We start from the raw sequence: 288,358 nt of genomic DNA on the forward strand, positions 1-288,358 counted from the left end.
TCCATGCTGACTCATTGTTTACGGACGTCTTCTAATCTCTCGCTTAGTGCTGTGCAATGAAGTACGGAGTTCAGAATACACGTGAATACTATGGTAGTCGCTATGATACAGAAGCACACCCGTCACAGATCATTTGTTCAAGAGTCATGATAGCAAAACAGAAAGATTTAGGTGCAGCCTGACAACTATAGAAGAACAATATAAAGAATGCCTAGCTGCAGTAGACCATGACCCCTATACACGCAGAACACGTTTAATATGTAAAGGTCAATGCAAGACAAGGCAGTTATTTCTTCATAGACAAATAGATCCTTTGTGTATTTATCATTGTTTTGTTTTTTGTCTGTTTTTCCTAAATGTGTGACACCCATAATTGTTTCTTGTATGGGACAAAGAAGATGATATGTTCATGGAGTATGTTCCTAGTATTCACATTTATTTAATACTCCGTGTGAAGAACCAAGACTTCACATATTTTCAGATACATACAGAAATACAATTTAAAAAGGCATGCGAGAATATTTCGTCATGTGATAAGATTGCAGTTGATGCTTCATGTGAAATTCTTTGTGTATTTAATTTACCAGCAACAGAAATGCATAACATCACAGAATCCTATTAAAGAATATACATATAAACATAAAACAGCTTTGTTTCTTGAACCATTGTTTACGTAACATTCAGCAATCAGTATTATGTGTTATGTATTTTTTATTTGCCTTATGTAATTTGTTCAATTTATTCTTAATTATTTCTAATTGTTCCACTTTCCCCATTATCAAGGACAATATGCCATTATAAATAAGAACCTTGTTTTAATTGTCTTAATTAAATACAGCTGAATAAATTATGCATAAATATTCACATAAATGCAGGCTTTTCAAAAGGTTTAATTGAAATCCTGCGCCAGGAACACAATACTGAGAAAAATGTTCTCATTGCCATCCTTTATGCATAGAAATCTTGTTTACCAACAGAAGCTCATTCATGGTCTTATTTTCAAAGTCTCCACCATGAGGGCCTCTGCTAAATTGAGTCAAGCTTTTGTCAAAATAATGATGCCAGTTCCCATCACCTTTAGCTCCAAACCCAAAAACATCAACCTGTGTGAGAGACAGACAAATCAATACATAAGTGCTTGCAATGGACTTCAGCAGTAAATCAGCAGTTAAAGATTAAATTAGATTTATGTCCGAGTCATCTCTCTGATGACAGACAGCAAACAAGTCATGACACAGCTCACAGTATATGCAAATAGTAAACCTTCAATCAAAGCAAAAATACTGATGGCACACCTACTGCATGACACACTCACAGTTCTCTCATTAACTGTCTGCTGCATAATGCAAAGGCTGCATCTGTATATTTATAATATGCGCTACAAGTGCACCAGCTTTCAAAAGTTTGGAGCCAGTAAGGAATGAATATTTTTATTAAGCAAGGATGCATTAAATTGACCAAAAGTGACATTAAAGACATTCATAATGTTAATTCTGTTTGCTAAATGATGTTCCTTCGAACCTTTTATTCAAAGAATCTTGACAAAGTTTCTACAGAAATATTAAGCAGCACAACTGTTTTAACCTTGAGCAGCAAATCAGCATTTTAAAATGATTTTTGAAGGATCATGCGACGTAGAGCAATGATGCTGAAAATTCAGCTTTGACTCACAGGAATAAATTACATTTTAATATATATTTAAATAGAAAACAGTTATTTTACATTTTAAATTTATCAAATAAATGCAGCCTTGGTCAGCGTAAGAGACTAAAAACATGAGAAAAAAAAAAATCTACCACCCCCAAACCTTTGAAAAGTAGTGGACTTGTAGGACTTACGTCAGTACTTGTGGCAAAACACTACATCAGATACACTACAGAACAATCTAGTGTTCTTTTAGTATCATCAAGATACTATTATAGTTTTTGTTGATATTTTAAATGAGTTTTCATTCCATTTTGGTTTTGTGATTTTACTAGGGGTTTTTTTAACGTCTATACATTAATCAACATTTGAAGTGGATCGAAAAAAAGTTCATCAAAGTTGTCCTAAGACAAGAACGGGTATTGTTTTTAGTTTTAGGACAACTTTAATTAAATGTTTTGATCCACTTCAAATGTTGACTACTGTATAGTTATTTTAACTCATTTTTATTAATTATTCACGTTATTTTAGTACATCAAGGTAAACTAAATTAAAATAAGTAATGGTGCTTTGCCAACTAGCTAAAGTGTTTATTGAAATGAATGCTAATTTCAAGTAACAATTTTTTAATGGTTTCAAGTTTTTTGGCTTTTAGTATGAATATGTTAGCTGTAAGGTTACCTATAAGCTGGTGTGCTCCAAAACAATGGCAAAATTCACATTTAGAAGATATAAGCATTTAAAACTTACAGTCTCTCACTCAGTTCCACCAATATGGATCAACAGTTTTGCGGACATCACCCTGCACTTCAGCTTCTTATCAAATTTTCTGTCCAACCAAATACTGTCTAAAATCCGAAGCATCCTGCCCCCAAACACTATAAATGGATGCTGAAGCTGCGGCTGAAATCTGTCCTGTAACTATTCTGTGCATTATTTAAAACATTGCCCATCTCTAAATAGCATTTAAAACCAAAACAAACTGCAGTTGGTTCTAATCAGATGGTCTCTCTAGACTAGACTTAACGCTTGTAGTAAAACATCTGACTCTGTGAGAAATGTTGGAGAAACTGAAATAAGAGGCACAAAACTTTTACCTGATCACAGATGTGCAGGGCAAATATCAGTGTAATGAATCCAGTGGATGGATATCTCCCATGTTTCTGCAGCCAGCTCTCATAGACGTATTTAATGAATTCAGGATGGATGATCATCACCTTAAGAACAAAATAATTATGCAGTACATTTCAGGACATTCTGACTTAATCATGCATGTTTGTTCAGAAAAAAACTACAGATCAATATGTGAAAATCAGAAGTTATATATACTCACCTTGTCTCTGTTAGCATTTATTGTAGGTCTCACTTTAGTGTAAGTGCTGAAGAAACACAAAGATTCACTGAATTAAGATGATCGCCATAAAACATAGAAAGGATGTCCGTTTCTCTTAGTTCTGTAAGTGAATACTGATGAAATGATCTCACTGTGTGATGTGTTTAGTGGTGAAGACACTGATGAGCCAGCGCATGTCTTTGATCTTAAAGGGCAGAAGAACCAAGTGGGTTGAGTTGTCTACATCCACGGCGCTCTCAGGATAGAGGATCCGGTGAGTCGTCTTAGACCCCACATCCTTCTCGTAACCTTCTGTTGGACCCATATTTATCCTGAGGATGAAGATGCATTTTTAACGATCATTTTTGGTCGTATACATTGTCATTGACTTCAAACAGAAAACAGCTTGCCTTATGACAAAGTCATGAAGATCTATGAGAGGCCCATAATGGGATCTCAGTAGGTTCCCGGAGTTTCCCACCACAGCACAGGTTCTGCAGCGATCTGGACCGGCATCTGAGTAGTGCTCTTTGTCGGGGAAGAGAGAAAACAATGTGTCCACCACATCTGTGTAGTTAACCTTACTGGATTCCCTTTGTAGAGCCTATACAAATGTTAAAACACATGATCAGATTGAGCAAAGGGTTCTGGAAAAACACACTTTAAAATAAAATGAAAACAATAATATAAATAGCAATCTTAAGTCAGCTAATAAAGTATTCCACAAAAGATCTAAAATAATAATATTAATTATTAATTGTAGCAGAAATGCACATAATAATAATCATAATAATGATGATGATGATAAAAAGATTAGGAGAAATTCATGAATATGATCGATTTTTGTAGAAATAACACGTTGAAAAAAACAAAACAAATAAACAACTGTTGATGTGTGCTGCCCCCGTGTGTTCAACTTCAGCTTCACTGCATTCATTCTTAACTGGAATCTTTTGTTTCTAGATATATTTGTTTTTAGATATTTTATGAAGAATATTTGACAAGAACTTTCTCTTAAAATTGTTTAAAGTCATATAATATACTTCTCAGTCTAACGATATTAAAAGTAATGGCCTCCTGCACACTGTAAATTTGCAGGAGTGACAACCGAATTTGTAAATACGAATAATAAATAGCGTAGACCAAGTAAAATAGAGACACTTTCTGCTTTTTATATCACTACACAAAAACTAGATGCTAAAATTAAGTGATTTTTCACATAATATTTATTTTGTTTATGTACTAAAATATCATAAATTGATAATAGCCATAGGTAGTTTACATTTTCCACGATTAGCTCATAAACATAAGGTGCATTTTTGTCATAACTGTACCCATATGGTGTACAGTTGAAACAGTACCATGGTACAGTTGAGACACCCATTCATAATGCTCTAAAAGCTGGCTAACCATTTATTGCAAATTTAATCAATTACAGTTGTGCTTTTTTTATTCAAATTTATTTATTTGCTTTAATTCAGATTTAGTTAAACAAAATAGGAAAAATATTTAACAATAGAAAAGATATGGTAAACAGTACAAATGTAAACATACCAGTAAAAATAACAATATACATACCTGTATATTCCAAAACCCTATCCCTAAATCTATGCATCACTCGAAACTTTCTGCATTTTTTACATTTTCAATCATTCTGTATGAATTATAAGTTTGTTTCCTCATGGGGACCAAAAAAAAAAAAAAAAAAAAAAAAAATCCCAAAAGGTTAGAATTTACTGGTATTACTATACTTGTGGAGACATTTGGCCCACATTATGTAGGTAATACCAGTACACAAACACACACAGCCTCTGAATACGCATTTTATGTTCTATGATTGAACTATTACTGTATACATAGCGACCTATAAAGGGTGTATCAACTGTACCTACTTTACCACCTTGTGCATTTCTTAAAATGCTATGTTATCCTTTTAACATTCATGTTAGAAAATATGTCCATTAATAATAGACAGTTGAAATAATCACAAATATTTTTTAACAATCTGCGTAGCATGTGTGTAAACCCAGATAGCAAAATGTCTGTTAAAGATCACTTGACCTGGAAAGCAACTGCTTGTACAAACATTTGACAGACGTCTGCAAGATGTCAGTTTTACATACATTCTCAATCATGAACATCTTAAAGACATCTAACAGATGTCTATTTGACATCTGATAAGAAACGTCCAACAGATTTATTGCATATAAGCAAACACTTTTAAAAAAATACGTCTTCCAGACGTAAACGCAGACGTCAAATAGGAGAATGTGACTATTAACCTATTATCATAACACTGTATAACAAAACAGCATGTGACACAATAGGGCACCAGTCCGGGTACGGCTGATACACTGTGTCTCAAGCACGATCAAAGAGAACACTAATGTGTGGAGCAATATTACGACTCGGGGTTCCTGTGTACGCAAATTATTTAAGGCGTTTCAACTGTACACGTGTCTCAAATGTACTCAGTCTACCCTAAATCACTCAGTGGAGTGAATCCTCTAAATCAAGGGTCTTCAACCGGGGATCCGCGACCCCCAGGGGGTCCGCCAATTAATGATTGATCACAAATCATTTTTGTTACAAAAATTAAAACAAGGGTAAAAAAAGATATCAAATAAATATATATATTAAATATAAGTACGGCGAAACGAAAGCAAGCACACCCCAGTTGATACTGTAATGACATAATATTATTGGTGAAACCGGTTTAGCAAACACTTATCGCTCAAAATGCCGGAGGATCTAAATGCAGACTAATACGATTTCTAGAAAAATATTTGTTTCAACGTTTTTTTTTTTATTTCCATTCCAATTATTTGCAAAAGTAATGCCTTGCAAATAATTTTAAATGTCTCACTGTACATTGCTATTCTTTGTCAAGGAGCCGCTGCTTTATCTCACAGTAAAAATAAAATGTTAAGTTTAGTAAGCTTGAAGCTAAAGTTTCAGCAAATTATTTTTTTTTTCTATCTATACTCCATTTGATGTGCGTGAACGCGGACGGTCGACACATGCGCTATAGAAAACTACATCCATTATTTTTTTTTCACATTAAGTTATGACTGATATCTGATAATTTTTAACTCTTTTAAACCAAAGCTGGGCGTACAGTACGCGTGTACTATTCTGATGACAAAATTCGCGTTACGCGAACTGTACGCTGTCCCTCGCGTACGCGTAAAGAGTGAAGTATACTATGACATTGATGCACAGATTTATTTCGATATATCAGATGTTTTGTCTTTAAGTGCACGTGTCTCACAGGCCAAATTCTGTGCACTGAAGCCAGCCACCTCTCTAGCGCGCACACGTACCATATGTGAAAAAAACAAGCTCAGAATCGATTCTGAAATATTCACAATCGATGAAGAGAGAATCGCGATGCATCGGAGAATCGATTTTTTTTCCCCACCCCTACAAACAACCATTGAATTGTGATTTTTATCTCAACATGTTTTTTTTATGATTCATAAATCTCAATTTTAACTATAATGTAATATGCAGGCAGTGATGCATGTGCAACAATAATAATGTGCATAGTTCTGATCTACTGTCTTACATACAATATAACAACATAATTAATTCTTAATCATAATATGGTTTCTAATAATATTAAAGGCTCTATGCTTAATATGTAGCTCTGCTTGACACGTTTTGAATAGGGGGTCCCTGCTCCATGCCTCTGTCACCTAAGGGGTCCTTACCCTGAAAAATGTTGAAGACCCCTGCTCTAAATTATCGTATTGTGTTTGTAACAGAACAGAACTTGCGATAATTCTGCCGTCTCGCACGTTTGATATCCGTTATTTTGACCAAAAAATAGTTGAGAAGAAACTTTATGGGTTGCCATGTCCACTCATTATAAGTGGCACTTTTCCAGTGTGTTTGAGCGTTGCTCATAAAGCGAGCCAGCTTACAGAATTATCAAAGTTGGCAGATGCAGGTCGCGCTATTTTGGTATAAGGCTTATTTCCAAGCGTTTGGATTTAAGTTTATTATGAGCCTCGTTTCGTAGCAAGATCTGGCAACAGTGATGAGTCGAGAAGTACTTCCTTCCCTGCTCAGACAAGAGACCATTCTGATCCGCGTTTAACAGCTACACTGTCAGAAATAAGGTACAGTTCTGTCGCTGGGGTGGTACCCTAAGGCACAAAGTGAAAAGATACAAATATGTACTTTTAAAGTACTAATATGTACCTTTAAGGTACCAATATATACCTTTAAGGTACTAAAACGTACCTTAAGGTTCTAATATGTACTGTTTAGGGGTAGATAAGGTACAAAGACGTACCTTTTCACTTTTGTACCTTAGGGTACCGCCCCAGCGACAGAACTGCGCCTTTTTTCTGAGAGTGTAGTTGTACAGAATTTTTGTAAATGCGGTTGTCACTATCTGAATTTTTCGGTTGTAGAATACGGTTACCGAACTGTGTGTTCAACCAGTTTGGGGTTAGAAAAATTCATGACCAAATTTATTTTGTTCACTTGTGCCATGTTATTTATTTAGACCGTTTAACACGCGTTATTGTTTTTATTGCTAATATAAATTTATGCTATGGATCTGAAGCACTGTAACAAGCCTTTAATAGGCATATTTTAACGCTTTTTAATTAATACTATCACCAGTCCCGTGACTTCGCTACTGTACTCATTATATCAACATATTCAGGGCAGCAGGGAATCAAATGTAATACATTTTCCGTTTTTCAGTTCCACTATTAACTTTTGAAACATTTTTAAATATTTAAAAATATAATTATCTTCGTCAATGTAGTTTTTTTTGTTTTTACATAGAAAAACGTTCCTAAACTTTTTTTCTTCTGAATTAAATACGATCAAACAAACCCCATCCCACCTCTGATTTCCAGAGATCCAGAATAAACTCACGTACCGTCCACCATCTGTAGACGCTTGCCCGTAACACACTGTTTCTCCTGTTCAGCAGAAATGGAACAGTGGGGTTAAACCGCAGGATGAACCAGTCTTTATCGTTCAGATCTGTGACACATTTATCACAAGCGCACAGACCTCCGCGGCTGGAATCGGCGGATTGTTTGAGGAAAACATAGATCACCGCGTTTTGGAAGAACATAAAAAGAAAGAAGACCCCAAAAGTGAAGATCGCCCTGATGTACGATGACTTCTGTTTAGTGAAGGAACCCATGTTTTCAACTGCCTGAAGAGGATTTAGTATCCTAAAACTGGAAAAAGAGAAGGAAAAAAAGTGTTATTTAGGGTTATGACGTTAATATTCCTACTACTACTACCATCATTTAATAATTTTATCTTAAAGGTGCTTGGTCTAAAACAAATGGCAAGGCAAGGTGAATATTAAAGAGCTAAAGTTCTGTGGCGCCAGCGGTGAAATAAAGTGCTTGTTCCCCCAGAGTTGCGTTCCGTTGCCTATTAAATCCACAAGGAGCGCGGTTTGTCCTGTAACATTAGCCTTTCACGTTATTTCTTTCTTATTTATTTGAATCAGCTTTAAATTAGGTAAAGAAATCGTGAAAGATGTGTGTGATGCAGAGCTGTCATTGGACGTTACGATGTCTGACTTAATGATAAAATGTAGGACAATCGAGTGAACCGTTTGGCACGTGTGAAATTTAACTTCCTCTTTTTGGACACCACAGCGCCCTAATGACCCACATGTAGCTTATAATTTCAGTTCTCTGTGCTACAGTAGTTTATATTATAATTTTTTTTTTTTTATTATTCAAAATAAATAAATGAAAGAAAAAAACGTTGTTTTATGCAACTAATCTGAACCCTTGTCAGCAGTGACTGTATGATTTTGAGGTCCATCTTTTCACACTGAGGATAACTGAGGGACTCAAACACCTATATAAAAAAAAAAAAAAAAGGTTCTAGCATTTACTGATGCTCCAGAAGGTAAAACACGATGCATTAAGAGCTGGGGGGTGAACACTTTTTGAATTTGAAGATCAAGGTAAATTGTATTGGGGGGGCGAAGAATCTGCAGGACCTGGAGGATTTTTCTGAAGACCAGTGCTCAGTTTAACTGTTCAGAACAAACAAGGGACTCATGAACCACCATCACAAAACAAAACAAAAACAGTCGTAGATCATCCACACAGTATTTAGAACCAAGGGTTCCCAAACTTTTGCAGGGGATTATTTCAATATTTATTTTTTTTGTCTTGTGGACTACATATAAACATATTTTATGTAAAATATCTTACTCAGGACACTACTTAATAAAAAAATAACATGCATTTTGTATGATCTCTCTTATTTGGTTAAAATTACTCACATTTTCACAGATTCTGCAAAGGGTTCCCAAACTTTCAAATAATACACACACGCAGTGGTGACCAAAATTGGAACACTAGTATTTTCACAGGCTAAAATAGTTTTAAGTCAGTTATTTCTAGCTTTTTCAATAGTATGTCAGTAGAAAATAGCAGTTTACATTTCCAAACATTCATTTTACCATTAATTGTGAGATTTTTGTTTGCACAAGGTGTCTGACAACAGCCAGTACTCAACACAGAGAGAAGATCTATGCTCATAATCATCCAGTCTGTCTGGAATGGCATGAAGGAACAGAACAAACCGAGACTAAATCCAGAAGAACTGTGGTAACGTCTCCAGGATGCTTCAAGAAACCTACCTGCAAAGCTACAGTACTGTTAAAAGTTTTAGGCACTTGTGTAAAAATGCTGTAAAATGAGGAGTGTGTCAAAAATAATGTCATAAATACATTTTCTTTATCAATTAACTTCTACCGACTAAATTAAATCAACATTTGGTGTGACCATCCTTTCATTGTGCAATTTAGAGAGATTTATTGATTATAACAGAAATAGCTATGAACTAAAGCCCTCCACACACTGCACGATTTTAGCAATCCCATAAGATCAACATGGATCTAATAAACTTGGGTACGACATGCATGTAGACTGTACGATGATGACCCCGGCTACAACTCACATTACTATAGAAGAATGAAACGTCATTAGCATGTGCTAGTGGTAAACAAAAAGAGCATAACGAATCACACTTTGGCAGCTGTAGTTTTTATGTGTGCTGCGGCAAAGGAAGAAGGAATAAGAGCTTGAGGTAAGCAGTTTTAAATTTTAGTGCCACATCACGTTGATTTCATGTGGTATTTTTATTGGCTGGTCAGTAAACGTGGGTTGTGGCAGCAAACACATCTCGTGATGGCCAGGCTGAATTTCTGACACTGCCAGAAAATTATCGTAGGCTATCTTTGGCCGTAAGACCGTTAGAACGGTCGTCTTTGAACCTTTCTCACTGTACGACACAGGATCACAGATTAGGAGCCACGATCACAGAAATCGCCACGATTGTTTCAGGAAGCCAGTCTGTCGTCTGGGACAGCTGAAAATCGTGCAGTGTGTAAAGGGCTTAAGACGAGTGACGGATTTTTAGTAATAACAAATGGCGCTTCATTCGCTTCTGGTACGGTACAAAAATACAGGTGAAAGCACCCTAGGTGCTTTAATTAAGCAACTTAATTCCATTTACAGCAATTATGACTGGCTTGAATATAGTCCCACAACTGTTCGTTTTTTCCTTCTTCACGTGTCTCGCATTTAGTGGCAACTAGTCCAAAACGGACATCGCTTCGCGTCGCAATTCAAATCAGCAGCAAGTGTCAAAACCAGCCTACAGTTTAGTTAATATTGGCAATCTCTTTAAGTTATTCTTGACTGTGCTGTATCGACTACTTCGATGCATTTTCCGCTATTTTTTTCTGCAAAATGGACTAACAAATTAGCAATAGGCCTACATTTGTTACAGTATTAATCATTGTCATTGTTAGTTAATAAAACAATACAACTGTTTATTCTAGTTCATGGTGACTCGGGTTTATTAAAAAAAAAATTACCATCATAAATTACCACATGAATAAATCCTTTGAAAGTATATTTTAAACGAATGTTAAATAAGTTAATATTTACATTAGTTAATGCATGTTAAATAATTGCTATAAACCTACCTGTTTGTTTGGAAATTTGTTCCCCCAGTTTTTAAAAAGAATGCATGGCACAGTAGCAGTTGCCCTGAAGAATGTGAAACCCGAAAGATGTGTGAATCTATTGGTGATCACGTTAGATGAGGGATGAATCTGAGGAGGGTGGTGTCTCTTCTAAAGTAAACACCCCCTGATCATTACAACACTCACTTCTCTCTGTCATATAAATGGTTTAACGTGCAAAGTCTTTTTTGTCAGAACACTTTCCGAATTTTCAGTAAGTACTTACTGAGTCTGGAAAGTTCATTGAAACTAATAAAATCTCAAATCCACGGACATTTCTTAAGGATATTTTCTAAAACAGGGGTTCCCAACTCTGGCCCACGAGATCCATTTTCCTGACGATTTTAGCTCCAACCCTAATCAAACACACCTGAACAAGTTCATCAAGGTCTTTAGGATCACTAGAAAGTTACAGGCAGGTGACTTTAATCAAAGTTGGAGCTAAACTCTGCAGGAAAATGGATCTCGCGGGCCAGAGTTGAGAACCCCTGTTCTAAAATATTAATTTGTGCTGCGCTTTGTAGGTGCAATCTCTATAAAATTAGTAAGAGCTATCATGAACAAATAGAATAGTAATGGAAACTCATTGTTTAAAAGATGTGGGAACCATGTTCATTATCGTTTCTTATTTGTGCATCCTCGTTTCCTTTCCCCCCGGCCTTTGCTCGCGCTTTTGCTCCACCCCCTTAAGATATGAGGGAAGGGTGCAAGGAAAGGAAACAAAAGACGGACAATGGAATATTCTTGACCACTCAAGCGTCATCAGCTGCACTAAAGGGATCTGCCCTCATGTTGTTAAAGTTCGTTATTTAAGGCATTCATAATAAATATTATTAAAGCCAGATGCCCTGTTAAAATATATAACGTAGGCTATGGTTTATTCAAAATATAAATGTAAATTATTACGGCAGATGGGGGGAGAAGAATGTATATGTGCGTCAGTTTTGTTTTGTTTTGGTCGAAAAATTCTTCCACATGAATACACCTGTGTATCATCTCTCATAGCTACTCAGGAAGCCTCCTCACTCCTCGATCCTCGCCTCCTCACGGTGCAATTAGAGTTAATGTTCTTTTAGACTGTGTTTTATTAACGTCTACACCTACCTCAACCCTAAACTTACCCATTACTATAATACAAAAAACTGTATTATTGTTGTACAGTGTGACAGAAATCACGCTAGATTGATGTGCGCATGCCCAGTAGCCACAGCTGTCGCCCTTCTAGCCTTAACCACAGAGGACGGAGGACGAGCAAGGAAACGAGGAGGGAAACGAGAAGCAACCCAGGTCTATATAGCTAATTTGATTTTTTTTTAGAACTCATCCGTTTAAATTCTATTAAGCCTTAAAGTTCTGCATAATTGAGAGCATAGCCGCTTCAGTGACATGCGGTCGGGCTACCCTGGTGAAAAAAACAGCATATGCTGGTAGGTATGTTTTGATGCTGGTTTAAGCTGGTCCTTTGCTGGTTTTCGCTGGTCAAGGATTTGTGTATTTAATTTACCAACAACAGAAATACATAGCTTCACAGAATCCTATTTAAGAATATAAAAGAATATAAAACAGTTTTGTTTGTAAAAGCATTGTTTACATAACATTCATTATTCAATATTAGGTTTTTTTTCTTAATTAAATACATCTAAATAAATAATACATATATATATATATATATATATATATATATATATATATATATATATATATATATATATATATATATATATACATATATATATATATACACATAAATTCAGGGTTTTTACAAGGTTTCATTAAAAGACTGCACCAGGAACACAATACTAAGAAAAATGTTCTCATTGCCATCCTTTATGCATAGAAATCTTGTTTACCAACAGAAGCTCATTCATGGTCTCATTTTCAAAGTCTCCACCATGAGGGCCTCTGCTAAATTGAGTCAAGCTTTTGTCAAAATAATGATGCCAGTTCCCATCACCTTTAGCTCCAAACCCAAAAACATCAACCTGTGTGAGAGACAAACAAATCAATACATAAGTGCTTGCAATGGACTTCAGCAGTCAGCAGTTAAAGATTAAATTAGATTTATGTCACAGTCCTTTCTCTGATGACAAAGAGCAAACAAGTCATGACACAGCTCACTGTAGCCTACTATGCAAATAATAAAACTTCCATAAAGCAAAAATATTGACGGCACACCTACTGCATGACATGCTTACAGTCTCTCGTTAACAGTCTGTTGCATAATGCACACAAAGGCTGCATTTGAATATTTATAATATGCACTACCAGTGCACCAGCTTTCAAAAGTTTGGAGTTGGTAAGCAAGGAATAATTTTATTCACAATAGGGCTGTGCAAATAATCGCATGCGATTATGATGCGCATCTCTTCAGTAATGCCGGTTCCGTGATTAGTCGTAAATTTCCATCACGTGCAGTCAGACGCATTCATTATGGAGCGGCACTCACTACAAAGAGCCGAAATTCACTGACAAGCCGCGCAATATCGCATTCATTATCGCTTGTCAGTGAATTTCGGCTCTTTCGGCTCTTTGTGCCGCTCCATAATGAATGCGTCTGACTGCACGTGATTGAAATTTACGACTAATCAGGGAACCGGCATTACTGAAGAGATGCGCATCATAATCGCATGCGATTATTTGCACAGCCCTACAATGGATGCATTAAATTGACCAAAAGTGATTAAAGACATTCATAATGCTAAATGATGTTCTTTTGAACCTTTCATTCAAAGAATCTTGAAAAAGTTTCCACAAAGACATTAGCCAGCACAACCGTTCTCAACCTTGATAATAACAAGAAATGTTTCTAGAGCAGTAAGTCAGCATATCAGAATGATTTCTGAAGGATCATGTGACACTAAAGACACCAGTAATGATGCTAAAACAGCTAGACAGAAAACGGCTATTTTAAGTTGTAATAATATATTACAATAATACTGTTTTTAATGTATTTTTAATCAAATAAATCCAGCCTAGGTGAGCATAAGGGACTTAAAACATGAAAAAAATTAATACACACAGTATATATCCATTTTGGTTTTGTGTGTGTGTGTTTTATGTCAATATAATTATTTTAATTTTTTTAAATTTCAGTTTAAGTTATTTTAGTACATCAAGGTAAACAAAATTAAAATGTAGCTAAAATTACGTGTTTTTCTTTTTTTATTTCAGTTAATGGTTATTTAATTTCAAATAACAATTGTTTTTATGGTGTCAGTTTTAATTTTAGTTACCTATAATAACGCTGCTCAGAGTACCATTTACTATGCCTTGTTTTAGAGTTATGTTTGTGAAATAATGGATACTAATTAGTTTTGGACTAGCCTGCAACTCTGCATACATCAACTCATTTTTAACTGTTGGTCCTATCAATCAGATGGTCTCTCTAGACTAGACTTAATGCCTGTAGTAAAATGTCTGACTCAGTGAGACAAATGTTGGAGGAACAGAAATAGGCCGGTACAAAACTTTTACCTGATCACAGATGTGCAGGGCAAATATCAGTGTAATGAATCCAGTGGATGGATATCTCCCATGTTTCTGCAGCCAGCTCTCGTAGACGTATTTAATGAATTCAGGATGGATGATCATCACCTTAAAAACAAAGCAGTTATGCAGTACATTTCAGGATATTCTGACTTAATCATGCAAGTTTGTTCAGAAAAAAAGCTACAGATCAATATGTGAAAGTCAAAAGTTATATACACTCACCTTGTCTCTGTTAGCGTTTATTGTAGGTCTTACATTAATGTAAGTGCTGAAGAAGCACAAAGATTCATTGAATAAAGATGATCGCCATAAAACATAGAAAAGATGTTTGTCTGTTTCTCTTAGTTCTGTAAGTGAATACTGATGAAATGATCTCACTGTGTGATGTGTTTAGTGGTGAAGACACTGATGAGCCAGCGCATGTCTGTGATCTTAAAGGGCAGAAGAACCAAGTGGGTTGAGTCGTCTACATCCACGGCGCTCTCAGGATAGAGAATCCGGTGTGTCGTTAGACCCCACATCCTTCTCGTAACCTTCTGTTGGACCCATATTTATCCTGAGGATGAAGATGCATTTTTAACGATCATTTTTGGTCGTATACATTGTCATTGACTTCAAACAGAAAACAGCTTGCCTTATGACAAAGTCATGAAAATCTATGAGAGGCCCATAATGGGATCTCAGGAGGTTCCCAGAGTTTCCCACCACAGCACAGGTTCTGCAGCGGTCTGGACCGGCATCTGAGTAGTGCTCTTTGTCGGGGAAGAGAGAAAACAATGTGTCCACTACATCTGTGTAGTTAACCTTAATGGATTCACTTTGTAGATCCTATACAAATGTTAAAACACATGATCAGATTGAGCCTTAACAATACTGGACAAACACACTTTAAAATAAAATGAAAACAATAATAGCAATCTTAAGTCGGCTAAATATTCCACACAAGGTCTAATAATATTAAATAATGTAGCAGAAATGCACATAATAATTAAAATAAATAAATAAATAAATAAAAGACCTAGGTTAAATTCATGAATATTATCTATTTTGTAGAAATAACACATGAAAAATAAATACACAACTGTTGATGTGTGCTGCCCTCATGTGTTCAACTTCAGCTTCTGGAAATTCATTGCAAACTGTAATCTTTTGTATCCACATATTTTATTTGTTTTTAGATATTGTATTTAGCATATTTGGTAAGAACGTTCTTTTAAAATAGTTTAAAGTCATAGAATATACTTTTTAGTCTAAAAGTAGTGGCCTCTTACACTGTACATTTTTAAGAATGACATCAGCATTTAAATGCCTACGTGAGTGCATCACTTATCTAGCTATATAAATTACTCAATGGAGCGAATCCTCTAAATCCTATCATTTTGTATTTGTACGGAACAGAATATGCGTCTCGCACGTTAGTAATATTACAGCGACCAAAGAATAGTTTAAGCGCGCTTTTTAAGTGTTGTCATGTCCACCTATTATAAGCGACGTTTTTTTGGCGTGTTAATAAAGCGATCCAGTTTATAGAGCTATCGAAGTTGGCAGGTGCAGGTCGCGCTATTTTGGTACATGGCGTTTGGATTTAAGTTCATTGTTTTTTTTATTTATTTATTTTTTTCTAGCAAGATCTGGCAACAGCAATGAGTCGAGAAGTACTTCCTTCCCTTCCTTCCAGCGTTTAAATACGTCATTAACAGCTAGCCTTTCAATCCGGTTCCGTACACAGTGCTTAGAATTTTTGTAACGGTTGTCACTAAATTTCGAAGTTGTAGAATGCGGTTTCCACTACCGAACAGTGTGCATTCAACCAGTTTGTGGTTAAAAAACTGTTCAATTGTTTAATAATAATAATTAATATTAAAAAAAATTGTTCACGTCTGCGTACCACGCATTATGATTTTTGAATACACATTTATGATACAGAATATGGACAATATGAACCATTTTAACAAGGCTTTAATGAAATTGCAAGTCCCATGACTTCGCTCTATACTGTTGACATTTCATCCAAATACTTCGACAGCAGTGAACCAAATGAAATACTTTCATTGGCTACCTGTTTTTCAGTATTATAAATAATTTCAAAATATAAATATTATAAATATTATATTATTATAAATATTATAAATACTAAAAACTATTATTACTTTCCTCAATGTAGTTTCATTTTTGTTTTGACACAGAAAAGCATTTTTTCCTGAATTCAGTGCGATCAAACCAACCCCAGTCTCCCCCATCCTTGATTTCCAGAAATCCAGACTGTACACACGTACCGTCCACCATCTGTAGACGTCTGGCTGTACCACACTGTTTCTCCTGTTCAGCAGAAATGGAATAGTGTGGTTGAACCGCTTGAAGAACCAGTCTTTATCGTTCTGATCCGTGACACATTTATCACAAGCGCACAGACCTCCGCGGCTGGAATCAACTGATGTTTTGAGGAAAAGATGGATCGCCGCGTTTTGGAAGAATATAAAAAGAATTAAGACGCCAGCAGTGAAGATCGCTCTGATGTACGAACACTTCGGATTAGTGAAGGGAACCATATTTTCAACTGCCTGAAGAGGATTTACAATCCTAAACCTGGAAAAAGCAAAAAGTGAAATATATGAGTATTAAAGAACTAACTGTCTGTGGACGTTGCCTTGTGGTTGTTTTTAAAATAACCTAAAATTAAGAGAACGTTCCCTAATGTTGTTCCTTAATAATGTTCCCAGAATGTTGCATGGTGGTTATTATTACATAAAAAATAAATAAAAATAACCTTTATAAAAGAAACAGTTCCGGTCTTAGATTCTGACTGGCTGAGCCGCATTCGAAGCTGTTGTAAATTACTCTACAAACATACATCTTTGTTCACGTCTGTGTGTTGCTCGGCAACCACTTTGTTGGAACAACAACCATTTCTGAGGAACTACATTGTTTGGTGGAAGAATAATGTTTTTAATAATATCATTACACTTTATTTGCTCCCTTTTATTTTGTGAAACCTTACTTCATATATGGAATGCCATTTTATAAAAGCAATAAGCCCCATGAAGCTGTGGTTTACAGCAAATTTATAACAGCTAAGGGGGCTTTAGGTACTCCACTCCGCATTGTGCCTATAACAATGCCCCTTAGCTGTTATATATTCACTGTAGACCACTGCTTCTTGGGGCTTATTACTTTACTAGAGCATGTTCCCTGATGGTTATTTTTAGGTTATTATTTTGCGTAACATTCCCAGAGCACTGCATGGTGATTATTATTAAATAACCTAAAAATAACTTATTCAGAACATTCCCTAATGGTTATTTTTATAACCCTGTAAAACTATCTTTTCAATGAAAGCTTTGCAGATGTCATACAGAGCCCTGAAATTTGTTTAATGCAGCATTTTTTGAAATACAGAAATTAGATCAATCAAAAACGTTTAAAAGTATAACATTAAGCTAGAGTTAAGCACAGAGTGATAAATAAATGTCATATAAATGTAAACTGTTTTGAATAAATGTCATATTTTATAAACCATACATTGTGTTGAAGTCCCAGAATGTTAAAACTAACATTCTGTGAACCAAAAATTGTTAGCTGGGAAAGGACATTGCATGGCCATTTAAGCAGCAAGAGACAAAACTAATTAGTTTAGTAAATGTTGGCAATCTATTTAATTTATTCTTGACTGTTATTTGATGTATTTTTTTCTGCGAAATTAACTAACAAATTAGCAATAAATTTGTTACAGTATCTTTGTCAATGTTAGTTAATAAAAAAATAATACAACTGTTTATTGTAGCCCATGGTAATTTAGGTTCATAAAAAAAAAGAAAAAAAAAATCACCATCACTGTAGATTAATAAATCCTTTAGAAGTTTGTTTTAAAATGTTAAAGTTAATATTTACATTAGTTAATATTTGTTAAATAAATGCTATAAACCTACCTGCTCGTTTGGAAATTTCTTAAACAGAATATAGAACAATAGCAGTTACCCTGAAGAACGTGTGAAAGCCAAAATATGTGTGAATCTACTGATGATCAGATTAGTTAGATATGAGGGATGAATCAGAGGAGGGTGGTGTTTCTTATAAAGTACAACACCATCTGATCATTGCAACAGCACTTCTCTCTGGCATATAAACACTTTAATGAGTAGTCATTTTTGTCAGAACAGTGTCCAGAAAATCTTAAATTTTCAGAAAGTGTTTGCTAAGTCTGGAAAGTTCATTAAAAGGAATAAAATCTCAAAGCCATGGCCATTTCTTAAAGATGTTTTCTAAAATATTAATTTAAAAATTAAAAATAAAAATTAATTTTATGTGCAATCTCTATAAAGTGAGTAAAAACTATCATGAAGAAATAGAAAGGTAATGGAAAATCATTGTTTAAATGATGTGGAAACCATGCTCATATTGTGGGGGAAACAAAGCTACATTCAGCATTTATTAAATAGCTATCATTTTATGTATGCATGTACGTATGTATGTATTTGTTTATTTTTTTATTTATTATTGTTTGTTTGTTTCTTAATAGTGCCTTTCATGCTATCGGAATTATCATAAAAATGAGCTTCCTAGTCGAAAATTGGGCATAAACAGCCTCTCTAGTTTCCGACTGTGAAACTCGTATTTATGATCTTTCTGATAGCACGTGAAAGCAGCATAAAATGAAATTATTGCCCAGTTATGTTGCCTTTACGTGCTATCGGAATTCTCATAAAAACGAGCTTCCCAGTCGTGAACATGAAAGTACGATTTCCGCCCAGGAAACTCGTATTTACCCTAGATACATTACAAATGGAACATTGCGTCACCAGTGATCCGGTTTATCATTGCAACACCAACAACTGACACAGACCTTACATGCATCCGGGGTACATTAAAGCAACTGTTTTCACTCTGATACAGAATGACCTTTGATAATGAACAAGAAGAGAACGTGACTGAGTGATACTGCGTGTCAGGATATGTTTCATGCCATGTTCAGACCAAGTCAGAGGTGGAAATATCCAAACGTTTCATTTCTGATCACTGTGCATAAACAAGCGTAATAATATCAGATCTTTGTGCAAACCAGTTTCAATGAAAATATTGATGCTGTGAAATATTATTACAATTTAAAATAGCTGTTTTTTTATTTTCATATATTTTAAAACTTAATTTATTCCTCTGATAGCAAAGCCTAATTTTTAGCATCATTACTCGTCTTTAGCATCACGATCCTTCAGAAATCATTCTAATTTTCTGATTTGCTGTTCAAGAAACATTATTATCGGTGTTGAAAACGGTTGTGCTGTTATTTTCTGATCTGGACATACGAGTACTTCACTTCAGCTCTTTGATGCTTAGTTCTTATTGTCCTACCAAAGACCAGCGTCATACCATGGATGCTCAAGCAGGTAATACTTGACAAAAAATCCTCACAGATTGACGCATCCATTGTCCACACCTTTCACAATACATGGCTTTGCACCAAGAGGAAGTGATTGTGTTGAAGTTGCTTTAGACACTTTAGAACCTGGAAAGGTTGAAAAAAAATATCCTTCAGACACACCTTCTCATCCCAAACTGAATAATATAACCAGATGAACCATTCCCTTATTCTTTGGAATGCTTATTCAGGTAATTTTCTCCAGATTTCTTCCTTAATCCCAGTGAGTTTGTCCTTGTAGGTTTCACATTACTGAAGTTCACGTCAAACATAAGAAAATGCTATAGTTTGTACATAGGCCTAACCTAACCAAAGATGAACATGCAGAATGTCTTAAATGATGTTGTTAACTCGTGTTCAAATTTTGATTTAAAACAGGTGGTTTTCTACTGCTGCTTGATTAGTTTTTGGAGGGCCCTTGAAAGCCAGAAATGGCTTTTTTTTTTTGTAATTTGTCTTGGAGTTCTTTTAAGCCAGTGCATTCAAACTGTAATTCAAACTAGTTATACGTGCCAGCTATTAAATGGCATAGCTGTTATCTTTGCAGCACAAACAGAAAATGTATGGTTTATTATTTTATTATTGAAAGCTTTTCATTCAAACATTTCAAAATAATTGGTGTGTGTAACAAAACTGAATGTGTGTGCAAGTGAGCAGTTAAACACTATTTGTGTGTGTGTGTTTGTGTTAGATTAGCATCATGATAATAGACCTGAATTACGTGTGCATGAGTGTGTTTGTAAACATTTGTAAACGTCAATGTCAATATTTGTAAATGTCAGTAATAGTTATTGGCCATAATAAAACTAAACCTTAACACGAACATTGAAAGACACTTCTTAGCTTGTCTTTTTCTTCCAAGATCTAGGCATACTGAAATTTTAAGAAAACTTATACAGTAAATAATACAAAAAATTGATGTTACAACTTACCCAGAGTCTTGTAGCCATGAACTAGCTCACCTTACAGCTACAAACATTTCAAAATAATTGGTGTGTGTAACAAAACTGAATGTGTGTGCAAGTGAGCAGTTAAACACTATTTGTGTGTGTGTTTGTGTTAGATTAGCATCATGATAATAGACCTGAATTACATGTGCATGAGTGTGTTTGTAAACATTTGTAAACGTCAATGTCAATATTTGTAAATGTCAGTAATAGTTATTGGCCATAATAAAACTAAACCTTAACACGAACATTGAAAGACACTTCTTAGCTTGTCTTTTTCTTCCAAGATCTAGGCATACTGAAATTTTAAGAAAACTTATACACCGCTTTCCAAATTATTATGCAAAAGATATTTTTCTCTGATTTTCCTAAATTGACGATGCAAATGACAGTCAGCATAATTTTCAAGTCATCAACCATAAGAGTATAATTCGAATGTTACTGAACAAACATCCCAATGATAACAGTATTTTTTCCAAAAATAAAAAACTTAAAATGCACTGTTCCAAATTATTACGCACAACAGAGTTTCAAAACATTTTATAGGTTGTAAAGAACTGAAAATGGTCATTTGTTGAATTTGCAGCATTAGGAGGTCATATTTACTGAAATCAAAAGCTATTTCAATCAAAAACATCTTAACAGGCCAAGTTACATTTTAACAGAGGACCCCTTATTTGATAGCAGCTTCACTATTCTTGCATCCATTGAACTTGTGAGTTTCTGGACAGTTTCTGCTTGAATTTCTTTGCAGGTTGTCAGAATAGCCTCCCAGAGCTGCTGTTTGGATGTGAAGTGCCTCCCACCCTCATAGATCTTTTGCTTGAGGATGCTCCAAAGGTTCCAAAGAAACCTTCCTCATTGTGCCTTTATCTGCACGAACCCGTGTGTGCTCTGAATCAGCCACAAATCTCTTAACAGTACAATGATCACGCTTAAGTTTTCGTGATATATCTAAGGTTTTCATACCTTGTCCAAGGCATTCAACTATTTCACGCTTTTCGGCAGCAGAGAGATCCTTTTTCTTTCCCATATTGCTTGAAAATGGTGGTCTGCTTAATAATGTGGAACATCCTTCTTCAGTAGTTTTTCCTTTAATTGGGCTCACCTGGCAAACTAATTATCACAGGTGTCTGAGATTGATTTCACTGATCCAAAGAGCCCTGAGACACAATACCATCCATGAGTTTAATTGAAAAACAAAAAAATTAATCTTTATGACACTTAAATACAATTTGCATAATAATTTGGAACACGGTGTAAATAATACAAAAAATTGATGTTACAACTTACCCAGAGTCTTGTAGCCATGAACTAGCTCACCTTACAGCTAACAGCCAAAACATTAGCACTAACAACTTGCTTGAAAAATATCCACACAGACACACATTAAACATAATTTAACTTTGATGAGTTTAACTAAATGACAACAACACCACAAAATAAAAGCTACTTTTTTAACCTCAAAATTAGTTTTTCTGTGTCTGCCACAGGGCTCTACTTTTTCACATGTGGAATTAGTCTTCACACACTAAGAATGTGTGAAGTGAATTAGGTGATTTGTAACTTGTTCCTTATTGGACAAATTGGAAGTGTTACAAGTGACCCGTGTTACAAGCATCTCTCGTTAACCATATATATATATATATATATATATATATATATATAGATGATGTCCAATGGTTGTCCTCTGTGATCTGCTGGGCTACCTGTTGCTATCTTTACCACAACACAACTCAGAACATAAAATATACGACAATAAGAACCTATAAAAGGCAGAGACAAGAAACGCTAGATGCCATCCTGGCAGGATGTAAACATGCAGACGCTTGTCATGACACTGAAGACGAATTTCACTCAATATCCAGAGGAGTTTACTCCTTGTGTGGAAAAATCAATGGCATTAGGTTTAAACCTACATTTATATCCATCGGCACCTGTAATCTCTTTCAGTAGCTGTGGTCACAGGCATCTTCCCATTCTTTTCTCCTCTTCTTATCGCTAGGAAAGCAGTGAAGACTTACATCACTTCTCTTGTTGCCCTTTAACTGAAAATTACAACCAAAAGCAACACAATGTGGCATCGTATCAGCATTTTAATTTCCGAGGTGTGTTGTGGTAAAAATAGCAACGGGTAGCAACAGTGGGTCACTGAGTGCAACCATTTCACATCATCGGAAAAATGGCGCCTCCCCCCCCCATAGTCCAAAATAAGTATATAACGATGTGGATTTTTTTTTAAACAGTGTAAATCTTTCATGGGTTTTTTACTACATATTTCAGTAAGAGACATCAATTACGTTATATTAAGCCATACAAGTCTTAATACCCAGGGTTCCTTTTAAGGGTTCTGTTTGGACTCTCATTCTGACGGCACCCATTCACTGCAAAGGATCCATTGGTGAGCATGGAGAAACAAACTCAATTAAAGCTGCAAGCAGCATTAAAAGGGCCCTCGCACCCGGGCTCATCGCCACCCGGTGGCTTTAGGAAAACAGTGAACGGTGAGCAATATGCATTTAAAGTGGTAAACATAAGAGGAATACTTCAAAGTCATTTATATGTGCCAAACTTCCTGCTGCCAACTAGTGGGGCTACAACTATAATTGAATATTAGAATGTAGATGCCTTCAGGCCAGGACTTTGATCAAATATATGAAGTATGGTGCAGATTTAACATGTTATGTTTGAGTTAGTGTAAAACATGACATATTCTATTGCCAACACGTGGCGCTATGATTATAACTGAATTTTGGCAAGTAGATGTCTTCAGGCCAGGACTGTTACCAAACGTGAAGTCTAGTGCAGATTGGACATTGTATGTTTAAGTTAGTGTAAAACAAGTAATTTCCTGTTGCCAGCAGATGGCGCAACGATTCAAACAGAATATCAGCCTTTAGATGCATTCAGGCCAGGACTCTTATAAAATGTGTGAAGTTTGGGGCAGATCAGACATTGTATGGCTGAGTTACAACAACTTCCTTTTCCATGGTGAAACATCAAAATTTGTCAGGCTGCCACGGACACGCCGTTTAACGAAACCTCAAAATTTAACATTGCAAAGGCCTTTAGAGTAAACTGACCAAATATAATGTTGATGTCACTAAATCTCTAGTAGGAGTTTGTTAGAGCATAAAACATGCCACTTCCTGTTGCCAGCAGGTGTTGCTATGAATATAACTAAATATGGCCATTCAAAATAACAGACTTCCTGTTGGGGTTCAGACTTCGTACCGGGGGACTTTTTTGTAGGTATTGGTGTGTTACATGTGTCTACCGAATTTCATACATGTATGTGAAACATAGCACTTTTAAATTTTGAAATTGTGGAAATTTTATTTTGCCATTTTGCCACACCCACTTCTGAAACCTATATCAGATGTAAATTTTCGCCACTTCTGGCACATGTGCAAAGTTTCATGAGTTTATGAACATGTTTAGGCCTTCAAAAATGAGATTCTTTTTGGAGAAGAAGAAGAAAAAGAAACTGAGCATTTCCAATAGGGTCCCTTCGTGCTCGGGCCCTAACTACGACTTGGATGGAGTAAGTTAAAAGAAAATGTTTGGGTAAACTATTTCTGCAAAAGTGATGCATAAAATGATAAGATCAAATAATCTCCTGGCTCCCTAATAATGGCATATCATGTAATGAAACTGACGCTTGTAAAGTGTTACAAAACCAGTTTAGTCTCTTTCTAAGGAAGGAGTATCCGCATGTAAACATCCGTGAACTAATTATGTGCATCCCTGTTCAGTAGGTGTACACCTATGCAATGAAACTGACGCTTGTAAGGTGTTACAAAACCAGTTTAGTCTCTTTCTAAGGAAGGCTTCTAAGGAGTATCCGCATATAAACATCCGTGAACTAATTATGTGCATCCCTGTTCAGTAGGTGTACACCTATGCAGTTTATTCTGCTTCTTGCATGTGATATTCACATGTCAGTTTGATAACAAAACTCTTCATGAACATTAAACAGGTTTGACTTGAGGCAATATGTGATATGCAATATGTGATCAAATATTCATTATTAATCTTTTAGCTCTGGTTTAACAAACCTTCCTTTTCTTAGTTTGAACAGCAGCTACGCTAATTATGTTCCTATTTGTTCTCTGTTTCTGCCATGGGATTGACATCCCATGGTAACTAGGAATTCACAAGCTCCAGTGTGGATCCAGAACACTTAAGAAGAGATGATGCCAACCCCACAGAGGACTTCAGATGATGCCAACCCTGAAAACATACAGCACTACCGTATTCTGCTACTAATTTATAGTGTTCTTTGTCTGTTTGACTACGTCATTAATTGATCTTTACCACACATCTCTGCCATATGTACATCAAGCTACTACTACATATATTGTAAAAATGTCAATTTGGTGTAAAGCTGCTTTGCAACGATATGTATCGTGAAAAGCGCTATACAGATAAATTTGAATTTAATTGAATTGAATAACATTTTAACCTAGAAATGTCATTCTCAGACATTTATCAGACAGTTATCATGTTTATCTTCCATGTATACACAGATCTCATGAATGTCATTTGTTTTCACTCTCTCAACCCATCACACTTATCAACTAAGCAAAGCTTTTAGATTAATAAATGTTCTAAAAAACACAGAGGTGTGTAAATTAGATAACAAACAAGCATATAGAGTTTAGACCAACACAGAAAACTCAAATGTCTGTGGACAAACTGTGTTCATAAAACAACCTAAAGCAATGTTTTCTTTACTTAACAATGGAAGATTGACTAATAGCAAAAGAGCTAAAGAATCCTCCGCCCCTCAACATTATATTTGGTCAGCCTACTCCAAAGGCCTTTGTGATGTTAAATTGCGAAGGTCTTGAGCTTTTGTTAAAGGGTGTGTCCGTGGCAGCCTGACAAAGTTTGATGTTTTATCATGTAAAAGGAAGTTGTTATAACTAAGCCATACAATGTCCAATCTGCCCAAACTTTACACATCTAAAGGCCAATATTAATTATAGTTATAGTAATAGCGCCACCTGCTGGCAACAGGAAATGTCATGCATTACACTACACATGCAATGTTCAATCTGCACCAAACTTCACATTTGGTAACAGTCCTGGCCTGAAGACATCTACATGCCAATATTCAGTTATAATCATAGCGCCCCCTGTTGGCAACAGCATATGTCATGCATTACACTAACTGAAACATACCATGTTCAAACTGCACCAAACTTCATATGTTTGATCAAAGTCCCGGCTTGAACATATCTACATGCCAATATTCAGTTGCAGTCATAGCGCCACCAGCTGGCAGCAGGAAGTTTGGCACATATAAATGACTTTGACATACTCCTCCTATATTTACCACTTTAAATGCATATTGCTCACCGTTTGCTGTTTTCCTAAAGTCACCGGGTGACAGTAAGCCCAGGTGTGAGCGCCGTTTCAACGCTGCTTGCAGCTTTCATTTTTAATTCTTTTTCTGTGTTCCAGGAGCCAGCCTGTGCAGAAGGGTCTGTTCTCTGGGGTCATCTGGCTGATTTTCATTATTTACTGCGTTTATTTTAAGTCATTTTGTGTGTTGTGTCTCCTTGCTTGGTCAACCTGTATTTTAAGTCTGTGTACCTTTTGTTACTGGCTGTCGAACTTGTGTTGCTGTAAAACTATTTCCATTGGCACTGACTTTGGAATGCAGCTCAGTTGCAAATGCAGTGGCCAATCAGAGGCATTCAGATAAATCATCACTGAAAAACCAAGGTTTTGTTGAATGTGCATGACTGCATTCTGCTTTGTCGCAAATTCTTTCATCATACTTGCCTTAAAAAACGTATGTTTATGATGTGTGTATTTAATAGATTACACTAATATTAGGCTACTTTTAGTCTTACCCTGGAGTTGATTCACCTTCTGTCTAGGGAATGGTCTGATCAGGAAGATCCCTCTAGAAATCCTAATTATCCTGATAACAGTGCATTTTTAGGTGCCATAATTAAACCTCATGAGACCAGGCAGCAGGTGGATTAACCAGGAGGGAGGAAGTCACATATAGGAGGGGTTCTCCTTGATGCTAATGTAAATAAAACAGGTTAAGATACTCAACACACACCATAAGAAGTCTGTGAAATGCATGCACCTTCAAGGATCTCTACATAGTAGGTAAGTCAGTTTTATAAATAAATCTGTTTCAAATGATAACCTAAATGTATTCACATTCTACAACACCTGCAAATAATACTATTTTAAGTGTCGGAGCCACTTTCTTTATAGGAATTGTAAAATGTGTATATGTATTATATATTCTATTATATAAAGCTATATAATCCATTTAATATATAAAATTGTTTGTTTTGTATTATGCATATATAAACAGCATCCATTTACTTGGATTTTTTGTTTAATTTTTTTTTGTGGAAATTAAATAAAATGCAGAAACTAAAGAAGTTAGTTTTACTTAAAGGGACTGTCAAACCAAATTCAGTCCTCATTTACCCACCCTCTTGTCATTCTAAACCTGTGAGACTTTCTTTAGCCTGTGGAAACGAAGAAGAAGGTATTCTGAAAATGTTGGTACACTTTAAAAATGCTGGGTTAAAAACAACCCAACTTGGTTTATTTGGCAACCCAGCACTGGGTAAATACTGGGCAGAACACATCCTGGGTTATTTTGACCCATTTGCTGGAAAAAAACAGCTAAAACCAGCCTCTCCCAGCCTGGTCAGGCTTGTTTTAGTTGGTCATTCCAGCTGGTCTCCCAGGCTGCTGCTTTTTGTTTTGTTTTCAGCAGGGTGGTTGGGGTAAAAAAAATTTTTTTTACCATACATGCTTGGTTATTTTAAGTCAAGTATTGTTTAAAAACGATTATACTGCTGGTTTAAATGGACTGGAACTTATAAAACACACACATAATTACTATAGGCAACAGCAATAATCAAAAAATTGACATTTTTTATTAAGCAAGAACATATGGACAAAATACAAGACAAACTGAATTTATTTTTGAGTACATACAGCATAGTTTACAATATTACATACATTTAATAAACATTTAAGACATAAAAATTTTTAATTTTAGTGTATTCAACCGTTCTCTGTAATCGCTGCTGTTCACCTGATTAACCGCGTTCTTCAGACACCGCGGCCTTGTGTTTCACTTGTAGCTGAAAGATGCCATGACTGACTCCAAAAACTGCCCATAAACAAACAGTTCTGACATTTAAGTACATATTTTAAGATTAAACTCGGTACAATAACGAGTAAAATCCATTTATTTTATGCAAGGCAAAAGGTGTTTCCATCATGTGAAACAACTGCTGATGAAGCAGCTGACTGACATCTCGTCCTTATGTTGCGTTGCATAAAATAATACAATTTACAGCACAGTAAAGACTTTATAAATGAAATAAAATGTATACAAATTTTTATTACCTTGAAGAAATGCAAATCGCTTGAAGAGGACTCAAAAAGGACTGCAAAAAGCCTGGGTGTTTCGTCGAGACAGACTTAACCCAGCAGTTGGGAAGAAAAAAAAAAACAGCTGGGACGCAGTTTTAGTCAGAGAAAAACTTAGCACCTGGCAGCAAATAAATGGGAATAAAAAAAATAACCCAGCTGGCTGAAAATTTGCAGCAAAAAAAAAAAAAAAAAAAGTTACAGAAAAACTATCCAGCACCTGGCTAAAAAATAAATAAATAAATAAAAATAACCCAATAAAATGACCCAACTGGCTGAACCCAGCATTTGGGTTAAAAAAAAAAAATAAAAATTTGTAAACGAAACAGCTTTAGGTCACATTGACTTTTATAGTACTCTGTCCATACTATAAAAGTTAATGGCACCCAAAACATTGGTTACCAACATTCTTCAAAATATTCTTTGAAGTAGATAATATATGTATATATATATTTATATAACAGGGAAAAAATTAATTTAACATTATTTTTGGAGGAATCATTTTTGGCATAACTATTATACCAACTATTTCCTGTTACTGTTTTTTTTTTAAAGTTAGACTGGGCTGGGCCGAGAGAGGGGAGTGGGATCGGCAAAGGACCTCAAGACAGGAATCGAACTCGGGTCGTCGCAAGCACAATTGCACTATATGTCAGCACACTTACCACAACGCGATCGGCGCCGATCTGTTATTGTTTAAATTTATATATTTGCACTAAATGTAAACAGCAGTAGAGGCTAATACACTAAGTGTAAATAGCAGTTAGATGCTATCTAACTAAGTGATAATGCCATTTTTTGTTAGTAATAGATGCTATTTACAGTAAGTGCAAATAGACATTCTAATCCACAGGTAATTCCAAAACAGGTAGATACACAACAGGAGGGTAGAAACACTCACATACACATTGACAAGACCGGACAACAAACACTGAACTGAATGCAATTTAAAAAAGACAGGTGATTACGATGAACTTAAGACACAGGTGATACAAGGTTAACCAATAATGACATAACGAGGGCAGGAACAGGAAGACCATATATGGGCACAAGAGGGAAAAACCAATACAATGAGTTCAGGGGTGTGACAGGTTCATTATAAAATAGTCTGCAATAATAACGCATTCAGTGTAAATTATCATTTTAATTCAAATTATTAAATAGATGTCACCTTACTGGGACAATAAAGCCCTCCCTACACTTACCTGATACTTTTATTTGCAACTTTTTGATTATTTTGTTCATTTTTATTGAAAATAAATGCCTTTCCGATGTGATAGGAGATTTGAAAAGGGAGAACTCGGGTCCATCACGTCAAAAAGACCACATCATACATTTTACCATCTACACCACTGGAGCTAATGGTTGATAATCGTCTTTTTTAGTGTTGACTAGGCAAATCATTGGTGGGGGCAGAGTTAGAGACAATTCACGCCTAAAACACGTAGAAAACGTGTAAAAAATGCTCGGTGCGCCGCTTTCTCCTTCTTTCCAAAGCGCAGCTTTCAGCAAAGGACAAACGGATTTCCAGCACTAAAAATTGCTTGCTGTAGCTCTGCTACTAAATTTATTTAAAAATGGCTATCCCTGTACAGCTATGAACAGCTGTTTCTCCATCTTGGCTGAGCTTTCAGTGTTGTAAGGGGAAAGGATGAAGCTAATTGGTTGGTTCTAGTCATATGGCCCGCGGTGCGCTTGTGGCATTCTGAGATGTTTTTATCTTGATAATAAAGCTCCCTCACAATGACAAAAGGAACTACTAATGCATTGATAACTCTGTCTCTTACAGGTGAGTGTATTTGGGTTCGGAGCTACAGGTGATGGAATCTGGCATCATTATTTCGATAAATTATTGACCCCCTATAAATCTACCGCTCATAGTGTAAAATTTGAAAATGAAACAATCAATCAGCTCCAACAGGAAAACAAGATTTTGATTCACAAGGGTTGGACATGAAGCAGAAACACTACTTTAGTACTGCACAATATGGCATTACAATACTGAATATTGAATTTTGCAGATTTGTGCAAAAGCTGCAGATACCTCTCAAGAGATCAGCTTTTTAGAATTTTTATTTGAAATGAAATGATCCCATAGTCTGGTTCATTCTGGTTCATCTGGGAAATCAATCCATGAAATTATAGTTTTGTTTTGTTTTTTTCCTGCATGGGGTTAGAAAAAATATTTTAACATTGACAAAAATGACTTTGTGTCATAAGTGTTTTCATGAGATAGCAAAAACAAGTGTTTAACACAGATAAGGTTTGTAGTGGTCTAATAAGCATGTGTATTGTTGCTGTTGAAGGATCCTTAGATCCTTACATGCAAATTACTGTGTTGTGTTTAAATTTTATGTTTGTTTTTAATTTCATTTATAATAATTTATTTACATAATCATTTAATAATCATTTTATAATCATTAGTCATTCACATAATTCATATTTAATTATTTATTTGATTATTTAAGTATTTATCATTTATTCATTTATTCATATATATTATTCATTTATATGTTTTTATATTTTATATTTCTTATTATTTTCCTTGCTTATGCATTTTCATTATTGTTCAGTTCCATGATTGTGGGGTTTCATGAATTGTTTGGTCTAAGAAATAGATAACGGGGATGTTTATGGAAATTCAAGGTTTATGGGTGTCAGGCATTCACCACAGCCACCTCTATCTGCCACGTCACCCACAGCACCACCCACTCGTTCTGCCTCACCGGAGTTCTGATTGCTATCACCTGACGCTCGTTACCACGCCCTATAAATAGACTGCTCCTTCATTCAGTGTTTGTCTGGTCTATTGTTCACTACCCTGATGCTAGCTCCAGACCCATCTCTGCTCAGAACCTCTGGTGTGTGCTCCTGCCACTCTCCACTGCTCCCAAGACTGCCTTCGAACTCTTTATATCAGGAAAGTCAACTCAACCTATCTGCTGTTCATATTTCATGCTTATTGTCTTCAATACAATCAGTTAATAAACACCATATCATTCTGTTTTACTTCCCTCTCTGGTCTCATCTTTGTGCAAGCGTGACAATGGGATGTTGAATCTGTTTGATATATCATTGTTCTTTGAGCTGTACTCCTCAGACGAAGTTTGAACATTGTTGGATCCTAATTGTCTGGTGTGGGGACCTGATCTAACACTGTAAATAAATGTTTGTTTGCTAGTTATTTATTTAGGAATATATACTTCTGCTGTGGATAAATGTAATATTGAATGAAATAAAACCAATTTTCTGAGATGTTAAGTTTTAAAATTAAGTTAAAGGCACTCTTTTTTTTTTTTTTTTTTTTTTTTTTTTTTTTTTTTTTATTATTAAAATATCCAAAAACCACTAGAACAGTATTATATATTTTGCTGACTTATGTACTTACTTTATCCCAAATGTTTAAATATTTCAAAGAATATTTAAATTCAGATAAATAAGCAATTTTAATAATAAGTTTTGTTTGTATAGTGCCTTTCCAGTGCTCAAGGTTGCTTTTACAGTGAAAATACAATTAGGAAAAGAAGAAAAAAAAAATCAGTATAATAAACAAACATGACAAACATAAACACATGTGACAATCAAAATAGTACACAATAAGTAAAACAATATAAGTAGAATATATATAAACAATATATTCAGAAAACAAACAGATGGAGGACATAACTTATAAATGACAACATTCAGAGAACAGGAGAGTTTTAACAAGTGATTTAAATTCAAGAATATTATTGATACTGCAAAGAGATGGGCGGAGAGAGTTTCAAAGTTTGGGTGCAGCGACACTGAATGATCTACCCCCTATTGAAGCAAGGCGATACCGGGGGAAACTGAGAAGACCAGAATAAGATGAGCGTTATGAGCGAGTTGGGGTATAGGGGAGAAGCAGTTCACAGAGATAACGGAGAGCCAGGTTATGCAATGATTTAAAAGTGAGCAGGAGAATTTTGTATTTAACACAATATGCAACAGGAAGCCAATGGAGACTGAAAAAAATTGGAGTGATGTGAGCAGAGCGCTTGGTGTGGGTGAGTAGTCTAGCAGCAGGATTTTGGATATATTGTAGCCTGGAGATGGAACTGGCAGGTAAACCACTGAAAAGGGCATTACAATAATCAAGACGAGATGTGACGAAAGCATGAATAATGGTTTCAGCATCTTTTTTTTATCGAAAATAACACCTAGATTTTTAGAGTAGGAAAGAGTAGGAAAATGAACATGTTGGATCAAATTGAAACATTCAAAAACTGACAATAACTGACTAGATTTAGAACAAACAGCATCAACATGAATATTGAAGCCGCCAAGCTGAAGAACAGTAGAAGACGAGGGACAGGCAAGAGTTCACTGAGTTCAGAAAAGAAGTTAGACAAAGCCTTAGGAGAACAGTAGAGTAGCATTATTATAAGAGAGTCGGCCTTCAGAACCATATATTCAAATGTGTTGGTGTCTTGAAAGTCAAGTTGTGTAAGACGGAGGTTGTCTCGATAAATGATGGCGAGACCACCACCTTTCCCATGCAGCCGTGGTTTGGACAAGTATTTATATCCAGCTGGAGTCAATAGGTTTAACTGCAGGAAATCGTCAGAAGCTTGCCAGGTTTCAGTGAGGAGAAAAATATCAAGTTTGTTATCAGTAATAATTTCATTGAGGTAGACAATGTGAGACATTCAAATGAGACGATGAGGTAAATTGACAATCGCTACCACTGAGATAGATCAGTGATCGCTGAATAATGCTTTTAGCAGCAGATGAAATAAACTTGGATGGCTTCCTATAATTAGGAAGAGCATTGAGCTTAGAGCAAAAATAATTCATGAAAACTCTTGGTGAGCGATGTGTATAACGTGGACGACGGAGAATTCCAAGCCTCCGACAGTATTCATACGTCGTATAATCTAGATGCGGATGGCAGTTCAAGGCCCTTAGCTGAGCTGGTAGATACTGAATATCCATTACAGATTTTAGATAAAAGGTGGAGTAGGAAAGAAAGGAAAAAAAGAGAAAAACTGTAGCTCACGGCATGTTTGGACAGGGCAAGTAGTGCCAATCAACAGCAAAAAACCATGTTAGCCAAACCACGTTAGCCAAACCCCGCGGGTCACATCACCAAAACAGCTAACTAAATGGGAGACGACACACCCAGAAAGCAAGCAGCAGACAAACAGCACATCTAATAGAGGGAGCGGTAACTCACCCAACCGAAGAACCATAACTTACATGGTGGAAGACGCAACAGGGTAGAGGGCTTACAGCAGTCGGAAGGCAAAACTTACAGATAGCAAAGTCTGCTAGCGTAAACAATCCATGCGAGGAAGTCTGCAGTGAGAAATAGAGTAATCCAGTTAGGGTTCGAAAAGATATTCCAAGTTATTCCACACAGAACGGCAAAAAACGCCGAAGGATTGCATCGGCTATGAGGTTGAAGACTACAACTCCCATGACTCCACACTCAAGTCAAGGTGTCATCAAACTACACCTTTGGTTCTTTGTTGTTTGTTTTGAATATGCGCCCTCTAGCGGCGAAAACCTACATATTTTGCCTTTAAGCAATTGTTTCAGTAAACAAGAACAGTCATTCTGATCCTCTTCAAGACAAGTCCTCTGCACATCAATAAAAATAAAATTATGTGAAATGTATCTTGTAAACAAAAGAAAACAAAACCACTATCTATGTTTTTCTTCACTAGTCACGTTTGATCTCACGGGTCTCCGTGAGATCTCGTGTCACTGTGAAATCGCAGTCTGGTCGAGTCGTCCAGTCTAGTGTGCTGAAACGGTCTTCATTTCCGATGGTTTTAAAATCAGATGTATCAATGAGAGTATACTTATAGGACTGATGCAGTTAAATGGAGTGATTTTTAATGGATGTGACCCTTTCCTAGTGAGAGATACGAATGGGGTGCATTTCCTGGCAGAGCATTTGTACTCACCCCCATGTCATCCAAGATGTTCATGTCTTTGTTTCTTCAGCCGTAAAGAAATAATGTTTTTTGAGGAAAACATTTCAGGATTTTTCTCCATATGATGGACTGATATGGTGCCCCGATTTTGAACTTCCAAAAGGCAATTTAAATGCGGCTTCAAACGATCCCAAATGCGGTTGCAAATGATCCCAACCGAGGAAGAAGGGTCTTATCTAGTAAAACGATCAGTTATTTTTTTTTAGAAAAACATAATTTAAATACTTTAATCTCAAACGCTCGTCTTGTCTTGCTCTCCCTGAACTCTGTGTATTCTGCCTCAAGACAGTTAGGGTATGTTGAAAAACTCCAATTGTATTTTCTCCCTCATTTCAAAATCATCCTACATCACTGCAGAAGTACCAACCCAGTCTTTGCAAAGTAAACATGCGAAGAAGATCAAACACCCTTAACAAAAAAGGTGAAACAGTGATATAGGACCATTTTGAAGTTAAGGAAGAACATGAGATGGGAGTTTTTTGACATATCCTAACTGTCATGAACCAGAAAAAAAAATTCAGGCAGAGCGAGACAAGACATTAAAACGTACATAAATTGTATTATTTTTATGAAAATAACCGATCGTTTCGGTAGATAACACCCTCCTTCCTCGGCTGGGATCGTTTACAACCACATTTGGGATCATTTGAAGCCGCATTTAAGCTGTATCTTGGAAGTTTAAAATCGGGGCACCATATCAGTCCATTATATGGAGAAAAATCCTGAAATGTTTCCCTCAAAAAACAATTTCTTTACGGCTGAACAAAGAAAGACATGAACATCTTGGATGACAAGGGGTGAGTACATTATCTTTACATTATCTCAATTTTTGTTCTGGAAGTGGACTTCTCCTTTAAGTGTGTGAGTTAAGAGGAAGTCCATTCAAAGTCTACTTTTGAAAATAATCTAAACGATAGTCAATTCATTTCAATTGACATTTTACAAAAAGACAAAATACAAATGTATTATATTATGCTAATACATTGTTAAAGTATATCAACAGTATATTGCAAAAACAGATAACTCTTTTTTGTCTTTTCAAAAATCATGTTTTAATTATGTTTTTTAGTTATTTTTACTTAATCAAAATAACCCAACTGCAATTTGACTGGGATGAATTAGAATGCACGAAAACAAACAAACAAACAAAAACATGATTTTTGAAAAAGACAGGTCTATTTTTGCAAATGAACTCTTCATATACGCCAGTTTACAAGCTTCTTTCGTAGGCTGAAGTAATCCAGACAAACAATATTTGACACACTGAGAACATCTAATGTTAGTGGATTTAAAGAGCACTGTTTTTGCCCTCTATTTGGCAGAATTTCAACAACTCGTCCTCTAATAATAAATAATATCATTACATAAATAATATAATAAATAATAAGCAGCAAAAGACAGGCAGTGATAACAAAATAGCAGTTTGCAAAATAAAGTAGCATAACAATGCATGAGTCACCCTGACTGCTTTTCATGTTTTACTTTTTAAGGTTTTTTGTTGGTTTGTTTGTTTTTAAATACTGGACACTGAATGTTTCCATTATATGGAAGAGAGCAGATTGGAGTTCATGTTGTTTTTGGACAGAATGTGAACTATCCTAAATAGAAGCATTTCAACAATGTAATTGTCACGGCTTCTCGAGGCACAGGAACAGGAGATTCTACAATGGTGAATTTTAATCAAAAACACAGGAGCAAGAAGCTACTGAACAAAGAAAGAAACTCAGGGACAGGCTTAAATAGGAAAAATTAACAAGATAAACACACCTGACACAAATGAGACACTAATGATTACATGGTAAATAAGGAGTGGCAGGAACAAGAACAAAACGACAAAACGAACCAATGAATATAACAGAGTCCAAAACAGAAAAAAAGGTGACAGTAAAAGTCCCAAAAGCAATTTAACTGCATGTGCCAGTTACAGTAAAGTTTCTCAATTCCAATGCACATTCACATTCCAAGTTGCAATGCATTGATCTTTTCATGTTTATGCCAGCCAGAATTGTTGTTATGCAACATTTTTATGACGCTTTATCAGGGCTCGAAATTAGCACTGGTGCTCCCAACTTCAAAAAGTTAGGAGCACCAAAAAAAAATGTAGGAGCACCAAATGAATATTAAGGAGCACCACAACTGCCAATTGAGCAGAACAGCCAGCACTCAGCCCGGCATTTCTTTTTAGTAATACACCGATCTTGATTCTTCATGGCCGATTCTGATTGCCGATGTTTTTACAAGCAAATGGGCTGATTCTGAAAGCCTTTGTTTAATATTTATTTTAAGCCTTAAGCAGGGACAAGAATGAATGAAAATATGAGTACATGAATAAGATGTTTATTTTCTCTATTACATGTAGAGCCATTTAAATTAGAGGCAACCACTGCATTTTTAAACAATCTACAGTCCTGATTTTGCTGAGTTAGATGTGTTCCTGAGTCAACATATTTTGTTGACCCTGGAACAACATTTTAATCCAAAATTTAACCTTGACCACATCCCTACAACTTAAACTAACCTTACCCATGAGTAATCCCTAAAATCAGAGGAAATGATAGATGAATGACACCGATGTACAAGCACCAAACACTGACTGTAAGCTTAAACTTCACAAAAACTATAAACTGTTTTTTCTAATCTGATTGGTTAATCACAATGTTGTTCCAGGGTCAACAAAGATGTTGATCCAGCAACATGTTGTACTTGGTAAAATCAGGTTCTGCGTTCCTTCTTAGTCGTATTAAGTGCAAACAATAAATGGAGCCATAATCAAAGTAGGCTAGTCTCTCAATATTCAAAGTGCAAATAGAGACCGAGTTTTTCAAGCATGATACAGAGCTAAGGACAACTACACAACCTATTATACCCTACAGCTATGAGATATGTTATGTAGTCTAATTTGCGCACATTGGGGAGTCGATCTCTAAACGTGTGGTATTAAAATTGCTTTTGAAGGCGCGCGCTCGTTTTACTTTCGGTTTCGTTTTAACTATGGCGCTAAACTCTCGGCGGTGCAGAGCGTGCATTCTACAATACAAGACATTAATTTAACAAAACAATTTGAAAGTGGGGGGACACAATCAGGATTTGAAAAGTGTCCCCAGTGCAAATGACGCTCCTGCTTGAGTGGAACTCTGAAGCTGAGTTATCATTTGATGTGAATGTATGCCGCGTTGTACAGTATATTGAGACGGAGGCGCCAGAATTGCGTCTGACAGAATGTGCGCTGTTGCACGAATAGTATATTTCTTCAAAAGCAGATTGTGGAGACAGTTTAATTGTCCACAATCAAACATCGTCATATCACACACCCCTAATTTCAATGTAGTTTGTGCAAATCCGGAACAGAGGTTGGTTGAGAGAGAGAAAAGAAACGGCCGGTTCCGACTTTCAGCGGAGCGCAGTGTCAGTGACAGGGAGTGATTGACGGCTAATATCTAAAATCTGCATTAAAGTAAGAATGTAAAGATCAAGTTTAATTAGTTATGTAATGTTGAAGAGAACGGCGATCCTGACACTGTCAGCTCACAACAGTCTGGGCAGTAGTTAGGCTAGCGAGAGTTTTGTAAAGGAATGAAAACAGTGTTGCCAACTAATTTTCAGATAAAGTTGCTAAAGGAAGGTAGATTTGTTGCTAAAAGTTGCTAAATGATGTTGTGACATCACGACGCAAAGTTGTCACAACATCAAATCTCAACAACAACAACAAAAGTAAAATAATATGCGTAATATAATGTCAACATATAAATAACTGTATTTTTAAATACACTGAATTATTGAACACACATTTTTGAATGATTACAATTTAAGTTTTTTCTTCTAATAGTAAACTAATAATACTACAAGTTCTCAATAATTCTGCTTTAAGCAGTGTATTAGTAGTTAGTTTGCTACACTCTAAGAAAAATCTGTAAAATAGGGCACAATCTACTATGTTAATATGAAATATTTTATTTTATTTATTTATTTATTTTTAATTATGCATGGTGGTTATAGGGTTCCAATGGATAATGGATAATGTCCTGGAAAATTACCAGTATATTTTCCATTTTTCTTACAGTGTATTAACTGATCAACAATCGCAGGTACAAGAATACTAACAAAGTGTATCATAAATTAACAATTATTATTATTATTATTAAATTGAACAATTGCAAAGAGCAGCAAAGTCGCGTGATGTGTGTACTGCTAGGCATCTTTAGTTTCCTCTTTCTGTGTAATTTGAATGGAAAATATGTGCCTTTTTATTGTCTAAGTCACTTATCAAAAGTTGCTAAAAGTTGCCAAATAAATTTTAAAAATTGCTAAATTTATTGCTAGGTGCTGTTGGAAGAAAAAGTTGCTAGGGTAGTCTGAAAAGTTGCTAAATTTAGCAACAAAATTGCTAGGTTGGCAACACTGAATGAAAACAAGTCACACCACAACAATTTCTCGCACTCGCACAAATGCTTCCAAATATATTTTGAGGTCACGCAGATTAAATTTTTGGAGCATATGCGACCAAAACGGTCGCAATTTCGAGCCCTGTTTATGAAACTTTATCATTTTACACAGGCTCAGGCCAGACAATATCATTATAATGGTCATTTTAAAAGACCATGTAAAAAAACATTGTATTAATGTCTATATTTTCTCATGCAGGATTAGGGCATTCGACATGAAATAAACTTTGATCCTTGTTAAACTGTAATATAATGCATGTGCTTTTGTTACTGGATGTAAATTCGTTGGGAAAAAAAATCAGTCAATACATACAGTCAATACAGTTTTATAAGGTAAACTGTGCTGTCCAAGGTAAGTGGGTTGTTATATTGTCTTATTTACTATTCCATGGAAACCATGTACATTTGTAGCTCAGCCAAGGAAATGCAATGACATGCAGAACATTAATAGTTTTTCCAATTAATAGGCAATTAATAGTTACATTCAAGCTGTTTTAAGGCATGAGAAAATTATTTTCCAAGAAAAAAACATTTAAATATGTCATTTTGATTATCAAAGATCAGTTTTAAGGGATAAAAATTTTGACTACAGGGGGACTTTAACAAACTGTGTTAATGTCATGACTCAATTAATAAATCATTTGATCTTCTAAACACCGAGGCATCGCTGAAAATTCCTGTAAACCTTTTGCAGTCCATCTTATGCTTATAAAAGCTGTGTTTATTTAATTGGATAAAATAAATATTAAAATGTATTCCTGTGATGCAAAGCTGAATTTTTAGCATCATTACTCCAGTCTTAAGTGTCACGTGATCCTTCAGATATCATTCTAATATGTTAATTTGCTGCTTAAGGAAAAACTGTATATTTTATTTTAATTTTTTTTTTGTTTGTACTTTTTGGGGATTTTTTCCCACACTGCTACACTTGTGCAGCAAACAAAACAAAACAAAATGATCTTGTTGTTCTATATTATTACCAGTTCAGACCCAGCCTAGTAACATAAGTGGTTGCACAGGGCCTCCGTGGCCACCAGGGGGTTCTATAGGCTGTATTTGTATTCTGCACGATGACAACAAAGCTGAATCTAATCTAATCTGAACTGACTCAAAAACACAAAATGGACACTCCTTAATTTTCCACTTTAAACTTGTATACGCAAATGGCTTTTCTGTTTTCCACCAACACCAAACTGCACAAACAGTATTGTGGCATGTCATACACTTACAGTGGTGGGCAGTAACGAAGTAGTTGTACTTCGTTACTGTACTTAAGTACATTTTTCAAGTATCTGTACTTTACTGGAGTAGTTTGATTTTGAGTAACTTTCACTTTTACTTCACTACATTCCAAAGCGTAAGATCGTACTTTTTTACTTAACTACATTTAAAAAAACATATCGTTACTCCTTTGCTACGTGTTCTGAGACGCACAAGCGGTGTCTGATTAATGAACAAACTGATTCTTTTCAATGAATCTGTTAAATTGATTCGCCAACCGCACCAAACGATTCATTCACGAATTGGAATGATCCGATTGCAGCAGTTCTCGAGTCGACAACCCATTGATTCAAATGATCCGTTTAGAGCGAGTCTTCAGTCAACTGAATTCACAAGTAAGAACCGGGAGATCTTGTGAGCGCACGCGCGACTGATGCTGCGAAAAGTGAATTACTAATGTCGAATTTTAGGATTAATTATTATAACTAAAATCATATTTAGGTCAAAGCTGTGCGTTGTTTGTGAATTACGTCTGCTGTAAAAGGTGATCTGTTTCTGAAATGCTTGAATTCAGACACATCAACATCACTTCTCTGTTTTAGGTCAAAAACGAAAAATTTAAATATCAGATTAAATAAAATAACTCATGCACGTTCATATTCCCGCTTCTGTAACCTTAGCCGTTTTATTAAAATGCTATGCATGTGTCTGTTTTTATATTGTTTAGCAACAGTATAAATTTTTATATTGTTTGGATCAGCTAGCCGAATAGACAGATGAATGTTTATTCATAACCATACTGAAAATAAGTAAATATTGTTAGCTGATGCTAACTGTGTAGCTATAACAAGCTAGCTGGTGCTAAGTTGAGGTAATTTTTAGATATAAAGTCCAAATATTTTTATTCAAGAACCTAGATAGATTACATCTGATGGAAAAAGAAAGGATGTGATGTTCAGAACATGGTGACTACAGTAAAGTGGAAAGTGATGCCCTCTGGGGGCATTTGGCCAGGGGTGTTTTTACACAGACAATGTTTGAAAGAAAAAAAATCATTATGAAAATATAATTATATTTTCCTTAAAATGTTCCTACTAACTTCAGGCCTTATTCTCATGTCATATATAACTGTGATGTTATGCAAAACAACAAACACTTTTTCTTATTGGTGAAAATTAGATGGTCAGATCTGTTTTCTCTCAGGGACACTGCAGTGTGAGCTTCACATTGAATATTACTACATCACTCTCGTCAGTATAGTCCATATCAACAACAAAAATGTATTTTTACTCCATATAGTGGTTATTTTGGGAAAATCCCAGGTGTTTTGAGCAGTAGGATTATATATATAAAAAAAGCCAATATAAAATTCAATTAAGTAGCCTATATAAAATTGCAAAATAAATCTATCAGTACTTTTTTACTTAAGTACATAAAAAATCGAGTACTTTTTTACTTTCACTCGAGTAAAATTGAATGAGGAGCACTTTTACTTTTACTGGAGTAATATTTTATTGTATGTATCTGTACTTTTACTCAAGTACTTGACTTGTGTACTTCGTCCACCACTGTACACTTAATATACTATTTAGAAACCATGATAGAAATCTTAAAAGGGCTGCAGTTGGTGACGTGATCAAACAGATTTAGTTATCTTGCTGTGCCATGGCTGAGTTTGCATGCAGGTGCGACACGTTTACAGACGTGCATTTTACTGTTTCTTGGGGCATTCCAGTTTCTGTGAAAAAACATCTGATAGAAAAAAAATGTTACTTATTTTCATAAAATGGGACCTAATGAGCGGTAATGGGACACAAAAACATTTTTATTATTATTATTGTGTTGAAAACAGCTAAGTAGTTTTTTTTTTTTTTTTTTTTTTTTTTTTTTTTGATGAATAGAAATCTTTTTTAACATTATAAATGTCTTTATTATCACTTGTGATCAGTTTAAAGAATCCTTGCAAAATAAAAGTATTAATTTCTATAATTTCTTTACAAAGTAATTAATTATACTGACTCCAAGCTTTAAAATGGTATAGTATATAATGTTACAAAAACGTTTTATTTCAGATTAATTCTGATATCTTTCTACTCATCAAAGAATCCTGAAAAAATGTACTCACTTGTTTTAAATATTGATTATTAATAATAATAATAACAGTGTTTCTTGAACAGTAGATCAGCATATTAGAATGATTTCTGAAGGATGATGTGACACTGAAGACTGGAGTAATGATGCTGAAAATGTAGATTTGATCACAGGAATAAATTACATTTTAAACTATATTCAAACAGAAAACAGTTTTTTTTAAAAAGTAAAAATATTTCAACATTTTACTGTTTTGCTGTACTTTGGCTCAAATAAATGCAGGCTTTGTGAGCAGAAGAGACCTCTTTAAAAAAAAAGAAAAGAAAAAAAAACATGAAAAATCTCACTTTTCAAAAACTTTTGACTGGTAGTGTACTTGAGTATATACACTAAAATATGTCTGCCCTATGTTAAAAAGTCATATTGCCTGAATCAGGAGAGAAACATGCACAGATCAAGCACCGTTTACAAGCAAAATCAGTCCAAAACCATTTTAAACAAACATGTCAGTGGATTTTGATGTCAAAGGACAACAGGAGATTAACTTTTTCACTGGAGGAAGGATTATTATGGATAATGGATGTCTTAATGGTTTAATAATTTCATGATTTGTTCTTACACAAACACAGCTTTTGGCTTCACAGGACATTAACTGATGGACTGGAGTGGTGTGGATTACTTGTGGATTATTGTGATGTTTTTATCAACTGTTTGGACTCTCATTCTGACGGCACCCATTCACTGCAGAGGATCCATTGATGAGAAAGTGACGTAATGCTACATTTCTCCAAATCTGTTCTGATGAAGAAACAAACTCATCCACATTAAAGGTGAGTACATTTTCTACAAATGTTCATTTTTGGGTGAACAAACTGTGTTAGTTTAATTAATTAGGATTACGTTGAATTATAATTTATTTTATTTACTGCATTGAACATTTTATATGAAGCATTTTGGTATTTGAGAGATCTAAAGGTAAATACTGATCTCACACATGACATACATTTATGATCTGCTAATTACCTAAAAATGCCGTATGACAACACTGATAATCAAAGAGTTTTTTGTATAGTGTTACAGATTCTGTTTAGTCTCTTGCCAGGAATTTCTGCATCCCTGTCCACATATGCTTATACACAATACTAGTTTATGCTGGTTATTGCACATGCACAAACCAGTTTGACAATGAAAGTACAGGAAGATTTGACTGAGGTAAATTTAAAACGTAAATTCAGTAAGATCGTTATTCACGTCGGCACAAATGATGTTCGACTTCGCCAGTCGGAGATCACTAAAAATAATGTTAAAGAGGTGTGTGAACTTGCAAGTATGATGTCAGACACTGTAATTTGCTCTGGCCCCCTCCCTGCGTATCGTGGTGACGAGATACATAGCAGACTGTCGTCACTAAATGGCTGGATGTCTAAGTGGTGCCCGCAGAATAACATAGGTTTCATAGACAATTGGACAAGTTTTTGGGGCAGACCTGACCTGTTGAAAAGAGATGGTCTTCATCCCTCCAGGGGTGGTGCTGCTCTTCTCTCTAGTAATATGGCATATAGTCTTAGAGTTTGCACTTGACTAACTGGGGCCCAGGTCAGGAAGCAGACAGACTGGCTAATCCGACCGTCTGCTAGCCGCCTCACGTCACCAGAATCAGTTAATTCTCAGCACATAGAGACCCTTTCACCTAGATATCATGCTATAGAGACTGTGTCTGTTCCCGAGCTAGACAATACAAAAGACGTCCAAACCAATTTAAGAGTAACAATCTAATCAACGTTCAACAAATAAAAAACTTACATAATACAGAGAAACAAATGATAAAACTTGGCCTTTTGAATATCAGGTCCCTCTCTACAAAAGCGCTTTTTGTAAATGATATGATCATTGATCATAATCTAGATGTGCTATGTTTGACAGAAACCTGGCTAAAATCAGATGATTACATTATCTTAAACGAGTCTACTCCTCATGATTACTGTTATAAACATGAGCCACGTCTAAAAGGTAAAGGGGGAGGTGTTTCTACAATTTATAGCAATATTTTTAGTGTTTCACAGAGAGCGGATTTCAAGTATAACTCATTTGAAGTAATGGTGCTTCATATAACATTATCCAGAGAAACAATTGTTAATGATAAATCCCCTATGACGTTTGTACTTGCTACTGTATACAGGCCACCAGGGCACCATACAGATTTTCTTCAAGAATTTGTTGATTTTATATCTGAGCTGGTGTTGGCTACAGATAAGGTCTTAATAGTAGGTGACTTTAACATCCATGTTGATATTGGAAATGATGCGCTGGCAGCTGCATTTACAGACATTCTAAATTCTATTGGAGTTAGACAACACGTGTCAGGTCCCACTCATTGTCGAAATCATACTCTAGACTTAATACTGTCACATGGAATTGATGTCAATGCCGTTGAGATTCTGCAGCAAAGTGATGATATCTCTGATCATTATCTAGTCTCGTGTATTCTCCAGATGACTAAAACTGTAAATTCAACTCTTTATTATAAGTATGGTAGAACCATCACTTCTACTACAAAAGATTGCTTTCTAAGTAATCTTCCTGACTTATCTGAATTCTTCAGCATGTCCAATAGCTCAGAAAAACTTGATGAAGTAACAGAAACTACTGACTCTCTCTTTTCCAGGACTCTAGATACGGTCGCTCCTCTGCGCCTAAGGAAGATTAAGGAAATTAGTCCGACCCCGTGGTATAACGAGCACACTCGCGCCCTAAAGAGAGCAGCCCGGAAAATGGAGCGCAGCTGGAGGAAAACAAAATTAGAGGTTTTTCGTACTGCTTGGCGGGAATGTACCCTATCGTACAGAAAAGCGTTAAAATCGGCCAGATCTGACTACTTTTCGACTCTTTTAGAAGAAAACAAACATAACCCTAGGTATTTATTCAATACAGTGGCTAAGTTAACAAAAAATAAAGAACCAACAGGCACTGACTATGCCCATCAGCATAGCAGTAATGACTTTATGAACTACTTTACTTCTAAGATCGATACAATTAGAGACAAAATTGTCACTATGCAGCCGTCAATTACAGTGTCGCATCAGATAGTGCGCTATAGATCTCCTGGGGAACAATTCAACTCATTCTCTACTATAGGTCAGGAAGAATTGTATAAACTTGTTAAATCATCTAAACCAACAACTTGTATGCTAGACCCTATTCCATCTAGGCTACTAAAAGAGATGCTTCCAGATCTCATAGATCCTCTGCTAAATATTATTAATTCATCACTGTCATTAGGATATGTCCCCAAAACCTTCAAACTGGCTGCTATTAAGCCTCTAATTAAAAAACCACAACTTGACCCCAACGAATTAACTAATTACAGACCTATCTCGAATCTCCCATTTCTGTCAAAGATATTAGAAAAGGTTGTATCCTCACAGTTATCTTCCTTCCTACAGAAATATGATATCTGTGAGGATTTTCAGTCAGGTTTTAGACCGTACCATAGTACTGAGACTGCTCTTATTAGAGTTACAAATGATCTACTCTTATCATCCGATCGTGGTTGTATCTCTGTTAGTGCTACTGGATCTTAGTGCTGCGTTTGATACTGTTGACCACAACATTCTCTTGAATAGACTTAAGAATTATGTTGGCATTAGTGGTAGTGCATTGGCATGGTTCAAATCGTATCTATCTGACCGCCATCAATTCGTGGCAGTAAATGATGAGGTATCATATCGATCTCAAGTGCAGTATGGAGTACCACAAGGCTCAGTACTAGGGCCGTTACTCTTTACGCTTTACATGCTACCCTTGGGTGATATCATCAGGAAATATGGTGTTAGCTTTCACTGCTATGCTGATGATACCCAGCTCTATATTTCTTCGCGGCCTGGCGAAACGTACCAATTTGAAAAACTAATGGATTGTGTAGTTGAGTTAAAAAATTGGATGACAAGTAATTTCTTACTGCTAAATTCTGAAAAAACAGAGGTGTTAGTTATTGGGCCTAAAACCTCAGCGTGTAATAACCTAAAACACTGTCTAATACTTGATGGCTGTTCTGTCAATTCTTCGTCATCAGTTAGGAACCTAGGTGTGCTATTTGATGGTAATCTTTCCTTTGAAAACCACATCTCTAGTATTTGCAAAACTGCATTTTTCCATCTCAAAAATATATCTAAACTACGACCTATGCTATCAATGTCAAATGCTGAAACATTAATTCATGCGTTTATGACCTCACGGTTAGATTATTGTAATGCTTTATTGGGTGGTTGTTCTGCTCGCTTAATAAACAAACTCCAGCTGGTCCAAAATGCAGCAGCTAGAGTTCTTACTAGAACCAAAAAGTATGATCATATTAGCCCGGTTCTGTCTACACTGCACTGGCTCCCTATTAAACATCGTATAGATTTTAAAATCTTGCTAATTACTTATAAAGCCCTGAATGGTTTAGCTCCCCAGTACCTGAGTGAGCTCTTATCGCATTATAGTCCCTCACGTCCGCTGCGTTCTCAAAACTCTGGCAATTTGATAATACCGAGAATATCAAAATCAACCACGGGCGGCAGATCTTTTTCTTATTTAGCACCCAAACTCTGGAACAATCTACCCTACAATGTTCGGGACGCAGACACACTCTGTCAGTTTAAATCTAGATTAAAGACCCATCTCTTTAACCTTGCTTACACATAACAAATCCACATTCTTATAATTCAAATCCGTTAAAGGGTTGTTAGGCTGCACTAATTAGGTCAACCGGAACCGGGAACACTTCCCATAACACCCGATGTACTCGGTGCATCGTCAGAAGAATGGCATCTACGCTAATATTAGTCTGTTTCTCTCTTATTCCGAGGTCACATTAACCACCAGATCCAGTCCGTATCCAGATCAGATGGTCACTGCAGTCCCCCGGATCCAGTCCGAACCCAGCCCAGACGGTGGATCAGCACCTAGAGACGACCTCTACAGCCCTGAATGTCAGCGGAGTCCACATCAACTAGATGAGCCCCAGAGACGGATCCACATTAAAGACCACATCACCTAGACGGCTGTCGGCACAAGACCACGGGAACTTTGGCCAGAGGAGAACTGGCCCCCCGACTGAGCCTGGTTTCTCCCAAGGTTTTTTTTCTCCATTTGTCACCGATGGAGTTTTGGTTCCTTGCCGCTGTTGCCTCTGGCTTGCTTAGTTGGGGACACTTTCTCTTAACACAATATTGCATTTTATTTTATTGTTTTTGATTAACTACCTTTACCTATAATGTGAGTGTTTAATGTTGTCTTTGGCATTGTTGATGTACTGTTTCCTATTTAATACTGTACAGCCGCCTTGTCACAATTCTGTATTGTTAAAGGCGGTATATAAATAAAGGTGACTTGACTTGACTTGAGGTAATAGTTGATGATCGAAACATCCTAGAAATGTCATTCTCCGACAATGTGCGACGTCTACACACATTCAAAGAACAAAAAGTCTTCTGTTGCTGATGTTGCAATGATGAACTCAACCAAGAAACAGCACTGCAGCATCTGGGTACAGAATGTTTTATGATAAAATGAGAACAGTCCTGTTATTATGTTTATTTTCCATGTATACACACACATCCCCTATGAAGACTTCATTTTTAGAAATATAGATAATCATGGGTTTGACGCAATGACAATTGTTTAACAATTACCTTGATTTACAATAAACATTTGGTCATTTTGATTGGATACTGTACTTCTCAATTCATTTTTCTTTGGGTTTTTGAAATGACCTGCATCACCTGCAATTTAATCTGCCAAATCATCTTCCAAGTCAAAAGACTTACAGTAAGCAGGAACATATTTTTAGAGGAAGTGGAACTTTCTGAGCATGAATTATTTGCACCTGAACAAAATAGTTTACTGAATGCTATTCATTTTCTCTTTTTTTTTTTTTTTATAAAAGGAAACTAGGACACAGAAACAAGATTTCACTCAAGATTAACAGAAATCTGAGATCCTGGATCGTCTTTCGTGTTTATAATGACTGAATTTACAGAAATGTTGAGATTCTTGTGAAAAGAGTAGTATCATTTAATCCTACTTTAATACAAAAACAGTGATTTCTATGTGACAGAATTCCACTTTAACAGATTTGCAAGTCAATACAGATTTAAAAAACTACGATAAAATCATGTCTCCATTTCCTTCTTGCAGCTTGGCAGTGACAAAGTACATGCTGTACCTTGGGTTCAGCGGTTGAGTTGGAATGAACCCAGAACAAACCTTTTATATCGCTATAGTTTACTACCATTAATGTAAATGAAGTTGCTCCTGTCGTAACAGCTGTGGTCTGTATGTTAATTAAGTTCTCACATCTAATCTGAGATGGTTCTCGGTGTCCCACACCAATTCTCATTATACAACTAGTCACCATTTTTGGGAAATAACCATAATCAATCATTTGTTGTGGAGTGGAATCTGGGGCAGGGCAGACTAGAGTTTCTTACACAACATTTGAAACTGGTTGAATGTTGTCTATAAAAACATTTGCCAAATTTGGCTCTTCAAAACTGTCTCAAGTTTTAGGTCAAGTCAGGTGATTTTTCTGGCCAGAGCAGATGATGATTTGCTATCTGTTTTTACAACTTTGGTTTTCAACATATTGTTTCAGAAATGCAAAGAATTAAAGATTTTGAAATTTAAACTTCATTTACTTGCTTTTATGTTGTTTAAGTTAGTTTTAAAAGAAATACGACTGTTTGTAAAAGTAACTTTGTTAATTCAATTCGTTTTAAAGGAGGTATTTTTATTTATTTTCTTTAAAATTTCACATGGGTTTGAATTTGCATCTTACCCACTGACTTGGGTCAACTAACCCCTAGCCTGGGGCAAACTGAGCAACAGGAACACTTTTTTAAGAAGCCATATTTATAGAACTCTTTGTTATAGATACAGTCTGATCATTTAAAATATTAGCAAACATCCTGAAATTACTTGAGATACTTTCATTGTACTTCTGCATCATAAAAATGGTATAATATAGCCTACAAACCTACAGCTCTTGATTCTACTCTATATTTTGTTCACACACACACACACACACACACATATATATATATATATTGCTATATAGCAACCAGAGGCTACTAATGCATTTAATACAATATACACTACCAGTCAAAAGTTTTTGAACAGTAAGATTTTTAATTTTTTAAAGAAGTCTCTTCTGTATTTGATCTAAAGTAAAAACAGTAAAACACTATTTAAAATAAGTCTGTTTGAATATATTTTAAAATGTAATTTATACCTGTGGTTAAAGCTAAATTTTTAGTATCATTACTCCATTCTTCAGTGTCACATGATCCTTCAGAAATCATTCTAATATGCTGATTTGCTGTTCAAGAAACATTTTTATTATAATCATTATCAATATTTAAAACAGTTGAGTACATTTTGTTTTTCAGGATTCTTTGATGAATAGAAAGATCCACAGATGAGCATTTATCTGAAATAAAAAGCTTTTGTAACATTATTATTAATACTTTAATTTAGCAAGGAAAAGTGATGATAAAGACATTTATAATGTTACAAAGGATTTCAATTTCAGATAAATGCTCTTCTTCTGAACTTTTTATTAATCAAAGAAGCTTAAAAAAAATCTCTGTAATAATAACTGTTTTCTGAGCAGCAAATCAGCATATCAGAATGATTTCTGAAGGATCATGTGACTGGATTAATGATGCTAAAAATTCAGCTTTGAAATCACAGGAAAAAATTAAATTTTAAAATTCATTCAAATAGAAAAGTGTTATTTTAAATAGTAAAAACATTGTAAAATTGTACTGTTTTTGCTGTACCTTGGAGCAAATAAATACAAGCTTGGTGAGCAGAAGACATTATCTTTAAAAAACTTTAATAAAAACTTTTGATTAGTAGTGTATTTTGACATGCAGGCTTGGTGAGCAGTAGAAACGTCTTTAAAAGACATTTACTGACAAAAACGTAAACTGTTCAAAAACTTCTGACTGGTATGACGAGCCTATGTTGATAAATGTGGAATGCCTCATGCTATCTAAAATGTCATACCTGTTTCAAGTAGGCTAATTCAATCGGGGACATACACAGTATGATGTTTGTAACAATTCTATGGCGAATTGCAACGCTTCTCGACTGCTCTCGCGCAACAATAATAAGGGGCCATTCATACACAACTCAGGCCAATGGATCGGGAAAACGGTCTGAAGACGCTTTTTTGAAAGCTTAACTTTTTTAACTTGAGTGCCGCATTTTTAGAACGCCGGGCACGCAACTGTCGAACAAGTTCGTCCAGCGCGTGTTTACAGAAAAACGATGGGGGAAAAAAAACGGGTTCTGCGAGGTCCTGTCCTAACTAAACTGCATAACTGGTCAGGATGATCCCATCAGAAATGCAAATATTTTTTTCATGATGTGCCGTAATGAATCCCCATGAGACCAGGCGGCAGGTGGATTAACCGGCGTTACCAGAGGGACGGACTCGCAAACCACTCCTTATCCCAGATAAAACACAGGTTAAGTTACTCCAGTCCTTACACACCATCATCAGAGGCATTACTAGGTCTGAAAAAACCAAGCTCTGAGACCGCGCCAGTATTGAGGATTCTTTGAAACATAGGTAAGTCAGTTTCTGTAGGATGCTGTGAGAAGTTTTATGAGGGAATTAGTTTTATGAGTCAGTTTTTGTAAAGAAAGAAAGAGAGAACGAAAGAAAGAATATTCCCAATTTATAACACCTGCTTCCTTGTAAAAAGTATCGGTAACATGGTATACGTGTTTACATGTGTGTTTCGATAACTAGTGCGGTAAAAAGAGCTTCGATAAAAAGGGCTGTAGCCACCATATTTAAACGAATTTAAAAAATGAAATTGTATTTTACTTTATAAAGCTATATATTCGGTTTATTATACAAAATTCGATTTATTATACTTAAATTAAAATAGTTTAAATTAGGGATTTATGAATACCATCCGTTTACCTTTATTCTTTGGCATAATGTCTTAATGCAAACTGAATAAAATGTAGAAAGTGAAGAATAGGCACTGCAATTAGTTTTGCCTAAAAGTGATGGTCCACCTAAAAATTACATTTTTATCATCATTTACTCCAACACCTTACCTCATGTCTTTCCAAACCTGTTTCTTTCTTCTGTGGAACACAAAAAAAGATATTTTGATAATTGCTGGAAAGAGGTTCCTATTGACACAGTATTTTTTGTCAATATGGAACCTAGTTGGACTGTTTAGTTACCAAATATCATCTTTAAAATTAACTTTAAAACTCCCTTAATAACTAACACCTGTGCCATTCTTCAGCTGCCACATTTTGTTCAGTTTACATGGATGGACTGTCCCTTTAAGCAATACTGTGCTGTATTGTGAAGTTACAGTATTATAATACATCTGCTAGCACAGTGATACACATTGTATTCGTAGCTATATGATATCTCTTACGCATCTCAACATAAACCACTATCTTTTCCTCTATAGGTTCAATTTGAAGTGACAAAATCTCAAACATCACTGACGTAAAGATGGTGGCTTCACTACAGAAAAGTCGCCACTACATGACCGCACTCCTGAGCTCCACTATCATCTTGTTACTTCTGTACCTTCAAAACTCATTGCTGGTTTTCACCTACCGTTCCTACGGTTCTGTGTCTGAGAGATCTACGTGTGCGTGCAGTATCTGCGTGGCGGACAGAGAAAATAGTAACTGGTTTAGTGAGCGATACAACCCCGATATACCAATTCTGCTCAACAGCACCAACAGCGTATTAAACGCAAACGTCTCCAGGTGGTGGGAGGTAAGAAAGGTTGCTGTTAAATCAATATACAGCTCTTACTTACATACATGATTAAGTTTTGAGGCTTTGGGGTCAGTAAGATTTGTTTAATATTTTGAAAAGAAGTCTGATGCTAACTGATTTAATAATGCCATACAGGAGCTACAATATTCACAAAATGCTGGCAACTTCACAGAGGTGGCGAATCAGCTGTTTCCTCTCTTCCCCAACAAAGAGCACTACTCAGATGCCGGTCCGGATCGCTGCAGAACCTGTGCTGTGGTGGGAAACTCTGGGAACCTCCTGGGATCCCGTTATGGGCCTCTTATAGATTATCATGACTTTGTTATGAGGTACATGAGACTGTTTTTAGTTGCTTTTAAGGTCCACTCTTAAATTTAATGTGAGTTTAGAGAATAAAGACACATCAATAAGGATGAATATGTTGTGCATTTATCAGCATTGGAACAGGTGATTCCAGATGTTTTATCTTAAAGGCTTTTTATTAGAATATCATGCACACCTTAATCTCCTGTGTGTTTAAGGATAAATAAAGGCCCAATAGAGGGTTATGAGAAGGATGTGGGGTCAAAGACGACTCACCGGATTATGTATCCTGAGAGCGCTATAGACTTGGACAACTCCACCCATCTGGTGCTTCTTCCCTTTAAGATTCTTGACATGCAGTGGCTCATCAGTGCCTTCACCACTAAAAACATCACAGAGTAAGAATTAAACATTCATTTGTGAATACTAGGATGTAATGCAACCAGATACTGGTTCACTCCGTTGACTGTTAAAGGTGTTTTTGGTCTGCTCTTTTTAAATATCATGAAACACTGCCTTTAATCAAATTTTAAAATACTTGGGTTTTATGTTGGACTTTTTTTTTCATTAGGCGTTCAAGCGCATAGCGCTAAAACCCTATTGTAATTGTTAGAGTGGCCAAAGATCAGCAATCTCCAAGTTAAACTGATCAGGCAGTCCAAACCTTAAGTCGTAGAGACTTGAAAATCGGAGGGATGGTAGTACTCACACCGTCTACAACAGGGGTGCCCAACCCTGTTCCTGGAGATCGACTTTCCTTCAGAGTTTAGTTCCAGCCCTAATCAAACTTGGTGGTGCTAAAAGATGGAAAAAACATAAAAACAGCCATAACTACGCAACCGTTTGTACTATTGACGTGAAAATCGTTAGGCACGGTCTTGGTCCAAAGTGCTACAAGCATATAAGAACATTTGTGTATCTCAAAAAACATGACTGCCATAGGCCGATGAACTTTGAGCACCTTCACCTTCTTTCCGAAATTTGAAAGAAATCTGGCATTGGGGGCGATATTGCATTTTTCAAGGGTGGAAACAATTGTATATTGCACTGGATTTTTTTTACACATACGCATGATATTCGTATCATACAATAGACCCCCTGTTTCTGAACGACTTTTCCTGTAGAACCACTGCTGTCAATCAAACCGTTTGTTAAATGACTGAGAAAATGTAAGACTACTTTTGCAAACTAGTCTTTGGAAAAAAACACTGCAGTGCAATTCTCTGGACTCTCTAGGACAATTAATTATTTAAAAAATGTCAAAATTTACCCTTTGGAAAGCTGTAATGGGGTTATCTAGAAAAGGGGCCTGTCCAAATATACCCAAAAGCCTATAAAGTCCTATTTCCATCGTAAATGACCTGGATTTTCCAAAATAGCTTTTTTAAAATCATTGATTTAGGTGTTTACAAGCTTGATAAATAATATATAATGTCTTTTTTCATATGTGTTTAAATGCCTTAAAGCGCCTGAAACCCGGTAATCGCTGTTTGCAGCTATATTTTTATTTTATTTTTTAATACAAAAAGAGAAGAGTTAATATGCTGTACAGAACTGACCTTTTCATAAGCTAAATGTTATTGAAAATTTCATTATTATCTGTATCTACTAATTGCAATCTCCATGAAATAACCTTTAAAGCTGCTATGGCTATAAAACTCCAATACGAAACAAATGAGCAGTAGACTTATTCATATACTATGCAAACTAAATTATTCAAGTAAATTAAAGAAAAGGTTTCAGTAAATGAGACATAGTTATAGTCATAGCTGAATCACACACAGTTGTTAAACACAACTATGGTTAATGGAAAAATACATAAATTCAATACTGTGTAAATATTTGGAAATGTTATGATGTCCCTCTTTCGTTTGTAACGTTCGTCATTTGTAAAAAAAACGTGTTTGCTAAATGTAAATATATACTATGGCAGTTACAGTAAATAAAGACTGTTGTTAAAGGTTAAAAAAAAACAGTCCGCAAGACTTTTTGGATTAGAGCCAATTTAAAGGAATGCTATTCACACAAGAAGGAAGGAAAATGTTTTTCTGAAAAGTTCATGGAACTTTACACGTTCACACGCCTTTTGTTTGTTGATGTCTCATGTTTTCTGTTACAGAACATATATGAAAGTGCCATCTACAGTTAACGCAAATAAGGACAAGGTGAACAACACAAACCTTCTCATGAGTTTAACTGATCAATCAAATAACAAATGTTGATTTTTTTTCCATTTGCATAAAGTTTACTACTATTACCTGATTGAAATTTTGACATTGCACACTTAAAACGTGATATTTTACTTGCATATTTCATTAATGTCCTGTTTTATGTCTCTTATTGTTTTTAGGTGATGATTATCCACCCAGAATTCATAAGATACGTCTATGATAACTGGGCAGAAGGTCATGGCAGATATCCATCCACTGGTTTCTTAACACTGATATTCGCTCTACACATCTGTGACGAGGTAAAACTCCATAAACAGCGTATGACATAGCATTGCCTTCATTACTGAGGGCGTGTCAGTTTTTACAGGATCTAAATGTACTACAGTAGAGCCCCAGAATGGCAGCAAATATTTGAGTGTGGGTTTAATCATTAATAAATGTCCAGTGCAGACTGTTGACACAACAAAAGGCCTTTCAGGAAAGTGTTAAGCATGTTAAGAAACAAGAGGAGCTGAACTGTTTGTACTGTATGTGTTCCCATGGATAGTGAGGTGATGTCATAATTCCTTCGTAATTTATAATAACTGTGAATCATGTTAATGTTTCTCTAATATAGTTAATCACCATTATTGTCATTTTAGAATTTTCATCAGAATTACAGCACTTCAAAAGGCACCTATTATGCAAAATTCACTTTTACATATTGTTTGAACATAAATGTGTGGTGGCAGTGTGTACACAACCACCCTATAATAATAAAAATCCACCCGCTCCTTGTTTTTTTAATCCCTATAAATCATACATCTCAGAGCAAGTCGATCACAGAACCCGTAAAATGTGATGTCACATTTAACAAGCCCCACCCACATGCCATGTGACAGCTGCTTTCTGTGCACATGCTCCGGATGTGTGCGCTCAGAAAACCGTACACTCTTAAAAATAAAGGTGCTTCATGATGCCATAGAAGAACCTTTTTGTCTAAATGGTTCCATAAAGAACCTTTAACATCTGAAGAATCTTTCTGTTTCACAAAAGGTTCTTCGTGGTAAAAGAAGGTTCTTCAGATTGTAAAAAGGTAAGAAGGAGATGGTCTTTAAAGAACCTTTGACTGAATGGTTCTTTGTGGAACGAAAAATGGTTCTTCTATGGCATCGCTGTGAAGAACGTGTATAAAGTGTATATCAGATGTTTAAACTGATGGCTTTAAAACGCATGATTTCAGCGCAACAGATATGATACTTAAAACCAAACAGATGTTTTTGGCAGAGTATCTGAGTTACGAGCTGCACAGGCTCAGCCCTATTCTGCAGCTCATTTGCATTTAAAGAGACATGCACGAAAACAGAGATATAATAAAAATATATAATAAAATGATATAATAAATGATCTGTGAGGTATTTTTAGCTGAAACTTCACAGACACATTTTGGGGACACCTGAGACCTGAGCTATCTTGTGAAAAGGGGCATAATATGGGGCCTGTTAACATAAGCACGAATCAAGAGATCTTGCGTCATGGTTTGTTCGTAGATTTAGTCGCAGTGGCATGAAAGAAAACCGACTGGCTGCATAACACTTTTACTTGAACAGAATATGTCAATGGAGAACGCTAAACAACACGTTCAAAAGTATTTTTGATTCATCAGCATTTCTTTTCTTAGAAAGCGCACATGCGCATGGTTGCCAGGTTGGGAAGATTATTTAAACAACGGGGAAGAAAATCTATCGATTTCAGAAAACAAGCTCTTTGAAATCTGGAAACTGCAACCAATAAAGATTGTGGAGACTTGTTCCCAACGCAAGATAACACAAATGCAAATTAAAACAAAATGTTTATGGGAAATAACCAGTGGCCAAATATCGCAGATGGTTGTGCTTGATAAATCAAGGGAAGTAGCAATCTTGACGATGATTAAAATACAATTTAAAGTTAAAGTTAGTAAAGTTAGTAGAATATATAAAGATAACGATTACTTATTTTACTCATGTTAAAATGGGCTTACATAGGCTATTATTGCTAGGCACAGATAGAAAAAAAGAAACTGAGTTTAATATTAATACTGGTAGAAGAATTTTTATTCTCACGTCACGTCCCTGAAACTTTTAAATCATTGATAACTCTGTCTCTTACAGGTGAATGTATTTGGGTTTGGAGCTCGAGCGATGGATTCTGGCATTTGAAGAAATCTTCACTTCATATGAGTACGGCGTTCATGGTGGAAAATTTGAAAATGAAACAATCATTCGGCTCCAGCGATGGATTCTGGCATTACAGTATCGAATATTGAATTTCGCAGCTCCTCCAGTGGCACTAAATCAAATTATGCCATTGGTTGCTTTATTTTTTGGCTGGGATGTTCAAACACCACAGAGACACTCTGAAATCAAACCAAGACTGCAAATTGTGTTTTACCAATATACGCAGACTAATAAGTATTTGTATTGTAATTTATTTATTTATTTTCCGTGTTTATGCTAATTTAAGTGATATAAAGCCAATTTGAGGCATTGCATTGCCTCAAAGTATTGAAGTGTGTTGTGTTGTGTATTGTGGAGATGAGACTATGATTAAGTCTGAATAAAGTTGTTGCATTTTGCATCTCAAGTTATGTGATTGTTTCAGTTAATCCAATCCTCTGCAAATCCTCTGTACATCAATAAAAATATAATCTATCAGAGAAAAAAAACTATGTATATAATATTGATTGTAGGGTATAGTGTACTCGTTGTACATTCAGTGCTGGCTAGTAACTAAGTACAATACATGTGTTTTTCTATAGGCAGTTGTCACTACCTGTATTTTGCAGGAGTTAATGCAGTTGTCACTCCTGTATTTTAATGAATTATGTGTATACAGAATGTGATTAAAGAGTAAAAGTTGAACTGACAACCCAGTTTAGCTGCAGTGTGTACATGGCCTTATTTCACTAGGATACGGGACTGACAACCGCATACGACAACTGCATTAACTCCAAAAAATACAGGTAGTGACAACCACATTTACAGAAATTCTACGCAGTGTGTACGGAACTGAACTGAACAACTAGTTGTTAATGACATGTTTAAACACGCATAAGAACTGTGTCTTTGTCTGTTTGTGAGGTGCAAGAAAATAACAGTGAAGGAAGTCTTAACCTTATCACATTTTAACACGAGCCAGGGTTCCCACACCTTGGTTAACTTCAAATTCAATGGGATAAGGTTGACAATCATACAGTTTATTAATATAATGTATATGTATATAGTTTTCCTCTGCAAAACGTGGCATAATGTGGACTAAGATGATAGACTAAACTCAATATGTTCCTCTTCATTTTTAAAACAACTACAGACAAGCAGTTGAACCCAGAATAAACGCAAAGCTGCGTTTATATGCATTTTCCCATATAGAACAATATCTACAACCCTTTTATATCGTTCTCTTTGTCCATTATGCTACATTATGTAATTGGCCAGAGGAGAACTGGCCCCCTGACTGAGCCTGGTTTCTCCCAAGGTTTTTTTCTCCATTTGTCACCGATGGAGTTTTGGTTCCTTGCCGCTGTCGCCTCTGGCTTGCTTAGTTGGGGACACTTTATCTTCACACAATGTTGTATTTTATTTTATTGTATTTGATTAACCTTTACCTGAGAATTGAGTGTTTACTGTTGCCCTTGGCATTGTTAATGTACGATTTCCTATTTAATACTGTACAGCCGCCTTGTCACAATTCTGTATTGTTAAAGGCGGTATATAAATAAAGGTGACTAGACTTGACATTATGTGTTTTATTATTGATTTTCTTCGGGAGTAAAACATCTATTTAACACTTTGCATTCTGTCCACGTCTGCTTGCCTATACAGAGTTGGTCCTTTTAATATCACTTAATGCATTTCTTATTGTGCGTTCAAATCTGCTGGTATAAAGTTTGTCAACAATTTTTTGGGCGTTTGTTGGGCAAGTAGGTATAAAAGTGAAAGTTTGCGCATTGCATTCATGGTCATATGCTTGCCTTGAAGTATATTAAATTAATAAACTATATATCAAATTTGATTTTTAATGTCACTCATGTATCTTAATACATTAAGCCATATTAAGTGTTTATGGTTTTCTACGGGAGGAAAACGCTTAATGAGAGACTTCATATTCTGCTGTTCTGAGGTCCTGGATTTGTGGGTCTTTGTCTTTATCTCCTACAGATGACTTGCAGGTCCCTGTACGTTATGCTATTAAATTCGTTTTAATCGTTTAACCACCACAACGTCTTGTCTCCATTGGCAACAAGCACGATTTGTGTGGACTGCAAGTGACGTTGCAGGTAGCAGAGAGTGCAAGTGATGATTGCGAGTGACATTGTAATTTAGTTTTTTTTTTTCTTGTCTTCACCACCTTGCTATTGTTGTAAAATGTTGAGATATTTAATATAAAAATAATAAATAAATAGATTAAAATAAAAAATAAAATGGACTGCAAGTGATGTCACTTCTGGAAGTGCAGCTGTCTGAGAGTGCACGTCTGAAAATGCAAGTGCATGTCTATAGCCAGACCCTTCTAGATTTCATACTCGGTTAGGATTTAGATTTTACAACTCCTGTAGTGTGAGCCTTAACTGTAGTATGATTATGAGTATTTTAAAATGTAATTTAATCTAATTACAAGTACTTAATTTTTTTAATCTGATTACGCAATCCATATTACATGTAATCAGTTACTACCAGCTCTGCTGTCACAGGATGAACGAGACGAGAGGCGAGCGGATCCATATGCAAGCTTTTTATTGGGCGAGACAAAGACATGGTCGTACAGGCAAGGTCGAGACGGGAGCAAACAGGAATAACACAGGCAGTAGGAAAGAATAGTCCAGGAAACGAGAGCGATAATCCACAAGGCAGGCGGCTAGACAGACGTAAACGATAAAGCAGGCGAGAAGTCAAAAACCACGGGAACTAGGAACTTGGAAACAGGAAAACGCTAGCAAACAACAAAACAACAATCCGTGGTTAGCACGGCGAAATACAGGGGCTTTTATAGCGCCGCTGATTGGTCGTGGGTCAAGTGTAATGGCTGATGGGAAATGTAGTCCGGGGTGTGGTGCAACAGTCTGTGTGTGAAAGGGCGAGAGTGACATCTGGTGGTGAGCGGACAGCGGGACACCGACCAGATTCGTGACATAGCCCCCCCAAGGAGCGGCTTCCAGACGCTCCAACAGAGTAACAGTCCAGGGAGCGGTGGGGCGGGAGTGAGACAGGGCGAGGGCTGGAGGACCAGGTCCCTGCGGAGGACCCGGTGATTGAGGCAGAACCGACAGAGCAGGTACCCTCCAGGGAGGGGCTGGAGGCGGAGCAGGAAGCGCAGGAGCCCTCCAGGGCGGAGCAGGAGGCGCAGGAGCCCTCCAGGGCGGAGCCGGAGGCAGAGCAGGAGGCGCAGGAGCCCTCCAGGGCGGAGCCGGAGGCAGAGCAGGAGGCAGAGCAGAAGGCGCAGGAGCGCTCCAGGGCGGAGCCGGAGGCAGAGCAGGGGGTGCAGGAGCCCTCCAGGGCGGAGCCGGAGGCGCAGGAGCCCTCCAGGGCGGAGCCGGAGGCGGGACAGGCGACGCCCGAGCCCTCCGAGGCGGAACAGGAGGCGGGGCGATCCTCCAGGGCGGAACAGGAGGCGAAGCCGCCCTCCGGGGCGGAACAGGAGGCGGAGCGGCCCTCCGGGGCGGAACAGGAGGCGGAGCGGCCCTCCGGGGCGGAACAGGAGGCGGAGCGGCCCTCCGGGGCGGAACAGGAGGCGCAGCGGCCCTCCGGGGCGGAACAGGACCCCGCTTTACGATCTGGGACCTGGGGAAAGCAGAGACAGAGGAGACAAACAGAGAAGGGAGAGAAGCAGAGAGCTTGTAGGGGGACGCCACCTCCAAGGGAGGATCCACAGCCATGGCTGACACCTCTGGAGGTATTGGCGCAGCTTCTCCGACCAAGTGGCACTCTGGAACAGGCTTGTGACCAGGCGAAAACTCTGGAGCTGGCTTGTGACTAGGCGGGAGCTCTGGAGCAGGCTTGTGACCAGACGGGAGCTCTGGAACAGGCTTGTGACCGGACGGGAGCTCTGGAGTGGGCTTGTGACCAGACGGGAGCTGGGGCGGAGCAGGAAACCGCGTTATGGCCTGGGACCTGGAAACAGCAGAGACAGAGGAGGTAGAGAGAATATGGGGGAGGCAGAGAGTCTGTAGGGGGACGCCGCCTCCACGGGAGGATCCACAGCCGAAGCTGACACCTCAGGAGGCATTGGCGCGGCCTCTCCAACTGGCGGGGGCTCTGGAGTAGGCTTGTGCTTGGACAGGAGTTCTGGAGCAGGCTTGGGAGCAGACGTGACCCCAGAAGCACAATGTGCAGCCCACACACACCAGATGGCAATAGCCATTAAGGGTAGAGCAGCAGCGGGAGGTTGTGGTGGGTCCAGGGCGCTGGCTATCCCGATAGGCTGTGGTCTTGGGATGTCAGACGAGATGTGACTTGACTTGGGGTCTGGTGTGACTTGACTTGGGGACTGGGCATGACCTGACTCTGGGCCGTCAGACGGGTCATGGTAAGGCTCTGGGTGGCCAGACGAGACGTGGCTTGAGTCTGGGCCGTCAGGCGGGGCGTGGCTTGAGTCTGGGCCGTCAGGCGGGGCGTGGCTTGAGTCTGGGCCGTCAGGCGGAGCGTGGCTTGACTCTGAGCCGTCAGGCGGGGCGTGGCTTGACTCTGGGCCGTCAGGCGGGGCGTGGCTTGACTCTGGGCCGTCAGGCGGGGCGTGGCTTGACTCTGGAACAGCCGCCTTGACATTGCTCGACTTGGAAGCTTGACTGGACTTGGAAGCTTGACTGGACTTGGAAGCTTGACTGGACTTGGAAGCTTGACTGGACGCTGAAGCTTGACTGGACGCTGAAGCTTGACTGGACGCTGAAGCTTGACTGGAGACGGAAGCTGCATTATGACAGGACCTGACAACTAGGCTTGACTCACGAGGATCTGCAGAGGCCTGGCTTGCTTCAGGAATAACAGCTGTAACGTGACTTGGCTCAGGGACGACAGCTGTGACGTGACTTAACTCATGAGGAACAGCTGTGACTTGGCTTGACTCGTGGAGAACAAGAGCTTTGGTTTGACTTGACTCTGTTGTTTGACCGGACTTGGAAGCTTGACTTGACCCTGGGGTAGCAGCCGCGACGTGAAGGAGCGCCATTTTAGCTGCCCGTACAGCCATCAGGGGTGAATCCAGCACCTGTGCCATCATGATAGGCCGCGATCTTGGGATGTCAGGCGGGACGTGACTTGACTCAGGAACCACGGCTGTGACTTTGCTTGACTCGGGAACCGCTTCAGGAAGGCCGGCCCTGATGGGTGCAGACTCAGGAGCAGAAAACACAACGTGAACAGGCTGTGGCTTGACTGAGATGGCCTGAGCAGGCTGTGGCTTGGCTGACATGGCGTTAGCTGGCACTGGCCTGGCAGCCATCTTGTGCAGTGGCTCTGGCGTGGCAGCCATCTTGTGCAGTAGCTCTGGCGTGGCAGCCATCTTGTGCAGTGGCTCTGACGTGGCAGCCATCTTGTGCAGTGGCTCTGACGTGGCAGCCATCTTGTGCTGTGGCTCTGGCGTGGCGGCCATCTTGTGCAGTGGCTCTGGCGTGGCGGCCATCTTGACAGTGCTTGGCTCGGGAATGATGGCTGTAACTTGACTTGACACAGGAACCACAGTAGTAGCTTGACTTGACATAACAACTTGACTTGACTCGGGAAAACAGCTGCAGCTTGACTTAACTTGGAGACTTGACTTGACTCAGGAAACACAGCTGCAACTTGACTCGACTTGGAAACTTGACTTGACTCGGGAAACACAGCTGCAACTTGACTTGACTCAGGAAAGGCAGCTGTGAAATGACGGAGCTCCGTTATCGCCGCCATCTGGTGAGCGCGCACTGGCGCCGCCGCCATCTTGCGAACGGGCATCGCAGTCGCCGCCATTTTGCGCACGGGCTCCGTTGTCGCCGCCAGGGTATGAACGCGCTCGGCGCGGCCGCCATCTTGTGAACGGGCGCCGGCGCTGGCGCGATATCGCGTTGCTTCTCCGCAACATCCACAGTAAGTGAAGAACCGCTAATATGTAGTGCAATGTTTAGATATTGGCTTATAGTCCAATGGGGCTGATGTGTTGGCATTAAGGAGGCGAACGGTTCAGAGAGCCCTCCACGGAAAAAGATCATTAAACACAGATCACTCATAGAAGTCTGGTGTGTTAATGTATGAAAGTCCATAACGTACTCCTCAACCGATCGCTCACCTTGCTTGAGGAGCATGATCTGTATCGCAGGGTCCTGAGCTGCTGGATCCTTGATGACGGATTGTTCTGTCACAGGATGAACGAGACGAGAGGCGAGCGGATCCATATGCAAGCTTTTTATTGGGCGAGACAAAGACATGGTCGTACAGGCAAGGTCGAGACGGGAGCAAACAGGAATAACACAGGCAGTAGGAAAGAATAGTCCAGGAAACGAGAGCGATAATCCACAAGGCAGGCGGCTAGACAGACGTAAACGATAAAGCAGGCGAGAAGTCAAAAACCACGGGAACTAGGAACTTGGAAACAGGAAAACGCTAGCAAACAACAAAACAACAATCCGTGGTTAGCACGGCGAAATACAGGGGCTTTTATAGCGCCGCTGATTGGTCGTGGGTCAAGTGTAATGGCTGATGGGAAATGTAGTCCGGGGTGTGGTGCAACAGTCTGTGTGTGAAAGGGCGAGAGTGACATCTGGTGGTGAGCGGACAGCGGGACACCGACCAGATTCGTGACATCTGCAAACTACAGTCTTGTACCCTACAACTGTGTAAAAATGTTCTCAGGTCATTTTCGGGGGGGGGGGACACGTCGGGGGGGATTGAGAAATGGAGTAAATATAGGCTATGCTGCACATACAGGCCTATTGAAAAAAAAAACTTGATACGTGTACTGTGTTATCCTAACTGAGACACATATGATTGCTTTTTTGTTGATTTTGATTGCTTCCATTGCCCTCATTTGTAAGTGGCTTTGGATAAAAGCATCTGCTAAATGACTAAATGTAACCTAAATGTAATGCGTACGTGCAAAAAGACAAACGCCTTGTGACTCACCATGACTAATACTGTCACCAAACACGATTTCATTTCCTGCCAGAAACGTTTACCTAAACATTAAGATTCTGTGATTGCTGAAACATCTACAGGTTCGTCACTAGCAGTATCGATACGCTTCGGGCGACTCAAGTTTAATTTCCGAGATGTGCTCCTTTAAAAACAAACATCAAAAAAAGCATGGGCGTTTCTAGCCATTCATCGGTAATGAGATGCTTATCACTGAGTGAAATAATAGACACTGACGAGTTGTTTCCTAAAATAGTTTGCACGTAAAATATCCACCTCATTAGTGCTACATTTGGTTTCTGATTTATAAAATACCCTGTTATATTTCACTGAACTATCCGAATGAATCACAAACAAGTCAGATTTTTTCAACCCGGTCTCTGCACGAAGTCGTTTGACCGATTAGATTAAAAGAGTAAAGAGAGTACGTCACTCAATGTGTCACCGCTAGTTCTGATTCAAAACAGCTGATGGAAATACATACAAAACATGATTCCTGAAATATTATGAGAGAAAATGAGTCTCAGGTTAGTATACAGTAACATTAATTACCTGAGGAACAAACCAAAACGGCTGAAGAAGAGTGAATTGAGTCACACTGCCTGCTTTTATGTTGCTATTTTAAAAAAATAAAAAATGCTGTATGTTTTCATTTCTATGACAAAAAGCCGATTGGAAATTCTTTAAAACATGTCCTTAATTGATCCACAATAACAAGGTCATGTAGTTTTTGAACATAATGTTTGTTTAGGGATAAACTATGCCTATATAACGAGGTCAAATAGCATTTCAAGTATGTAACAGTAAAACTTCTTGCAAATTCCTGTAATACCTGTAGCAAATGTTAAATACCGGCAGCAGTACTTTTCTTGCCTCCAGCACAGCTATGCCTTGATTTCTTTCTAATTATGCTGAGCAGCATTTTGATTAGCAGAGCAACATTTTTGTCAAGTTTGGAATTGGAAAAAAAAGTTATTTTTTTAAACATTCAACACAGGCTCAGTCCAGACATTATCATGTTAAAGTTTATACAAAGGACTTTTTAAATGAGCATGTGACAAAGCATTGTACTTATGCCTGAATTTTCTTCTTTCGAAGGTTCTGGTTCATTATCCGCTATAGAGGGTTTGCACTTACGCCACACTTTGGCCAGTTACCTGAATGTGCAGCCATACTGGCAATACTCAGATAAACAACAGCATGGATAGCATGGATTGCATGGTTAATGTGTTATTGAATATGTTGTTCTGCTAATTGATGCCGTCTAAACGACAGAAAAAACATGTGGAAGCTGCTAAATCATACTTAGTGAACAGGAAAGGGTGCAATATTTTGACAAACTAAAATGTTAAATACGAGTAGTATTAATTAAGATATTAGCCTAATATTTCACCTACCTAACTGGAAATGATAAGAACAAATATGAATGTTTTCAAGATTCTTGCCCTGGAAATCCTGGTTCAGTTTGGCCAACCACAAATGCCTTTTGTTTTTTTTGCAGGAAACAAGGAAATGCAATGACATGCACTACATTGCTTTGTCATCGTCATTGGAAAAAGATGGGTTTTTCAGCATCATTACACGGTCATCATTGCCACATGATCCGTCAGAAATCATTCTAAATATGCTCATTTGCTGCTCAAGAAACATTGATTATTGTTGTTAAAAACAGTTTTGCTTATATATATATATCATATATATATATTATATGTATATTATCTATCTTTAAATCTTCTCAGTTGTTTTCCATTCACCCTTTCGTTCTAGTATAATTTCTTCATTTGTTCTCATCTTTATCTGCATAAAGGAGTTAAACACCAACAAATATACACCTGCGCTATGCAGTATCATGTTGTACTTTCATTTCGGAAACACACGTCAGTTTTGTCTCGTGATCTCTGTTTATCATACCAGCAAGACAATAGATGAACGTCAGTTTGTCTACTCACACCTATCTGATGCAAGTCAAACTAGTTCAGTGCTTGTGTCCTATAAACTCCCAAGGTGTTGTAACACTGCTAGTTTGTATGAGTCAGTACATTTTTAATGAGTTGAAAAGAGATTTGGGAATAAACTAATTGCACAACTACTTCCGCGTTCTACTTGTTACGGCTCGGTAGTTTCCGTTTAGCGTTCAGCGCACCTACATACTTTTAGATTATTACCTCATTTTAGGGCTGTCATTTCTTGAAAAAAAAACAATTAATCAAATTCTCTGCGTTAACCCTCTAATGCATGAATTATGGTTTTGTACTCCAAAAAAATATTTAATCTAATTTTATGGAAGATTTAAGATAACAGACTAACAAAATAAAAAAAATAAAAAATGAAAACACCCCCCCCCTCTGTAGTAAATCACAGAGAAAAATGTAATATTGTCTCAACATTTATTAGGAAACTTGAGGGAACAGGTACTCTTTTGAACTGAAAATGTGTTTCAAATATTTAATTGACATTTGTCCACTTCAAATATGTCTTAACAAATATTTTATTTAACCAAAACTTGTTGTCAGTCCATACAAATTCAACAAATAGTGGCCATTTTCTTTTAAAACATGCTGTAGACATGTTTGCAGTCTTCACTTTCTCACTCTGTGTGAAACTTCAAGAAGCAGTTTGTAGTGCTTGTGAAGCAGAGGTGGGCATTACACTTCCTGCATTTAGCCTGGTACCCTGCACCTGCCCTTCTTCTCACTCATGATGATCCAGTGGGCTGTAGCATCCAACCTCACATCTGGGATTTGGATTGGAGCAGTGGGTCCCTGCCTCTTCTTTGTCTCATAATCACTTGAAATTCCACCACTGGGCCGTCCTCTTTTCTTTTCCAGACTTTTCCCAGATTTGCAGAGACCCTGTGCAAAGTAGGATTTGAATGCATACAGCCGCATGACCTCAGCATCTGACAGGTTATTGCATTTACAATGCCGTTTGTACAACAACCAGCAGGTCCCCACAATCATGTCTAGAAAGTGGAAAAACAGACGATGATACCACTTTTTTGATCTGATTTTGGTTCAGTAGAGGGCTATAAGTGAGTCGAGGAGGTCCACCCCTCCCATGTGCTGATTATAGTCTCTTACAACAGCAGGACAGGGGACATCAATGATCGCCTTGCTTCCTCTGTCCCATCGCTGGACATGAGTGACTGGGTGTGCTCCCACGTAATCACTCAGTAGGGTCACTGAGTGATGTCTTTTGCTGTCAACAATTGCTGTCTTTTCTTGAAAAGACCCACGGCCAGATCTTTTCAGCTCAGCATCAGAAACCATGCTGCTGCCTGGTAATCTGGTGGAGCGAACAGTACCAAGACAGTGCACCCCTTGACGAGCTAGCTCAAGTTGTAGTGGGACACTGGTGAACCAGTTGTCAAAGTACAGTTTTTGTGTTGTGGCACTGGTTGAGCAAGGCGGAGGACAACATTTCCACTGGTATTGGTATTCAAAAAAGTCAAATGTCTGTCTTTAGCATGTTATTGCATTGAAAACTAGCCTGCAAAAATAAAGTAAAAATTATATATATTTCTTTATTATTATATTGAGCACAAATACATGTAATGATATGTGACTACATCAAAAAACATTGTCAATGAAGACCTCCTTGAAAAGTACCCCTTACTGCATAACGTTGCTCTGAGGCAACAAAAAGAAAAACTGAATTGATTAACATGCTAAATAAAAAAACCTGACAAAATGCTTATCTACTCATGCACACATACATATTTTTTATTTACAATTTATGTCATGTTAAATAAGATTACTAAAGCAAATAATCTTACCTTCTTCTCACAGCATGCACTCCTGTGACCACGTGTCAGAAAAGGAAGTCCCGCCTTCAAATAATGCTTGATAGAGACTGCCACACCTTTTTGGACTGTTTCATAACAATTATTTGACTGATTGAAATCTTTTAAAGAACATGTAATGGAAATGCGGCTTAAGAAAACCTTCTGTTGCCTGAGGGCAACGCTATGCAGTAGAGGGTTAACATGAATCATATTCAACCTGCTGAAAGGTTACTATAAATATATTTCCCTTCTGTATGTGCATTCTGAATAAATAAAAATAAATACATTTCCCCACTAACCTTCCGCATTCTCACGAACTGCATTTTTCTTTTACTGATCATATTTCATACCTGATGAATATACAGTTTTAAAATGAGTTTGACTGATACCTTACGAAGATTAACCATGGTTTTACTATAGTAAAAGTGCCATGTTTTCCCCATTTGTATAACAACACTTTTACAACAAAATTACTTTTACGGGGCAGCTGTAAAGTCAGGCTTGTAATCGAAAGGTTGCGGGTTCGAGTCCCACGTCCGGCAAGGATTGAAGGTGGGGGCAGTGAATAACCAGCGCCCTCTCCACCCTCAATGCCACGACTGAGTTGTTTGTTCACTACTCACTACTGTGTGTGTGCACTTGGATGGGTTAAATGCAGAGCACAAATTCTGAGTATGAGTCACCATACTTGGCCACACGTCACATCCTTTCCTTTCCTTTCAAATAGCCTACCATCGTTAAACTATGGACAGTGTAGTAAAACCCGAGTTAATTTGTGCTTATATGGTTTAACTTCAGTTGCAATTTTTTTGTTTGTGTGCGTTGGTGCTCTTATTCCGAGCCCCTATTGCTTATTCCGTTGTTTAAAACAGCTGAATGAATGTGCGGCAACTTCCTTATTTAACAAGGTTAAACATTTAAATAATTTTTAACAGTAACCCGCTGACAGTGCTACTACTGATTATTCATTTTTTGGCAGTAGACTAAATATAGTGAAATGATGACAGAATATGACACAGAATAGTGACTAACATATTTAATACAGATCAGATCTCACAAACTGCAGCGTCCCGATTAGGCCACTATAGAGTCACGTATGATTACCAGCCGCCGCATTCTCAGATCGGTTTATGTTGGAAACATAAACATAAGCGTTTAAGTCAACTAGATGATTACAGCGCACGACACGAGGCTCGGTGCAAGTAGTGGTTCATTGATTTTCAAACCTCTCGTTCAGGAAGAGTTTTTACTGCCCTCTTCTGAAGAATGGCCTAAACGCACTATAGGTACATCAAGAGGCTTTTCATCCATCATATTGTCTGTTTGGTAGAATGGTAGACGATAATTCATCTTCTCAGCTAAATTAAGAAGTATTTTCATACATATTTGCAGTTTCAATTACCAACTCTGAAGATCAATTCAAAAACAATTTTATTGTTTCTGAACCTCCACGTCAACCCTGTCAAAAAGGGACAAACATCTGTCCAAACAATAACAGAAAAGTTCACACAGCTCTTAATAATATATAGTTATATATTTATTCATACTGCCATATCCATTTATATTGGTTAATTGTAAAAAAAAAAAAAAAAAAAATACAGTCTTTGTGAAGGTTTTAATCCCCAAGGACCAATATCAGAGTTCACGTCCATGTCGCCCTGATCACTCATTTTACCGCCTCAAACTGTGACCCCCAGATTGTAAATATGTCTGTGTGTCTCAAAATTAGACTCCACAACTTACACACTCACTGATAACAAGTGCACAGGTAACTATGTTGATTGAGAGGGTGCCTTCAAAGTGTGTGTGTTAATGTGTGTGCATGTATGCGAATGAAAGAGAGAGAGAAAACAGACAGAGCTTATTAGGCATCAACGATGAGGTAAAATCCAACAAAGCTGACAAACAGCAATAAGGGACAGATTTTTTTTAACATAGCATGAGCAAACTGCATTTATGATTACTACTTAGGGTATTGTTGACTGTAAAGAAACGGCATCAGTGTTTCCAGGACTTTCCAGTATGATGAACTAGTTTCTATTAGTATGTCCGTGATACTACTATTTGCAAATGGCAATACTTTTATTAAATTGTGCCGTAGTGCAACTCTTTGTTCTGGATCCATTTTCTCATTTCTCTCAAATGTAAGGAAGGGACAAAGACATTAAACATAGACAGAATATTCCCATTGGAGCTTGCGAGAAAATCTAAAAGCAGAAAAAGCAACTAAAAATCAGTGTTAAACAAGTATTATAGTGACAGGGACGAAGAATGAAACATCTTGGCGCCATCCCAAACTCTGTTGGGAATATGATAAGATCATGTTATTAAAAATCCATTAGCTCACAAGCTTGCCAAACGGCATTCCACAAAAGCAAAATGTGAGCAAAACCTATTTGTCCGTAAGCAGCGTGTACAAGATGTGATATAACGTAACCAGTAAATTATGATAGATGGGGAAAAGTGATAGTTCACCCACAAATGAAAACAGCGTCATGATTTACTCACTGACCTTCAAATTTTTGTTGTTTGTTTGTTTTACTTCTGTTGAACCCAAAAGATGATACTTTGAAAAATATTAGTAACCGAACAGCTGATGGTAGCCACCAACTTTTCATACTGTGGAAGTCAATGCCAACATTAACCAACATCTATCAAACAAAGTTTTAAACCAAGTTATTTTGTGTTCAACAGAATATATATATAGAAATTATATATTCAGAAATATATATAGGGTCAGGAATTAACTTATTTAACTTGACATAATATTTTTAAACTGTTGTCAATAACAATAGACTGTTTATAATTTATAATAACGACCTAGAAACCAATATAAAAACGTTTTGGGCACATCACATTCTGGCTTCACAGACAATCATGTCGGTCCGTGACGTTAGTCTAGTCTAGCGCAAGTTATGCAAAAACTCCCATGATGATAACTGAAGCTACGAAATTAATATTTTATTTACATTGTATCTGCACTGCATTGTTTATGATGAGGGAATTCGCGAGCTTGCGCAATCAACAACAGCTGCGGCGTTTTGATTGGTGAGTTTTCAGTGCTGACTAATCTAATCGCCTCTGATTGGCCAATGCATTGGTGTATTGGGCTACTTTTGAGTAGCAATTGGGCGGGTTTTGTTGTGAAAACCTGGCGACCCTGACAGTAACGCGTTTGACTGGTTATAAGGCTCAAGGCTGCACAAAACAGCACGTAAAAGCAAATTGACACTTTTCATTAATTTTCACATTTAATTTGTTTAATTGTGCAGGGGCATTTTTTGCCCCTTTGTCTTGAATTTGTGGACATTTTTGTTCATATCGGTGGCATTTTTGCCACAAGCCATCGTTAATTTCTGACCCTGATATATATGTATATATATATTACATTTGGATATTTTTAATTGTGACATTTTCATAAAAAATACCCAATTAATTTAATTCCTTTCCAATGTCACAGTGCAGAAATACTGTTTTCAAATAAGCTTAATTTCTTTATGGGCAACATTATATCTCACTTTTCTTTTTGAGGGTTGAAATATAACATAGACATGTCATTGACAGGTTCCATGACTATTATCTAGATATTAACATAATACCTATACAGACTGCTTTCACGAAGAAGCATGAAGAAATTTGCCTGACTTTTCCAGGATGACTCAGCGGTTGTTTAATGTAAATACTTCCTGACCTGGATGATTGAAATTTTAGAGCGTGTCTGAAGAAAGTACAGAGAGTACCTACCAGTATTTTCGTACAGTTGGGCTGCAGTCAATTAGTATTGTTGTTATATGTAAATCAGATTTCACGTTTGTTACGCTCTGAGAGTGTCTTGTTGATCAACGATTGTCTTAAAACTATTGAGGCTGCTGTCAAATTAACTCCACCGAAAGATGTTTGTAATATATGCATAAAGTATGAAGAATCTCAGATGCTACGAAAAAGATTGAAGAGATAGTTCACCCAAAGTCGTTCCAAACCTGTATGAGTTTCGTTCTTTTGAGCACAAAAGAAGATATTTTGAAGAATGTTGGTAACCAAACAGTTGACGGTAGCCATTGACTTCCGTAATACACTATAGAAATCAATGGCTACCGTCAACTTGAGGGTGAGTTTTTGCGTGAACTATTGCTTCAAGTGGCAGTAAATGACAGAATGGTGTCACAAAACACATGCAATCTCACAAACGGCTGAAAATGATCGTGTCAGGGTTTTAAAAAAACACTGGACTGGACGAACATATCTGATTGCGAATGGGGATGCATTTTATGTGCTGCGTACAAAGTAGAGAGCGAAAAACCTCGAAATTAAACAAAGAATAAGAAGAGAAGGCGTAGAATAAACCTGACAGAAGATCACCAAAAAAAACACAAAGAACCTGATGACATCTACAAGTCACAACATACAGAAAACCTACTTCAAAATACAGCTTTTTATTGCATATTTGACTCTGATCTGCTGCAATACTTTCCTCTAAAGTGTGTGACAAACAAAATGCATTAAGCTACCTACAGCTGGCAGGTCAGTACCTTAAAACCAGCTGTCAATTCTGTCTAAAGTGTACGAGTGTGAGAAACTGAATATAAATTAACGTAAAAGTGGCTTAATGTAATTGCAGTTTTCATCAAGTATTATTATCTGAAACACTCAATGTTTTTATGCCACAAAACGGCATTTAGGCCACCAGCTCATCCATATACTTCCATAAAGCCATGTTGAAATATTCTACATGTATTGCAACTCATTTCAATGAGGACATTATCTAATGCTTACCTATAGAAATTCACAAAAAGAATAACAGACAGTAACATTTTTACAAGTAACCTCACGAACAGAGGCTAAAGTGAAAAGACCACAGTCGTGACGAAAACAAGTACAAACAAACAAACTATTTTTAAAACAAACACTTTTGATTTGAAACAGATCTGCGCACAAATCAGTATGCTTGTGCACTTTACAAGCCAGCGGATGATTCACGAGGGCATTGATTATAAAGTATGTGCCGTGCTAATTGCTCGCTGTGTTTTGTGGATGAAGAACAATCAGCGGAGACGTGAAAAACAAACGCACATACAGCGCATCAGGCCTCATTCATGAAACACAAGAATGAAAACTGTAAAATCTTTCCTTTAAACATTTTAATTTGCTTAAAACTCTTTCTTTTGCTTTGTAGACTTTTATATCTTAGTGCTAAATTTAAAATGGTATTTAAAAGTATAATATTTTAGAAGTATAATATTTAGTTATTATACTGCCTTCACCATTTATTTTACTTTTAAAATATCTTTTATATACACATATAGAGATTTTGTCATTTTACCTTTATCTCAGACCCAGACTTTCACAATTCGAAAGTCTATTATACAAATGTTGTTACTTTTAACGGCATTGTTAATTAGTTTTACTAATGTAGTTAAAACTAATTATGATATAAACTATGATATTTACCATTGATTTACCATTTACCATTGTTATTTATCATTGATTGCCTGAGACGACTTATGAACAAATAAAATGGAGTTAAATATTACTAAAGCTAAATGTGAGATTTATTATGAGTTTATGTGAAGATTGTTTTAAGTTAATTTAAATTAAAAATAAAAATTATGGCTTTCATTTATACTGCAAACAAATTGCTTTAATTACTAATTTCATCCATGGAAAATGGGAAAAACTCTATTTAATACAGACATTGCTGATACTGGCATTAAACAAATACTTAAAATATACGATCTTTATGTTGTCAACTTGGAGATTCAGTGTGAAAATATTCGTAAAAATGTAAAAAATATCTGAAATGTAAATTTAATTTTATTAAAAAGTAAGTTTTTAATGTGTGATTAATTATAGAAATGGGTGTGATTTTATACACTGCCCTCCAAAAGTTTGGAAACGCCCTAGAAAAGTGGGGTTTTGGACAATATTGGCATGAATCCTTTTTAATTTGTGACAATTTTGCACTGATAAGGGACAACACAAACTACTAAAACATATTTTATACACATTAGCAGCTATTACAGCTCTGCATAATCTGGGCCTAAATTCATTGTATTGTAAATTTAATTGTCAATCAGTTGTTGAAGCTATTAAGGTGTGCTGACCCAAAAATCTTTTTAAAAAAAAAAAGTTTAAACCAGTAACCAGGCATCACAGCTAGAAAAGGGGCATGTCTGACTTTGACATGTATATATTGCCATTATTATGTAATCAAAATGAAAATTATTATTGCTGGTCTTCAATGATAATGTCAAGTTACTTTAATGCACCCAATAATAAGGATTGATGCTGATATCATCCAAAACCACACTTTGCCAGGGGTGTTTATATACATATATAAAAGTTTTTGAACAGTAATATTTTAAATGTTTTTTTTAAAGTCTCTCAGTAAAATTTTGAATTATTTTTACTATTTAAAATCACTGTTTTCTATTTGAATATGTTTTAAAATATAATTTATTTCTGTGATTTCAAAGCTATATTTTTAGTATCATTACTCTAGTTACACGATACTTCAGAAATCATTCTAATATTATGATTTACTGCTCAAAAAAACATTTATTATTATGTTGAAGGCAACTGAGTAGATTTTTTCAGGCTTCTTTCATGAATAAAAAGTATAGACAAACAGCATTTATCAGAAATAGAAATCTTTTGTAACATGTCTTTATCATCAGTTTTGATCAATTTAAAGCATCCTTGTTAAATAAAAGTATTAATTTCTATAATCTTTTCCCAAGGGGAAAAAAAAAAAAAAAAAAAAAAATAAAAATTATTATTATTATTATTATTATTATTATTAATATTATTTATATTTATTTATATATATACACACACACACACACACACTGACTCCAAGCTTTTGAATGGTTATAGTGTATAATGTTACAAAAACTTTTTATTTAAGATAAATGCTGATCTTTGAATCTTTTTATTAAAGAATCCTGAAAATATATATATATACACTCAACTGTTTAAATATTGATGATAATAATAATAATAATAATAATAACAATAATAATAATAATAATACATGTTTCTTGAGCAGCAGTGTCATGTGACACTGAAGACTGGAGTAATGATGCTAAAAATTCAGCTTTGATCACAGAAATAAATTACATTTTAAAACACATTCAAATAGAAAGGAGTTTTTTTGAACAGTAAAAATATTTCACAACTTCACTGCTTTTGCTGTATTCTGGATCACATAAAAGCAGAAGAGACTTCATTAAAAACATTAAGCTGGTCATTTTGTCAAATTTTGACATTTCGAATTCTGTATTTGGTATTTATTATTTACTTATTACATTTTGTATTTCCTTTTATTTAAATTAATTTAAAATATGTGGAAAAAGTGCATTTTAAGGCATTTATTTTCTTAAAGACCACAGGCCAAAAATGCCGTAGGTGAACGAGTCGATTCAAGAGAGAAATTCATTCTGCTCGTTTCATGAATGAAGCCCACTGCCGTTCTCCTCATCATCACGAATGACGGATTTTCACACACACTTCGAATGATCAACGCGGTGATGCTACGATCTCATGCATGACACTCGCTCATCAGCTCAATGCGGTTTCCGTTTTCCCTCATGACTTCCTGCCTAAATCATTCACCTCACATCCGCCCCTACATCTCCACCGGCCGTCTGAAACTCTGACCCCTTCTGAAGAGATTTTCAGGTTAAGACCGATTAAAAAAAAAAAAAAAAAAAAAAAAAGAAAGCAAGACTCGGAAGACAATCATGCTTCAAAATATTCAGTCTCTGCTCTAAGTTTAACAAAGCCACCGAGAGCAACACAGACAGAGAGAAAGAGAGAATCTGTGTGTATGTATGTGAGAGAGATGTGTCTGAATGTGTGTTCAAAGCTGGGTTCCTCAGGGGCTCACAGGTTAAAGACCACCGTTACCGTGTGTTATAGATGAGGCATGAATCCATGAGCTGGTTATCGTGTGATCGTCTCCTGTCGAATCGAATTGAAGTGGTCCATCCAAAAAAAACAAGGAACATCAGTGATGACGTTTTGAGTAGTGGCCGTATATTTCTTTTTTTTTTTTTTTTTCTTTTCATAAAGGCCCCATTGTTCTCTTCTCCAAGTAGTTTTTGATGAACAAAAGTAGCACATTCCCCAATTCGTCCACTTTAATTACCATATAAGTCTTGTATAAAGCCATTGAATGGACTGTAGTGTTGATTAAAGCTCATGACTGGGTGTCGGGTATGTCTCTCCGTCACTCCCATCCGGTCTGACCGGGGACCCACCAGCATGTGCTCTAGGTAGATCACGGGGTGAGAGGTCAAGATGCACAGTCTGTTTTACATCATAGAAGGATACAGCAGCGACAGAATCTCTGGCGGCTTCCGCCCACCGATGGAGGCGGAGTCACGGGTGCAAAGTAGGCGTGAACTTTAATGTTGGGCAAGTGAGTCTACAGAGATAGATAGAAAAGTGGAAAATGATTCAAAAATTGTGGTAGGATGCTCACTTGCATATGTTTTCATGATAACATGACTAAACTAAACTACTAAACTAAAGGTTAGCATAAATAAACATGTCAATTTTTGCAATTCAGCATTGTGACAAAAACCAAAGTTTAAAAGATACATTAGATAATATCCATCCATACAAGCACAGGTTAATAAATGTACTGTGTTAGCGCCCTCTTGTGTCCAAAACAGTGTTGCTATTATTAACTAAATCTAAAACTTAGAAATAGTTTTAGTTAATTGAAGCTAGAAATTCAAGGAAAAAATGTAAAATTTGATTAAAATAAAGATATTAGACAAAAAACTAAATGTCCTTTATTTCAATGTTAATTGAAATAAAGCTGAATTAAAATAAAATAAAATACAATAAAATAAATGTAAAATATTAGACAAAAAAAAAAAAAAAAAAAACTTTAAAATTAGAAAGGCTGCCTTGGCCACTAACCGGAATAAAATATGTTCAAGTACTAAAATGACCAAAACTTAAATAAAAATAAATTAAAGCTTAATTTTTTTTTTAATAATGCAAAGAATAATAAAAATGACAAAAGCACATAACAGAAGTACTAAAACTTAAACTAAAATTAACATAAAAACAGAAAAGAAATAATAATACAAGCTAACTCAAAATTGAATAAATGCTATAATAGTCAATGGATAAACATGTTATTTTGTGTTCAAATATTTTTGGTAATTTACCATAAATTTATATTGTATAAAATGTAAGTGAACAAAATAGGTGTTTTTTAATGTTAGAAAAATATGTGCAATAGTTCAAAAAAAAAAATTAAAAACAATTGTTACAAAAAAAAAAAAAAAAAAAAAAAAACAACACTCTAGGTTGACTCAAGTTTTAATTTTAATAAAATATTTACATATTTAATTAAGTACTTAAATGAAGTATTTAAAGTATTACATTTTTTAATCCACTAGTCTTTCTAGTTACACTTTTATTTACATCTTTAGTTTTTTATTTTAAATTACACATTATGTGTAACAAGTATACAAAACAGTTGGTCATTTTTTGTTAGCAAAATATGTGCAATAGTTTAAATAATCCTACAAAACAAAACTTTAGGTTGACTCAGATTTCAATTTAAAATATTTAAATATGTAATTAAGTATTTTAAAGTATTCAAAGTATTCAGTTTTTTAAAAAAATTCCACCTGTCTTTCTAGCTGCACATTTATTTGCACAAGTATTTTTAAAACATATTTAAAGTATTCAAAAAAATTTTTTTAATTCCACTAGTCTTTCTAGTTACACATTTATTTGCATTTTTTCTTTGAAAATAAAATTATGAACTGAATGCAAGTGTACAAAACAGGTGGACATTTTTGATTAGATAAATATATGCAATAGTTTAAATAATTTTAAACAACTGAAAAAAAAAAAAAAAAAAAAAAAAAAAAAAAAAAACTCTAGGTTGACTCAGATTTTAATTTAAAATATTTAAATATTTAATGAAGTATTTAAACAAGTATTTAAAGTATAAAAATGTTTTAATCCACCAGTCTTTGTAGTTGCACATTTATTTGTATTTTTTTCTCCTTTGAAAATAAATTATGAATTGAATGCAAGTGTACAAAATAGGCGGTCATTTGTGGTTAGAAAAATATGTGCAATACTTAATTTGTTATAACTGAAGGAAAAAAAAACTCTGGGTCGACTCAATTTCAATTTAAAGTATTTAAATATTTAATTAAATAATTTTTAAAAAGTATTTAAAGTATTCAAATATATATTTTAAATCCACTAGTCTTTCCAGTTACACTTTTATTTGCATCTTTTTTGGAAAATAATAAATTATGAACTGAACCAAAATCATAGTGAATGGATTCAAATTTCCATGATGCATCCCCCAATTTAGTGAAATTTACACTTGTAACATTTTCCTAACTCATTTAAACCCACTTCTTGGGATCGTACAGAGCACTGCAAATCAATCCTAAATCCATATCCTAAAAGGTTTTATTTTTAGAAAAGCTAATAATACACTGCGGTTCCCCTCCCTGTGCATAAGCAAAAACAAGACTTACCCTCAAGCGTTTGATGCCGGCACGGGTGATCTGTTGACAGTCGTAGAGCTCGATGCGGTCCAGGCTGTGACAGGTTTTCAGATGCTCTAAAGACGCGTCTGTAATGAGCGGGCAGTTGTCGAGCTCGATCACCTCCAGTCGGTCGTGAGCGCAGGGTCCGCTGCCCAGCTGCCTGATGCCATCATCAGTGATGAGCTCACAGTGAGACAAACTCTACAACACGCCAGAGAACCAAACACATCAACAAGTCCAGAACACTTAGGAAAGGTCACATAAATTATTAGTATTCTTTCAGCACTGGCCATATGACAACATGAAAATGTTCAAATTAGGCTTGTCAATGGATTACAAATTTAAAGAGGTCATGAGATGAGAAATCGAATTTGCCTTGATCTTTTGGCATATAAGAGGTTTTTGTACCATTAAAACTCCTGCACGTTTCATAGCTTAAAACCTTCTCCTCATTATAAACAAAGCATTTATTTAATCAAGATCCAAAAACGGCTCATTTGGATCTGAGGTGCAAGGTGACATCACCTGGGCACAAACATTTATGCATTTATGCATTTCTTTTATACTAAGTATAGTTCAAGTCTATTAACGTATTTACTGACAGATCGCTTAACACTTACTGATAGAAAAATGATTTTAAAAAGTTGTAATTAAACTTTATTTGGAGTACTACTTGTGCACAATGCACATTTCATAATACTAGGCCTAAAATATGTTTTAATGTCACTATTGATGAGGACTGTATGATCTTTAAATAATATCAGTCTTGAAATGCAAAATATTTAAAGTGTACCTAAAGTATACTTGCAATAGTTACACTTCAGCACAATTAAATATATTCAAGCATATCTTTAGTTGGACTTCAGCACTACCTCCGCACAATTAAGGTTTATTAAAGGAACACTCCACTTTTTTTGAAAATAGGCTCATTGTCCAGCTCCCCTAGAGTCAAACAGTTGAGTTTTACCGTTTTCAAATCCATTCAGCTGATGTCTGGTTCTGGCGGTAGCACTTTTAGCATAGCTTAGCATAGATCATTGAATCCGGTTAGACCGTTAGCATCTCGCTCAAAAAGTTGGAAAATGAGCCTATTTTCAAAAAAAGTGGAGTGTTCCTTTAAGTACAAAATTAGTTGTTCCAATTTAGCAGACTTTAAGTACACCAGTTTAATATACTAAAAGTACAATTGCAGGGTATTTTTACAGTACACAATATGGGTCAACATCACAGCCTTTTGGTGTCCTGTACATAAATAACTCATTTGCCATGATAACTTAACATAAAAATGACTATGAAAGGGTGTGATATATTAGGATACGTTTTCATATTCATAACAAAAGCATTACTTGGCTCTTTAGCTACATTTTCTAGATTTTTTAAAGTTTTGTGTAGGAGGATGCATGTTATTTTGCAATGTCCCATGCACTGCTCATTACATTTGAATGGGAGTAGAATGTAGTCAAATCAAAAAATTATAAAATTTTGTTCTCCTATTAATGTTTTGTTAAATAAAAGATTACTCAATTTGAGTGTTTCGACAATTTGGTAATAAAAACTATATTTTTATTTAAACAAAAAAAAGAAGAGTTTGTCCATGTCCCTTGAATGGTTGCCCACCTTGTCATATTGGGGAATCTGCCCCTTTAAAGGGGTCATCGGATGCCCATTTTCCACAAGTTGATATGATTCTTTAGGGTCTTAGTGAAAAGTCTATAACATGCTTTGGTTAAAATTTCTAAATGGTAGTGTAAATAACACCTTTTTTGCCTTGCCAAAATCAGCTCTGCAAAAATCATCCTGTTCTAGATGAGGTTGCTTTAAATGTTAATGAGCTCTGATTGCCCCGCCCCTCTCTTCTCGTTATGGAGTGACGAGCCTGTTTACTTTAACCGTATTTAGCTAACTTGCTAACTAGCACGTTATTAGAAAAGGTGATCACAAAGATTCATTAAAAAAAACCCTTATACTCACTTCTGCTATAAGTGAAGCTGGATCATGAATGATTCGCGCCAACATAGACGGATATATGTAGATCGGGAGGCGCATTCCATTCACAAACAAATGTAATCCACTGCATCTTCAGCAGCTCAGATGTCGGGAGTAAATGACGACCACTATGTTCATTATTACATCCAGCAACACAACACCTCAATCGCTCAATTAGAGATATTCTTGTCTAATTTACATCCCTGCTCCGACAGCGAAACAATGGAGGTTGTTACAGCTGATTTAAGGTGGGTCTGAGGTAAGACGCCCACGTCAATCATCTATCGTGGGAGCAGCCTCTGTGGGTGTGACACCACATCGACAGGCATCTGAGAATGGCTCGATTTTAAAAAAGGGGATATTATTTTTACAGATTAATTAAAAACCACTGCATGGATTTTTATCATTATAGGGTAGACGTGTACATACACTACCAACACACACAAACAACATGTAAAAGTGAACTTTGCATCCGATGACCCTTTTAAGAAAAGGCCATCCCCTTTAGTGACATCTAGACAACAAATTTGTCGTCTTTTCACTATCAGGAATTTCAACAGCTGAGGTGAGCAAGTTGGTGACTTTTAAATTGACAAATTTTCTTCATACAAGTTTGCTTACTTGCTTTTCCTTAGCTTAACATGTCCACCCTGTGATTAGAATACAGTATTTTCAAAATACGCAAGTTTAAATATACCAAATTCTCTTCAACAACCAGACCATTTAGCTAGCCACAGTTTGTTGTAAGCTAATATGCTAACTGAAGCTCAAAATGTCCACCCTGTCGGCCACTTAGACTTGATAGGGTGGATATACACATGACAGGGTGGACACAGCATTCACGGGGTGGGGGTATATCACTGTGATTAAGAATTTAATTATATTATTTATTATTACTATATTATTTTTTTCAAAGTTGAATAAATGTTTCATTGTCATAATTTGTCATGCTTTGTGTGTTCTGCTTTATGTGTCCACCCCGTCATGTGCTGGTCCACCCTGTCATCTTGATTTTTTTAAATAATATTTTAAATAACATCTATATAATCCAGTGTGTTCAATAGCTAGGCGTGGGGGCAATAACATGTAAACAACAAACTGCATCCAAATATCACAGTTTTCTCCAAACAAGAAAAAAAAAAATACATGTGCGAATTGTATGAGTTTCTTTAAAAACACATGGTTTCCGTAAAATCTTTTATGTATTTATAATCTGAAAGCAAACAAACAACCCAGTTTAGGAAAGGGACATTATACCTTTCAGAAAATATAATTTGCATCTTACCATTGCAATTAAAACATATTCAACAGTAACAGGGTAGACATATGGTTTATGCTTCGAATAAAAGCCCATAATTATCTAAAAAATGTGTGGGAGCTCAGCTAATATGTTTCTATAGTACTTGAGTGTCTACTATTTATAACATGACATAAAGAGAATGGGAATTTAAGACACTACACTGGATACAGTACATAGATGCGCGTTCGTTTTCTGACAGTCCACACGCATGAGTCTGTCGTCAATAGGAAAAACGAGGTGAAAGAACGTTCACTTTGACTCGTTTGGTTTAAACAGCTCATTCTTTGTACAGATATCAGAAGGATTCTAGTGTAAGTAACAAGAGGATAGTTTATTATTTGTTATGAAAGATACATTTGTCGAAAGATGAAGTGGCACTAGATCTGACTACAGCTGCATCACAAACTGTAAGTAAATGATTTCATAATGCTTTGTCTGGAAATTTTATTAACAACTTTAACTTTGTCAACATTATAAGTAAACCTCAAGGAACATATTAAAATAATTAAAAAATCATGTCATGATCCCTTTAATTTGAATTGTCATATTCTAATTAAATAAATTAATTGCAATTAATCACAAATATGAATATTTGTAAAGAAGTCCTCAAATAAACATAACTTGCAGAGATGAGTATATCATGATGATAGTGTGTTAATTTGTTAGTCTTTTTTTTTAAATAATAGCTCACACTAAATTAAAGCATTAAATTGACATCACTAATTAAAGTTGTGATGAAACAAAAGTAGTGTCAGATCTTCTGTCATGTGACATATACACACACAAAAACTATGCACAAATTAATTGTTAAAAATAAGATCGATAACATGCTTTTAGAAAACTGAATTTTCATTTTAATGCTGACTTTAAAATATACAGTGTAATTTTTGGTACACTTTTGTTTTTTTAAACCTTACCAGAACCTGGAGTCGAGGGCAGTGTATAGATAGCTGGATGAGCGTCCCATCTGTAATCTATTAAAAAAAAAAAAAAAAAAGATGTAAAATTGTATTAAAGAGAGTGAGAAAATAAAGCTACGCAGCAGAGTTTTTAATGTCATAATTACACAGTTGTATAGTTGTTTGTGTCCATTTCTGTCCAAAATTATTTGAATCATTTGAATAATAATAATAATTCAAGATAAGATAATGAAATAAAAATAATATTAAAAAGTAATTTTGACTTTATCTCTTGCAATTCTGTTTTTATCCTTCAGAACTGTAAAAAGTAAAGTCTGAATCGTGAGATAAATTTGTCAATTAAAATAAAATGTCAATTACCTTTTTTTTGTTTTAGTCTGTGGCAGAGTCTACACTGCCGTTCAAAAGTTTGGGATCAGTAAGATATGATAAGATGGTAAGAGATGATGAGTCTGTAATGCTCATCAAGGCTGTATTTATTTGATAAAAAATACAGAAAAAACTGTAATATTGTGAAAACATTACTGCAATTTCTAATATTGGTGTCCTATTTTAATATACTTTAAAATATAATTTATTTCTGTGACACAACACTGAATTTTCATCAGCCATTACTCCTGTCTTCAGAGTCACATGATCCTTCAGAAATCACTCTAATATGCCGAAGTATCACAGGTCTTAAAAAAAACATTCAGCAGCACAACTGTTTCCAACATTGATATTAAATCAGCATATGTGACCCTGGACCACAAAACAGTCATAAGTTTACATTTCTCGAAATTGAGATATATACATCATCTGAAAGCTGAATAAATAAGCTTTCCGTTGATGTATGATTTGTTAGGATAGAACAATATTTGTTCAAGATACAACTATTTGAATATCTGGAATCTGGGTGCAAAAAAAATCTAAATACTGAGAAAATCGCCTTTAAATTTGTCCAAATGAAGTTCTTAGCAATGCATATTACTATTCAAAAATTAAGTTTTGATATATTTACGGTGGGAAATTTACAAAATATCTTCATGGAACATGATCTTTACATAATATACTAATGAATTTGGGCATAAAAGGAAAATCGATAAATTTGACCCCATACAATGTATTTTTGGCTATTGCTACAATTATACTCATGCAACATAAGACTGGTTTTGTGGTCCAGGGTCACATATTAGAATGATTTTTGAAGGATAATGTGACACTAAAGGCTGGAGTAATGATGCTGAAAATTTAGCATCGATTCACAGGGATAAATTAAGTATATATAAGTATTACATCCTTATAAAATTTAGATATACAGGATACATTCAGGCTTACAATTGTTTTTTGTTTTTTTTAAACGTACAAGGTCTTTTTTATGATTTGGAAATAATTACTCAAAGAATGAGCTGTTTGTATGAATTTAGCTTTTTCATAAATATATATAGCTATATTGATCAATTTTAATAAGCAAGTATTCATTATATTCCTTGTACCAGTTCCTTCTTTTTTATATAAAAATAATCTGTACTTTTCAAGATCCTTCTCTTAAAATTCCCTATTGTAATTTTACCTATTTCAAAATTTCCCTAGATTTATTTCAGAATTATCACCAGCAAAAGTGACTGATGAAATCCCAGTTTTAATGGAGATGACAAATCATTTTTTACACTTCACAATCACTGTTGCCCATTCGTCTAATTTGCGCCTCAAATTTTTATATTTTTTTATTTGATATATTTTAGTATCATTTTTAGTAATTTATATGCTTTTTATTTTTTAACAAATGTATATCTATATAACTTTCAAATATATTAAATTATATTTTAGTTTTAGTCATTTTAGTACCTCAACTTCTTTCAATTAGTTGCCAAAGCAACATTTCATGTTTTTTTTTTTCCCCATCAAATATTTATTTTATTAAAAAACAAAATGTATAGATTATGTTTCATATTTAATATTCTTATTGTAGAATTACTAACATTTACATCCTTTATGCAACAGTATTTTATCATTTTTTTATGTGTTATGTGTCTTAATGGCAACCCATTTTGACTCACCTGTACACACTCTTCTAAATCCATCTTTTCTAGTTCATGACAATTCTGGAAAAAAACAAGAGGAAATGATACGTTTGATTTGTGTTGTTAGAATCTCTGGAGGATCAGCACAGATGGAGGTTTGAGCCGTGCGACGTGTTTATGGGATTGTTTACTCACCCGTGCTAGTGAGGTGAAGCCTACATCTGTAAGCTGAGAGCAGCGAGCCACCTCTAATATTCTGCATAGTTTAAAAGAGGATAAAAATTAGGTTACGGGGGATTGCGTGCAAATTCATCAGCTGATGTGTGTGGTTACGCACCTGAGGCGAGGGCAGTTCTGGCCCAAGGCATTGAGAATAGCGTCTGTGATGTTTGCACAGCCCGACACACATAAAGACTGCAGCCGATGGCACCCGCGACAGATGGTTATGAGACCTTCATCTGTGATCTGCTGCTCGATTCACACACAGAGACAGACCTGCATGAGGAACCCATCAGCGGGACATATTCACACCCGACCCGTGTACCAGTGAACGTGTGTGACTTACTGAACACGTCTGCAAATTAAGTGTGACCAGCTCTGGACAATGTGCTCCAATGTGTTGAAGTGCTTCATCATCCAACTATGAAGAGAGTAAACATAAGAGAAAAACAAATAATGATTGGATTTAAAGAGACAGGTGACCCAAAATAAAACTTTGTTATTTTAGAAAAATCCCAGTTTTAATGTGTATAACAACTAACCTAGATGTTAACACATGAACCACATTTTTGACATTATCTGACAAATAGTTTTTCACACTTTAGAATCACTGCAATAAATTTTTATATTTTTATATTAGTTCAGTGTTTTTATTTTTTGTGCTTTTGCCATTTTTTAAACATTTCTATATAACTTTCAAATATATTGAAATGTATGTGTATATATTTCAGTTTTAGTTGCCAAAGCAACATTTTCATTTAAGTTTTTTTAAATGTATGTTTTTTTTCTCCATCAAATCTTTATTTTATTTTTGCTTTATTTTACTGTTTGTTAAATATACAGAACAAAGTTTGACCAAAAATACAGAAAAAAACAATTTCAAATTTGCAATTTCTAATATTGGTTTCCTATTTTAATATACTTTAAAATATAATTTATTTCTGTGACGCAACACTGAATTTTCATCAGCCATTACGCCAGTCTTCAGTGTCACATGATCCTTCAGAAATCATTCTAATATGCCAATTTATTCTCAATGTTGGAAACAGTTGTGCTGCTTAATGGTTGTTTTTTTGGAACCTGTTATACATTTTTCTTTGACTCTTTGATATATAAAAAGTTAAAAAGAATAGCATTTAATTTGTTTAATTTGCGTTTAAACCACTGCCATGCAATTGAGTCAGGACTATAGTACTTCTTAGTATTCTGAATTACCTCTTCATTTTATATTTTCAGTTTTATTTTAATTTTATTTTGTTTTAGTGATTTTGTTACATTTCATAGAATGTGCCTTTTTGTTTTTATTAGTTTTTAAAAAATATATATTTCTATAAGACTTTGATTCATTTTTTATTTCAGTTTTAGCAATTACTAAATTTAATAAGTAAATCAACTTTAGCTTAATTCAGTTAGTTGCCAAAGCAACATTTCTAATTTTTGTTTCATTTTCAAAATGTCACTTTTTTTTAGAATTTAGAATTTTTTTTATGTAATATTTGTATTTTTTTTCCCATCAGCATTATTGAACTACCAAACATTATTTTTAACAGTTTTAATTACCAATAATATAATTGTGGAGAAGTGCTAGTAATTCATTTTTAAAATGATTCATTTTTAATTAAGTCAAGTTTTAAAGATTTGTTTTCTAAATTCCTTTTTTTTCCTCAGCATTATTTAAATGACCAAACATGATTTGTAACAGTTTTAGGTTCAGTTGGAGATGTGCTAGTAATTAATTTTTAAAAGAATTAATATTTACTTCATTTTAGTCATTTTATTTCAGCTAATTGCCAAGGTATCATTACTAATTTTCATTAAAGTTTTTACAAGTTTTAAAAGTTTTCTAAATTTAAAATCTATTTTTAAAATCTTTATTTGACCCTCTAACTCTAGCTCTCTCTATTCTAATTATATTCTTTAAAAAATACTTGCCCTTTTAGACTTATACTCTATTCATTTACTTACTGCTTGTTTTTTGTTTTTGTTTTTTTTTTAAATAATAATAATAATAATAATAATAATAATAATAATAATAATTAACACTAGCTTCTCTGTTCTTTTTGTAAGGCCTCTAACAATAGCTTGCTTTTTCATTTTCTATTTTTATCTGTTTTCTTTTTATTTATTATATAATTTAAAAAAAAAAAACCTGCTACATGTACTGCATTAGGCCAACTAAGACTTGTCATAGCATTTGCATGTTATAGCTCTTTTGTTGATTTTGATTGCTTCCATTGTCCTCTTTTGTAAGTTGCTTTGGATAAAGCATCTGCTAAACGTCTAAATGTAAATCTAAATGTAAAATAAAAAAAGTTTTTCATCTAATGTTTTTATTTAAATTTAAATTACCAAAAATAATTACCAAAAATATTTGTTTATTTCAGTTTTAGTCATTTTATTTCAGCTAGTTGCCAAAGCAATATCACAATTTTAAATTTATTTCAAATCACCAAAATGATTTTTAATAGTGGCACAAAGCTTTTTAAAGTAATTACTGCTAGCTATAATTGTGTCTAAATAACACAGAATACAGTGGAAGAACACTGAAGAGTGAAAGCACAAATTTACCTGTGTGCAGCCCTTGAGGAACAGGCCTTTGAGTCCTGGACAACATCTCACCAGGGCTTGTATGCCGTCTTTGGTCACCTGATCACACCACGAGATGTTCAACTGCTCTAGCAACGGACAGCCCTCGCTAAAATGACACAGACAGAGTCATTTAGCCCTAGAGAAGCATTCTGCATTACCAGCATGGAAGTGCATCTATGACTTCTGACCTTAGAGCTTTGAGGGACAGGTTTGTGATTGAGGTGCAGGAGGCAAGATCCAAGTGCTTCAGTTTTGGACAAAATTTACTCAAGCTGTTACAGGTACTGCAAAAAGAAAGAAAGAAGTTCAATATAGATTTAGAAAAACATTTACACACACACTGGTGCATCTTCTACCCACCTGTCAGTGATCTTGGTGCAGCCATTGAGGCTGAGCAGCTCAATATTTCTGCAGTTCTGGGCAAACGTTCTGTGAAAGACATTAAATAATGCGTGAATTTCCTTCAAAGTTGCAATAATGTTGTGAGTTGGATGTGTGATATGACGATTTTTGATCGTGAACGATAAAATGTCTCCACGATCTATTCTATCAGCTGCAGTTCTGGTGCCTCCGTCAGTATACTGTACAGGGCGACATACATTCACATCAGTGTTAACTCAGCGGTAGAGTTACACTCACAGCACACTGCACTTATTCACAATCACAAAAGTACACTATTTGCTTTAAAATCTTTCCGGTTAAACATTTCATTTGCCTGTTCTGACATGCGCTTCTCCAGTGCGCGTACACCTGAAGCGCGCGCACACTAAAAGCCTGTCAAATAGCGGCTAATAACTGAACTAAGTATTATGTATTGTGTCTGATTGCGCTAATACTGTCAAAACACACAAGGTTTACATATAAGCACAGTTGCTTATGTCTAAAGTGAAAGTAAACAACTGAGAGAAAAACGGATGTGTGCCTGCATATTAGATGCATGCAGCTCTTAAAGCAACAGTACTACACATGCTGCAGATTGTCATTAAACGGATAGTTCAACCAAAAATTTGAATTCTGTCATTATTTACTCACTTACTCACTTACATGCAGGGTTGCCAACTCTCACGCATTTGGCGTGAGACACATGCTTTCAGGCTCTGTCTCACACTCTCACTCTGCCCGTGTAAATCTCACGCCAAATTGGCAACCCTGCTTGCGATTTTAAACATAGTTTCAGCTTTCAAATGTTGTAAGTTTTAATACTAAATTCAAATGATAAATACCGTTTTGGCGCACGTAATGTGCCGTAAATCGTAAAATGTAGCGCTTCTGTTAATGCCAGAGCCATTGAAAAACAGCAGCTGCACTGGCTTCGCCACCACGTGGTCACGTGATTCACAAAGCTCTCAAAACAAACCAGCGTTGTCAGTATTTTTGAATGTGTTTAAGTAGGATAGAGACGACAGCTTCACTATACAGGTATTTGCAGCAATTTCTGTTTTGTAATGAAGAGGCAACCATATGAAAATTGAATATGGTTTTACTACAAATAAAACCAAAAAAAATCATGGTTACTATAGTCAAACCATGATAACCACAAATTATATACATATATATATATATATATATATATATATATATATATATGTATATATATATATATATATATATATATATATATATATATATGTGTATATATATATATATATATATATATATATATATATATATATATATATGTATATATATATATATATATATATATATATATATATATATACATATATATATATATGCATGTATAAGGGTTTTAAATTCCAATGCAAAGAGGCAAATTAGAGTAATTTTGTAGTCGGGAAAAAAATGTTCATTTGTAATGCCATGGTTTACTCACTAGGTACTTGGCTCTTTACTAAATATACATCTAGTACATACAACTTATTTTCAAGTTTTTAATTTGAATAAATATTTAGAAATGATTAAACATTATATTTTTAAATGTGAAATTAAAAAAATTAATAACTTACATCCTTTTTTAATGATACTTGTACAAGTACACACAATGAATGCAAGCAAATACTGAATTTAAACCAAGTTTAAAATGTTGCAAAAAAAAGTCATTCAGCTGCGTTTTTATCCCCTTATATATACACAATATATACATATAAATAGACATAGAATCGAGATTCATTCAGATTTAAAACAACCTGAGAGTGAGTAAATGATGGTATAAAAATGAAACACTATGACAGAATTGGCAGACAGATGACAGAATTTTCATTTTTGGCTGAAATGTTCTTTTAATGTTAATAAAACAACAAAACAAAAAAAAAAAAAAAAAAATCGCTCACTGGTCTTGACTGAAGAACTTCAATACAGTTGCTTTAATAAGAATCAATGTACATATAATGTATTTAGTGTATAAGTCTTCAGCGTTTCACTTTTTATATTTTTCAATTCAAGTCCTTGAATGCTACTGCTAAATACACCTACTGTACTTGGGAAAAAAAGCACTGTTTGTTTTATTTGTATTATGTTTATTTGTAATGTGTATTATTGTTCTTAAGCATCAGTGAGCATTTGAACCTTCTGTAATAGTGGCATATGAGTCCCTCAGTTGTCCTCAATGTGAAAAGATGGATCTCAAAATCATACAGTTATTGTTGAAAAGTGTTCAAATACACAGAAAAGCTGAAAAACTAAAGAATTTGTGAGACCTGAAGGATTTTTTTTGAAGAACAGCGGGCAGTTTAACTGTTCAGGACAAACAAGGGTCTCATGAACAACTATCACTACACAAAAAAACACAACTGTGAATCATTCAGGTAAAAACACAGTATTAAGAATCAAGTGTATATAAACTTTTAAACAGGGTCATTTTTATAACTATTATTTTCTCTTGTGGACGATATGTAAACATATTTTATGTGAAATATCTTATTCAGGTCAGTACTAAATAAAAAAAATAACATGCATTTTATATGATCTCTCTTATTTTGGTAAAATAATTAATATTTAGCAGATTCGGCAAGGTGTATGTAAACTTGACCTCAACTGTAGACTATATTTTTTTTTGAAAGACGTCTCAGAAAATTGTGAAAATAATATTTTTTATATTACAAAATAGTATTTCTATTTAAAATAACTGTCTTATATTTTAATATATTTTAAAATATAATGTATTCCTGTTATGATAAAGCTGAATTTTCAGCATTATATAAAAAACAAACAACTTATTATCAGTGTTGAAAACAGTTGTGCTGCTTCATATTTTGGGGGAAACAGTGACGTATTCATGATTTCATGAATAGAACACAGTGTTTATTAAAAACAGAAACATTATAAATGTGACCCTGCACCACAAAACCAGTCTTAAGTAGCACGGGTATATTTGTAGCAATAGCCAAAAATACATTGTGTGAGTCAAAATTATTGATTCTTCTTTTATGCCAAAAATCATTAGGATATTAAGTGTAAATTATATTTTGTAAATGTCCTACCATAAATATATCAAAACCTAATTTTTGATTAGTAATATGCATTACTAAGAGCTTTATTTGGACACCTTTAAAGGTGATTTTCTCAACATTTAGATTTTTTCTGCAACCTCAGATTCCAGATTTTCACATTTGTATCTCGGCCAAATATTGTTCCTAACAAACCATACATCAATGGAAAGCTTATTTATTCAACTTTAGGATGATGTATACATCTCAATTTTGAAAAAATGCCCTTTATGACTGGTTTTGTGGTCCAGGCTCACAAATGTCTTCACTGTCATTTTTAAAAATCAATTTAATGCAAAATTTGTGAGTAAAAGTATTAATTTCTTTAAAAAAAAATTACTGACCCCAAACATCTGAACAGTAGTGTAAATTACATGCATATATGTATGAAAAAAAAAAAATGAATTTTTTGTGCCAAATGGATCTTCAAGAATGAATAGACATGCTTAGCATAAATAATCATTCATTCGCTCCCTTTTTCTCACCTGAGTGCGCTGTCTCCAACTCCAAGACATCCTCTAAGACTTAACTTCCTTAGGAAGCCTCCACACCGTTTTGAGATGTTCTCTACCACACGGCCCTGTAAACGAAGAGATTTTTAGGATCTTTAGCCACCTTTGTATTAAATAATATCTGAAATTCCTCGTATTTTAGTCGTTAGAACAAAACGAACAAAACAAAGTATCTAGCCAACTAATGTCTACTCACCTCAATGTCTCTCTGAAAGTCAAAGAGGTCAATGCGCTGCCAGTTACTGCCATCCAGGGCTAACAGGTTCCATGACTGAGAAAAATAATCCACAATAACTCAATAATCCACTATAGATACAGATATACTAAAAATATTATTCTAGAAGAGCTCCTTCCACTGACTACCATTCAAAAGTAGCTGCATATTGTGACAAAGTATCATTGCAAGCAACATATAATCCACCAAAGATTTTTACTATGAAATAGTAGATGTTTTGACAGTAGCTACCCGTTTGTTGTAGGCTTTTAAAAGCATGAAATGAGCAAATGTCAAAACATCCTATAAAGTGCCTAGAAAAAAACCCCACACACTTACTCGTGAGACTTGTGCGCAGCGGCAAAGTGTGACTACATCCAGAAATGAGAAAATTCTGCAGATAAACATCAGAACTATTAACAAACATCATTAAAAGCTGTGATATGAATCCCATCAAAGTCTTCATTATCTCTGTTTGTTTCCAAAACAGGTCAATGCTATTAAAATAGCAAAGACTTGGAGAGATGAAGATGAAGATGATTTGGACAAGACAACATTATTAAAACAAGGAAATGAAGCAGAAAGAGAGAGAAGTGCTGAATGGTTTCACACCAACCGTAACAACAGTTCCTTCGGCAGCTTCTTGTTGATAACAGCCTCGTCATTATTAGAGAACATCTGAGGAGACAGAAATGCATGCATTTATGAAACTGTGTGTCCTATGAGTTCAAAGGTCAATAATAGTGTGCTACAGTAAATCACACACTTCCAACATTACAACAAGAAGCCAGTGCGACCACATTTCTGTTGAAAAGTGTCTTTCATATGTGAGAGAACTGAGGCTGTGCAGGTTTCAAATTAAGTTTATATTCTGATGTAACAAAGAATGAGCGCATCAAAACGTGACGTAGAAAGGGGATCTTATTATAATATTACACCCTTTAATCTGCATGTTTCCACCCATGGTGCCACCATCTGTTTTCACAAGCAACAATGGTGTACCAGTTCTAATGCCATGGTGAAAGTTCGAGCAAAGCATGCTAACTGTTCTGTGTTTGGCTGCACAGACGAGCACAGAACACTATTTAGAGTCACAGCCTCAGAGGAGATGAGAGCAGTGGATTTATTGATTTATTTACTGTATATTACCCTCCTGCCACACAGATCAAATATAAACATGCAATTTCTTTCCGAGCTGTTTACCTTCACAGACAAAACTGAATGTTTTTGTAACTCATGGGTCTTTTTAACATAAACTTGTGTGTATTTGACAGTTTAAGCGCAATTAGACATGAAAGAGAGTTTAATGCCGTGTGACAGCCGCTTTCTGTGTGCGTGCTTCAGAAAACCATATATTAGAAGTTTAAACTAACATGGCTTTAAAAGAAATTATTTTAGCACGATAGACACAATCGAAAACAAACAGTTGTTTTTAGTATCTTAAAGGAGAAGTCCACTTTTAGAACAGCAATTTGCAGATAATGTACTCACCCCCCCTTGTCATCCAAGATGTTCATGTCTTTCTTTCTTCAGTCATAAAGAAATTATGTTTTTTGAGGAAAACAATTCTGGATTTTTCTCCATATAATGGACTGATATGGTGCTTTATCTAGCGAAACGATTGGTTATTTTCATAAAAATTGTTTCGCTAGATAAGACCCTTCTTCCTTGGCTGAGATCGTTTACAACTGCGTTTGGGAGCGTTTGAAGCCGCATTTATACTGCATTTTGGAAGTTCAAAATCAGGGCACCATAGCTGTACATTATGTGGAGAAAAATGCTGAAATGTTTTCGTCAAAAAACACAATTTTTTTACGACTGAAGAAAGAAACACATGAACATCTTGGATGACAAGGGGGTGAGTACATTATCTGTAAATTGTTGTTCTGGAAGTGGACTTCTCCCTTAAGTACCAGCTGTAAAGGCATAGCCCTGTTCTGGAAAAGGGGGCGGGGAGCAGCAACTCATTTGCATTTAAAGAGACATGCACAAAAATGGGGTGTTTCTGCTTCCACTCAAAATGGGCATTTTTAAAACGAAACAGTAAGTGATCTATGGGGTATTTTGAGCTGAAAATTCACAGGTACATTCTGGGGACACCTGAGACTTATATTACATCTTGTAAAAAGGGGCAGAATAAGTAATAAGTATATATATTTTCAGTTCATTTAAATTTTAGTTTACGTTTTAGCAATTTGTTATGTGCTTTTGTCTATTTTATGTATTTCAATCATCCACCGAGATATTTCTTTAGAACCGTTTTCACTTGTAAACAGTGCTTGCTCTATGCATGTTTCTCTCCTGATTCAGACGAAATGACTTTTTTCACTTGAGAAAGCATTTTTATGCATACAGGACTCATAGATTAGCCAAAAGCAACAGTAATGGTGGATTTGTGTCTTACAAATGCACAGCTTTTTGTTTCACAAGCTGTTGTGAAAAATGCACAGCTTTTTGTTTCACAAGCTGTTAACTGATGGACTGGAGTGTTGATTACTTGTTTATTATTGTGATGTTTTTATCAGCTGTTGGGACTCTCATTCTGATGGCACCCATTCACTGCAGAGGATCCATTGGTGACTGATGCAATGCTAAATTTCTCCAAATCTGTAGACGGCCTGAGGGTGAGTACATTTTCAGCAAATTTGTACATTTTTGGGTAACTATTCCTTTAAACCAGACATAATATGTCAAGGTATGTTTTAGGAATTAGGCATTTTACAGCACTGTACTGCAAAAAATGCTTTTCTTAGATCATTTTATTTATTTTGTTTTCAGCCAAAATATCTAAAAATTCTTAAAACAAGAAGGATTTTCTAGACAAGCAAAAATTATTGTCTTGTTTTCAGAAAAAAGACATCAAATTTAAGTGAGTTTGTGCTTAGAACAAGCTAAATAATTTGTGAGTGTGGTAAGCAAAATAATCTTATTTCAAGCAGAAAACAAGATTATTTTGCTTACCACATTGGAAGATTATTTTGCTTGTTTCAAGCAAAAACTCACTTAATTTTGACTTGTTTTTTCTGATAATAAAAATAATTATAACAATAATTCTCACTTGTCTAGAAAATCCTTCTTGGTTTTAGAATTTTTAGATATTTTGGCTTCAAACAAGTAGGAAAAGTATTTTTTGCAGTGTGGTCTTCCTTTTTTTTTTTTTTACTATTTTGTCACTTTCTGTAAATTAACAGTAGTGCAGAATGCGTTTTAACCACGAAACAATTACACAAAGCAAATTTTTCTGGAAAAAAAAAAAAAAAAAAATCAATCCAAAGTTCTGTTTTTTTTGCAGATGGAATTTTGCCCTACAGGCTTGCCTTTGTGCCAAATATACTACATGAAATTAACACCAGAGGTCTTATCTTGCTCTCATCAAACCACAAAACCTTTTTTCCAACTGGTAACAAGAGATACAGATTGTCCTGCTGAATAATTCAGACCGGACCGGATGTTCCCTTTTTTAAAGAAGCGACTACCTCTCATCCAAGAATAGTGGAGCGCACATAAATTGTTTCTGTGTGCACTGGGTGGTCTATTGTTAAAATACAAAAACACTTATTTCTTCTTATAAGCCCATCTTGATCTGAACAAAATTTGATCCCAGTAGTCTACTGAGGCCTCTTCGTCAAAATTTACTAATTAACACAGAAAATTGATCACAGATGAACAATATCGTTGGAATCACTTTCCGAAACACTGACAGCCAATCAGAATCCATCTGACATTAAACAGATCAAGCAGCGGCACGAGACATAACTGCAGCGTCTGCTTATAATAAACAGAACGTTACTGTACATTGGTGTGAACACTTAGGCTAATACAGTTATTGTTATCTTTATGGTTCGCTCTTGGTGTTATCGGCCTTTAGTCATATTTTTACAGCTTCACAACTCCAGAGCCTGTTCACTTTCACTGCACTAGAAAAACTGCTTAGACATTCTGTTAAAAACCTCCTTCGAAAGAAAGTCATTACAGGTCTGGAATGACATGAAGGGGAGTAATGACGACTGAACTTTCATTTTTAGGCGGACAGTCCCTTTAAAGCATTGACTCAGCTGAGAAAGATAAACAAACAATATGAGATAGCTTACAGCTATGCTTTATTATGAACTCTCTCATTTGTGTTGTTCCTCTTTCTTTTCACTCATCCATTCTGTATGGGGCGACTTTCCATTTGTTTGTTTGTTTAAGGACGAGTCATGTGATGTCTGACTGCAAACTGTTACAAACCAGGAATGATTGATCACTTGTTTCCAGCTCATCTGAAACACTGTATATTGCCAGATGACTTTTTCCTCAACCAGACCCCTGTTATATCTAAATGTCTCCTGTAATCATTTTTACAAAGGTTAATCTCACAAAGACAAGTGCAGGTCATGCTTTATAACCAAAAATTAAATTAAATTAAAACATCTATCTATCATAGTTTTTGATAATATTTTGAATATTTTACTTTTTTATAGTTTCTGTATTTTTTTGTTCATTTTAACTTTAGTTACAGTTTTACTAATTCTGCGTCATTTTCAGTAGTCTTGTTTTTTATTGTCTATATATGCATATAAAGTTTTTATTACTTTTTTATTTTAGTTTTATTGTTATTTTAGTACATCAGATAAACTATTTACTACTTTTAAACTACTTTTTAAGTATATTCTCATCAGCAAAGTGTGTAACTTTAACTTGTTTGAATGTTTTCTAAATATCTTCAACTTTGCACTTATTTTACTATGCAGTTAACTGCTACTGACTACATTTTTACAGAATGACATTTCTTGTCATCTCATCTGTTATAGCTAACTTCACATGACAAAAATGTGACTTCCTTTTACGTGTAATGCAAGTTTCTAGCTCTCTGATTACCCTGGATATTTTTGTCAGCTATACCTTGTGTTGACCCATAAACAACCCCATTTCCTTAGTAACACTAAGGTCAGAGTATCCAAATCACAACTGCAAATTTGCAGGTGATCTACAACGTACAATCTACAAATTAATAAAACTGTTAATATGCCATATCCCTATTTTCTGACAATATTGCTTCAATCAAGCAACTGAGCATAAGATGAGCTGTCAGTCATTTGTAAATATAACTCTCATGCCGCTGCCACCAAAACAATGTCCAGATAATCACTCGGATCCTAAAAAAAGAAACAGGCCTAAGCCGGTAACAATGCAGTGCTTCTTAAATTCTGATTACATTCGTGCCTTTGCAATAGAAATACTGCAACTAGGCCTTGTATCTCAACTAAAATGAACCATACCAATGATAATTTCCACTTATATGCAACTTTACAATAATGTTATTATTGTAAAGTCATAATTAACTATTATGATACGGAATATCCTTCAAACATTAATAAGAAGGTTACAGAATATGCAAGCATGTTATTTTTGTAACATGCATATTAGTGGCTAGTATGCAAGTTATCAATAATGCATGAATTATTTCATATTTTTAATTACTTAATGTTTATTTTATCATTCCCATTCTTTTATATGTTTTAATATCACTTTCTCATCAGCCATGCTGAAATTGCAATCATAAATAAACACATAATCATAAATGACAGTTATGTAAAACGATTGATGATTTGTTAGTAATGTAACACCCTGAATAGTTAAAATGGCTTTTAAAGTTATGTCTACTGTGTACACAGAGTTAAATACATGTGGTAATGTGGTGGAAACTGGATACCATGGTAAATTTTGGTTAGGATAGATTATAGTCAAACATATTACAGGCTAGAGCAACACTGGGGCATTATATAACAAAGTAATCTTTAGTAACTGGCCTACAATGTATTCACTTTGACACTGCATGTCTGAATCTGATCTTTAACAGCAACTATAGACAAAAACCCAAGATATTAAAGCATAGCATCCATGCCATGTGTCTCAATATTACGGCTGTGTTTTAAACCTAGCCAGCCGCCTACCTAAACAGCATCACAGGCGGCCAAAACTGCAGCGAAAATGAAGTCTAGGTAGTCAGCTAACTAAGTTTTGAGACACACCCGATGTAAACAAGAGTTATAACTTGTTTAAACACGGCTGATCTCGCGTCTTCGAGGGAAACAACAAACGAAATGTTTGCGTAAACAGGCCCAACTGTTCTCTGTAGTAATGAGTTGTAATGCGCTTCTGTTTTTACGCGTAAAGGCCCATGTATATATCCAGCTTTTGTTTTGGCCGGCTGTGTTCCCCACTTCAGCCTGTGGGCCTACCACCATTATCCGTCTCCTATAATCTCAGCTAACCAGTTTAATTTATAAAAGCCATCGAAACGTAGATCGCAACCTACTGTTGCTTCATGTAAACAAATGAGAAATATTTAAAGCACCTTTTGTGGCTCGTTAAGCCTGGAACAATGGTTGTGTTTATACAACCCGACACAAAGTAGACTTGACAAGAAACAAAATATAGCGACTTTAAAGAGCCCCAACGCTGGATTTGCTGTTGCCTTTGGTCAACATACATTACCGATTGTGTTTTACAGACTGACAAGTGTTTAGAAGAGCTGAACTCGTATGTATGATTGCGGAAGCTCGGCCTCTTCTACTGCAACAACACTTATAATCCTCCATTATTTAAGCCGTTTAGGAGTAAAAACGCAAGATTGTTTACATCGACATGTCAATCTGCAAATAAACAGTGGCTACTCGCCTCAAAGCGACTCCGAGAGACGCCGTTCACCTCCTTACCCATCCCGAACACTACAAAGTCGGTAAACCGGAGAGGAAAAGCGCGTCCGGTTATTAAAAGGTGGCAGATGTGTCGGTGCCGCTGGTTTCCGTCGAGCTCATGCCGTGTTTTCGCTTAATTTCATCGCGTTTGTGTATGGCGAAGATGCAGAAGAGCCCCAGTGGTTGAAGTATGAACAAATCAAGCTTATCTCCTGTTGTGTTGCGGATCACCCCCTCCCCTTTACCATGACTAGATCTCAGACAGTTTCCCCATCTGTAACCTATAACTTATAGTCACTATTGTTCATAAATATTGCAGTTTTATCTGCCCATACGCATTTGTCAGACTTTTTAATACTTTAAAGCCATGTGTAATACATTAGTAACCGCAGTAAAAGTATAAAGTAATTATCTGTGGACAATATTCAGCTTCTTGCAGGTCAAACCTAAGCCATTTAAGATAAAACATTACAACTACTTAAGACGTCATATTACTGACCTAAAATATGATATATTTCTCTAAAAATACGAGAGGTTCATTTCAGATGAGTTCAATGTATTATTTATAGTTTTGCGCAGAAAGTTTATTTGTTTGGCGTGCTGATAATATTAAAGCATTTTTATGCGTCAGTGTCTGCAAAGTACTTCTAAAAAGTGTATTATTTTGTCGTATTGTTGTATGGAAAGTGTACAGGCTGCAAATCATTTGTTTTCATGTTATTGTTATGATCGTTTCCGGGTTTGGCGAGTCAGCCCCGCCTCCACAGCTCGCAGCCAATTAAAACTCAAAGACGGTCTTCGTCATTTGACGTAATCGTGGTGGTAACACGAGGCAGCGTTTTCCCAAACAAACCAAAAGGAATTCTTCGGCATCACAGTTACACAAATCAAATTAATAGCATATCAAAGAAAGGAAGTTAAGAAAAACAAAAATGTTTATTTCTATTATATTCACAATTATATATTTACACTCTATAATGCAGAACTGTAAATAAAAATGGTCAAATGGAGTGCTCTAGTAAACTAAAATCTTGCACACCTTCTTTGTTTTATTTCAGACACGAATGTCAGGGAACTACCACCACTCTAAAACATAGTAATAGTAAATAATGCCAATAAAGACTTTAAAATACACAATTTTTTAGAGAAAAAGTTACTGCACTTCTGTTCTACGGATAATCAACAAGTGAATTTTTATGGCACAAAAAATTTAAATGGCACAAAACTTGGAGCAAGTTTAACAAATCTTAATTTGTGTAAATATAAAATATTCATATTAAAACTTATATATATATTTATATATATAATATTATGTACGTTAATTCATATATACACACACACACACACACACACATATGCATATATACATATATATATATGTATGTATATATGTATATATATATGTGTGTGTGTATATATATATATATATACATACATACATACATAAAATGATTAACTTATGTGATGTAATGGAAACTCTTTGGTTCATGATGGCGTTTATGCAGTTTTATTTTCGGAAAATAAAAACTGAATAGAATGCAGGCAGGGTGACAAAAACGTGATACACATACACATAAATACCATACTGTGTTTCAGTACGTTGTTTCTGTAATACTGTAACTAAGGATTTTGCTTTATAAATACAACAGCCTTTAAAAGATGTTTTAATGTAATTACTAATGCTAAGACCTTTCTCAACATTAGCTGTGAATAACCTTTTTTTTATTGCAAATTCAAATATTACAATAATGAAGATGTAACATGGGGCAAATGGACATCAAAAACTCAAAGATGTTGTACAACTGACTCAAGGATTTTAAAAGTTTTAGAAGCCTTTGAGTTCAATGGTTTGGACACATTGTTAAAAGAGGCAAAAAAAAAAAAAGACTTTAAATCAGAAGAAAACAATCTAAAGTTAGGTTTACAATGAATAGTTCTGGCTTTATGAAGGTGAAATTTACCCAGAAGACAAAGCAATAATACAGTATGGACAAGATTACTGTCTTTAGAATGAAAGTCAGACAAAAAAATTATAGGTTCTGTCATTTCTATCATTTTGTTACAACAAAAAGATATTAATATGGTAACTCTTGACCAAAAAGACTTGGAGAATGGGCAGTGACAAAACAGATGTAAAACAGATTCTTCATCAGTATTACAAAATGAACACAAAGAAGATATATTTTCAGAGAACCTGCTCAAGAATAGATTACAAGGGTAGTATCCATGAACAATTTTGAAATGGAGTTCTTTAATTTTACTTGGAATAAAAAGACTGTGGGGAGAGGTCCATAAGTTTTTCAAATCAGAGTCTGGAAAACATATTCTCCATTTAGATTGTGCTTTTGAGGGACATCCTGGAGTTGAAGAAAGAGCATTTCTGATAAAAAAGTTGTTGCATTTTTTATCTAATACATGAACTCCACTGAATGCAAGTGTAGGAAAATGATTGTTTATACAGCCATAAGCTGTGAATAACCTAGCTAGTAGCTCTGCTAGAGACGTAGAAACACAATCTGACGTCATCTACGTGCGACGTCAACATGTGTAAATACCGAGCTCTTTGGAAAATACACGAATATCTACATCGAATTAATCAACAATCAAACCGCAACTGAAAATCCGGCATACATTCGCTGCTGTCGAATGCTTACGAAGGTGAAATTAGGCTGTATTAAATTTTGTTATTGCACAAGGCCTAAGATAACCACAGTTTCTGCATAGTTAATTTATTAAACAAAGAGATGATGTAAATAACGTAGAACTTTAGTTTTGCGGTTCGTTGTTGATATACAATGCATGGAAATTCAATATATTGTTCTTATAATTTAAAGGACGAATTAAAAATATGTGTATTCACAGGTGACGAGTGTAAAATTGGCATAATACATTTAAAGCTTCTCACTTGTGGTTTGGCATAACAGGTTTGCCCAGAAATTACGTAAATCACGTTTAACAAGCGAAGGAAAAGTCTGACACTGGTGTAACTTAACTGTACATATGCTACAATAAAAATAATAAAGTCGGTAATTAATTCGTGTATTGTTCTAAAAAAAATATTAAATTGTCATTACATAACAAATTGAATAAAATTAAATTAGAATTAAGATGAAAGTAAAGTTTCGCTCAACTGACGCGCAATTGAAGGCGGGATACATTTGCTTGCTTTTGATTGGCTGTCGCATAGTTACCATGAAGATTGACAGCGATCTCGTTCCGCAGAAGCGACGTACACAGGCGATTTTATAACCGTTTCCAGGTTTGTTTTCACAATTCTAATACAAAATATTAAAATATTTCTGCGAAAATCCGTTATTTGACAAAAAACAGACGACACATATTACAGTGCTAAACGGTGTAGGCTATGGCATTTCCTTTTCCGTGGGACGGGCTAAAACCGCGCCTGCGCAGAAGAGGCAGCGCACAATTTTGGCTGTAATGGATGAAGTGAATTCTCTCTGAATTAAGGGCCGTGGAGGGTTTTATATCCACGAACATCGCCCAATTTCTAGGTCTGGTTTCTTCCCAGAGCCGCTTAAGTGAACTGGAATCAATTTTAACACATAAATATGTGATCATTTCCGATGAATATGAAACTACAGAGAGTTTACACTGAACATTAAAGCGAATATGTGAACAAGAAGCAAGCGGGTCAAGTTTTATTTTCAGTTATGTGGGACAATATCCCTACACAGCGAGCTTTACTGCTTCAAAGCTCAGAAACCGTGTGCAAGGAGAGCTAAACATCTGTTTAGGCTTTGATATCGAACCAGGATAAACAATCTAAAACAAGGACAGCCTGTGTTTTTTTTCTTCTTTCTTTTTGTCTTTCCGAGGGACGCTAGCTTAGCTAAAGCTAGCCGAGAGGAGCGAGCGCAATGCGCTGCTTGAGGCACCCTGGAAACGACCAGTGATGCCATCGTGAAGGACATATCGTTAAAAAAAATCGTTTTTTGTTGTTGTTATTGTTGGGGTTGCTCTCTTGGATATATTTCGACGCGACTCGAAGGAGCCACGGGACCGGGGATGACTTGTGGATAACCTATGCGCATTAAATTGCGTGCGCATCTTTGTTTTGCTTCACTCCGACTCCTTCGTCTGGCAAGATTTCACACTTTTACCCAACACTGAGCGATTTCTGCTGTTCATGTGCTGTCTTGACCACTTAGGACCACGTCTCCGGAGGACAGAGGTATGCCTGGATCAGACCGCCAGCATGGGACCAAGAGGAAAGCTGAATCGCTCTACCATCATCAGCTGCAGGCGGCCGGCGGGGAAGGTCAGCCTTTGCAAGCGGGCTCCGGTAGGCATCCCACCAAGACGGCGAGCTCGTCCACTTCTTCCAAGCACAAACGAAACAAGTCCAAACACGAGGCCGAAACCGGCTCCGTGTGCGTTGCCGCCGCGCCTCCAGCAGTGGGCGCCATCAAGCCTCTGGTGGAGTACGACGACATCAGCTCCGACTCGGACACGTTCCTGGACTCCCCCGCCACCGGCAAACCGGTGGAGAGCAGGGACGCCGAACGCCTAGAGCGCTCGGACTACGGGGAGGCAGAGGCGGGGGTTGCGAAAGAGAACAGGACTCATAAACACAAGCGCTCCCGGAAGAAGTCCAAAGACCCGCATCGGGTCAGGGAGTCTGCGGAGAGGGTAGAAGTTGCCGCCGCCGCCGCCGCCATCGGCGGCAAGAAGAGCAGTAAGGAACGGGACAGGGCGAGCAAAGAAAGCCGGAAGAAGGCTAAGGAGAAGTCTAGCTCAGCTGCGTGCCTTGCATCCACATCCAGACGCTCAGGTGAGTCGGGTAGCAAAAGGTCCGGCGGCGACTCTCTCTCATCAGGTGCGGTGCAGTCCGCTGTCAGTCTAGGCAGCAGCGCCTCCTCCGCCTCCTCCTCCATCAGTAAGGAAAGTGTCCGCTCGTCAAAATCTCGCAAAGACAAGCGGAGGAGCGAGGAGTATGAGGATGACCGGAGCCATCGGAAGGCCGTCAAGAGCCACAAGGCGAGCCCTAAAGGCAAGGGTCAGTCCAGGAGAAGCGGAGCGGACAGTCCTTCCGCTGCGGAACTCGAGAACAGCTATTCCTCCAAGCGCAGGGCTGCGAGCCCGAGTCCCTACAGGGAGCCTCCCAGGCGGAGCAGACAGAGGTCCGAGAGCCCCTATCGCAGGAGGAGGTCTTCGAGCCCCGAGAAGGATGGAAGTCCGTATGTGAGCAGGAAACACTCACCTGGCAGTCCTTACGGCAACCGGCGCTCATCCAGCACCAGTCCAGTATCCAGGTGAGTGAGCACTCAAACTCACAGATCTGACAGTCCATGTGCATCAGTCACTCCAGAGGTTTTAAAGTTTTTGCAATGTTATTGTATTGGAAATGTCAAACCTAGTGATGCTTATTTTATAAGATGTGATGAATTTGCAGTCTAGATTTCATGCATGTGCTGTTTTTAAAGTACGGTCTAGCGTTATGTTTATCAAAACTTCAAAAGCAATTAAATGAACTTTAAGTGGTAAAAGTATTTAGTAATATTTTGCACATAATATAGTTTCAAGTAATAGTCTGACAGGTAAGTTGTAAGTCATTATAGACTGTTTACATTTTGCCAAATGATTGCGCCACAATTTTTTGTTGTTGTTTTATTTTTAGATTTTATTTATTTTTAATAAATAACTTACCAGTGTTTTAATATATCAAAGGGTTGCATTCAGGTTAGTACTAACTTAATATGATTATCTATGTTAGGTGGAAATCAAACTGTTTATTAGGGTTTATTATGCAAATTATCATTGTAAGCATTGCACAAATTTCTATGCTTTATTGAAACAACTTGTCTTTGTCAAAACATAATTAAGTATTTATCATAGTAGATTAATGTATTTTATTTGTGTAACAAAATCGGTGTACTAAAAATTCATAGATAAGACCTTAAAATGCAATACTGGTAAGCTATCAGAACATTTCATTTAGTCATTGTGAATTTACAGCATCAGTTCATTTTATTACGGTTATCTGGTATAAGTAAGAGGGTTTATATTTATAGAATGATATTCAGTCCTAATGGTTTTTATTTTATCAAATGTCTGAGTATGAAAATTCTTCATATTTGCTTGTGGGGAAAAAAAATGCTGTTGCTCATCACTACAACTGATTTTGCACTATTTACATGCTGTAATTCCTGTATTACAGGTCTATATTTAGCCGTGTTTTCCCTCACAGGCATTATTTTGCTGATTAATTCTCCACCTACTACTGTCAGTTAAGGTTCTGTGCATTGTGCACTGAGTAAAATATCAGGGTTTAAATGTAAAGTGTTAAATGAAAGAAAAATGCATTTGACCGCACACATATGAGCAGTGGTACATTTTGCTCAGTGCTTATTGTGTTTTCTGTTGTACCATTAAATTGTTCACAGTTAACCTGAAGTAATGTAATTTAACTGTTTTTATTACAACAACTGAATGCCATTCAGGAAGAGCAGCACTTGACTGTAGTAGAAAGTAAATGCAGAGCACAAACACATCATTTTCATTTATTTTTTAAAATTAACCTATCGATAGCACAACAAATGCCAAAAGTGAGAGCATATTTCATTAAGTAAAAGCTGTTGTTGTGCATGAACTTTTGTTTTTGTTCGGTTTGAGTATTATTAATTGGCCATGTCCAAAATGCTTTTATCTTAACGGTCAGTCAGTCAATATTAAAGTCAGCATAAAATAAATTGATCCTGTCTATTTTCTAAATGCATGTTTGAGATTTTGTAGTGGGCAATCTGTGCATTACTTTTATTTCAAAGCTTTTTATGGACAGGTCATTTATGCATTAGTTTAATTTCAAAACTTTTTTTATTCTGTAATGTTTAATCAATGTCACAATCAATGTCACAACAAAATGACAGACTTCTCTCTGATATATGCAGGTCTTCTTCAGTCATTTAGTTGTTTAAGCCAGTCACACTAGACTTTGAGCATGCAAAATTTCTTTGAATACCACAATATGTGAGGTCAAACTCCACAGCGTCTTTTTAAGAACATAAATTCAACACAAACACAATGTAATAACAAACACAAAATGCAAAAAATGCACTACTCTACTCTAGGTTCCTGCAACACTGCAGTCTTAAATTTATTCTTTTAATTCAGTTATGAGAGCATGCTGTAATGTATCAGTCTTCTATTCGTCACACAGCTTCACATGATACAAATTAGCAGGTTAGAGTTCACCGAAATCTAACTACTTCACATGAGCGCAAAAACTGTGAACACCACATAAAACCCTGATGTTACATTCATCTGCCTCCATTTTTGAATGCAACGCCAACATCTTAGAATCTAATAACAACCGATGCATAAAATTATCTCCCACTCTTCAGTAATCCATTACACTCCAATCTACGTCACAAGACGGAAGAAAAGATGCTACTTCAGTTTCATTGTGACTTTAGGGAAATCCTAATTAGGTTAATGCTTTAAAGGAGAAGTTCACTTCCAGAACAAAAATTTGCAGATAATTTACTCACCCCCTTGTCTTCCAAGATGTTCATGTCTGTCTTTTTTCATTTGTAAAGAAATAGTTTCTTGAGGAAAACATGTCAGGGTTTTGAGTTCAAGCCCCCAGGTTTGAACTTACAAAATGCAGTTTAAATGCAGCTTCAAAGGGCTCTAAATGAGCTGAGGAAGAAGGGTCTTATCTGGCAAAATGATTGGTTGTTTTCTAAATAAAAAAAGGACAGTTTATGTACTTTTTAACCTCAAATGCTCGTCTTGTTTAGCTCTGTGTGTACTGTTTATTCTGTTTCAAGTCAGTTAGGGTATGTTGAAAAACTCCCATCTCATTTTCTTCAACTTTAAAATCATCCATACATCACTGTTTTACCTTTTTTTGTTTTTTGTAAAGGGTGTTTGATCTTTGCACGTTTACTTTGTAAACAATGGGGCAGTACTTCTGCAGCGATGTAGGGCGATTTTTAAGTTGGAGGAGAAAATGAGATGGGAGGTTTTTTTTTTCGACATACCCTAACTGTCTTGAATCGGAATACACACAATACACGCAGAGCTAGACAAGATGAGGATTTGAGGTTAAAAAGTATATAAATTAGGGATGGGTGATATGGGTTAAAAATTTATCACAATAATTTCTGACATTTATTGTGATGATAATATCAATGACGATAATTCAGGGAATCCTTTTTCTAAGTACACAGGTAATGTAATGACTGTTTAATTCACTGGAATGACAAATTCCTTGTGTGTAAACACGCTTGGCAATAAAAGCAATTTCTGATTCGAAACCTGGAGGGCACCCTTGCGCAGAAACTCCACATATGCTTTATAGCAGAAGTAATACCACTGACGACGCTCCTGGAATCTCTAATCCAGTTGTCGCTGTAGCTAAATAAAACACAGATGGAGAAATATTAACTGAGGAAATTATACAATAAACATACGATGGCTACAATATATGGTTTGTCTGTGTTCTTCCAGCAATTTTGGGTATTTTTATAAAGATAAAGTATATTTATAATGCAATGCTAAGTGACATAGCCTTTATAATACTATAAAATAGTATGATTTCTGCCTCATTCTGTGATATGAAACCATGGCTGATCACTAAAGGTTATTTCAAACACTCGACTATGTTAAATTAATTTGGAGAAAAAGCATGTCAATAAATGATATCTTTGTTGGACAACAGGTTTGTAAACAGGCTCATACACAAAACTGCATCGCACACGTGCTGCTAGTACATTTAACGTTATTCGAGGCTCACACCAATTTTTTTTACACTGCACGGTTTCAACCAAACCAGTTACAGATTGGAGTTCCTTATTTAGCGATATACTAGTTTCAGGTCCACCTTCAGCATGTCACTCCGTACTGTTGCACACAGAAATATGTCAACAACTAGACTTTATCGTTATTATTGTGGGAAGACTAATTCTCAACGTGGGGAAAAAATTACTGGTATATCGCAAACAATAAGATATCGCCCATCCCTAATATAAATTGTAATTTATTTTTAGAAAGTAACCGATCGTTTCACTAGATAAGACCCTTCTTCCTCAGCTGGGATTGTTTAGAGCCCTTTGAAGCTGCATTTAAACTGCGTTTTGGAAGTTCAAACTTGTAGGCACCATAGAAGTCCACTATATGGAGAAAAAAAACATAATTTCTTTACGACTGAAGAAAGAAATGAACATCTTGGATGACAAGGGGTTGAGTAAATTATCTGTAAATTTGTTCTGAAAGTGAACTACTCCTTTAACTGAGATGTTTACATTTTCTTAGTTGGTTTGAGCAGGTTCACATGACTGATTTTAAAACAATTCTTTTTTTTCTCCTCCCCAGGCCTTCTCTGCGTTCCCGGAGCCGTTCTCCTCACTACTCTTCTTCTCGCCGCTCCTCTTCCCATTCTCGCACTAAGAAACATTCTTTATATTCCGGAGGAGCCAGCGGAGGCTCCTCCCACAGCAGTCGACCAGGCAGCCGCTCGCCTTCATCTTCACGTTTGCCGATCACCTCCAGCCTCGGGGCTGAGCTGACACGAAGAAAGAAGGAACGTCAGGCGGCCGCTGCCAAGAACTCCCCCTCCCTCCGGTCCAACACATCCAGTGCGGCAAATGCACCGGCGAAAATCACAGAGGCGCCGCCACTAGAGACGGCCCCACCCCCTGAGCCTCAAAGACCGCCTTCCCCACCACCGAACACTGTTGCGGTGGAAGAGCCTGCTGTGGCTCCTCCTCCACCTCTCCCGCTATCCAGCCCACCTCCGCTGCCTCTCTCATCTCCTCCGCCTCTTCCAGCAAACTCTCCTCCTCCTCCTCTTCCTCTCTCATCCCCTCCACCTCTTCCCCTAAACAGCCCTCCGCCTGCTCCTCCACCCTCAGCACCTGTTCCTCCTGTTTCTTCTCGCACGAAAAGCCCCAAACAGAAACCTTCGCAAAGTCCCGCGCACCTGATTAAGACGTCCACGCTTCCACCTCTTCCCCTGCCGCCAATTCTTCTGGGAGACTGCAGAGACAGGTGAGTCTTGATCAGACACACTTTATTAGGGAAATCCTGAAATATTCTTTAGAGAAGTGTGCACACAGACTCAAAGATTTAGCAAATGTATTGCAAATGCACAGTCTGCTTTTGCATTACTTTGGTGATAAACTTAAGTGGTCGAGGGTGATGGATTTGATAAAGTTTGCTAACTAGCTATAAACATGCTTTTAAAACATGCTTTTAAAAGGGTAGTTCAACCAAAAAATTCTGTCATTAATTACTCGCCCTCATGTCATTCCAAACCCGTAAGAACTTTGTTCATCTTCAGAACACAAATTAAGTTATTTTTGATGAAATCCAAGGCTTTCTGAACCCGCGTAGACCGCAAAGTAACTGACACGTTCAAGGTCATGAACATGCATCGAAGACAGACAGGGAAAATAAATTGAATAAAGTCGTTATTTATTTTTATTTTTTTTGCACATAAAAAGTATTCTCTTAGTTTTATAAAATTACAGTTGAACAGATCTTATTGTGATTTATTTATCCATGCATGCATTTCATTTTTATAATTTGTTTTGACTGTTTTATCAAAATGTCTTAACTCAATCTTGTGATAAAACGATAGACTTCTCTTTGGTTATGTGTGCCAGGTGTTTTTTTCAGTAATTCTTATTTAGGGTTATTATTATTGTTATTATTATTATTATTAACTAATACTAAAACTTTCAAAAAACATTTTGTATTGTTCTAAATAATGCTGCAATAAAGAAAACTTAAGTGAAAATGAAAAATGTATTGGCAACTAACTGAAAACTAACTAGCAAAAAAAACTAAAACTGAAATAAAAATAAATGATACCTATGTAAAAAAAAAAAAAAAAAAAAAAAGATATAATTTTTATTAAGAATAAAATTAATAAAAACATTTAATAAAAAAAGTACATCAAACGATTATTAAAAATAACTAAAAATCGGAATTGAACAAACAGAACCTAAAATGTAAAAAGCTAAATTCAAAATATTAAAGTTATAATAGTCTATAAATACTAAATATGCAGAATAATCAAGCTTAGCTCAGCTTGATGCATTTGCATTCACATACTGCATTTAGTATGTTTTGGGCTTTTGGGTTTTGTTTAATATTGCACAGAATACTAATATTCAATTATTTTCAATAGTGTAAACTAGGGATGTAACAAGATAAAATTTTCACGATACAATAGTATCTCAATATGAAGTCGGATATAATATTTATAGCGATTATTTAAAAAAAAAAAAAAAAACGTTTTTGTACATTTTAAAGTTGAATTCTTCAATCTAATGCACTTTGAGAGTTCAAAATTAAGAGCACCAACCCATGTTCATAACTAACAAAAAAAGTCAGTGAATTGACTTGTTCCTGAACTTTAAAGGGGATTCAACCTTCTTTTTATTTGTGGTTTACTGTCTCAGTCTAAATTACATTCACACTGGTGTTTTAGGAAGCTAAACAAATTAGAATATAATGATAATAACAACAACAATTTTATACTATTGTTATTCCTTTGACAGTAAAAGCCATATATTGTAAAACAGTTGCACTGTAAATAAATGAAAATGAACATTTCATAGGTATATTATTTTTGCTTTACACTACAGTAGGGAAATTACAAGACTTCTTTCCTAATTTCTACAGTTAAAAGAGACATTTTGAATTTGAACTGCAGTAACATTACCCATTTAAACCACTAGCTGTCAGCAATTCATACTGCACTTTTAAGCTTTTATTTTGACAGAAACAGCAGTGGAGCATTTATTTTGACACAAAACTCCAGCTTCAGTGAAAAAAGGCTTACAAAAATGCGTCTCACTACAAGTCTAGTGAAATGCTGTAATCTTTTGCCACGAAAATAAAGAATAACTGGTGGCTGTTGCGTTTCCGACTGTGCGGCAAACTCACAACACATGCGATAAATGAGTTCACTGCATTCACTGTAAACTAAGCCGTTCTGAGCCGTGGAAAACATCAGCTGAACGAGGTGCAGCTTTAAAGACATTTTATGGTAGAATAAGTTTAAGTATATTTTAAAAATGAATTTTTTTTTTTTTTTTTAACCTGGGAGACCAATCGTTTCATATCGTCATGTGACCACAGTGATATCGAGACAGTTTTGCTATAGCGATACTATAATATTGATAACACTGTTACATCCCAAATGAAAACAAATTTTCCTGTGTTTTACTTGGTGTTTGAGATACCTTTACAATGAATGACACTTTTGATATTTGGGTATCTAATGCAACAACATTCATATATTTTAAACTGTATACAGTGGTCTAAATATTTGCACACAAAATGTATATTATAAGCGAATACATCATGAATCCATTTTCCAAACCACACAAATGTTTTTCACTGATCCTGAATCACTAGTGTTACAGCTATAATATGTTTTTATATTCAAACTACTTTAGACTGGTTCTGGTAGGAACTGCTGCAAAGTAGCCCAGTACCTGCGTGATTTGTCATAGACATAAACAGAGAGAAGTAGCTCAGGCTACACTCTTCTTCTGCAAGATGCATGCATTTCTTTTTATTAACTGCTAGTATGCCAAAAGTTGCAGACTGCAGCTTCAAGCTATAGTAAATTTGTTCACTGTCTCCATTTGTGCATGTAGGCTCTTGGTCACATAATCAACCTTATATGCTAGGACATTTACATATTTATGCTAGATGCATGTGGGCATGTTTGGGCTGTAAAGACTGTAAGCTGAGAACAAGCTGTTATTTCCCGGCGGTGTATGTTTGGAATAAATGCAAATAGCTTTGTTGACAAAAGCGGTTGTCATTAATTACACCCACCATTACGCATTCACTATTCACTGTTAGTGTGCAGAGCTACTTCTGTTTACAGTTTGTGTTGTTATAATGCAGCAGCATTAGCATTTTTTGAACCAGAGGCTTTTTATTGCTATTTATACTTAACTTAACTAATTTATACCAAACTAAGTACCATTATTTATACTTAGCGTAAATAACAACTAGATACTACCGTCTTTTAGTATAAATATTCACTGCTGTAAGTTCCCTGCCAAAAACCGTACATGGTGGAATGTGTTACTGAATAGCCAGAAAATGTGAGTAGTGCTTCTCCATGCAGAATGGACCACCATGAATTTTTCTTTTCCCATGTCTCTGTGTATTGGCATATAGATTTGTTCAAATCCCCAACACGTGTGTAAGTTATAAATGCAGTTTTATGTCATATGCGTGTCTGTTGCATGACATTTTGCAGTTTAAGAGACCTAATTCTGGTAAATTCTGGCCCAGGTAGAGGCAAAAATAAATAGTTTTTGTGTTTTAGAGAAATAAAAAAAAATATCTAGTTCAATAGATGAAAATAATTTTCTGACATTTACTGCTTAGTGTTATTCCACCACATTCATCTCTCACTTTCTTAGTTACTTTTAGCTGGAGCTTTATGATGAAAAAGAAAAGAATAATTAGTTTTGGGGCTTCTTTAATTGTATTTTTTTCTTTTTTTGGTAAAATCTAAATTTTTTTTGGAATAGCTTTGTTTTCCCTATAGATTAAATGCTAATCGGAATTTGCTCCATTACAATTAATTGCAGGTAGTAACAATAGACAGTGTGATTGTTTTGACCGTTTTTGTGCGATTGGCTGACAGTTTTCTATATGTATATTTGTTCTTTCAGTCCAAAGAAGAGCAGTCTTTCCCAGAAGGCATCACGAAAGGACAGGGAGAAGGAGAAAGAAAAGGAAAAGGAAGTCAGGACACGCCTTCTCAGCGAGTTACCCCTCCCTCCAGTACTTTCTGGAGGAGACCCCTCCCCTCCGGAGTCCCCTGCTCGAGAATCCCCAACGCTTCTGCAACAAACCTTCAAGAAGAGACCAAAGTAAGTGCCACTTCGGTCATCATTAACATTTGGCTACACTAACGTTCAACATTTTTAAGGTTGGTAGGATTTTGTTTCTTATGCTCACCAAGACTGCATTTACTTAAAAAAGGAAATAAAAACAATAATATTGAACAATATTTTTGCAATTTGAAGCAATCTCTTTCTATTTAAAAAATGTTTTACAATTTACAGGGTTTCTGTGGGTCTTAAAGGGTTAGTTCACTTCAAGAATATTTTTTTCTGATGAGTTACTCAACCCTATGTCATTCAAGATGTTTATGTCTTTCTTCAGTTGAAAAGAAAAGGTTTTTTTTTGAGGAAAAACACTCAAGGATTTTTCTCCATATAGTGGAATTTTTCTCCATATAGTGGAATTTAGATTAACAGGTTGAAGGTCCAAACTGCAGTTTCAATGCAGCTTTAAAGGGTTTGCGTTTGCGCTGAGAGGAACTTTAAAGGTTACTATGTGTTTTTGCAGCGTTGAGTAATGTATCTCAGACATATCTCATGAATCCTTTCATAAACAAAGTGTAGAGAGAGTGTAAATTAGAGATTCATTCATTGTGCAATGTAGAGAGATTTGTTGATTTATAATGGAACTTTGTGAGATCGCGGTGAACTAAGATGAGTGACGGCTTTTAATTAATTTTAAGGGAGTTTGTAATTGAGATATTGATTTAATACAACAGTTAAATAAAAAATTAATATTAAGTGACTTACATTGTCTGACTATTAACACTATTTCCTGATTTTGCTCTATTTCGTCATCAAAAATAGTTTAAAAACAAGTCACAACTGAGCGGCTGCGCATCTCCATGCAAACACAGCTTTGTTTCGTTTATAAATGAACATGCGTTTTTAAAGTAATCTAGTGAGTCAGTGATTTAATTTGCCATTCATAAAGACAGTCACTTGCTTTATTCACTGAATGAATCAGCCGATTGAGCGAATCAAATGAATGAGTGATTCAGTAATTAAATCAGTGACTTGCCACCACCTATTGGCAGTTTTAGTTTTAGTTTTAAAGTATCTTTTCAGTTATTTAAATCATTTAATATTTCTATACTTAAATATTGAAGTACACTATATGTATAAATCCTGGAATGTTTTTCTCAAAAACCTAATTTCATGGGGATGGGTACATTATCAGGAAATGTTTTTTCTTGAACTGAACTAATCCTTTAAGACCAACAGAAAACCTGTAAATTTTAAAAGGTCTTAATTCTGACCAGAATGTCTCAAATTCATATAGACATGTCATTAAATGTTGCATGCATTGCTAAAAAAAAATATTGTCCTCTGTATTTTTGTTTTTCAAATTCTAAACATTCTTAAATCAAGATAAATTTACTTGTGAAGAAAAATACAGATATGAAGTGTTGTTTTCTGAGAAACTGAGCAAAATTAAGTGAGTTTATGTTCAGTTGAACAGTTCTGTCAGTTGAATTTAGTTGTTTTTTGGATAGATTATGGTTCATTTAATCCTAAAGTCACCTCATTTTGATCAATTTCTCAAATTCAAGACAAGACTTGTCATTTAGCAGCTCCAGTAAATTTGACATTTGCACTGGAAAACAAAAGAAAACAAAGCAAGATCATTACTTTTTTGCAGTGTGATCAGAAGGTACAATAAAAGTTATTTCCATGTTCCAGTGGTTGTGAGGAGAGCAGTTCAAGCTTTAAGCTTTTGTTTTTGTAAAATGAACTAAAAAATAATAAAGATTGTTTTTTAAAACATTGAAGTGTTGCTAATAAAGTGCCTGTTAAATGTGTGCAGGATTTGCTGTCCGAGATATGGCGAGAGAAAGCAGACTCAAACTGACTGGGGCAAGCGCTGTGTGGACAAGTTTGACATCATCGGCATCATTGGAGAAGGAACCTATGGTCAGGTGTACAAGGCGAAGGACAAAGACACAGGTGTGTTGTGTAAAGGAAATGAATACTAGGGTGTGGAAATCCTATAATGCGCTCTCAAATGTTTTTGTGTGTTCCTTAAAATCAAGCTCTTTTTGTAATATTGTAAATGACTTCCTGTTACTTTTAAAAATAAAAAAAAAATAATGTAAGAACAGAAAGCAAATTCCGAAGGTCATAAAACTTGTATAATAATTAAAATGTTTATTTTGTAAACAGGACCACATTAAATAATTTCAATGCAAGTATTGCTTAACAGCCAGTACATAACATCAATGAAAAAAAAAAAAAAAAAAAAACTGTATAATAAATGTAATTAAATCACTTCTTATGGGTTTATTTCAAACAGCGCAAGGTTGGTAAAAATGTAAAAATTTATGGAAAAAAATCATATGCATGCTTTTACAAAACAGCAATACTGTTAAATATTATTACAATTTTAAATATTTGAAGAGTTTGGTTCCAAAACACTAATAAATCCATTTTGATTAATTTTTAGTACAAATGTGTTTTCTTTTCCAAGAAAGTGGCTAGATGAAAACCACTGTTTTCTGATTTAAACTTTCACATAGCATCTTTAGGTTATAATAACAATAAAAATTTAAATCCAGATTTTAATTTTCTGAGATTTATTATAAAATAAAATAAAATTCCCCGAAAAAAAAAAAAAAAAAAAAAAAAAAATCCGTCAGGGCTCTATGCTTACTTTTCTTTTTAGGAGCACTTGTGCTTCTAACTTTAAAAATTTAGGAGCACCTTCTTATCAATAATCAAATAATCTGATCAAAAATTAGCCTTCCTATTACAAGGTGATATTTGACTCCTTAAAGTGAATTATAGGGGAATTTTGTTTTTACCTTTGTAATGGCATTTTTTAACTTAATTGAAAGTATGTCATCTTTTATGTCAATTTTTAAAAAAATATATTTTATAAGCTTTTTTAAATTTATAATTAAAACAACAGAATAAGAATAAGTTACCAATCAAATTAAATCAGTATTAACAAAATTAATTTGTACTACAGAGGTGGCACAGAAGAACACAAAAGTGGCTTGTAGGTGTATTTTTCATATGTTTAATGAGGCTCAGAGGTGGCATGCGTTTAATCAAATTCATAAATTCATGTTGAGATTAATGTTTTATATATAAAATTTTGAATATGGAAATATTAAATGATTTCAATAACTGAAAAGAAGATACTTTAAAAATTAAACTAAAACTGCCAGTAGGGGGCGGTTTTAATTACTGAATCATATCATTCTTTTGATTCTTTCGACTGGCTGATTCATTTAGGAATAAAGCAAGTGACTGTCTTTATGAATGGGTAATTGATTCATTGACTCACTAGATCCATTTAAAAACGCACGTTCATTTATAAAAGAAAACACAGCCGTGTTTGAATAGAGATGCGCAGTAGCTTAGTTGTGACTTTTTGACGAAATAGAGCAAAATCAGGCAATGGTGTTATAGTCAGACAGTTAAGTCAGTCACTTAATATTAACTTCGTTTATTTAACTGTGATATTAAATCAGTATCTCATTCACAAACTCCCTTAAAAGTCATTAAAAGCTGTCACTCATCTTAGTTCATCGCTATCTCACAAAGTTCCATTATAATCAATGAAGCTCTCTATACTGCACAGTGAATCTCTTATTTACACTCTCTCTACACTTTGTTTATGAAAGGATTTGTCAGATATGTCTGTAATGCATTACTCAACGGCGTTTATCGCGTTTTGGAACCAAACTCAATTTCTTTTCTCTTATATTAAATATAATGCATTTCTGTGAGGCAAACCTGAATTTTCAGCACCATTGCTCTAATCTTCAGTGTCACATGATCAAGTCACTTTTAATTAGTTTAATGCATCCTTGCAAAAAAACTTTTCAAAAGAAGAGCAGCACTATGACGGTCACTAATAAGAGACCGTCTTCATGCAGTTTTTAAAACACAGGCTGGTACCTGTTGTTTAGCAGGATATTTGAGTACTTGTGGCAATAATCCAATCACTCCATCAGCAATGCATTGTTGCTGAATAAAAGTATTCATTTCTTTCAAAATAATCAATCAACATGTTTTTGAAAAGATAAGACGTGTTGACAGCCTGCTATGTTTTGGTTTCTAAAGGAGAGCTGGTGGCATTGAAGAAGGTGAGACTGGATAACGAAAAGGAGGGTTTCCCCATCACTGCCATCAGAGAGATCAAGATCCTAAGGCAACTCAACCATCGCAGCGTCGTCAATATGAAAGAAATCGTCACTGATAAACAAGACGCGCTTGACTTCAAAAAGGATAAAGGTTTGTTTATACGCATTTGCCTTTTTATATTTTCGTATTTAACATGTACAGACTTCCCTAAAATGTCTTCATTTTCTGCCTGGACACACTCATTTTCTAGGTCTACCTCTATGTATTAACTTGTTTGTGTTTTTATGCATTAGGTGCATTTTACCTGGTGTTTGAGTACATGGACCATGACCTGATGGGCCTGCTGGAGTCAGGACTGGTGTCTTTCTCCCATGAACATGTGCAGAGCTTCATGCGTCAGCTGATGGAAGGATTAGATTATTGTCACAAGAAGAACTTTCTACACAGAGACATCAAGTGCTCCAATATCCTGCTAAACAACAGGTACCAGCTTGTTTTTTTTAAAACATTTGTTTCTTGTTAGTGTTGGAAAGATTTACCTGTTGTTCAGTTATAGTGCTGCTCTTATTTTGAAAAATGAAATTTATGCAATAAATTGATCAAAAGTGACTGGAACGATCATGTGACGCATCACATTACACATAGGACAGGAAATTACATTCAATAATACATTATAATAGAAAACAGATAATTAAATTTGTAATAATATTTCACAGCATAGCAGTGTTTTCTGTTTTTTTTTTTTAATCAAATACATGTAGCCTTGGTGAGCTTAAGAGACTTTGTAGTAGCATGCATATAATTTTTGCATAAATTTTACATTCTTACCAAACCTTGCGTACTGAAATAAACCCATAAGCATTTAATTAATTAAATTGATTTTGAGATATATATATATATATATATATATATATATATATATATATATATTTTTTTTTTTTTTTTTTTTTTTATCAGTGTGTACTGGTATTTAAGCAGTACTTGTAAATCCCTGCATCTTGCATTGAAATGATAAAATGTCCTGTTTACAAAGTAAAATGTTATAAATATGCTACACAAGTTTTAAGGCTTTTGGAAATTGCATTCCATTCTCATTACTTTTTTTTTTTTTTTTTTTTTTCTCCTTTTTACAGTGGTCAGATCAAACTTGCAGATTTTGGTTTGGCTCGTCTTTATAACTCTGAGGAAAGGTAAGTAAATGTTAGACTTCCTTGATCTTGCTCTAGGTTGTGTTAAAGATTTAGAAGTTTACTTCCAGAATTAAATTTTTCTGGTGATTTACTCACCACCATGTCATGCTATATATCTTCCTTTCTTCAGTCAAAAAAAAATTAAGGTTTTTGAGGAAACATTCCTGGATTTTTCAATGGGGATGAGCGGGTCCAAATTACAGTTTTAGTGCAGCTTTTCTACACAATCCCAGCTGAGGAATAAGAGACTTGTGTAGCAAAATGATTGGTCATTTTCTTTAAAAAAAAATAAATAAATAAATAAAATAAATAAAGGTCCACAAGCCGGGTCTTGAACTCAGGACGCCCAGAGCGCAACGGCACTACATGTTGGCGCGTTGCCCACAAGGGTTGACCTTAATTAAGTGATACATGAAGTCATAAACGCACATCACAGAGCTAGTGCAAGATGAGCATTAGTGGTTAAAAATTATATAATATTTTTTTTTTTTCTCGTAAAACCCCTTTGATACTGTATTGAAACTGCAATTTGGACCTTCAACCCATTTAATCCCACTGAACTCCACTATTTAGAGAAAAATCCTGGAATGTTTTCCTCAAAAAACTATTTCTTTTCAACTGAAATGAGAAAGGCATGAATATCCTGAAAGTCATGGGTAAATCATCAGGAAACTTTTATTCTGGAAGTGAACTAATCCTTTAAAGTTTCTGTAGATTTCATGTGATTTCAGAAAAGCGTTTTTGTGTAACACTAACTTGATGGTCATTTCCAGTCGGCCATACACTAATAAGGTGATCACACTGTGGTACCGCCCACCTGAGCTGCTACTGGGTGAGGAGAGATACTCACCTGCTATTGATGTCTGGAGTTGCGGGTAAGAAGTCCTGTCTATTTTCCATCTTAGTACGTTGTCTCACTACATTGTTCGTGTAATTGTCATTTTGATCTCTTTTTGCTGTTGTGTATAGGTGTATTTTGGGAGAACTCTTCACTAAGAAACCAATTTTCCAGGCCAACCAAGAGCTTCTACAGCTTGAGCTGATCAGGTATGTTCCTCACAATCTCTAAATGTATGTGAACCTTTATGAAATACTGTTACACTCAGTCTGTTTTGTATTTTGTTTTGGTCAGTCGTTTGTGCGGTAGTCCGTGTCCTGCTGCTTGGCCAGATGTAATTAAGCTGCCGTACTTTAATACCATGAGACCCAAGAAACAGTACAGACGACGCTTACGGGAGGAATTCGCCTTGTAAGTTCAACTTGATTTTTGAAACACTTCCATCATCCTCTGACAGATTTTAATCTTCGCTGAAAGAGTCTGTCATTCTGAGACTGCTTTTATTTGATCACAAATACAGTAAAAACTGTAATATTGTGAAATATTGTTACAATTTAAAATGACAGTTTTCTGTTTGAATATATTTTGAAATGTAATTTTATTCCTGTGATGCAAAGCTGAATTTTCAGCATCATTACTCCAGTCTTCAGCATCACATGATCCTTCAGAAATTCATTCTAATATGCTGATTTGCTGCTTAGGAAACATTTATTATGATATTGAAGTCCTTCCTTTATAATCTTTTGTCTCTCTGTAGTCTGCCCACCTCTGCTCTTGACCTGCTGGACCACATGTTGACGCTGGACCCCTCAAGACGCTGTACGGCTGAACAGGCCCTGGCGAGCCAGTTTCTGTGTGATGTGGAGCCCAACAAGATGCCACCACCTGAGTCAGTGCACACACAAACACATCATATGTGATTTAAACTGTATTTTATGATGTTATGACTTACTACTCCACCACATTTTGTAATTTAGTTTTAAATGCAGCTGCAATGAAATGTTGTTAGTCTATTTAATATAAATTGGATTTAACTCTCTAATAATAACCACCTGATTATTTTGACTTGTAAATACACATACGTAATAGTTTCTTTGTAATTATGTGGATTTTTATTTAGTTTGCCTCACTGGCAAGACTGTCATGAGCTTTGGAGCAAGAAGCGGCGGCGACAGAGGCAAAGCGGAGTGCCTGAGGATTTCCCTGTTGCCAAAGTTCCCCGTAAGGAACCCGCAGGACCTTCAGGAGCGGAGAACAGCCGCCCACCGCCGAGTCCCCCACCCCCACCCCCCTCATCTGCCCATCCCGCACCACCAGCAAACGTCACAGCCAGTGAGCTGGAAGGTGGGCCTTGATGTGATAGGAATATTTAGGTTCTGTTCACTTGACAGTTACAGGCAGGTAGTTAGAGGAACCAAACTAGTCAGGTAGGCAGAGTGACCTCTTGTCCAAAAGTAGGTGTTTTTTAAAATAAGCTGGACCTGATAGAGAAGCTGGCCCTTATCTGTGCTTTTTGAACTGGCTGGATATATAATGAAGTGCTGATGCATGTAACTTTTCAGCTTACGGATTTAGAAATCCATAAGCTGAAAACCACCTTATTCTTCAGTGCAGAAATAAGGCTATGGGCGAGACTTTTAGTTCATTTGCCACTCTAGGGAAATAACAAGAGGAATAACAATGTGCAGTAAACGGTAAAACTGTTTGCACTACAAACCAGTGTGTTCATAATTAAGATAATACATTAAAATAATATGGTAAGACACAGCAATGTGCATTATCACCCAATCTTACAGGAAAAACAAGGTGGATGGCAATGCTGCATAAGTATAAATCCTGCCACCTTATCTCTATAAAAGTCTGTCATTAGCATTTATCGATTAAATTATTTAAATGTGAGACTTTTTAAATTTTACATATACATTGTTTTTTTTTTTTTTTTTAGCTTTGTTTAACATGACTTTTACATAATGTTCATTGTCACTCAACATTTCTTGAACCAGAATATTCACAATAGATTTTACGTGAGCAGTTTCCACCCTCTTACTAACCCTTATTGTTACTTTGCCATTAAGTTTATGCAGATGATCTCTGTTATGATTGGCTAAATCCCTCACCTCTTGAAAGAAGATAATTGCTTATGGGTTACATTTTTACGGTCTCATTCAATATTGTTGCTGCTTTTTCAATTAAAGAAAAAAAAAAGGGTCCAGTACATGGACCCTTTTCACAAACATCTATTTACACTTAAGGTCCTTGCACACAGAGTCCAAAATTTTGGTCATTCTAAAAATTCGTCAAACACAGAAACCTTGCACACTGAGTCCGATGTGTGTATTCATCCGTTGTGAAAAAAATTTGGCAAAACAATACAAAATAGAGTCTTAAAGCAGTGAGGATGATTTTGTTGTCCCTTCTCTTCTTAAAAAGAGAAAAAGGAAATACTGGGTCCATCCAATTATGTTATTATGAGACAAAGGAGAGTTCCACCTCCTTATTAAGAAGCTGCGGGATTATTCAGGGTGATTTAAAATTTACTTGAGGATGTCAGTAATCTTTGCTTTGCTAGCGTTACTGGAGCCACATATTAAAAAGAAGACCACCAATTTCTGTGAACTCTGTGTACAAGGACCTTTAAAGTGCTTTGTGATGCGAGACGAAATGGATGAACTTGTCAGGCGCAATCCCGGATTTTAGCGTTTGCTTGTACAGTGGCTCTGAACTGTCAAAACACCTCATAAAATGCTTTCTACGGATGTGAAAACACAGAAAATCGAACCCGATTACAATTTTTTGTGATGGATGAAAGTTTCGGAGGCAGCGTGTAAACGTGATCGACACAATGTGAGGTTGTATTTATATTTTAACGTGCAAAAATTTCAGACTCTATGCAGTGTCCTTAAGTGCAAATAGCCTGACTTGTTGGCAGAGGCTATTTACACTAGCTCCACCCATGAATGTGCGTTTGGGCTAGACATCATTACAAAAGATGCCTGCTGAATAATGGCTCCAAGTGGCGTGGCGGGAAAACACATAGCAGGGACTTTTTGACGCAAGTTCAAACCCGCCTTTTACCAAACTCGTTTTTCTCCCTTTTCACATCACATATCGGATAAATAATCTAAATGTGTAAAATGAAGTGCCTCACAGTTGTTTATTGGTTAGGGGTAGGGGTAGGTTTAGGTGTAAGGAGGGCTTTATTGTCCTTATAAGGCAGCATCCATTTAATAATTCTAATAAAAATTGTAATGTACATTTAATGTTATTATTGCATAGTGTTTTTTTTTTTTTTTTTTTTTTTTTTTTTTTTTTAATGTAATACAACAACAAGGTGCAAATACCTGCCACTTGCACCAAATAGTATAAATAGAATCTAATATTATTGCAAAGAAATTGTTTTTATAGTGTAAATAGAATCTATCGCTATTTGCACTTAGTGTAAATAGCATATTGCTAACAAAATACTGTTATCTGCACTTAGTGTAAATAGAATCCATTGCTATTTGCACTTAGTGTAAATGGCATCTAATTGCCATTTACACTTAGTGTTAACAGCATTTATTGCTATTTGTACTTAATGTAAACAGCATCTATCGCTAAGAAAATATGCTGTTTTCACTTAAATATAAATAGCATCTATTGCTATTTACACTTGTAATTAAATTGTGATTACACATTTCCAGAGTTATTTGCATAGTAAATCTAGTATTTTTACTTTGAATAGTGTGAATATTAAAAACAAAAAAAACATGTTTATAATACTATACTTTGTGTTTCACTAGCTTGGCATTAAATTGCAGAAAACTGGTTAACGCTGCTGGGTGTTTCTAACGCAGTGGCAATGAGGGAGCAAATTTGACATCTTTCTCTTTTCTGGTCAACATAATCAATCTCTCTTTTCCTCTTTTGGAAGCCCCTGTTGTGTTTGTTTTCCATGTGAACTCAAATTATATTTGTTGTAGTTTCAGTTCAACACTATAGAAGTTTACACAACTTTGGTGACTTTGGCTTCTGAAAAGCTTGTAAATGTAAAAAGGGTCTATTGTTGCATATATGTCCTTTTCTGGTGTTTTGGAAAGCTGCTGTCCCTCCAGCTTCCTCATTTTTTAGAAAATATTACTTCAATACTTAAATACCGCAGTGTGTACATAGAAAAGTGAGAAACACCCTGCTTTCCATAAACGGCAGTCAGATATAACCTTTTCTATGCACAGGTTTGGGAGCCGCAGCGGAGCAGTTGAACCAGACCGAGCTGGCGGTGCTGCTGAACCTGCTGCAGGGCCAATCAGACAATCTGACCATCCCGCAGATGGCGGAGTATCTCCGCAGCTCGTCCTCCGAAGCCTCCACATCAGTGCTCTCCAGAACGCCCGCCGCCCCCTCCACCCCTGAACCGGATGCCGCGCAGCAGCTCGAACTGCTTAGTCAGCTCTCCACCTTAATCCAGTCCTCTAGCGTCTCGCAGCCAGCAGAGCTCCCGCAGGAAGACCAGGCCGGCCTGCTCGCGCTCCTGTTGGAGCAGCTGATAAAGGCCCCTGCGCCGGGGGCGGAGCGGGCAGACGAAAGCAACGGAGTCCGGGCGGACGAGGGCGCGGCGCGAGGCGGCTCCGCTTCCGTCATGGGCGGCGATCGCGAGGGCAAGTGTTAGTTAAGTCTATGGGGGGTGGGGGCTGAGTAGTCGAATGCTGTGATTGGCCACAGCTAAACCCGCATCAAAGAAATCATACGCTTTTCTTGCAGAGATGTCACTCTTTTTTTTTTTTTTTTTTTTTTTTTGTTTTTTGTTATTGTTGTTGTTGTTTTCTTCCTAAAAATCTTACAGAGGGGGAAACGTTTAATTAGTTGAAAGACTGCAGGCTAATGAATAGAGAAATAAATTGTCATGTTTATTTGAAAATCCAGATGTTTATTTTCTGCTTTTCGTCAACCTTCTATTGAGTTTTATAGTCTTGCAGTATTTAGTTTTATTTTCATGGGAATCCCCAGAGCTCTGTCTGCTCGCACACTGCGTCGGTGCCCAGCGGACTTTTCGTGTGCTAAAATATGCTCGCAGACACAGGACGTGGAAGCTCTTCATCTATTGGCACACACTGCAAGGCCTTGAGAGATGGTTACAGTGTTTGCGTTAAATTGTCACTCTTTTAAATCCAGATTAAACAGTCCTAATAAAGAGCCGTTTTGGACACATCTCTATTTATGTGTCTCTCTTCTAGTACACTCAGAAAACAACACTTAACTTGAGTAAGCTAGGTAACATTTCTAACCGCTGTCTTGCACGCATAATTTAGTTCTTACTGAGTTGGTTTAGCATGGTTGGGTGAATCTTAAAATCCTGTCAAGAATATGCCAGGGTCATATTTCACTCCAACATTGAGCATTTATATTTTGCATTTGTAGTACTATGATTTTTTTGTATTTTCATTAAAAATGAAGGCCATTTCTCTCTGTTACTGTAATGAGAAAATTAGTTATTATTAATAAAATGGAAAATATACACTATCAATTAAAAGTTTTTAAACAGTAAGATTTAATGTTTATTTTTTTATTTTTTTTTTTATTTTTTTCCTCACCATGCCTGCATTTATTTGATCCAAAGCACGGCAAAAACAGTAACATTTTGAAATATTTCTACAATTTTAAGTAACTATTTGAATATGAAAAAAAAAATAAAAAAAAAAAATATATATATATATATATGTATGTAATTTATTCCTGTGATTTCAAGTCTGATTTTTTTCAGCATCATTACTCCAGTCTTCAGTGTCACATGATCTTTCAGAAATCATTCTAATAGGGTTGGAAATTAATACTTTTATTTAGCAAGGATGCTTTAAATTGATCAAAAGTGATGATAAATACATTTATCTTACAAAAGATTTCTATTTCATATAAATGCTGTTCTTATGAACTTTCTATTCATCAAAGAAACCAGCAATATGATAATACGATAATAATAATAATAAAAATAATATAATTTTTTAGCAACAAATCAAAATATTAGAATGATTTCTGAAGGATCATGTGACTGGAGTAATGATGCTAAAAAATCAGCTTTGAAATCACAGGAATAAATTACCTTTCAAAATATATTCAGATAGAAAATTTTTAAATACTAAAAATATTTCAAATTTTACTGTTTTTGCTGTACTTTGGATCAGATAAATCACTTTGGAGCAGAAGAGACTTCTTTAAAAACATTAAATATCTTACTGTTCAAAAACTTTTGACTGGTAGTTTATATATAATCAATGTATATTTTGCATTAGTTATAATTGATATAAAATAAGAATGTATGTAGAACTTATTATATTTAATCACCTAAAGCATAATGTATACAGTAGTCAACATTTGAAGTGGATCAAAAAAGTTCAAAGTTTTTTTTAAGGGCAACTTTGAAAGGTTTTGATCCACTTCAAATGCTGACTACTGTATATTTTATATATGCATTACAGTAATATAATTTATATACACATTTCATTACTGTAATGCAAAATATAAAATATATACTGTATTTAAATTAAGATTATAATGTATTTTATACAGCATCGTAGCATACCGTATGTTCATTTAAAAAAGTACAAAATAATTTAATGCTAATAGACAAATTTCATTGGGAAAAATTTGATAAAATTAAAAAATAAACTACACACGAATGGCAATGAGAGACGAAAATGTGCTCAGTTGAATTTATATAGATTTAAATTAAGTTTATTTTAAATTTATTATGCGGATGTCAAATACAGTAAATCTCAAACTAGTCTTCAGGCAAAATGAATGCATTCCTTTCTGTTGATTTTTGGGGTGAAATATGAATTGAGCATTTTCTTGTTGTTTTAATCCATTTAATTGTGAATGATCCCGATTCTCATCCAAGAGACGCTCTATAGCTTTGCTGGTGTAATCCGGCTTAATGAAGTCTAAATAAGATCGCCTGACCTTGTCCTGCCGACTGCCACCCTCCAGCTCATTTTTGTTCCAGCTTTTGTTTTCACTCTCAGTTCCTCATTGGTCGTTCTCATTTCTCTCTGCCCTCCTTTCACATGGTCTTTGGGTTTTAATCTGTGAATACAAAGGAATACACACTGTAATAAAGCCTTATTGTGAGACGAGTGTCAAATAAATTATAGCTATACTGCATATTTTGTCCTCACACTTTGATGGAAAAGGGTTTGTTTTTCCCTTTTGTTTTTGTTAGTTCTCACCAATTTGTTGCATGAATGAAAGTCTCCAAACTACTGTAGTTATTTTCTGTGTATGTGAATGTTATGCTTACTAGTGGAGAAGGAGCACATGTAGTTTGGTTTATTGTATAGAAATAATAGACCAAGATTTATACGAACTGCAACAATACAAAATGCACAAACAAAAGCTAAGATCAGTTGAACTGAATTACATTTAAGTAGTTCTTACAATGTAAAAGGTAATTTTACACAAGTTAATTCACTCCCACAAACCCTAATATATATATATTTTTAATTTGTCAAGCATCTGTAGTTTTAAATGCTCCCTTTTTGATTTTATAGACTATTTTTCCTCTCACCTCACCACAGCCAGGATTTGGTTAATTTAATATTGTATTGCAGCACAGTGGTCTCAAAGACTACAAACAACTTCCTTTTTAACTTACGAATGAGTTTCCTCTAGAACAGCTGTACACAATCTGATTTAAAGTGAACTATACTTTAATTCTCTTTTTTTCCCCCGTATGTAAATTTGGATGTGTCACAGCCATTGCTCAACAAATATATATATATATATATATATATATATATATATGAAGAGTTTATTTGCAAAAACTCCAGAAATCATGTTTTTTATGATGTTATCATGTTTTTGTGTTTTTTTGTGCTGGGTAGCTGTATTTTTTATTTTTTATTTTTTGTTATTTTTACTTAGTCGAAGTAACCCAACTGCAGTTTGATTGAGATTAATTGGAATGCACAATGAAAAAAACTATTTTTGCAAATGAACTCTCTCTATATAGTTATTTTTCTTTTATTTATTTATTTATTTATTGTCTAACCCACTAAATAGCCTTTTCTTAAAATCATGACTGTGTAGTGACCTGTTTATCTTTAAGATTAACGAATTGGATGTTTAAAAACAAAACACCTTCACCTCCAGCTATATATATATATATAAAAAATTAAGCAAAATCTAACTTTATAAGACATTACAATAATGGTTTCATAACCAAAATATTAACGAATTTTCAAAATGTATGCATAATATGCATTTAGAAATGAAGATGTCCCATAAACAAACCCACAAGAAAAAACAAATGTGCAATCTGTCCATACAAATTCAGCAAAATATAATGCTGCAAATGATGTTGCATCATTCCTGATTGCTTCTATTATTATAAATTATTTATTGCTGCTGGTACTACTACAGTTATCACTGTATAGATATCTTTAAATACACAATTTAAGATTATTAGGTAATAATTATTTACATATTATTTGCCAAAATCCTCCAACATTTGCAGCATTTGTACATTTAATTATCTAAATATCCAAGAAAAATCCCGTAGGTCAATGTAAGTTATTTTAAAACCGTGTGGTGTTGTTTTATCCCACACCTCCTGCAGAACTGCCCAAATTATGAATAATTGGTCAAGCATCAAGAATGGATTCATTTCAGGTCAACTTCTCTGTTAGCTTAAGGACAGTCCAACAGTTTTTAATGTGGTTTAGCCATACAGACGTGGGCGCTTGCTTTTGGCTCACTGTGTTTCAGCTAGAGGTCATTGAAGGACCAGAACTTGATTTTACTCCAGGAATAAATCACAAAAGCCTTTCCAATAGAGACAAATTACATAAATTTATTAAGACACTTGAGACCGCCATCACACTCCCTGTGTATATGTGTAAAGTGTGACTTTGCAATAAATAAACAACTAAAGCATACAAATTATCATCAGGTGAAGAGTTATGTTATATAAATCTAGCATATAAATTCTAAGTTATATAAATCAAAACACTCCTCTGTCTTTTTTCCTGGCAGTTGCTGCAAAAAAAAAAAAAAATTGAGAGCATCATTTGACCACTGTAACAGCTAAATTACTATGCTATTATTATAATTATTATTTTTTTTAAAATAATTAAAAAGATTTCATGAAAAGAGTTGTGTATACCCATTTACTCCATAAATTAGACCATATTTAAAATGTTTTCAAAGATATATTTAAATTCTGAAGTTATAAATCTAACAGAATTATATAAAATGTGCTAAAAGCAAATAAAGCTATTAATTGCTTCTAAGTGAAGAATAATCACTTGAAATCAGATGCATATTATCATATGTGCATTAATTATGCTTTAAAATGTTAATTCTGTTTAGATTTAATTCTGATTTTCATTCTAGTTATGTCAAAATCATTACTACTTCAACATTCCAAAAAGTAACAACAAACAGCATAATAGTAGTAATAAGCTTTAGCTATTAGTATATTTTGCTTAATCAATTCAATATTTCACGTAAATGCAATAAACATGTTTTTGTAGTACAAAACCAAAAAGTTCTGTCTAGTTATTTTTGGATAATTTAAATTACATTTCTTATGACTTAATAGGGTTTACAGTGTAGTAATGTTATTTAGTTTTGTTATTATTGCTTATGAAATTCATTGATCTTCATAATATACTGTCTAATTATTGTTATTATTTTTGTGTTTTTCCTAGCAGATCCTGCTTTAGCAAAGCCAGAGGCAACAGGCTCAAAGTCTGCAAAACACACTCATGACATTACATCAGATGTAGCGACAACCCTACTCCAGCTCATCTCCCAGCAGGCCTCAGAGAGTAGACGTCCCGCTGCCGACCTGCTCCCCGGACGGGGACCCTCGTCTCCCCCTAGCGCCACCCCACCGCCGGCTTCCTCTTACGCCCCCTCGCCCGCCGCGGGCCTGGCAAACGCTGCTCCGGAAACTCAGTTCACCCAGGACCAAGACCTGCGGTACACCCTGGGAGGAGCCGCCGGCCCTTCCTGAACTGTTGCTCTGAATCTTTTAGTTCGTTGTCATTTTTTTACTGAATGTGCTTTAGCCGTTAAACCTGCGTTTACTACATATTAATATATTTCTTTCTTCCGTTAAAGGAAAAAGTGAATGTTACGGAACTGTTCTTGAATGCGAATGGATGATGTTCATCCCTCCCAGCGATGTACAGCGTTATTCGGAGGCCGCCTTTTCCCACGGTCTGTGAGTTTTAGCCATGTGAGGTTTTTTCGAGGGCTGCGTAAATGTCTAAATCAAGCTACTTTCTGTAGTGCTGTTATGTGTAAGGCAAGAGACTACATCCGGCTTGTGCTTCTTCATCCTTTCTGATTGAGGAGAACTTGAAGTCATTTGCAGTACTTGAGTGAGGCCTTTGTTTTCACAGATTCGTATTCGCTTGTGCATAAGATGTGTTCTTATTTTGATTTTTGGTCAGGGGGAAATATATGTCCTCATCCAAATGTTGTTTTCAGCAAAGTTCATTTAAATCGAAAGCGTCTTCAGAAAAACACTGAACCGACTTGAATTTTAGCGCCAGAATTGCCAGTTTTGATTTGACTCCGCCAAATGTACATGTTGTAAACTGATAATAAATCACAAATGTGGCTGAGTAAAATGTGTCTGTAAATGTATACGTGTCCTTTTTTATCACACACATTTATATGCATACTTTGAACATTTTGTAGTACTGCATTGCATGGGATTTCTGAAGTGCATGCTTATGCAAAACATCCTGGCATAATGCTAGATGATTGCCGTGACATTACTATGCAGTGGATAAGGTGTTTTGAGTGGGTTTCAATATCTTGTGGTTTCTAGGGTGCTTTGAGTGTTTTTTCACCATTTTTATTTAAAAAAAAAAAAAAAAGCCAACTCTCTTAGAAATGTAATAACATAGCTTTACAAGACACATGGTTTGAAGCAAAAAATTAGAATAGTTTAAGGCAAGTTAGATTTGCTTTTAATTTGCAAGTTTTTGCTATATTTAACAGTTATAAATTTAACTACTTGATTGAAGTTATGTGTCTCAGTTCTAAGTAAATCTAAGCTGATTGCTGTTGAGTGTTATAATAAAGTAATAATAGTAACAAAACATGCATGCCTTAAAAGTTTAATGCAAAGGAGTTTATTTTAATCAAAAAGCTTTTTTCTTGTTCTTTCAGGCAGTTTCTCATAGATGCCAAATGGAGATTTAGGACACTGGCGTTGAGTGCTGCTAACAGCATGGCTCAAATCGAGGGATTTGGGAAGGTCGAGACGTGCACTTGTCAGATTTCATCTGTGAGCAAATGCTGCATAAATATGTGAGTGAGAAAATTTGTGTGTTCAACCATCTGCAGAATGCAGCATAAAATAAAAAAACACAAGTTAGCCAGCCTGAGTGGTACACAGCTGCAGACATGGTCATTAGATATTGAATTTTCTGGTTTGTTCCCACTGGAATTAAGGATTTGGAAAAATGTACATGGGAAAGCAATGAAAATTGTTGCACTTTTTTGGTATTTGCTTCAGTCTGAAAATGTTGAGTACAGAGCTCTGAAATTTATTTTATTAAATGTGTACCTTAATTGAGCTTGGTACAGCTAAAATGCTGTTCAAAATAGTTGTCATTAAGATGTAATAAAATTAAATAAATTATTATTTAAATAATAATAAAAAATAAATAATATTTTTTTTTTTGTTTTTTGTTTTTTTAGTGAAGTCCATTATGCTCACTAAGGCAGCATTTATTTGATCAAAATTCAGTAAAAGTTAAATTATTTTTACCGTTTTCAATTTTCTATTTGGATATATTTTACTAATTTATTCCTGTGATCAAAGCTTAATTTTCAGCATCATTACTCCAGTCTTCAGTGTCACATGATCCTTCAGAAATGCTCAAGAAAATTCAGTAAAAGCTGAAATATTATTAAAATTGAAAATGTTTTATTTGGATATATTTTTACTATTAATTTATTCCTGTGATGCAAAGCTGAATTTTCAGCATCATTAATCCAGTCTTCAGTCTCACACAATCCTTCAGAAATGCTCAAGAAACTTTTCTTACTATCATCAATTAAAATCAGAAACTGATTTTTTTTTTTTTTTTTTTTTTTTTTTTTTTTTTTTTTCAGGATTCTTTGATGAATAAAACATTCAAAAGAACAGCATTTTTTGGAATTTGGAATCTTTTGTAACAATGTATAAATCTCTTATGCTCATCAAAGTTTAATTTATTTGATTAAAAAAATAGTAATAATATGAAATTTTATTTTTATATTTTAATATACTTTAAAATATAATTTATCTCTGTGAAGCAACACTGAATTTTCATCAGCCATAACTCCAGTCTTTAGTGTCACATGATCCTTCAGAAATCATTCTGATATGCTGATTTATTATCAATGTTGGAAACAGTTGTGCTGCTTAATTGTTTTTTGAAACCTGTGAACTTTTTTTCAGGATTCTTTGATGAATAAAGTTAAAAAGAACAGCATTTATTCAAAAAAAAAAAAAATTCTAACAATATAAGTCTTTACTATCACTTTTTATCAATTTAACATCTCCTTGCTGAATAAAAGTATTAATTTCTTTCAAAGAAAGAAAGAAAATTACTGACCACAAACTTTGAACAGTAGTATATTTTGTTACAATTTTTTTCTATTTTGAATAAATGCTGTTCTTTTTAACATTTTATTCATCAAAGAATCCTGAAAAAAGTATCAGAGGTTCCAAAATAAATATTAAGCAGCACAACTATTTCCAAAATGTATCATAAATCAGAAATTCAGCTTTGCATCAAAGGAATGAAATCTATTTTAAGTATACAAAAATAGAAAACAACTATTTTAAATTGAAATAATATTTCACAATATTTCTGATTTGTCTGTATTTTTGATCAAATAAATGCAGCCTTGATAAGCAGAAAAAACATCTTACTGATCTCAAACTTCTAAACAGTAGTGTATGTTTTTTTAAATATATATAATATTCTGTTAATGTTTCACATAGATACTACTATAAAATGAGTTTCACTTGTATCGTTCACTCTGAGAAAAGAGAGATTGGAAGCAGGTCTGAAGTTGCATATGACAGTTTTAGTTTTAAAGCCATTTTTAGTTCCTATTTTTGGTCCGTTTCAGCTCTCACATGAAAACTCATGCTGAGATAGACCAGACGAGCAAGGTGGAAACTTTTTGATTTATTTGATGGTTTGAGCACTAAATAATGTTTGTTAGTTTATCTCAGACAGAATGTTAAACGCATATGTGACCTGGATGTTTTCTTCAGTGCAGTTTACCCACTCATCCTCATTTTAACAGGTAAAATTTTATTCACTGTCTAAAATGTTTTGGTGTTTTCATTCGTCTCCCAAAATGAACCTTTTATCCACTAGGTGTCGCTAGTCAGTCTTCTGTGCAGTGCACTAGAAAGTCAACAATAACAGATGATCTTCTCCTGCTAAAAAGTTTGTATAACTTTTGGACTTGCAAAGGTTTGTTTTATTATTATTTTTAAAAGAAAGACTTAATATATTGTTTAAGGCCGTTCACAATTTTGTAAGTCAGACTACATAAAGACGTAGATTTGGCCTAATTTGATATAGGAAAATCTGATTATACCTTGACTAAGACTGATTACCCCTTGGCTAACAGCTAGTTAGTCATATTATAGTTCGTAAGGCACTGTTTTAACATAATGATGGCTATATTTATGCAACTAGCTCCAGGTGTGCATTTGCATCACAAAATCATTCATGTGTTGCTTCAGATGCTTGACGTCCAGTGTTGTTTAGTATTTAATTCATATGTTATCCACCTTATTTTTCCTGTAAGAGTGGGCGCAGCCATTTGTAAATTTGCCATTTGTAAATTTGATTGGTGTGGCTTCCGGTGTCATCACATCCATCTATTTTTAGCTGTATATACAAAACAGCTCGTTTTCACTGCTTGATATTGCAAATTGGTGCTTTACCATGTTGTTTTAATGTATTATCTTAATTATGAACACGCTGTTTTACCGTTTACTGCACGTTGTTATTGTTCTCCTTATTTCCCTATAGTGCATAATGAACCGGAAGTCTTTTTTTTCTGTTATTTTTTTATTTCTATGTGACATGAATGATAATCTAATGAGAATAATGGAAATAACAAAAAAGTACCAAAAATACAAGTGTATAACTTATCTATGCTATTCTATGTGTGATGTTTTATTTATTAGTTTTTAAATAAATAAACTTGCAAAAGTAATTAGTTAATTTAAAAAAAAAGGGTTTTTTTTTTTTTTTTTTTTGTTTTTTTTTTAAATGCAAATGTTTTAATATAACTATTTTATTTATGCTATGTTAAATAAAAATGTAAAAAAAATATATTATTGAATATTATTTTTAACAAGCCTTTAACTTTATATTTTCGGCTTTCATTTTAATGTAATTTTAGCAATTTTGTTATGTGCTTTTGTCATTTTTTTTTTGTTTTTTCTATATTTCTGTATATTTATCCCCTATTATTATTGTTTTTTATTTCTGTTTTATGTCAGTTTTAGTAATTTTACTACTCAAAACGTATTTCAGTACCAAAAATACAAGAGTATAACTTGTCTAAGCTATTCTATGTATGATGTTTTATTTATTCGTTTTTAAATAAATAAACTTGCAAAAGTAATTAATTAAAAAAAAGTTTTTAGAAAAATTGCAAATGTTTTAATATAACAGTATTTTATTTATGCTATTTTAAATAAAAATAAAAATGTAAAAAAAAAATTAAATATTATTTTTAACAAGCCTTTAATTTTATATTTTCAATTTTATGCGCTTTTGTCATTTTATTAGTTTTTTCTATATTTCTATATATTTATCCCCTATTATTATTTTTTTGTTTTTGTTTTATGTCAGTTTTAATACTACTCAAAACTTATTTCAGTTAGATTTCAAAGCAATATTTCTGGCTTTTAAGACTTTTATTTAATATTTAGCTTTTATTTACGCTTTATTTAGATTGACAAAAAATGTTTTTATTAGTTTTAGTTTACAGTAACAACATTGAATGTTCCCAGATGTTAAATTTTTGTCTGAAAACCATCATTTATACTCACCAAACATTGTTTGTAAAGTGTTTAAGATGCATTTTATACATATAGTGGTCCAAAAAAATGAGTCACTTTCACAATATAATCATCTTTTGTGTTACACAGAATAAAGAAAACAAGTCGAACAGTTTTAGACTGACATGAGGATGACTAAATATGACAGGATTTTCATTTTTGGGTGAACTATCCCTTTAAATCAGAGCCACTGTAGTTGGACAAGTTATTGATGTTGTACTAAGCATCAAATCAGTGTCACTCCTAATGATTTTCAACATCAACACGGCTATTTAGATGTGTAAAACTAAAGTATACATTGAAATTGGTTGCTGACATGAATTATTGCCCTCTCTGTATATTTCTCTCGCTCTCTATTAATCTCCTATTCACAAATAGAGGCCAAAAGAGGCTCAGCCAGCTGGATGAGATTATCTTTTTTTTTTTCTGATTAGAAATCAACGTCAGCACACCCCCCTAAAAACACACGAGTGTGCCATCCTCTCTCTGAGCTCCGCCTCTCTTTCTCCTCCCGGCTGATATAAGGACGCCCACACTGACTCCAAACACTGTGAGAGGGAGAAAAGCAGAGGTCACACTGATAAGAGAAAGGAAAAAAAGAAGCCGCCGGCGTATCTGAGGGAGACAAATCACAGAAGACGACTTCTAGAGTCAAGGAGAGAGGAGACAACGCCACAAGCACTGAGGAAAGCTGCCTGGAGGACACCACGTGTGTGTGTGTGTGCATATGTATGTTGAGACAGGCATAGGTAGATTCCAGGGATATTTGTGAGACTGACAGAGGACGAAAGCGCATCATGGATCCCTCGAGTCCCTCGGAGGGCCCCGTGGAACCCAAAGAACGGAGGAAAATCCAGTTCGCCGTCCCGCCGACAGAACCGACTCAGCTGGACCCTCGGCAGGTTGAGATGGTAAGACTTTCGCACGCACACAAAACACATGCTGACTCGTAGCAATGATCCTTTTGGACCCTGAGCTACTTTTTTCCTGGTGAAGCAGTTTTAAAGTGACTTTGAAAATGTACTGAATCTGTCAAGAACATGTCTGGGTCATATTTCAAGCCAAAATCACGTTTACTTAAAACAGATGAAGCTTATTTTTAGGGCTTTGTTTTGTTTGTTTTTTGCATTGTGACTTGATTAATGATTATTTTAATTACTGTAAAATATCCATGTTACATTAATGAGAATCTAATGAGATTAATGGAAATTTTAAAAAAAAGTACCAAAAAAGCTTATGTATGCTATTCTATGCATGACGTTTTATTTATTTATTTTTAAATAAATAAATGTTACATTTTTAAAAAAACTTTTTGTTTTTTTTTTTAGAAAATTGCAAATGTTTTCATATAAAAGTATTTAAAAAAATAATTGAAAATGAATAATACGTTCTATGTTACAGTAATGAAAATTATAGTTTTGTGTTTAAGCTTTTTTAAATAAAAAATAAATAAAATTTTAAAAAGTAAAAAAAAAAAAGCACAATTTTAAAATTAAAAAAATGTAATTAAATGTAATTATTTAATTTATTACAAGAAAGAGAATCTAATGACAATAATGGAAATTTAAAAAAAGTACAAAATATACCAATGTATAACTAATGTATGCTATGTATGATGTTTTATTTAAAAAAAAAATTAAAAATACAATTTAAAAAAAACTAAAAAAAAAAAACTAAAAATTAATTACAATAATTTGTTACTGGAATGAGAATCTAATGACAAAAAAAAGTACCAAATATGCAAATGCATAACTTACATATGCATTCTATGTATGGTGTTTTATTTATAAATTCATAAAAAAAAAAAAGAAAAAAAATTGAAAGTATTAAATAAACATAATCGAAGATGATCGAAAATGCTATTTTATAAAAAAAATTACGAATGTAAAAAAAAAAAAAAAAAAAAAAAAGTACAATTTTAAAATAAAAAGTTAAAATTTAAATAATTTGTTACAGGAATGAGAATCTAATGACAATTATTGGAAATTACAAAAAAGTACCAAATATACAAATGTGTAACTTATGTATGCTATTCTATGTATGATGTTTTATAAAAAAAAATAAAATAAATAATAATAATAATAATAATAATAAAAAGGCAAATGTTTTTTTTTTTTTAAATCAAAGATAAGTTCTGTGTTACAAAAAAATAAAAGGAATCAAATGATGAATGAAAAGTATCTAGCTTTTTATTTATGCTAGTTTATTAAAAATAAGTAAAAATTAAAAATGCAAAAAAGACATTCAAAATAAAAGAAAATACATTAAAATGAATTAAAATAATTTGTTGCAGGAATGAGAATCTAATGACATTAATGGCCATTCTGAGAGAAATGTGCTTATTCATTATTTAAATAATGTCCAAATGCAAAGCGATCTTAATGGTCTGAAAAATAGGCTTCATATTCTGTATGTAAAATATAATTTCTCAATTTTTCTTTTAATTTTGGGGGCAAATGTGACCTGGAGATATGTTTACCCTTCACACTGACTGAGCACGCTCATAAAATGCAAAGTTTTAAGGCTATAAATCTGTCCTGGAAATGGTAAACGGTGTGTGACCTGGACTGGGGTGAGTGGATGTTCTGGATACCAGGACGTGGTTTTATTGCCTGGGTAATATGCGTGTGCGTGTGCATGTGCATGTTTCTAAGTCCGCTATTGATTTTGGCCTTAGTTGTAATGCACATACATTTTTGAGATAAAGAGGTGCACAAATTCATGGTTGTGAATTTGGCTTTTTTCTGGATCTCTGAGAGTGCAGATGCAAGGCTGTATATATGTGTGTGTGTATGTGTGTGTGTCATTCTGGACCAGTTCCCCGTCCTGTTGGTGTTGTAATTTTAGTCTTAACAAAGTGGGTCGGGAAGCTGTTCTGTACTGCACTGCTGCAGAGATAGGCCAGCGAATCATCCTCGCGAGACACAAGTTAAAAGAGGAGAGAAGAAGAGAAGGCCTGATGCGTGTGCGCTCTATAGCGCTTCATGGAAACATTTGTGAACACATTCATGTGGTAAATGAAAATTCAGTCATTATGTGATTTGAAGTTTTGAAAATGTCCTGCTTCAGTCAGTCTTAATTTAGTATCAATGAGACACTATTTTTATTGTCCTGATTCAGCTTTTATTTTTATATTTTCCTTTTAATTTTATTTTAGTAGTATGTGTCTTTTTATATTTTTATTTCAGTTTCAATTTTAGTATGTCATGTTGAAGTGGCTGAAATAAAGGTTTTCTTTGTATATTTTCCTTTTAATTTTATTTTTCAGTTATTTGTGTTTTTGTCATTTTTAGTAGTATGTATGTATAGATTTTTGGTTCATTTTTATTTCAGTTTTAGTTGTATATAAGTTAAAGTGGTTGAAATAAAAGTTTTTTTTTTGTTTGTTTGTTTTTTCCTTTTATTTAGTTATTAAATAGTTTTTTTTTAGGTTAAAGCGTCTGAAATAAGTTTTATTTTTAAATATTCTTTTAAAAAAAAGTTTTTTTAAAAAAGTTATTTGTGTTTTTGTCATTTTCAGTAGTATGCGTCTTTTTTTTTTTTAGTTTTAATTTTAGTCCAGCAAGTTAAAGTGGCTGAAAAAGTTTCACTTTTATATTTCCCATTTAATTTTTATTTGAAGTTATTTGTCTTTTTGTCATTTTTAGTTTTTAGTATGTATTTTTATTTCAGTTAATTTTAGTACATCAGATAATAGTGGCTGAAATAAGTTTTATTTTTATATATTCCTTTTAATTTTAATTTAAAGTTATTTGTGTTTTTGTCATTTTTAATATGTATCTTTTGATTCATTTTTAATTCAGCTTTATTTTCCTTTTCATTTTATTTTAAAGTTACTTGTGTGTTTGTCATTTTAAGTCTATATATTTTTATAAATGAATTCCGTGTTAATTTTAGTACATCAAGTTAATTTTATATTTATATTTTATATTTTCCTTTTAATTTTATTTTAAAGTTATTTGTGTTTTTGTCATTTTAGTAGTATATAGTAGTAGATTTTTGATAAGGATTTATTTTATCAAAATTATTATTTCAGTTTTAAATTATTTCAAAATTATTATTTCAGTGGCTGAAATAGAAGTTTTTATATTTTCTTTATTTCAGTTAAAATTTATTTGACTAAGTAACAAATGCTTTTTAAATGTTTTAATGTTAGTTATTTTAGTACAAGTTAAACTAGCTCAAATAAATAATTCATTCTTCCGAGTCACTTGATCTAGTTCGTATTGGTCTGAATGATTTGTTTACAAATTTGGCTGTTCATATGGGTTTAGAATGGTGATAAAATTTACTTTTTTTGTGTTCTGCATGGCAAACGTGTTTTGTATATGCCTCTTCCTGTGATGGAAGCATGTGTTGTGCTTGTTAGTGGCTGATTTCATGGATGGATGGGTTGTACTTGGTTCTAGTGCTGGCAGAGTAGAGGGTGCGACACAAACACAGGAGCTACATGAACAAAACCTGATGACCATCATCTCCAGTATGATTTAAAAATAATCCAAAGTGCATCTTGAGCTTGAATGAAAGGAAGAACATCTGATCATTTTGTCTTATTATTGTCTTATAAATCTAAGATTGTTTCCAACATCATTCGATGTGTACATCAGCTTCTTCCTTAATCGTATTTTGTGGCACATGGAAACAATCCAGCAGCGTCTGTGGAACAGCTTGAGCTCAATGAGGTTTTTCTGGCTCTCTGCTTTCTATCTGAATCTTCCGGCCATGTTTCAGAATTACACATTTTAATCCAATATAACTATATATACCATCAAGGAAGCATAAAATTCATAAAAATCAATGCTGTTTTCTATTCTATTCTGAACGTTCTCAAAGAATATGTCATGGTTTCTATTGAAATATAACCCAGCACAACTGTTTTCAACATTGATAGTGATAAGAAATATTTCCTGAGCAGGAAATTCACATATTAGAATGATTTCTGAAGGATCATGTGACTCTAAAGACTGGAGTAATGATGCTAAAAATTCTAGAAAACAAGTATTTTAAATTGTAACTAGATCAGTAAAGTTTAAGAACAAACTTTGAGTTGGCTTGAGAAAACCCAGCCTGAAAGTTTGAAGCAGTTGTAAATGTATGAAAGTTGATGTTGCTATCATGATTTAACACATTGCTTACATGATTTAACATGTTGCTAGCATGTTTTAGAATGATTAGCTTGTTGCTTGCATTTTTATAGGCTGATTACAATGTTGTTAGCATGATTAGAAAGTTAATAGCTTGATTTTAGCATGATTAGCAAGTTACTAGCATGTTAGTATGATTAACAAGGTACTAGCATGTTTATAGCCTGATTAGCGTGTTGCTAGCATGTTGCTAGCATGTTTCTAACATGATTAGCATGTTACTAGCACATTGTTAGCATGATTAGCATGTTGTTAGCACGATTAGCAAGTTACTAGCATGTTGCTAACATGATTAGCAAGTTACTAGCATGTTACTAGCATGTTGCTAGCATGATTAGCAAGTTACTAGCAACATGCTAGTCATGATTAATGTTACTAGTGTGTTTCTAACATGATTAGGATGTTACTAACTTGTTGATAACGTTGTTAGCAGTGATTGGAATAACGGCGTTATAAATAAACGGCGTTACTAACGGCGTTATTTTTTCAGTAACGAGTAATCAAACGAATTACTGTTTCCTACGTTACAACGCCGTTACCATTACTGCCAATAAAATACGGCGTTACTATCATTTATTATAATATTATTATAATTTTATTTTTCAGTTCATCTGAATGGATGCGCAGCGTACCTGTATTTGAGGAGCTGTAAACTCTAGTGTGAAGGCACACGACTAGCTGACGCTTTGTCTCACACACATGCAAAGAAACATACAGAGCGACAGAGTCTTATACCGTGCAGAATTGACGCGCTACGTGTAAACGATATTCTTTGTTGTATTTTCCTCTCAAAACAACGGAGCTCCTTTGGAATACTTCAGCTTTTAAGAACTGCTGGTTTCTCCAGTAGTAGGCGGAACTAATGTGCAAACAGCAATCTCATTGGCTGGCGCTCACCTATTATCGTCCCTGTTTTGATTACAGCAAATCAGTTCAAGCGAACGCAGACAACGTGATTAATTTCATGACCCCAGCAGCTCATTAAACCTTGGTGTGTTTAATATTGTTATAAATAGTAGAATTCGTGGTAGTAACAAGACGTTCATAGAAACACTAAATTACAAACAATATCACCACCAGTCCTAAGTTCAGTCAACATGACAAACATGCATTCATACATGGTTATTCTAATTACTAAAGTTCTAATGGCTAAAGTTGAATGCTAATTATAGTTATAATATTATATCATATATTTAATATTAGTCTGGTGAGTAAACTAAAAATGTAATTAATTTCATTAAAATTTCATTCATTTAACATATTTAATATTGGGGTCATCCAAGTTATTTAATATATTTAATTTTTTTTTTTTTTTTTAAAGCAACACAATAGTTACTTTCCCTGGTAATTAGTTTCTTTTAATTAGTTTGTTTTCTAGTAACTCTGTTACTAAGTTACTATTTGTGAGAAGTAACTAGTAACTATAACTAATTACTTTTCAAAGTAACATTCCCAACACTGCCCACAACAACATTAAAATAGTGTAGATTAGTGTACAATGTTTTATATTTATCTTATAGTTATATTAAATTAGATTTTTTTTTAAGTAACGCAATAGTTACTTTGCCTGGTAATTAGTTACTTTTATAATGATTTAACTCATTAACAGTTACTATTTGTGAGAAGTAACTAGTAACTATAACTAATTACTTTTTTAAAGGTACGTGCCCAACACTGGTTGTTAGCATGACTAGCATGATTAACATGTTACTAGCATGTTTCTTACATTAGCATGTTGTTATCATGTCTCTAGCATGATTAACATGTTACTAGAGTGTTGCTAGCATGTTTCTAACATAATTAGCTTGTTAATAGCTTGTTTCCAATATGATTATCATGTTACTAACATGCTTGTAGCATGTTAGCATGATTAGCATGTTGTTATCATGTCTCTAGCATGATTAACATGTTACTAGTGTTGCTAACATGTTTCTAACATAATTAGCTTGTTACTAGCTTGTTGCCAGCATGATTAACATGTTACTAGCAAGTTTCTAACATGATTAGCACGTTACTAACTTGATGATAACATGTTGTAAGCATGATTAGCATGTTACTAGCATGTTGTTAGCATGATTAGCATGTTGTTATCATGCCTCTAGCATGATTAACATGTTACTAGAGTGTTGCTAGCATGTTTCTAACATATTTAGCTCGTTACTAGCTTGTTGCCAGCATAATGTTAGCAATGAGTTATCATGCTTTTAGCATGATTAGCCTGTTGTTAGCATGATTAGCCAGTTACTAGCATGTTGCTAGTGTGATTAACAAGTTACTAGCATGTTTCTAACATGACAAGCAAGTTAGTAGCAAGTTACTAGCATTTGTTAGGATAAATAGCAAGTTACTAACATGTTGCTAGCGTGTTTCTAGGATAATTAGCATGTTGTTAGCATGTTGCTAGCATGATTAGCATGTTGCTAATGTGATTAACAAGTTACTAGCATGTTGTTAGGATGATTAACATGTTTAAACCAGCTAAAATTCAGATTAAAAAAAACAGCTAAAAAACAGCTAAAACCAGCCTAGGCTGATTGTCTAGTCTCAGCTGGTTGAGGCTGAAAATAGCTGGTTTAACCTTGGCTGGTCTTTTAGCAGGTCTCCCAGCTTGGCCAGCTAAGACCAGCCTGACCAGCTAAAAAGTGAGCAAAACCACTTTAAAACCAGCCTGGGAAACCAGCCATTCAGCTTAGGCTGGTTTTAGCTGTTTTTTTTTTTTTTTTTTTAAGTAGGGAATTGTAAAGCTTTGCTATAGCAATAAACAGCTTAGATGCAACATAGGTCTCTTTGTATAAAAGTCTTCACCCCTCAATTAAAGTCTATGGAATTTTAGGTGGTTTTGATAGATGATAGATCAGTTAGAAAAGATATAGCAACTAACTTCAGACCAGTCTAAAGGTCTGACCCGAGTTTGGTGGTTGTAGCTCTAGGAGGAGATATGCATGACATTTTTTTTTGTAGTGCAGATGAAACCTGACTGTCATGCGTCACCATGCGGACACCACAAAGGACTTGGACAGGGTTGCGTGCCACTTCTTAACTTCATATATTAACAGAAATCAGGGTTGTAACTTCGCCGCCCTAGTTTTTTTTAATTGCTTTCGAACCTTCAGCTACTTTTGTAACAAGGTCCTCTAAAGTACAGAGATCACGGAAGACATTAGGATGTGAACTAGTGACTTGCTCCATTTCTTTAAAAAAAAAAAAAAAAAAAAAACATGATTACATTCAACTTTATCTTATTTAGATGAAAAACAACCTACTCTGATCTAAACTATAGCCTCTATATATATGCGGCAACACAGTTTAACTTTAGACGTCCCATAGGGGATAAAACACCCAGGGAGCTTCATCAGCCTAGATCTGAATTTCATTATGAGGCTGAAATGAGCCTGTTATGCAAAATTATATTTAAAAAAAAATGTTTGGATAAATGGAAAAATTAACACCTAGTTTAGAGTAGCATTAGTGTAAAAATGGATATTGTGCCCTAGTTTACTTCTAATTCGATGCCATTAATGACTTTGTATCTCAAGTTACAGTGAAGCTTCTTTTATGCCTGTATTTATTAAATGAAAATAAAGTAAAAATGTTAATATTATTGCAATTTAATATAAGAGTTTTTTATTTGAATATATTTTAAAATGTAATTTATTCCATGATGCAAAGCTGAATTTTCAGCATCATTACTCCAGTCTTCAGTGTCACATGATCTTTCAGAAATCATTATAATATACTGATTTACTCCCATATATAAGAATGACCACAACATTATCACTTCTCATGCGATTAATCTCTCCAAAGGCAAATGTTGCTATTATTGTGTGATAAAGGATGTGCATGTAGTATACAGTAGACACTTGCATCATGGGATACATCTGTGATGGATTTAGTGTATAATACACTGTAGGGAATATAGATTGTCATCAGAGCTGTCAGGCATTCATCTGATTGTGAGAAGTTGTGAAAGTATGTTGGCCTAATCTAATTATTTGAACCTAAAGGACATTTAGGGGTTTATTGATCACTGTCTCTTTACCTATGACCTGAAAATGTGCAGGGTTGTCACACAAGCCTCAAGATTGGACTAAATAGCTCCTGAGCTTATAGAATAGAAGGACGGTTAAATATTGATCAACTGGGTTCAATACAAAATGCAGCTCTGTTGATAGAGTCTGTGACAGGTTTTTGAGTGCCACACAGTCATTTAGTTCATTGATGCATTCGGTTTTGTGTTAGTCTGTCATTCATGGTTTAGTGTGGTAGTTGCAACACAGGTTAGGAATGAGTTTGTTGGTTTGGTTTGATCTTTGCAAGAAGAAACCAGTGAACTTTCAGCCCTTGACCTTAGGTCACTAGAGGGGGATTGTCCCTATAAAAGTGGAATGCAAGTCACTTTGGATAAAAGCATTTGCATACTGAATAAACGTCTCAAAGAAAACAGCTTGTTCCTGCAAAGTGCACAAGACTCATAGATTGTACATAGATATGGTATGTAGGTTACAGTTAGATTGGGCATTTATTTTATTTTATTTTATTTTATTTTATTTTTATTATTATATTTTATTTTGTTTTGTTGCATAATATACAGGGTGCAGATCTTATTTTATTAAAAACTGGATGTAGTCTATATGTATATATATATATATATATATATATATATATATATATCAGTACATTTTTATTGTTTTTATTGTTTCTTTATTGTTTTTTTTTTTTTTTGTTTTTTTTTTTTTTTTTAAGAAATTAGTACTTTTATTCTCCAAGGATGTATTAAGTTAATAATTAAAAGTTTCTTAAAAGTTAATAATAAATAATTTACATTGTTATAAAATATTTATATTTTGAATAAACACTGTACTTTTTAAACTTGTTATTCATGAAAGAATCCTGAAAAAAAAAAAATTCACAGGTTCCAAAAAATATTTGGCAGCACAACTGTTGATATTATCCAACATTGATCATTCTAATAATAAATCCGCATATTAGAATGATTTCTGAAGGATCATGTGACACTTAAGACTGGAGTAACAGCTGATAAAAATTCAGCTTTTCATCACAGGAATAAATTCTATTTTAAAGTGTGTTAAAATAAAAAAACATTATTTTATATTGTAAAAACATTTTGCAATATTACTGTTTTTTTCTATATTTTTAATCAAATAAATGCAGCCTTGATGAGCATAGGAGACTTCTTTGAAGACTATTACAAGTCTTACTGACCCCAAACTTTTGAACGGTAGTGTATATACACACACACATTAAATGTAGATTTTATTTTAGTTTTTAATTGTATAACAGATTTAATAATTACATTTTAATTTGTAATAGATGGATGCAGATTTTTGTTTTATAATAGACAATGTAGATTTTTTTTTAATTATTTTTAAATAACAGTGTAAATGTGGATTTTATTTTATACTAAAATTAATAAACTGCCATTCAAAAGTTTGGGATCAGTGTGATTTATTTATTAATTTTATTTATTTATTTTTTAATGTTTTTTTTTTCACAAGGCTGCATTTGTTATTTGTTCAAAAACACAGGAAAAAAAATATTATGGAATATTATTGCAATTTAAAATACCCGTTTCCTATTTCAATATAGTTTAAAATATAATTAATTTCTGTGATGCGAAGCTGAATTTTCATATATATATATATGTATATGTATTGATAATAAATCAGCGTATTTCTGTAGGATCATTTGACACTGAAGACTGGAGTAATGATGCTGAAAATTCAGCTTTGATCACAAGAATAAATTCTGTTTTAAAGTATATTAAAATAGAAAACCTCTATTTTAAATTGCAATAATATTTCACAATTTTACTGTTTTTTCTGTATTTTTAATCAAATAACTGTTTATAACTTGATGAACAGAAAAAAATTCTTCAAAAAACATTAAAAATCTTACTGATCCCAAACTTGCATGGCAGTGTATATATTTGATTTATTTTTATAACAGACTGGATGTTATAAACTTAATGATCATGTTCTCCAGCATATATTAGTGACCTTAAAAAAGTGCAGAAATGTAAATTTTCTTATTCATTTTAGAACTTCTTATTTCCTTCAGTAACCTTCAGTGACTTTCAGATTTTAACTATATTTTAAATCTCAGATTTCCAATGTAGCCTCAGACCCTAAATATAGCTTGAAACTAAAAGCAAAAGGGCACATAATATATTACATAAGGAGACATGGTGCCTGCTTGTATTATAAAGAGGTGATGACAGCATCAGAGATTGAGATTATGTAATTGGAGCAGTGCAAAACTGTCATTGAACTCTCACAATGGTCGAGCCACGCTCCAGAGCCACTGACTGGAAATCTGCTGAAGTGTTGCAGAGAAATACAGCCTTCTGGGACGCAAGTGAAAAACACTACGTAAAAGTTGCTAGACTCTGGATTTTACAGTTAATCCACTATCTACACACACACCGACTCATTGACGTCACAAGGTGACCTTTGGTGCGGTGTGTTTGTGGGTAAACATAAATGAACAAGGACTGTGATTTTTTTTTTTTTTTTTTTTTTTTTTTTTTTTTTACTCTAAGTCTATCCACAGGGACAGACTCCATCAGATTCATTGCTCAATTAATGCTGAAGTGCATCTTGGTAGACGCAAGAGGATACGTATGTCCAGATTAATTTAGCAGAGCTGTACAAAAACATACTGTGGTGCTGCTGTGGTACTTTGCTGTATATACAGTTTACCACGGAACAAATGGTTCAGTCCAACACATAATAGTAATAGTAGATCATGCATGTCTAAAAAGTACCAAGATATTAATATTTGTCAAATAGATGTCGCTCAGTTTACTGTAATTATAAACTTTATCACCGAACAGCTAGGTTGTTGCATGTTATTTGTTTCTTAAAATGTCTTTAAACCATGTGCATTTTTAGTCTGCGATGCAAAAAATGTTGTAACTGTTTGTGTAAAACGTACAACACAAATATTTAACAGAACCTGAGGGAAAGAGGGACTCATAATACTATAATGGCAAATCCATCTGGAACACAGGACTTTCTGTTTGCGTAGAAAATGCTGTTAACCTGTCATCATCACAACTGTTTTGGTAACAAATTTAATGTGTCTGCCCTTCGTGTAAAGAGAGTTACCAAAAACAGGAAGGATTTTAAGTGCTGTAGTTGTTTTAAGATGTGGACGATATCGTCTCTTCCTCTGTTATAATGATGTAATTTGTAATAGAGTAAACTACACAAAAACATTATGGGTTAAAAACAACCATTTTTGGGTTATTTGGCAACCCAGTGCTGGGTAAATATTGGACAAAACACATGCTGGGTTATTTTGACCCAGCTGGTTAGGTTAAATGTTTGACCCGACTTGCTGGGTTGTTTTATTTATCTCAACTGTTGTTTAAAAATTCCTATATTGGGGCTGGAAATTAAAAAGCACACACTGATTTACTAGAGGCAATAGCAGTAATCAAAAGATGAACATTTACTAGTAAACAAGAACACCCAAGAACATATTTTAACATCAAAATAAAATTAAATTTAGCATTATAACAAATAAAATCAGTTATGTTACCACTTTATCTGACTGGCATATCATCCTTATATGTTGGATTGCGTAAAATAAAATAATTTGCAGCACAGTAAAGACTTGAAGAAGTGCACTAATTAGGCAGCTAAGAACCTCTCTTTCCTGAAGAGGATGCAAACATCAAACTTAAACTTATCTGTTTTAGTCAAAGGGTGTATAGTTTTAGCCCTTAGTGAGACTGACTAACCCAGAGGCAGGGTAAAAGAAAAACCAAAAGGCTCAACCCAGTGGATGGTTAGAAAAAATAAGCCAGCATTTTTTTGGAGTGTAGAGCCACAGCATGAAAACTTTTTCAGGATAAAATGACACTGTCAGCCACAAAAAGGTTTGGTGTGCCAGACGCAACATCATGTGTTTAAAGAACTAAATAAACTGGATGTTTGTATTTTCTTTTAAAGGGGTCATAGGATGCAAAGTTTACAAATCTTTAATGTGACTCGGGACGAACGAATCATCTCGAGGAGTGATTCGTTCAGTTGCACATGCGCAACATCCTATTAGGTTCCGTACTGGAATTAGTTCACCCGTTTTCAAGTCTTCGGGTTTTTGGAGTCGTTAGTCGTTCGTTCATCTTATGGGGCTGTCACGTGAACGAACGAACGACTCAAACCCGAAGACTCGAGATTAACTAATCAGTTCTATTTCCAGCTCAGACTGCATAGGTTAAGCTTATGGGGCTGTCACGTGATGAACAAACGACTCAAACCCGAAAACCTGTCAGATAAGAGTTGAGGTGAGCTAATCATAGACTAAAGACCCAGGTAAACAATGAATTAATCTTTTCTGTTTCTTATAGCATTATAGTTTTGTCTCGTTTGTAGTGTAATCAATGTTTGTGTAAGCAGTAGATGTGTTAGGGAAGTAACACGTAAGATTTTAATTGCTAAAATGAACAAAATGAGCGAAATGACTCAAAAAAAGATACGTTCATTTTGCTGAACGAGACTCAAAGGTCCGAGTCGGTAAAATGATCCGAACTTTCCATCACTAGGCTAAAGTAAACAAACACTCTGAGCAGCTTGTCACTCCACAGAGAGAAGAGAGGGGCGGGGTGAGCAGAGCTCATTTGCATTTAAAGGAACAATCCCTCATAATGGGATGATTTTTGCAGAGCTCATTTTGACAAGGTAAAAAGGGTGTTGTTTTACACTATCATTGAGAATTTTTAACCAAAGTATATTATAGACTTTTCATTAAGACCCTAAAGAATCATATCAACTTGTGGAAAATGGGCATCCGATGACCCCTTTAAGTAAATGTGAGTGGTGTTGCTGCCATGATGCTAGGGTGGGGTGGATGATTGGAAAGATGCAAAGAGCTGCTATGCAGTTACTAAGGTTTTTTTAAAAAATGTTTTTATTTTGCTGTATGTTTGCTATGAAGCTCTGAGTGGGTTTAAATATATTATATGGTTGCTAGGGTGTTCAAAGGGGTTCTAATGTGTTATGCGGTTGCTAGGTTGTTCTAAGTGGTTTTAATGTGTTATGTGCTTGCTGGAGTGTTCTGATTGGTTCTAATGTGTTGCTATGTGGTTACGAGGATGCTCTAAGTGGTTCTAATGTATTATGCAGTTGCTAGGGTGTTTGTTCTAAGTGGTTTTAATGTGTTGTAATGTGGTTGCTATGATATTCTAAGTGGTTTAAAGGTGTTCTTATGTGGTCACTAGGGTGTTCTGATTGGTTCTAATGTGTTATTCCATCGCTAGGTTGTTCTAAGTGGTTTAAATGTGTTCTTATGTGGTTGCTAGGGTGTTCTGATTGGTTCTAATGTGTTGCTATGTGGTTGCTAGGGTGCTCTAAGTGGTTTTGATGTGTTATGCGGTTGCTAGGATGTTCTAAGTGGTTCTAATGTGGTATGTGGTTGCTAGGTTGTTCTAAGTGGTTTACATTTGTTAAGTGGTTTAAAGGTGTTCTTATGTGGTTGCTAGGGTGTTCTAAGTGGTTTAATGTGTCATGAAGTTGCTAGGGTGTCCCGATTGGTTCTGGTTAACGGCTAGTTAGTCAAACTACTTTTTAAGACACGGTCTTAATGTGGTGACTGTGTTTATGCAGCTGGCCCCTGATTGGTTCTAATGTGTTATGTGGTTGCTAGGGTGTTCTAACTAAGTGGTTCTAATCATAGATATATATATATATACGTAGATGCCTCATTAGCAACTGTTTCTAGGGACTGCTATACGTAAGCCGTCCGCCATATTGTAATGATCAACTTGATGTCATAGTAATAACTGAATATTTGAAATGCCACAATCCTGCACAGCCATTGGTCTGTGAACCTATAGTATGGTGAATGACGTCAAGTTCACCGTTCCAAGATGGCGGATGCATCTATGTGCTTGGAGCGGTCGAATGGATGGTTCTAATGTGTTATGTGGTTGCTAGGGTGTTCTATCTGGTTTTAATGCGTTCTTATGCGGTTGCTAGGGTGTTCTTAGTGGTTCTAATGTATTATATGGTTGCTAGGGTGTTCTATCTGGTTTTAATGTGTTCTTATGCGGTTGCTAGGGTGTTCTTAGTGGTTCTAATGTATTATGTGGTTGCTAGGGTGTTCTATCTGGTTTTAATGTGTTCTTACGCGGTTGCTAGGGTGTTCTTAGTGGTTCTAATATATTATGTGGTTGCTAGGGTGTTCTATCTGGTTTTAATGTGTTCTTATGTGGTTGCTAGAGTGTTATAAGTGTAGTAGTAGGTGTATTTTTCTAAGGAAGCATTAAACTGCTGATCGTTACAAGTCATTATAGAGAACAAAATCATGAATATGTAGTTTACTTGCTTTGCATCAAATAAAACTCATAATTTCCTCCTCCAAAGTGCTGGATTTTATCAACCCAGGACCTTATAAATATGACCTTGTCTCCAGGCAAACTGATACTCTTGGAATTTGTGTAAAGTCAGCCGGCGTGATTAGCGTTTAGTGTGTAATATGCATCAGACGCTCAGTAAACAGACAGACTGTGTTGCCTGAGACTGCAGGAAATATTGAATAGTGCAGAAACACATGGCTGCCAGTTTTGTTTTGAGAGCATAATACTGACAGCCAATTAGGTCAAATGCAAATGCACATCCAAGAGTGAAAAGGGCTGGGGATGGAAAAGTTTGCGAATTGCACAATCCTGTTTATTCAGTGTGAGATGGGAGATAATGTTTTATGTCAGTTGGCAATTATGTATACATGGGATATGTAACAGAAAAGCAGGAAAAAGCTGTTCTTTTATTTAGATTGCGTAGAGTTCTGAGAAGAAACTCCCTGGATTTCTGCATGATTGGCTCCAAAGAATGTGCTATGAACTTCATCAAAGTTAGTTGTAGCAAACGACACAAAAGACATTCGACAGTGTTTCTGTTTCACCGCTACAGTGCCACACCGTCACTGAATCAATGTTCATTTTGTCAGTCCTCGCATTGTGGAGGAGGGTTTGCCACAGAACACTTTGTTTTCTCCAGAGCACTGTGAACTCCACTCCAGTGCTGTTAAAGAACATCCAGCTGGCCTTGTGGGGCATTTAAAAGGTCGGCAATTATTTTTTGTCCTTTATTTGGAGAGCTTGTTGGTAACACTCAGAAGTTTACTCTTTTTCAGTGTTTTTCAGTATGTAGAATGTTTCTATTAAAAACTGTTTACTGTTCACTGACTTTTCCACCAGCATGAACAAGGAGCTAGTTCAGAGCCAGTGCTATTGCCGGTTCAGAGTTGGTTCAGCTAGCGAGCCTTCTAAGAACAGTTTGTCTATCCTTGGACTAGAGAGCCATCACAGAGCCAGATCTTTGCCAGCAATGCTAGAGCGGCAGCGGCAAACACAAACGCCAAGCAGACCGACCGGCGCGAACACGATTGGAGAGTAAACAAAAGCGTCTTTTTGCAAAGCGTCACTTGCAAAAGTACATTCACATCTGTACAGTAGAATGCAGAAAAAGAAAGTTCAACACTCTTCAGCAATTAAAAAAAAGAAGAAGAAGAAATGTTTATCTTGAGTAATTTTTGCTTATTAGCATGTCTGAATTGAAACATAGAAAGTCAGCAGCAAAGACACTGGTTAATAAAATAGGATTAAATACATATTTAATTATTAGAAATATTTAATTATTGCAGGTTTGTGTCTCATTCTGAGTTGCATTTCACTGTTTTTATTCTTTTTGAAGAATACTTAATCTGTTTTTTGTGCATGCTCACATTTGTTTAAGAACTAAAGTAACATCTTACTCCGGATTTCTCAACATGGGGACAGGAGAGCTTTCAAATAATAAAAGAGGGAAAAAGTAACTGACTTTACTTATTTGGAAAAAAACCTCTTGTAAATGAAAAAGCAATGCTTTACTAGTTGCTTGAAAAAAAGTAACCTGATTACGTAACTTGTGTTACCCCCAACATTGATCATAGCAATCACAGATTCTTAACTGAAAAAAAAAATGCTACACTCTCAAGTGCTCACACCTGTTCGTGTTCGTGTTTAGCGGCTATTTCAAAAATGGTGGTCAAAAGTTTCTTGTTAGTCACAGTAACCCCGCCCCAGCCCCTGACGCAAGCGGTTCTTATTCTAGACCAGCAATGTTTTGGAGCTACTTACAGACCACTTGTCCTGGATCAGAACTGGCGCTTTGGGTGTCGAAAGACAAAGAACCGATTTGAACCTAGGCTCTGGCTCCAAACCAGCACTCAAACTGCCTTGGTGGAAAAGGGGTATGAAAGGTTCTTTGAGGAGCCCAAAATGGTTCTTCTATGGCGTCACTGCATAAACCACCTTTTGGGATCTTTATGTTTAAGTGTGTTAATATCAAGAACTACTTTTGATTTGTATATTCTTGATAGGACATGTTAAAAATATAACTAGTTAAAGGAACACTCCACTTTTTTTAAAATAGGCTCATTTTCCAACTCCCGTAGAGTTAAACAGTCGACTTTTACCGTTTTCGAATCCATTCAGCCGATCTCCGGGTCTGGCGGTAGCACTTTTAGCGTAGCTTAGCATAGATCATTGAATCGGATTAGACAGTTAGCATCTCGCTCATATTTAAAACTCTTCTGTAGTTACATTGTGTACTAAGACTGACGAAAAATGAAAAGTTGTGATTTTCTAGGCTGATATGGCTAGGAACTATACTCTCATTCTATCATAATAATCAAGGAACTTTGCTGCCATACCATTGGTGCAGCAGGCGCAATGATATTACACAGCACCTGAAAATAGTCTCCCTGTGCAAGCAGGTGGTCACGTTGGTTATGTTGACGGAAGTTAGCCTATTTTCAGGCGCTGCTAAGTTAAGTTTTAAATAGGAAAAATATTGAAACTCTGGTTATTTTCGATTCAATGACCTATGCTAAGCTATGCTAAAAGTGCTACCGCCAGACCCGGAGATTGCTGAATGGATTCGAAAATGGTAAAACTCAACTGTTTAACACCAGGGGAGTTGGAAATTTATTTTCAAATAAAGTGGAGTGTTCCTTTAAAGGAGTAGTTTACTTCAGAACAAAAATGTACAAATAATTTACTCACCCCCCCTGTCAGACAAGATGTTCATGTCTTACTTTCTTCAGTCGTAAGCGAAATTATGTTTTTTGAGGAAAACGTTTCAGGATTTCTCTCCAAATAGTGGACTTCTGTAGTGTCTGTGAGTTTGAACTTCCAAAATGCCATTTCAATGCAGCTTTGAAGGGCTCTAAACAATCCCAGTCGTGGAAGAAGGGTCTTATCTAGCAAACAATTGGTTATTTTCTGAAAAAAAAATGACAGTTTATATACTTTTTTAAGCTCAAATGCTCATCTTGTCTAGCTCTGCTTGAACTCTGTGTATTCCGCTTCAAGACACTTAGGGTAGGTTAAAAAAAAAGTCCCATCTCATTTTCTTCTCCAACTTCAAAATCATCCTACATCGCTGCAGAAGTACCGACCCATTGTTTACAAAGTGAATGTGGAAAGAATATAAAATGCCCTTTACAAAAAAAGGTAAAACAGCGATGTAGGATGATTTTGAAGTTGGAGAAGAAAATGAGATGGGAGTTTTTCGACGCATGGCTAGACAAGATGAGCATTTGAAGTTAAAAAGTATATAAATTGTCCTTTTTTAAAAAAAAATAACTAATTGTTTCACTAGATAAGACCCTTCTTCCTCAGCTGGGATTGTTTAGAGCCCTTTGAAGCTGCCTTTAAACTGCATTTTGGAAGTTTAAACTCACAGGCACCATAAAAAGTCCACTATATGGAGAAAAATCCTGAAATGTTTTCCTCAAAAAAACAATTTCTTTACGAATGAAGAAAGAAAGACATGAAAATCTTGGATGACAAGGGGGGTGAGTAAATTATGTGCACATTTTTGTTCTGGAAGTGAACTTCTTTAATAACTTATATTTTTTAGAAAGAAAGTTTGCACTTGGGTGAAAGTTTTTTCCATTTTTAAAAGTTTCGTGTACAGACATGGATCCACAAAAATGACTAAAAATGCTGTATTATGCATGCCAGGCCATTAGTTGGCGATGTCACTTTGTAAAGAAACACTACGAGCCTGCCTACAAAAACACATATGCCTGTAGATTGAAAATGTTATATGCATGTGCTTGATGTCACAAATTTGCAATTTTGTAGTTTACACAGAGACGGTAACGGTATTGTTTTAAAAAAATTTACTTTTTCAAAAGTTTGCACTTTCAGGCCCTCAAAACGCCATTGTTCTGTTAATGCATGCATAACATGTTTTCAGTTTTTATTTGAAAACAGTGTTGTGTAATCACGCCCTCAGAGTTTAGCTCTAACCTTGATCAAAGTTCGCCTGTAACTTTCTAGTAATCCAGAAGACCTTGATTAGCTGTTTGATTAGGGTTGGAGCTAAACTCTGCAGGAATATAGACCTTGAAGGCTAGAGTTGAGAATTGCTGTGTTAAAAGAAACCTTGTGTAACCCTTCAAGGCTTGTGTTCTTTAAAGGTTCCTCTAAAATCTAATCATTTTTTTTTTTTTTTTTTTTTTTTTTGCGAAAGACGTTCACATTTGATCAGTGCTCTTCACTTGAGATTAGTTTGGGGTCAAACTTATTGACTAATTTTAAGTAAGTTTGACAGTTAGTTTGTAAAATTGCATTAATCTGTAGTTGAAAGATACTTTATTGTCCCCCAAGAAAAAATTATCTTGGACCCCACTGTGATGGTCACACAGACTTTTCTCCTATTCTATTTGGGTGAACTTTAAGTTAAAATTGAGAAGTTTTAGTCAGCATTTTGCCATGATGTGGGTTTGTTTACCTGGCAGAGTTGACGAAGAGCTATTTTCTTGAGATCATTAGTCAGTCGGTTCTCTGTGTACTTCTGAGCTTCGTTGTACTCTAGAGTCACTTTTTCCATTTGTGTCCGTGTGTATTTGGTGCATGGCAGATTCGTATGAATGTTTTCTGTTCAGGGACTGTTGGGTAGAGAAAATCAAAAGGGTTTGAGTGGAGAGAGGCCGCAGATAGAGTTTTCTAATTCACATTTTTTGGCCAAGATGTCACACATGCAATGACGTATATTCAAAATGTCCTCATTAAAGTCAACATCTAGAACAGGGTTTCCCAAATGGGGATATTGCAGGAGGTTTGTGATAGACAGTGATAGAAATGAATTACACAATAAATACAAATGTAAAATTCATAAAATAATTGAATACAGAATGGTTCATTTATGTTGCAGGAGGACTGACCTATAATAATTTTACTGTTAATCACTGTGAATAAGTGTCATGGCTTCTCACTCATACCTATTCAAAATGTGATTATTTTCTTTAAATTTTTCTTTTCCCGTAACAATTCTCTACTGTTCGTCTTTCAGATTCGACGACGAAGACCCACACCGGCCACTTTGTTCAAAGTAGCAGACCAAACATCTCCTGAGGATGACATCTCTACCCATCAGGTACCACAGTGCCACCTCAGTTCTGGAGGTTAAACTGCATTCATAATATATCCGCATGCAAAAGGCAATACATCAGTGTTGCCAAGTCTACGGTTTTCCCACAGGATTGGGATACTTTAACACTGTTGCAGCGGGTTGTTTTTCATGTCTGTTTCTTTGAAGAGACCCAAAAAACTGTGTAATTTACCCTGCGTAATGCAATTTTGGGCTAGTTTCGAGGAGCAATTGAGTGGGTTTTGTTGTGAAAACCTGGCAACCCTGCAATACATTGAATGAATAATGCTGTATTTACATATAGCTTTGAAACCTCATTAAATTTCCTTTCAATAAACGTACTGTGGCGAAGTGACTATACAGTGATGATATAATATTTAGTGGTATTTCCATGTTACATGAAATACCAGAGTAAAACCATTGCATTAATATAAGGAACAGATTTGTTTTTTGCCACTGTTTATGCATTTTACAGTACTTACCAGAAAAATGTAAATGTTCCTTTTACATCATTAACTAAAACCATAAAAAACTGTTTCATTACGTGAAATAATATAAACATTAACTGAAATAAAAATAAAGTATAACTTTTTTACAAATGTATTTTATTTGTTAGTTGCCCAGGCAACAATTCTCATTTTCGTTTAAATTACTAAAATAACACAAGCTAAAAAGAAAAAAAGACAAAAAAATAAACAAAAACACAACAAAATGACTAAAACTTTAAATTATGCATTTAACATGTAAAATATTAACAAAAACTATAGTAGTACATCATTGATAATAAAATAACACTGTTAATTATTATTAAGCTGAATAGGAACAAATGCATTTGTATTAATGTAATTGTTACAACTAATATGAATCAGTTGTGTTACATTAATTAAAAGTATTATATATAATCATTATTTGTATTTATATAATAATTAGTGGTTTTGCATATTGTTTGACCTATATACTTTATTGTAATATTAGTATGTTTGATACTATATGTTTGATTTTAAGAATATTTTTGTTTACCTTTGTATAAAAATAATTGCGTATGGTTACTTGATATACTTTGTATGTACGTGTGTGTGTGTGTGAGAAGAGTTCAGATGCCTCTAAGTGCTGTCTGAAATTTTCATCTAAAATTAGCATTTTTATCAGGCTCTCAAGTTTAGGTTCAGTAATTCAACTCTAAAGGCAATGTATAGGTCCTTTCCTATGCAATTAAAGTGAAGTAACTGAACATAAATATAAGAGCCTAATAAAAAAATGCTCATTTTAGAAGGAATTTGCAGATGGCGCTTAAAAGCTTTTGCATCTGAACTCTTTATCTATTTGTCTATATATAAAATATGTACATTTAACATATATGCTATCTTCAGTGGGTTGTAGGAGAAAATGGTGTCCTCAAGCCAAAACGAATCAACCCAAATATCTACCAGCCACCATCATTAAAAGGTAAAAGCCTGTAGTTTTGCATGTGATATGTGATCTCTGCTTATTGTATTGTGTATATTCCTTTGGTAGACCTATATATATCGTTTCCGAAGACTTTTCTGCACTGTGCCGGCCCTGGGTTTAAAAACTCTCCCAAGCTGCAAGTCTGTTTTTCCCCTTTTACCATGCGTGTGTGTAAGATTAGAGATGGTGACAGCTGTGATGGGTGTGAGTCTGTGCTGCTCTGGATCATCCAGGATTACAGCAGATAGCATACAGCTGCAAACACACACAGTTTTAGAGGACAGACGTCCGTCAGAAACATCCATCATCAGACCAGTGCACTACAAAGATTGTGACCCACTGAGGACAATCTAGATTACTAGATTATGTCAACATAACAGTGCTGTTGTTTTCGTCTTTGGCTTCGTTTACATCCATTTTCATTGACGGAGCAAAAATAAAATAACTGGCCGTATTTTGTCTAAATTGTAAGTTACATGATCTTAACTTTAACTTTTTAACTTTTTATTCCATGGTGGGGAAAAATATATATATATATATATATATTTTAGAGAAAAAAAGTCAAGAGCTGCAGGATGTAAACTCGAAATTCTGAGGAAAAAAGTCCGAATTGTGAGAATCAGAACTCTGAATTTATATATTGCCATTCTAGTTTCTAAATCGGAATTCTGAGTTGTTGTTTTTTTTTTTTTTGAATTGTGAGGAAAAAGTCTAAATTGTGAGATATAAAGTCAAATTGTGACAAAAAGTCAAATTTGTTTAATTATGAATGCATATAAATGAAAAGAAGGAAAATAGCTATGCATTACTGTGATATTATCTTTGAATGTGTGTTTTGTGAAACGTCTGTTTGCAAAAAGACAGGTGGTTTATTCCTGTCCCTACATGTCCTGTCATTGTAGCATAAATAAAACCTTTTCACAGTGCAGAAGTCTTGTTAAAAAAGTAAACAGACCTGTCCCTCTTTACCTCTGTTTGTGTATGTCCCTGTGTTTTCCCATTGTGGTTTGATGATCCCTGATTTGTGAATCCCCCTGTGTGCGTTTGTGGTCGTGTGTTTATAGCCGTGCAGCAGATGGCTGAGGCTCACATGCAGAAATTAGGTGTGTATCCTCATGTAGAGGAGGAAGGGGAGGAGCCTAATCAGAGAGGGAGGGAGGAGCTTTCCTCATCCTGCACACCTGGTAATCTTAATATCACATCACAGAGGAACACTCTGCATATGCATGTCATTATTCACAAGAAATATAGGCCATTCTCACAAAACAGTGACATCTGTGATCAATTTTTTATTATTTTATAAAATGTTTATATTTTTACTTATTTATTAATTCTGTCAGTATTTTAGCATTTAATTTTAAATTGTTACTGAATGTTCACATTAAACTTATGTTGTCACTCTCTTAAAGGGGTAGTTCACCTAAAAATGAAAATTACCTCATGATTTATTCACCCTCAAGCCATCCTTGGTGTACGTGACTTTCTTCTTTCAGGCGAATAAAATCTGAGATATGTTAAAAAAAAAAAATAATACACTAGAACGCCACTCTCTTGTGAACGTGTGTACGACAGTTAGCTCAAGCTAGAGATTTATAAAGTTTTAAGTATGGATATTTTTCTTATACAAACGCATCAATTCACAGGCCTTTGTTAAAACTCTGGAGACATGTGAAGTATTTTCATAAAGGATGGATGCACTTTATTGGACTTCAAAATCTCAGCACCCATTCACTGCCATTATAAAACTTGGAGGACCCTGGACACTTAGTAGTGTAACTCTGATTATATCCGTCTGAAAGAAGAAAGTCATATACACCTAGGATGACTTGAGGGTGAGTAAATAATGGTGTAATTTAAATTTTTGGGTGAACTGTCCCTTTAAATATAATGACAGATTACTGTTTTTTTTACTTTACTGTTTATTTTCTGTTGCATATGTAATATATGATAAATAAATAATATATGTGACCCTGGACCATGAAACCAGTCTTAAGTAGCATGGGTATATTTGTAGCAATAGCCAAAAATACATTGTATGGGTCAAAATCATTTTTTTTAATGCCAAAAATCATTAGGATATTAAGTAAAGAACGTGTTCCATGAAGATATTTTGTAAATTTCCTACCATAAATATGTAAAAACGTATTTTTTTTATTAGTAATACGCATTGCTAAGAACTTCATTTGGACAACTTTAAAGGCGATTTTCGTAATATTTTGATTTTTTTTTATTGTCCTATCTTAACAAACCATGAAGACTTATTTATTCAGCTTTCTAATAATGTATAAATCTTAATTTAAAAAAATTGACACTTATGACTGGTTTTGTGGTCTAGGGTCACATATATTTGATAACCTCAAAAGTAAATGGTAAAAAAAAAAAAATGTTTTCAACATTTCTACTGAATTACACATTTAACAGATAAAACTATATAGCACCAAATAATGTGAACTGTTTAGCATTCTGTTAATTATATCAGTAGTGAGTGATAAAGATGCAGATAACAGTTTTCTGACACTGACCTACAGACAAATATAGTGTAGACACATTTAGACACTATTTAGCACCGTTTTTATGCATTTGGAGGTGGACTATGGGTTATTGGGTTTTTAAAGACTGACTTTGAGTGAGAAAAACTTGAGTCACTTATTTTTTACATTTTCTAAAATTTCACAAATGTGATCTTGGGTTCAGAGTAAAGTTTTGCATTGTGAATCACTGTTTTTTCCACTAAACTTTAGTACAATTTATGCTTTTTGTAAATAATTCCATCTTAGTCTCATATTTAAGTATATGTGACCCTGGACCGCAAAACCAGTCTTAAGTCGCACAAGTATATTTGTAGCAATAGCCAAAAATACATTGCATGAGTAAAAATTATCGATTTTTCTTTTATGCCAAAAATCATTAGGATATTAAGTAAAGAACATGGTTTTGTGGTCCAGGGTCGCATATTTGATCTTTGTGCCATATAAACATTCATAGCATGTTCCAGGAAGAAATCCAGATTAGAAAGTAAACAAACATTACCACATTTGCATGTCTCTCCGTTTACTCAAACAACACGTTAGCCAATCAAAGATGAGATTATCTATTGATTCCATATTTTTGTTAACTTTCATTTGATAACTACTTCTTTTAAAGATTCACAGGAGCAAAGGGGCATGGCAGAACACCAGCCCGGCATGAGAAAGGCAGGAGCCACGGCACCGACCGCCGAAGAGGAGGAAGAAGAAGTAGTAGAAGCGGATGATATGGCAGAGGACGAGTGCAGAAATGTGGACTGATAAAGTTTGAGGAACTTTAGAGATTTTTTCATAATGCAGAACCTGGTTTGGGAATCAAAATTATTGTTTATTGATTACTGGTTGTCAATAATCCCATCATTTGATAAAAACGGCTGTCTGTTTGAATTCAGAGACAAAAAGAGACTTAAAAACTCTGAAAGACTGGAATTTTGGAGCGGTCAAACATCCTCAAACAATTCATTCACCCCGACATTGCAATGAAATAAAAATATATAAGGTCAAATCCATCAGCAGTCATATATATTCATACATTCAGACAGACAGGTAAAGTACAAATGTTTAGTTCTATGAGCAGCGCCGTGAGAATGTGAAGTGTTGAGAAATGTGTCAGTGTTTATATCATGTCATGTTTTATGTGTGTGTTTGAGTTGCGGGATGTTTTGCAATCGGTGCATTTCTGTGGGCCAACACTGCCATCTGGAGTACAGAAAACTGTTATACTTCATCCCATAAAATAATTTGCCAAGAACAATAATCCCAGAGCACATGGAAAGGCTCAATATCTAAGTATGTAGCACCATTATTATTTGTTAAACCATTCCCAGCATCGTGGCAGTTGGACTGCATTTGGAACTACAGTTAATTTAGCAAAAAAAAAAAAAAAAAAAAAAAAGTATAATTACAAATATAATTAGATTTATAAATTTGCAAATATAATTATAAAAAAGTAAAAAAAAAAGTTATATTTTTAAAAATATAAAAATAATTACTCATTTTAATAAAACATAAAAGTGCACTCAGTAATTTTCCCCTCATTAAAGAGAAAAAGTATGTCTGACTATCTGTTTTGAGAGTCTTTCACCTCGTCGAAACAAACTAATCATGGCTGACTGTGAATAACACATTCCTACAGTGTTGTCTTGTGATTCATTTGTGGTTTGACATTGTGATCAAAGCTGCTATAAACAACATATTTGCATACAAAATAGAATTTGCATCTCTAGATATGACTGTTTGGTTACAGATAACAAACAATTCCAAATTCAGTGCCTCGGGGTTCAGTGCTCATGTGCATCAGGAATATCAGACACGTGTAAATCATTTCAGTCGAATACTGTAGTAAACAACTTGCATTAATATTAGCTGGATAACTTATTACTTAGTTTTCAAGTTTCTTCCTTAGCAAAATCTTTTAAGGGAAAATGTTGAACTATTTTTAAAAATGATTGATAATGATTTAAAATGAGAAGCCAACAGCCACGTGTTGCTTTTTTAAGAAACTGTACTGCTTTGTATTAAAAATAATCATATTTGTATGCATATATATATTCCTTCGAAGCTCATGCAGGTACATGTTGATTCTGATTAACGTACAATAGAAAATTTGAGAAAATGTACCAAATTAGTAAAGCTATCCATAGAAACTATGGAAATGTTTTAGGTTAAAGTCTCTGTATCAATAAATATATTTGCACTGAATTGAAGTGTTAAAGAATATCTTCTTTTTCATATTTTTGGACATGTCTGACCTCGGTTTGAAGTGCTATTACTTTAAATTTGGAAAGAAAGCATGATTTTTATACTCTAATCAATAAAAATGTTTATCAACAAGGCTTACTTTCAGTTTAATGCCGCCAAGACGAGCATGTGTGGACAGTTCTGGCAAAAACATCCAGTTTCTGTGGTAAACAGATGGCGGCACAGTGGCTCTCTAGCCCCTGTCTTGAACATCTCTGCCTTTGATGCTTTCAAAATCTGGGCTGAAACTGATCTGGCTTGGATTCCCATAAGAGGTGGTCCATATTTGAGTGAAAAATCTAATTTCTCTCTCCGCAGACAGCTTCTGCTTTAACTATCACACACTATTAGGAGGATCCAGGATTAGGAAACTTCCCTAGTCTAATATTTGCATCAGATCCCTGTGTTTGGCATTGTGGCTAACAGATAGGTGGGGCAGCACACACACACATGCACGAGATGTGACCTACTTCACAATATAGTGATCAGTGTTTTATGGTGAGTTATGGGAACATGTAGCAGATGGAGGAAATGAAACCCTGGATTTATGAAACCCTGATGCTGCGGTCGCTATAGTATCACTGACAGTGGGAAGTTCTAAAACATTAACACATTAAAGAAAAACTACAGATTTGATGGTAGACACCGCCTCGTAGTGGGAAATGAGGCCATCCATTCAAAAGAAATCATGCATATTTGAGAGAACGAAAGTACAAATCCAAGTCATCCACTTTTTGTACTTTCCCAATAAAATTTCTCATTTTTAGGGGTTCAAGTGCATAGCGCTGAAACCCTATTGTAATTGTTAGAATGGCCAAGAATCAGCGATCTCTACATAAAACTGATTGTGCAGACCAAACTGTAAGTCATAGAGACTTGAAACTTGGAGGGATGGTAGTACTCATATTGTCTACAAAATCACCAAGGCTCGCCCCAATTGGCCTGACGGGGGCGCTACAGCGAACAAAAGTACGAAAATTGCTCATAACTCGTAAACCCTTCATTGCAGGCTCAAGTGTCTTATGTCTTATGCTGGAATCTTTGGCTCACGCCCGATAAAATGCACGCCTCTGATTAGTCCGTGTGGCAAAATTTTTGGCTATTTTGCATTTTTTGAAAAAAGTCCTAGGTTTTCGGACGTTCTGAACCAAACCAGTTCAGGAAGATTTCCTTGAGAGTGAATATCAATAATTATCAAAAAGGGACGTTGCAAAGGGACCCCAAAACATTCGAAAGGGGCAGGGCTGCCTTAATAAAATGGCTATAACTTCCAAACAGAATGAGATATCTTCGCCAAACTCACAAGGCATATGTAAGAGCTGAATCTGAGGTCACATGAAAAAAGTTGTGGAGCTTGGCCACTTGGTGTTGCTATAAGAGAGAAAAAAAACATAAAAACGGCCATAACTACATAATTGTTTGTCCTATTGACATGAAAATCTGTACGCACTGTCTTGGTTCAAAGTGCCACAAGTGGCTATAGGAACATTTGTGTATCTCAAAAAAATGGCCGCCATAGACCGCTGAACTTTGAGTACCTATTAGACAAGGTTAACAGAGGTCGATCAGAACGAAACTCGGTGGGCCTGTTTGACTCACGACCCTAAAGGCCTATATTGCGTAGTACATAGACCGCTAAATTTTGAGCACCTATTAGACAAGGTTAACGGAGGTCAATCGGAACGAAACTCTGTGGGCCTGTTTGACTCACGGCCCTAAATATAGGCCCTATTGCAGCCTATATTGCGTAGTTTTTCACACATACAGACAATATTCGTATCATACGATAGACCTAATCATTTCAAACAACTTTGCCTCTAGAACCACTGCTGTCAATAAAACCGTTTGTTAAATTATTGAGAAAATGTAAAAAAACTACTTTTGCGAACAAGTCCTAGGTTTTTTGCCCGATTGGAACCAAACCAGTGCAGAAAGATTCTCTGGAGAGTGAATATCAATAATTATCAAAAAAAAAAGTTGAACGTTCAACTTTCCGTCACAGAATGCCAAAGCGTTTGAAAAGGCTTCAACAAACTCTCAATGCATATGTAAGAGCTGAATCTGAGGCCATATAAAAAAAGTCCTGAAGCTTGGCCACTTGGTGGTGCAACCAACTGTCCTATTGACATGAAAATCTGTACGTACAGTCATGGTCCAAAGTGCCACAAGTGGCTATAAGGGCATATCTCAAAAAACATGTCCGCCCGGGGGCGATGAACTTTGAGCACCTATTAGACAAGGTCGGAGGACGATTGGAAGGAAACATGGTGGGCCTGTTTGACTCACGGCCCTAAAGGTCTGTGAGAAATTTGAAGGAAAGCGGCCACTGGGAGGTGAAATCGCATTTTTCAAGGGTGTAATCAATTGTATATTGTGTGGTTTTTCACACATATGCACAATATTCGTTTCATTTGATAGAACTCCTCATTCTGAACATCTTTGCCTCTAGAACCACTGTTGTCATTTGTTAAATGATTGAGAAAATGTTTTGCAAACTAGTCCTGGAAAAGAAAAAAAAACACTGTAGTACAATTCTCTGGACTCTCTAGGTCAGTAATAATAATAATAATAATAATAATAATAAATAAATAAAATAAAAAATTGTTGAAATTTACCCTTTGGCAAGCTATAACAAGGTTGTTTAGAAAAGGGACCTGTCCAAATATACCCGAAAGCCTATAAAGCCTAAACGAAAACTCAAAACTTCACAAAACTTGGTAAGCATATGCGACTGGTGATTCTAAACAAGCATACAAAGTTTTATGGACCACAGCTGGCACTATAACACATTAATGTTAAAAAAAGACATTATTTCTAATGGCAGATTACCTGTATTTGCCAAAAATATGGCCCTGGACCACAAGACCAGTCTTACGTAGCACAGGTATATTTGTAGCAATAGCCAACAATACATTTTATGGGTCAAAATGATTTTCTTTTATGCCAAAAATCATTAGGACATTAAGTAAAGCTCATGTTCCATGAAGATATTTTTGTAAATTTTCTGTCGTACATATATAAAAACTTAATTTTTGATTAGTAATATGCATTGCTAAGAACTTTAAAATATAATAAAGAACTATAAAATACAAATATTGGCCTATCCTAACAAACCCTACATCAATAAGCTTATTTATTCAAATTTCAGATATGTATAAATCTCAGTTTCAAAAAAAAAAATTACCCTTATGATTTGTTTTGTGGTCCAGGTCACAAATGCTTTTTAAATTTATTGTTTTAAGTGGTTATAGGCTTGCTAAATAATATGTAATGTCTTTTTTCATATGTGCTTAAATGCCTTAAAGCGTTTAAACCCCAGTAATCGCTGCTGCAGCTTTATTTTAAATACTATTTATTAATAATCTGTCCATTACATTCTTATAAAACTATGGTAATTTGATATAAGGATTTTCACACTGGTTTAAGATCTATTATTCTGCATAACGTGATGCATTTTATTTCATGTCGGCAACGTTTCCCACTTCAGCCACTAGCACTTTAGACCGTCGATCAGCTGGCGGATGTGACGGCTTCTCACATCCGGTTGTTATCGCGGAAGAGCAGCGGGCTGCTATTGAGAACGATGCGCTGAATCTGGTGAGTTTCGTCTTCACTTCTTTTAACTCTCTCGGCTGATTTTTTATTAACAGCGGGATCGGTCTTTTTAATGACTTATAAACAACTGGTCTCAACTGTTAACTAACCCAGTAACCAACTAAGTAAGTGTTTAAGTTTAGAGCTACAAGTTTGTTTACGCTATTTACGTGCCAACTAGACAAATAAGTGTGAATGTGCTCATGAATATTAATCAGGTCTGTTCTGAATATCAAGTATGTGTTATGAAGGGTTTTTTATTAGGGGCTGAGGTTTTTAACGTGAAATAAGTATTTAAAGCTTGTTTGCCTCATGTAGTGGAACTGCATTCATGTTGACAGTGCAGAATTGATTATATAATGGTTTTGCTTTCCCAGTATTTATTCTCTGGTCTGTTTATGTCACATGATTTTATTTATTTATTCATTCTTTATTTGGATAAACAGGAAACCCAAAAGCCTCGTAGGTTAAAAGGTCTCTGATAAATCAGTCCAATCACCTTCTGTCATAATGACAATTATTGACAAGCATATTCGCTTGATGCATCTATGACAATTCATAAACAAATTAGATGAAAAATTATGGCATTTAGTGATTCATGTATAAATCACGCTGTTCTAATTTTTTCCCCAGCATTATCACAAATCATTGTTAGTCATTCAACAAAACCTAATTAATGCAACCATGGTGACATTGCCTATTTAAATCAACAGTGTTCAGTGTCAGGTAAACGATAGGGAATGCTTTTTGTTAAGCCATGACTTTAGGCCAGTTTTGAAAGAGGTCAAAGGCTCCTTGATTAGATCTTGTTCTTCAGCCTGATGCTGTGATTACTGTGCTTTCAGTTTGTGTTTAATTGCAGTGTCTCATTGCATAAGAGCCAGACAAAGTATTTATTTACGTTTGAGTGTTTGATCATCTCTTCGTCTCCGTTTCAGGGAATGTGCTCCAGCTGCACGTAGTTATGCCGAGCGGCGTGGACTACAGCGAGTTGGGGGGAAGTCTTCCAGCCATTGCTTCTTTAAACGCCTCGTATTCCCAGGCATCTCTCTCCCTTCCCTCCCCTTACTACCCCCCGCTACCCCCGGGAGAGAGACGAGCCTTCTCAGACGTACGCCGAACGTTCTGCCTCTTCGTTACGTTCGACCTCCTCTTCATCACTCTGCTCTGGATCATTGAATTAAATGTGAGTCTTTATTTTGTGTTTCCAAACTGTCTGGTTGCTAATCATTTTTCTCGGTTGTTCAGTTTGTACTTCCTTTTTGTAACTTCGCCTATAGTCGTGTGGGGTGATTTTTTTTTTTTTTTTTTTTTTTTTTTTTTTTTCTCCTTACGGTTGATTGTACATGACCGTTTCACTTCCTCTGATGAAAATAGAGGAGTCTGAAATTTGCATATTAAATGTATTTTAAACTTATCTAATTTTATACATTTTAATAAACAAAAAATAAATAAATAATTGCATAAATAAATATTTCCATATATTTTATTTAACTGCACATAGATATGTATTTACTTAAAAAAACATATATGATTAAAATACATTTAATATGTAAACTACTTTTATAGTTTAATAAAATAAAATACTATTTATGTAGTTTTATAGCCTGGAAAATATTGATATAAATATACTACATAAAATATAAAAGAAATTGTGAATATTGAGATAAATATGCATATAAATATTTTCTTTAATTTTATATAAGTAAATACACACTCATGCATGTACTTACTTTAAAATGCAGATTGTTAAAATACATTTAATATGCAAAGTATCTGTATACACTACCAGTCATTACCAGATTTTAAATGTTTTTTAAAGACGGCTTTTCTGCTCACCAAGCCTGCATTTATTTGATCCAAAGTACAGCAAAAATTTGTATTATTTTTAATATTACAATTGCTATAACTGTTTTCTATTTGAATATATATTAAAATGTGATTTATTTCTGTGAATTTAAAGCTGAATTTTTAGCATCATTACACCAGTCACGTGATCCTTCAGAAATCATTTTTGTAATGTTATAAATGTATTTATCATCACTTTGATCAACTGAAAGCATCCTTGCTAAATAAAAGTATTTATTTCTAAAATTTCTTTCCCCAAAATAAATAAATAAATAAATAAAAATTACACTGACTCCAAGCTTTTGAATGGTATAGTGTATAATATTACAAAAACATTTTATTTCAGATAAATGCTGATCTTTGGATCTTTCTATTCATCAAAGAAAAATGTACTCATCTGTTTTAAATATTGATAATAATAATAATAATAATAAATGCTTCTTACACAGCAATCAGCATATTAGAATGATTTCTGAAGAATCATGTGACACTGAAGACTGGAGTAATGATGCTGAAAGTTTAGTTTTGAATTCAGGAATAAATTCCATTTTAAAATATATTCAAATAAAGAGCAGTTATTTTAAATAATAAAAAAGATATTTCACATTTTTATGTGAATTTGGATCAAATAAATGCAGGCTTGGTTAGCAGAACCGAATTCTTAAAAAAAGCCCATTAAAAATCTTACTGTTCAAAAACGTTTGACTGGTAGTGTAGTTTAATAAAATTGTTTATATATATATATATATATATATATGCTTTTTGTAGCTTATTTATAGAAAGTATGAATAGTAATAATATGTGCATAAATAATAAAATAATATATATTTTTTTATTTATTATGTATCTTTAGTATGTGTGATATAAAAGAGTATATTTATGTGCAGCGTGAAGGATGCTTAATTTGCCTTTCTCTCTGTCTCTCTCAGATCAGAAAGAGTATATGGACCAGTCTTGAGAATGAGGTTGTTAACTACAACTTCAAGTCCTCTTTCTTTGATATCTTTGTAAGTATCATAAAGCAAATTGCCTTGATACTTATCAAACCATAGTAAAAGAGTAAATTTTTATATCCTTCTCTGCACTATTGATTTGATATGATCTCTCAGTCTTTAATGCTATTCAGTCATGAACACACAAATTGTATAAGCTGTTAATCATTAAACTGTTCCAGCTTTGTTTCCATTTTTTGTTTGGTAAAGCATTAGTCTGTTTATCTAAAGCTTACAGAGCGTGAGGTGTGAGAAATTATAATTCACACAGTTGATGTCTCGCTACTGTCACCCTCTTAAGCATGTGACATCAAAAGATGTACTGGCAAAGTGCTCATCCCCTACAGCATTTCTTGTACAAGCAAGTTTTGGGTGAATTTTGGTATAAAAAAGGCCTCGTAATGCTTCAGAGCTGCTGTCATACTTGCAAAAACAGTGATGTCATCCTAGAAACATGTCAGAACTCTCATATTTGCTGTTGTTCTTAAGGATCAGTAAAGAACAATCATCGTTAAAACCTCAGTTAATACTTTATGAGCAATAATCTCTCTCTTTTTCTCATTTGCCTGGTCCCACTCAGCTTTTAGCTGTGTTTAGGTTTCTGTGTTTACAGCTTGGTTATGCTGCATTTCGATTAAGACACTGGTGGGTTATTGCGGTAAGAAAGACCTCAGTCTGTATAAATCCTAAATATTTCCAATTTATGAAAACATTATAGAAAATATAAAGGCTTGGATATGATCATTGTCTTTTTTTACTTTCTCCAATCTCAGATCACTACGCTGGTGACCAGCGCCTTCCTCATTGCCAAAGTTATCTGGTCAGATGTAAGATATTTCAATATTTTGTCTTCCTAACTAATTTCTGTTAATATTTAACTCCATTTAAGTGAGTCACATCAAGTTTGTTCCTCAAATAGACCACTAGCTGTTCTCTGAATTACTCATGTGTTTTATTGTATTGCTGTATTAATAGAAATAGGTGTAGGATGTCATAGTTCCCCTTGTTTTTCCCAGTTGTTTAGTCAGAATGCTTTTGGCTACGTTCTTCCCATCACCTCGTTTGTGGTGGCATGGCTGGAAACCTGGTTCCTGGATTTCAAAGTTCTCACACAGGAAGCAGAAGATGAGAGAGGTGGGAGAGCTTTTTATAGTAAGAAAATCCAGGCCTGTATTGAACTGATGCAAATCAGTTTGGGCATAGTCATATGATCATACTGTAAAGCTGAAATATTATATTGTTTGTCCGTAACATACTTATAAGTCTCAAAATAATTTTTCATACATGCATTTTGTTACTGATTATGGGATTTATAACTTGAAAATAGCAGAACCTTGATAGCAGTTTATTTTATTTTATCCCTGAAGGTGACCTATAATATTATTCACATTTTCGTTTCTTTTTTTCCCCTAAAAACGGTCAGAATTTTTTTCTTGACCTTTTTCTCACTCTCTCTAAGCCTAGAATTAAGCAGTTTGAAGTAGAAGTTTTTTTTGTACCTTCAAGAAATGTGAATTAAGAAATAATGATAAAAAAATATATATAATTGGCTGACCCTATATATATATATATATATATATATATATATATAAAAAATATATGTATGTGTATATATATGTATGTGTATATGATATATATATGTGATGGGTAAAAAAAAAAATCCGAGACGTGTAATAATACTAAACTTTGTTTTATGCAAATACTGATCATACACTACCAGTCAAAGGTTTTTGAACGGTAAGATTTTTCATGTTTTTTAAAGAAGTCTCTTCTGCTCACTAAGCCTGCATTTATTTGATCCAAAATACAGAAAAAAACAGTAATATTGTTAAATATTTTTACTATTTAAAATAACTGTTTTCTATTTGAATACATTTTAAAATGGAATTTATTCCTGTGATCAAAGCTCAATTTTCAGTATCATTACTCCAGTCTTGTCAAATGATCCTTCAGAAATCGTTCTAATATGCTGATTTGCTGTTCAAGAAACATTCATTATTATTATTATTATTATTTAAAACAGTTGAGTACATTTTTCCAGGATTCTTTAATAAATAAAAAGTTCCAAAGATCAACATTTATCTGCAATAAAAAGCTTTTGTAACATTATACATTATACCATTTAAAAGCTTTTCAGTTATTATTATTTTTTTTATTATTATTTTGGGAAATAAGTTATAGAAATGAATACTTTTATTTAGCAAGGATGCTTTACATTTAAATTAAAAAGTCAATCAAAAGTGATGATAAAGACATTTATAATGTTACAAAAGATTTCTATTTCAGATAAATTCTGTTCTTCTGAACTTTCTATGCATCAAAGAAACTCTACTAAGCTGTTTTCAACACGAATACATTTTTAACACTAAATCAGAATATTAGAATGATTTCTAAAAATTCTAAAGTGCTGAATGCTAAAAATTCAGCTTTGTAATCACAGGAATAAATTACATGTTAAAATATATTCAAACAGAAAGCAGTTATTTTAAATAGTAAAATTTTACTGTTTTTGCTGACTTTGGACCAAATAAATGAGGCTTGGTGAGCAGAAGAGACTTTTTTAAAGACATTAAAAAAACTTAGAATACGTTTATGGTTGTGACGTCATAGACACGATCATTTCCGAGCGAGTCCACTTGGGTTTTTAGTTTCAATAAATGTTTTGGGTAGACTGGGAAACTTTGCTTTGTAAAACATTTGAGTATATCTGCATAGTACCAGCACTTTTTAAAGAGGAAGAAAAATTCCTTTTTGTCATTTTAATAGTGTTGTGGTCATGTGAAGTCACATTGCTTTAATCTTTGGGAAGGGAAACATGCTTCTGCTTTGTTCTGGAGATGCACACTCAGGCTGTCACTGATGTTTTGGAAAGTCCTCACACTATATTGACAATCTGTCATTTTCTCATCTCCTGCAGTGTATCTGGCAGCAGTCAATGCTGCGTGTGAGCCGGCCCCTCTGATCAGTCCTAGACCCGTGTCTGATGGACAGTTTTACTCCCCGCCAGAGTCCCTGGCAGGTAACAGCATACATTCCTTTCAGTCTAATGCAACTCATTGTCTGTTTTTTGTTTTATTTCCTTCCTAATGTTTGTGTTTGTTCTGTAGGTTCGGATGAAGACCTTGATGAAGAGGGCCTCGGCAGGAAAGAACTAACAGAACAAGTAATTATATGGTTGTTTTTCTTTTAATTATATTTGGATGGAGGAAATGTTTGAAAATGGCAATTTCTGTCCTTTCAAAAGTAACAAGATCCATTTATTTCATCACTTTGTCTAATCACTTGTTTTTAAGGACAAGCAGTTTATACGACAGGGACGGGAGGCCATGGCTGTGGTGGAACAAATACTGACACAAGAGGAAAACTGGAAGTTTGAGAAAACTAATGTATGTAGACTTCCATGCTTGCAGTCTTTATTTGTTTCTGTTTTTTGTTTTTTTTATTGGTTTAATATGAGGTTTTATTTCTTAGGAGGTGGGCGATGCCGTATATACACTTGAAATCCCGTTTCATGGGAAAACGTTTATTTTAAAGGTATGTTCCCTCTGTATTATTATGAGCCTTTTTGTCTCTTTATGCTTGTTCATGTATACAGAATCAGTCACTGACCTGTGTTTTGGGTGTTTTAGGCACTCTTGCAGTGTACCGCAGAGCTGGTGTATCAGGAGGTCATTTTGCAGCCTGAGAAGATGGTGCAGTGGAACAAAACAGTGTCTGTTTGTCAGGTACACCTTCACTCTCAGACGCCTCCATTAATGACAGCTGAAACACATGTTGGTGTGAGGCACGTGTTAATAGTGAAAAGACACATGCACACTTCAAAATGTCCAAAAAATTTACAATTTAAAATATCTTTTCTATAAAATGCAATCTATTCCTGTGATGCAAAGCTGAATTTTTAGCATCATTACTCCAGTCTTCAGTGTCACATGATCCTTCAATAATAATTTTAATATGCTGATTTGATGCTCAAGAAACATTTATTATTACCAATGTTGAATTTTTGTTGAAACTGACACATATATCAGTATTTATATTTAGTTAAATTTACTTTTTATGACTGATGCTGGGGCGTGTGAGATATATATATATATATATATATATATATATATATAGTCTATGACGATATCGTAATTGTTGTTTTAACAATGTATGCTTTGACATCAAATATATTGCAAAGCTAAACAAAACGCATACAGAGTGCACGCATACATTACGTGATGAAGTCTGGTTAGACTAACTTTTCACAGCATGATTCAGTCTATTAAAATGCATTTAGAATAATCACATATTTCAAGATAAGGGAGCAGAAAATGTATATATTTATATCATTTCATATAGTTATTATCACACAAAGCGTGCCATTTTTTTTTTTCTTCAAAAATCAGTGTGGTTACAAATGTGATACTGTTTTTATATAACAGTTACATAAACAATAAGTTATATTAAGACTTACGTTTTAGGCGCCATATTGGCTGTTTTTGCTCTATTTCACCAACAAAAATCATTCCAAACACAGCCACAGCACTGTTTTGCATCTCTGAGCAACATGACAGTGTTTAATCCCTGAATGAATCGGCCATTTAAATGATTCGGTTCAATCGCAATGACTCATTTATTAACAGTGACTTGATGCCACCTACTGCCGGTTTTAATTTCACATTTAAAGTTTCTTCATTTTTAAAGGAACACTCCTTTTTTTTTGAAAATAGGCTCTTTGTCCAACTGCCCTAGAGTTACACAGTTAAGTTTTACCGCTTTCGAATCCATTCAGCCGATCTCCGGGTCTGGCAGTAGCACTTTTAGCATAGCTTAAAGATCATTGAATCTGATTAGACTGATAGCATCTTGCTCAAAAATGACCATATATAATGATGATATTTTTCCTATTTAAAACTTGACTCTTCTGTAGTTACATCGTGTACTAAGACTGACGAAAAATGAAAAGTTGTGATTTTCTAGGCTGATATGGCTAGGAACTATACTCTCAGTCAAGTTTTAAATAGGAAAAATATCGAAACTCTTTGGTCATTTTTGAGCGAGATGCTAACGGTCTAATCGGATTCAATGATCTATGCTAAGCTATGCTAATAGTGCTACCGCCAGAACGGGAGATTGGCTAAATGGATTCGAAAACGGTAAAACTCAATGTTTTCTGTTTAAAATATCAAAACATTATTTATGCATTTGTAACAGCAGGTTAAAGCATTCCATGTCCCTGCATTAACGTGTAAATACATCTAAATTCCACTTCATATGCAACTTTTGCAAAGATGAATTTTGTTGATACTGATTTCATTTGTGTGTTAACAGCCTAAATGTATTATTATTATAATTGCCTGAATTAAATGGAAGAATTTGACTCAAAATATGATGCACACTTTTAGACAAAAATGGCTCCATAAAGTAAAAATGGCCATAAAAGGTAAAAATCAATTTAAACTTATTGGAAAAGAATTATTTCTATCATTGCTGTGAACTGACCACACAGAATATGAAGAGTATCAAGAACTTTAAGAGTTAGCTGTCCACGGTAGTCTTTACGATATCAGCACAATAACACATTTAGCAAAATAGTGTCTAATTATTGTTATCGATTAAAATCCCAGAAAATATTGAGATATTATTTTTGTCTGTATCGCACACCCCTAATTGCTGCTGCTTTTTTTTTTTTCAATCAAAATTTTTTTTTTAGTAGCTGGATGTCATTGCATAATGGAGAACTAAAAGTATATGTTAAATAGGCCATCTTGTGACCCAGCACACAATGCGTGTGCATTGATGGTGATATTTATGCCGATGACCTGAATTTGAATCCATCCCTGTTGTTTCCTGTTTTCTCTCTGACTTTCCTTGCTAATTATAGAAAAAAAAAGTCCAAAAATAAAACTCCAAGAAGCTTTGTGGGATAGTTTTGAGTTTTGAATCATTGAAACAGCCTTGAAGAAGCTTAGAAGACATGTCCTGCATACACTCTTACATTACAGTTAATGTTCTCTCTGTGTTCTTCTCGGATCTGTCTACAGATTTTACAAAGAGTGGATGACAACACAATGGTGTCATATGATGTTTCTGCAGGAGCCGCTGGAGGTGTCGTGTCTCCCAGGTGAGAGCGAGCACTTACGAATTTATGCATTAAGGGATAGTTCAACCAATAATGAAAATTCTGTTATTAATTACTCACCCTCATGTTGTCCTAAACCCGTAAGACCTTTGTTCACCTTGGGAGCACAAATTAAGATATTTTTGATGAAATCTGAGGGCTTTCTGACCCTGCATTTTATAAAATTCATAAAATTTTGGTTGAACCACTTATGTCACACGGACTATTTTAACGATGTCCTTACTACCTTTTATGTGCCTTGAACATGACAGTTGTTTTGCTGTCTATACAGAGTTAGATTAGATCAGATTTCATCAAAAATATCTTAATTTGTGTTCTGAAGATGAACGAAAGTCTTACGTGGGAAAACATGAGGGTGAGTAATTAATCAGAGAATTTAATATTTGTGTTAACTACCCCTTTAAGGCTGTTTGGAATGTGAAAGCAGTGCATATTTGTTACAAATAAGCTGTTTTGATTGGCTTTACAAATAATTAAGAAGTCAAAGGGTTCAACCTGTGTCTCTTTCTCATTATTAATCTTCAGGGACTTTGTGAACGTTCGTCGGGTGGAGCGCAGGCGAGACTGCTACATTTCTGCAGGAATGGCCACCAGTCACTGCAGCAAACCCCATCACAGTCGCTACGTCAGGTCTGCTTAAATGCAAAGCATTTTGCTTCCTCAGCCAATGGAAATAGAGAATTTAAAGCTGTAAACTAAACTTTTTCTCCCTCCCTCTCTCTCTCTCTCTCTCTCAGAGGGGAAAATGGTCCTGGTGGATTTGTAGTGTTGAAATCTAGCAGTAATCCTTCAGTTTGCACCTTCATTTGGGTCCTCAATACAGACCTTAAGGTAAGAGCTGAATTTACTGCCAGTTTGTGCATTTAAACCATTTAAAACAAATTCAGATTATGTTTTTAATTATGTTTTAAAAGGCAAGCATCCATACTATTAGCATTATTATTACACATGCAAATTTATAGCAACCCCATAACATTAAGTTTTTTGCATCATTGTGCACCAATTGTGATATAGACATGGTGCCTTAAATCAGTCAATTTGTTGAGAGGATGTGTGCTACAGCATTTTGATGGATGTTTAAATGAGCATACAAATCCAATAAAATTATATTTTGTGGTTCTCTCTTTTGATTTGGATCAGTTAAAGAGGTAATTCACCACTTGCAAGATGTGGTTTTAATAAAAGTTGGATTTCTATGCAGTATTTGTTTTTAATCAGTGCTACATAACTAGAAAAAACTATGGAAACTTCGCCAGGGAATAATACAAATTAAAAGATAATTGTGACTTTTTATCTCACAAATCTTACCAGTTTTCTCAGAATTGCAAGATATAAATGCTATAAACAGTTGCAAGTAATAAAGTGAGAATTGCAGGATATAAAAAGAGTTTTTTTTGTGAGACCTTTTTAATGCAGTTGCGAGTTTATATCTCACAGCTGTGACTTTTCTCACAATTGTGAGTTTATATCTTGTGGTTCTGGCTTTTTTTTTTTCTCACAATTGTCAGATATAAACTTTTAAAACTAAACAATTTGTTACAATGTTCAATTCTGAGGAAAAAACAATCTGATACAATCTGATCTGTAATTTTCACAAAAACCTTTTTTTTTTTTTTTTTTTTTTTACCTTTAAGTATTTACTTAAACTACCAACATTGACTGTACAAAGCAAACAAAATCCAGAAATTACAGATCAGATTGTATTTTCACAAAAGCCCTGAAGCTGTTAAAAGTCTGCCAGAATTTACGTTTTTAATAAATGGTGGTATCTTGTTGCAGGTAACATGGCAAAAAAATGATTCACTTAAACTACCAACATTAACAATCCAACACTTACTTACCCTTTAATACATTGGTCTCAAACTCAATTCCGGGAGGGCCACAGCTCTGCACAGTTTAGCTCCAACCCTAATCAAACACACCTGATCCAGCTAATCAAGGTCTTCAGGATTAGTAGAAACTTCCAAACAGGTGTGAGTTGGAGCTGGTTGGAGCTCAACTCCGCAGAGCTGCGGCCCTCCAGGAATTGAGTTTGAGACCTCTGCTTTAAAACCACCCGAAACACCCTAGCAACACCTTAGCAACACACAAAAAAAATACTACTTATGCAAGCAAAGAAAAAAAAATGTATAGAAGCCTGTTTCTGCCACTCAATAAAAAATAAAGGTTATTATGACTTTTTATCTTACAATTCAGACTTTTTTCGCAATTCTGACTTTTTTTTTTTTTTTAATTGTGAGAAACTCGCAAATGCAAGTTATAAAGTACCGTTTTGAGGGGGAAAAAAGACTGGCCTCTGAGTTAACTCGCAATTGCGAGTTTATATCACGCAATTCTGAGAAAAACAGAAAATTTGTGCATGGACAAACAATTTTTTGTTTGTTTGTTTTTCCAAAAAAAAAAAAAAAAAAAAAACTAATTTACAATTAAATGTAATAAATTGCTTATTTTAATAAGTATTACATTTAATATCCAAATATTTATATATATATATATATAATTTTTTTTATTTATTTATTATGTATTTCAGGGTCGCCTCCCACGTTACCTCATCCACCAGTCACTGGCCGCCACCATGTTTGAGTTCATGTCTCATCTCAGGCAGCGTATAAATGAAGTCCACGTCTCCTACCGGTGACGGCTTTGACTCTTTATCCAGCCACAGTTTACATCGTGGTAATTTCAAATTACACTGTGCCATATTCAAACTACGACTGCCATGAGGAGACACAGCATTGCGCTTGACTGGCAGGAAGTTGTTACGGCTGTCTGCGTCTAGGAAACTTTGACTGAATGTTCGGCTGCACTTTACACTGAAGTTAAAGTTTATATAGAGGTACTACTGCAGCACATGGGCAAGAGGTCATAACTCATACTGTCAAACCCCACAAGAGCTGAAACACATGCACAGGAAGTTATCAGGAAGAGCTGCTAGTGATATATGAGAAGAGAGCAGGGGAATGGATTATGCCTAAAACCACTGTTGTCCCCCTACTGAACAGGACTGAAGGCTAGGACGGTTTCTACATTCTGAGCCAAATACGCTGTGGTTGCGCATTCTGCTTTTACTTAAGCCTTAATCGAACATGCACACACATTCATACTCATAATTATTCATACTCATTAATCTGTAGAATAGGTCAGCATCCTGCCATGTATATGATCATTTGTCTAATAATGTATACGGTTAAGAGTTAGACTGGTTAACTAGAACTCAAACCATTTATATAAAACATGCTGCAACAAAAAAAAAAGCAAACACTTGTGCTTGGTTTTGTTTTATAAAAACTGGTTTGATGCAGCTCAAAATCCGTCTGAAATGAATATAATGGGCCTTTTGTTGAAATGCGTGCATTATTTCTTTTCTTTCTTTATTGCATGTCAGTTTGTTTTCTCACAGAGCATTGCTGTCTTATTTTTTTTTTAATTATACACCCATGTTTACCACAAATATACAGAGCATAGCAATTTACAAACAGGAAACTAAGGCATAGTCGGCGGTTGTTTGATTAGTAGTGTCTCTAATACAAATGTGAATGTGTCCTTCATTAGTTGCCTTGAAGCAAGCAAATTATTTGGTTGAGAGGAAAGACACTGTTACAGGGTATTGGGCTTCCTTTTATAGGATGCACATGTTTAGGTCGGTTTATCAGTGGTATCGTAAATGAAGTTGATTGTTTTTTGTTTTTTTTTAAACAGTCTTGTTCTGTACTTTGTTTTGCAGCCTTCTTGGCTTGTACTTGTGTGCCTTTGTTACAGTTTCACTCACTGAAATCACAAGTTGCTTTCATTATTTAGATTTCTTTTGTATCTGAACACTTTGTTTTGGCCTCTATGGACTGTAACCACATTTGTTTGTGCAGAGCCTTTTGCAGTTCACTTGAATTCACTTGTGATTCAGGTTCTGTCTGAATGATATTTTTATACTGATTTACAGTAATATGAAGCATAAGTTTGTCATCTAACTCAAAAATCATGATTTTTTTTTAAATGAAGAATCAACATTTAATAAAATTAACAAACCGTTTACACTCGATGTCTGTTGTGTGTTTCAGATTTATAGTTTATTACACGGTGACCCCGAGTGAGGACACACTTAAACAACACTTTTAAAAGTATGAATGTCATACGGTAATACATAAATATTTTGTATGTTTTGATGCCAAAAAAGGGCAAGAGTTTTTAATAGTATCAGGTATACCAGAAAATATATTTACATTTTTAAAAATTGTGTTTATGGGCCATTCTACAGAATTGGTGCGAACTGCTGTCCCAAAGCCAATAAAAAAAAACATTTAAAGAGCATTTAAGTAAAAAAAAAAGAAGTTCAAAAAATTAAGGGATTTTTTTTTATTTGTCATTTTAAATGGAAAAAGTAATATAGTATAATTCATATACGCAGTGATTTCTTAACACATAGTTCTATAATGTAAACTTTTTTGTAAACATGTAAACAAAGAAATGTTTTGCTGGAACATTATCTTTAGTTGAAATAAATGCCACTTGGTTTAATATTTTATTTAATTCAATGACATTCAGACATTTTAAATTGTAGTTTTATGTCCAAATACTTTTTTTGGTTATATACAGATGAAGTCAAAAGTTTACATACACCTTGCAGAATCTGCAAAATGTTAATTTTCTACCAAAATAAGAGGGATCATACAAAATGCATGTTTTTTTTTTTATTTATTTATTTAGTACTGACCCGAATAACATGCATTAAGAACCAGGGGTGTAAACTTTTGAACAGAATGAAGATGTGCACAGTTTTCTTATTTTGCCTAAATATTGCTTTTTTTTCCATTTAGTACTGCCTTCAGAAGCTACAGAAGATACATGTTTCCCAAAAGACAAAATAAGTTACATTTACCCTGATCTTTAAAATTAAAACATTTTCATCCCCCGGCTCTTAATGAATATTTTTTCCTTCTGAAGCATCAGTAAGAGTTTGAACCTTCTGTAATAGTTGCATATGAGTCCCTCAGTTGTCTTTAGAGTGGACTATATGTAAACGTCTTTTATGTGAAATGTCTTATTCAGGTCAGTGCTAAATAAAAAATAACATGCATTTTGTATGATCCCTCTTATTTTGGTAAAATAATTAACATTTTGCTGATTCTACAAGGTATATGTAAACTTTTGACTTCAACTGTATGTCTATAATAATGTGGTAAACATACTTGGTCTTTTTCCCATCTCTTTTTTTAAAAACATCCTGACATAATCACAAGGATTATTATTTGTATTATGTTTCTTAAGTGAAAAGCCTCTGGCAGAGCAAGTTGTGCGCAGCTCACCATGTGATAGGACACAGCCTATGAGCCTCTCACATGAGTATCACACATCAAACACTTCTCTAGTTCCCTCTTTTTTTCTCATATAAATTCAGAGGTTTGGAATTTTTTGTTGGTTCCATGTATCAGTTGATTCTCAGTGATCTTTGTACACATTTGCAAGGTTGTCCTACTTTCAGACAAACTTTCAGCCACATTGATCAAACCAAAAGATGCAGTAGGAGATGTGATGTTTGTTACTCCTTAAGGTAGAATTAAATTCCATGTCTTATAAGTGTCTGTTTAGTTCTGGGTTTTTGTGACCACAAACTTTAGACAGAAATTCCTGCAATTTTATGATGCATGACAACTGGCAAAAATAAATAAATAAATATATATATTGTGTTTTTACACTACCTCTGGATTTCACTTATATATATATATATATATATATATATATATATATATAAAAAAACCTAAACTAACTTAAACCTAAACAAAACAAAAATTACAAATGAAATAAGTTATTAAGCAATGAAGTTTGTTATTGCACTGAAAATATTAACTAGAAATAATTTTAAAAATATATATTTTAATATAAATAATAAATGTAACTAGTACAAAATGCAAAACAATTACTAAAAGAAAACTAAGTATATAAATAAATGCTAAATCAAAATATGAACAAAAACTGTAACAGTTTTTATCTATATAATTCCAAAATAACACTGACCTGCTGTTATATCCTTCTCAAATTTAGTATGTATTGGTTTAATTATTTTGCTAGTGAGCCAATGAGGTTTTCCATGAAATGTTAGCAGGAGGTTTAGGATTATTGGTTTTCACAATAATATGAAGCAACAGTGTTATATAATCACTCTGTTACTTTCAAACCTGCTTCATTTTCACTATAACCGTTTAAAAACTCAAGAAGTACTGGATGTGCAATGCGAATCCGAACTGTTGAAAACGTTCACGAAGGTAAAAGCACATTTGTGTTTTGCGGCTGTAGGACAAGTGGCTTTATTTAGAGGTCTGTGATGGCCTCAGGTTACGCAGCTCAGACTCATGACTAAACTGTGATGTTATTCATTCCAGAGAGACTTAAACGTTTTAGCTCTCTGGGCCACAAACGATGCTTCACTTCTGAATACGTGAAAATTGTGTGTAGACCTGAATTGATGGATTCAGCATTTTGCCAGCAGTTCCTGGGGTAAGTTACATCAAGGCTATACATCACACTGTTATTTTCATCTGAAAATACACAACAAATGCTGCTGTGAGGGACGAGGCTCACCCTGAAGAACCCGGAGAACCACATATGACTCTGACAGCTTGAACAAAGGCAAGAAGATTCGTTTTTTCCTCAGAAATCTCACCTTTAGTTTCTTGGGGAGGCAGACGTGGTGTTTAACACTCGTCCCTTTCCCATCTTCTAGTTACGAGGATGGGTGCCGCCTTCAAGAAGTTCTGTATTCGATTCTGCTGTTGCTGCTGCTGCGTGGAAGACGATGAGGAAGAAAAGAGACCTTTGCTTAGGTATTACTTAGGGGATGTGGGTTCAGTTTGTTTTTGAAACATGCCGTTTTTGCTTTGTCTCAAAAAATGTATTTTATTTTCTGTTGTTTTTTACAGGAAAATATTTAGTACAAATTAAGGTATAACTTACATATTAAAAGTTTTGCTAATGCTATTAACTTTTTATTACATGTGTACGTTTTTCATAAATACTTAATTTATAACTCACGGTCCAACGTACGTCCGCCTTTACTTTGGGCCAACCGACATATTCGCTGACTGACAGGAAAAAAAAAATAATAATAATTTTTAAAACAAAAAAACGGTTTCACTGCTAATTACCAAGTGAAATCACACTGTTATTGTCGCTGTTTCAAGGTACGACATCTTTATATGGTGATAGTATTTTAATATTTTGTTTGTGTGTGTTTGTGCCAGTCACGACACGTTGGAATATTTTGACCGCGAAGCGAAAAGAAGGCGGGACCAAGAGACCAACCTGTGGAGTGAACCTGGAGACCCCTCCCACTCTGAGAGAGACGACGACCGCACGCTATACAACCTGCTGCAGACCAGAGCCAAAACCCAGCGAGGATCTCACGTATGACACCACTATTACACATTTAAATCATTACTTAAACACAGATGCGATGCTTTAATGTCCAGTGACACCACACGTAATATCACACGTAGAGATGACGCCTGAAATGAACAAAGACCATAATGAGACTTATTTGCATAAGTGGGACTTGTCGTAACACTTGCATATTATTGCTCTTTTGCTGAATTTGAATTTATGACCTGTGATAATTCAGGATTCTTTGATGAACAAAAAGGTAAAAAGAACAGCATTTATTCAAAATAGAAAATATTTATCTTTACTGTCACTTTTTATTAACACATTTGTTTGTAAATAAATGCTGTTCTTTTGTACTTTTTATTCGTCCAAAAATCCTGAAAAACATATCATAGGTTCCAAAAAAATATTAAGCAGCAAAAACTCGAATATTTTCAATATTGATGATAAATCAGAATATTATTATTTCTGAAGGATCATGTGACGCTGAAGACTGGAGTAATGATGCTGAAAATTCAGCTTTGCATCACAGGAATAAATTATATTTTAAAGTATATTAAAATAGTAAACCACTATTTTAAACGGCAATATTTCATAATATTACTGTATTTTGATTTAATAAATGCAACTTTGATGAGCATAAGAGGCTTCTTAAAAAAAAAAAACTTTAAAATTCTTTTTTGATCTGCTTCAAATGTTGACTACTATAGTTTTATAGGAGGAGGTTTCATGGACTTTACAAAAAATATTATAGGTTCCAAAAAAAAAAAAAAAAAAAAAAAATATTAAGCAGCAAAAACTCCAATATTTCCAATATTGATAATAAATCAAAATATTATGATTTCTGAAAGATCATGTAACGCTGAAGACTGGAGTAATGATGCCAAAAATTCACAGGAATAAATTATATTTTAAAGTATATTAAAACAGTAAACCACAATTTTAAACTGTAATGTATATATATATATATGTGTGTGTGTGTGTGTGTGTATGTATGTATACCTACATAACTAAATTACTTTTAATCTTTTACATATTTGTGCCTTTTTTTGATTTCTAAAATATTATATACAGTAGTGAACATTTGAAGTGAATCAAACCTTTCATCAAAGTTGTCCTAAAACCAAAACAATACCCGTTCTTGTCTTAAGACAACTTTGATCAACTTTTTTGATCTAAATAGTAAATCACTGTTTTAAACTGCAATATTCATAACATTACTGTTTTTTTTCTGTATTTTTGATGTAATAAATACAACTTTGATGAGCACAAGAGGCTTTATTAAGTTTTTAATTAATCCTTTTCATATTTGTGCCTTTTTGTTTTCTAAAATATTATATAGTCAACATTTCAAGTGGATCAGACCTTTCATCAAAGTTGTCCTAAAACCAAAACAATACCCGTTCCTGCCTTAGGACAACTTTTGTGAACTTTTTTTGATCCACTTAAAATGTTAACTATAGTTTTATAGGAGGATGTTTCATAGACTTGACAAATAATAACAATGTTCTTGGCCATTTTTCTGAGAAATATATCACGATTTTGTCCATATTATCCAGCCTTATCTATTCCTGTACAACTAGGGCATGGTATTTGTAGGTGTGACCTCTTAATGCTTTAGTTGAGTTGTTTCTTCTGTCCTGTAGGGCTACCGGCGTTTGAGCATCGACATTGAGGCCATGAGAGACATGAGGAGAGAGGTGCGAGATAAATGGAAGATGATCTTAGAGAATCTGGGTAAGAGGTTATGTGTGAGAGATGATGTTCCGGTGATTCAGGGACAGTCTGTCATTGAGATGTTCGGTTTCTTCTCTCAGGGTTCATGGCTGAAGCCGAGTCTCTGCTGACTGTGTCTGCTAGCGCATCATATGACCGCATGAGAAATGCAGCGGTCGCCCGCAGCCTTCTACAGACCCTCCACACCGAGACGTCCATATTCAACAGCAAAGAGCCTCCACCCGAGAGATACCTCTTCATCCTGGTGAGCATCTTACTCAAACTACAAATACGAACAATCAAAAACTGTCAAGAGCAGAAGTATATATTGCTGCACTTAAATGTGTAATGTTGCTTCTCCATCAATGCAGTTAACTGCAATTTAAAGGAAGATGCGGTGGATGTTACTTTTTTATTTATATTTAATTTCATTTAATATAAAAAGATATGTAAATATCTTACTTCCGCACCTTTTTCTTCAGTGCGGAAGTAAGCCTATGGGTGAGGCTTCTGGTTTATTACCCGCTATAGGGAGATAACGAGAAGAGAAGAAAACTGTTTGCACTACAAACCAGTGTGTTCATAATTAAGATAATACATTAAAATAATATGGTAAGAAACACCAATCTGCAATATCAAGCAGCAAAATGAGCTGTTTTGTACAGCTAAACATAGCTGGACGCGGATGAGCCCGGAAGCCAGATCCATAAAATTTACAAATGGCCGCACCCACTTTTACAGGTAGAAAAAGGTGGATAAACATGAATATTCTTCCATGAATATTAACATTTATATTAAATATAAATGTTTAATATTAAACTACCAGTATCAGCTTTACCAAGTAAATAAGCATAAATTAGTTTCTTTTAATGGCCGCTAACATTTAAAATAGTATAGCTGATAATTTTGTGGTTATTTTGAAAAATCATTACAATTTTATGGAGCATTTTTTATCTTAAAAAGGGCTTGAACCATACTAATTTACATGCACAAAATAAATGTAATATATATTTTATAATATATTATCTATTAAAAAAACAACATTTAAATGTGTGCATCAGGGTTATTATAGTTTACTAAAACTAAAAATTCAAAAATGAAATTAAATGAATGAAATTAAATGCAATATAAAAACTTTTTTGTATTGTATTTCAATGTATTTCAGCTAGTTGCCAATGCAAAGTTTCTCATTTTGATTTAATTAATGAATTAAGGGAACTATAACTGGAACTAAAATGGAAATAAAAAATTACTAAAAACTGTATAGACATTTTAAAAAACTAATAAAAATAACACAATTATATTGTAACCAAAATTACAATTGAAATGAAAATGGTAAATATATAAATGAAAACCGATTAAAACTATTAGTGAAAACAATATATACACTACTGTTTTTGAACAGTAATATTTTTAATCTTTTTTAAAGAAGTTCAAATATTTTCTATTTGAATATATTTTAAAATATAATTTATTCCTGAAATCAAAGCTGAATTTTCAGCATCATTACTCCAGTCACATGATCCTTCAGAAATCATTGTAATATGCTGATTTCCTGTTCAAGAAACATTTTTATTATTATTACTAGTAATTATTTAGCAGGGATGCTTTAAAGTGCGATAAAGTGTTGGTAAAGATATGTATAATGTTACAAAAGATTTCTATTTCAGATAAATTGCTGTTCTTCTGAACTTTCTGTTCATCAAAGAAACCAGAAAAAATTCTCCTTTTTTTTACAGGAAATCAAAATATTAGAATGATTTCTGAAGGATCATGTGACAGGAGTAATGATGCTAAAAAATCAGCTTTGAAATAACAGAAATAAATTCCATTTTAAAATATATTCAAATAGAAAACAGTTATTTTAAATAGTAAAAATACTTAAAATTTACAGATATGATAGATGACCTCCTTTTTCCTCACTTTGACCTCTATAATATGTTTGCTCAGGACCGGCTGATTTATCTGGACGCTGCTGAGGATTTTGTGGCCAAGGCTCGTCGCTTCTACCCTCCTAAAGATGACGATGATGACGAAGAGGAAAACCCCAGTCTAATAAATCTTCCTCTGCTGCTGTCCCGCATAAATCAGAACATCTCTGGAGGAGAGGACGACGATGAGGGCGAGACCACCGGTCCGGAGGACTGACACTGAGATTGGATTGTGTTGATGTTTTCAGAATCGAGTTGGAGGGCTTTTGGAGGTAAACGGATTTAGACTGAAGTCGGCTCGGGTCAAGGTGGATGGGAATGCTTAAGATTAAATAGCACAGGTTGACAGGATTAATTAGGCAAATGCTTTTGTGAGAAACAAGGAATCATCAAAATAGCTGCAGATCTCACTTTTTATGTAATTATGAAATATAAGATCAGGATTACTAAGGCATGTTGGTATTGTAAGTGTAAGATGGAGAAGTGAATTTGAATAAATAGAAATGAAGCTTTTCTCTTGAAATTGTGTCAGTGTGTTCTTTATGCTTGTATTTTTTTTATAATCATGCAGATTTTCACTAGATGTTCACTGATGGACTGGAGTGGTGTGGATTACTTATGGATTATGTAAGGAATAATTGACGAGGGACGTTGAGTTCTTAGAAAATAATGCACACCCCAGGTGGTGATGCAGTGGTGGTTACACCATTGTTTTCGTAGAATTCAACAGACCGAAGTCAGTTATTCCACTTACACTACGGTTACCACACCTCAAGACATAGATCAGATGATATATCTCAAGGCATTCATCCGGTTTTTTGTTCTTAAAACGCTATTGTTATTAGGATTACTTTCTTAGGGGCCGTTCACATATCGCGCCTAAAAACGCGTGGAAAACGCTAGGCGCGCCGATTTTTCCTCCTTTCCAAAGCGCTCTGTAGCTTGCGCTCCCGTGGCGTCTGCCGTTGCTAAGCAACCATGACCCGCACTCTCAATGAAGACCCGGAAGTTTCATCAAAGGACAAACGGATTTCCAGCACTAAAAATCACTTGCTGTAGCTCTGCTACTAAATTTATTTAAAAATGTACAGCTATGATCAGCTGTTTCTCCATCTTGGCTGAGCTTTCAATGTTATTACGGGAAAGGATGAAGCTAATTGGTTGAATCTTGTCACATGACCCGCGGTGCGTTTGCGGCATTCTGAAAAGTTGAGATGTTCTCTTTTCTACTTGATGCGGCGCGGACGCGCCTGAAAAAAAACGGCTGCGTCCGAAAACCTAGTCAGCTGACTTGCTGCCTCGCTGCCTTATCAGGCAGTGACTTCGAAGGCTGCGAAGGCAACTCTAGAAACAGTTTCGGACGGACTTCAGAGGCAGCAGAACGTGACGCCGTTGCTAGGTTACCTAACGGTTAAGTTGCAGATTTTGTAGAAAAACGATCTTATACAGTTATGTATAAATTATTTAATAATACATAAAGACCTCAATGTCATTACCCACCGAAGGTCTGTGCGTCGGAGAAGACGACTGAGAATGGCAGCTACTTTTTGCTTTAAAAATAAAAGCACTGATGCAAGTAATATTGCAGAACAGGTCATTGTTATTAGTGGCTGTTTCGTTATTATTGGTAGTATATTGTAAATATTATTCTTATTCACTACTCATTTGAACACTTTTAACATTTTTTTTTAAATACTATTATTACAAACAATATTATTTATTATGCTTTTTACACTATTACGATTCATAAAGTATATCATGGTCAAGATCTCATCTATTATATAAAGTAACAAGTCTAATTTCACCAGAATATCTTTATTTATATAGCCTATATGACGCACACGCACAGGATTGTGGGAAATCGAAGGCAACGAAGGATACGTCTATGCTGCCTGCAAAATTCCATCAGAAGAAGGTACCTCCGGAGACAGGAAGTGAAGCAGAATTAGAATTCGGACGTGCCTTGATACCTTCCTGCCTTGGAATGCTGCCTCAGAAGGCAGCATTTTAGAGCTTTCGGACGCAGCCTACATTTGAAATAACGAACTTGAGCGCGCAAAAGACGCGATATGTGAACGGCCCCTAATGGAAGCGACGCGCACGCGGTTTGACGCGCTCGGTTTTTTTCAGGCGCGTCTGCGCCGCATCGAGTTCCCTTAATAACATTGAAAGCTCAGCCAAGATGGAGAAACAGCTGATCGTAGCTGTACATTTTTAAATAAATTTAGTAGCAGAGCTACAGCAAGTGATTTTTAGTGCTGGAAATCCGTTTGTCCTTTGATGAAACTTCCGGGTCTTCATTGAGAGTGCGGGTCATGGTTGCTTAGCAACGGCAGACGCCACGGGAGCGCAAGCTACAGAGCGCTTTGGAAAGGAGGAAAAAATCGGTCCTTTGATGAAACTTCCGTCCGCGTCTTCATTGAGAGTGCGGGTCATGGTTGCGCGATATGTGAACGGCCCCAAAAGGAGGAAAAATCACATATCGCGCCTAAAAACGCGTGGAAAACGCTAGGCGCACCGATTTTTCCTCCTTTCCAAAGCGCTCTGTAGCTTGCGCTCCCGTGGCGTCTGCCGTTGCTAAGCAACCATGACCCGCACTCTCAATAAAGAGGCGGAAGTTTCATCAAAAGACAAACGGATTTCCAGCACTAAAAATCACTTGCTGTAGCTCTGCTACTAAATTTATTTAAAAATGTACAGCTATGATCAGGTGTTTCTCCATCTTGGCTGAGTTTTCAATGTTGTTATGGGAAAGGATGGAGCTAATTGGTTGAATCTTGTCACATGACCCGCGGTGCGCTTGCGGCATTCTGAAAAGTTGAGTTCGCGCCTGAAAAAACGAGCGGGTCGCTTCCGTTATGAGCGCGGCTGCCGCGCGTCTACATTTGAAATAACGAACTTGAGCGCGCAAAAGACTAGATATGTGAACGGCCTCTAATGTAGTTAATAAAAAGTTTAGACAGACAGACGGAGGACTGAGTCTCTCAAATGTGATCAGCAGCACTCACAAGAACAGCGCCGTTGTCAGTTCGCCTGTGAGAAATGTCATGTAGTTTTTAAGTTGTTAATCGTCAGAGCAGCGTTAACAACATTAGCGCGTATTCTAACGTTCGTGCAACTGGATGTGTGTGCGTCTGTAAGGGAAAGAGTATGAGAAATAGAGTTTGTGCTTTCCGTACATAATAAAACGTAATAAAACGTCTGCCGTGGCAAAAACATGTAACTAATCTGTCGTTTTTATCCTATTGTTTACTATATTTTTTGCTTGGCCACTGTCATTGTGGGTTTTGGTTATTTTGCCGTTTTAGGCTGTTAAGGACCTTTGAAATAAATGAAATGTTATGGCGAAGTGATATAGACATTTAATGCAGTCAAGAGCTGCCTGGAACTACGTTCGCCGTGCGTCTCCCTGAAAATAATGCACATCTTCAGAACGTTCGTCAGCCAATCAGATTAAAGGAGAAGTCCACTTACAGAACAAAAATTTACATATAATGTGCTCACCCCACTGTCATCCAAGATGTTCGTGCCTTTCTTTCCTCAGTCGCTAACAAATTATGTTTTTAATGAAAAAAAAATCAGGATTTTTCTCCATATAATGGACTGATATGGTGCCCCAAGTTTGAACTTCCAAAATGCAGTTTAAATGCGGCTTCAAACGATCCCAGCAGAGGAAGATAGGTCTTATCTAGTGAAACAATTGGTTATTTTCATTTAAAAAAAAAAAAATTAAAAAAAAATTAAATTTAAATACTTTTAAATCTCAAACACTCGTCTTGTCTAGCTCTGCCTGCGTATTCTGACTCAGGACAGTTAGGGTATGTCGAAATTAACTCAAATCGTATTTTCTCCCTCAACTTCAAAAATCATTTCAAAATCATCCTACATCGCTGCAGAAGTACCGACAGTCTTTGCAAAGTAAATGTGCAAAGATCAAACACCCTTAAAAAAGGTAAAACAGCGATATAGGATGATTTTGAAGTTGAGATCGCATTTACGATCATTTGAAGCTGCATTTAAACTGGATTTTGAAAGATCAAACTTGGGGCACCATAGCAGTGCATTATATGGAGAAAAATCCTGAAAAATTTTCCTCAAAAAACAATTTCTTTACGACTGAAGAAACAAAAACATGAACATCTTGGATGACAAGGGGGTGAGTACTTTATCTGTAAATTTTTGTTTTGGAAGTGGACATCTCCTTTAAAGCATTCAATAGCCCCGTAAGATAATGTGATGTTTTTATCAGCTGTTTGGACTCTTATTCTGACGGCACCCATTCACTGCAGAGGATCCATCGGTGAGCAAGCGATGCTAAATTTCTCTAAATCTGTTCTGATGAAGAAACAAACTCATCTACAATAATAATACACAATAACAACAGCATGAATAAAAGGAACAGAAACCTTTTTATTGAACATTTTTATTGAGGTCCCAAAAACCATCATCAACAATATTATGTAAACAATATTAATTAGGAAAATAATAAAAAACAACAGCTCAAATATCCACAGCCCTCAGGGTTGAGCGGACAGTACGAGGGTGTGGATTCAAGCTAAGACGAGATATCATGTGCAATCAGGAATGTAGACATGGTGTGCGGCGCTCTGAGGACTGGTGTCTCCTGCAGGCTACTGCTGGACCTGGCAACGTGAACACAGCGTGAACAGCCGTTAACAAAAAAGCAATGAGGATTTTGATGACCAAAATACAGAAAGTGCCTAAAGCAAACATTGATAATTCTGTACTTGATGTCACTGCCCATCATTATGTACGTAAACGTCACACAACCTTTTAAAACTGCGTCATCTGTTTAAATGGAAAAAAGACTATATCCTGCGGCATCTCGGTGGATAATAGCCTGACCTCATGTTTTACTTTGAAAACACAAACTAACAACATGTCAAGTTTGTTTTTTTTCCACAGTCAATTTAGAAAGTAATTGATTCCTTGGAAAACATTACTGGTGACTTTTTTTACAGACTTAATATGTAACAGATCTACAACTAACTGAATAGGACAATAATCTCCTTGTATAGTTATCTTTTTTTTTTTTTATTAAATTACTGTGGCCTTTCCTAAAGTTGCATTTAAAAATCCCACTTTGACTATTTTTAAAAATAAAATTATATGACTATATAAATATTATATATACACAACAGAAATAATACATGAAATTCTATGAATATATATATTTTGTGTTCATAATAAAATACAATATGCTTTACTCTGATATTTTCCCAAAATGTGTTATGAAACAACTTTAAAGACAATACTTTTTATTAGATGTATGTACATTTATGAAATCTTTTCTCAATTAGTTGCGTTTAAAAATCCTACATGCTGTCTGCTATTTTTGAAAATAAAACTAAAGAATATTTAAATATTTTATATAAAATAAAAATATTTTGAATAAAATCTGTCTGCTATTGTTTCCATTTTTTTATACATTGTGGTTTTTTTTTAAATTAGTCTTTCCTAAAGATGCATTTAAAAATCCCACTTGCTGTCTGCTATTTTTAAAAATAAAATTATATGAATATATAAATATTATATCTAAAATAAAAATAATACATGAAATATTACTTGATATATTTATGACATTTACTCAAACAACATTTTCCTCATTTAGCTGGATTTAAAAATTCCACCTGTCAAAATGAATAATTTTATTATGAATATACACATTTTATGTTTATAATAAAATACATTTTACTTTATTATTTTCCAAAACTGTTATGAAACACCTTTAACAAACAACAGTTATGTGCATACAAAAAAAATTACATTAATAATTTAATGGAAACTTCTCATTTGCATTTAAAAATGCCATTTTCTGTCTGCCATTTTAAAAAATAAAATATAAATATATAAAATTATATAAAATAAAAATATATGAAAAATTAATTGACTTATTTGCGACATTTACTAAAGCAACATTTCCTCATTTAGCTGAACTTCCACTTGTCAGGATGAATTTTTTTATTATATGAATATTTAAATATTCATGTAATAAATTCTATGAATATACACATTTTATGTTTATAATAAAATAGAAGTTTTACTGTAATATTTTCCAAAATTATGTTGTGAAACAACTTTAAAGACAACACTTATTACGTTATTACGTGCATACAGAACATTTATATTAAAATGTATATACATTTTTTTAATTGGATCTTTTCTCATTTTAATAAATTACAATTTTAGTTTTGTTGCTATCTGCTATTTTTTTTTAAAAATTGTGAATATATAAATATTATATATACAATAAAAATAATATACATGATAGATTTACCTGATATATTTATGACATTTACTAAAACATTTCCTCATTTAGTTAGGATTTAAAAATTCCACTTGTCAGGATGAATCATTTTATTCAATGAATCATTACATGAATATTTATATATTAGTTTAAAAATCCTGCTTGCTGACTGCAAAATATATTAAAAATGACAGGAAAAAAAAAAAAAAAAAATAAAAGTACATTTTATATAAAAAAAAAAAAAAAAATGTATGTATGTATGTATGTATGTATGTATGTATGTATGTATGTATGTATGTATGTATGTATGTATGTATGTATATATATATATATATATATATATATATATATATATATTTTTTTTTTTTTTTTTTACTTTAACATTTATCTATATCTCTCCATCCATCTCTACATATACACCTTAAAAATAACAAATCTAATGCATAATTCATCTTGCAAACAAGCACACAATTTTCAAAATGGTACTGTACACTATTAAAAAAAAATCTGATTAAAAAGTAATTAAAAACTATTAAAAACTAATCTAATATAGTCCAATCATACAGGTATGTGACTATGTACCTGCTGAGACTGTGTGTCTGGTCCTCTGCTGGCCAGACGGCTGAGAATGTTCCTTTCAGACATCTGCAGCCTCACGGCGACAGGCGGTATCCTGGCGATGGTCGCCGGGAGACGAGTGACATCTGCTTTCATGTCACTGAGCAACTCTTCTAGCTGTTTCAAGACTGTCAGAAACACATAGAAGGCGGCAGTGAGCATCATCTTGTACACTGAGTCAGAAGTTCAAAACTAAAACGAGGTCAGGCGACGTACCTTTATGTAGGACGGCGTTGGCAGGTTTGTTTCCGGACATGGATTCCTTGCTCAGGTGCTGGTGGGACTCGGCCAGACACTCCACTTCACTGAAGCGTGTGTTGAGAGCCATGGAGGGGTGAGAAGGGTCTTCAGTCATGTTCAGATATGCAGCCCTGCGCAGCTGTTCTTCAATCACCAGAGCCTGCTCAAGCAGCTACAGGAGAAAATGTGTTACTAACTCAAATATCTAGACTCGTATACACAAAAAAATTGAGTCTTTTCATAATACCTTGAATCTCCTGGCCAGAAATTTGTTCTTGATCTCCAGGAAGTTCCCTCTGTTGATCTCTCCCTTGAAGGGTTCGTTAAGAATGGCGAATCGGACGTCGTTCTGAATATCTTGCCAACGAGCGTAACCGTGTCTGAGACAGTGAGTTAGGGTAGATTTCATGCTGTGCTGGTCACTAAACACATCTGAAAAGCACTCACACATGTACATGTACGCTGAAAGCTGCGGGGTTTTTTTAAGGATACTGTATGATGCCAGCGAGTAGCCAGTAGTCGTGGCGGCGATGCCAGATCTCATTGGTCTTCTTGGTGACTGTAGCGGCTCGCTCCTCATTCTGCCAAAGGGAGTGTAATTCTGCGTGAAAAATAAAGAGAGAGAATTTTGTAGAAATGCTTCGACTTAAGGCATTTTTGCAAATAATTATGTTATAATTCTGCCTTTTTAACACATTTAATAATAAACACATTCTTAAAGATGCAAAACAACCAAGCACCATAAAATATACAAAAAGAAAATACTGACAAGCATTGTAGATATTGAAATTCAGGTAAAACAATATATTGTATATTTTTGTTATATAAAAAGCTGTACCTGTGTATAAAAAAAAAAAAAAAAAAAAAAAAAAAAAAAAAAAAAAAAACTTTTAACGGAATCTTTTATTTTGCTGTATTTAAAAAAAAAAAAAAAATCCCACATGCTGTCTGCTATTTTTAAAATATATATATATATATATATATATATATATATATATATATATATATATATATATATATGTATATGAAGAGTTTGGTTGCAAAACGCGATAAACGCCATTTTTTGACATTTGGATTTTATTATTGGAAATCACTGTTCAGATGTACCTTAATCTATGTGTGAAATGCTGCCATTAATAAAATTTAAGAATGTACATTTTAGGCCTCCTATAAAATGTATTTTTTCACAAAACGCGATATCCGCCAGACCAGTTTCTTTACAAAGTGCGATATAACCAGGGTTCGAAATTAACACCCGCCAACCCGCCAAATGCGGGTTAAAAATCATTTTGGTGGGTATTGATAAAAACTTACCAGCCAGTTTGGCCGGTGATGCATGAGCCAATCATGCAAATCATGTCAGAGACGCTCTGGGTCGTTTGTCCCCTCCGTCCTACATTTCACATGAACACTACACTACGGGTGACGTTTTAGATACCTATTGGCAGCAGCGCGCAGATACAGTACGCTTCGGTTTGCGGGTCCAATCAACGACGACAAGAGCGCGAAAATACAAACAAGAAATAGGAAATATCGGATGAGCAAAGAGGACTGAGCTGGACAGCGAAATAAGCTAAAATCAAAATGCTGCGGTGGTTAGGACAGACGTCAGGATCACGCGAGCGCAGCATCCCCTGGGAAGAGAGTCAATGCCGGTGAAGTGCTCCGAGTTTGCTCATTGATTTAACGATAATATCAAAACAAAAAACATATATTTTTAAAAAGAGGATTCAATAGGCTAACTAAAAAAACGTTTACCATTTAATTGTTTATACTGTAGGCGAGCTGTCAGTCACGTAGGCTACGTTCATAGCGTTTTGCAAAAAAAAAAAAAAAAAGTTATGTTATGTTATGTTGTGTATGTTCTGGCCAAAACTAACTCAGAATCTTATTATTATTAATAAATCTTTGTATATACTATATCATATATTTATGATGTATTGTTTTTTTTAACCAATTTAAGATGTTTGACAATGTTAAGATAAATGTGTTGCATTTCGGCATGATTTTTGACTTATTTATGAACTATTTATGGACATAAAATTAAATAAAAAATATCCTGGATTTGAAAAATATTGTGTCCCTGGCCTTCACTGAGCTCAAGTAATAGTTTCATGTACAAAAATTGTGAATGAACTTGACTGTTGATGTCTTAAATAATAATGTCAAATAACCAACATTTCTCAAAATGGATATATCTCGTTTTGCAACGAAACTCTTCATATATATATATATATATATTTTTACAAATAACTTAAATTAGTATTTTTAATGGACTCTTTTCTAAATTAGTTGCATTTAAACTTTGTAAAATTCAGGTAAAACAATACATTTTATATTTTTGTTATAAAAAAAGCTGTACCTTTACATATTATATATACACTGTGTACACACACACAAATACACATACATGCATGCATGCATATATATTATTATTATTGTTATTATATATGCAAAAGCCTCTAAATCCATCTGACGTCTTTCTGTGTGTATATATATGTGTGTATATATATATATATATATATATATATATATTGTTTAGGTGTGTGTGTGTGTGTGTGTGTGTGTGTGTGTGTGTGTGTGTGTGTGTGTGTGTGTGTGTGTGTGTGTGTGTGTGTGTGTGTGTGTGTGTGTGTATCTAAACAGTTAATTAAAAGGCAACATATCAATTAATGGCTAATATAACATCAATAGCTAATATAAAGATCTAAAAAAAAAAAAAAAATAAATAAATAGTTACATTTAGTTAAAATATTAATAAAAGAAATAAAATAATAATGACCATATAATTAAATAAAGTTAAAAATAAATAAAGTTCAATTGTTAAATGTAATAAATTGTTGAAAAATTGTTAATAATAATATTGGTTAAATTAAATTAAATAGTTCAAATAAAGTTATACATCTTTTTAAGCAAAATGCAGATCTAAATGCTGTTCACAGTAAAAAAAAACATCTAAAAAAACAAAAAAAGAAAACAAAAAGATAAGTTTAAAAAACAAACAAACAAACAAACAAACAAAAAAAAAAAGTCACAATAAAAGGGGGGGGGGGAGAGACAATGACTTAATATATATAAACCAAAATCTAACTTAAAAAGGTACATCTTCAAAAACTTAGAAGCTTGTCAAGGTATTATATTTATGAATTAAAACAAGTACAAAACCTGAGAATAACTGAAATAGACAGTCTGAGCAAGAGATCTTACCTGTAAATCCTCCATCTGCGATGTTGAACATGAACCGTGTTTTGGCTTTCTTCCTCTCTTCAATTGCTGCTCCTGCTGCGCTGTCTTTGGCACTCTCTCCATTCTGCAGTTTTCCCACTTCCTCCGTCTTAGCAGAGTCCTTCTCGTCTTTCTGACCTGGAATGAAATGAACGACAAGTTAGTAAAGTGGGACAGTGAGACCCAGAAACTACATAATCATGCCACCAAGTCAGGTGGTACAGACCTTTCTTGTCATCTGTAACAGGGGTAGTGTCCATCTTCTCAGGTTCGTCATCCTTCTTTTCTCCTGAAAAAAAAGCATATAAACAAATCAGCCATTGCATGTTTGGACAAAGTATATTTTTGATCCCTATCAAACTATTATGAAAGTCAAACTCCAATTTTGTTTACCTTTGGTGTCTGAAGTTTCCTTCTCAGCCTCAGATCCTTTGGGCTTGCTGTCGTTGGTCTTATCCTCAGCATCTCCAGACTTGCCTTTCTCTTCCTCCTTCTCATCTTGCTTCCCATCAGCCTTGTCTCCCTCTGAAGAGGATTCAGGCGTCTTGTCCTTCTCCTCTTTGTCTTTGCATTTGTCTTCAGAAGCAGACGAAGCTTCGTCATCTTCATCAGGAATGGCAATGACCTTTTAATGAGATTAAAGGCAATTTAGCTTATTCAACTACTTAAATTCAATTTACAAACAATTAGCTCAAGACTTAAAATCCTCTACACATGCTGTGGCTATGTTTGGAATGATTTTTGTTGGCAAAATAGAGCAAAAACAGACAATATTTTGTCTAATTAATGCAGTTGTAAACAATCCCAGCTGAGAAAGAAACGAGAAACGATTGGTTATTTTAATAAAAATAATACAATTTATACTTCAAGTTTTTCAACATATCCTAACTGTCTTGAGCCAGAATACACAGAGTTCAGGCAGAGCAAGACAAGACAAGCGTTTGAGATTAAAAAGTATTTTAATTGTATTTTTTTTAATGAAAAGCAAACAAACAAAAAAAAAAAAATGATCGGTTCTTTATACAAGACCCTTCTTCCTCAGTTGGGATCGTTTGAAGCTGCATTTTAACTGCATTTTGGAAGTTCAAACTCAGGGCACCACATCAGTCCATTATATGAAGAAAAATCCTGAAATGTTTAACTCAAACACAATTTCTTTACGACTGAAGAAAGAAAGACAAACATCTTGGATGACAAGGAGGTGAGTACATTATCTGCAAATTGTTGTTCTGGAAGTGAGCTTCTCCTTGCAGAGAAAAGCAGAGAAAACTGCTGCTTTCTCACCAATATTAATAGGAAAGCGCATACCACGTTTATATATTCATCTAAACATATCAAGGCTTTAAAGAGAGATCCACACAGTTTGTTGCATAAGCTGATACTCACTTCATTGTCTTTATTCTCACTGGCGTCTTTCTCACCATCTCCATTTTTCACCTTTTCTTTATTGCCGTCTTTTCCTCCATCTTCCGCTTTGGAAGCGGCATCTGCAGAACAACGAGGCAAAGGGTTAATAATTCACCTTATTTTAACAGCAATCAAGTAAGAGAGGATGTGGCACATGATGTACCTGGAGCAGGTGTGTTTGGCTGAGTGTCTGCTGGAGTGCCAGTAGAGGGCGTTTTGCTGGGGGAATCAGGCTGACTGCCGGCGGTGGACACGGTTTTATTTTCATTCAGTTCCATCATCCAGGGCATCGACCACTGACCGTTCACATGCTCAAACTCTTGTACCTGAAAAAAAGTATACAAACACAACAATTAGACATTCATTTTATACCACATCGTTCTTGTTTTGAGCACAAACTCAGAAAACAGTTTTTCAGAAACCACAACTTGCTATCTTCATTTTGCATCTCAAGGAAAGTATATTAGTGAGGATGTTTAGATTTGGATTGGTTAGAAAAGAATCAATGAGAAGGATGTTCATTTTTTTGCAGTGCATGCAACATTCAATCATGCATCTTGCAAATTTAATTTAATCTGTTTGTAAACTCTTTAGCTTTTGTACGGCATGATATCTACAATTAAGCATTACTCGTTTACCTTCTTTCTGATTAATGACATCACACCAATACGAGTAAGGACGTGCTGCCGTGACAATCCCTCCCGGGGAACGCCATCGGCAAAGCTTTCAGCACCATCTGCACCAGGCTCACACAAGTGCCGCATAAAGAGTGAAACGTAAGCCCTGAGAGAAAGTAGAAACAGACAAAACCATTAAAATCAGTTTATAGATACAAGACAGCCAATTTATCTAGGATTTTATTTTTCTAGGAGCCTTTCAACTACAGATAAATGTCTGTAGGTGGAAGAAGAAAAAAAAAAAAAAAAAAAAAGTTGCACTTGGAAATAGGGTTGTGACGATGAGGAAATTTCCCCACCGGTTAATCGACATGTGACAACACCGGTAATACCGGTATCACCGTGGGGGTGGGGGTTTCCTCTTTGTTTCTGCGTTTAAATAGCTTATAAATGCGTGCGTATTATACTTTCACTTTCAGTTTTGCGGGAATTGGCAATTCGGCGTCAATTGTTTGAATGGACGACAACGAAAGTACAAAAAAAAAAAAATCACTGATATTAAACAGAACTTTTATTAACATTACGAAAAAAAAAAAAAACACAACGCCATTCTCTTTCTGTAAATTCGACTCCTCTCGTTCTCCTCACGTGATAAATGAAATATGACGCAATGTAGCCATGTTCAGTTTTTAATTATAGTGCATGCTCTCCTCTTAAGTAAATTATTTAGAATTATATTTTCCATTTAATTCAAATAAATATTTAATAAAAAAACGAATACTTAAAAAAAAAATAATAATGTGGGGACGGTGTCACGGTGGAAAAGTGATGTCACCGGTGTTGCGTCTTAAAACCGGTAACACCGTCAACACCGTCTATCGTGGCAAGCCTACTTGGAAAGTTTCTGATTAATCTGTGAGTAACCTTAAAATGCACATTTATCTTTTCATATACAGTACTGTTCAAAGCTTTTTTTTTTTAAATGTTTTTTGAAAGTGTTCTATGCTTAGAATGCAAGGCTGCATTTATATGATCAAAAATACAGTAAAAATAGCAATTTTGTCAAATATTATTACAATTTAAAGAACCATTTCTATTTGAATATATTTTAAAATGTAATTTATTGCTGCAATGCAAAGCTAAATTTTTTGCAGCCATTACTCCAGACTGATGATGATGATGATTATTATTATTATTATTATTATATTAGAGCGTAACTATAAAAGATAAAAAAGTTTTATTACTATTGTAATATTTCACTGTAATCGTTGCAGCCCTAAAATGATCCTATTCATTGTTTTCTTTCCCCCATTTATATAATAATCATAACCTAGTTGTTAACTTGAATGAAAACCACTCCGTAAGTTCAAACTCACTTGAACTCCTTCTCTGATTTGCCACGCAAGTCTCTGACCAGCCACTGGGTTGTGAAGGCATCCTGAGGTGGCATCCCATAACGCATCACTGCGTTCAGGAAGGCCTTCCTCTGACGAGCATTGAAACCCAACACCTGCCAAATCAAAACAGTGTTTTAGTATGTTAAACTCAAAACACATGCATTTCAGAAATCCAAGAAAAAAAATAAAATAAAATACTGGCATGTATCGTTCACTCACCTCGATGTTGCCGCTCACTCTGGCCAGCAGGGGGGGCAGGGGTTTGTCCTTGTCGTTTCGGAGGCCTTTCCTGTTGGGTCGCCGTGAATTGGCTGCAAGTAGACAGTGAAAATTTGCACTCAGAAAAGGAGTTTAAACGTTTTAAATACTTTTTTTGATCATAGTCATACTGCTCTCACCACTCCCACCTTCTGTGCGCTCGTCAAAGTCCTCGTCTCCTTCCTCAGAAGCAACAGAATAATCTGATTGGCCATCAGATTGATCATCCTGCCAGTCTGTAACAGAACAAGAAAGATTAACAACACATAAACAAGCACTTTCAATGGCTGTTTATATTAACCTAGACAAAACACTTCAAGGTTCATGGTTTAGTTTTGGTCCAGAGTTTAATAGTGTTAGCACATCTCTCACCTCTGTCCTCCTGAGATCCGTCGTTGTAGTTGACCTGTTTGCGGATTCGCTTGCCCTTGCCCAGATTACGAGCCAAATCCTCTTGCTGCTGCTCGTAATGGTGCCGGAGCAGTTTCTCCCAGTAATCTGGATCCACACTTTCCTCCTGTTTGATGATCTCCCTCTGAACTTCCTCTTCCTGAGGGCGAAGACAGGAAACAGGGTGAAAAAGCGCATATAATAATAATAATATACCACAACTTTACATGTCATAGCATGTGTGCCAACTAGGGCTGCACGATTTGTTCAAAAAACAATGCCGAAGGAACATTTTCAGATTGAAAAAATTGTAACTGCCATGTGAAGCGCCAAAAAAAAAAAAAAAAAGCATCTCTTTACAAGTTTATGAAGATGGCTGGAACACATCATTTTCCCTAATGCATGTTATAAGCAACACCAAGCCATATCAAGATTTCTATTTTTATTTTGATTAACTCGCACAATCCTAGTGCAAGCTGTTATCCCACATATGTCCAGCAACCCACAGTTGTCTCTTTTGCCACTCACCGCTTCCTCCTCATCCTTGACCACATACTGAGCCACTTTGAAGGAGCTGAGATACTCGTTCATGCTCTGGAGCTCGGTATCGTCTGTGGCGTCCTGGTTACGATCCAGCAGCCGGTCGATGGCTTTGTCATCATAGTGAATCACACTGCTGTCCTCTTCTTTATTCTCTCCTAAAAAGAACAAAAGACTTCAGTGTCAGTTCTTTAGATTGGAAACCGTATTGATGTAAAGTAAAGCATTTTGTAACTCCAGACACACCTTCGCCCTCATCTTTGAAGAGCTCCTCTGTACCAAATTTGAGAATGTCATCCAGCTCTTGTTTGGACATCGAACCGGTCTTTGAGCCCAATCCAGGACGCACAACCAAGTGAGTCAACATCATTTTCTTCTTGGCCACCTTGAGATTAAATTAAAAAAAAAAAAAGGGTTTTTGCAGGTTTTATGAGGGTAAATTTAATGCTTCTTAAAGACCTTTTTAAGACCAACTAAAGGAAATTTAAGGAAAAAAAAAACAAAAAGACAAAAAACAAAGGGAAAACAATATAGCAATATTATTTTCCAAGTATAGTTTGAGTTTTACTTTCACTTTCAAATTAGCGGCAATTCAGCGTCTAGCAATTGTTCGTTTTTAGTTAGTTTGAGTTTTCCCTCTTTTCCTCACTTTCCTTCTGTAAAAGCGCAGTGCATATTTTACTTTCACTTTCAAATTAGCAGCAATTCGCCGTCTAGCAATTGTTTGTTTTTAGTTTGAGTTTTACCTCCTTTCTTCAATTTCCTTCGGTTTTAAGTAACTGTGTGCATTTTACTTTCACTTTTAAATTAGCGGTATTAACATATCGTAAACTTTTATTAACAAAACAAATAATGATACACCATGTTATAAGCCTAATATAAAATAACTTAAAGTTTAAATAGGTATGCAAAACTGAAAATCAGTAAACACTGTAACCAAACAAATAAGAAACGTAAAACATTTATTAGCAAAACGAATAAGAAAGCTTGGAAGCACGGCATACACCTTGATGTAATATAAAATAAAAAAAAATAAATTACACAGTTAAAATAAATAAAAATCAGCAAACACTGTGGAACCAAATAAATATGAAATTTACATTAATCACTTTGTAGAAACGGCACAAGTCAACAGGCTTTTCAAAATCCAAAATATTTTTAAAACAGGAGCTTTTGCATTTTGTTTTGAAACGCCATCGTTTTGTCTCTCTCCTCTCTCTTCTTGTCAGTCAGCTCGACTCACTCTCTTCACAATAAATGTGATTGTTCGGCACACTGCAATGAGCAGCCGCGTTTGATTTTAATTTGATTGTCTGTTCTCTAACTGAACTGAAGTGATAAAAAACAAAAAAAAAAACAAAACAAAACAAGTTCTTCTTTGGGTAACTGACAGATATAGCAGCACATACCGCCATCTACAACATACTGTGTAATAAATATTGAGCAACCTAAGCCATGTAGCACAGAAATTACACTTTCGTTTCACTTTAAAATGAAAGCATGGGGAAACAATCCCTCACGAAAATTAATGTCATGATTATATGAATTTAGGACCTTTTCAAGGCCTTAATTCACGGAAAATGATTGAGACTTTTTAAGACGTTTTTTTAAGACCCGCAGAAACCATGTCAGATTCAAAAGACAGTGCTGGCACATTATGTTTCACAGAAAAACGTAGTGTACCTGAGTAATTCTCTCTTCTACAGAGGCTTTGGTCACAAAGCGGTAGATCATCACCTTCTTGTTTTGACCAATCCTGTGAGCTCTGCTAAAGGCCTACAATGAGAAAACGCCAACCACCGGTGAGGATTAGTTTACAAAGTAAGATCACATTGATTTTTAGCAGATTATCCTGATTTCAAAACATTACAAAGTCCATTACCGATGCCTGAACTCACCTGAATGTCATTGTGAGGGTTCCAGTCAGAGTCGTAGATGATGACGGTGTCTGCGGTTGCCAGATTGATACCCAGACCACCGGCTCTGGTTGACAGTAGGAAAGCAAACTGAGGAGCACCAGGAGCTAGAGCAGAAAAAAAAATGAGTTATGATGCTTAGAAATGGAGTTTATACAGCACAAGAGAGAACAAACCACATCAGTTACATAGCAAACATTTGGTCTCACCATTAAAGCGGTCAATGGCTTCCTGTCTCATGCCTCCTGTGATGCCTCCGTCAATACGCTCATATTTGTATCCCTCGTTCTCCAGGAAGTCTTCCAGCAGGTCCAACATTTTGGTCATCTAAAGAAGAGGTAGAAAACAGGGTTCTACAGCGCAACCATTTCAGTCGAATTTGCGAATAAAAACTACTGCGTGCTACTATGTCAAAATATTTAGGAGCATCATGTGTAAATGAGATTCATAGTGCAGTGTAAAGAGCTTCGTTGATTGTTCTTCTGTACCACCTCCGTAGTACAAATTAATTTTGTTAATACCGATTTCATTTGATCGGTAACTTATTCTTATTCGTTTTGTTTTTATTCTGTTGCTTTAATTCGAAATTCTAAAAAGTAGAGCCCTGGAAAACATCTCAAACACCCGCTGTGCATTATAGGCATTATTGTCATTAGAAACAAACAAACAAAAAAAAATACAATTTCAAAAACACAGTAAAAAAATTGTAAAATATTATCATCATTTAAAAGAAGTGGTTTATATTTGATTAGTTTGTAATCAAAATGTAATTTATTCCAGTCATGCAAAGCTGAATTTTTAGCATCATTACACCAGTCTAACAATGCTGATTTTATGCTTGAGAAACATTTTTTATTTTTATTTTTTAGAAAGTTCAAAAGAATAGCATTTATTTGAAATGAATATTACAAATGTCTCCAATGTCACTTTTGATGAGTTTAATGTGTGTATGTTGAATAAAAGCATTCATTTCTTTCAAAAACAACAATCCTACCGACCTTTGAACGGTAGTACTTAAGTAAATGATTGTAAACTGTTAAATGAGGTAAATGATTCCTAAAAAAAAAAAAAAATTACTTATTTACCTGAGAGAAGATAAGGACTCTGTGTCCGCCCTCCTTGAGTTTCCGCAGCATCTTCTGCAGTAGCAGCAGTTTGCCAGACGATTTAGTCAAGGCGCTGCCCTCGTACATCCCATTGGGCATCTTGGCAGCTTCCTGTTTCACACAGGGAATCAGACGTCTTGTCAATCTTTTCAATTTCATCTATACGCAATTCACTCAAATATCACACGATATAGGGCCCAATGATTTCCATGATGCAGAAAACAAGGACAGAATCTGGGAATCCAGACATAAAAATGCAATTTACTGCATAATGCGGAATGACACGGAATTTAATTTTTATTTTTTTGGATGAATAAATCAAAAATTGGTCAGTACATGTAAATCAAATTGCAATATGGACTAGTGTCTGTTTATATTAAGCCCCAAATCACTATTTAAAGATAAATCCTGCATGTTCGGCGTGTCTCTGTGTGAATAAATGGCGCAGATGCGTGGTTTTATTTACCACACATACTAAAGCGTGCAACGCTCACTATGCACTTCAGCCTCTTTCGCATCAATGAGTAAATGAACAAACAATTTCTAGAACTGCTGTGTCTCACTTCATGTGCATTTTGCCGTTTTATTTGAGAAAAACCATTGTCATATAATATACAAACAAACTTAAAAGTTGTTTTAGCTTGAAACTGACAGAAATATATTAATGTAATGATTGTACTACTAAAATTATATAACAAAGAATATTTACTAGAAGAATTGACAAGATAAATGTAAATACACAGCACTGTATCTCTGAAAAAAGAAATAAATAAAATAATGAATTCATTTTTTATCAAATCAGTTAGAGATGTTTGAGTATTAACATTTAATGAGACCATTCAAATTGAATCCAGAAATTAATGAAAAACTAAGGATTTTGTAAAAATGAAATTGAACTTTTAAATAAATTTCTGTTAAATTGTGTACGTTTCAATATTTAAATTAATTAGAGGTGCTTTCTGATTTATTTATTTTTTTTTTACATTTAACCATTGAAAATTTGGAAAAAAAAAAAAAAAAAAATTGGAAAAAATAAAATGGATTTCATAGGGCCCTAATAATATGACACGGTATTGGTCTGTTATTAAAGGCATGTAAAAAGCGGACCATACCATAGCAGCAACGGGGAAGAGATAGGGATGATTACAGCACTTCTTAAGGTCCATGACGACGTTCAGCAGAGAAACCTGGTTTCCACCACCACGAGTGTTCAGAGCCTCGAAGTTGCGGGTCAGGATGAACTTGTAATATTTCCTGAATTCACAGATGAAAGATTTAGAAACTCCACCCCCCTGTAACCTACTTCTCAGTCCATTCCTCATCACATACTCACTTCTGCATGGGGCTGAGCTCAACTCGGACAATGAGCTCAGTTTTGGAAGGCATGTGCTTGAACACGTCGGCTTTGAGTCTCCTGAGCATGTGTGGTCCCAGCATGTCGTGAAGCTTTTTGATCTGGTCCTCCTTGGCAATGTCGGCAAACTCCTCTAAGAAACCCTCGAGATTACTGCAGAATGAGAGAGAAGCCGTCATTAATGGCTGCAGATGCCCAGGGGGCCACCAGATGGTGCTAAATGGTGCCATTTAAGGAGAGACACCCCAAGTGAGGGTTATAAAAAAAAATAAATAAATAAAAATTTAACTAATAGAAATCCCCCGACTTACAGTTGATTACACTAAGAATTACGAACTTTTTTTTTGTATTAAATGTTTTCTGAAATGCTGTTGAAATATTCAAATGAGATGTTATCTAATTAAATGTGCTAATTTCCATAAATTTCTAGAACAAAAGTCTCAATATTGGACGAAGCCAGGTTCAAAATTCTTGTTTTATTTTGCTGACATATTAGACTCAAAGCTTTTACAGAGGGGATTATTTAAAAAAAAAAAGCCAATAAATGCAGTAAAAAAACAACAAAAAAAAAACAAACAAAAAAACAAACCACAACACGCCAGAAAACAAAAATGTATGTTTTTTTTTTTTTTTTTTTTTTTTTTTTTAGAAATAAAATGTGTTGTATGCAAGTTTGGTGTATGCAAGTACTACTAAAGTGAAGATTTTCAGCGCAGAAGAAAAATCTCATTTTGAGAAAACAGCCTTTAAAGATATGTATTGCAATAAAAATCTACAGAGAGAAATAGATAAAGTGCCATAAAATAAACACCTAAAGGTGTATTTTGGATGTTTTCTTTCCATTACTCTCAAAAAACATTTCATAAAAAGCCAACTGAGCCAAAAATCTCAAAATTTACAGGTGCATGAGAATTTAAAACAAACAAACAAACAAAAGTGTTTCTGCCTGCAGTGTCTTCCCTTAAAATTATTATTATTATTCATAAAATTATGTGCAGATTTTCTTTCAAGGAATAATTTTTTGCTTTTTTACAACACACAAACATTTATAAAATAATTCATAAAGGAGTTCTTTTACTTTCTTTTTTCTATTATTATTATTATTATTATTATTATTATTATTATTATATTAATTTATAAATATTCATAAACATATCCAGAGAATATTATTTGTTTAAAATATTTAAGTGCATTGTGAGTCGTTCATTTAACTCATTTTATTTAATTAATTTTATATTCTAAGTCATATTACTACAAATAAATTAAAATAAAGTAAATAAATGAATCATATTTATTATAATTAATTAATTACATATATAACTAATATTTTTAACACTAAAATTCAATATCAAACAGTATTTCAAGACTGTTGGAAAATCTATCATTGAAAGTTTCTCTAGTTCCTGCATGATCCTTCAATTTGATGTTAATGAGAAACACACCTGAATCTTTCTGGTGTAAGGAAGTTGAGCAAATGGAAAAGCTCTTCTAAGTTGTTCTGTAGAGGAGTTCCAGTCAACAACAACTTATGCTGCAATGGGTAGTTATTCAGCACCCTGAAAAACTACAAGCAGCAAAGAATTAAAACTTCAAACCACCATATTGTACAATTTAGAAATCTGAACCAGTTTTAATAACACTTAGTCAAGTTATTGGATAATCTATGTTGGTCTCACCTTTGACTGATTATTCTTCAGTCTGTGGGCCTCGTCAACTACCAAACAAGCCCAGTCGATGGAGCCCAGAACGGCCGTGTCAATAGTGATCAACTCATAGGAGGTCAATAGTACATGGAACTTCACAGAGGCTTCTTTCTGCATGATCATGAGGAAATAATCACTCAAATATATGAATTCAAGCGCCTTAAGATCCTTCAATGGGAAACATAGTTCTCCAACTCACTAACCTTCATCTTAGAGGGTTTCTTGCCTCCACGTATGGCATTGTTCTCAAAGGAGAACTCGTTTTCTCTGATGACAGCCCTGCTGTCCTTGTCTCCGACGTATGTGACGACATACATATCCGGCGCCCACATTTCAAACTCTCGCTCCCAGTTAATGATGGTGGACAGGGGGGCACTCACCAGGAACGGACCTTTCGAATGACCCTGGAGGATGAACACAGCAGCATTTTAAGAGTAAAGAAAGAGGATACGATATACAAAGGTATTGGTGACTAGGGTCGGGTATCGTTTGAATTTTCTCGATTCCGATTATCGATTCCAATTCTTAACTATTCCTAGTTTTGATTCCAATAACATTAAAAAGTCAATAAAAATGAGGTCAATGAGGTCTGTATTTTTACAAAGTGGAACGTTACAGAGGAACGTTTGCCAATAGTTTTAACAAAAACATACCACAGCAAAACCAACTAATAAACGACAAATATCAATTTCAAACATTAAATTGTTAAAGGCAAGTAAACAGTCAATATAAAATGAAAAGAAGCAAATAAATTAGCAAGAGCATAAAATACAATTGAACAAATTACAGGTACAGAAATTTAAATCAAAAGCTTAAAAACACTGCATGGTTTTTTTTTCATAAATAAAATTTAGATTAACTCACTAAAGTTACAAAAGATATTCAGTCAAGATCAGTGAATGATTTTTTTGTTCTTGCATTAACATTAATGACAGGTAGCACGTTTATTAGGTTACTGTCTCTTTAACACCGAACGCACGCAGATGTAAAAATACTGTTACACATGCATTTTCTCTCTCATGTTTACTTTTGACAAAAAACGTCTGTGTTTATGACGATATATTGATGTATTTTGTGCATATTGGTTGGAAAGAGTGAAACAGAAGTCAGATCTGGCCCTGAACGCATGGAATGGTTCGAGAACGGACACAGGCAGGGAACCCGCACCGGGACCATTGTTCATGCCCGCTCTTCAGATGTGTGCGATGCACACAAACATTGCGCAATTTTTTCCCTTCCTGCATTTAAATCATACCCAGTTCTTGGAAATTTGGAACCGGTTCTAAAATGGAACTGGGTTCTTGATACCCAACCCTATTGGTGACATTTAATTTTTACATAACATTTCTACCAAAACACAAAAAGTTTGGGATCACAAAACCACACACCTCTTTATACAGTGAATAGAGGAAAACAGCAGTCTGCACGGTCTTTCCCAGACCCATCTCGTCTGCCAGGATGGTGTCGGTTCCCTGAGCCCACGAGAAACGGAGCCAGTTGAGCCCCTCCAGCTGGTACGGATGCAGCGTCCCACCTGTGGTGTCCAGATACTCTGGCTGACGCTCGAATTTAATAGTGGGCTAAAGGAGAGTAAGAAATGGGTATAGCCACTGATGAGCAAGTCAATGGTGCAGCTGGGTCTAACAGGTGCTGTCATTGATGTGTAAGACCAAAACAATGAAGGTCACTTACATCCACGACAGGGTTCTCTGGAGGTCGATCCAGTTTTCGCACCTTGCCTTTGATCTTCATCTTCTTTCCCGGTTTCCCTTCATCTCCCATCATCAACTCCCTTAAAGAGAGAAAGAAAAAAAAAAAAAAGATGAATCTGATGAGTGTGTTTCTTGCATTTTCAGAACTATGAATCTGAAGGTTTCAAATTTGTGTGCTATTGAGTTTTTTAAAGTAATTAATTAATTTCTTAAATTATAAAGGGAACAAAAAAGCTTTTGTATAACTTTCCATGTCTTAAGTTTTTCTTGCATACCAGGGTAATTGGTAACTAAAAGAATTAAAAAAAAAAAAGTTTTGAAAGTCAAAAAAAAAAAAAAAAAAAAAAAAAAAAACAATGCGCAAAAAACACGAATTCAGTTTAAATTGAAGCATTAAAATTGCTAACTGGAAATAAATCAAACTGAAACAAAAATAAATAAAAAGAAAATATTTAAATATTTATTTACTTATTTTTTCTTCTTAGGAAATTGAAATGGAAACTAAAAGCCTTTAAAATATTGATAAACGATTAAATATATAAAGAGAAAATAAAAAATAAAAAAACAAATAGTAATATTAAAGAAATGACAAACTAAAATAAAATTAAAAACTGAAAATATATTTTTAAAATCATATGTAAAAAAAATAATTAATATAAATTATAATAGTATAAAATAAACTAAAATAAAAGTTAATTAAACCTAAATCGAAATATATATATATATATATAAAAAAAAACAATTACTAACACTGAAAATATATTTTTAAAAAAAATCCAATGCAAAATAGTAATAAACGTAAACTACAGTATAAACAAACTAAAACAAAAAATAAATAAAACATAGTAAAATGAAGAGGAGAGGAAAAAAAAAAAAAAAAAAATTACTAAAATCTAAAATAAAAAACTGAAAATATATATTACAAAAATTAAACTCCAAATATCAATATAAACTAAAAAAAAAGAAAAAAAAAGAAAAGCAAATAAAATTACTACGACTAAACTTAAAATGAAAACTTAAAATATTTACATAAAATGTAAGTCAAAATTTTGAAAACCATAATAGTATATAAATAATACTAAAATAGCACTGTCAGGAATTATAAAAATTATTTAAGCACAAACGTTTCTTAAACATTATTGTTCACATTATCTGGACGTGAAATGCTTTACGAATGCTGTTTCACTTCATTTAACAGTAGCGTCTGTTCTCTTGTGTACCTGTGGTTCCAGTACTGCAGCTTATAGGTGTCAAACTCTGGTACATCCATATCCTCTGCCTCCCAGGTTGCCTGATCATACGTTAAATCCCTCCACTTGATGAGGTAGTGACAGTTATTCTTCTTATCCACACTGAAAAGAATAAAAAATATGATGTGAGGAAAGTCATGAAATTGGTCCAAAGCGATTCAATCTAAAGTTCTTGATCATCTCACCTATGGTTCAGAATACGGTGAATCATCATCCACTCCATCTTGATGCCAAAGCGGTAGTACTTCTCTTCCATCTTAGCATAGGTGGGGTCTTTTTTCTTTCTCTTGTCGCTTTTCTCCTCTTCTCCCTCAACGCCGAAGTCTATGGGTGGGGGTTCGTCCATGTCGTTCTTGCGCTGGTAGTTTCTGAACATCACCTGACAGTGCATCTCCAACTAGAGAAAGTGCAAACCAAAATTAGGACCAAGCAAGTGTGAATTCATCCAAAACCTGGTTTTTAAGACAAAAAGAAGAAGCAGGGCTAGTACCTGCAGCTCAGAAACCCAGGAGCAGTGCCAGTAGGACATGTTCTGCCATTTAACGAAAAACTCCCTCTCAGGACGACCAGCCAGTGGCTTGGGGTCAGGTGCATCAGATGGGAGGTCAATGGGCCGTGGCACAGGGGTCGGAGGAGGCGGCTCACTCCAGCGCCAAGTCAGAATCTTCTGCACCTTACCTTTCATAGTAGGACACTGGAGGGAAAAAATGAGGTATAAATTATTTCACAGTGCAAAAAGGGATAATATGGATAATACCCATATAATACTAATACAAATACTTAAATTATCAATCAATTTGTACATATTTAATGGTAATGGTACATATTGAATGGTATTTACATTACATTATAATTCAAAAGTAGACTATTTTATGCTATTTGAGTCCCAATTACATTTAATTAAATACTATATTTATCATGCATGTATATTATACAAAAAAAAATACAAATACAAATACAAGTTATTAAACTTCTATATTAATTGATTTACATTAATATGAATTATTATTCAAAAGCATACTATTTGTACTGAATAAAACGTTTTTTAAACAATTTGTATTTATAATAGTATTTTGTTTTGGAATTACATTTCTTATATATATATATATATATATATGTATAAAAATATAACTTATAATGATCTAAAAATACTATATTATTATGAATATGCAAGATTAATAAACAGTGCAATAAATGTATTGTTTATTGTTCATGTTAATGATTACATTAAGTAATTTTAACAAACAACACCTTATTGTGAAGGGTTCCCTATGAAATTTCTTGAAAATTGACAGTGCCACATGTGACCCCTTACTTTTAAGCCTATTTACAAGTTGTAACCTAGTTTACTCACAGTGCAGCGAGGGCAGATCCATTCTCCGTTGGGAATCTCGGGCAGGGGTGGGTTAAGGCAGTGGATGTGGTACGACGAGGGGCAGGAGTCACAGCACAGCAGCTCTCCACCGTCCTTACACACCCTGCAGAACTCCATGTGATGGTCGTCCTCTTCCGCCTCGCCTCCCGCCTCGTTATCCTCCTCGTTATCTGACGCGTCTTCACGAGCCTCCCACTGGATGCCCATCTTCTCCTGAAAGAGGAAGAGATACATCAGGGCTTGAAATACAGCTCTTTGGACAAAACCAACATTTTACAGAAGGTAAGTGCTGCAGTTTTAGAGTTGGTTTACTCACACAGTGTGGGCAGCTCCAGGTGCCCTCCGGTGCTTTCTCCATATCAGGGTCCAAGCAGACCATGTGATAGGCTCGTGGACAGGTGTCACAGAGAATGATCTCTCCTCCCTGCTGACAGACCTCACAGTAATCCTGATGATCCGTCTCATATCCATCACCATCATCGTCACCTAACAGAGAAAGAGAGGAGACAGGTCACCAACTGATGAAGAAGAAAGCTATGATTTCTATGATGTGAAAAAACAAGGACAGAATAGTGGAATTCAGTCATAAAAAAAGAATTTACACTACAAGTCAAAAGTTTTTGAACAGTAAGATATTTAATGTTTTTAAAGAAGTTTCTTCTGCTCACCAAGCCTTCATTTATTTGATTTTAAGTACAGCAAAAACAGTAAAATTTTGAAATATTTGTATTATTTAAAATAACTGTTTCTATTTGAATATATTTTAAAATGTAATTTATTTCTGTGATTTTAAAGCTGAATTTTTAACATCATTACTCCAGTCTTTAGAGTTGAATGATCCTTCGGAAATCATTTTAATATGCTGATTTACTGCTTATTTTTATTATTATTATCATAATTATGTTGAAAACAGCCGAGTAAAAATTTTTTTTAGTTTTTTTTTTTTTTTTGATTAATAGAAAGTTCAGAAGAACAGCATTTGTCTAAAACAGAAATCTTCTGTAACATCATAAATGTCTTTATCATTACTTTTGATCAATTCAAAGCATCCTTCCTAAATAAAAGTAATTTCTAGAATTTCTTTATAAAAAAATAAAAAATAAAAAAATTATACTGACTCCAAGGTTTTGAATGGTATAGTGCAGGGGTGCTTAATCCTGCTCCTGGAGATTGACTTTCCTGCAGAGTTCAGCTCCAACCCTGACCAAACACACCTGAACTAGCTAATTAGGATCTCAAGAAGCACTTGATAATTACAGACAGGTGGGTTTGATTAGGGTCAGAACTAAACTCTGCAGGAAAGTGGATCTGCAGGAAAGTGGATCTCCAGGAACAGGGTTGGGCACCCCTGGTATAGTGTATGTTACAAAAGCTTTTTATTTCAGATAAATGCTGATCTATGGATCTTTGGATCTAATAAAATTAATAAAAATGATTTCTGAAGGACCATGTGACTATAGTAATGATGCTGCAAAATTTAGCTTTGATCACAGGAATAAATTACACTTTAAAATATATTTACATAGAAAACAGTTATTTTAAACTGTAAAAATATTTCACAGTTTTACTGCTTTTACTGTACACTGAATCAAATAAATGCAAGCTTGGTGAAAAACATTAAAAATCGTACTGTTCAAAAACATTTGGTACTGTACATACTGCAAAATGTCAATTCAAATGTTTACAGATATAAATATATTGTACAGTAAATTGTACTTCTTGAAGTAATGATAAAATAAATTTTTTTTTTGTTTTAACAGTAAAACTTTGCTGTACAGCATCTTGTTGGCTGAATAAAATGGAACTGCCAACTTCTCATTTGATTACAAAAAAAAAAAAAAAAAAAAAAAAAAAAGTATTAAAACGTAATTAATTTAATTAAAACATTAAACTGCTAACAGCCACAGATTGGGGACTGATGGGGGGACTATTTCATTGGGCTGTATGATAGTAATGTGCCTAAAATGTTGTTTTTTTTGTTTTTTGTTTTTACTCTAGGCTTCCAAAAATGTCCTGATGGTTTAGTACATACAAGATACACAGTTTTCCAAATCAGTTCTTCCATCTACGCAACAAACACTAGAACATCTTTGGGTCTTTTCTTGACCTTTTTAAGCCTAAACGCTATTTAGCAGCACAACCGAGAGAGAGCACAAGATAATCACCCTTTTTCGTCTTCTTTTTGGGCTTCTTTTTAGTGCTACTGCGACTACTGCGGCTATTTGATCCATTCGAAACAGACACACTGTTCATACTGCCATCGTCAAAGTCACTATCCACGTCAACATCGTCCTCTTCACTCTGAAAAAGAGAATTTGAAATACAAAGGAGACTGAAGCAGAGAGAAAAACACCGCAAGTCTGATAAATGACCAGAAAATTACTTGGATGTCATTAGCCAGACGCTATGTCTAAAATTAGAGCAGAGTGAGAAGAAAAAACAACATCGTTCATGGAAAAAGGTTAAAGGATGAGTGCAAAGGCAAGCTTTGAAGGAGAAAAAAAAAAAAGAGATTCTTACAGATGAGCGTTTCCTTTTGCTGTTAAAGCCTCCTAGTTTGATCTTCAGAGGAGCAACCTTTTTGGTCTTCACCTTCTTCTCTTGAGGTTTGGGAGCCGGTTTGGACTTCCTGCGTGCATTGGGACCTGAAATGCGCAGGGATTAGCATAATTTTTTTTTCTATGCAACAAGCAAAAAAATAATGGCTAAGTACTTCATCACATATCACATATAACGTATCTTGTTTTATTGGATTTCTGAAAGATCATGTGACAATGAAGACTGGAGTAATGATGCTGAAAATTAAACTTTGCATCATAGGAATAAATTACATTTTAAAATATATTTAAATAGAAAACAGACTTTTTAAACTGTAATAACATTTCACATTCTTACTGTATTTTAAAATCAAATAAATGCAGCTTCGGTGAGCAATTAAAAAAACCTTACAGACTAATTTTGCATGTTTTAAATTTCATACATTTTTATCTCAGGTCCAGGTTTTCTGCAGCAAATTCATTAACCAGTCCATGTTTGCTTCCCTTCCCTTCCTGCACGTGAAATGAGCAACAGCGGTATGCTGTTGGGTTGAATAAGTGCCTCATTCTTAAATAACAGCTTCTCGGAAACCATTATAATGTGAAAACCATGATTTCTCAACATGGCGAAAAACAACTGCTGAATGTCCATAATTACACTGTTCAGATGAAAATGCACAAATCAAACAAACGTCACTGCTGGGGAAAACAGCTGCTTAGCAGTCACTCCCTCACATGGCAAAAACCCAATTGCAAAAACACAAACTGAAAGAATCTGAAGCAACTTTGCACTCACCCTTGCCCTCTTTTGTCTTGGCCTTGCGTACGGGAGCTGCTGGTGTGGACTCGGCACTGAGTTGGGATGCGGGCGCAGCGGGTGGACTTTCTGCCGCAGTTTCAACAGTTACAGTGGCACTAGCGGCCGCTAAGGCTGTGGTGGCAGCAGCCGAACCCCGTAGAGGGTTGTTAGTGCTGAACTCCCTCCACTTCGCTCCCAGAACCATCATCATTTTGGAAACGGCGATTTTGGGGTTCTTGGCAGCGATCAGAGGCCTGTGGGATTGTAGCGAGGACATAATGGTTACAACTGGGTGGACATACATTTAAATTGATGATTCTGTTGCCATCATTTACATTACTTCATTATATGGTGCTTTATTCAGTACATATCATTTAAAAGCAGCGTCACAGTAATAAACATGATAATACCTAATCAAAGACATAAACGTCTTGAGACATGAGAGAAAGCTACTCTAAAAAAAGACAACAGCGTCTTTATTCAGCTCAGGTCATTTCGGTGTTGATTTAGTTCAGTCTGTGTGAAGCTCACAAACTACGAAACATTCAGCTTAAAAAAGCAGCTTTACAAGACAATGGTGTCATTTTTCAACTCAAGTGCAAGTTTTGGTCTCATCCAATAGTATCAGTACAATCAAATCAGTAATACAGTTCACCCAAACGGTAGCCATTGACTTACACAGTATTTTTTTCACATATTATGGAATATTATGGCTACCGTCAACTGTTTGGTTACCAACATTCTTCAGATTATCTTCTTTTGTGCTTAACAGAAGAAAGGAACTCATACAGGTTTGGAACAACGTATGAGTCAGTATATAGTGATTTTTTTTTTAATTTTTGAGGAACTATCACTTCAAGTGTCTCCAACTAAGCAAGCTAAAGATGACAACGGAAAGCAACCCTAACTTAGGGCCCTATGATTTCCGCGATGCGGAAAACACAAATGGAATCGTGGAATCCAGTCATAAAAATGGAATTTACTGTACAATTTTGAAGTTGGAAGAGAAAATGAGATGGGAGTTTTTCGACCTACCCTAGCTGTATTGACCCGGTTTACACAGACTACACATGCACATCACAGAGCTAAACAAGACAAGCATTTGAGGTTAAAAAGTATATAAATTGTAATTTTTTTTAACAAACAATTGTTTTGCTAGATATATCATTACTGTTTAGAGCCTTTTGAAGCTGCATTTAAACTGCATTTTGGAAGCATTATGGAGAGAAATCCTGAAATGTTTTCCTCAAGTAACAATTTCTTTTACGACTGAAGACAGACAGACATGAACATCTTGGATGACAAGGTGGTCAGTAAATTATCTGTAGATTTTTGTTACGGAAGTAAACTGCTTTAAATCATACAGACTAGTGTCTGTAAATATTAAGCCTCAAAAGAGTATTTAAATATGAATCCTGTATGTCCTGCGCATCTCTGTGTAAATTAATGTGTGATGCGTGGTTCTGTTTACTAAACACATACTAAAGTGCGCGCGACACAACGCAGTGTTTTGCACCTTTGCCACTTCAATATATGAGAAGATGAACACAAACAATTTCTAGAACTGCTTGGAGTGTCACTTCATGAGCATTTTACCATTTCTTGTGAAAAAAACCAAAACTACTATGATATGAAGAGTTCAGATGCAAAAGCCTCTAAATCCTTTGACGTCTTTCTTTAAAAAATGCATTTTTATCAGGCTCCGATGTATAGGTTTCTATGTAAGTAGTGGTACTTCTGATTGGGCTGAGGCTGGGATTTTAGCAAGTTTGAAGTAAAAGTATTTGATGGATGTGTACTATGTGTCAGGAGCATTCACTCAGTATCATTATCTGAATTTTGAACAAGAAGGCTTTTAGGGGGTTTTGTATCTGAACTCTTCATATACAAACAGAAACTTAAAGGTCTTCACAGCAACCCGTCAAAATAAAAGTCAGGTTCAACTTGAAGAAACTGACAAATTTATTACTTAATGTAATGATAGTATTACTACTAGTAATACAATTTTTATCAATACATTATTTTTAAAAGATATTTACCAGAAAAACATTTGCCAGAATTTATTTACTAGAAAAGTGTAAATTTATACACAACATTATTTCTCACATTATAAATAAATTAATTCATTAATTAAAAAAAACTATGCTTTTGATTATTAAAATGTAATGAAACTATTAAAATGAAATTCAGAAAACAGGAATTTGGTAAAAAAAAAATAAATAAATAATTATTATTATTATTATTATTATTATTATTATTATTATATATATATATATATATATATATATATATATATTTATTAATTAATTAGAGAAATAAATTAATTAGAGAAAAATAATAAAAATGCATTTCATAGGGCCTTAAAAATGTGATCTGTTAAACTGCTGTTAAATTGTGAAAAAGTTTCATGATTTCAATTAATTAGACATGCTTTTTGATTAATAAACTTTAATTTAACCATTTAAATAGAGCCTAGACGCAAATTAAAACAGAAAAACAGAAACTAGAAAAAAATGAAACTGAATTTGGGAAAAAAATAACAGATTTCATAAGGCCCTACAAACTCCATCAGAACACGGAAATAGAGGAAAACAACTACAGCAACAGTTAGACATGCACTTAGATGCGAGTAGATGCAAAGTTTATTATGATTATGAGCAGCATGTATGTTGCAGGTAGTGAGATACCACTACTCAAATTAGAAAGGAGTTGAAATTGCCACTGCAATCATCCTTTCTTCCCTATTGTTACACATATCTGATTGTCAAATGAGAAAAATGTAGGGTGAGACTTGATTTTGGTTCATTGGGTTGTATTTGATTACTGTACCTACAATTTCATGTGAGGGCCAGCAACAATAGAAAAGATGTTTCATTTGTTCAAAGACTATAAGCGCACATGGATTTTTTAAAAAAAATATATATAACGTTGCGCACAGCCAAAACTGCAAAACTGCAATATTCCATAAACAATATAACATGTCCATTTTTAGTTAATGGTGACTTTTTGATACAAACATTCAATAATTTTTCTCATACTTGTAATGTGGGTAATGCACTCTTACCTGACAAACTGGCTGAAGGCTTTGTAGTTGGTCAGAGTCCTATAGTCTTCCTCAGTAAAGACATGATCAATGTCCTCCATACCCCAGGTATCCAAAAGCTGAGAGGAACTTTTTGGCTCCTTAAAATCAGTTTTGAAAAACACATCTTATAGAACTGAGTGATTTGATTTATATTTACTTTATCATGCAGATCATTTAGCTGGCAAACTCACAGCATCGTCATCATCCTCGTCTTCCTCTTCCTCAGGTTCCCTCCGTTTGGAAGCTGCTGCGTTTCTGTCGGCAGCAGAGCTGCTTCTTTTCTTCTCCTTCGCGGTGCTGGCTCTTTTCTTCTTTTTCCTGCCAGGTGTGTAGTCACTACCCTCGCTTTCTGAACGGTCTTCTTCACCATCGTCCATATCAGGGCCTTCTACGGGCTCTGGAGAACTGATGCCGATATCCTGGATGATGCATAGGACATACTTTTGATTAGTTTTGGATGCTGGTAAAAATCACAAGACCGTTGTCCAAAACAAGATTTTAGGTTAAGATTTACATTAATGCACAATACTATTCAAGGTGTGAATTTTGTAAGACTTCTAAAGAATTTAATTAATCAAAAGTGACAGTAAAGACATTTATAATGTTACAAGACTTCTATTTTACATAAATGCTGAAAAAAACAAAAAGTCACAGTTAAGCAACACAACCGCATTGATAAGAAGCATCAAAATCAGCATATTAGATTGATTTCTGAAGAATCATATGAGACTTAAGACTGGAATAAATTTAGCTTTGCCATCACAGGAATAAATTACATTTTAATTTATATTAAAATAGACAGCTGTTCTTTTAAATTGCAATAATATTTCACAATATTTATGTCTTTACTGTATTTTTTTATTAAATAACTGTAGCCTTGGTGAGCATAAAAGACTTACTGGATCTTAGTGCATCAACATTTTAACACTCCTCGCCTTCTTTTAATGTAATTTAAAAGCATGACAAGTTAATTTTTTAAATATACAAAGTTTGTATATTTAAAAAATTAACTTGTCACACTTGGATAGTTCATATCCAATGTACAGAAACATTAAAATAAAGCCATAAAATCAGCATATATAACTGTAGAACAATTAGCAAGATGTTTAACTAAAATAGCTTTCAATGTATTCCTCCTGCAAGAATAATCAACTTCCCAAAAAACATTTAAAAAAAAATACATTATACAAATAAAGGAAATAAATCAATGTTATTAGATGACTGCAGTTTTTTGAATTTGAAGAATGTATTCATTTCATTAAACAGCAGCCAATTGTACATTTTTCTGCATTGTTAAAAATCAATAGCAAAGTCATGATAAATGCAAAACTTAAAATGCAGCCTAGTAATCATTTTAGGCTTCCAGCATTAACTGTTGGTCCATTATGACAGCAGCATTACTGTCTCAGTTCTCAAGTAAACAAAGGCCCCATCCAAGTTGTGCATGAGCTCGCATTTATTAAGTCCTTTTAACAACCACTTATGACATTACAAAACCGGTTCGTGATCTTTACATTAAATGACTCACCTTGTATTCTAAGATACAAACCTGAATACTTTATACTGTCTTCAGTAAAAAATTAAGGGATCACTCAACCAGTTAGTCAAGAATTTAGATTTTGCAGCAAAAATCTAACAAAAGCACAGTGTGGTACAACAAAAGCAGTATTTTGAACATAACAGCAGTAGATATTCTTAAAGCAGTTGGATTGGGATTCGATGGCTTAAAAAAAAAAAAAAAAAAAAAAAAAATGAAATTATGTACCTTTGATATTAACAGTCATTAGGACATGTTATCCCATTTGCGATGCCAGCTAAATTGCTGTTTCTCATTAAGACACTGTGGGGGAGGTTTCTAATCCATAACATAAGGATAGTGAATACTGCGCTCTCCAAGGAAATCACACACAAACACACTCAGAGAAAAGGCCATTACCTCTCTGCGCGAGCGATTCCTCTTACTTCCTTTGCTCTCGCGGCTACTTTTTTTGGCTTTCTTCTTCTTTTTCACCTTTGGGGCATCATTTTCTGACAACTCCTCATCCAGGTCGTCCTCGTCTGTGGAACACATACAAATCATTTTTAATGAATTCATTTCATTTAATAAACCACCATTTTTTGCTCTTAATTTATCAGTCACTCAGATAAGTATTACTGGAGATGTATTAGCAAAAATAAATTTTATACACACTGCACTGGGAGACAGAAATATTTAGGTTATGTACTACGTACTATTGACATTTCTGTTATTTTTTCTATTTTCTAAACTGGAAATTACCACTTTAAAAGTAAAGTAAATACATTCAAACTAAAGTAAAACTGAGAACCATGTAATTAGACAAAGAGCAGCTTAATCCAATCAATCTTCAACGCCATTCGTTGACATTTACATTTAATCTAGTAATAGGAGAGAAATAGATTAGTCATCTAGAAATGTATTTTAGTCATTTGATCTGGGCTGGTTAAAATCATCCGAGACACTATATGCTGAGAAGTGATGTCGATTACTCACTGTGATACAGGAAGTATTAAATGACCAAAAAAAAAAAAAAAGTCACTGATATAAGTGACCTGAGCATTATGATCAGATACAATATTAGTTTTAATATTACTAATAGGATTGCAAATACTGAATCTGAGGACATGTAATTTTGCATCACTTCATACAGTTGCAAACAGTCTCTTACTATCTCTGTTTAGGGAAGTCACAAGGCACTGTTGTTATTATTATTCTGTCAGTCCTTGACCAAGTTTTCATGGACAACAGTAATCCGATAACATCTTAATGGACTTGCCTCAGATTTCATTATGAAAAACAATATACCGACTTTTCTGCAGGTACCACAGCCAGGGTTGCCAACTCTCACGCATTTTCAAGTCACTCTCACAAGTGGCAACCTTGCTTGTGATTTGAAACAAAGTGTCATGTTTCAAATTTTGAAAGTTCTAATATACAATTCAAACAACAAATACTGTTTTGGCGCACTTAATGTGGCATAATTTGTTGTAGCGCCTCAGTTAAAGCCAGAGCCACTGAAAAACAGAGTTGTGACAAACTTGATCTCGGGCACGTGGTTAACAGAGCTCTCGATATTTCCAAACAAACCAGCGCTGTCAATAAATTTTAATGGGTTTAGGCAAAATAGATGACAGTGTCACTAAACGTGTATTTGCAACAACTTTCGGTAAGCGTAACGGCATATTATGCATTGATTATTACGTCGATAACATTAAGTGTATTTTATTCTGTACAGTGATGAGAGAAGCAACATTAATATTTATTTTATTTAACCCTCAGGTATACATCTTACTATGCTCAGTTAAATGTTTCATGTTTTAATTAAACAATATGTAGTTAATATTTTGAAGAGATCTTTTGGTAAGAAATACTATTTGTGCAATAATTATGGTACATTAAAAATTACTTAAAATATTTTTTTACTTACATTACAGTTAGTTTAAGGTTATAACAGAGAAAATGGTTTTTAATCCCAACGCAAAGAGGCAAATTACAGTCATTTAGTGGTTGAAAAAAAAGTTTTGATGCATTGCTTCTTAGGATAGGACAACATTTGGCCAAGACACAACTATCTGAAAATCTGGAATCTAAGGGAAAAATCTAAATATTGAGAAAATCACTTTTAACGCTGTCCAAATGAAGCTCTTAGCAACGCATACTGCTAATCAGAAATTAAGTTGAGATATATTTTATGGTATGAAATTTACAAGATAGCTTTATGGAACATGATCTTTACTTAACATCCTTAATTTTGGCATAAAAGAAAAGTGATCATTTTGATCCATTCAATGTATTGTTAGCTATTGCTACAAATATACCAATGCTACTTAAGGCTGGTTTTGCGGTCCAATGTCACAAATACTGAATTTAACCCACGAGAAGTTTAAAATGGTGCTAAAAAGACACTCAACTGCATTCAACAAATTATTTTAATCTTTTATCCAGCATATTAACATAGGAAGCCTCTTGAGAGTTGACTAACTACACTAAATACACTAACATTATGAACACACAACATTTGAAACCATAATTTCCTTCCTAAAGTTGTTCAATTTAATCTTACATTCTGTTTTACATAATTAGTAAGGCAAAAAAACAAAAATTCACCGAGTATTTTGCTCCATTCAGCACACTGAATGCCCGGGCAAAGCCCCCCTTTAACCATTTCCCTGAAAAAACTGGCGTCACATCCGATTCCTGCACATGCTGGAGTGCAAAATCAAAATATCAAACTTAAAATCGACGTTTATAGTAATTTCACAAGCAAAAACGCAGGTTTTTGAGCTTGAACGTTACAGGCCGACAGCGCGCGAACAGGGACAGAAAATCCTCACGCGTCAAACTCGCACGCGACTGTTACCGGTAGGCCGCTAAAGCACTAATGCCGGTAAAACAACAACATAATACGGCTAATGCTACTATAAAACCATCACTACTGCTCAAACAGTTCCTAAATGTGCTTATATTGACGTTATGTGCCATGTTTGACTAACATGAAGACATATTATTTGAGTGTGACGGTCAAAATTAGCAGGTAAGTCGACGGTTAGCCGCGTAAAAACCGGCAAAACAAAGCACTGACTGAAAAAACGCAAAGGAGGGGATAGAAACGCAAACGTATCCACATATAAACGTGGATTACTCATTTAAACGATGATTCTAGTTCACTATGTTTTATAACAAATGAAATATCGAGAATCAGTTCGGCTTGTTGTTTCGTTAGCCGACTAGCCATCGCTTCGTCGAATAAATGAAGTTTCACGCCAATAAACTCCAACTGAGAACATAAAATGTGTCGTGAATAATGCGTTTAAACATGTCGTGCTTCTATATTTCATTCACATGTGCAGTAAACAACATCACCACCGACTAATCTAGTGGAGTTGACCCGCATCAGTAAACGTAAATATTTTACCTTGCATCATAGACCGATGTTCAAAATCGTCTCTATCGTCCTCACTGCCGGACATATTGTTGGTTACACCAGCTAGAGAGGATTGTGAACCCTTGTATGCCGATTTTCGCCTCCTCTGGTGCCTTCCTGAAGCCGGGGGAGGCAGAAAATAAAAGAACAATACAAACGGAAGTTAATAGTCACGGTAGCATGCTGATCATAGTGGTCACTCCATGCCAAGGAAAAAAATACGAAAAGCATGCAAATATATTTAACAGTGGTGGATGAATACCATTTGGTTTAATGCAACTTAAAAAGCATGTTTAAACTTTTTCAAATACGCGGTTGAAACAAGTTATGGGCATTTAATAGGCAAATGGGGCATGATGTGAGTGAGGTATTAGCTAAGCAGGCTAGGGATGCTAACCTGCAAAGTCTCCATAACTTTTAAGATTTCTTTAATTTCACATGCACTAAAAGATGTCATACATAGTATGATTTAATCAGAACATAAGCATAATTAACGTTACACAATGTCAGAAAGTGTACTCACACAACTTGACCCTGTTCCCTTTTTCAAACAAACAGCTAATTCAATCTAAGATGTCCCCACGTTGTATGCTCCTTTTCATCAACACTTAAAATGTTCCCTGTGTCTAATGAATAAGTATTGAAAGTGTATCCAGGTGATTTGTTTCTCAGCTGTAGGATGCACACAACGTCGCAGTTTCTCCTTCTGCCACTTACACCCTTTGCATAGACACAAAGAGATCAGGGGCCAGACATCCCATAATAATCTCCCTCCCCATATTCACACATACACATACATACAGACATTCACCCTTCCCCCCCACCGCATAGTTACCTTGCAACATACAGACCATAATAACCCCCCCCCCCAACAACCAAAGACAGACCCTCTCTTCCCCATTCCACCGTGCCCTTAGCAACAGTTGCCATGGAAACAGCCACCCCCTCCCACCCCAGCTAACATCCCATAATAATAAACATAGTCACTGACATCCCACAATAACCATAACTCCGAAAAAAGAATGAACGGGAACTGAGCCGGAAGAGAGAGAGAGAGGGGAAAAAAAGTCGATTAGCAACTCCTCGCCAGCCTGCTTCCTTATTACAGTTCTGTATTTACAGTAGACGTTTGTGAGCGTATTAAACGCCATATGCAATCCAAACTTAAAGTTAGTGCACTTCAGGCCAGTGGCATTTTAGCATGCAACTGTTTCACCCACATGCAACCAACTTTGGTTTGAGGTCCAAAATTGAGCCAGAAAAAAACACTCTTAAAAATAAAGTTTCTTCATTGGCATTGATGGTTCAATAAATAATCTTTAACATCCATGGAAACTTTCCATTAAAAAAAGGCTTTTTTGATTTTTTTTACATGCTTTTGACGCTAAGAAAAAATGATTATTTAAAGAACTCTTCACTGAAACGTTCTTTAGGGAACCAAAAATTCTATTGAATTACTGCCATTTTGGAAAAAACCCATTTTGGAGCCTTTATTTTTAAAAGTATAAATCTGGTTTTGGAGCCAAAAATTCTATGGAATCACCGCAAAAAAAAAAAAAATTTTGGAACCTTAATTTTTAAAAGTGTAAATTTTTAGTTTCAAGGCCACATTCAAAGACGGTCTGCATCTCAAGTTCAAATCTCACATTGATAATGCTGCTCTATATGGGCTTAAAATGGAAGTGGCACCATTTGATTAAGGCCTTCAGAAGTTATAGATGGGATGTTGGAACATATTGTAGTTTGTCCTCCTCATATTGTCGCCATTTGCAATCTTCACCCATTATCATCCACCTGGATTTCTTTGCATGCAACAAAGTAAAATGACGGCTCTTGACGCACACAAGTCCATTACAATGCAGCACATGTGTGCGCACACATGTACATATATAGAAACAAATGTAATTTCTTGAAGGGGGGATGGGGAGTGGTAGGCACCATATAGCATAATTACATATCAAAGAAATATAGAGATGGTCGTCATGACAACCCACTCAGGCGCACCCCTCCTCCACTCTCCAAAGCACCAAATATCCAGTAATAATGTCTCAGCCAAAAGAAAACACAGACCATAATATTCTTCCTGTGCTGGCAGTTGTCATGGCAATATGCAAGAAAGAGGTGTTTCTCTGTGTGTGTGTGTGTGTGTGTGTGTGTGTGTGTGTGTCTGTCTTTTTGGGTGGTGGGGGTGTAAGGGAGGGGTTTCAGATTACCATGCATGCTAAAATGAATACCATAATACTCCTTTTACGCTCTCTCCGCTAGTTCCCTCCTCCCCCCACACCCGCACCGAACTGAACGTGACTCCATAACTGGGTGAAAGAGCCACATATGGACACCATCAGAGATGGCTACTGATAAACTCGTTGAATTTGGCCAAAAAAAACGAACGCAAACAGGTCTGGATTTCAATAGCCGCGCTCGATCGTTTCTCAAAGCACTAACTTCGCTTGTGCAACTATTGTAGGCTTCGACTGTATTGCTGAGTACATTAAATGTTTTTGGAAATAGTAATATTTATGTTTTAAGGGTTCTAACTCAATAGAATGTGCACCGACATATTCATAAAATGTTGCAAATATCTTTCTCTCACAGGTGAATCTTCTACCACAAAGCCAGATAAACACCTAAACATCAAGAGACAAAAATGAACAGTCCCGAATGTGATATTCACTCTTTCTTCCCCCCTTCAAACCCGGCCCCCACCCCTCCCCCTCCCTAATGGCCCAGACATCCCATAATATTCCCGCCGACTAGCACCCCCCTCTTTAATCTCAGCCTGAACCCAATACTAAATCATGCAAAACTGCATAAACTGATGTATTAGCTACTGCAGGTTTGCAGGTCTGTATTTGTGACACCGACTAGACGTTATCCTTTCGTCGGATGGTTAATTGTTTTTGTACACTGTACACGCACAATGTTCATTGTAAACGCAAGGAAAAAGGAAGTAATTGGTCAAGGCTCCCAGAATGAACATTATGTGTATGACATGTTCAATATACATTACCATATAATGGCTGTGCCATTTCCATATCCTCATATTCCCCACCCCCATCATATTCCAAAGCCTTGCAATTGATTAATTTTATCTGACCTATTGTACTTCTGCAAGTAAACAAAGAATGTTAATTAGAATGCATTTGCTTCAGGACCCCCACTGCAACAAACTGTGAAATACAATAGAAGTTTAGACATGTAAATTTAAAACAAAAAAAAAACATTCTGATTAAAAAATAAATAAATAATGATGCATGAGATGCATGAGGCACTGCAAGAGATAATGAGTAATTCTCCCCAACCTGCAGCCGTTACCAATGGAAACATTTGAAATCAGGTCAAACGCATGCTCTTTATTAATTCATAATGCTTTTAGCCGCACTGGGTTTTTTATTTATGTGTAGATCACATGGAAATACATTTATGTGAATATATAAAGATATATATCCTCATATGGAATAAATTCAGATCACAAACGTGAATAGTAAAATAGATGATCAAAATGTTTTTTTTTTCCAGTAAGTGTCATGCTATTGCATTTGTACTTGGGATGAGAAATATTGACTTGCGTAATGTAAAAATGATATGATCAATGAGTCAAGTCTACATATGTTTTTTTCTATTAATAACTATTACTAACCAATTTCCACTTTATTTTTTAAAGACAGTTTAATGTAAGTCAGCAGCTGAACTTAAGTCTTTAAGTTGATGTACAGTTTACATACACCTTGCAGAATCTCCAAAATGTTAATTGGATGCTTCAGAAGGAGACACAATGCATAAAGAGCCGGGGGGTGAAAACATTCTGAATTTGAAGATTAGGGTAAATTTAACTTATGTTGTCTTCTGGGAAACATGTAAGTATCTTCTAAATGAAAGAAAATATGATATTTAGGCAAAATAAGGAAAATGTACACATCTTCATTCTGTTCAAAAGTTTACACCCCTGGCTCTTAATGCATTGTTTTTCCTTCTGGAGTGTCAGTGAGCATTTGAACCTTCTGTAATAGTTGCATATGAATCCCTCAGTTGTCCTCAGTGTGAAAAGATGGATCTTAAAATTATACAGTCATTGTTGGAAAGGGTTCAAATACACAAAAATGCTGAAAAACCAAAGACTTTGTGGAACCTGAAAGATTTTTCTAAAGAACCGCAGGCAGTTTGACTGTTCAGGACAAACAAGGGACTCATGAACAACTATCACTAAAAAACAAACAGCTGTGGATCATTCAGGTAACAACACAGTATTAAGAATCAAGTGTATGTAAACTTTTGAATGGGGTCACTTTTAAAAATGTAACTATTATTATAACTTGTGGACTGTATGTAAATGTCTTTTATGTGAAATATCTTATTCAGTTCAATACTAAATTAAAATACCATGCATTTTGTAGGATCTCTCTTATTTTGGTAAAATAATTAACATTTAGCAATTCTGAAATGTGTATGTAAACTTTTGACTTCAACTGTATACTATAGTCAGTATACTTCTGCTACGTATACTATGAAAACATAAGCTCACTTCAATCACTTACTCATGGCATCTCTTCTTTTCCAGATGTGCATGAGAGATGTGTGCTATTTTTAACCAACCAACCAACCAACCAATCAACCAGCATAACGCCATGGTAAGGCTATGATTGCAAATTCTAGCACAGGAGTCTTAAGAATGGTTTGGATCCAGGGTGTTTATTCAGATCCATAATCCAACGATAGTAAAACTGCCTAGAGAGCAAAACATCATTAATCCTGTAGATGTAAACTCAACAATTAATAACACAATAAATATAAGGAGAAGACGAGGAAACACTAATGTAAACATTTAAACAGTTAGTAAAGAGTCTGTCTGCAAAGTACTAGTTTGTACAAAGTACAAAGTACAAAGTACTTGAGTGTTTAACTAGAAAAACGATTTAAGATAAAAGTAATCATGGTGACAATCAGGAATGTGTTGATGATGACCTCTAGTGGTTGACTGTGGAAATCTGGCCTAAGGATATTGCTCCTCCTAGTGACCAGAAGTGATATACACAGCTTGCAAACCCAGAGACATGTCCAAATACTTTATTGTATTTTTTATACACATATTGAATATTTGGATTATTTTAATGGCTACTTTAAATTCAGTAGGACTTGAAATACACTTCAGTTTGAACGTTGAATGTTCAGTTTGAAGTTGCACTTCAAGTTACTAGTGATCTATTTAAATCAATTATCTGTTTTATATATTTATATATGTAAACATATATGCTAAGATAAATTCATACTTTTATTTGTTTATATGATATATTTCTATTTTAAATTAATGTTGTTCTTTTGAACTTTCTGTTTATCAAATTATCCTTAAAGAAAACGTATCACAGTTTCTACAAACATATTAAGCAGCACAACTGTTTTCAAGATTGACAATAATAAGACAAGTTTATTGAGCACTGAATCAGCATTAAAATTGATTTCTAAAGGATCATGTGACACTGAAGATACATTTTCATACTCAGCTAAAGTGTTTCTATGTGTGCTTTAGGTAGAACTCAATTGTGAGTATTAAAAATAATAATGTTCAGTTGAAGTACATTACATATAACTGTACTGATTGCAGTATTATTGATTTAGATGTGATTCCACAGAATGTTATATTGATAGAATCTGACAAGACTTCTTATTCTGAGTTGCATGCTGCTGTATTTTTAAAGTATAAATAGACAACCCTGTGAAAGAAATGCAAAATAATATTTGACAGTCCTGTGACTCTACAATGACCTGTCTGCTAAAGTGAATTTGACACATGCTGAAAAGCCATGACTCAACAGAATATGTACCACAGATTTGTTTATTCAGCCAGGCTCTGATGTCAACACAATGAAAAGATCTTTCTTTTAAGAGTGGCGTTTTAAAAGGGACAAAGAGACACTGCTGTTCTTATTTATCCACGAATCCTGTTGGCAGGTTATATACTGCGTCTATGTTAATTCAACACGCTAAAGATCAAAAATCAGGTCAAGGATTTCTTACTTTGTTCAAGCCTTTATCTTTTGTGCCAAAACAAACATGGTATTTTATCCACTTGGTTAGAGTGTTTGATTATTGAGCTCTGTAGCCAGATCTGAGGAAAAGTTCTCCTAAAATGAAAATTTGCTGAAAATATACTCACCCTCAGGCCATCCAAAATGTAGATGAGTTTCTTCATCAGAACAGATTTGGAGAAATTTATTGCATCACTTTCTCATCATTGGATTCTCTGCAGTGAATGGGTGCCGTCAGAATGAGAGCCCAAACAGGTGATGATAAAAACATCATAATAATCCACAACATCAACACTCACCTGAGGGTGAGTACATTTTCAGCCAATTTTCATTTTGGGGTGAACCGTTCCCTTAAAGGAGAAGTCCGTTTCCAAAAGAAAGATTCACATATAATGTACTCACCCCCTTGTCATCCAAGATGTTTATGTCTTTCTTTCATCAGTCGTAAAGAAATTATATTTTTTGAAGAAAACATTTCTGTATTTTTCTCCATATAATGGACTGCTGTGGTGCCCCGATTTTGAACTTGCAAAATGCAGTTTAAATGCGGCTTCAAATGATCCCAAATGCAGTTGCAAATGATTCCAGCCAAGAAGAAGGGTCTTATCTAGCAAAACTAATGGTTTATTTTCATGAAAAATAAAACAATTTATATACTTTTTATTCTCAAACGCTTGTCTTGCCTTGCTCTCCTTGAACTCTGTGTATTCTGGTTCAAGACAGTTAGGATATGTCGAAAAACCCAGAATGTATTTTCTCCCTCAACTTCAAAAATCATTTCAAAATCATCCTACATCGCTACATCGATATAGCACTATTTTGAAATTAAGGGAGAACATGTTTTTCGACATGCTCTAACTGTCATGAACCAGAAAAAAACAGTCCAGCAGAGTAAGACAAGACGAGCGTTTGACATTAAAAAGTATATAAATTATATTATTTTTATTAAAATAACCGATCGTTTTGCTAGGTAAGACTCTTCTTTCTCGGCTCATTTACAACCGCATTTGGGATCGTTTGAAGCCGCATTTAAACTGCATTTTGCAAGTTCAAAATCAGGGCACCATATCAGTCCATTATATGGAGAAAAAATGCTGAAATGTTTTCCTCAAAAAACATAATTTCTTTACAACTGAAGAAAGAAAAACATGAACATCTTGGATGACAAGGGGCTGAGTACTTTATATGTGAATCTTTCTTTTGGAAGTGGACTTCTCCTTTAAGTTGATATTATAATTTGTGGATGTATTTAAATGATGTTAAATTAATTTCATGGACAGATTGATAGATAGGAGATATAAAAATTAAGATTCACTCAAGGTAACAGTTAATATGTAAACCACTTAATACTTATAAAAAACATGATTATTTACCGTAATGTGAATATTTACGATTGTTTTGTCTGTACATTTTTTAATGCAAATTTAATTATAGCATCACATATATATATATATATATATATATAATATACTATATAATATATCGTCATTTATATATATATATATATATAAAGAAAAAACATTAATCACAGTCATACCACTGAAGCACTACAGTATAATGTAACTGTGATTGGCCAAGAGGTTTGCGCAACCTGTTATCTTCTAAATAATTCCCTCTTTATCTCAGTATGAATGTATGTAGTGTCGACCAGTGTGACCCAATTCGCTGAAAAATAATCTTATTAAAATAAACAGTGTAATCACAGATTATCTTTCACTCACCTTTGTGTGTCAGTCTCATAAACAGTCTAACTTTTCACACTCACACACATACAAAAACACATATATATCAATAGAATCTATTTTCTATAATAATATCTGTATATATATTTAGCACACTCCTGACTGTTTTCTATAGAGATTCTGTTCATAAATATAGAAAGTTGAAAAATATAGAAAGAAAAAAAATGTTAAATTAAAAGTCAACAACAGCTGCAGTGCATTTTACTTCTGTAATGAAAGCTATTTCTGTTTCAAACAAGGGGGAAAATGTAGGACAGAGCTCAATTTTATCCGTTGGTAATGTACTGGATTGTAAAAAAAAAAAAAAAAAACAAAACAAAAAAAAAAACCAAACTGTGGGTGTTTAGATACCAGAATGAAGTAAAAGAGATTTTGGTAACATTTTACAATAAGGTTCATTAGTTAACATTAATTATTAGTTAACATGAACTAAGAATGAACAATACTTCTACAGCATAGTTAATGGTAATTTCAGCATTTACTAATGCATTATTAAAATCACAAGTTGTGTTTGTTAACATTAGTTAATGCACTGTGAACTAACATGAACAAACAATGAATGACGGTATTTTTAACTAACATCAACAAAGATGAATAAATAGTGTAATAAATGTATTGTTCATTGTTTTTTCATGTTAGTTAATACATTAACTAATGTTAACAAAGTGCTAATGAAATTTAAATAAAACCATACTTAATAGTTTTTTGGCTATCGTTTAACAAATATAGAAGAACCAAAAAGCAGTGAAACATACACAATAAATTAAGAAGCATATATTAAGAAAGTGAATAATGTTATATAAAAATAATTGTACTTTTGTAATAAGTAAAAATAAAATAATTCTGATGTCAGGTTGGCTTTATGAGATTATTATACAATTTAAAAGTTTTTGAACAGTAAGATTTTTAATGTTTTTTTAAGTCTCTTCTGCTCACCAAGCCTGCATTTATTTGACTCAAACTACAGCAAAAGCAGTAAATGTTCAAATATTTTTACTGTAAAATAGCTGCTTTCTATTTGAATGTATTTTAAAATGTAATTTATTCCTGTGATTTCAAAGCTGAATTTTTAGCATCATTACTCCAGTCACGTGATCCTTCAGAAATCATTCTAATGTTCTGATCTGCTGCTCAAAAAACATTTATTATTAGTAGTAGTATTATTATTATGTTGAAAACAGCTGAGTTGAATTTTTTCAGGTTTTATGTATGAATAAAAGGTTCAGAAGAACAGCATTTATCTAAAATAGAAATGTTCTGTAACACGTCTTTATCATGAATTTTGATCAATTTAAAGCATCCTTGCTAAATAAAAGTATTAATTTCTATAAAAATATCCCAATAATAATAATAATAATAATGACATAGTGTATAATGTTACAAAAGTGTTTTATTTCGGATAAATCTTCAAAAACATTAAAAATCTTACTATTCAAAAACTTTTGACTGGTAGTGTATATTATTAGCATAATTATAAATTAACATAAATTTGAGAACATTTTAAATGTTTATAATTAATTTTACATCATACCTTGTCTTAATTTTGTTTTTGTTTTTTTATTCCTCAAACACTATTTCACACTTACACTCTATTTGTGTGTGTGCGTTTGTTGTAACTGGTTTGTTTGTTGACTATTTTATTTTATCATAAGCTTTGCATTCCCTAGTAACACTGGAAGATTTTAGTCTTGCTTCTTTCCACCCAAATCCTCCATCTATTTTTACCAGCCGTCACAGAGGAACACTGCAGCACCCTGTGTTTGTTGTCTCCCCTCCTCTTCCCGGGTCCCTCGTTCCCGCTTATTAATCAGTCGCCTTGACCTACTCATCCTCCTCTTTCTCTCCTCCTCTCCTCTCTAATTCTCAGCATCTTCCTCTGACTCATCTTTTCATCCCCTCCCCCTTCTGTTTCTCCTCTCATCTCGCTCTCATTCTGGTTTCCACCCACCCTCGCTCTGTTTTGCAGTTCGACACTCTCTTCCGCAGTTCGACACTTCCAGGCTTGCCGAACGCAAGGCTACGCGCACTGACGGCAGGTAATCATCGCACCAAAGCCGTTATTCTTCCTTTTGCACCTTTGCATGATGAATGCATGCGTTGGGGGGTCATTAAGGTGGCTTGGGTTATAGGTTAACATATGTTTTTCTGTTTAGGCATGATTTTGTGAATGTTGCATTCATTTATGAGTAATTATTTATTATTGTATTAAGACAGACCAGTGCATGCGGAGTCACTCCTTATGTTGGGATGTGTGCTGGATGTGAATTTGGGTGGCAGTGTTTTCTGGTGCCCGCTGGTAAAGGGTCAGGCAGATGGATAACGCACTGTGTGACTGCTTTACTGTTTCTATATACGTGCGTTATCACAGTGTGTCCAATCTGTTCTCGCTTTACTGAATTGAATCTCATTTTGTACACTAGTTCTCATTACGACCACTCGCTTCGCCGCGATGCTCCAGAAAGCTCTTCTTTTCGCCAAAGGGATGTTAAATTATTTATCTTTTTCTTGCCCCATCACGCCACTTTCTGCGCTATCCACCCCACCCCTCCGCAGATCGCCCCCTCCCCTCTGTATATCTGCTGACAGCACGGTTGCTGCAGTACCACACTGGCACGGCGTAAATTAGCAGCGTCCGGATTTAGATGCACGATCATGAGCTGCTCGGACCGTGGCACCTGCGGGCATACAAGCCAGTGTTGTCGTTACAAATAAAGCCCCTCCTTCTCTTCCTCCTCCTCCCCCGGTTTAAACGCTGGTGGTCGGTGCTACGGGACGCGCATTCCATTAGCAAGGTGACATGTGCGCCCATGTCGGTCGTGGCATATTTAGAATGCAATTAGCATGTTCTGGGTTTCCATTGGCTGCCAGCGTGGCATCTGGCTGTTGATGGCTTGAAATGTATTTCTCTTTGGAACTGAATGTTCTAGAAAACGGTTCTATTTTCAAAGCCATCAGATTGATTGGCACTCATGATGTGTGTTTGCATAGACATTGAGGGTTAAGTCAAAATGGATGCTTTTGAGGCTACTAAATGCATGTTCCTGGTCTTATTCTGAATGATTCACCAGTGTACTTACTCTAAATATTAATCTTTAATTAAAATTGAATAACTGCTCCAAACAGCTATTTAGGGCCCAAGGACTGATGATGCAAGGGCCGTATTGGAATTGCTCAGTTTCATCTACTTCTAGTTTTTACGTTTTACATTCTTTGTTTTATTGTTGTGATCATTGTTTTTTATGATTGTTCTACGTCCTTTTTTGTGATTATTGTTTTTACTATTGTTTTAATATAATATTGTTTTTTATGATTATTCTACTTCCTTTTATGTAAAGCACTTTGAATTACCTTTGTGTATGAAATGTGCTATATAAATAAACTTGCCTTGCCTTGCCTTACTTTTCAAAAATAAATCACATTTTCGAGGGCCTAAACATTCTCGAAAACTCATGAAACTTCGCACACCTACCAAAAGTGGTGAATATTTACATCTGACATGGGTTTCAGAAGTGGGTGAGGCAAAATGGCTCGATAGCGCCACCTATTAAAATTTCAACGAAGTGCCCCTCAATCTATGTTTTACATAAATATATTTGGTAGACACATGTAACACACCAACAACTACAAGAAAGTCCCCTGGTACAAAGTCCGAAACCCAACAGGAGCTCTGTTATTTCCTGGCAAGTTTTGTGCCGTTTTTGGCATTTTCAGGTGTTTTATTTAAACAAACTCCTCCTTGAGATTTAAACAGATCAACACCAAATTTGGTCAGTCTAATCTAAAGCCCTCTGTGACGTTAAATCGCTAAGATCTTGTGTTTTCGTTGAAGGGCGTGTCCGTGGCGGCCGAACAAACTTTTGATGTTTCGCCATGTAAGAGAATGCTGTTATAATTCAGGCATACAATGTCTGAACTGCACTAAAATTCACATGATGTTTGAGTCCTGTCCTGAACACATGCCCATGCCCATATTCAATTATAGTCATAGCGCCACCTGCTGGCAACAGGAAGTGGCATGTTTTATGCTCTAACGAACTCCTCATAAAGATTTAACGACATCAACATTTGGTCAGTCTACTCTAAAGGCCTTTGTCATGTTAAATTGCGAAGATCTTGAGTTGTCGTTAAAGGCCGTGTCCGTGGCAGCCTGACAAAGTCCAATATTTTACCATGTAAAAGGAAGCTGTTATAACTCAGCCAAACTTCACATGTTCGATAAGAGTCCTGGACTGAACACATCTAAAAGCCAATATTCTGTTATAGTCATAGCGCCACAAGCTTGTAGCAAGAAGTTTGGGACATATAAATGACTTTGGCATATTCCTCATATATTTACCACTTTAAATACATATTTTGCACGTTCGCTGTTTTGCTAAAGCCCCCGGGTGGTGATGAGCCCAGGTGTGAGGGCCCTTTTAATGCTGCTTGCAGCTTAAATGAGGTATTGTTTTAGCAAAATCACATTCTTGTACAGAATCTACACTGTTTATGATCCAATCCATTACGCTCTACTTTTGTTTTACCTCAAAATCGAACACATTATAGAAGTAAAATGGGTTGCAAATGGCAATGCGATGCTTAGTAATCGATATTTTCGTTTAGACACTGGCATTCCTTCAGTAAAACATCAAGATCTGAACCTCTCAGGCAGTGATCATGTTCATTTGCACACATTTTTATCTCCTCTTTGCAGTGCCAGTTGTAACCTGACTAACTGTGTTGACTAAATAACACAAAACGCAGTATGTTATGACAAAATGCACTTACAATAATGCATTTTGTACACAGAAAGACAAACCCACTGCATATCGACAACAGAAATGTAGGTACTTTATAATACTTTATTTTATGCACTGAACTCTAAACTCAAAACTGATTCTGAGCACAAAAATTCACAAAAGCTTTAAAACACCTTTGCTGAACAAAGTGCACTCAGCATGTTCTCAAAATACTGATTTCATGAGTAGTTGTCTGGATCACAAACTACATTTTGTCCATTAAAAGCCCTAGTTCTCCACTTAAATTTTATGCATTTTGCATTTGAGCAGTAAAAACAGATTTATTGCAGGTGCAGGTAAAGCAAACCAGTATTTCGGCTGACATGCTGGAGAACTTGCTCACTTTTTAGATGTTTGTCTTACTAATTCAAGGTCAATTAAAGGATGCAACGGACACAGTTTCTAAACATTGTGTCAAATTAGAGTCATCAGAGGTTTAGCTCATTTCCTCTCTCTTGTTTTCTCTCTGTGTTTTAAGGATGTCCATTGTGAGCATCGTTGCCAGGGAAATCCTGGACTCTCGGGGAAACCCTACAGTGGAAGTGGACCTGAGAACTGATAAAGGTGAATCAATAGATAGAGTCTCTCTACAACAGGGCTGAGAGGAATGACATCCTGGATTTTTAAAAGCGAAGGGATATGTGTTATGTACAATGTAAATTAAATGAAAATTTTCAGATATCTTCAAAACATATTTATTTAAACATATTACATATTTTATTTAAAATGCATAAATGCAAAATACAATCAATAAAAATAAATCGTATCAAAATATGTTATTATATCCAACTGAAAGTTACTCTTAAGAGAGAAATGTAAATGTTTGAAAATTAATTTGATCTATCAGAAAGATATGGATGCATTATGTATTAATCACTGATGTAAATAAATGACATATTTGAAGTATGAGTGTTTTTTCCAGGTCTGTTCAGGGCTGCGGTGCCTAGTGGAGCGTCAACAGGCATCTACGAGGCTCTGGAACTCAGAGATGGAGACAAGAGCCGTTACAAGGGCAAAGGTGAGTAATGTGCACTATTAATCATCATTATATGTGACCCTGGATCACAAAACCAGTCATAAGGGTCCATTTTTTAATAATTAAGCTTTCCATTGATGTATGGTTTGTTAGGATAGGACAATATTTGGCTGGGATACAGCTATCTGAGAGTGCAAAAAAATCTAAATATTGAGAAAATCACCTTCAAAGTTCAAATGAAGCTCTTAGCAATGGTTATTTAAGTTTTGATATACATATACGGTAGGAAATTTACAAAATATCTTCATAAAGCATGGTCTTTACGTAATATCCTAATGATTTTTGGCATAAAGGAAAAATTGCTAATTTTCACCCATACAATGTATTTTTGACTGTTGCTACAAATATATCCGTGCTACTTACATATAAAACAATAAATCAACTGAAACTAAATAGATCATCTTTTTGAAGCCTTCTGCAATCGTTTTGTGTTATTTTGTCTTCAATTTTACCTGCCATGACCAGTATTCTCTGCTTTTCCTGTGTTTTAAGGTGTACTAAAGGCTGTTGGTCACATTAATGACACTCTTGGACCAGCCCTCATCGCATCTGTAAGTGAAAAGAGAATGGTTTTGTTTAATGAACCTTCAACATATAACCAATCAATCAGTTTTCAACCAGGACAAGCAATCTGTCCATATTTGCTTATTTCTAAATTAAGATGAGATATTTAAGTATTAAATGTTATGGAATTTAAAGAAAAAACTTATACTTCGATTTAATGGAGGCATAGCTGGCTACAACAACGTTTGTTATTTATTGCATTTTCATTATGATTTACATTATTTTACAGGCTCCTATGGGTTTTTTTTTCATTCCATGCAGTTTTCTCCTGATGTTTGTCGCCACTTTCCCAATAGTTTTGAATCTGCATTTTCCCAATTAAATTCTAAGCAATTGTTAATTTAATTATTTGTTATTTGTTTGTTTGTTTGTTTGTTTTACAGATCAGATTCCGATCAGATGGGATCAGAATCAGATCCCACCCCTGCACTTTCCTTAATCATTTTTCTTTTCATTTTTTTTTAATACTCGCTTACTTATAACAGGAGATTTTAAAACAGGTCCCACTGCTACCAATCTACCAAAGGCAGAGACACAAAATCTCCTATTATCCAGGTCTTGATTTTCATTATGATCTACACATTCCATTCTTTGGTTTTCATGTCTTTTTTAAGTTACAAATACTCCCATGTCTGCAGTGCAAAAGCTAAAAACTCAAATATTGCACATTTTTTATTTGATGATGATGATGATTTGACATTAACAAGGTTAATTTCACAGCAGCAGGGCTAATGATTAGACAACATTTTAATCAAGCACCAATCAAGCACTGTATTTTATTAACCTGGAGAGTTTTATCTTCCTGACGTGAACTTTAGGAGATCAGTGTGGTGGAGCAGGAAAAACTGGACAACATGATGATCGAAATGGACGGCACAGAGAACAAATGTGAGTGATAAAATTATATTTTAAAAGCATTGTTTGACCAAAATAGATTTTCTGTGATTGTGTAATCACCGTCATGTTTTTCCCAACCTGTGTGATGTTCTTTTGTGGAACACAAAAGGAGATGTTCTGCCGCATTTAGCTCTTTTCTAGACGAAACAAGTATACAATGACCTAGAAGGACAGAAAAAGCAGCATAAAAGATGAAGTTGTCCATGCAACTCATTTGCTATATTCCAAGTCTTCTGATGCCATATGAACCATAAAAACAGACCAAATTGTAACTTATTTATTGGAAATCATACCTAACAATGTAGCTTATAACAAAACATACTCTGTATAGTGTGTTGTGCCAGATTTGATTTTAGTGATGCCAAACGCTTGTAAGCAGTTGCAACCTGCCAAGTTTAAAAGCCATGAGTGTGAGTAAATGATGAAAGAATATTGTGTTTGGGGAGATTTAATTCATAATATCATAATTTCTAGTAAATAGAGCAGAATAGAATAGAATAGAATAGAAGATTCATAAGGGATTTGTGTTTCTGTTCAAAATAGTTAATTAAAATACATTACTGTTCAAACATTTGGAGTCAGTAAGATTTTTAAAAATGTTTTTGAAAGAAGTCTCATGCTCTTTAAGGCTGCATTTATGTGATTAAAAATAACATACATTTAAAAATTTAAAACAACTGTTTTCTATTTGAATATATTTTAAAATTTTATTTATTTAGTGTCACATGATTCTTCAGAAATCATTCTAATATGCTGATTTGTTGCTCAACATTTGTTATTCTTATCAATTTTCAGAAAAGCTTGATATTTTTGTGGAAATCATGATACTTTTTTTCAGGATTCTTGTATGAATCGAATGTTTAAAAGAACTTTTTATCTGAAATAGAAATCTTTTGTAACATTATACATTTTTTACTGTAAATTTTAATCAATTTAATGCATCCTTGTTTAATACAAGTATTAATTTATTTTTAAAAAAAGCACTTATGAATGGTAGTTTAGTAAAAATACTATTTTTTAAAGAAATCATTGAGCATTTTTAATCAATTAAATGTGCGCACTATGAGTGCGAATAAATGATAAAATAATATGGTGTTTTTGGGATAGGATAGGATTTAATAGAAAATAAGATTCATAAAGGGTTTTGTTTTTCTATTCAAAATAATCAGAATACATTACTGTTCAAAAGTTTGGGGTTGGCAAGATTTTAAAAAAATATTTTGCAAGAACTCTATTTTGCTCCTCAAAGGCTACATTTCATAATAATAATAAAAAATAATAAATAAATAATAATAACGGTTTTCTATTTGAATATATTTTAAAATGGAATTTATTCAGTGTCACATGATCCTTCAGAAATCATTCTGATATGCTGATTTTACTCAAAATTTGTTATTTTTTGATATTTGTGTGAAAATCGTGATACATTTTTTCAGGATTCTTGTATGAATAGAAAGTTAAAGAGTTTTTATTTGAAATAGAAATCTTTTGTAACATATTTTTTTCACTGTCAATATTACTTTGAATGGTAGATTAGTTTAAAATACTAGTATTTTTAAAGATTTTTTATTATTATGTTTTTTTTTTTTTAAGAAATCATTAATCATTTTGGTACTTGTTCCAATACTCTAAACAAAATTTACACAGTTTATGGAAAAAAATATTTTTCATACAATGAAACTCGCATATAAATCACATAAAAATGAGATAATTAAGTACAATCTTCATTTTAAATCTGTTCATCATGTCTACAGCTCAGTTTGGTGCAAACGCCATCCTGGGAGTGTCTCTGGCCATCTGCAAGGCCGGTGCGGCAGAAAAAGGCGTCCCTCTGTATCGTCATATTGCTGATCTGGCAGGAAACACAGAACTAGTGCTGCCAGTTCCTGTAAGGAAACTCATTACTCAAGTGCATGACTTTAGTTCGCAACATCATAATTCACATCTGAAGGTATTTTCTTTTGAATTATCTAGGGAAATAGACTGACTAAGCACATCTTCCCTATCCATTCATCAGGCCTTTAATGTAATCAACGGAGGCTCCCATGCTGGAAACAAGCTCGCCATGCAGGAATTCATGGTGCTTCCTGTGGGGGCCGAGTCGTTCCGTGACGCCCTGCGCGTCGGAGCCGAACTCTACCAGACGCTGAAGGGTGTCATCAAGGAGAAGTACGGCCAAGACGCCACCAATGTCGGTGACGAGGGAGGATTCGCTCCAAACATCCTGGAGAACAGTGAAGGTGTGTTTCTAGCACGCTACAAAAGCTTTATCGCCTTGTCTGATCGTGTGATCCAATTTCCTCATAATGAATTTATCCATAACTGAGTTCTGTTGGCTTTTCTATCACGCCTCCACAGCACTTGAGTTGATAAAGACGGCCATAGACAAGGCCGGGTTCACAGATAAAGTCGTGATTGGGATGGATGTAGCCGCTTCTGAGTTCTACCGTGAGGGGAAGTACGACCTCGACTTCAAGTCCCCTCCAAACCCAGACAGACACATCACCAGCGATGAGCTGTTAGAGATCTACCAGACGTTTGTCAACGATTATCCAGGTAAACTGGGAATAAAATTAGATACAATGGAGTCTAAATGTTGATATACACTTTGAAGGTTATTTAAAGGAAACTACCTTGTAAATTCAGTTTAAAACCTGTAATAATTTTTTTTTATATTTACTTTGCTTGTAATTTTTCCAGTTTAACTGCGTCAAAAATATTTAACCCTGGGGCAAGGCTAGGGTTGGCCACCCCACTCACAACTGCTGCTTCTGTGTCTTTTTTTCTTGAAAATAAGTGCAAGCTTACCTTAGACCCACCCTGAGTGAGCTGTAACAGTCCGACCGCCATTGTTTCAACACCAGAGCAAGGATGTATATATATGTGTGTGTGTGTGTGTGTGTGTGTGTGTGTGTGTGTTTATATATACATCATAAATGTACACAGTACACACACATATAGTATATAAGCATAAACCTTTATTTTGAATCAGTTAATCGCGACTAATCGTTTTGCAGCCCTACTCTAGATTACTCGCTTGAAGTTTTTTCTCACTTATGCGAATAAAATCACTGCATAATGCTTTCCTCCATTTTCTGATACAAGTGGACATGTCAAACAGGATGTGCCAGTAAGTTATTTGCTGATTGGCTTGCATGAAGACGCATCATGCGATATCGCACATTTGCACCAGTTTGCATCATTCATGTCGCCTGGCTCAAATTCGCGTGTTTGGATTGACTTTGTGTATAATGTACTTGCGCAGTAATTAAATTTGGTGTGCACACACCATTACACTTAAAAATGAAACAAGTTAGCATTAGAATAGAACTTTAACTATTCTAATTTAAGTAATCTTTCAGGATCACGTCAGACTAGTAAACAGGATAACTTTCTCTCTTATGGTCACCAAAGCTGCATTTGACTGATTAAAAAAAACACAGTAAAATAGAAATATTGTGAAATATTATTTCAATTTAAATATCTGTTTTCTATTTGAATATATTTTAAAATGTAATTTATTCCTGTGATGCAAAGCTGAATTTTCAGCATCATTACTGCAGTCTTCAGTATCCCATGATCCTTTAGAAATCATTCTAATATGCTGATTTGCTGTTCAAGAAACATTTCTGATTATTATCAATGTTGAAAACAGTTGTGCTGCTTATAGGGATATTTTGATGAATAGAAAATTTAAAAGCATTTATTTGAAAAATATGTATTTTGTAACATTATAAATGTTTTTACTGTCACTTTTGATCAGTTGAATACATCCTTGCTAAATAAAAGTATTAATTAATTTTTTATTCTCATCTTAATCACCAGTGGTGTCCATTGAGGACCCATTTGATCAGGACGACTGGGCCGCTTGGACTAACATGACAGGTTCCATGGGTATCCAGATTGTGGGCGACGACTTGACCGTGACAAACCCAAAGAGGATAGAGAAGGCTGCGGAAGACCGCGCATGCAACTGTCTGCTCCTGAAGGTCAACCAGATCGGCAGTGTCACAGAGGCCATCCAGGCGTGAGTAACTGTACACATGTCATGGTCCTGTGAACCATAGTTTTGTACCAGCATTTCCAGCTCCTAATCTTCTCATTTTAAACTGTGTGTTCCTCAGATGTAAGCTCGCTCAGGCCAACGGATGGGGCGTGATGGTCAGCCATCGCTCAGGAGAGACAGAAGACACTTTTATTGCTGATCTAGTGGTGGGACTCTGCACTGGACAGGTACAGAGAGGATACATTGACACATATATAGTATGCCTTACAAAATCTTAATCAAATCATTAAAGGGACAGTTCACCCAAAAATGAAAATACTGTCATTAATTACTCACCCTCATGTCGTTCCAAACCCGTAAGACCTTCATTCATGGTGTTCTGCGTAGACATGAAGTTGTTTATGCAAGGTCAGAAAGCCCTCAGATTTCATCCAAAATATCTTAATTTGTGTTCTAAAGATGAACGAAGGTCTTACGGGTTTGCAACGACAAGAGGGTGAATAATTAATGACAGAACATTTTTGGGTGAACTATCACTTTAAGTTTGATTAACTTAACAAAGTTTAACTCTTTCTCTTTCTTTTTTTTCAGATAAAGACAGGAGCTCCATGTAGATCTGAGCGTCTCGCCAAATACAACCAACTTATGAGGCAAGAAAACATTTAATCTTACTATTTTTGAGCAACGCAGTAAAAAACATTTAAATCCCCAAAAAAGTCCAAATAACTGTTACATGCTTTTTGCCTCTTTTTAAAAGAGACTGTTACTAAAAAGTGTTCAAAAGATTTATTAATAGTTTTATTTTTTTTAATTAAAAAAAACTATATTTTTCATTTTTATTATATATATATATTTTTAAAGTTTTAGTAATTTTGTTATTTTGTTTTGTTAGGTTTTTTTTTTTCTTAATATGTCTATATGGATTTTATTCAGTTTTATTTAATTTGTTTTTTAAACTAGCAGCAATGGTGCCTTGGAAATTGCTGAAATAAGTTTAGGTTTTTAAAATATTTAATAATTTAATTTAATTTATAATAATTTTATTTTATAAAGTAACTTTTTTAACTAGGAGAAAACTAGGAGAAATGTTGTTTTGGAAATTGCAAAAATAAGTTAAGTTTTTAAAATATTACAAAATTAAATTAAATTAAATTTATGATAATTTTATTTTATAAAATAACTGTTTTAATTAGGAGAAAACTAGGAGAAGCAGTGCCTTGGAAATTGCAGAAATAAGTTTTTTAAATATTAATTTAATTGAATTTAAATAATGATAATTTTATTATATGAAATTACTTTTTTAAACTAGAAAAAATGGTGCCTTGGAAATTACTGAAATAAGTTTAAGTTTTTTTTAAATATTTAATATTTAATTTAATTTACTTTTGTTTAATTTAATTTAATTTAATTTAATTTAATGATAATTCTATTATACAAAGTAACTTTTTTAAACTAGGAAAAAAACTAGGGGGAATGGTACCTTGGAAATTGCTGAAATAAGATTTTTAAAAAATTAATTTAATTTAATTTAATTTAATGATAATTTTATTATATAAAGTAACTTTTGTTAGTTTTACATAACTAAATACCCCTGGTAAAGCCACAACTGTTAACTTATTTTACTTTTCCTTAAAGAAAACCTTTTACTATATATTTAATTATACTCTTTTTATATTGTTCATACTTATGTTTTTCTTAGGATTCTAAGAAACTAGATGATAAAACAGGCTAAATGAATCCCATAGACTTCAGTTGAATGAATGACATGGAATGAAGGAATAAAGGACATTTTCTTTAGAAAACGTACAAATGTTTGATTGTACATCAGCACAAATGACATTAATTGAATATGACTCAACTTGCACAATAACTGACAAAAAAGTCCCAGTTTCAAAAATAGCATTGGCCACATAAGAAGCCAATAATTACTTTGATTAACATTGTTGATTACAGCCTTCTAGCTGTTTCTCTGTCACCTCCTGTTCCCGTATAATTAATCCACGTCCATCACTGCCAATCTGTCTCTTTTTTTTTTGCCTCACAGGATTGAAGAAGAATTGGGCGATCAGGCTCGATTCGCCGGGCACAATTTCAGAAACCCTAGCGCTCTGTGATACCAACACCACCACACCGAAATCACACAAAAAACAACTGACAAACAGAGTATGTACTGCACTGAACCGACTGACTGCCCTCAACATCCCCTAAAATCATTCAAAATGCATTAAAACAGCACTATTTGCACTGATATACAAAAGATGACTTAGACACTTAAAGTATATATTCAAACCGAACTGGACTGCGGACAGGCTTTGATAGACCAAATATTATGCACAGTGGATCCTGGAGCCAACATTATGCACAAGTGATACTGAATTACTTGACGGGCAAAACATGTGCACAGGGTGGACATGCATGCGTAGGATACAGAAAATGGACCTTTTAAAAAGAAGGATTTAACTCAGATGGAATAAAAGTAGAGGTTTATTTTAATCAGGTGTAATCTTTAAAATTAAGCTTTGGTTTAGTTGTGAAATGTATGTAGATAAACACAATCTAGGCTGACTTGCCACACTAAAGAAATCTAATGTAATTTTTACGGTTCATTGCATGAGAACTAGGCAAAAATATATAGATTTTGGAAAAAAATAAAATAGTACCTGAATATTTATGCAGGAGTGGGATTTTCATGCTGAGATGAGTGATACTGACAGTAAAGAATTCAGGGTCCAGCATTTACTCCAAAAGACGGTTTATGACGTCGTTTGCCCAGGGCATTAGATGCTTTTTATCAAACAATACTCTCTTTCTCAGATGCTGTTTTTTGTGTCCATCTCTGACCCAAAAGCATGCTGAGGAAAAAGAGCCTTTTAAAACACAAACTGTTATTCAGTCAAATCAGAAAATAAAATAAAAACTCATTTAATATATGAAACATTCAAAATAATGTATGTAGAATATATTTATTTCCATAAAGATGCTTCATTGTTTAAAACAACATGGGATACATTGAACGTTCATAAGTTTCTGTATATCTTTGTCATTGATTTGGGAGGTCTAAAATATGTCCTCATATGTGATTGTTATGATATTGTTGTCTGATGGTTCCTTACATCAAAAATAAATAAATTAATAAATTATATGTATATATATATATTAGGGCTGTCAGGCGATTACAATTTTTAATCAAATTAGTTACATGATGTTTCGATTAATTAATCGAATTAATCGCAAAATAAATTTGACTGTGAAAATACCCACAAAAGATTATTTAAAGTAATTTTTTCTTAAATGAGAAAGTATCAAGTATACATTACAAATTGTAGCTTTAGAAACAAATATTTTACTTGATTTAACATAGAATATATTACATAAACATTTAGGCTGCAACGGCCTAACGTAAACTATGAAACACAACATTTAATTTGAGAAACATCAATATTTTTGTTCATATGATGAAAGTCATTGGTAACCAAAAGAGCTTTCTTACCAACAGTCTTCAAAATACTTTCTTTCATGTTCCACAATTGAAAGTTTTTTTTTAGTGAACGATCCATTTAATGTTTTTCTTTTTCTTTTTTTAATTAAATGATACTCTAAATAAGAAACTAAATCTGCCAGCAGGTGGCGGTAAATGTCTTTATGAGTCATTTATTCATTTGATTCTATCAAACGGCTGATTCATTCAGGAATCAAGTAAATGGCTCTCTTTATGAATAGGCCTTTGAGTCATTGATTCACATGATTCGTTCAAAACGTGGAATTATTCTAAACACAGCTGTGTTGCTCGTAGACGTACAACAATTCTGCTGTGGCTTCAAAGGTAATATATTCCCTGCAAAACTGAGCAAAAACACATAATATTGTGTTTAAAATATAACACTATCAACTTCTTATTTACTGAACTGTTGTATAAAATCACATTTAAGCTTGTGATAGATTGGGAAAAAAATTAGCACTCATGTCGAATTGCTCTTGCTGCCGTGTGATATTGCGTGATATATACAAATATGAGACAAAACACATACAGGGGCAGTTTTTGCACCAATATCTTGAATTTTAGAGCATAACTGCATTTGTGCATCATATTTGTCAACAGTCAACTATATGAAATATAAGATGACATACAGGTCTGGGAGCGGGACCAGCGCGTTAACTGCGTTAAAATATTTTAATTGCGTTTTTTTTCATAACTAATTAACGTGTTAAACTGACAGCCCTAATATATATATATATATATATATAACCTCTAATAATAATAATTATATTCTAAAACATCTAATACATCTGCCTGATTTTCTCATGCAATGACTCTTAAATGTACTTTCACTTTTTCTTTTACCCTAGATCTCTATCCTAAAGGGGAAGTGTACGTTTTCCTTGCATTTAATAAACGCTTTATCTGTAAGTGAGTCATTTGAAGGTTGAATCTTGATCTTGATTATTTCTGACTCAACCAATGATGCGTGATTGGGGGCGGGGCTATTTTTGTCCAAATATAAGAAATGGCGATAGGAATAAGACACTTCACTTCTCCTTCAAAATGAAAGATCTAAATCCAGAGGTGAAAGAAGCAGAGACATAACATTCACGATGACAGATCTGATTCAGAACTCGACCGACAGACACGCTTACATGAATAGAGACAAACACACTCACTCACTTACATTTGTGTAGCAAAGTCTCACCTTCAACGCACACGACTCCTTATTCTCTGCCTCCATGAACTTGCAGTCTGTGTTTGTTCTTTTCTCGTCGTTTCATCCGTCTCCTCTAACCCTTTCCCTTCTTGTGGTTATGACTTGGCTTGTTCCCCCGTACCTGAAATCTTTTTCCTCCCTGATGACTTATCTTTTCATCATTTTGTGAAATTATTGTGGTGAAAGAAGGAAAAGAAAGCAAGATGGAGAAAAAAAAAATAAGAATAATAATTAAAAAATAACTGACAAGACTGTCAAAGAGTAATGTTATGGAATAATAAAGCTGTCATTACTTTCGTCAACCTTGAGTCGCTAAGTGTGTTTTCTTCTCGTTGTTAAAAGCAGAGAGTGTTTAAATGGGTTTTCACCATTTAGAAGCTCAATTATAAAACATTAAAATTAGTGCTTAAATGGGGTTTTAAAATGGCATTTCTTTTCACCTACATTAGAAACCTCAGTTACTGAATTCAGCTCAGTTAAAAGGTTTTTAAAAGAAATTAATGCTTTTATTCCGCAAGGATGCGTTAAATGCATCAAAAGTATCATATAAGGCATGAATAAATGTATCAGCTTCAACAAAAATATTAAAGGAGAACTCCACTTCCAGAACAACAGTTTACAAATAATTTACTCACCCCCTGTCATCCAAGATGTTCATGTCTTTCTGTCTTTAGCTGTAAAGAAATTATGGTTTTTGAGGAAAACATTTCAGGATTTTTCTCCATATAATGGACTTTATTGGTGCCCCGATTTTGAACTTTCAAAATGTACTTTAAATGCAGCTTCAAAGGGGTCTAAACGATCCCAGCCGAGGAAGAAGGGTCTTATCTAGTGAAACGATCGGTCATTGTTTTCGAAAAAATACAAATTTGTATACTTTTTAAGCACAAAAGCTCGGGTAGCACAGGCTCTGGAATGCGCATTCACGGGTCGTTCTTGAATGATTCGTTCATTTTGAACGAATCTTTAATGTGACTCGGGAAGAACGAGTCATCTCGGGGAGTGATTCGTTCAGTCGCGCATGCGCAACGTACTGGAATTAGTTCACCTGTTTCGAGTCTTAGGGTGTTTCGAGTCGTTCGTTCATCTTATGGTGCTGCCACGTGATGCTGATTTTGCTAAAATGAACGAAATGACTCGAAAAAAGCTTCGTTCATTTTGCTGAACGAGACTCGAGTCGGTAAAATGATCCGAACTTCCCATCACTACTACGAATCACGTCTTCGAGTTCATCGTCTGTGTACTTCGACTCAAAAAGGCAGAGTATGTCGAAAAACTCCATGTTATTTTCTCCTACAACTTCACAATCATCCAACATCGTTGTACCTTTTTGATTGTAAACAGCGTTTGACTTACTTGCACTTTCTTAGTGTTTACGCGTTCACTTTGTAAACACTGGGTCTGTGTTTCCACCTACTTTCCGCGTGACCTTTCGACGTGATTCAATAGTACGTGAACGCGCATCCCAGAGCCTGTGCTACAGGAGCTTTTGGGCTTAAAAAGTATACACATTTTTATTTTCCGAAAAAAATAACTGATCGTTTCACTGATCGAAGACCCTTCTTCCTCAGCTGGGATCGTTTAGAGCCCTTTTAAGCTGCATTTAAACTACATTTTGGACATTCAAAATCGGGGCACCATTTAAGTCCATTATATGGAGAAAAATCCTGAAATGCTTTCCTCAAAAACCATAATTTCTTCACGACTGAAGACAGAAAGACATGAACATCTTGGATGACAAGGAGGTGAGTAAATTATTTGTGAATCGTTGTTCTGGAAGTGAACTTCTCCTTTAAGCAGCAAAATGGTTCTCAACATTGATATTTCTTAAGCATCAAATCAGCATATTAGAATTATTTCTGAAGGATCATGTGACACTGAAGACCGGAGTAATGTTAAAAATTCAGATTTGCTTCAAAGGAATAAATTACAATTTTAACCATATTCAAATAGAAAACAGTTATTGTAATAATATTTTGAAATATTACTGATTTTACTGTATTTTTAATAAAATAAATGCAACCTTGATGAATTTTAATTATATATAAAACTTAATTGTAACATTTTTTCAAAATTATGCAAAAAATATATTTTACACCATGTAGCTTTTAGTTTCAGTTTGCACTGCATTTATGTCAGTGATTAAATAAAAAAAAAAAAAAAAAAAAAAAAAACAGACCAAAAGAAAACAGTACAAGCAGACAGGACAAATATGTTTTTAATTTTCTACCGAGGTAGTCATTTCTACAGATAAAGTGCTCATTAAGTCACTACAAACTGAGTTAAGCATTCAACGCTGGTCTTGTAAGTTAATCAGTGTGGAGAATCCAGTATGTTACGATTTCAAGTAGTGTGCTCTGGAAGTGCATAGACAACACAGTAGTTTACTCGAGTGCAGCAGCAAATAACAAACTAACATGCCCAAGCTCTCTATTACTTAGGAAGGGAGTTGATGTTAATATTTCAGTCCAATAACCCAACCCAATCATTTAACAAGCAGCTGAGCAAAAGCAATACAACCACAAATACACTTTCAGACCTGCTGGAATGACAACAACAAGCTGGTATACACTGATTGGGCAGTGCAGCGGTTTTAGACCATCAAAATGGCTGGGCATCTCTATGAGCGGGCATTTATGATGTCAACAAACTCTGGCTTAAGGGAAGCACCTCCAACCAGGAAGCCATCAACGTCAGGCTGGCCTGCAAGCTCTTTGCAGTTTCCCCCAGTAACAGAGCCTGTGAAATGTGGAGAGAAGAATATAACCACTGAGTTACAAAGAGAGCAACACCAAAAGCTTAGTGAATATTCGGATCACGTTAGCACTCCAGATTACTTTGGGGATGCGTTTTGTGTCTTTTGCAAGAATAAAATAATTGGTGTGTGCAGACTACATGTAAAGACACTTTTTTTTGACTTTTTATATGCAACCTACAGACAGTCTTGTCAGAGAACAGAGCTCATATTCGGTTTTCAAATATTTCTGAATGACTTATAAAGTAAATATTGTGTAAAACAAGAGTTTCAATAGCAATTCCAGTTGGATAACCAGTACAGCATGGCGCTAGCAATGAGAAGGCAGCTGATTTGATTTCCAGGTAATGCATGCAATGATTAAATGCATACGCTGAAGTTGCTTTGGATAATAATAATGCATAACTTGATGCATAAATATGAAGGTAATCTTTCTGCTTTCAGTAAATTGCATCATGCACACACATTCTCCCAAACTTCTTATGTGTTCCACAGATGAAGGAAGGTCATAGGGATTTGGGGTGATATGAGCTGAGCAAATGACCTATTTATGGCCTTAGAGTGAACTATTTCTTTAAGGCCACTCAGAATTGAACAGACAGGATGCTTTGAACAATGCAGACTCACCTCCGTAGATGATGCGCAAAGAGTCGGCTACTGCATCCGACACATTTGCCCTCAGCCAACCTCGCAGCTTCTCATGCACCTCCTGAGCCTGCAGCACACAAATGACTCTGAAGACCTCATTTGAAATAATCTGGTGTGTGTACACTATTGCACTCTTAAAAGGGGGTTTTCAAAGCAAAGATCCATTTTAGGTTCCTCAAAGAACCATTCAGTGAACAGTTCTTTTAAAAAAAAAAAAAAAAACATTCTTAGTGTAAAGAACATTTTAATGATCTGAAGATTCTATTTTCACTACAAAAAGAAACTTTTGTGAAATGGAAAAGTTCCATGGGACCTTCATGGAATCATCAGTGCCAATAAAGTCACATGGACTATTTCAATGATTCCTTTTTGGGCCTTGAACGTGGTAGTTGCGTTGCTGTCTATGCAGGGTCAGAAAACTCCTGATTTCATCAAAATATCTTAAATTGTTTTCCAAAGATGAACAAAGGTCTTACGGGTTTGGAACCACATAAGGGTGAGTAATTAATGACAGAATTTTCATTTTTGGTGAACTATCCCTTTAAGAGCAACACTTATCATTAAACACATTACTACTCATGTTTTTTTTTATATGCATTTAATAAACCTGAAATGAGAGCAATCAAACCTGGTATTGCCGATGAAACATAAAATGATTGATGAATCGTGTAAATATAGATTTACCTGATCAGGTGTGGCAGTTTTGCCAGTACCAATGGCCCACACTGGTTCATATGCTAAAACCACACGACTCCAGTCCTTCACATTGTCTATAAAATATAGAAATACATCATGGCATTTAGTGTTTCATATGCATGAACAGGGACCCAGAACATTTAAAAACCCATGTTCAGCACATGAGAATTTCATAAAAACCATCAAAATTAATAAGTCAAAATGCCAGCTTAGCATATCTTCTGACAATGAAAAATGTTAAAATCACATATTTGATATCAGATTTCTGTTTTTAAATGACCTGCAATGACTTTGGTCTGTTCAAACACCACGTCCTCAGTGGTTCCAGCTTCTCTTTCCTCTAGTTTCTCCCCAATGCAGGCGATCACACCCAAATCGTTCTCTAGGCAATGAGCCACCTTCTGGCCAATCAGCTGCAGAGCACGTCAGCCAATCAGAATCAAACAAGAGTTGAATGCAGAATAGCACAAATATGCATCAATACGAGGCCTGAATTTCATCACAAAGAAAAGCAAAGACATAAAAGGCTCCTACTGAAATACCTCGTCGCTCTCGCCAAACACATGACGCCTCTCCGAGTGGCCCAGAATCACCCAGTCGATGCCGCAGTCTTTAATCATCGCTGGGCTAAAGCGGAGAAGAAAAGGAGAGAACGTGAAATATGCTTTTAGGGTTTTGACAGTGATTAATGGTTGTTCATAAAACTATAAAAGATACCAATGAGCACATATACCTGATCTCCCCGGTGAAGGCTCCTTTGGGTACCTTATAGCAGTTCTGGGCGGCCACACCGATCCTCTGGTCCAGTTTAGATCTCACGTAATCGAGATAGATGGACGGTGCGCCACACACCACCTCTAAGCAATGAAGACAAAGCCACTGTTATGATGATAAATGATTATGAAAGACAGCATGACCACTTTTAAATGAAAAGTTCACACAAAAACAAAACATTCGTCATCATTTACTCACCCTCAAGTCATAGTTTTTGTGTGAAATGTTTCTTTCTTTATTTTTATTTTTCCCCCCTGCATTTGTTAGATATTTTTCTCCAGGTAGAATGGGAACAAATTCTGGAAAAATTCTCACAATTCCATGTTTAAAATTCTGTTTATATCTTGCAATTCTGACTTTTTTCTCTGAATTCTGAGTTTTCATCTTGCAGTTCTGTTTTTTAGTTTCTGCCATGCAACTTTTTATCTTGCATGTTTTCTTCTCGAGTTTATATCTCACAATTCAGACTTTTTTTTCTTACAACTGTGCATTTACAGCTCACAATTCTGAGTCTACAAAAAAACAGAAATCAAATATTAATTTAGAACTGCAAGAAAAATGAGCTTCCATAGCAAACCATTTATTTAACAATTATTTATTTATTTAACAATTATTTTTATGCATTTTTGTGCATATGAGACAACTATGAGGAAGAACAAATATAGAGGCCCAAAAATTGTAAATTAATAATGCTTTCTACAGCAAGCCTGTGAAAAATTTGTTTTTGAAAAGTGAATAACACATAACTGTAAAGACAAGAAATAATATAAGAAAAACATTGTATCAACTTTTTTTTGTGAAATATATTTATTATTATTATTATTTATTTTATTTCACTTTATTATTATTATTATTATTATTATTATTACTATCATTATTTTTTTTTCGACTATCTCTGAATTTATTAAATATTTTTCCCCAGAATGGGAACAAATCATTTGGCGGACAATTATTTTAAGCATGGGAAATATGGGAATTTTTATGCATATAGAACAAATATGCATACAAGACAAATATAGAGTCTGTAGGACCACAAATTGTAAACTAAAATATTTTTAGCTAATAAGTATTTTAATGTAAAAAAAATAAAATAATATAATTAAAAAAATTAATACTGATTCCAAGCTTTTGAATGGTATAGAGTACAATGTTACAAAAGCTTGTTATTTCATATAAATGCTGATCTTCGGATCTTTCTATTCAGCAAAGAATCCTGAAAAAAAAATGTGCTCAACTGTTTTAAATGTTAATAATAATAATAAATATTTATTGAACAGCAAATCAACATATTAGAATGATTTCTGTAGGAAATTGAAGACTGGAGTAATGCTGCTGAAAGTTTAGCTTTGATCACAGGAATATATTCAAAAAGAAAACTTATTTTAAATAGTAAAAATATTTCACAATTTTATTGTTTTTACTATACTTTGGATAAAATAAATGCAGGCTTGGTGAGCAGAAGAGACTTCTTAAAAAAAAAAAAAATCTTACTGTCCAAAAACTTTTGATGGGTGGTGTGTGACAAATATATGATATACGGGACGGACAGGACAAACATAGGGTCTGTAAGACCAAAAATGATCAATTAATAATGAAGCTTTCTACAGCAAGCCTGTGAAAAATTTGTTTTTGAAAAATGAATAACACATGACTGTAAAGACAAGAAATAATATAAGAAAAACATTGTATTAACTTTTTTTTTTTGTGAAATATATTATTATTATTTATTTTATTTCACTTTATTATTATTATTATTAATAATTTTTTGACTATCTCTGAATTTATTAAATATTTTTCCCCAGAATGGGAACAAATCATTTGGCTGACAATTATTTTAAACATGGGAAATATGGGAATTTTTATGCATATAGGACAAATATGGGATGTACGGGACAAGACAAATATAGAGTCTGTAGGACCACAAATTGTAAGCTAAAAAATTTTTAGCTAATAAGTATTTTAATGTAAAAAAATAAAATAAAATAAATAAAAAAATTACACTGACTCCAAGCTTTTGAATGGTATAGAGTACAATGTTACAAAAGCTTGTTATTTTATATAAATGCTGATCTTTTGATCTTTCTATTCACCAAAGAATCCTGAAAAAAAAAAAAAACATGCTCAACTGTTTTAAATGTTAATAATAATAATAAATATTTATTGAACAGCAAATCAACATATTAGAATGATTTCTAAAGGAAATTGAGCACTGGAGTAATGCTGCTGAAAATTTAGCTTTGATCATAGGAATAAATTACATTTTAAATATATTCAAACAGAAAACTGTTATTTTAAATAGTAAAAATATTTCACAATTTTATTTTAAATAAATGCAGGCTTGGTGAGCAGAAGAGACAGAAAAAAAAAAAACATTTAAAAATCTTACTGTCCAAACACTTTTGACGAGAGTGTGTGACAAATAAATAATAAATATGATATACGTGACGGACAGGACAAATATAGAGTCTGTAGGACCAAAAATGATCAATTAATAATGAAGCTTTCTACAGCAGGCCTATGAAAAATGGCCTATGTCTGCGTTTTTTATGAAATATAATACTGTGATGACATGCAATAATATAAGAAAATCAACTGTATATCAATATAAACTAGTTTCATATTCAAGTTTCTAAGTAATTTGTATGTAAAAAACAGTTCAAACATGCAAGTCATGTATGTCCACATGAGCCTCCATCCATTTAAAGTGTCACGTGACGTCACGTATAAAAGCGTCTCTGATGCTTCTAAACAACTTTATCGATTAGCTAATAATAAAATACATTGGACTAACCTGTTAAATTACAAAATGAAATACTTTCTGCCTAATATTCTTTCTAGTAAACACATAGCATCAAATGAACGCAATGGACCTGTTTCATCGTTGAGGCTGGCCGTGTTCAAGGTCATTATGAGCTCGCCCAGGCTCTCTTTATCGCCGTTCATTTTCCAGTTTCCCCCGACGAAGAATTTTCTTGAGGACATTTTTGCAGAACAAACCGAGCGGACAAAACGCACCGACTGCAGTATAATCGCTCTCGTTGGAGAACTTCCGAATGCTACTATGGAGAAGGCTTACTTATAAATATTCATGAAGAAGCGCCCTGGCATTGGAAGATTGCAAGAAACGTCATGACGACGTAATTAATATTCATGAGGTAACGCCACGCCAAAAGCGCAATGCCAGCGCATTCTTTTGCTGGGAAATCAGCTCCGTGGAACGTAAGCTTATTTAGCAATAATAACAATATTTAATCCTAATCAGCTAAACGTTAGGATTACTGAGCAGTCAAAATTCTTGAAATCTGTTTACTATTAGCTGCATAGAAGGACTGAATGGATTTTAAACGAATATGGATGTATTTACAACGAGGCCCAAGTTTGAGAAGCTGAATGAAATGTTGCATTTACAAAACAAATTACATTTTCTATGTTATCCAGCATGATTTAAGAATGTTCCAAAAGACATTTTGTACTTCAAATGAAGCAAGTAATCTGACCTTCACATGGTCAGTGGCATTTGCAAAATGACCTTTATTTATTTATTTGTTCAAAATGTTTCATGTCATTTTAAAGTAACAGCTTTATGGGCCACAGAATTGGTTCAAAGGCAAAGTTGGAAACATCTTGAAAAAAAGTGTCTTTTTCCACAAATTTTGTTCGTATGTAAATTAATGTCCAAGGTATGCATTTCTAGTCATTGTGCAGTTAATTCTCATATTGTATTTTCAGAATGTTTTGGAATATTTGTCCTCTTCCCACAGTAACACAGTAATATATAATCTAATAAGAAGGGTTACATTGACCTATTAAGATTTTGCTTACATCTACATTGTAAATAAATAAATAAATAAATATATTTCTATTTTATTCAAACGTTTTTAGAGGTAAATCAATAATAGTTACAATTTTAACAATATTTCAAGTGTGATTTATGAGATTTGGTGTATTTTGAATCCAGTTTTTCTTTGTAAAAGGCTAAAAGTTGATCATACTGATTTCAAAGTTATAAGTTCATTAGTTTGAATATACAATGAACCAAACACTATCATAGCATCTATATTTGATAACTCAGTATACTTTATTTTTGACAAAACATCCCATGTTTTGGTCGTGACAGCACATTTTTGGTAGTGGCCGCATCACATTACAGAATTTTAACTTGCATACTAAAACTAACCAAAAAAATGAAACTTACAAACTAAATTTAAAAAAATAACTGTACTAAAATTTTGTTTATTTTAATAATCCAAATAAAGGATTATGTGTTCCCTTTTTTCACTACCGAAACAATGATGACATGTTACGGTAGCGACTGTTTTATGGGATAACACCCAAAAATACAAAGATGTCACTACCGAAACTCCACCAAATATTTCGGTCGTGCCTGTTGTAGCTGTAACAATTTTTGATAGTTTTGAGCCCAGCTCAAAGACACTAATCAGCACATGGTTAGCTAGCACAGTTCTGAACAGCTGTACACACATAAAAACTAATTGTTATGGAATAACTTCCAAAAAAATGTTTAATTATAGAAAAATGGTGTTTGGTAGTGACTTTCTTTAAAGTTACACACAGATTTTTCATTTTTCTTTTTAACACATTTACCTCATCATGAGTAGATACTCATCATAAACTTCGGGGAGTAGTTAAAATCAGTCTCAGCAAATGGACTAAAACTTACACTGTTTTGGTAATGACATGAAAATGCATGACAAATTTTATATATGTATGTATGTATGTATATATATATATAAAAGTTTCATAATTTACAAAGAAATACAAAATAAGTATTTTTTAAACTTTACTTGAAAAAAAAAAAAAATCCAAAATATAATTTTAATTGTCTTAGGGTTTGGAATATCCCCCTCCCAATTGCAAGTTCCCACTAAATGATGATTTTTTATATATTAAGTTTACTGATATTTTAAAAATTATAGTTGGTTTCAATAGATAATTAAAGGATCATAGTAAACATCTAAGATTTGAATACTTAAATGCTTTTAAATGTGTTTTTTGGTTGTGGGACAGCAGTTTGCACCAATTCTGTAGAATGGCCCATATATGAAATCAAGTCCATATAATTATTTTCACATTTAAATGCAACCCAGGACCACAAAATCAGTCATAAGAGTCCATTTCAATTGATGTGTGGTTTGTTAGGATAGGACAAAGTTTGGTTGAGATACAACTATTTGAATATCTGGAATCTGAGGGTGCAAAACAATCAAAATACTGAGAAAATTGCCTTTAAAGTTGTCCATATGAATTTCTTAGCAATGCATATTACTAATCAAAATTTAAGTTTTGATATATTTACGGTAGGAAATTAACAAAATATCTATATGGGACATGATCTTAATAATCTAATAATTTTTTGCACAAAAGAAAAATCTAATTTTTGACCCATATGATGTATTTTTGGCTATTGCTACAAATATACCCTTGCTACTTAAGACATAAAATTAATTATGTACAACATTAGGAGATTTATAGCCATTCCGAATGCTGTTGCACTCCATGTGTGTCTATATCATGGCTTATATTTTAAGCTATTATTCAATGCAGTTCATTTTGTAATGCACTTTTTTACAATGTGGAACAGCTTTATATGTCATATATTTTGTCTTCTTTCTCATTTCACAGCCAAAGCAGAGTCACAGACTTCATCAAGAATAGGGACTTTAGTCAGTTACTTTTCTGTGGGTCCTTGCTGACGTTTCTAAGGAAAAAGCTCTACTGAAAGTGGATTAGACTAAGTCTCACGTCCTCCGTCTTAAGTGAAAGAAAAAACAACTGCCTGATCTACTTTCTCAAGGTGACTGAGATTGCATTGGGTGATAATATACTTAAAGCAATTAGGTGTACAATGTGACTTCACAAAGGAACTAAAAGCCTCTGACTTGGTTAGCAAATTGCCATCAATTCTGACTAAATATTCATGGACACTTCGCCTGGGCTGATGTTGCATAGCAGTGTAGCTTGAAACGTCATTCTTTCTAACTATTATAAATTTATACTGCAGTTAAGCTTTCCAAAAACATAGTTTTGTGGCCTAATTTACATTTCAGACATTAGATTTACTTTTGTATAATCTTTTCTTCTACGATTGATTCTTTAATGCAGAAGTCCCCAATGCAAACATTTCTGTCCAGCAAAGACATTTGCACAATAAAATTATTTATTCAGTTACAAAGTAACAGTGCTAAGATCAGCAGTTTCAAATTATGTTATGAATTCTTTTAAATGCCCTAAAAACATAAAACAGATACACACAGCACACACTAAAATATTGTTTAATGCAGAACACTACGTTTATTAGAAAGTTGTTTGAGTAACCACTGCAATATTCAAGAGGAACTGTTTTGTTTGTAAAAGTTCTACAAAAAGATGAAAGACGTAAATACAGACATTTAATCTTTTAGCATAACTTGTCATTCTGGGGGCTTTGGGAATTTGCTAAAAATTAAAATACAACTATATGCCAAATTAAAGTTGTCACCATCATCAAAGAGCCATAAAATCAGATCTCAGACAGTCATTGTGGTTGTTGGGAAAAGTCACTGTACATTTTCTTCTGCATTCTATTGCCATGTCTAATAAATAAAAATATTCATCCAAATTTTTATCTAATGATGAGGATTTTGAATGGACAAAAATATGTAATACTATATTTTAAATTCTTAAATGATTATTAATTTACCTCATTTTTAAGATGTTAAAAACACTATCATTTTAAGTCAACGTATCGTTGTTGTGAGATGTTAACATTAATGCAATCCTGAGTTAGTTGCAACTTACATTTTTACATTAAATATTGCATTTATATATTCTAATGAAAACCAGTCTTCCAGAAATCCCACACGTACAGGTGGACCATTGCGTGTTTATGTGTGTGAGAATCTTTGTTGCTTAGAAATGGATGTGTTCTCATCCTCTCTCTCAACATTTACTCATCCTTTCTTTCTCATACTCTTTCTTATTATCATTCTCATCTTGTCTCAAGGTCCAACTCAGTTCCAAATCTTCAAGAAGCTGTCCCATGAGCCGGTGCAAACACACATGCCATCTTCCGGTACTCCGGTGCAGCTCACCCTGTTGTCGTGGCCAGACAACACGCCTACAAGAAAGGAAGAAAGTAAGTGAGACTATGAATTTGACAGCACTATGTTAATTGTTAATATGTGATGAAAAGGAAGTAGCAACTGATCTTTTCTACTGTATTATGAAATACAGCCGAGTACAATAGATTACTGAAAAAGAAAAAGGGTGATTGTATGCATAGCATGTTTATTGGATATTGAGATGTTGCTGTGGCATTTAAAAGTGGAGGCAGATGAACACAAGCTCGCAATGGTAGGATTTAAATGAACTAAATGATAGGAGAAGACCTCCTTACATCACCGAAAAAAGAAGTCTGACACTTTCTTTGGAAGATCAAGTTTTGATATTTTGATTAAATATTACAAGGCGCAAATAAAAAGTGAAATGGATTGCGTGGATTAACTGTTCACAATAATATCTATAGGATGGATTTAGAAAACAGATACGGTGAATTTTCATTTAATTTCAGCAAAGAATAGTTCACCCAGTGTTGCCAGGTCTGTGGTTTTCCTGCAGAATCGGGCTGCTTTAACACTGTTGCCACGGGTTGTTTTTGATGTCTGTGGGTTGAAGCGACCCCAATAATGTCATATTTAGCCCGAAATACGAATTTACCAGGGGGAACCCTGACAAAACAAATGCGATTTAAAAGAGAAGTCCACTTCCAGAACAAAAATTTACAGATAATGTACTCACCCCCTTGTCATCCAAGATGTTTATGTCTTTCTTTCTTTAGTCGTATAGAAATTATGTTTTTTAAGGAAAATATTTCAGCTTTTTTCTTCATATAATGGATTTCTATGGTGCCCTGATTTTGAACTTCCAAGATGCAGTTTAAATGCGGCTTCAAATGATCCCAAATGTGTTTGTAAACAATCCCAGCCAAGCAAGAAGTGTCTTATCTAGTGAAACGATAGGTTATTTACATAAAAATAATACAATTTATATACTTTTTAATGTCAAATGCTCGTCTTGGCTTGCTCTGCCTGAATTTTTTCAGGTTAATGACAGTTAGGGTATATCAAAAAACTCCCATTTCATGTTCTCCATCAACTTCAAAATCGTCCTATATCACTGTTTTTACCTTTTTTGTTAAGGGTGTTTGATCTTCTTTGCATGTTCACTTTGCAAAGACTGGGTCGGTAGCGATGCAGGGATGTAGGATGATTGTGAAATGATTTTTGAAGTTGAGGGAGAAAATACGTTATGAGTTTTTCGACATACCCTAACTGTCTTGAAAATAACCAATTGTTTCGCTAGATAAGACCCTTCTTACTCGTTTACAACCGCATTTGGGATCGTTTGAAGCCGCATTTAAACTGCATTTTGGAAGTTCAAACTCGGGGCACCATAGAAGTCCATTATATGGAGAAAAATGCTGAAATGTTTTCTTTAAAAAAAAAATTTCTTTGCAACTGAAGAAAGAAAGAAACATCTTGGATGACAAGGGGGTGAGTACATTATCTGTAAATTTTTGTTCTGGAAGTGGACTTCTCCTTTAAATGCGATTGGGCTAGTTTTCAGTAGCAAGTGGGTGGGTTTTGTTATGAAAACCTGGCAACCCTGAGTTCACCCAAAAGTGAATTGTCTTGAAAATAAACTCGCCCTCAGGCCATCCAAGATGTAGATGAGTTTGTTTTTTCATAGAAACAGATTTGAAGAAATTTAGCATTACATCACTTGCTCACCAATGGATTCTCTGCAGTGAATAGGTACCAAACAGCTGATAAAAACATCCGCAAGTAATCCACACAACTATCACTTAATGTCTGCTAAAGTGAAAAGCAGTGGGTTTGTAAGAAACATATCCAACGTTGAGGTGTTTTAACTTTAATCCATCACTTCTATCCAAAATATGAGTCCATAATTCATAATAACTCTTCCTCCAGTGAAAAGGTCCATTCCCTGTCCATCAACATATCTGTTTTTGCTTGTAAATTGTGCTTGTTCTCTGCATATTCCTCTCCTGATTTAGGTGTTTTCACTAGAGAAAGCAATACTATGGATAGAGGACTCATATTTTAGCCAGAAGCAATGGTTTAAAGTTAAAATGCCACAATGGTGGATTTGTTTCTTATAAACACACAGCTTTTCACTTTAAAATAAATTAATTAATGGACTGAAGTGGTGTGGATTATTTGTGGGTTATTGTGATGTTTATATCAGCTGTTTGGACTCTCATTCTGATGGCACCCATTCACTGCAGAAGATCCATTGATGAGCAAGTGATGCTATATTTCTCCAAATCTGTTTTGATTAAAAATCTTGGATGATCTCAGGGTGAATATATTTTTTAAGCAAATTTTCATCTTTGGCCGCACTGTTAACACAAGTGTTAGTGTATTAATACTCAGAAATCGGCTACATTGAGAATAGCTGATTGGTGGAGTTGCCAAGATGGCTGTTAAGTGATTTTATCCTTCAAATGGACTTTGCTCCTGCTTATTCAGCATTAATGATTCATTCCATCTGCGACTGCTTTCTTTCAACTCACCCACTTTCTCGCCTTTTAGCGAGTCCCAAATATTGCAGTTGAAGTCGTCGTAACCAGCAAAGATGAGGCGACCAGACATGGAGAGAGCCAGTGATGTTACGCCGCTGTTCAGGGCGGCATCCTGGTAACTGATCACTTCTTGATCGGCACGAAGGTCATACATTTTGCATGTGCAGTCATCCGAGCCAGTGATAATCGCATTGGCGCTAGGGTAGAACTTAAGAAAGAGGAAGTTTGATGAATACATTTCGGTTTGTGATAAAATTGGAAGGACTCAAATGTTTGAAACTGTTAGAAGGTTGGCTTCATTAATGAGGAAGCCAGAAAATAACTGTGATGCCCTCTTTTGCATTTTCCCGGTACTGCATCAAACATTTCATGTTTAACTCACTGAAATGGCGTTGATGTCACTCGTGTGGCCCTGGAAGGTTTGCTTGCACTGGCCATCTCTGATGTCCCACAGCTTGGCCAGGGAGTCGCAAGCACCAGAAACAAAGGTGTTCATGTCCGGAGACAGAGACAGACACATGCAGTCGCCAACATGGTTCAGGAAAACTGTCTTCTGCTTTCCAGTCTCCAAATCCCACAATGCACTGGGGGAAAAAAAATGCCATTTTCACACAAAATGTTATATAACTTAGCTGGCTCCTACTTCCATGCAATTACAACAAAAGGAGACTGAACTTTTCAAGCTTTAAAAGAAATGTCAAAACACTTTAAAAAGATCATAAAAGTGCTGTTTTCTGTACGCAAAGACTGACATTTACATTTCACCTAATATCACCTTAAGCTGGTTACTGTGGCTGTGTCGAACAGTCACAGAAGTCTCTTCTGCTCACCAAGCCTGCATTTATTTGATCCAAAATACCACAAAAGCAGTAATATTGTGAATTATTTTTAATTTATTAAAATATTGTTTTTTAAAATAACTGCTTTCTATTTGAATATGTTTTAAAATGTAATTTACTCCTGTTATCAAAGCTACATTTTCAGCATCATTACTCCAGTCTTTGGTGTAACATGATCCTTCAGAAATCATTCTAATTTGCTGATTTGCTGTTCAATAATTTTTACAATTTTATTATTATTATTATAATCAATATTTAAAACAGTTTAGTAATTTTTTTCAGGATTCTCTGATGAATAGAAAGATCCAAAGATCAACATTTATCTGAAATAAAAATCTTTTGTAATATATACACTATACCATTCAAAAAGCTTGGAGTCTGTATCTTTTTGGGAAAGAAATGATAGAAATTACTATTTTTTTATGTAGCAATAATGCTTTAAATTGGTTAAAAGTGATGATAAAGACATTTATAATGTTACAGAAGATTTCTATTTCAGATAAATGCTGTTCTTCTGAACATTCTATTTATCAAAGAAATCTGGAAAAATTCTACAAATCTGTTTTCAACATAGTAATAATAATAAATGTTTTTTGAGCAGCAAATCAGAATATTTAGAATATATAGAATGATTTCTAAAGGATCAATGAGTAATGATGCTAAAAATTCATATAAATAAATTACATTTTAAAATATATTCATATAGTAAACAGTTATTTTAAAGAGTACAAACATTTCAGAATTGAACTATTTTTGCTGTTCTTTGAATCAAATAAATGCAGGCTTGGTGAGCAGAAGAGACTTCTTTAAAAAAAACATAAAAACTTTTGACTGGTAGTGTACATATCTACTTCTGTCATGAATTCGCCAAGAAGAATTGAGATGTCAGTCAACTAGATTCTGTTCCTTACGTTTAAGCTATTGTATGACATCTGAAGGCTTGGAATAACATTACATGGCATCATATGGATGACTTTTATTGTACTTTCATGGCACTTTTGTGTTTTTTATTTAAAGTGTATTCAGAATATTTAAAAGAAAAATCACTTTTGTGTTCAACAATACCTACAAAAGTTTATAACTAAATACATTTTTTAACATTTGGGTGAACTGTCCCTTTAAATATAAAATATACATGCACTAACCATGTGGTATCACCAGAGGAGGTTAGAATCTCTGTGTCACTGAGGAAGCGTGCACAGGACAAGTAACCTGTGAAAAATAGATAACAGCCACTTAACCAAAAGCATGCAAGAAAGTATAGATGCTCCACTGATTTATATACTTATGTACCTGTGTGAGCATCCAATTCTTTCACGGTCTTGATTACAGGTGTCTTCAAGTTGTAGACAGTACACATGTTGTCCAGACCACCGCTGGCCACGAGGTTTCCAGAAGGAGCATATGCACAGGTCATCACCCATGAGGACTTGAGGGGAACAGCATTGACCTAAAGAAAGAGGCAAATATTAAAACCTTTCCTTGAACATATTCTGATTTAAAGTCAAAGGTAGTGTCATTTCAGCACTACAAGTGTGTTTTGAAAGACCTGATAAAAACTGTCAAAACAAGTCATTCTGACAACAACACATTGACCCAGTGGCTTTCGTTTACCATGCTTAAGTGCAAATTTGTGCATTGAACTTAAGTATTAAAATGTATTCTAAATGCGCACAAATTTTAGAAGTAACTATAACCATACAAATGCAAAAATCACGTACTATAGGGTATGTTTGCACTTGTTTAGAGAAACACACAGTTAGTATTGCTTAAAACAAACTTGATTTTTTGGGAAATCAACAAACAGATGACTTAATTCTAGGCGTTTCTGCTATGAACTTTGATAGGAGAAAGTATGTTCACAACACAAACTGCAGACTTCTCCTTTTCTCCTGTTTAAATGGCCATTTTTATCCTGACATTTGCAACTCTTATACATTTATTTCCTGAAATGTATAACGTTGACTTGCATAGTTACAGTATCTGCTATATTTAAAAATGAGAAATCAAATTCACTATTCTAGCAGCTCAAAATAGGCAACGTTTATTTTTTAAGCTGAGAACAAAAGAGTAGGCGACAGTTGCATAGTGCAAAATATTAATACTCAGCTGACATATAATATAGCTTAAATATATTTATATATGATTCTCATTTTCCATAAAAAGTATATTTGAGGCAGTCACGCTCACCTTGTTTCCAGAGTGAGAATCCCAAATTAGTAGTTTGCCATCCTGTGATGCACTGACCATTAGCCTAAAGACGCCAATGGAAGACAGGGAAGAAAGACTAGTAAGACAACATGACGTACTATTTCATATATTTCACCCCTTATTGTATTTTTTAGTTTTGAAATCTAGCAAACATACTGATTTAATGTGCACCGAAATTTAGAGGCAACTGTTGTGAGTGCATTAAAGGAGAAATCCACTTGACAAGATGAGCGTTTGAGATTAAAGAGTATTTAAATTGTATTTTTTTAATGAAAATAACCGATCGTTTTGCTAGATAACACCCTTCTTCCTCGGTTAGGATTGCATTTAGGATCGTTTGAAGCGGCATTTAAACTGCATTTTGAAAGTTCAAACTCGGGCACCATAATTTCTAATGGATTCCAAAAATTTATGCTTTTCAGAGCTGTTTGTTTTTGCTGTATGTGCAGTTTCTTAAATACAGTGAGGCTTAAGTCTGTTTAAGGCCACTGACCCTGATAATTGATCTAACTAAGAATTAGCTAATTCAAGGTGACCACATGGTGCAGTTGACTCTGTGTAAAAGCTATTAACCTGCTTGAGCAGATCACATGACAGCAAAGGGCAACAGGTAAACCGATATAATTCCCTTTTTGTCAGTTACATCATTTTTTTATTCCTTTAAATTACTTTTGGAGGCTAAAATGATAAATGTTTCCAGGACCGATACCGATTATTACAGATCAAGTAGACTGGCAACCGATATATATGTCTGGTGTAAAAATGAAAATTAATGTCAACATTAAGAATAACAAGGGCTCTGTCAAAAACTTCCTTTAAATGCATTTTAAAAAATTTCGGCAAATCAGTTTTGAAAATGACCGATAACCATAAAAATGCTTAATATCGGTGCCGATGATCGACCCCTAATTACCGAACACTTCAGTGCAGTATAACCCAGTATAATGATTTGATTTGATTTGACCCAGACTAATGTTCTCACTTGTTGTCTGTACTCCAATGCATAGCATAGATTTTAGCCAGATGGCCTTTGAGGGTCCTCCTGGTCTTGAGTTGGACCCGAGGGGCCGGAGCCACCCCAGAAGCGGCAGAGGCCATGTCTGTGTCACCTACTGCTTTACGAGCCGCCTAGAACAGCAACAAATATTTTATATTAGTTTTTATTATTAATTATATAAATAGAAATTGAACAGATAGAGATAACTAGCATTTTCATGAGCACTTTGCATTAGGATGTTGTTATAATGGTGTTCTTCCACTGTTTTATTGTGAAAATACAAAAACTGTATAAGAACTTTATAGCAGCCTCACCTCGATCTGTGTCTTCAGGGCTTCGGCCTCCTTTTTCATCTGCTCCATTTCACCCATGGCTGCTGCTGATTGGGGTTCTTACCAACACAAGCTGAAAGCAATCAGAAAGTAAACATTAAATCAAAATAAAACATTCTACTCAATAAAGGTCTTATATATATTAAAATAAAAGTAAATAATAAATAAACGTTGTACGTAAGAATAAACCCTGAACTAGGCCTTGTATGAGACTATTACAGACAGTGTTGCCACGTCCATGGTTATCCCACAGAATCAGGTTATTTATTTATTTTTTTTCAGTCTGTGACCCCCTGAAAAGCTATTTAGAAAAAACACAATTGGAATATTTTTTGGGTTGCAATTGAGGTGGTTTTGTTTCAGAAATCTGGCAACCCTGAATACAACATCAGACACTTGGAAGCATTTTAATTAGGGTTGCAAAGGGGTGGAAATTTCCTGATAAATTTCCAGAAACTTTCCTAAAATCTCTGGAAGATTCCAAAAAATCCTGAAAAGTTTCTGAAATTTACTGGAAATTTGACACCTTTTGCAACCCTAATTTTAATAATATTGAATACTTATGATTTGACCTATTGTTGACAAATACTGAAACCTGACTTTGATTTGAAGAAAAACCTCCCACCCACTCATAAAACACGTAATTGGGCAACAATTAGTCCTGAACTTTACATAAAATGTCTCAAAATGCAAGTTCTTAAAACCTGCTTGGTAGACAGTAATGCTGAATACAGATTTGCACTTAAAAAAATTGTCTGTCATTTATGAGTTTAGTAATGCTAGCTACCAAATTCTAATGATATGTGAATCTGTTATTTGAATTTCAAATTCTAATATTGATATTCAAAAAATGAAAGAATTCCAAATTCCAAAATGAGCGCCAAATCCACCGATCCTTCAAAACTAAAACAGTCATATTCAAGCTTTTCCTTTTGTATTATAAAGCAAAATACATGTGCAGTTATGAAACAATGCAAATAAAAAAGTACCAAACTGTGAAATAAGACATGTGGAACCAAAAACTTGGTAATCTGTAACTGAACGTCTAATCAAACGTCTTGAGATCTGTAATCTGTTTAAAACAAAAGATTTTGTTTTTTGCAGATGTCTCAACTTATTATAAAAATATTTGTCACTAGTCTACCACCGTCTCTGTGGGAGGCCAGCAGAAATGACGAGGAATTATCAGCCTTGTTGTGCTACAGAAATCCTAATGAACTTAACTGATGGTTAAGTAGAGCCAGGTTCTAGAAACTAATCTGCAAAATTTAGTTTTGCATTGTTTTGTCGATGGTTAAATTATATGCTAAAATAGTTTGGAAATTACTCTGTGATCTGTGTTCAGCTCGTGATAAAAGCTGTTGTTTTATTGATGTCGAGGAGGGCTAGAAGAAAGGTCTAAGGCCCTGCAGGAGCTGTCGGGGGTGGCTTATCAAATCTCCTGTTATCCGATTACCGACGGCTCTTTACTATGGGATCAGGTGCGACCTGGGGTGGGAAGATCAAAGACAAAACACAAGGAAAAGAGGGAAGAAACGACGTACGTCTTGGCTGTGATCTTCCATATATATGTGATGGATTGTAAATGGTTCAAGATGAAATAAGACCGGATGAAACTCAAGATTTCTAAAGTTTGTTTAATTATTTGCTCAAGCATTAGCTTTAGCATTAGGTTAATCCTGCAAAGAACCAAATGTGCAAACTTTGCACCATTATGATCTGTTTAGAAATAAAAAACAAAACTGTAAACATTTTTCCTTTCAGTCTTTCTACCATTGTTATTTCAGTATCATTTAGATTTTGAATGCATTTTGTTATATTTTCTGCTTTCAATTTTATTTTTATTTCTGTTTTAGTTTGATATTTTAGCACGTTGAGCAACATTTTCGTTATTTCAAGAACAAAAAATCTTTTTTACGGTTTTAGTTCAATATAATAACCCGGTTTTCTATTTCAAAATTTCATGTTACATTTAATGCATTACTTGCAGTTTCTTTGCAATTATTTGTAAAATTTACTAGCAATTTGAGTAAGAATTGTTTTTACAAAATGTTTATCAGTGTACAGGAATGCATCAATATAACAGCTAAAAAATGTTACTACAACCACAGATTCCTCAATTGCTTGATGCATTTTTTTTGTATTTATGCATTTTTTAAGCATTATTAAATTTGCAAATTAATCTGTCAAGATAGTGTGTTCCAGGAAAAAGTGGACTATGATAAACAAAAATTAAAATGCATTTCCATGCATGCTAAGTTAAAAAAAACCCTGCGTTTAAAGGATATAACATTTCGTAATGCACAAGGTTTGCATTGGTTTAGCCATTCGCAGTCCCTGCAAACTACTCAATGACCAAACTAACAACAAACTCACCTTTCTACCCAAAAACTGCTTATTTTCGTCTGTATAACTCCAGAGTCTCTTTCTCTGTACCAGTCTCTATTTTGCTTAGTCCGCAAGACAGCTCTTCATTCGTCTTTCTCTTTCTCTCTGTGCCTCCCACAGGTTCCCCCAACAGACTGGATGCAACTTACCTGTGGAAAAACTCTCTCTTTCTCTTCCCCGTCTGCGAGAGAGGACAGATGAGGATTGGAGGGGATGAAGGAGATCAGGGATGAAAGGATAAGCCCAAAGATGGGCACAGAAAGGGTGAGGGAGAGAGAAAGAGAGAGAGGGAATGGGGAGGGCGTGGAACAGGTAAACCGATTGGAATGGAAAATCAGGTTATGAGGTCGAAAGACAAGGCAAGAGTGAGCACCGAAAGCAGAGGACAGAGGAAGCGATGGATAGGGTGTGGCTTGAACAAAAATATGGTTGGTTCCCGAAGAACATCTTCTTATGGCGTTCTCAGCATTGGTTCTAACAGCCATTTTGGAGTAATATGGGCATTTCGGTCTTGTTTTTACACTTGATGTGTGGTTTCTAAAAGGGTCATTGGTGTAGTTTGGTGAACGCTTGATAGGACAAGGCCTGTTCTTTGGCTTGGGGTTGAGGGGTTTGAGTTGGTTTGTCAGAGCTAATGAGTTGAGCTCGTCTAATCAGGTTCTAAGTGGATATCCGGGGAATTGGCAATCCCGTTAAGGAATTAGAGCAGGTGAATCCGTGGAGCAGACGTCACGGGTGACACAAAGGAAAGTGAGGAAACTGCTGAAAGTTATGATGATAAGATGGTTATATTCTCACTGTTATAATGGACAATATGATTTTATATTTAATCTTATATGATATATTCAATTTCCCAACTTTGAGGGAAGTAAGAATAAGAAAGAATGAGATTTGTCTTTGTGAAGGTTCAATAGCAAGCATTAGGAAGCACCAGTTAACCCATATCATACAGAAAATGAGAATAAAATATAGTTCATCTATATTTTTAATGTTTTAATGTTTTAAATCTATAATATACCGAATTAAGGTTTGCAACAACAGATATTGACGATAAAACCCCATCCTGGACCATACTTTGAAGAGCTAATGGATCTCATTTACAAGTTAAACATGCCAAGAAGGGTTTATCTTCTCAATCTGTGTTGTAGGTAACTGCAAGTCTATGGCACTGAGGCCATTTTCCCTTAAAATCCTCCTAACAGGTTGATGCAAGTTCATTTGAGGCAATGTTAAATCGTACCATACTAGGGACGTAACCGTATTATCAATATCGTGGTATCGCGAAAACTTGATGACCATGATGATATGAAGCAACAGGTTTTCAGAACAAAAAGTGTAGGTTTTAAAATATATTGAAATGTCTTATTCTAATATAAAATAACTAATATAAAAAAGTTGTGTTTTGGTCAATTATGCATTGACATGGTATCTGTCAAACAAACTAAGACCGAAAGCACAAAATAGCTTAATCCCTTCATCAAGTCTGTTTCAAAGTGAAGTCCGCACTTCGTTCAGGCTATCAACTTGTGATCCAGTGTTTTCTGTGCCTTAGAGTGGCTCAGTGAATGAATGCAGTGAACTCATTTATTGCGTGTGCTGTGAGTTTAATGTGCATTTGGGAACGCAATGCCCACCAGTTATGCTTCATTTTCGTGAGAGATGATTACAGCATTTCACTAGATTTGTAGTGAGATGTGTTTTGTAAGCCTATTTTCACTGAAGCTGGAGTTTTCTGTCAAAATAAAAGCTTTATTGCCATTTAAAAGTTTAAAAGTGCAGTATGAATTACTGACAGCTAGCAGTTTAAATGGGTAATGCTACTGCAGCCCAAAAATGAAAATATCTCTTTCAAGTGTAGATATTTGGAAGTCTTGTCATCTCCCTACTGTAGTGTAAAGCAAAAATATATACCTATAAAATATTCATTTTCATTAGTTTTACAGTGCAATAGGCATTTTCTAGGCATTTCTAGGCATAACAATAATATAAAATTGTTGTTATTATTATTATATTCTAATTTGTTTGGCCTCCTAAAACACCAGTGTGAATGTAATTTAGACTGCGATACCACAAATAAAAAAAACTGAGACTGAGGCCCTGATCAGACAGAATGTGTTTCGTCAGTGAGAGGCACCTTTTTTAAATAGTTTTCTATTCTCGCGTTTTAACTACCTGGTGCGCCGGAGCTGTCATGAACCAGAAAAAAAGTTCAGGCAGAGTAAGACAAGATGAGCGTTTCACATTAAAAAGTATATACATTTTATTATTTTTATGGAAATAACTGATAATTTCGCTAGATAAGATCCTTCTTCCTCAGCTGGGATCGTTTACAACCGCATTTGAGATCATTTGAAGCTGCATTTAAACTGCATTTTGGAAGTTCAAACTCGGGGCACCATATCAGTCCATTATACGGAGAAAAATCCTGAAATGTTCTCCTCAAAAAACATAATTTCTTTCCGATTGAAGAAAGAAAGACATGAACATCTTGGATGACAAGGGGGTGAGTACATTATCTGTACATTTTTGTTCTGGAAGTGGACTTCTCCTTTAAGTTTTTTAAGCTAAGAACATGGGTTGGAGCTTTTAATTTTGAACACTCAAAGTGCATTAAACAGAAGAATTTAACTTTAAAATGTACAAAATTTTCCTTCTTCATTTGTCTTTTTATTTTAAAATATCGCAATAAATATTGCATCGTGGATTTCATATCGAGTTTTTTATTGTACCGTGAGATTTTGATATTGTTACATCCCTATACCATACATAATTATGACAAAGAAAGAAAACAGTGTTGTGTGTTTTATTTTTGATAGTGTGGGAAGAAAAGGGTCTAGTTTCTTTGCAAGGATTTGCACAGCAAAGCATTACAGGAGAACTCTACTTCCAGAACAACAATTTACAAATAATTTACTCTCAAGGGAGTAAGTAAGTTATTTGTAGATTGTTTTTCTGGAAGTGGACTTCTCCTTTAAACTACAGCACATTAGTCATTTTGCAATATTTGGTGCAGGCAGTAAAAGAAACCTCAAATTATCCAGCTTTTCTGAGACATTTTATACAGAAAATGTTCCTTTTATATCTGAGGGATGGATTTTAATAAAACAGATTTAAATGTTCTATTTGTTATATGTGACCCTGGACCACAAAACCAGTCTTAAGTAGCATGGGTATATTTGTAGCAGTAGCCAAAAATACATTGTATGGGTCAAAATGATCGATTTTTCTTTTATGCCAAAAATCATTAGGATATTAAGTAAAGATCATGTTCCATGAGAATTTTTGTTAATTTCATACAATAAATATATCAAAACTTAATTTTTGATTAGTAATATGCATTGCTAAGAACTTCATTTGGACAAATTTAAAGGTAATTTTCTGAATTTTTTTATTTTGTTGCACCCTCAGATTCCAGATTTTCAAATAGTAGTATCTTGGCCAAATATTGTCCTATCCTAACAAACATACATCAATGGAAAGCTTATTTATTCTGTTTTTAGATGATGTATTCATCTCAATTTCATAAAATTGACCCCTATGACTGGTTTTGTGGTCCATGGTCACATATGAAGGTTAGGTTAAAACTTTTATTAATCATTTATTTGTTTTCAAATGACTTGTCCCTTGTCGCAAATTTTCAGTCTTCAAGTATGAAAATCGATTTTCAGCTTCATAACATTAAGGTTGAACCACTGATGTTACATGGACTATTTTAACGACTACCTTTCTGGGTCTTGAACGTTTCATTTGCGTTGCTGTCTATGCAGGGTCAGAAAGCTCTCTGTTGTCATCAAAAATATCTTAATTTGTGATCCTAAGATGAATGACAGTCTTACAGGTTTTGAGCGTCATGAGGGTGAGTAATTAATGACAGAATTTTCATTTTTGGGTGAACTATCCCTTTAAAGGATAGAAAACACACGTAAATACAATGATGTAAAGTGAATGACCTCATAACTGTAACTGCAGCCTGATTGAGGCCACTTGAGAGAGATTTACCAGCTTTAATTAGTGACCTTCCTGTGCTTCCTGATCACACGCTAGTTTGCTGACAGGTATGACCTCATGACGCTCCTGGAAACTGTCTCAGAGATTGGTGGTGAGTAACACAAATGCACCTCAGGGAGCTGCTTTATCTGTTTAGAATAGCGCTGGTTGGTAATGTAGTACACTTTCTGTTTCGTGATTTACAGTACATTTATTACAGTTCACGCAGAGGAACCTGACATTATAATGAAGCATTTTCGTGAAACACCCCCTCTGGGATTTAAGCTGCCAACCTTTAAATTACTGGATCTTTAACCGCTAGGTCACACCACCCACAAAAGGTCTCCTGTGACTTTTCCATTGTAGGTTGCATCAATAATAAAGATGAGTCAGAAAACAGGAAGTGGGTGGAGAACTTAGAGAACAATCTTCAGCTTAATAACACTGCAGTACTTCTTGTCAATGAGATACGCTGTAAATTTACCTTTGCTGCTTAATTTATCTGCATAATTGCCATCACTCTGGGAAATTCATGATATAGCAACATGCACAGACAATAAACTAAAGTAATTTTAGATTATTATACCTACACATTCGTATTACACATCATGTACCAGAAGGTAACTCATAGCATATGTGATTAACCAGATAATATAGTTTATATTTTTAATTCCCTGCTCAAGGGACTGGTGTTCACAAGCTGAATGCACGAATTTAATGGACAGAGAGACCTCTGCTGGAGAACTGAGGAGGTTTCAGGTATTTATATGACAGCATTTGTTCATTAAGTCATTTTTTTCAGGATTTGTTCAGGATTTTGTCCTGAACTTCTATAGATACAGTGGACTGAGAGTTTTCTATGGCTGTGTCACAAGTAAATGTTTTTTGAATGACTTTGATCCCATCAGGACTTCCAGAACAACAATTTACAAATAATTTACCCCCTTGTCATCCAAGATGTTCATGTCTTTCTGTCTTCAGTCGTAAAGAAATTATGTTTTTTGAGGAAAGCATTTCAGGATTTTTCTCCATATAATGGACTTTATTGGTGCCCTGATATTGAACTTCCAAAATGCAGTTTAAATGCAGCTTCAAAGGGCTCTAAACAATCCCAGCCGAGGAAGAAGGGTCTTATCTAGTGAAATGATGTAATTTTTTTAGAGAATTTTTTTTTAATACTTTTTAAGCACAAAAGCTCGTGTAGCACAGGCTCCGGGATGCGCGTCCACGATGCTACAAATTAGTAATGGGTCGTTCTTGAATGATTCTTTCAATTTGAATAAATCTTTAATGTGACTCGGGAAGAACGAATAGTCTCGGGGAGTGATTTGTTCATTCGCGTATGCGCAACATCCTATCAGGTTCTGTACTGGAATTAGTTCACCTGTTTCGAGTCTTAGGGTTTTTCGACTCGTTCGTTCATCTTATGGGGCTGTCACGTGATGAATGAACCCGAAAACTTGTCAGATAAGAGCTGAGGTGAGCTAATCATAGACTAAAGACCCAGGTAAACAATGAATAATCTTTTCTGTTTCTTATAGCATTATAGTTTTGTCTTGTTTGTAGTGTGATCAACGTTTGTGTAAGCAGTAGATGTGTTAGGGAAGTAACACGTAACATTTTAATTATATTTTGCTAAAATGAACGAAATGACTCGATGAAAAAAGATTTGTTCATTTTGCTGAACGAGACTCAAAGGTCCAAGTCAGTAAAATGATCCGAACTTCCCATCACTACTACGAATCACGTGTAAGTTCATCGTCTGTGTACTGAGTATGGCGAAAAACTCCATCTTATATAAACACTGGGTCTGTAGTTCTGCCTACGTTCCGCGTGACCTTTCGACGTGATTCAATAGTACGTACCGTCGTGAAAGCGCATCCCAGAGCCTGTGCTACGTGAGCTTTATACCAGTCTAATAAACTGCGTTTCCCGAAATTCAGGAGGCAGAAAATTAATTAATCAACATCATAGAAGAGTGCCATTTTTTTCAAAAATCACACGTGATGTTGATTTTATACAACAGTTCAATAAACTAATAGTTAATATTAAGAGACTTACGTTTTAGACACCATATTGCCTATTTTTGCTCTATTTTGCCAACAAAAATAGCAGACACAGCACTGTTTTGCGTCTCTAAACAACATGTTTTGTTCCTTAATGAATCAACCGTTTAAATGATTCGGTTCAATCGCAATGACTCGCTTATTAACAGTGACTTGCTGACACCTACTGGTGGTTTTATTTTCACATTTGAAGTACCTTTTCATATTTTTAAATAATTACAAATATCAGCATTCAACATTTTAAATATCAAAACATTATTCTGCATTTGTAACTGCAGGTTAAATGCATTCATGTCCTGCATTAAACAGTGGGTAAATACATCTAAATGCCAGTTCAGATGCAGCGTTTGTGTTTCCTCTATGTTAAAAAAATGAATTTGATGATAATGATTTTATTTGTGTGGTAACAGCCTAAAATGTCTTATTATTCTAAGTGACTTTATTGATTAAATATAAGAAAAGGAAAGGACGTTGAAAGGAAAGGAAAGGTATCTGAAAAATAAAGCACACTTTTATAAATGCACACAAGTTTTATAAATATAAAAAAATAAAAGGTAAAAATCACTTTAAAATATTAATAATAATAATATTGTTTGGTACAACAAATTCACTGATCATCGTAAAATAGGTTTTTTAATTAGAATTAGGTTTTAGGATAACAAGGGCAAGACAAAAATATGAATCATATTTATATAAGGTTTATTTATTTATTTTTTGGAGGGGGGTGTAGCATCAAAAAACTAATTAAAAGCAAACTTATCACAAAAACAAACATTGGAACATACATGTGACAAGAACTACCTAATATGTCAGATAAGAGCTGAGGTGAGGTGAGAGCCTAAACTTGTCAGATAAGAGCTGAGGTGAGCTAATCATAGACTAAAGACCCAGGTAAACAATGAATAATCTTTTCTGTTTCTTATAGCATTATAGTTTTGTCTTGTTTGTAGTGTGATCAACGTTTGTGTAAGCAGTAGATGTGTTAGGGAAGTAACACGTAACATTTTAATTATATTTTGCTAAAATGAACGAAATGACTCGATGAAAAAAGATTTGTTCATTTTGCTGAACGAGACTCAAAGGTCCAAGTCAGTAAAATGATCCGAACTTCCCATCACTACTACGAATCACGTGTAAGTTCATCGTCTGTGTACTGAGTATGGCGAAAAACTCCATCTTATATAAACACTGGGTCTGTAGTTCTGCCTACGTTCCGCGTGACCTTTCGACGTGATTCAATAGTACGTACCGTCGTGAAAGCGCATCCCAGAGCCTGTGCTACGTGAGCTTTATACCAGTCTAATAAACTGCGTTTCCCGAAATTCAGGAGGCAGAAAATTAATTAATCAACATCATAGAAGAGTGCCATTTTTTTCAAAAATCACACGTGATGTTGATTTTATACAACAGTTCAATAAACTAATAGTTAATATTAAGAGACTTACGTTTTAGACACCATATTGCCTATTTTTGCTCTATTTTGCCAACAAAAATAGCAGACACAGCACTGTTTTGCGTCTCTAAACAACATGTTTTGTTCCTTAATGAATCAACCGTTTAAATGATTCGGTTCAATCGCAATGACTCGCTTATTAACAGTGACTTGCTGACACCTACTGGTGGTTTTATTTTCACATTTGAAGTACCTTTTCATATTTTTAAATAATTACAAATATCAGCATTCAACATTTTAAATATCAAAACATTATTCTGCATTTGTAACTGCAGGTTAAATGCATTCATGTCCTGCATTAAACAGTGGGTAAATACATCTAAATGCCAGTTCAGATGCAGCGTTTGTGTTTCCTCTATGTTAAAAAAATGAATTTGATGATAATGATTTTATTTGTGTGGTAACAGCCTAAAATGTCTTATTATTCTAAGTGACTTTATTGATTAAATATAAGAAAAGGAAAGGACGTTGAAAGGAAAGGAAAGGTATCTGAAAAATAAAGCACACTTTTATAAATGCACACAAGTTTTATAAATATAAAAAAATAAAAGGTAAAAATCACTTTAAAATATTAATAATAATAATATTGTTTGGTACAACAAATTCACTGATCATCGTAAAATAGGTTTTTTAATTAGAATTAGGTTTTAGGATAACAAGGGCAAGACAAAAATATGAATCATATTTATATAAGGTTTATTTATTTATTTTTTGGAGGGGGGTGTAGCATCAAAAAACTAATTAAAAGCAAACTTATCACAAAAACAAACATTGGAACATACATGTGACAAGAACTACCTAATATGTCGGAAACCTTAATTGGGAAAATTTTATTTTAAATGTAATATGATTATTTATGTTGGCTCATATTTCATATGTTTACATGGACAGGGTGGGGTTTAAAGGTGACCTATACTGCAGCCAGCCACCAGGGGGCGACTGAAATCTTTGGCTTCACTTTTCAGGACATGTACAGCACTCTTGAACAGTACATTTACATAACAACAATGTACTAAAAATTGAAATGTTTTTGCCTGTGCATTTTTACGTTTCATGTACAGACGACAACGTTGTCAAAACTGTCCCAGTTCACATGGCTCTGCAAAAACAGCTGAAACATTGTATTACGCGTACGAGGCCTGTAGTTGGCGATGTCAGTTTGTAAAGAAACATTTGTGTGCATACCTACATTTATAATATGCATATGCATGACATCACCATTTTCACAAATTCTCGTTTTGCAATTTAAATTGAGTTAAAACCTTGCAGGCTCCAATGAATGACCAAAATATATAAAATGTTTTCCTTGTCCGATGTCATGTAAATGGCTCTAAGTTTAGAGAGCGGGTACAAAATTACGGAATAGGGCAGTTTGCTTTATGGCAGCAACAAATGCACATGTGCTGCTATGCACTGTAATTATGACAGTGATATATTTATATAATGGTGGCTGGCTGCAGTAATGGTCATAAAGCCTGCTCTCTCCTTGTAGACAAATGAGACATTAGCTAAACTAAAAAAATCTAATTACAATTCAACTGTAGGGGGCTCCAGGTTACCCGTAGGTTTCTGAAAAGCATTTTAAAGTCAAAAGTGGGCGGAGCCGGCTGTCAACATCTTGGCAGTGCATTACACCTGGATAATTGGAAAATGGGCAAAGAGGCAGGATGTGGGTGGAGCCAAAGTCTGAAATTCTGCAAAAAGGGGATTGCTTTATTGCAGCAACAAATGCACATGTACAGCTATCCACTGAAATTATGACACTAATATTCTTCCCATAAGAGTAGGTGTGGCCATTTGCAAAATTTATGGGTCTGGCTTCCACAACCAGGTTTTTTTAACCATACAAAACAACTCGTTTTGCTACTTGATATTGCAAATTGGTGTGTCTTACCATATTAATTTAATGTATTATCTTAATTATGAACACACTGGTTTGTAGTGCAAACAGTTTTACCATTTACTGCACGTTGTTATTCTTATTCTTATTCTTATTTCCCAATAGCGGCTAATGAACTGGAAGTCTCACCCATAGGCGTACTTCCGCGTTAAAGAATAAGGTGGATATACATAATGGTGGTTGGCTGCAGTAATGGTCATAAACCCCACACTCTCCATGTAAACCAATGGGACATGAGCCAAACTAAAAAAATCTAATTAGACTTCAACTGTAGGGGGCCCCAGTTTGCAAAAATGCTCAAACCTTTATACAGTTGCTTTAGGTTTCCAAACTATATATAATGGCAAAAATTTCTCAAAAAGTGTTTATGCATATACATTTAATGTAACTTATAAAATATGTACTAGTTGCAAACATGAAACTATTATATGTGGGATTTATGATACAACATTATAAAACTGTTACCTTCAGAGATTCCAAATGAACAATGGAAAGCTGATAAAAAGTGCTTCAACTAGCGAAAATACTAGGCACAACATGGATCAGTCATTATTAAGCAAGTAAAAGCATTATCCTTCAGAGAAAAAAGACAGCAGAGGGCAGCTGATCATACATTATACTGATAAAAATCACAAAACAATTCAGTGTCTGCATGGTGAAAAATAGTGCAGAATCCCTCTTATCTTATCTTATCTTATCTTTCAATGACTCAAAACATTTGAGTGTGGACTGAATTTCAACTGCAGCCATAAATAAAGCTACAGTCTACAACACAGGCAAAACTGAACCAATAGACAGTCACTTTTCCAATTTCACCATTATTTAAAGGGTTAGTTCACCCAAAAATAAAAATTATTATTAATTACTTACACCCATATGTCGTTCCAAACCCCTAAGACTTTCGTTCTTCTTTGAAACACAAATTAAGATATTTTTGATAAAATCCAAGAGCATTCTGACACTCCATCGACAGCATTAGAATCTACAAGATGTCATTCCAAGCATTAGATTTTTTTGTATGCAAAGAAAACAAAAATGGAGAGTATCCCAACTCATGCGTGTGGTGATGGAAAAGGCATTATTTTTTGTAAAAGACTGAAGCCCACGATTCATCAATCAGTTCCAAAAAGAAATACAAAACCTGTGCTAAATGAAAGAAAACAAGCTGACAAAAGATTAAACTTAAGATTTGGGGATAATATAGCATTAGAGATTTACAAGCAATTTTTAAAAGGCCAGTCATTTTTGACAGGGAACAGAAACTTCTGTCACTATTGCTGCTTTTTTTTTTTTACTGAACATTTTTTAATTCTCATTCATATTTTAGGTACTGTTATAACAGTGTTACTCGCAAATGCTAAAATGTTTGTTTTCCTAAATTGGAACGGGTCTAATCTTGTGAAAATATTATGACTTGCCACAGATGGAGCTCATAATTAATTATATCCAGAAAAGGCTGTGGGATACACGCAACTGCACAACTTTGATTATGTGCCATGCAATGGTTTCTGGTTATACAATCATTGTACGTTTGGTCTGCTGTAAAACTAAACAAGCTGCACATATGCACATTTGTTATAATATGTCATACCAAATGCCAGTGTGTATTTTTTAAATTCAGTGGTGCACAGTGTCACTGATGCTATCAGATGCCAGTTGATATATGAAAATCTTTTGATCTAGAGCGCTCATGCTTATGCTGTGTATGCTTGTGGTTATGTGTTTTTCAAACAAATGCAAATTGTGCATAATAATTCCATTACAAAATTGAAAACATCATGCCTCCAACATACATGGAAACTCCTTCAATAGTGTTTAAAATGCATCTAATGAAGTTGGTTCTTGATTAAGCAGAGCTGGACAAAGAAGAAGCTCAAATATTTGTGAAAACATTTAAGTATATAATTTCCATTCCCATAATTTCCATTTGTGTTGTTTTACAGCTTTAAAAACTTTATTGTAATAATAATATTATTGAATAGGTTGGTGTGTCCAAACTGTCCAAACTTTGACTCTTCTTGTCACACCTAATGCTTTAGTAAATATTTTATCATATTATAAGATTATTACTGAAAGTCAATTACAGACAATAAAATACAACAATGTATGCAACCAGGACAATAAATGAAACTGCAAATGCAATGTAACAAAATAACAAACCAGATAATTTTGGCCACTAAATATTGTAATTAAAAAATATATATAAATCTATAACCTTTAAAACGCGTGACACTTGAAATGGAATGTGAGCTGGTGTGATTTTATTCATGTCCTACAGCAAAACAGCAGTTAAAGCAAAAATATTGTTTAGTACAAGATTCACCGAAGTACTGAAGAGGTTTTAATTATACGTTTAAAACAAACATACAAAACCACTAGACTAGAGGAAACAAGCATTTGTGCACTTAAATGAATGGCTGCAAACATGTATGAACATCTTTCTCCTTCTGAGCATAAAAGAAGATATTTTGAAGAACTGACGTTATTTTACTGACTGACTTTTTTTTTTTTTATTGAGATTTATACATCATCTGAAAGCTGAATTAATAGACTTTCCATTGATTATGGTTTGTTAGGACAGAACAATATTTTTCCCAAGATACAACTATGTAAAAAATCTTTTCTGAGGAAAGATCGCCTTTAAAATGGTCCAAATGAAGTTCCTAGAAATGCATATTACTAATCAAAAATTAAGTTTTGATATATTTATGGTATGATATATTTTTTTTTACAAAATATATTCATGGAACCTCATCTTTACTTAACATCCTAATGATTTTTGGCATAAAAGAAAAATCAATAATTTTGACCCATACAATGTAGTTTTGGCTATTATTGCTACAAATATACCCGTGCTACATAAGACTGGTTTTGTGATCCAGGGTCACATATCAGTCTTTAATTGCAAAATATTTAAAGTGTACCTAAAGTATACTTGAATAGTTCCACTTTAACACAATCAGCTATACTAAAGTATATCTTTAGTTGGACTTCAACACTATACTTCCACACAATTAAAATGCATTAAGTATTAATTGCATTAAGATTATACTTCCACACAATTAAAATGCATTAAGTATTAAGTGCATTAAGATTATGTGACTTTCAAATAATATGTGACCCTGGACCACAAAACCAGTCATAAGAGACATTTTTTTTTTTTTTTTTAATTGAGATTTATACATCATCTGAAAGCTGAATTAATAGACTTTCCATTGATTATGGTTTGTTAGGACAGAACAATATTTTTCCCGAGATACAACTATGTAAAAAATCTTTTCTGAGGAAAGATCGCCTTTAAAATGATCCAAATGAAGTTCCTAGCAATACACATTACTAATCAAAAATTAAGTTCCAATTTAGGAGACTTTAAATATCGCTACCTGTTTAGTATACTAAAAGTACAATTGCAAGGGTATTTTTATTAAGTACATAATATGTAAATGTACTTCTAGTATACTTAGCATGAAATAAAATGTATTTTAAATACATTTTAGTAGATTTATTTTTCACTAGGGTAAGTTCATACAGGTTTCAACCAATGCAAGGGTGAGTAAATGATGACAGAATTTTCACTGTTGGGTAAACTATTATTTCAACTTTTGGCTGAAACCTTTTGGTTACTGAAACCCATTCTTTGTGACAACTAGCCCCTGTCAACCCTTTTATATTCTGGTATTCCAGTGTACTTAAACAATACCATGGTAGTACCATGGTACTGTTTGGTTGGTGGTATGTCCAGTGGATGGACAAAAAGTTGCAGACACGGTCTGCTGCCTACCTAAATACTGGAAACACTAACGTAAACATCTGCTTTGGGATTTTAGTGAAAAATTAGGTCCACGGTGCATTGGACAATGTTTACTTCCAACGCAAACACACGGGGAATGAGCGCAGAGTGACGCGGTGGAGCACGTCCGCAGCTCTCCATCCCCATTCAGCCCGCAGCAGGAAGTGTGCTGAATACACCGAGAAAAAGACGGTGGAGCCGCCCGCTGAAGAAAAAAAAAAAAGAGTTAAAAAATAATTATGGCGAGCGACTGAACATGCCATTTATCCTCTGCGCAATCAAAAAGAGCATAAACCCCCATCCCTGATCATTGTGCACGTCTGTAAGTCGGGTAAGTGGTTGCAGCTTGAAGGTGTTTGTTTAATTGCACACAATGGCCACATTCATTGAATCAGAGCTCGCAAGCCTCCGGATCTTTGTGTCGCTAGGCAGCTAGCCGACTAGCACTGACCTTACTGCTAAGCAGAAACCATTTCACACTAGATGCCGGGCGTGTATCGAATCAGTTTGGGTATTGTTTATGCACACGACTATGTTACGACATCCAGATGGTTTATTTTGTTTGCTAGACTGTCTTGTTTTGCTCTCGTTTTCCGCGCTAGTATCGTGAGGGGAGGCTAGCGCGTTAGCTGCGGGGGGGTTTGTCGCTGTCAGACAGACCGACACATTAAAATAATCGATGCGATCGCGTACGAGCCCTGGATGTTTTTCGCGCATTCGAACCCTCACACGAGGTTGACCAAAAATGAGCGCGAGTATTCCGTCCGAAGCGTTTGACGCTTCGAAAATAGACGTTTTTTCTCCCCTTACACTCGGTCTGGCTGCTATAGCCCACCAGCTAATATTTGCACACAGCGACTCGCATCCTGTGGAAAACATACGGGTCGGGATGTAAATTTTGGTCTCCCTCGCAACGATGTACACACGTATTTGACTGTAGAATTTAACATATGTCGAGCCTAACTGGATGCATGATATTTTTGCCTCGATTCGGGACTTTCGGCGTCTAATTTGGTGAGTCTGGGGAGGGAAAATGACAAGGAATGTCGGATATCTGCATCTGCTTTTGTCCTGATAAAAAGCGGGTGTGGGAGCGTCAGGCCAAGGTCATGGCGAGGCGTTAATCGCTTACATTTTATATACAAACAGGTTTTGTTAACAGTTGACGAAAATTATTGTTATTATTGGGGGTCCACAGACGCGTTGGGCCCACCCCGTTTGTTTCTTTGTGAGCTGCGCCATTGGGAAATAACAAAATATAATGCATAACAACATATTTTCACCGTAACAGTGTTTTGGGGGTGTCAGTTTGCATATTTGGATATAATGGGAAAATAATAGCCAAGTTGCTACAAATGATTATGAGCCTGTTTTTTTATGAGCCTCTGTGTTTTACCACTATATTTGAGTTTTTAGAGAACTGAATGTCTACAGTTCTTCTGGGAATTTTTTAGTACTGGAAAAGTAATATAAATGAAAGTCTTGAATGTCAAGGAAATTGCTGTAGCAAATACATTTTTCTGCTTGGAAAATAAAAAATCTGGGTTAAAAACAACCCAACCTATGGTGAAATATAGACAAACCCAGTAATTGGGTTGCTTTGACCCACCAATGTTTGTTTTTAAGAACTTGGCTTTTATTGTCTTTAATATGTACTTTAATATGTAAACGAACTGTCGAAAACATTCTAGCATGCTATACAGCTGAAAAACTGATTGTGTTGGTTTGACCCACTGGTTGGGTTAAATGTTTTTAAATGTTAAATGTTTAACCTAACCTTCTGAGTAGTTTTATTTAACAGCTATTGCTTAAGAATGATTATATTTCTTGCTTAAAATGAACCCAAAAAAGATGCAAAACCAGCTAAATCCATCTGACATATTTCTTTAAAATGAGCATTTCTTTCTGGCTAGTTATAATAGGTTTCTATGTAAGTACTGGTACTTCTGATTGGGCTGAGGCTGGAATTTAGCGAGTTTGAAGTAAAAGTATTTGATGGACGTATAATACGTGTCAGGAGCATTCACTTAGTATCATTATCTCATTTTTGACCGAGATGGCTTTTAGCTGGTTTTGCATCTGAACTCTTCATTTATTAATATGTTCAATAAACAAACATCTATTGTTGATATAATTGATATAAAGTTGAATAAGTGATAAATAAATAATTAAAAAATATATATAAATCGCTTATTAATAACTGCAGATGCCTCTAGTAATTATGTGTCTGATTTTTAATTTCCAACCTTTTTTGGGTTCATTTTAAGACAGCCATATAGTAATTTTTAAATAATAGTTGAGTTAAATAAAACTACCCAGAAGTTTGAGCACTGGGTCAAAACAACACAATTGCTGGGTTTGTCAATATTTCACCCACACTGTAAAAAATAAAAAACACAATTTGTTGAGTCATCTTAAAATAATTTGTTACCCTGCTGCCTTAAAATTTTAAGTTCAGTCAACTAAAATAAGTTTATTTAACTTGAAATGTTAAGTTGTACTAAGTAACAACTTAGATATTTGTGTTTGCTAAACTTAACAGATGGGTAAGTAACCCAGCTGCCTTAAAAATTTAAGTTGATTCAACTCAAATATCTAAGTTGTCACTTAGTATAATTTAACATTTCAAGTTGAATAAACGTTTTTTTGAGTTGACTGAACTTACAATTTTAAAGGCAGCCAGGTTACAAATTATTTTAAGTTGACTCAACAAATATTTTTTTACAGTGCAGTACTGGGTTGTTTCAACCCAGCATTTTTTAAGAGTGCAATGTATATCAACATGTTTCAGCTGTATAGCATGCTATAATGCTTATTTTACATATTTAGATTATAGAAAATAAAAGCCAAGTTGTTATAAATGAACATCAGATCAGTGTTTTTACGCGCTTAGATGTTTTACCTTTCCCATGGCCTCTATATGCTAGTCTTCACCTTTTCTTTTTATAAGAGGGCTGAATGTGTACAGATTTCTATGGTAATCTGTGAATAGCACTTTCCAGGTACATAATAATCATGGGAATTTCTGTAGTAAATTAATTTTCTAGTTGCATTCTGCTTATTTGGATATTTCTTTTGTTGAGTAAAACTTTCTTGCAAGCCATTGTGATGTCTGGTTTTCAAAGCTGTTGTTTTTCTTTTTAACTTTTTTGACAAAATTGTCTGAATGATTCATTTTGTAATCCTTATTGCCAATGACTGGAAATATAGAAGTCTTTCTCAAAATTAGTGGACTTTATCAAGTTTATCGCTGGTTATGCAAAGTGCGAGTTAGATTTAAACACTATTTATTTCACAATTTATTATTTTACTAAAAAAAAAAAAAAACATTCCATGTTTTTGCGATGTTACCATGATAACAGCATATATATAACAGTATATATCAGATATGTCATATATCATTTAGTACCATGATATTACCACCTGATACCATCACTATACCATGATTATTCTTTCACTGCAACATGTTCTAGTACTGCTTGTGCTAACCTTCAAATGAGCAAACATGGTGGAAATAGTCTGTTTGTATATTATTGCATTCATTTTATTCTGTAAATCTGGACCCATCTGGCATTTTTCAGTATGGATTTTGACAGCGTTGATGAGCTAAAGCATCCAGATGGTCTTGAGTCAGAGACCACTGGTCAGGTTATATACCCTAAGGGTATGCAATCTTAACTCAGATCACAGATGCTGTGAGACTAGATTTATTCCACATACAGCAGACTGTGCTATGCATGAGTGATGATCACATCATAAACACTTCATCTGTATTGCAACTTGTAGCACAAGATGTGCTACTTGCAAATTTGCGGAACAATTTCACTTGTTCAGAGTGAAACTAAAGTATCTATGTCAGTTTGGAAACTTTAGGCTAAATGGAATTTACATACACTATATTAAGATATATTAAATCAGTAATTACAGCAAAACCTGCCTTGGTATCAGACTTATCTGATCATCATGAATAGATTTAATTACAGTCATAATTAGGAGCTTGAATGTGATTATATTAAGGTATTATTTTGAAATGACATGAGATGCCTATGCAAGATGTATACAAGCATATCACATTTTGTAAAGTAACTTGGTGACCTACAAATACAGGCTCATTCAGAGCTACAATCAAAAACTATACTTATGACCCAGTGCGAAGTAATATGATGCATTAAAAATGTTATAAACCTTGTTGCAGCTCTAAACAAGACTCTTCTTGCCTTACCGGCCTCTTTTACTGCCAAATCACTTCACATTGAAAGGTTTTTATATCAGCCACACATTGTCTGAACATTGGGGGTTATTGTTGAGGTGGCTCTATTGAAGTTATTGTACTGACAGCGGAATAATGCCATACAACAAGCTTGAGAGAGGCAGGAAAATAATCCAGCTGAGCTTTCTAGTGTTTCAGTTTTCTGATGGCCATTGTGTGGTAAAAGAGCACGGTTTCTTTCATTCCAGTTGTGTGGTCAGACGAATTGTTCCCCAGTGGGGACTAATTGAAGTGAATTTGTGGTCATGCATTTTATTTAGTTCTCTTAAAGGTAAATTCCACTTGAATAATGCTGCGATTTACATTTTAGCAAGAAAAGATCATTTGTGGCACTTATTTTGCACTTTCTTGGGCTCCCAGCTTCTAAGATTCGGATCAGGCTGGTTCTTTATTTAGATTGGAGCACAAGTTGCCAAAGTAACCAAGTTTCACTTGCTTTATGGATGCACATGGCAGGGAGTTAGTTTGAGCAAGTGATTTTATATGCAGTACTGGCACTTAGTGACCCCTGAAAGCAGCAGAAAATAAGAATCACGCACGTGTTTTGAAGAGCACATCTGATTGTTTTAACCTCCTTGAAATAGTTGAAAATGAGGACTTGTTTTAGTTTTGTGGAAATGAAATAAAATTTTGGTCAGTCTTAATGTTTGATCCGAGGTGCTGCCAAAACCTCATCTCACGTGGCTTTAAATTAAAAATATTTCCTCATGAATCAGCTGCCATGCCATATAATGTGTAATGAATCTGAACATGAATGTGGTATTGGAGTTTCTTATTTCAGCTGACTAGCTAAAGAAGTGCCAGGGGATGACAAGGCAATGAGGTCTTAATATAATATTTTGTATTAGGGTGCTGATCTTCACTGTTTGCATTCTCTTTCGTAGTCATTACATTGCATCGGTGCACGTTTGCATAAAGATGCTTAACTTTGTTGCATTGTATATACAGTCTTAAATCAGCAGCTCTCATTGACAGTGCATGACTTCTGGTTGCTTGTTTTTGCAAATTGCTCACTTCAGCTGTCAAAGTAGCCAGTGAAATTCAACCTATATTGCAAAGACAGCCATTAGTGAGTATCTGTTAATCAATTTTGCCTAGAGATATTTTGACCCAGACTTTTTGTTTACGAAAGTGCTTTGGCTCATTGATGTTTGTAGTCTTGCATAAAATTCTTGCATGATCAACATTTCTACTGGGTTAAAGAAGGAATTTGAAATGACCTTCCTAAGATGTTGGAAAATTTCATCTGCTTTCACTCCTGAAAGGATTTACTAGTGTTATTTGGATGACTGTATGTTTTTAGTGACTGCATTTCTGAGATCCCAAGGATGCAATAACCCCAAATCACCATGCAATTGCTTGATATATTTAGAGTACATTCTGCAAAAAGCTGTCCTGATCATCTAGGTGGTCACTCACAAATTTAATACACATTCTTTCATAATTTGAGGCCTTTCCCATATGCATTGCTGATAATCTCTAATTTAATTTACCTACTCTTGGTTAAGATTTGCTTACGCTGTTTTTTGTGCCTGTGTAAACAAAGACAGCAGAGTTATCAGCCGTGCTGTGTACAGTTGACGTCAACATGCAGGTACACAAAGCTGGCTCATTTTCAGCTGCTTTGAATCTGTGCGTCTGTCTGTCATATGATCTAAATGTGAGATCAAATGTGTCAAAGCTAACATCACACAATGTTGCCACGTCTACCACAGTGAATGGTTTTTGTCAAGGGCTCTTATTTGGTGTCAAGATTCATTAAACTAGTATTTAGATTTCTGAAGTGTTTCTGATCTGTTAAATTTTGTTCAATTAAATTAATTTTTTCTTTTTGTATTTTCTCAGCTTTCCTCTGATGCCCCACAACTGTCCAGACCCTCTCTGAACTGCTGTGATCGAGTGGAATTGAAAGGCTGATTGGAGAGAATATCTGTCACCCAGGTAAAATGGCTGATACTACAGAAGCAGAGAGCTGAACATCACACATTGCCCCCTTTTCTTCTTTGTTCGAGGATCATTTTATGTGGACATTTCTCCCTTCCATTTCAATTTTCTCATCATGGCTATGCATGATATGAATCGTGCCAAGGGTTTACCTTGCAAAGAATGCGACATCATTTGCCCGAGTACACCTAGCCTACTGGAGCACATGAAAGCACACTATCATCAAGAAGAGAATGGCAGATTTGAATGTGAGCAGTGTGGACGCATTTTTAAGCATGCCAGTAGCTTGGCTTCTCACAAAAAAACTCATGAGATGGGCTCCTTCCAGTGCCCGGTCTGCACCAGAACATTGCCCAATGCAGTGGCACTCAAAAACCACCTCCGCATCCACACCCTGTCTCCAAGTGCCCAAGCTGAAGAGGAGAACGACGACAATGTCGACGAAGAGAGGGATTATAATCTAGCACAAGATCTGTCTGACGCAGCTTTCAGGAGTCACATAAACAATAGTGGAATGATGCCTGGCCATGACCACGACAAACAAAAATCTCCAGGATCTGAAGATGCCTGGGATAGACCATTCAAATGTGACCAATGTGACAGGACATATCGTCATCATGGCAGCTTGGTAAACCATAAAAAGTCTCATCAAGAGGGCACGTATAAGTGCAATATCTGTTACAAACAGTTCAATAATCTTGCAGCACTTAATGCCCACGAACGCACTCACTCAAAATTTAAGCCCCCTGGAATGTCCTTGGGGGCCCTTGTGCCTGAAGCACCATCTGACCCTCGTCCCCTTGGCCCCCAGAATGATGACATGGCACCCAGCTTTTGCCACCTTTGCCAAGTTGCTTTGCCTAATAAGAATGACTTTCAAGAGCACCTTTTGTTACATAATGCTGCGTCGTCTTCGTTGGGGCTAACACGTAGTTTCCCAGGGATAGTGCCTCATAATCTTAGTTCCGTTCGGTCCCCAGCGGTGAACCCTTATACACCTGCTCTAGGCGACCCTCTTCCGCTGCCTCCGTTACCCGACAAGCGTTATGACCCAATGCTAGGCCCTCCTGTTAATAATCCCATATATACCTGTGCATATTGTGGAGTGGGACATCCTGACTTAGAGAGTCTCAAAATTCATTATCTCACCCATGACCCTCACACCACAACACATGCTCAAGATGGCCCCGCTATTTTAAATTCTGATGGACTGGCTTCAAACTCTCAGCCATCGCTATCATCATCCAATGGTGAGACAAGGTCTCAGGAGCAGAATGCAGCCATTGATGATGCTGAACGCAGATTTAAGTGCCAAGAGTGCGGGAAAAGCTATCGACATGCTGGGAGTCTAGTTAATCATAAACGCTCCCATCAAACTGGTCATTATCAGTGCACTGTTTGCTGTAAGCAGTACCCCCACTTAGCAGCACTTCATAGCCACCTCCGTAGTCACAAAACCCGGCCAAATTCACAATCGATGGGTACAGAGGGAGATTGGCTTTCCTCTGAGCCACTGACAGGGCTAGATTCTCAACAAGGCTTTGTACATTCTCAGGATCAGGAGAGTGGTGCGACAACACCAATTTCACTGCCCGGTAATCTTGGTGATGCAGCGCACTTCGTCCCAGACGGTTCACATAACAGTGGCCTGGATTCACTGGAATTCCATGACCGATTCGACGGCTCTCTTGCCCAAAGCAGCTCTGGTCACTCACCTCTTCCTCAAAACCATCGTCAAGCGAACAGTGTCAACCAAGGTGGTATGACCAATGGTTACATGGGTAACATGAGCTTCCATAGTCCTGGTGGTGCCTCCCTGCCAGCAGGCAGTGCCAACCTTAAAGAAAGTGCTCGCCAGAGACGTAGTCATGACCAGATGCAGTTTGGAGGTGCTCAAGACAACTCCCAAGGCAACAGTAAAAGAATGGATAACAAAGACGATGACGACGATGGAGAGGTTTATCAGTGCACGGTCTGTGGAAACCATTACGCCAGCCTGAGGGCACTTCGTAGCCACTTACGAAGCCATGGGGTAAACCAAGGGGCAGGACCCTCCTCTGCCCTCTCTCCAATTGGTGAGCAAGAGTGGAGGAGGCGACAAGAGGGTAGCACATCCGGTCTTTTGATCTGTAGCACATGTGGCCAGAGCTTCAGCAGAAAGCAGGACTTGCTTAATCATGAGCTAGTCCACGGACCTCCCCGGCTAGATGGATCTGCACAGGGCTTGGGTGCCACTAGCTCTAATTCTAATGGCAAAATGGATGGAAGGAACCACATTTGCGTTGACTGTGGCATGTTCTTTGCAGATCGCCATCAGCTGATCACTCACCTGTGTCCAGGCAAGGCGAGAGTGGGGGCATTGAACAAGGGTATGAATGGAGCTAAAGGGATGACGGGTGGTGCTGGTACCAGTGGCAGCGGGGGCCCTGTAGACCCTCGGCAGATGCCAGACTCTGATGATCGGCCCCACAGGTGCGACCAGTGTGGAAGGAGTTACAGACACCCCTGCTCCCTGCTCAACCATAAGAAATCTCACAAGACTGGGGTCTTCCGCTGCCTTGTCTGCCAAAAACGCTACTACAACCTACTGGCTCTCAAGAACCACCAGAGGACTCATTTTGACTTAAAGAGGTTAGCCAGCATTGCATGTGCCCTATTATACTCTAACTGTTTAGTTCTCTTTGCATACTTTGAATGCTTATGTATTATCATGAGTTCCCCACTCATGTGATTACCCAGGTCATCATTGAATGAGTAGATTTTAATGAAATTTTGAGTGTCAAGGCAGTGTGCACTGGTGATTTCTCCCATTAGAGAAGACGAGGGCAACAAACATAACTCATACTGATATACACGCATACACACAGTTGAGTCTGAATTTCATAACGTCTGTACCCCATTTGAGCATTGTGTAGTCATCTTTGTATTTGTAAGGGGACCTTCCCTTTTTCTCTTTCTTTCTTTTTTGGAAGAGCATTTTAACACTGCTTTCTTATCTGTTTGCTTTTGTGTGTTTTGTCTCTTCGCAGGCACAAGTGTGAGGAGTGTGGGAAAGCCTTCAAGATTCAGAAGCAGTTGATAAACCATCTACGGCTACACGAAGAGCACAGAGCGAAGACTGGAGATCGAGACCAACGGGTTCAAAGCATGGCTCATCCCAATGGTGCCCGCTATGAGGGAGGCCCATCACAGCTCCAAGCTATGCGGATGGGTGACCCCAAAATTCAGAATCCTCCTGTGAACCCCAATTATGGTCAACCACAAGGTTTCAAGAAACCATATGCAGGGGCTAGGGCCCAGCAAGTTGATGACGGCAGTGGTCGCCGCCCCTTTGCTTGCGATCAGTGCGGACGAACTTACCGTCATGCCGGCAGCCTGGCCAATCATAAGAACTTGCATAAGATTGGTGAATACCACTGCAACGTGTGCAACTCCACTTATCCAAATCGACTGGCAATGAAGAACCACCTCAGAATGCATTTCGCTCTTAAAAAATATTCCTGCAATGACTGTGGTAGGGGCTTCAGGAACCAGAGGCAGCTCGAAACACATACCAGCAACCAGCTCTGCAAAGATCTTCCTGGTCCCCTTCCTGGTCCCAGCATGCAGCCAGCTCCTCCTCCAACTGAATACGAATGCGATGGGTGCTCTCAAGTCTTTACTACAACCACAGATCTGGCCTCGCATAACTGCAGTGCCCAGCTTCCTTCTTCCTCTGCCTCCCTCAACAGCTCTAATATGAGCATGGACACAAGTGACCTGGGGTCTCCAGAGCGTGAAGAACGCCCTTTTACCTGTGACCTCTGTGGCTGCTCTTACAAGCATGCTAGCAGTCTGCTGAACCACAAAAATACACACAAGATTGGCAACTTCAACTGCTCGTATTGCGACAAGCCGTACACCAACTACATGGCCCTGCGCAATCACATGCGCATCCACACGCAGAAGAAGCGGCATATCTGCTCAACCTGTGGCAAGGCTTTCCGGCTGGCCCGCTTCCTTCGGAACCACCAGAGAGTCCACGAGGAGGGCCACACCCGTTTCGGCTGCCCCACCTGCGGGAAGAGCTTCCAGGGCCGTTCTGGGCTGGCCAGGCACCGCTGCGGGGACAACCAGGTAGGCAAGGAGGGCGTGAGGAAGGCCACTTCAAGCACAAGAGAGGGAGAGGAATACCGGTTCACGTGAGTTTACGT

The 288,358-nt window shown here is 35.0% G+C and overlaps 11 protein-coding genes, 1 long non-coding RNA gene and 2 pseudogenes across 18 annotated transcripts in view; 7 read left to right on the forward strand and 7 right to left on the reverse strand.

Annotated features, from left to right (window-relative positions):
* Positions 1-412: 412 nt before the first annotated feature.
* Positions 413-11,338, reverse strand: LOC127181970 (CMP-N-acetylneuraminate-beta-galactosamide-alpha-2,3-sialyltransferase 1). 2 transcript variants are annotated; one of them, XM_051137026.1, is made up of 7 exons: positions 11,239-11,338; positions 7,878-8,187; positions 3,388-3,581; positions 3,130-3,309; positions 2,978-3,023; positions 2,742-2,861; positions 413-1,103 (listed from the first exon to the last, which is right to left on the reverse strand). In XM_051137026.1, exons 2-7 carry the CDS (start codon positions 8,148-8,150, stop codon positions 936-938), a joined length of 981 nt encoding a protein of 326 aa, XP_050992983.1. In that variant the 5' UTR covers positions 8,151-8,187; positions 11,239-11,338; the 3' UTR covers positions 413-935. The 2 variants fall into 2 exon arrangements, with proteins under 2 accessions (XP_050992983.1, XP_050992982.1); XM_051137025.1 differs by lacking the exon at positions 11,239-11,338 and adding an exon at positions 10,974-11,207.
* Positions 11,339-12,468: 1,130 nt separating this feature from the next.
* Positions 12,469-18,571, reverse strand: LOC127181971 (CMP-N-acetylneuraminate-beta-galactosamide-alpha-2,3-sialyltransferase 1-like; annotated as a pseudogene).
* A 31,867-nt stretch (positions 18,572-50,438) lies between these two features.
* On the forward strand, positions 50,439-58,470 carry LOC127181554 (CMP-N-acetylneuraminate-beta-galactosamide-alpha-2,3-sialyltransferase 1-like; annotated as a pseudogene).
* A 16,758-nt stretch (positions 58,471-75,228) lies between these two features.
* Positions 75,229-97,835, reverse strand: fbxl20 (F-box and leucine-rich repeat protein 20). Its single transcript, XM_051136646.1, has 15 exons — positions 97,579-97,835; positions 91,532-91,593; positions 91,255-91,309; positions 90,898-90,972; positions 90,675-90,769; positions 87,104-87,172; positions 86,932-87,027; positions 86,723-86,849; positions 84,501-84,575; positions 84,273-84,403; positions 84,131-84,191; positions 83,972-84,016; positions 81,930-81,986; positions 77,715-77,927; positions 75,229-75,616 (listed from the first exon to the last, which is right to left on the reverse strand). Exons 1-15 carry the CDS (start codon positions 97,618-97,620, stop codon positions 75,509-75,511), a joined length of 1,311 nt encoding a protein of 436 aa, XP_050992603.1. The 5' UTR covers positions 97,621-97,835; the 3' UTR covers positions 75,229-75,508.
* Positions 97,836-100,768: 2,933 nt separating this feature from the next.
* cdk12 (cyclin-dependent kinase 12) lies at positions 100,769-128,182 on the forward strand. Its single transcript, XM_051136041.1, has 14 exons — positions 100,769-102,871; positions 106,935-107,609; positions 111,272-111,472; positions 113,253-113,392; positions 115,517-115,687; positions 115,831-116,020; positions 116,671-116,727; positions 117,501-117,602; positions 117,697-117,774; positions 117,860-117,976; positions 118,323-118,454; positions 118,686-118,909; positions 121,780-122,202; positions 127,252-128,182. Exons 1-14 carry the CDS (start codon positions 101,793-101,795, stop codon positions 127,554-127,556), a joined length of 3,894 nt encoding a protein of 1,297 aa, XP_050991998.1. The 5' UTR covers positions 100,769-101,792; the 3' UTR covers positions 127,557-128,182.
* LOC127181363 (uncharacterized) lies at positions 124,544-155,740 on the reverse strand. The gene is made up of 3 exons (XR_007829768.1): positions 155,653-155,740; positions 152,596-152,752; positions 124,544-124,624 (listed from the first exon to the last, which is right to left on the reverse strand). It is a non-coding gene; the product is annotated as an uncharacterized LOC127181363 (long non-coding RNA).
* On the forward strand, positions 133,170-159,410 carry ppp1r1b (protein phosphatase 1, regulatory (inhibitor) subunit 1B). The gene is made up of 5 exons (XM_051136043.1): positions 133,170-133,555; positions 153,157-153,240; positions 154,605-154,680; positions 155,748-155,867; positions 157,828-159,410. The coding sequence occupies exons 1-5, from the start codon at positions 133,442-133,444 to the stop codon at positions 157,968-157,970; spliced, it is 537 nt and encodes a 178-aa protein (XP_050992000.1). The 5' UTR covers positions 133,170-133,441; the 3' UTR covers positions 157,971-159,410.
* A 3,538-nt stretch (positions 159,411-162,948) lies between these two features.
* stard3 (StAR-related lipid transfer (START) domain containing 3) lies at positions 162,949-176,038 on the forward strand. The gene is made up of 15 exons (XM_051136042.1): positions 162,949-163,046; positions 163,982-164,229; positions 165,821-165,898; positions 166,464-166,541; positions 166,657-166,710; positions 166,900-167,017; positions 168,801-168,902; positions 168,991-169,046; positions 169,177-169,269; positions 169,355-169,417; positions 169,513-169,608; positions 171,910-171,989; positions 172,533-172,637; positions 172,745-172,838; positions 174,538-176,038. The coding sequence occupies exons 2-15, from the start codon at positions 164,008-164,010 to the stop codon at positions 174,643-174,645; spliced, it is 1,347 nt and encodes a 448-aa protein (XP_050991999.1). The 5' UTR covers positions 162,949-163,046; positions 163,982-164,007; the 3' UTR covers positions 174,646-176,038.
* A 2,145-nt stretch (positions 176,039-178,183) lies between these two features.
* Positions 178,184-183,528, forward strand: mreg (melanoregulin). Its single transcript, XM_051137130.1, has 7 exons — positions 178,184-178,264; positions 178,382-178,628; positions 178,723-178,822; positions 179,240-179,402; positions 181,025-181,115; positions 181,196-181,359; positions 183,045-183,528. The coding sequence occupies exons 3-7, from the start codon at positions 178,731-178,733 to the stop codon at positions 183,240-183,242; spliced, it is 708 nt and encodes a 235-aa protein (XP_050993087.1). The 5' UTR covers positions 178,184-178,264; positions 178,382-178,628; positions 178,723-178,730; the 3' UTR covers positions 183,243-183,528.
* Positions 183,529-187,434: 3,906 nt separating this feature from the next.
* chd4a (chromodomain helicase DNA binding protein 4a) lies at positions 187,435-220,529 on the reverse strand. Of its 2 annotated transcripts, none has more exons than XM_051136754.1 (41): positions 220,289-220,529; positions 219,757-219,882; positions 216,759-216,880; positions 215,014-215,241; positions 214,802-214,920; positions 211,735-211,991; positions 210,922-211,046; positions 210,567-210,702; positions 208,718-208,887; positions 208,381-208,614; positions 207,517-207,720; positions 207,212-207,423; positions 206,997-207,128; positions 205,757-205,856; positions 205,453-205,644; positions 204,268-204,468; positions 204,038-204,175; positions 203,804-203,925; positions 202,341-202,514; positions 202,120-202,261; positions 200,987-201,118; positions 200,111-200,228; positions 199,884-200,008; positions 199,669-199,761; positions 198,232-198,370; positions 197,974-198,143; positions 197,428-197,605; positions 197,205-197,291; positions 197,017-197,108; positions 196,777-196,910; positions 195,422-195,566; positions 194,947-195,109; positions 194,763-194,863; positions 193,770-194,001; positions 193,603-193,665; positions 193,359-193,514; positions 190,644-190,752; positions 190,399-190,531; positions 190,128-190,323; positions 189,876-190,039; positions 187,435-187,668 (listed from the first exon to the last, which is right to left on the reverse strand). In XM_051136754.1, exons 2-41 carry the CDS (start codon positions 219,809-219,811, stop codon positions 187,657-187,659), a joined length of 5,805 nt encoding a protein of 1,934 aa, XP_050992711.1. In that variant the 5' UTR covers positions 219,812-219,882; positions 220,289-220,529; the 3' UTR covers positions 187,435-187,656. The 2 variants fall into 2 exon arrangements, with proteins under 2 accessions (XP_050992711.1, XP_050992709.1); XM_051136752.1 differs by having other exon boundaries at positions 197,196-197,291.
* Positions 220,530-229,435: 8,906 nt separating this feature from the next.
* On the forward strand, positions 229,436-243,813 carry eno2 (enolase 2). 2 transcript variants are annotated; one of them, XM_051136877.1, is made up of 12 exons: positions 229,436-229,566; positions 232,787-232,872; positions 233,231-233,326; positions 233,837-233,895; positions 234,727-234,796; positions 236,560-236,693; positions 236,823-237,045; positions 237,164-237,361; positions 238,631-238,832; positions 238,930-239,038; positions 239,403-239,461; positions 240,856-243,813. In XM_051136877.1, exons 2-12 carry the CDS (start codon positions 232,788-232,790, stop codon positions 240,923-240,925), a joined length of 1,305 nt encoding a protein of 434 aa, XP_050992834.1. In that variant the 5' UTR covers positions 229,436-229,566; position 232,787; the 3' UTR covers positions 240,926-243,813. The 2 variants fall into 2 exon arrangements, with proteins under 2 accessions (XP_050992834.1, XP_050992835.1); XM_051136878.1 differs by lacking the exons at positions 229,436-229,566; positions 232,787-232,872; positions 233,231-233,326; positions 233,837-233,895 and adding an exon at positions 233,977-234,463.
* A 1,898-nt stretch (positions 243,814-245,711) lies between these two features.
* tpi1a (triosephosphate isomerase 1a) lies at positions 245,712-251,418 on the reverse strand. The gene is made up of 7 exons (XM_051137712.1): positions 251,255-251,418; positions 248,344-248,467; positions 248,153-248,237; positions 247,891-248,023; positions 247,599-247,684; positions 246,894-246,981; positions 245,712-246,250 (listed from the first exon to the last, which is right to left on the reverse strand). The coding sequence occupies exons 1-7, from the start codon at positions 251,364-251,366 to the stop codon at positions 246,132-246,134; spliced, it is 747 nt and encodes a 248-aa protein (XP_050993669.1). The 5' UTR covers positions 251,367-251,418; the 3' UTR covers positions 245,712-246,131.
* Positions 251,419-254,671: 3,253 nt separating this feature from the next.
* Positions 254,672-265,873, reverse strand: gnb3b (guanine nucleotide binding protein (G protein), beta polypeptide 3b). Of its 2 annotated transcripts, none has more exons than XM_051135972.1 (9): positions 264,905-265,873; positions 262,350-262,440; positions 262,021-262,166; positions 261,018-261,081; positions 260,121-260,277; positions 259,973-260,039; positions 258,371-258,572; positions 257,980-258,196; positions 254,672-255,501 (listed from the first exon to the last, which is right to left on the reverse strand). In XM_051135972.1, the coding sequence occupies exons 2-9, from the start codon at positions 262,404-262,406 to the stop codon at positions 255,395-255,397; spliced, it is 1,017 nt and encodes a 338-aa protein (XP_050991929.1). In that variant the 5' UTR covers positions 262,407-262,440; positions 264,905-265,873; the 3' UTR covers positions 254,672-255,394. The 2 variants fall into 2 exon arrangements, with proteins under 2 accessions (XP_050991929.1, XP_050991928.1); XM_051135971.1 differs by lacking the exon at positions 264,905-265,873 and adding an exon at positions 264,744-264,898.
* A 12,201-nt stretch (positions 265,874-278,074) lies between these two features.
* Positions 278,075-288,358, forward strand: part of si:dkey-89b17.4 (zinc finger protein 646) — a 13,629-nt gene continuing 3,345 nt past the window's right edge. Inside the window, exons 1-3 of one of the 3 annotated variants that reach the window (XM_051137085.1) lie at positions 278,075-278,282; positions 284,067-286,796; positions 287,195-288,346. In XM_051137085.1, coding sequence (XP_050993042.1) covers positions 284,281-286,796; positions 287,195-288,346 — 3,668 coding nt within the window. In that variant the 5' untranslated portion in view covers positions 278,075-278,282; positions 284,067-284,280. Of the gene's footprint in view, positions 278,283-278,324; positions 278,966-284,066; positions 286,797-287,194; positions 288,347-288,358 lie in introns of those variants that run through there. The other 2 variants (XM_051137083.1, XM_051137084.1) reach the window with 2 other exon arrangements.

The sequence above is a fragment of the Labeo rohita genome, chromosome 19 (assembly GCF_022985175.1).
Source record: "Labeo rohita strain BAU-BD-2019 chromosome 19, IGBB_LRoh.1.0, whole genome shotgun sequence".
Classification (NCBI taxonomy): Eukaryota; Metazoa; Chordata; class Actinopteri; order Cypriniformes; family Cyprinidae; genus Labeo; species Labeo rohita.

Bases quoted from the DNA above. Each gene is read 5' to 3' on its own strand.
- mreg (XM_051137130.1), top strand. From the start codon at position 178,731: ATGGGTGCCGCCTTCAAGAAGTTCTGTATTCGATTCTGCTGTTGCTGC. The intron at 178,823-179,239 runs GTATTACTTAGG...TGTTTGTGCCAG, and splicing joins GAAAAGAGACCTTTGCTTAG to TCACGACACGTTGGAATATT. The intron at 181,360-183,044 runs GTGAGCATCTTA...ATGTTTGCTCAG, and splicing joins AGAGATACCTCTTCATCCTG to GACCGGCTGATTTATCTGGA.
- ppp1r1b (XM_051136043.1), top strand. From the start codon at position 133,442: ATGGATCCCTCGAGTCCCTCGGAGGGCCCCGTGGAACCCAAAGAACGG. The intron at 133,556-153,156 runs GTAAGACTTTCG...TTCGTCTTTCAG, and splicing joins ACCCTCGGCAGGTTGAGATG to ATTCGACGACGAAGACCCAC. The intron at 154,681-155,747 runs GTAAAAGCCTGT...GTGTGTTTATAG, and splicing joins CCAGCCACCATCATTAAAAG to CCGTGCAGCAGATGGCTGAG.
- stard3 (XM_051136042.1), top strand. From the start codon at position 164,008: ATGCCGAGCGGCGTGGACTACAGCGAGTTGGGGGGAAGTCTTCCAGCC. The intron at 167,018-168,800 runs GTGGGAGAGCTT...CATCTCCTGCAG, and splicing joins GGAAGCAGAAGATGAGAGAG to TGTATCTGGCAGCAGTCAAT. The intron at 169,047-169,176 runs GTAATTATATGG...CTTGTTTTTAAG, and splicing joins GGAAAGAACTAACAGAACAA to GACAAGCAGTTTATACGACA.
- tpi1a (XM_051137712.1), bottom strand. From the start codon at position 251,366: ATGTCCTCAAGAAAATTCTTCGTCGGGGGAAACTGGAAAATGAACGGC. The intron at 246,982-247,598 runs GTAAATCTATAT...TGTGTGCTGCAG, and splicing joins AAACTGCCACACCTGATCAG to GCTCAGGAGGTGCATGAGAA. The intron at 246,251-246,893 runs GTGAGTCTGCAT...CACATTTCACAG, and splicing joins TTTGCGCATCATCTACGGAG to GCTCTGTTACTGGGGGAAAC.
- cdk12 (XM_051136041.1), top strand. From the start codon at position 101,793: ATGCCTGGATCAGACCGCCAGCATGGGACCAAGAGGAAAGCTGAATCG. The intron at 116,021-116,670 runs GTACCAGCTTGT...TCCTTTTTACAG, and splicing joins AATATCCTGCTAAACAACAG to TGGTCAGATCAAACTTGCAG. The intron at 118,910-121,779 runs GTGGGCCTTGAT...TTCTATGCACAG, and splicing joins CACAGCCAGTGAGCTGGAAG to GTTTGGGAGCCGCAGCGGAG.
- chd4a (XM_051136752.1), bottom strand. From the start codon at position 219,811: ATGTCCGGCAGTGAGGACGATAGAGACGATTTTGAACATCGGTCTATG. The intron at 201,119-202,119 runs GTATGGTCCGCT...TGTGTGAAACAG, and splicing joins TCTTCCCCGTTGCTGCTATG to GAAGCTGCCAAGATGCCCAA. The intron at 190,753-193,358 runs GTAAGATCTCTT...TTTTTCACGCAG, and splicing joins CGCAGATGGAGGATTTACAG to AATTACACTCCCTTTGGCAG.
- eno2 (XM_051136877.1), top strand. From the start codon at position 232,788: ATGTCCATTGTGAGCATCGTTGCCAGGGAAATCCTGGACTCTCGGGGA. The intron at 233,896-234,726 runs GTAAGTGAAAAG...CGTGAACTTTAG, and splicing joins GACCAGCCCTCATCGCATCT to GAGATCAGTGTGGTGGAGCA. The intron at 239,462-240,855 runs GCAAGAAAACAT...TTTGCCTCACAG, and splicing joins AAATACAACCAACTTATGAG to GATTGAAGAAGAATTGGGCG.
- LOC127181970 (XM_051137026.1), bottom strand. From the start codon at position 8,150: ATGGGTTCCTTCACTAAACAGAAGTCATCGTACATCAGGGCGATCTTC. The intron at 3,582-7,877 runs GTACGTGAGTTT...ACATTTGTATAG, and splicing joins GCGTCTACAGATGGTGGACG to GCTCTACAAAGGGAATCCAG. The intron at 3,024-3,129 runs GTGAGATCATTT...GTGTTTCTTCAG, and splicing joins ACCACTAAACACATCACACA to CACTTACACTAAAGTGAGAC.
- gnb3b (XM_051135972.1), bottom strand. From the start codon at position 262,406: ATGGGTGAAATGGAGCAGATGAAAAAGGAGGCCGAAGCCCTGAAGACA. The intron at 260,278-261,017 runs GTGAGCGTGACT...CTCTTTCTTTAG, and splicing joins ATTCTCACTCTGGAAACAAG to GTCAATGCTGTTCCCCTCAA. The intron at 260,040-260,120 runs GTACATAAGTAT...TATTTTTCACAG, and splicing joins AGAATTGGATGCTCACACAG to GTTACTTGTCCTGTGCACGC.
- fbxl20 (XM_051136646.1), bottom strand. From the start codon at position 97,620: ATGGGTAAGGAGGTGAACGGCGTCTCTCGGAGTCGCTTTGAG. The intron at 91,310-91,531 runs GTTGGTGTGAAA...GTTTATCTGCAG, and splicing joins CCGAAGGAACTGTTGTTACG to AATTTTCTCATTTCTGGATG. The intron at 81,987-83,971 runs GTGAGTCAAAAT...TTTTTTTAATAG, and splicing joins ATTTAGAAGAGTGTGTACAG to ATTACAGATGGGACGCTCAT.